General features: G+C 37.1%; 2 protein-coding genes across 2 annotated transcripts; both read left to right on the top strand.

The window, feature by feature from the left end:
• The first annotated feature begins 10,930 nt into the window (after positions 1-10,930).
• Positions 10,931-11,827, top strand: LOC139707885 (zinc finger protein 300-like). The gene is given in 1 exon segment (XM_071619788.1): positions 10,931-11,827. A coding segment is annotated over 1 exon segment (897 nt).
• Positions 11,828-131,496: 119,669 nt separating this feature from the next.
• On the top strand, positions 131,497-287,357 carry LOC114081242 (brorin). The gene is made up of 3 exons (XM_071619694.1): positions 131,497-132,192; positions 159,995-160,124; positions 287,263-287,357. The coding sequence occupies exons 1-3, from the start codon at positions 131,497-131,499 to the stop codon at positions 287,355-287,357; spliced, it is 921 nt and encodes a 306-aa protein (XP_071475795.1).
• The last annotated feature ends 1,001 nt before the right edge of the window (positions 287,358-288,358 follow it).

The raw sequence follows: 288,358 nt of genomic DNA, 5'->3' as shown, positions 1-288,358 counted from the left end.
TTATAATGACGAGTTTCATCATCTATACATGGGTTGTATAATTCAGTCTTTTATGTGTTTTTTGTGAATTTTATTTTCTCATAAGTTCTACATACTTTTTTCTAAAAATGTACACATGTGAAATACCATTTGCATAAGGCATCTATGTACAATTTATACATAGTGTTTTATGCTCTTTTTTAAACTGGATATATTATGAAATGTGACAGGCCTTAGTGACCATTTTTCCTACAGATTATTATTTATCTCTTCCAAGATGTATATTGTATTGAGCCATGCCATTGGGCTTCAAGTGTTAGGGTCAGTACCATTGTGTACTTATATGTTATCATGATCACATATGCTCTAATTTCAGTAAGTCTCTGTGATAGGGAATGTCATCTATATTCAATAGCAAAATAGTTTCCACAAATAGATACTAATTTAAACTCCTTTTGACTCTTGATTATTTATTTGTTTTAAATGTTCATCAATATTACTTAATTTTTCCCATGATGGGTTTTTATTTTGTATTTCTTATATTTCTAAACATTTTGAATTTTTATAGTTAATAAACATATCTCATGTATAAATTTGCAGTTCAAACTTCTGTCCTTTATATCTTTGGATTAAAAGATGATAAAATGGATCCAGAAATGCAGCTAGGGATTGATTTCAAGAAAAAAGAAAAAAAGGTTTAAATTATTTTTTTCAAATTGACTTTTTCTTTCCTCATCATTTATTATAGGTCTCTTGTGTGATTGTTAGGGTAGGTTATTTAAAGTGGATTCTAGGGCTTATCTTTGTTAATTACTACAGGAAAAATGAATAAGAAATTTCTCTGCACTATGGATGCAGAAAAATGAATAAATTTCTTCAAAATCATATGGTAATAAAATTGTTAAATGACATATTTACTAAACATCCACTCCTTAAAATTTTTTATGTAATATTTTTGGCAGTGAATCATGAATGCTATTATCTGGATTTTGCGCTTTAATATAAAATCATATGGAATAAAATTTGCCAATCCTAGAAATATCCATACATAATTTGTTGTTTACTTAATGACTTGTTGTGGAGATAGCAAGGAATGAACATATTTATTTTTAGAAATAGTTACTTTTTTCTTTTCAGTTTCTAATAAGCCTTTTAGATTTATTTCCTTACTGAGTCACACAGGGCCTCTGATGTGTTTGTTTTTTTTGTTTTTTTTTTTTTTTTCATTTTGTTATCTCCAGGCATTTACCTTTCTAAGAAATCTGTCTTGTGAGCTCTGTTTCTGAATAGTTTCTTAATATGAAAGGAAAAAAAGTATTTATGTTGCTCCTGAAATGTATTCTGAATGCACTCTCTTCAAAATGGAGAGAAAATAATATTTCCCCAGACTGACATCCCTGTGTAATGAACTAACAATATTGATGGTCTTTGAAGAGATTTCACACAGTTCTGTCTCTGGGTACTTTTCTGTGGGTTGCTGAATTGCCATTTAGTATCCAGATACCCATGTTTTTTCATCTGCACTATGGGAATAATTTTAGAGGGCACAGATTAATAATGCTCTTCATGGAGGCTATGAATACCTGTATGTTCTGTAGTGCACAGCTTACAAAGCCCCTGGAAGACACTGTGCAGATTCTAATTGGTTAACCATTATCTGACACTCACATGAATTTTCTTTCAAAAGCTTGTAATAACCTTTTCACTTTAGGCATCCATGTCATCCACATACCCAAGTATAAACGTTTGAATCTTTCTTTTCTGAATTTCAGGTTCCATTTCTCTTATGGTTCAATGTGATGCAAATAATTATGTTTATTTTTGTCTTTCTTTTACACTGTGTTTCTAATAAAAATGTTCTCTGCTTAAAGCCTATATTTCCCATGTCCAACTATGTTTAGAAATTTGACATAGAAAATTGCATTTGATAATTTATAAAGGAGAGTTGAGAATCCATCTTGCTCATGTTTTCCTTCCTTAGTAACTGAACGTGAACTATGCTTGGCCCTGTAAAGGGAGCACCATAACCAATCAGATATATAATAAAAATGTTGATTGGTTGTATATTCTCTTCTAAGAATTCTCTGTTCAGATCCTTGGCACATTTCTTGATTGGATGATGATGATGATGATGATGATGATGATTTGCTTAGTTTTTTGAGTTTTTTTATGTACCCTAGATTTCATTATGTACCCCTCACACATCAGTGCTCTATCTGATGTGTGAGGGGTAAAAATTTCTTCTAGGATGTAGGCTCTCGCTTTACCTCACAGATTGTTTCTTTTGCTGAGAATAAACTATTTAGTTTGATTCCATACCGTTTATTGATTATTTGCTTTAATTCTTGTGCTATAGGTGTCTTATTAAGGAAATTGGGGCCTAATCCCACATGATGATGATTAGAGCCTGTGTTTTATTCTATTAGATACAGAGTCTCTGGTTTAATTCCTAGGTTCTTAATACACTTTGAGTTGAGTTTTGTGCATGGTGAGAGATAGTGGTTTGTTGAACAGGCTATCATTTCTCCAGTGCATGTTTTTGGCAAATTTGTCTAATATATTATAATCATAATTTTGTGGGTTAACTCTGTGTCCTCTATTCTGTACCATTAGTCTTCCAGTTTTTTTTTTTTTTTTTTTTTTTTTTTTTTGCCAATGCCATGCTGTTTTGTTACCATTGCTCTTTAGTCTAGTTTAAGGCCTGGTATAGTGATGCCACCTGCTTTACTCTTCCTGATAAGGATTGCTTTAGCTATTCTTGGTTTCTTATTTTTCCAGATAAATTTCATGGTTGCTTTTTCTATTTCTATGAAGAATGCCATTGGGATTTTGATCAGAATTGCAGTAAATCTGTATAGTGCTTTTGATAGCATGGTCATTTTGATAATATTAATTCTGCCTATTTATGAGTAAGGTAGATCTTTCCATATTCTAAGGTCATTTTTGATTTTTTTCTTTAGGGTTCTGTAGTTTTTCCTTGTTTAGATCTTTCACCTCTTTCATTAAGTTACTTCCCAAATATCTTATTTTTTTGAAGTTATTGTAAATGGGGTAGTTATCTTCATTTCTTTCTCAGAAGATTTTTCACTAATATACAGAAATGCCTTTGATTTATGGGTGTGAATTTCATATCTGCTACTTTGCTAAATTTATTTACTAGTTCTAGATGTTTTCTGGTGGAGCTTTTTGAGTTTTCTAGGTATAAACCATATCTGTCATTTTCAGGTAAATGGATAGCATTTGAGAAGATAATGCTAAGTGATGCTAGCCAATTCCAAAAAAAAATGCCAAATGTTTTGTCTGATATAAAGAGGCTTGCTCATAATTGGGTTGGTAGGGGGAGCATGAGAGAAATAGATGGTTTCTAGATATAGCAGAGAGGTGGGAAGAAAAGAAAGGGGGAAGGAGATTAGCAAGGATGGTGGAATGTAATAGAGTTCATCATCAAAAATATATGTATGAAGACACAAATTGATATCACCATACTTTATATAAAACCAGGGATATGAAAAATTGTACTCTATATATGGAATAAGAATTGTAATGCTTCTGTTGTCATTTATTTTAAAAAATCAATAAAAATATGAAAAATTGTTATAAATTATATACATTATGTACATGTTATATGTATAATTTATATATATATATATATATATATATATATATATAGAGAGAGAGAGAGAGAGAGAGAGAGAGAGAGAGAGAGAGAGAGAGAGAGAGATCTAGGGGAAGCCAAGCCTATTTCCTGAATTTTAAAAAATCAATTAATTTATTAATTTGTTCTAACTTGCTATTAGAGCAGAATGCATTTCACTTAATAGTGCACAAGTAGAGCACAAAATTTTATTTCTCTTATAAAGAAAGTATAATTACAAAACCTATGTAACTCTACTTTGTGTACAAAATATTTCCATCTCATTCCACCATCTTACCTACCTCTATACCATCTCCCATCACCTCCCTCCCCTTTGTCTTATTCAAAGTTTCTTCATTTCTTCCATGCTACCTCCCACTTCTCTCATTGTGGATCAGCATCCACTTAGCAGAGTAAATATTAGGTCTTTGGTTTCGTGGATTGGTTTACTTGCCTTAACATGATATTCTCCAACTCCATCCATTTACTTTCCAATTCTATAATTTTATTCTCTTTTAATGCTCAGTAATATTTCACTGTGTATATAGACCATTTTTTCTTTAACCATTCATGTATTGAAGAGCATATAGATTGGTTCTATAATTTACATATTGTGAATTGTTTTGCTATGAACATTGATGTAGATATGCCACTGTATTCTGCTGTTTTTAGCTCTTGTTGGTCTAAACTGAGGAGTGGAATTGCTGGGTCAATTTGGGTTCCTTTCCAAGTTTTCTAAGGAATAACCTTATTCGTTTCCAGATTGGTGTCACCTATTAGGAGTCCTATCAACAGTGTAACAGTGGGCCTTTTTCCCCACATCCTCACCAACATATATTTTTGCTTGTATTTTTAATAGCTGCTGTTCTGTTTAAAGTAAGATTAAATTTTATAGTAGTTTTGATTTGCAATTCTTTAATTTCTAGACGTGTTGCACTTTTTTATGGATTGATTGATTGTTTATCTTCTAAGAAGTGTGTCTCTTCATTTCCTTAGCCCATTTTATTTAATGATTGGGAAATTTGTTTTTTGGCATTGTTTTTTTTTTTAAAGAGAGACAGAGAGAATTTTAATATTTATTTTTTAGTTATCGGCGGATACAACATCTTTGTTTTGTATGTGGTGCTGAGGATCGAACCCGGGCCGCACGCATGCCAGGCAAGCACGCTACCACTTGAGCCACATCCCCAGCCCCTGGCATTAAGTTTTTTAAGTTCTTTATATATCCTGGAAATTAGGGGTTCAATCTGATGTGCATGTGGTAAAAATTTGCTCCCATTCTCTGGTATCACTTTTCACCTCATGGATTGTTTCTTTTGCTGAGAAGAATCTTTTAAGTTTGAATTCATCCCATTTAGTGCCACTTGTTTCTATTTCTTGTGCTTTAGTAGTCTTCCTAAAGAAGCAAAATTTCAAATCCCATATCTGGAATTACAGGTGTATGACATCATGCATAGCAACAAAATTCATCTTGATTTCAAGTACACTTTCTTAAGGGGCTTTCATCCTAGGAATTAAAAGAAAATGTTTAGACAGGCCATTGAGTCTAAGGACATGTCATAAAATAAGGAATATACCATTAATAGATTTAAATAATAGACTCAAATCTTTGGATCCGGGGAAAAAAACAAATACACACACACACACACACACACACACAATCACACACAATCACACACCATACACTTTCTGGTTAAATCTCCCTGCCCTCAAGACAGTTTTTCTGTAGTTTTTTATATCTAAGGAGAAATATTGGTTAAAAATGTATTTTTCACCTGTAGAATAAAAAGAAGTGGTCATGTCCTTCATCTTCCTGAACTTAGGACAAGCATAACTCTCAAATATGGTTTTGTGAACTGAGATTTTCTGGAGTCTTGACATAGTTTTGAGGGTGCTGTTCCAAAAATTTCAAAATTTCTCTTACACCAATGGTATTGAATTACTAGAGATCTCACTAAATATTCAGAACAGCCAGCTGCATCAGAGAAATAACAAATAAGATTCTACACTTTAGTAAATATCTGATTAGTGGTTATACAATTAATATTTGAGGATTCCCTTTCGTAATTACCATAATTTTCTCATCTGAACTATATGTATAATTTAGATCTTGATATAAAAAATTACAAAATAAATATATTTGTGGTAATGCCTGAGTTTTTTATTGTGTTTCATAAATGTGGAGTGTATATATTTTTTTGAACTTAAATCATTTTTTCTGCAGAAGTAGGTAATGGTATCTTTGTGTTCCAAAACACCACCTACATGATAGTCTACTAACTTTCATTTCAACTTCAATTACATTACAGACTGTGCAAATGTTCATGTGGTCAATGTGTTATTTATTTACCTATTCTTATTTCAGGTTCTGTTAACATTCAGGGATATAGCCATTGATTTTACTGAAGAAGAGTGGGAATGCCTTCAGCCTGCTCAGAAAAACTTATATAAAGATGTGATGTTAGAGAACTATAGAAACTTTGCCTTCCTGGGTAAGTTTAATTTTCTTTAAAAAGTTTTAATTAATAATTATTATTTAATTTACTTCTATTGTATCTTCTGGGAACTTCTCTATAAGAATGCGTTTCAGATTTCTATTTCAAAGAAAAAGGGCATTTTTAGTACAGATATTTTACTCTTTAATATATATTATTTTACTCTTTAATTTATCCCTTTCCTGGTGTGTTATACATCCTTCACTTTAGATAAGTAGTAACTAGTGTAATTTAGTGATGTATACTATTGAAGCCTACACATAGCAGGGGAGACAGTTGAGACGTTCAAATGGAGAAAACCAAACTAAAAAAAATATTGACAGAGTAGTTATTCAGCAGAAAAAAATTTCAGAATCTTAGGTCTATTTCTTTTGATTGTAATCATTGAACACATAGTGCCCTACATTTATCAAATTTTCAAATTCTTTGTAGTCCTCTGTTTTCTTCTTTAGTGATGTCCCAGTTTATTCAGATTAACATCCAAACTTACCTTTTTTTGTGAGGGCCAGCATGATCTGTTTAAAATCTTCTTGTGAGAAAACCTGTAACGAAGCAAACAGAAGAGAGAGAGACACACATTGAAAAGAAAAAAAAAAAAAAAAACTGGCCACACCTTCACGGCTTAACATAGCATACCCAAAATTACATAACTTCTATTACCATGACTACATTCTAATCCGGTATTATTTTAACCCCAAGTGCTAGCTAACCAAGATAAGGCAGAGTTAATACAAACATACAGCCCCTTCTCCCTAAGTACATTACCACAGAAACTAGATAGTGCACTTATATAGTTGTCTTAATAGCTTCAGGGAGAAACTGGTGGAAATTCCTATTGTGGGACTCAGGGTGCCAGTTATCATCACCCCCACACTTTCCTGTCTATTTCCAAGGTCAGAATACCTACAGCCTCCCCTCCTTTTTTAAGGCTTTTTGAATAAATAATATTACTTAGCTCCTTAATGGTGGTGGGGGCAAAAAATTGGACAGTCATAAACAACAGCAAGTACGAACATCAGTAAACATCCACCTATGAATATAATTTGATCCAGATGAAATTGTGTAAACATGAAGTTAGCCAATCCAACAAGTCTAAACATCCATCATCTTGTTGGACCTTATTAATGATATCTTTAAGTTAGTCTAATTCTTTTGAAATAAAATTTCTATTATCACTTAAATTGGAGAAACACATGTTATTAAACTTCTCATATCCTTTATGATGTTGCAATAACAGGCAATCAATTGCAGCATGATTGTCAAGTATGGCTTGACAATGTTTTTGTTCTTCATTAAGCATATTAATGGCCATGGAGGCATGACTAATACTATTTAGGATACCATAGGTGAGTTTCATGTTAGTTTTGTAAGCCCGTAGAGCTAATCCAGGGAAACCCACTAAGGAGAATGTCAAAGCAACAAATTCTGCCTTAGAGAGAAGATTCACTGAATCATCACAGTTTTTTATCAAGAGGAATAAACATTTTATGAATCAATTGTGCAGGATGGTGACCTATTAAATACTATGTGGATGGTAAGGACACAGTTATTCTGCTAAGACAACAATGAATACCATGAGACATTTTTGCAGGTATGTAACAATTTCATCCAAGTGAGTCAAGATATTGTAATGGGTTATAGAAGCCCAGGATCTGACAGTACTGAATTTCCCACAGCTGGTGTACAAAAATGGAGCAACGTTGTTATTAAGACCAAAGCATTTACAGAGTTTTGTTTACCAATCAAAGCAGTAAGAAAGATATGTAGAGTACATTCTAACCTCATTTTAGCCAACACCTGTTGAGCTGAGGCTGTTAATGGTTTTATATCCCCCCCAAGTAACTGAAATTATTGTATCTTGGGTTTCTCTTTAATGTTTCTACTCTTTTGAGGAGAATGATTATTCTCTTATTTGGAGGGACTCTTATCTTCCAGGATTAAATGAAACTTAGGAATCAGCTTGTGAAGTCACTGATGTACATTTATAATTGCTATATTCATGCTTCAAGCTAGAGTTCAAACAGGACATGTTGGCATAAGTGTAGCAGTCTATGCTTTTCCCCATGTGACCAAAGGCATAGGACCATGTCATGCTGGGTCAGGTGGAATCTTATATATTACCTAATTATTTTGGTAATGGCTTTTTGAGAATAAAATGTCTATTCAATGCAGATGACCAATTTTGAGTATTTAACTTTATGTTGTATATTGAGAACATTAATTGTAAATAAAACAATATTTAATGCATATTAATATGAGAGAGTCTAGATCTTTGTTTGTTTCTGTTTTAAAAGGCAAGTATTTGGATACAATTTTCACACTCAACAAAAGCATGTCCAAAAGGATTATGAGAAATTTCATGATTTAAAACTGTATCTTATTGATTAAAAATTGTGAAAAATGATGAGATGTAAAGGCAATGGAATTATCCATTTTAAACTAATAGGGGCTCTAGGAGCAGATTATGCTTGGTTTCTTTCCATGCTCTATGCTGGAACTGACTTGGCAGTTTCTTTTTTAGATTCAATTCTGTTAGTAAATTTTTCTTTTGTTTTGTGTTTTGCAATAATGCATTGATAATCATAAATATTTTGAAGTGAAAAATTCATTATACTTTGTAAATTGTTTTCTATATTTCTTATTATTTTCTATTTTGAATAATAATTTAATTTCTAGATCATTGCTTTCCATTGTGGCATGCTTGGATTCTTTTCATACTTCTCTCTCTCTCTCTCTCTCTCTCTCTCTCTCTCTCTCTCTATATATATATATATATATATATATATATATATATATATATCCCACTTCTCTTTATATATCCTTTAGGTTTTTAATTTTTAAAGTATTTCACAAGTTGCTTAGACTTCTCTTAAACTTGGTTCTGCTTGATAAGCCTCTTCCATATTGGAAGAATTTCAGCTTTGCACACTAGGAATGCTCCTCTTATTTTTTTTTTCCTAAAGAATTATTCACATACACAATTTGTGCTTATTTATATTAATATTTTTTGTCTCAATTTCACTCTCTAAACTTTCTTTAAATAGCTATTTAGTGTTCTTTGAGTAATTCATAACTGCTAGTATCCTAATTTTCAGTTCTTAATGTTTTTTTTTTTCCCTTTTTTGTCACTTGGATTAAGCCATGCTTCTCTTTGTTTATACTTGCTGTGTTGTTTTTATTTGTTCATTGAAATAGCCAACAGTAGATTATATAGTCCATTTTGGGGAAAAAGTATAAAAACTTTTAAATAAATAAAAATAGGCAAGAACAGTGCTCCATTCTTGTAATATTTGCTAATTGGAAGGCCATGAAAAAGTACTTCATGTTTAAGGGAAGTCATAGAAATTTAGAAACAGCATGACTCAAACAATTTTAAAAGGACTTGTGTTGTAGTTCCGTGATATAGAATTTGGGGGGTTAATCTCAAGCACCACACATAAAAAATTAAAAGTTGGATGACCTAGAGATCCAGAAATGCCAGTGCTAAATATGTATCCATGAACAATTAAATCAGAAAATTGAAGAGATACCTCTGCTTTTGAGTTTAGTGCGCATATTGTTCTCAGTTTTAAAGCTAGGGACTCAATGTATGTGCCCATCAATGATCAAATGAGTAAAAATATTGTACTTATATACTATTATTATTTAGTTGTAAAATATTTTGTCTCTTGAAGTGTTATAAGAAATATATGCAGGACTTTGCATTAAGTAAAATGTGGCAGGCAGAAATTAAATTGCAGGAGCATTTGATTCACATGTGGAAGTCAGAAATTTAGTGAGTAAAATTTTGCTCATAGGTACTGTGTTTTGTGTAGGGTTGATATTTAGTCAAAGTCACATATTTTTTTTATTTTATTGAGCATTAGATGGTCAAGAGTTTTGTTTTACCACATGGTGAGTGTATTATATTCTTCATAAATACTAATAGAAGGAATTCAATACCTTGTAAGAATAATACTGGTAAGTATATGAAACAATGATTGTGTTAATTCATTTTTGTGTTAATTCATTATATTTAGTCATTTTACATTGTATATATAGTATAAAATACCATGATATATTTAGGCAATAAACAAAGGTGTATTTGTCAATGAAAGAAATCATCATATCACACGAATTTAACAATATAAAAATCAGTTTATTATACTTGATTGGTATGTGTTGACTTCATTCAAGTATTATGGCCATAGGCTATTGAAGGTTTCTATAGTCTTTTAAAATGTTTTTATGGAAAATTTTATAAACACATATGTGTATATTTCTTAGTAAATTATTTTGTTCATATTTCTTTTTAAGAGTCCATAGCCTCTTTACCATTGTTGAATATTTGTAGTATTATCACTCAAAATATACTAGCTATTTTCATGTCTGTATGTCATTTTAGACCAAAACCAATTTTTGGACACTCTTTGAAAAAGCCACAAATGTTTGTATATGATTTACATTTCTCTTATTCTACTGAGAGTGAAGGTAGCTGGTAGATATTTCCTAAATACACAATGCTATCTTATGGAGGATAAAAGGCTGTGGGTGTCAAAAGTAACATACTTACCTTCACTTTATTATATTTCTCTTCTTAATAATATACTCCTCTTGGATACTGTGGTTTCTACAAGAATTTGGGTAATATTCTCAAGGTAATTTTGTCTGTACATATTTATTGAACTGATAAGTTTTTTGATTTATGATGACTTGTACTTACTAATCTGCTACACTCCTGATGTATGTATTTTACCTTTATTTCATGTTATGCATGCAAAATATATTTATCCCTGTCTAGTAGCTATTGTTTTTTTTTTTTTATTTTTTGTTTATTTCAGCCATGACTTCTCATAATCCCCAAGAATGTTCACCAGAGAAGGGCATAAAACATATATTTCACAAAGAGATAAGTGGGAAATACAGAAGTTGTGATCTTGACTATTTACAACAAAACAAAATATGGAAAACTACAAGTGAGAGTGAACACCAGAAATCATATAAAAAATCAGGCTTTGTTCACCACCAGAAAATTTATACTGGAGAGAAGCCCTACAAATGTGAAGATTGTGGCAAAGCTTTCAGTCAAAAATCACACCTTATTTGCCACAGAGGAACTCACACTGGAGAGAAGCCCTACAAATGTAAGGAATGTGGCAAAGCTCTCAGTCAAAAGTTAGGCCTTAGTTACCACAGCAGAACTCACACTGGTGAGAAGCCCTACAATTGTAAAGAATGTGGCAGAGCTTTCAGTCAAAAAGAATCCCTTATTTGTCATATAAGAACTCACACTGGAGAGAAGCCCTACAAGTGTAAAGAATGTGGCAAAGCTTTCAGTCGAAAATCACACCTTATTCGCCACAGAGGAACTCACACTGGACAGAAGCCCTACAAATGTAAAGAATGTGGCAAAGCTTTCAGTCAAAAATCACACCTTATTCACCACAGCAGAAGTCACACTGGAGAGAAGCCGTACAAGTGTAAAGAATGTGGTGGAGCTTTCAGTCGAAAATCACGCCTTATATGCCACAGCAGAACTCACAGTGGAGAGAAGCCTCACAAAAGCAAAGTATGTGACAAAGTTTTTACTCAAATATAACCCCTTATTTTCCACAGCAGAATTCACACTGGAGAGAATCCCTGCAAATGTAAAGAATGTAGGAAAGCTTTTAGCAATAAAATAGGCCTTATTCACCATAGAAGAACTCACACTGGAGAATGGCCCTACAAATGTGAATAAGGTGGCAAAACTTTTAATAAAAAATAAAACTTTATTCACCACAGCAGAAGACACCCTGGTGAATGTGAAATGTGAATAAATAATCAATGAGCTATGTTTCATAGTCTTATTTTCTATGGACCAATTAGTAAGGTAAACTGAGAAGGTTGTATGTAAAGATTAAGTTTCTTATCATAAAATGTTGTCTTATCAGCTACAATAGGATAAAGTCTTCTTATACATGGAATCCATACAAAAATAATATTGAATATTATTCACAATTAGTATTAATTAATACTTTTAAAGAAACATTAAACCTCATTAACAACAGAATTTATACAGAAAAGAACCCCTACAAATGAAAACAATGTATCAAATCTTTTAATATGAAATCAATTCTTTTTCACCACTAGGCTATTTATTCTGGAAAAAAGACATAGAAATATAGAGAATGTAGAAACATTTTAAATTATATATCATACATTACTAGACATCAGAGAAAATACACTGGAGAGAAACTTTAGAAATGAGACCATTGTACCATTCTTCTAAGAAAGGGTCAAAATTTAATCCTCACCACAATAACCATAGCAGAGAGAAAGTTTTGAAATGTAAAAATTGACAATGTTACAATGCCTCCAAAATTTATTAATCAATACTCAGCACCTGTGGATACATACTGGATAGAGAGAGTACAAATGGGAAAAATGAAAACATTTCATAGCCACATGTTTCTTAAACACTACTGATTTTTGGAGATATCATTGTGCCCAGAAACCCTAAAAAGTTAAATAATATTTCCAAAACTTATTCAAATTTTAAATTCATTGAACATCTGAAAACTCATACCAATATTGAACTTTGAACACATTTTGTACAAAATGTATGCCTTATATAATAATGAAACACTTATAATAAACACCTTGACAAATTTATGAGAATAAAGTCATTATCTATCCATTACACCTTGATGTATATGAGGATCAGTAAAAGACACAACTCATTTAAATATAGAATATAAGTAGTTGTCTTTAACTTTTGTTTAAATTTATTAAGAATTATCAAGTTATTTGGTAGAAATATCAGTCATAAATATCATACATGCATAGTGCAGAAACCTTATCTTTGAAAGCATATAATATTTTTTCTAAATAAAATATTACTATTTTCACTTTGCAATACTAGAGAAAACAATTATAAGAGATCTATTTTTTAATGTTTATCACTGAATTGTAATATTTTAAACATTATTATTATTATTATTATTATTATTATTATTATTATATTGCAGTTTAAATTTAAGGATTTTTAAACATTGAGCCACATTCCTAAGCCCTCTCCCCACTTTTTCAAATTTTGAGACTGGTCTTTCCCAGTTGCTTGAAACCATGCTAAGTTTCTGAGGCTGAATTTAACCTTCTGAAACTACTCAGCTTCCCAATTGGCTTGGATTACAAGCATGGACCATCATGCTCAGTTTACAGTGCATTTTTTAACCTATATTTACCTTATGTATGCAATATGTCTTTATAACTGAATATTTGTTTATATGTTAACACTCTTGTATTACATCATGTCATTAAATGACAGCCATCACAGTGTTCCACTTGACTACATGTTTTATGCAACAGTAAAACATACTATTGAGTAAATAATACTCTAGCATCTCTTAATACTTTTACACATTTTAATCAAACTTAATGTGGGATATAATTTGCATAAGTCAGACCATTATATTTTTTTTCTGTTTGTATTTATGGTGAAATTAAGAGTTACAGAAAAGACACAGATATAGAAAAATAAGCCCTAGATTTTCATATCTTGAATTACAAATTTTAACATTTTTACAATTCTTAATGATTTGAATAGACTGAATTTCCACAAACGTAAAGATAGCTCTTTCAGGAGAGAACAACTTTATATTATTTGTGCATAATGGCCTTCTAGACTTCAGCCTCATTGGTGACATTTCATTTTTTTTTTTTGTGAATGAGGTCTATGATCAGTGTTTTCATGTACATTAGTAAATTCTGACATCACTGTTATTCTATGGGTAGTGTTATATCAGGGCAGGAATCAGAGAAATGGATCTGGAGTCAAGGTTGAGTGAGGCCTTATACTTATTACAAAATAATCAATGAGCCATGTTTCATAGTCTTATTTTCTATAGACCAATTAGTAAGGTAAACTGAGAAGGTTGTATGTAAAGATTACATTTCTTATCATAAAATGTTGTCTTATCAGCTACAATAGGATACAAGCTTCTTATACATGGAATCCATACAATTATCATATTGAATATCATTGACAATAATATTACATATAATTCATGAAGAACTGAGTTTACATCAACATATGTTTAAGAACAAGGTCTGGGGACATTGTACACTCTCTGATATATACATTTACAACAATTTAATTATACATGAAACTACACTAAATGAGAGAAAACTCAATGGGGTCAACACACAACAACATACAAATAAAATCTTGTAAAGACTTAAGCAAGAGACCAATAGTGGATGAGGTTTTGCTTCCAAATGCTAGGGGGAAAATGGGTATTTAACAGTTAGAGGTAATTGAAGAAAGATAAGTCACCCAATTTAAGCTATAACAGCATTTGAAAGAAAAAGAGTCACAAAGTTAACAATGATTATTCACTTTTATTTGTATGCTTTGTAATATATTCCAAAAGACTTCTACATGTTTTATTTCAGTTAAATTGGGAAACAATCCAGAAAGTTAAAAAAGACAAGTATTGCTCCTCTGGTTTTAAAAGCAAGAAAAGAAATAGAGAGAAATTTATTGAGCTAGAAAAATTTACTAGTTAGAGTTTAAAAAAAAAAAAAAGAAAAGAAAAAAGAACTTACATTTTCAGAACTCAGTATAATCAGTATTTCAGTCATCCCTGGCTGCACAGGGCATTTTTGCTTAACATTGTATTTGTTCGTTTATGTACAACTTAAAGAATAGTGTTGTTTTTAGTCAGTCTTTTTCATTAATAACAATGATGTACCTTTCAAAAGTTTCCACAAAAATACACAATTGTAGAAATCTCTGGTTCATCCTCCATATATTCTGCCACAATATTCACCAGAACAAGATAATATAAACCTTTTGGCAGACCCATCAAAGGACTCACTTCTAATAATTTTAAGACCAAATATAAACTGCAAAGTATGATTCATGGAAGAACATAGTTTTACTTAGTGAAAATAATTTTTTATATGAAGGATATATCACAAATGCTTTGTCTTGGGATTGCCTTAGAAAAATATGAGGTAAATATATTGTGTATTATGACCTAAGGCTATGAGGCTTAAAATTACCTTAAATTACAAAAGAATAGTTTGTTTGTTTTTAAATACAGTTTTTATATTACAAACATTCAAATCAAATTCCACAGCAATCAATGATATAAAAAAACATGAGAAAAACAACTGCAGTTTGGTGTCTCATCATGACCTTTCAATACCTGCTGTAGATTGCCTGTGGGTTCCACTTCTAATTTAAAAAATATATTTTTTCCATACAATTTGGGTTAAGTGGAGGACAAAATCACTTGCATTGTTTTCCTGGGCAAGCTGTCATATATTTCAGACAACTGAAATCCAAATCAAAATATGTTTATTCTACATTCTAATAATATCAGTTCTTAATTTGCCTAGAATAAAACAAATCCACTTTCTTCTGGTTGAATATCTTGAGCCCAAAGATATTTAACCTGGGAGCTAAAAGAATTATGGCATAAATGAAGAGATCTTTTTTGCATAAGGCAAATTGTACTTTTTTGTATTTGATTTTTCTGCTTGTGAACATCTACATTTCTCTTCCTACAATGGTATTTTGATTGAAGGTGACTTGTGTGAATACACAAGGCTTAAAATTCAGCTACCTGAGTTTGAGACCATTCACTGGTAAAAAATACTCATAATTTGTACTCTAATAGGGGACTCAAAAATGCTGCTAGACAAACCTATTTTTTTAATCTGCCTCTTTATTCATGGTTTTCTAATGGTTTTGATCTAGTCAGTTCAGACCATTTCTGATTAATGGGTGTCATCAAGATGTAGCCATGTATTCCAATTCCCTCTATGATCAGTAGCAATGAAAAAATTCTTCCCATTAAAAATCAAAACATTCATATAGAATCTTTGCTATATTTTAAGGTACCACTCTTGATTTGCTTTACTGAACAGAATTAATTCCACATATTTGAGTCCCAAAGTATATGGCAATACATTAACCTAAGCACCATGAAGAATATAAGAAATACAAGATATCTCCTTTGAAATTAAGAAAAATAAGAAACATAAATGCTAAGCCATTACCATCTAAATTATACCAGGGCTTTTAAAATGTAATCTTAGATGTTCTACTCACTCTCATAGTAAGAGGCCTGAGACTCAAAGATATTTAATCCCTCTTTAAAGGTCACTCAGTGAATGCATAACAGCTCTTGTTCTTAAGCATTTACAGAATTTTTGGTAATACATTGCAGAGTTTCACCAGTCTTTTTTAACAGTAATACACAGAGGTTGTTTTAGTCTGTTTTATAATGCTATAGAAAAAATACCAGAACCAGGCAAATGAATAAAAAAGATATAAATGCATAAAAATATTTTCTGAGGTGCTGGGGTTGGGTCTCACTGGTAGAGTGCTCACCTAGAACATTCAAGGAGCTAGGTTCAATCCTCAGCACTACATAAAAATAAATAAATAAAATAAAGGTATTGTGTCCAACTCCAACAATCAATCAGACAAATAAATAAATAAATGGAATTTTTTGAGTACATAGTTCTAAAGATTTAAGTACATTGTACCAGAATCTTCTCAGCTCCTGTGACAGCCACTTCATCTGCATTACACAAAGAGATGGCATTATGGTGAGGGCTCATTTGAGAGGGAGAGAGAACATAATGAGACAGGAAGTCATATTCAGAAACAAGACTTGCTCTTTTTGTAACAACCTGCTTTAATAGGAACTATCTTGTGTCCCATGAAATTTACATTAACCCTTTCCAATGGCATCCCCCCCCAATGATCTAACCACAATCTACTAGATCTCACTTCTTTAACATTCCACTATTTTCCAACTCTGTCCCTTTGGAAACTAAGTTACCAACACATGAGCATTTGGGGGACATACTCAAATCATAATGAAAGTAATATGAGAGAGACAATGGTAAAAATGAGACATAGAATGTCATTTCTTAGTAGTCATAAAGATTCTAGATACTAAAATAAAATACTTTAGAATATAGAAATTATTTTAGGTGGAGATTTTATTTTAAAACAATAGGAAATTTAATTAAACTACTTTTTGAAGAATGAATGAATTTGAATGTGACAAAACTAATGGGCTAGGTATAAAAAAAAAGAAAAAGTCTGTGCAAAAACTCAAAAGATGTTTAGTAAACCATGCCTAGGTACATAAAAAGAATGGTGGGATTTCTGAATATGGTATATCAAGCCAAAAGTTTACTGGTTAAAAGTTGGTGGCCCTCAAAACCAGAGCATATATTCATATGAAACATGCGGTGGACATCAGTCTCAAGAGCTCTCTACTTAAAATATCTGCTTCCAAAGAGTACGTAATTCTTAGTAATTCTCGGGAGTATTATCTTTCAATTTCAATTTTTAGCTTTTTATACAGTTACTGCACCATCTCTTGGTCAGATCGATATTTTCTTGAACATCTTCATATATTAATCTATACACTATCTCACATATGCTTGTTTCTAGGTTGTCATGGATCCCTCCTAGTGAATTCTGAGATGTGCAAAAGGTTTTAAAAACATAGAAATTTGCTTATGAAAAGTAAGCCATGTTGTAGGTGGGAAGTAAAAGGAGAAAAGATGCAAAAGTCCTCATCTAACCTTGTATATGCTGATACTACACAAGGTTATTCCAATGATGTCTGGTTTGAGGTAGAGAAGCAACTTTTCTTATACACTATGACACAAAGATCATCAAGTATGGTTGTTACAGACTTTTTGGGAAAACCCAAATTTATCTTAGTAATTTCCACATTGAAAAACTACTGTTACCTTTAAACAAAACAATTCATTGCAATAAATCTAAAATAGTTCTTTAATATTGCAGAACAGAAAATTGGTGGCATTATTCACTGAATGCCAATATTTTCCAATAACACATCAGACCACAATAAATGTACCTTATATAGTTTAACATCTATAGGGGTACTTAATAAAATGAATAGGTAATTAAAGTAAAGAGTGAAATGAGACCCAGAAACAACTAAGTATAGTAAAATTTATTATTACCTTATTTTAAATACTAGTGCACCCTTTTGCTTTTTTTCCCAAAAGTTAATTTTTTAACCTTTTTGTATGATATTACACTTTATTTATATAACATTGATAAATTGTAATGTTTTTTTATATGCACTCTCTGATGCATCTCAAATATATTTGCATACCCCAAGACCTTAGCAGATTTCTATACACATTATTCACTAGAGACACAGTGAAGTAAGTTGATAATACAATACACTTTAAAGTTAGATGTTTGAGCTTGGGTCACAGTTCCCTGAGAGTTTGTATGCAGAATGTGTAAGGTACTGCATTCAAATTCATCACAAAAAGCAGATGTTCAGATGAGGTGAAGTTAGAAGTTGTTTTCATCATTCTTTGCCACCACTGTGACTAAATAAATTGACCACAGAAATAGTAGAGGAATAACAGTTACTTCTGAAATCTATATTGCCCTTTTCAATGCTAAGGAAATAAAATAGGCTCAATCTATATACTTCCCTTGGAACCAGAACCCATAGCTGGTGCTGTAATCCAAATGAATGTGCCCCCAGGACACTGAACAGTGCCCAAATCCACTAATGCAGCCATCTGGGAGTTTTCTGTTATTTCAAGGGCAGAGATTCCATAGGCCTTGCTGAGCCCTCAGACCAACACTGAGCACTGAATTGGAACTCAACAGATACAATATTGAGTCAGAAATGTTTAAATAAATAGAAATGTGGGTGGGAATTATCTCTTTGCAAGCCAGAAAAAAATAACTGGGGTTAATCTGAGCAAGAGGTGATTAGAGATCAAAGCAGGAGTGGGAAGCTCTGTTTTTGCCCAGGATTGGCAGCCCAGGCAGGCAGCAAGACAGGAAGGGCACCTCACTCAGGAGCACTGCCATGGCCCATAGGAATGAGGACAAGGATCTTTTGAATGGAGCACAACATAAGCTCTTTCCAGTGATTTGTCCCTCCATTAAAAAGGGAAAAATTAACTGGCCCAGTGTGGCTTTTGCCAGCAACAGAATGGACCATGTCTAGTGTGGAAGAGTATTTCTAACTTAGTTAAAGAAATAGAGTGCTATTAGGAAAGAGTAACTGTGCTGGGAACTTTATGGAGAAAAAAACAACCAAAAAATAAATAAATATAATATATTTATTCTCAAGGGAAAGCACCATGGTCCAAGAGGACAGTGGTATCTACCTGCTGCAATTTAGCCACTCAGCATCCTGCAGAAGCCAAGAAATTTTCACCCATCTTTGCTCTCTGTTCAACATCAGTGGTAATTTGGGTAATGGGAACAAATTGCTGCATCTTGATTTAAGTTAACTTGCCATCACCATCGATCTGCCATAGGTTGCTCTTCCTCATGTGCTTGAGCACAGAGCTCCAAGATGCAGGTGGTTGCCACAGGAGCTGAGATGATGTCCCAACCACTAATGGCCTCATCCCCAAAATGGAATCCAGCTACAGAAAACTGTTGACACACACAGACATGCTACATGTGCAAGATGCAGAAAATCTGAAGGGAAGTAGTGATGTGGAATGAACATGCAAACTTACATCCACAAAGTGAGAAGGGACTCAGTTTTGATTTTTTCATCTCTTTACCACCTTTGATTGAGGAGACAGACCAGAACAGAGCAAGAGATGCCAGTCACTTCTAATGTAGGACTGCTCACACATCATATGCACCCAGACACCTGATATAATCAACAACCAAAGCAGGAGGGCAATAAGTAAATCTGTCAAGGGACACCGAGGCCCCCTCTGCCACAATTCCAGCCCTTTCACACCATGAGTGCATTCATGGTGAGAGCCACAAGTTGTCCTTTGCCTTCCCAGTTATGGAGCTTGGTTGACAGATCAGTTTGACAAGAACACATTCAAACTGGGGTCATGAAATACTATTACTCTCAATGCTTACACTGGGGTCTGACTCTTTCTTACTGAAAATATTAAAGTCATTTTATTGTTCCTTCTACCAGATTTTGAATTCTAACCTAAAAACTGGTCAAAATTATGAATATGATATGTATCATAAATTTATTAAATTCAAATTAAATATAGTGTGTGTGTGTGTGTGTGTGTGTGTGTGTGTGTGTGTGTGCAGTTTGTTTGCTTTCTTAAGAAGCAAGCCATAGCAAAACTAACACTGGGGCTTAGGACACATCATGTTCTCTAAGTCACACTAGAATAGTAAGTGCCCTGACCACAGAAGAGCCTCCTCACAACAGGGAGTGTTGCAGGCTGGCCTCTGAGGGCAGCTCCTTGGTCCTTGAAGACATGTTGGGGAAGGAACTCTGGTCACCAAGCAAAACAGATGGGCAGAGCAGGAAGATGTGCTGATGACCCAGGGAGGTGTTGCAGTTTCTGGGAGCCACCAAAAAGTACCAGTATGGGGTTGCTGGAGCATCAAAAAGTGTCTGAAAGGACTGGAATCCTGAGATGTAAGATAATGCCTCAGCAGGGTCCTGATTCCTCTGGAAGCTTTAGAGAAGGGTCTGCCCCAGCTTCTCTCCTAGTGCCTGATAGTCCTTTGCCTGGGGCATTGGGGTCCAGGGCCCACATGGTACCCTCCCTTTATGCTTCTCTGAATCTGTGTTCAATTTTCTCTTCTGATGCAGTCCCTAAGTCGTATTGGATTAGGGGCCCAACCTTCTCCAGTGTTATTTAATGTAAATCAGCTCTACCTGCAATGACTCTTATTTCCCAAGCAGGTCTCAGTCTGAAGAACCATGGGTGGGAACTCAGGAGCAGGAGAGGTCACCTCCTAAGCCATGCATTTTCTTAGCTGGGATATCAACTTCCCTTTTTTCCTTTGTTCAAAAATAGAAAATTAGAGAAACCCATTCCTGAGACTATAGTAAAATTTTACTTTTTTTTAACTCCCTCATGCATTAATCTCTTAATGAATACCTAATGCTTTCTTCCAGAGACTTGAATGAGCAAAAAATGATTATCTATTTCCACACAAGATAAAACTCATGTTTTTAATCCCTGGTGAAAACTGCCAAGGTAACAAGTTAGGAAGCCATAGTCACATAGCTAGCTGACAGTGATGTTAGTGTTGGAACTTGGATTTCCCAACCAGGACTTTGATGCAATACAGGAGGTAGTAGATTTGGAAAGGCAGGCAAAATTCCCTGGAGAGCCAAGCTCTTCCTCTCACTAGCAAAATATCTGACTTGAAGATGATGAAGGAGAGCCTCAGCCATGGAGAAAGGGCCCTGGAGAAGATCTCAAAGTCAAACAATATCAGGGGCTATCAGCCCCATCCCACAGCACCTCCCACACAGGCAGGGGCAGTATGGTACCTCTCTTGCATTGGAGACAGTGAAGCCCAGGGAACTGGTACTGCCAGTTCAAGGTCTAGGTGACCAGGGTTGCAGGGCCATGTGTGCTTGTTCTTAGCTGAGCCTGCCTCAACATGCCATGGAAAGACAAGTTTATTGCCAGGTAAGTGCCATCCCAAGACCCTCACATATGTTCTTCTCATTTGCCTTAGGCACCTGCCATATTTTCTTTTATTTATTTATTTATTATTTATTTATTTATATGTTTTGAATACACAACAGTGGAATGCATTACAATTCTTATTACACATATATAGCTCAGTTTTTCATATCTCTGTATATAAAGTATGTTCACACCAATTCATGCCTTTATTCATGTACTTTTTTTGTATTACAATTCTTATTACACATAAATGCCACCATTTTCATATGTCTGCTTGTATATAAAGTATGTTGACACCCAATTTGAATCTTCATACATGTACTTTGGATAATGATGTACATCATATTCCACCATTCTTGCTAATCTCCTGCCCTCTTTCCCTTCCACCCCTTTGCCTATTTAGAATTCATCTAATCCTTTAAAGAGAAAAATGCAAGCCCTCCTCTGGGAGGTGAAGGCCTATGCAAATGCACACACTTCCTGCCATGAAGATGGCACCATTTCTCCTCAGTGTCTTGAAGACAAGAGTTTTATGGTTGCTGGGAGTTGGGAAAAAAAAAAAAAAAAAACAAGGCATGAGCAAGTAAAAGATTTCTGGACAACAGTGTACAGTTCCCAAGGATCCAGGCCAAGGCATAGAACATAATGAGTAATGAAGCCAAGACTCATGTACATAGACCTCCATCCCTGCTCTGTTGGCTGTGGGTGGTGAAAATGTGGATGTTGGAGAAGAAAAGTAGATAATAATAGCAATAACAATCTACCATGTATTTGTTAGGATGTTTTTAACATTCAGATTAACAGATGTTTCCACTACAACTCCATATTTCAGGAGCTGGTTGGCGGTGAAGGAGGTTGCAGCCAATGCCCCTGGAGCCTCTGAGGGATGTTAATAGATGTCCTCTTCAGCTCAGCCTCCACAAAATAAAATTTATAGTCGAATAATTAATTTCTAGCTACAGGGCAGAAAATGGCCAAAATACAGAATATCCAGGACACCACTAATTATTGGGAAGCCCCTAACTCCATTATTTGGTTTGTCTTAGACCCTTGGCCTTCAAGAAAAGAAAGAATAATTTCTCAGCAAATTGTTTTCAGAAATTTCTAGAAACTATGCCAACTTGTACAGAGACAGATTCACATCTCATGTAGGTAAGAGTTCAGGCATCTTTCCCCTATTTTCATGTGTACATTCGTTCTCAAATAAGTAAAGCACACAACTTTCTTAAGAAACAGACTTAAGGGACTAGAATTTTGTTTTATTGCATTTGCTCTTGAATAAAATATAGAATGTGTAGATCTTAGGTGTATTTTCTACAATGTAAGCCAATTTTCACCTCAAGCACATAGCTCTGTCTGGAAAATTAGCTTAAAACATTTATTCCAAAGTGAAAATTTGGTGACATCATGATTTGTTGTAGATTTCCCATGGAATTCATTTTTCTTACAACTTAAACTTCTCTCCACATCCTAACTCTGGGCTGTAGGAAAAAGGTGTCTTTCCTGTTACTGGTGAGTCCCACTGATTCTGTTGGTGCCACAAAGTTCATATTCACCCAAGGAGAAACACCTGTGCTAACAGTGACACCAAAGACATGTTATGCTTAATACATGCTAGGAATTGTTCTAAATCTTCTGCAGACATAGCTCAGTAAATCCTCAAAGCAATCTTGTCTGCCAGGTATTATTGTTATTATATTTCAGAGACCTACTGAAATTTGTAGAACTATTAAGGATCTGAATAGGGATTTGAGCCTAGGGAGTCAAGCCCAAGATCTGTCCATAGCTACTTTTGTATGTCTACCATATGAGCTGTGACTCAGCCTGTCCATCTTGTTTCCTCCTGTCCCTGAAGCTAGAGACACAACTGGAATGGGCAGGCAGGTAACTCAGCAGAACCAAGTAGATTTTGTTAAGAAGATTGCCTGACTGAAGGTCCATAGAGCATTGCTCTTTCCTCTGAGATAGCTCCTCATGAGCAAGATGTGTGCCTGGAATTTCCCAGGGCTGTGTTTTTCAACTCATGGAGAAAAGCTTCCCTGATAGATGCCAGCACAGACCAAGATAAGTTATGCATAAGAGAGGGAAAAAAAAGACCTGGTGTTTGAGGGACCTAGCTCAGTCTGAACTTCCCACCAGAGGGCTAACAAACTCCTTTTGTGTGCATGAACTCTTTTGATATGGTAATGTGGTACTTGCCACTTTAAGAGACTTGACAAAGGAAAATGCAGAGTACATGCAGGCAAGAGAAAGAACAAGTCCTCACATTTAAACATATACAAAATGACATAGACAGATGCTCACATTATAGCCATATAGATGAGGCCCTAAAAGACCTGACATCTTTGCTAACAGTAACCTCAAAGCTTGTCTAGACAGAAATTTCCAAACTTCAGCTATAAATCAGGGAAAGAATAGATGAGAAATCCTGTTGAACAGACACACTTACCATTCTGCTCCATGGACCACTGCCAGAATCCTTTGTGTTAGATAAGGTGTGCTGCTACAATATCCAAAGTCATCTCCCTTAACCTAGTGCACAGATCAAAACAACCTCAGAGCATAGAGACCATGGGCTATCCTTCTAAAATACATGGGCCATAGACACAATTAGGGAGTTCAATTACTATCACATTTAGTCTTTGTTTACCTGGTCTTACAATGAATGCTGAATCTTGGGCAGTACATGAAAAAGAACACAGCAATCAGAGAAGCAGCATTTGGATTTTAGCTGAGAACATAAATTCTCCTAAACTGGTTTCCAATCAGTTGTTCTAATTCTTTTGTCCGGGCTGTCTGCTCAACACAGATCTTAAAAATGTGAAGTCTTATTTATATACATAAATGTTAAATGGGAATAGCAGCTATTGGTATTTTTTGCATTTGAAATCTACAACCTTATTTATATACACTTGAAGTATGTAGTTGGTATGATAGAGAAGCTCCTGTTTTTACAAAATATAAAATATTTTTCTATGTACGCAGAACAATTGTAGTTGCTCAAGAATGCATGCAGTTATTGTGATATGAATGTTCTCATATTCTAAGGCATATATACAGCCCTTTCATAATGTTTACTTTGCAAACATTCCATTCTATGACCCTGCAACAGTTCCACCCTGTGCAGACATTCATGGGTCTGAGACACACCTAAGTACCTGCAGCATCACAGAACCAACTCCCAGCCAGGTCTCCTTTCTTACCATGGAGTCAAGCTTTCAGTTCCAGCTTATACTCTCCCCTTTCAACTTTATTCAAGGTTTGTGAAATTTCTTTAGCATTAAAATGGAGTCCCAGATGCAGAACGATGATTTCTTTTTTCTTCAAAAACAGATCTCTCCCTTTTTGGTAGTATTTTTCTTCACTCCTGCTGATTTGAACTGGTATCAGAATCAGTAGCATATTCTTAGTTTATATAGAGCTTTTAAAAAGGGATCTGAGGGCATGAAATAAAGGGAAAATTACTGGAGAAAAGTCAAAAACATCTTGTGCCTCAATATAACTTCTCTGTTAATTTTTGATGCTCACCCATGCAGAACATTGTAACATACTGGCTTGGTGTAAATTTCCATGTTCTTGTTCAGTAAAACAAGAAAGAAAGCTCTTAAAAATAAAATTAATCTGAAGAACTGTACCTAAGGTGAAAAATTGAATGACATTTTGGAATGATTAAATTAGATCATTTTAAAAAAGTAATTCTGTATTGTAGCATATAATTTTATACTCACCCACCAATCACACCCTAATCAGACCACAGGAATGGGCAAAGAATGAAAAGCATTTGAAAGGAAATATAAGAGACTGAGAATAAATTAACATTTATTGGACATAAACATGTAATAAGAATTTATCTGTAATAGAATTTTTATTTACATTAACTATTGTAATAATAATTAACTGTCTCATACTAGGTACTATAATATTCAGTGATATGGGTAATATAAATAATATTAACTATCACCTATGAAAGAGTTTTTATATGACAAGCAATAGGTTTAGATTTTTGATATCCTTTTATAATTTTATCTAAACAGAGAACTGATGAGTGGTCTCTATTAGGACAATCACTTTCCAATACTCTTAGCTAAGAAGTCTTGGAGTAACAGAGACAACACTTCAAACCAACTTCATAACATGACTTTATGCTGGGTACATTGCAAAATGCTCAGCAGAGGTTTCAGTGTGCAGTATATATTATTTAAAAGCAGTGTTTGCTTGGAGTGAAGAGGAATCAACCTGGCTAAGTTAACAGCAAACATAGCAAACTAGATAAACAGAATAAACTGGTGTGCCAAGAAAATAAGTTTAGCACATCCAAGTACTTGGAGGATGTACTTGGGTTGACAGTACAAATCAAGAGAGACAGAATATCAGTTGAAGAAATAGTTGTCCTTTAGGTTGGAAAATTCACATATAACCCTACCTCACACCCAACACAAACCACATTGAGAACAGTGCCTTAGGCTTTCTCTCAAGTCCAGGTCTTAATCTTCTGTTCTCTTTATGTATTTTTGGTGTATACTAATTGTACATGTTAGTGGGATGTTTTTATATTTTTGTACATGTGCACAATATGGTTTTATCACACCTATCTTTTCATTTTAATATATGACTAACATTTTCAAGGTCATAATATCAAAATCAGATATAGTAAAATATGGGATGTGTGTGTGATTGTGTGTGTGTTTTTATATATGTGTGTGTATATATATATATATATATATATATATATATATATATATATAGAGAGAGAGAGAGAGAGAGAGAGAGAGAGAGAGAGAAAGAGAGAGATCAAATTTTATTCAACAATAAAGAAGAATGAAATTATGCCATTTGCAAGGAAATGGATGAAACTTGACAACATTATATCAAGCAAAATAAGACAAACTCTGAAGGTCAAGGGTCAAATTTTGTCCCTCTAAGTGTAAGCTAGAGAGAAAAAAAATAAAAGAAAGGTGGATGGAGTGGTCTCATGAAAACTGAAAATAAAAGGGAGATCAATGGAAGAAAGGGACCAAAGAGAGTTGGGGGGAAGGGAAAGGGGACATACTGGGGAATTATATTGGTCAAATTATGTTGTTATATAGTGTGCACATATAAAAATGTAACAACAAATCTCACCATTATGTAGAACTATAATGCACCAATTTAAAAAAAAGTGGGGAAAAAAGATACAGTCAAGATGAATGACAATCACAGGAAGGCCAAAACTTAGGGGTCATAAGGAGACACAGAGAGGGATCTCTGCTGAAGCTCTACTGTGCAGAGTAGAGGATACATCCCAAGAGATCTGCCAAGCCTCCTTGGCATTTTTGAATCACTTCTCAATGTGTTGTTACGTAGCTGTGGCAATAAGTGGGGCTTGCAAATGAGACAATGTGGTGGAGTGGCTTAATATACCAAGTCCAAGATTGAACAATGTCTCCTAACCCTTTGTTTCCTCACTCACTTCTCTGTCTGTCTCATCAGTGCTCAACAATACAGCCAGAATGTGCTCGTGAAAGAGTTTCAGGGTGTTCTCTTCCTGTGGTTTGGCCAGCCCTTGAGTGTGACAGGCTCTTCATTTATTTTTACAGAAAACTCAAACACAGGGAATGTAACTTTCTATAGAACTTGTTCAACGATGAGGAAATACCTTCAGAATACTTAAAAAACTTGCTGAATCTCATATGGGACCCAGATAGTTTTCTTATAATTAAAAATAATTAATATTCTCAACTGGGTTTTTTGGTTACAAATACAATGTTTTGTTTGCATTTCAATATTTGCATAATTCTCAAATCATGATGCCTAAAATATTTTTATATAAAATACAGATTATAAAATCTTTGGCATATCAAATGTAAAAACTGCCACTAATGAGAGTTTTAATTATGAATAATTTTAAATTGACTTTTTAAATTCCATAATAGGTTTGGCACTATAAAAAAAACTTTAAAACATGGAAAAGTTTTGAACAATCCTAAAACAGAAGGTTCTTATTTTTCTGGATCTTGTTCTAGCAAGGGTTACAGAAACACTACATATTTTGTTTCATTTATTTATTTTTTTTGCATTCATTTCCTACCTTCATTTTTGTTGCATTCTGCTCATAGTTTTAACATTTTCCCTCCTTTTTTCTTGATTTAGGTAAATTTTTCTCCTGATTTTATTGTATGTTCAGGGAGGAATTTAGGTTGTTGAGAACATTCTTTGCATCAAGCATAAGCATTTAGTACCAGAAAGCTTCCTCTTAGCCCTAAATTTGACAAGCTGTGTTTTCCTTCTTATTCAGTGCTATGATTTTTACTTACTTCTTCTAGACCTCCTCTTTTACACATGGATTTTAAAAAGTGTATAATTTAATTTTCACATATTTGGAGATTTCCTATTTTCTTCTGTTGATGATTTCTCCTTTGATTTCTTGAGAGTTAGAAAACACATTATGTTATGAGTTCCTTTCTTTATATGTGTCAAGCTTTGTTTTAAGGTCCAGAATGTGGACTCCCTTGGGGAATATCATGGGTACTTCAGAAAAGTGGGAATTGGGCTCTTATTAGGGAGAGTTTCAACTGGATCCCGTTGCCTAATTGTGCTGTTCACTTCTTCCGTGTCCTTTTGATTTTCTTTCTAGCTGTTTTGTGAGTACCTGACAGAGTAAATTGACACCCCCACTTCAGTTATGGATCTCCTGTCTTCTTTTTCTCTTCACCAGATCTTGTTCTATGCATTCTGAGGTGCTGGTGCTTGGTGCATACATATAAAGTATCATTACATCTTCCTGGCAGATTGGCATTACTCTTTCTCTCTCACAATTTTCTTTGATTTGATGTTTGCCAGATACTAAAGGACCACTCCAGCTGCTGCTTCTGTGTCTCCTCCTCTTCCACTCTCCCATCAACCTCTTCTTTTCTATAATAATAGATGACTTATATATATATTTTTTTCCATCAGTTTACTTTCAACATATTGAGGCTGTGGAATTCAAATTGGGTTTCTTTTAAGTCTTTTTTCTGTTATTCTAATTGCATAGTCTCTCGTTTCTTTCTTTTCTTCTCTACACTCTACTCTTGAGCTGATCCAGGTTTCTTTTTTTTTTTAATTTTTATTGTCGGTTGTTCAAAAACATTATATAGTTCTTGACATATCATATTTCACACTTTGATTCAAGTGGGTTATGAACTCCCATTTTTACCCCATATACAGATGGCAGAATCACATCGGTTACACATCCACTGATTTACATATTGCCATACTAGTGTCTGTTGTGTTCTGCTGCCTTTCCTATCCTCTACTATCAACCCTCCCCTCCCCTCCCCTCCCCTCCCCTCTTCTCTCTCTACCCCATCTACTGTCATTCATTTCTCCCCCTTATTTTTTCCCTTTCCCGTCACTTCCTCTTGTATGTAATTTTGTATAACCCTGAGGGTCTCCTTCCATTTACATGCAATTTCCCTTCTCTCTCCCTTTCCCTCCCACCTCTCATCCCTGTTTAATGTTACTCTTCTTCTCATGCTCTTCCTCCCTACTCTGTTCTTAGTTACTCTCCTTATATCAAAAAAGACATTTGGCATTTGTTTTTTAGGGATTGGCTAGCTTCACTTAGCATAATCTGCTCCAATGCCATCCATTTCCCTGCTAATTCTATGATTTTGTCATTTTTTAATGCAGAGTAATACTCCATTGTGTATAAATGCCACATTTTTTTTTTATCCATTCGTCTATTGAAGGGCATCTAGGTTGGTTCCACAGTCTTGCTATTGTGAATTGTGCTGCTATGAACATCCATATAGCAGTGACCCTGTAGTATGCTCTTTTTAGGTCTTTAGGGAATAGACCGAGAAGGGGAATAGCTGGGTCAAATGGTGGTTCCATTCCCAGCTTTCCAAGAAATCTCCATACTGCTTTCCAAATTGTCCGCACCAATTTGCAGTCCCACCAGCAATGTACATGTATACCCCTTTCCCCACATCCTCACCAGCACTTGTTGTTGTTTGACTTCCTAATGGCTGCCAATCTTACTGGAGTGAGATGGTATCTTAGGGTGGTTTGGATTTGCATTTCTCTGACAGCTAGAGATGGTGAGCATTTTTTCAAGTACTTGTTGATTGATTGTATGTCCTCCTCTGAGAAGTGTCTGTTCAGGTCCTTGGCCCATTTGTAGATTGGGTTATTTATTTTCTTATTGTCTAATTTTTTGAGTTCCTTGTATACTCTGGATATTAGGGCTCTATCTGAAGTGTGAGGAGTAAAGATTTGTTCCCAGGATTTAGGCTCCCTATTTACCTCTCTTATTGCTTCTTTTGCTGAGAAAAAACTTTTTAGTTTGAGTAAGTCCCATTTGTTGATTCTAGTTATTAACTCTTGTGCTATGGGTGTCCTATTGAGGGATTTGGAGCCCGACCCCACAGTATGTAGCCAACTGTTTCTTCTATCAGATGCCATGTCTCTGAATTGATATCAAGCTCCTTGATCCATTTTGAGTTAACTGTTGTGCATGGTGAGAGAAAGGGATTCAGTTTCATTTTGTTGCATATGGATTTCCAGTTTTCCCAGCACCATTTGTTGAAGATGCTATCCTTCCTCCATTGCATGCTTTTAGCCCCTTTATCAAATATAAGATAGTTGTAATTTTGTGGATTGATTTCTGTGTCCTCTATTCTTTACCATTGGTCCACCCACCTGTTTTGGTACCAGTACCATGCTGTTTTTGTTACTATTGCTCTGTAGTATAGTTTGAAGTCTGGTATCGCTATACCACCTGATTCAAACTTCTGCTTAGAGTTGTTTTTGCTATTCTGGGTCTTTTTTTTTTCCATATGAATTTCATGATTGCTTTCTCTATTTCTACAAGAAATGCCGTTGGGATTTTGATTGACATTGCATTAAACCTATAGAGAACTTTTGGTAATATCGCCATTTTGATGATGTTAGTTCTGCTTATCCATGAACAGTGTATATTTTTCCATCTTCTAAGATCTTCTTCTATTTCTCTCTTTAGGGTTCTGTAGTTTTCATTGTATAAGTCTTTCACCTCTTTTGTTAGGTTGATTCCCAAGTATTTTATTTTTATTTTTTTGAGGATATTGTGAATGGAGTGGTTGTCTTCAATTCCATTTCAGAGGATTTGTCACTGATATACAGGAATGCCTTTGATTTATGCATGTTGACTTTATATCCTGCCACTTTGCTGAATTCATTTATTAGCTCTAATAGTTTCTTTGTAGACCCTTTTGGGTCTGCAAGGTATAGAATCATATCATCTGCAAATAGTGATAATTTATGTTCTTCTTTTCCTATTTTTATGCCTTTAATTTCTTTCATCTATCTAATTGCTCTGGCCAATGTTTTGAGAATTATGTTGAACAGAAGTGGTGAGAGAGGGCATCCCTGTCTTGTTCCAGATTTTAGAGGGAATGCCTTCAATTTTTCTCCATTCAGAATGATGCTAGCCTGAGGCTTAGCATAGATTGCTTTTACAATATTGAGGTATGTTCCTGTTATCCCTATTTTTTCTAGAGTTTTGAACATAAAGGGATGCTGTACTTTGTCGAATGTTTTTTTCTGTATCTATCAAGATGATCATATGGTTCTTATCTTTAAGTCTATTGATGTGGTGAATAACATTTATTGATTTCCATATATTGAACCAGCCTTGCATCCCAGGGATGAATCCTACTTGATCATGGTGCACAATTTTTTTGATGTGTTTTTGTATCCGATTCATCAGAATTTTATTGAGGATTTTTGCATCTAGATTCATTAGAGATATTGGTCTGTAGTTTTCTTTCTTTGAAGTGTCTTTGTCTGGTTTACGTATCAGGGTGATGTTGGCCTCGTAAAATGAATTTGGAAGTTCTCCCTCTTTTCCTATTTCCTGGAATGGCTTGAAAAGTATTGGTATTAGTTCTTCTTTAAAGGTTTTGTAAAACTCTGCTCTATACCCATCCGGTCCTGGGATTTTCTTATTTGGTAGTCTTTTGATGGCTTCTTCTATTTCCTCAATTGATATTGGTCTGTTTAGGTTGTCTATATCCTCCTGACTCAGTCTGGGTAGATCATATGACTTAAGAAATTTATTGATGCCTACACTATCTTCTATTTTATTGGAGTATAAGGATTCAAAATAATTTCTAATTATCTTCTGTATTTCTGAAGTGTCTGTTGTGATATTGCCTTTTTCATCATGTATGCTAGTAATTTGAGTTCTTTCTCTTCTTCAGGATGTGGAATGTGCAAAATCATAAGAGATTCACAACTAGACACATTATAATGAAGATGGCCAACATACAGAATAAGGAGAGAATTTTAAAAGCTTCAAGAGAAAGGAAGCAGATTACATTTAGGGGTAAACCCATCAGGATTACAGCTGATCTTTTAACACAGACTCTGAAACCTAGAAGATCATGGAACAATATATTTCAAATGCTGAAAGAAAATGGGTTCCAACCAAGAATTGTGTATCCAGCAAAATTAAGCTTCAGGATGGAAGAGGAAATTAAATCCTTCCATGATAAACAAAAGTTAAAATAATTTGCAGCTAGAAAACCATCTCTTCAAAACATCCTTGGCAAAACATTACAGGAAAAAGAAATGGAAAATAACAATGAAAACCAACAGTGGGAGGTAGTACAGTAAATGGAAAAAATAATCAAAGAGGAAAAACAAACCATGTTAAGTAACATAAATAAACAAATATGGCTGGAAGAACAATCCATATCTCAATAATAACCCTAAATGTTAATGGCTTAAACTCACCAATTAAGAGACACAGGCTAGTAGAATGAATCAAAAAAAAAAAAAAAAAAAGATCCAACAGTATGCTGCCTACAGGAGACGCATTTGATAGGAAAAGACATATATAGACTGAAGGTGAAAGGTTGGGAAAAATCATATCACTCATATGGACTTCAGAAACAAGCTGGACTGTCCATACTCATATCAAATAAAATAGATTTCAAGCCAAAGTTAATCAAAAGGGATAAAGAGGGACACTACATACTGCTCAAGGGAACCATACACCAACAATACAAAACAATCATAAATATATATGCTCCAAACAATGATGCAGCTATGTTCATCAAGCAAACTCTTCTCAAGTTCAAGAGTCTAATAGACCATCATACAATGATTATGGGAGACTTCAACACACCTCTCTCACCACTGGACAGATCTTCCAAACAAAAGTTGAATAAAGAAACTATAGAACTCAATAATACAATTAATAACCTAGACTTAATTGACATATATAGAATATACCACCCAACATCAAGCAGTTACACTTTTTTCTCAGCAGCACATGGATCCTTCTCAAAAATAGAACATACATTATGTCACAGGGCAACTCTTAGACATTATAAAGGAGTAGAGATAATACCATGCATCTTATCTGATCATAATGGAATGAAACTGAAAATCAATGATAAAAGAAGGAAGGAAAAATCATGCATCACTTGGAGAATGAACATTAGGTTACTGAATGATCAATGGGTTATACAAGATATCAACGAGGAAATTAAAAAAATACTTAGAGATAAATGAAAACACAGACACAACATATCAGAATCTATGGGACACAATGAAAGCAGTTCTAAGAGGAAAATTCATTGCCTGGAGTTCATTCCTTAAAAAAAGGAAGAAAAAAAAAAACAAATAAATGATCTCACACTTCATCTCAAAATCCTAGAAAAAGAAGAGCAAAACAACAGCAAAAGAAGTAGAAGGCAAGAAACAATTAAAATCAGAGCTGAAATTAATGAAATCGAAACAAAAGAAAAAATTGACAAAACTAAAAGTTGGTTCTTTGAAAAAATAAATAAGATCCACAGACTCTTAGCCATGCTAACGATGATCCAGGTTTCTTTATGACCTTTTTTTTTTTTTTTTTTAGTTTCATGACTCCCACTGGTTCTTTCTTGTTACTTCTGGTATTTGACGGTTTTCATATTTTCTTTTTTTACAGCTATTCCTAATTGTTGATTTTTTTTTTATGGTGGCTGTTCCTAATTTCTTTCAGATAAGGTGGACATCTTATTTATATTGGTGTTGATATCAGTTGTTCAATTTTTTTTTATTTAGGCTGTGAATTGTGGGGTTCCTGATATAATGGTGATTTCTATTTTGTCCTCTATATAATTTCCATGTATAAGTGACTCTTGGTCCTTTTCAAGTCTTTTCCTGTAGTCGGCAGTCAGCCTCATGTGGCATAGCATATGGTCTTTGTCTATTTTGTGAACTGTTGCTCCAAAGACAGCTTAATTCTCAGAGCCTTTATGCTATATTTCTGTTCTGCTTTGTTCTTTAGGTTCCATGGGTCCTCATTGGTCCCTGCTGGTGCTGCCTGAAAAGGTAAAGGGGGTTTCTCCCACCATACTGGCACATGTCTTTTTGAAGCAAGGGGTGTACTGTGATCCCCTTGCAAGTGTCTCTCAGTGGCTCAAGGGTCAACTAGGTAGAAGAGAACTCTCAGGCTGAGAGAGACCAAGGGTCTTCCTATACTGTACTGTTTCCTGCATTCCCCAGTCAAGTGCCACCACCTTTGCACTGTGCAAGTCTGCTATTGCTTCTATGACAAATGACCACACAGTGTGTTCAAACAATACAACTTCCTCTTACTTTTCTGGAAATGAGAAGACTGAAATGGGTGTCATTGGGCTATAATCAAGAGCTCTATTCCTTCTTAGACCCCTATATAGAGTTCATTTCCTTACTTTTACAGATTCTAGAAGCTGCCTGGCTCCTTGCCTAGGACAGCATTGGGTGCTCAAGTCTCTCTCATGCTGTGTCTCTGACTGGACTCTCCCTCTTCCCCTAATAAGAACACTGATGACAACACCAAGCTCATGCAGGCAAACCAGGATAATCTCACTCTGTTAAGTAAGCAACTTAGCAACATTAGTGCTATCTTCTTCAATTTTGTCTGCAATATCACCTGGCGTATTCACTGGTTGCAAGGTGTCTTCATCTATGCTGTGTTGGCACAAAAAGATACCATAGACTGGGTGATTTGTACTGAACAGAAACTTATTTGGCTCACAATTCTGGAGACTGGGAGGTCCAAGATCAAGGGGACATGGCTAGTGAAGTTTTTCTCACTGCTGGAAAGCAACATCACATTAGTGAGAGAGGAAAGTGGCCAAAAACTACTGTATAATGACCCTACCTTGGCAGTGAAAGCATGCACCCACACTGCAGAGCCTGTGACCAAGCCCCTTGCTTAGGTTCCACCACTTGGTACTGTCACATCAGGGATTTCCAAAACATGAACTGTGGGGACACTTTAAACTACAGAACCAAGATTAAGACATGGACATCTATAGGGTATGTTATTTTGCCTAGACATACCCAATCACCCTCTCCAAGCCCTCTTTCCTTCATGTTGCAACATAAGAACTTGAAAATTATCATTAATCCTGATGGAAATAAGCCCTTTCCAGTGTTCTGCTGGGTGTAGAAAACATAAAGTAGCAGAGTACTTATTTTAAAAATAAAAAATCACAGAATTATATATATATATATATATATATATATATATATATATATATATATATTTTTTTTTTTTTTAATTTATTTATCTCTAAATTATAAAACCTAGGTTTTAACATCCCCATGAAAAATACTATTTGAGGTTATCCTTTTAACTTAGGGTATGAAAGAATTTCTTGGCATGAAAACTTTAAAAATACCATTTATACAGGAAGATAAGTTTTATATTTTCTCTTACCCAGTATACTGTCTGATAACATTTTTAAAAAAGTCTAATCAATTTCATTATATTTTACTGCATTTGATCTAATAAATTTCTTATAACCAGCAGTGCTGAAAAAATCAAAGTGTTTAAAATATTGTTGGTCAATATCAAATGTGTCATAAATTTATGCTGCCTTTGGAAACAGGCCCAGCAGCTAATTTTGCATAGCTCCTTGCAAAGGAGCCATAATTCATGATTTTCTTTGACTTAAATACAAAGTATTTAATTATGTTAAATGCAAGTTTTGTTTGAATAAAATATGATTGTCCTCTAATTGTGGGTTTTGGTAAAGCTAATGCCAGTTCACTATCATGTCTTGCCTCAGTGTGACCAGCAACACTCTTGATGTGGAAAAAGACTTAAAGATACACTAAGAAAAAGATGAGGGTTAGAAAAATAGGCAGACTGTAAGTTGGATACAGAGAGCTGTAAAGTGCCTATTTCAGCAAGAGGATCTAAGCTGAGCACTTTGTGGCATCATGATATTCAAGGGATAACAACATTTTGGTGGAGAATTTAAATTCATTGAGCTTAAGTCTCTAGGCAGGCACAACAGAAGCCCTGATAATCTGAGGGCTGAATGCTCAGTGTGGGGGATTTGGAGGAACTGGGGTTTCAGAGCACCCAGCCCTTCTTTTAAGAAGCAGCAACAGGCACCATGATTCCAGGGGTAATCCATACTGGTGGAGGTTACATGGTGGGTATCCAGGGGCTGCTGAGCTTCCTCAAAGGTCAAGGAAATGTCCGTTGAGATATTTAAAGCTATTGCAAAACCTTTAATCCACAGGTTACACAACAAGAATTTGGCACCGAAACCAATGTTCAGCTCCAGGAAAAAAAAAAAGGCAAAACAAAACTCTGGGCTACTAAGATCTTTAATTTGTAGAAGTATTTAATAAGTAATTGTTAGCTCCATAGTTCCAGAGAGAAAACATTTGACTTCAAAAATCCCCAACTCCACAACACTTCACCATTTTGAGGCTTCCCACCCCTCAGAAATAAGGAAAAATCCAGATAGTCCACTCTTACAAACAAGGAAATGACATTCCTACAACATAAACATCATCATGCCACCAAAACATCAAAATTTCAACAATCTCCTCTTTATCCACACTAAATTTGTGCTCTTGAAATGTGTTCTGGTAGATATGTTATGGATCTTGAAATGGCAAACACTGCTCTGAAAGATGGGCCTTTCTTGTTAAAATGGGGCTCATAAAGTCTATTGACTTCTGTGCTAAGAGACACTGAAAGGCTCCATAGAGCAAATATGGGGGAGCAGCAAGTCCAGCAGCATCTGCTGAAGGCCAGTGGCCAGCATGGGAGAGGCTCGAGGCTGGGCAGCTGGTCTTCAGCTGGCCCCAGAGACTCTGCCTCCCCAGGCTGTGGCTGCAGGCTCATGAATCAGAGGGAAGGCCTTCTCCTTGCCAATCTGTCAGACTCTCCCTGTGCACCCCTCACCTATGCAGACAGGTGTGATGCCCCCCCCCCCAGCTGTTACTCTCCAACCAAGGAGAGTGAGGCTCCTCTTCCTCCACAGAGGTGAACAGGACAGATGGAAAGGTGTTTCTAAGAGAAGAGGAGGCTTTTGGGGGCACTTGGAAATTTGTTAATTTTTCTTGGTTTGTGCATTTTTTTCAGATTAAGATTACATTATTTTTGGCTACACAAACACTGCCCATGATCAATTCAGCCCACTGGGTGGGGGCCTTCCTTTGCCATCACTTCCCTTGTCATCTATGTGCACAATTTCTTCCACACCAGCAACATTTATGTGCAAGATCAGGGCCCATCCAAGGACAACAGGAGCCCAGTCAGAACCACTTTTCAAAAGAAATGCCAACGCAATTTACAGGCACTGTGAAGTGTATTAAATATTGACATTTTCTAACTAAATGCTCTCAGTCCATGTACACTCTACAAAATTGCACTAGAAATGTATGATTACAATATTTATAAAAATGTTAATTCACAGTCACTGTAGACTTGCACTGGGGCAATCAGACACAAGACTAAAAATGTTCATGGGCCAGGAATACTTGTCGCTCTTTGGTGGTACTCCACTGTGGTGCCTGCTTCATGCACACCTTGTAAATGTCCTCACTAGAGGCCATGGTGGAAAGAGGGGCCCATATAAGATGGCCCTTCACACCCCTGACTAATCCCTGTCCTGTACAAAGACCATTTGAGTGGACAAGCCTCAGGGGTGACAAACACAGCCTCCAAGTCAGAAAGGACTGGCTTGTATTCTTACCCTGACACTTGGTAGGTATGAAAGGTGACTTTTAGGCAAATACAATTTCTTCAACCAAAAGATGTGGGAAGTGATATTGGCTGTCCCATTGGTCTGTTGGAAGGATATTTGAGACACTAGACAGAGAGTGTGTACCACATGGCCACCAATGAAATGTGTTTTTCAGCTAATATCATTATTCTTTATAAAAAAGTAGCATTAAAATTCTTCAAATAGCAGCAGTTATTATTAAAAATAAGTTTTAATCTGCAATGTTGTTGTGAATTTCTGAAGAAAGAGGACAGATTGTTCTAAATGCTGGTCCAGCACAGCACTGTTCATGGAAATGGGGATAAAATTTACTAGAAACATTGACACAAAAAACAAACAAAAAAATAGCATATACTTTACATGAGGCCTGTAAAAATAGTGATCTTGCTCAGAGAGTGCATGTACTTACCTAATCAAAATATGCACAAAATTTTAAGAGTAGTATGACCCCAAACTAACCTAATGTGACACTTGGGCTATTGTAGAATTGGAAAATTGCTATATTCTTCATTATCAAAACGTAATGCTCATATTCTGTCACTTGCTTTCTCTCCTCATCCAAAATGTCTCTTCTCAAACCAAGTGGCAAAATAAAGATTTGAAAATGCCCACTGATGGGGATACAAGTATCTCTTCTGTCACTCTCTTTGCTTTTCTGTAGATTCACAGTCTCTCAAATTTGTTTAAAAACTCTTACATTGGTTTTCTCCATATTGACAACAGCTTTCCCTTTGGTGTCTTGCCTTGTGGTGTTCTCATTAGATTTACCAACTGGATCTCTGCAGAGAAGAGCCCAAACTTATGGCATTCCTAGTGTACTTGGTACAAACGCACTTGCAATAGCCAATTTGGGGGTAAACACTGCTGGGGATCAGAGGGAAAGGCACAAATCCAGCCCTGCAAGGCTGGCATGAGACACATCCAGAACCCCACTGTGCTTGTCTTTCACAAGATTTTAAAACCAGCTTGTCACTAGATGGTGGTACCAAGGCGGTCAACTCAGAAGATGGAGTTGACCAAAACAGCAAAATACTCCTTCACACCACATGTCATAATCTAGGTCTTTGTCCACAATTGTGGCCACACAAAATGCAGGCAGATTTTCCTTTTGAGTCCATGGAAACAAACATAGTCTGCACACCATAATGAATGGAACATGGTCAATGTCATAATCCTCTCCTGCTTTTAGCTGACATGAAGTTTGGGGATATAGAATGAAAGCTAAGGACCCTCTTAGGAAGGAGTTGCACAAACAAGTAATAACACATGAAAATGGGACTCTGTCTATGTCTGACTACCCATGGATGCCAAGGGCAAAATAGGAATGTTGCAGGGCCTCCCATCTTCTGCTGGTCCACCAAGACAGGGTGGTGCTCCCATTGCCAATGACAGTTGATTAGGGAAGGAGATGGGGTCTGAGGGAGAGGGGGCTGTGCAAGAGCCAGCAGCACGGAAGGCAGATGCCATCCAAGCAGGATACATACACAAGATGAAGATGTCAAATGAAGCCCACCAATCTGTGTGATTAGTTTAGCTGAATAATTGTCATATTTTTAAATGAAACAAGAAGGTGTTGAGGAGGTCCTCACAATGGCCCACGTGCAGATAATGATCTTCACATCACAAAAAAAGAAAGAAAACAATGCCAGGGAGGTTCAGGAACTAATGTGAAAGACATGAGAGTCACTAGGGGTGTGTCCAGGTGCCAGCCTCACCACAGTGACCATACCCTGTGATATCATTTGAGAACATGTTGAGGAGGATGAGCCCCCATAGGAGAGCCCAAGAAGACAAACTTGACCAGAACCTGGCTCTTCACACCAACCACCCCTGGCATGAAATGGGCACAGGAGGAGAAAACAGACAGGAACACAGATTAGAGTAATATAGTGGACTTACCTTGGGAGGGTTATTGGTGCTTTTTTAATGTAAGTGAACTGGAATCTGTTTGTTTGCTATGTTTTGTTTGTTCTGAGCAAGAGTGCAACACACAGGAAGGTCATCCTTTTACAGGGAGGAAAAAGTGAACAGACTGCGTTATAGTCAGCTTCTTAACTGCTGTGATGCAAGAACCTGACAAGAACAATTACAGGAGAAATTGTGTTTGGAGCCTCAGGGTTCATAGATCTCAGTCCTTAGACTCCATTGTTTTGGGCCTGAGGTCCAGCAGAAATCATGATAGAAGAGTGTGGCAGAGAAAAGCAACTGGGGACATGGTATCAGGAAGCAGAGGGAACTCCACTTACCAAAGATAAAATATAAATCCCAAAGGCACATCCCCAGAGACCTGCCTCCTCCAGCCACACCCTACCTGCCTCCAGTGACCACCTAGTTAACTTTCATTAGGGGGTTAAAGCACTGATTAGGCTCATACAAGCATAACCCAATTCTGTCACTGCTAAGCTTTCCTGTATTGTTTCACACATAAAAAGTTAAAACTTTTGGTTTTTGCAAAAATGATGGTTGGTTGGCACTTTATTATGCAAATTAGAGTCACCAGGAAGAGATGGAAGGAAACAACACAAAAGTCACCAAATGAGGTGAACATTCCCATGTGACTTATTTTCTATTCACCTTTCCAGTTTTGTTCTCTACTATTACCCTATTTGTCTCACAAAAATTACTTTTTACTCATTGAACAGAATATACGTGAAAGAACGATCAAGACTTACCATTGGAGAAAATGCCCGTTTATTGAGGAACAGCTCTGCATATTTATAGAGCCAAGGGTGGTTTGAAAGTTGACATGAGGTAATTTTTGATTGGAGGGTAATGATCAGGTGAGCCAGCAGGGCTAGTCTGATTGGTGGGTAAGGATCATGTGAGCCAGCAGAGCTAGTCTGATTGGTGGGTAATGATAATGTGAGCCAGCAAGGATCACCATTGGATGGCAGGATCATGTGAGCCAGCAGGGCTCACCATTTGATGGCTCTTCTTGGGGGATGGGGAAGTTAGTCTTTGGAGCCGGGGTGACTCCCAACAATAGGTTCTACAATTAAGGCCTAATATTATATTTGGCCCTGACATGTGGGAAAATTTTAAAGGACTCAAGTTACTTAACCCTAAGTCCCCCTTCCATCCTGTTGCTGCAGGGCTGGTCTCCTGGCCAGGCACTTCCTGTCATTCTCAGGCAGCCTCTTCAGATTGAGTCCAGCAAACCAGTTGCATCTTCTAGTGGGAACGGGGTCACTTGGCCCTCTTCACACTAGGAGGTTGTCTCTGGACCTTGCTGGAGGGACTCCATCCTCTCCTGTGAGGCATTCCCATAAGGAGTCACCTGTGGCCCCCAAACAGCCTATGCAGCCCGTCAGTATCCTGCACACCTCTCTGGCCTAAGGAAAGGTGATCACAAGCTGCTGTGGGCTCTTTTGTGTGGTACCTGGTGCTGAGTGCTTAGTTCTTCTCATAATCTTTCCCCCAACAGGTGAATGGAAGGTCATTAAAGCAAGTCTGGGGGCCTTTAAGAAAGTCCTTTTACTTGTTCAAGGATGTCTAAGAACCCAAGGTAGACCAAAAAGACACCCTGTCTAAAGTTTAAGTTCCATGTCACCCAGCCAATCCTTTGTGCTTTGACTGAGATTTGCATGTCCTGCCTTCCCACGATATCGAGCTGCTCAGAGTCTGGGTGTGTTACCATTTCTGTGTAGCAGAGCTCCCCAACACTTTGTTATGTAAAACAACACACACTTACCTTGGGTTTCATGGCTCAGAATTTCAGGCATGGCTGAGCTCTCTGCTCCATGGTCTCTCACAAGGGTACAGTGACTGTCCCAGCCTTAGGCTTCTTATAGGATTGCAATGAAGAAAAGAGCCAGGCTCCAGTATTCCTGATCCATTGGCCCACTCATTGGTTGCTGGAAACACTCTGTACCCTGCACAGTGTTTGTCTGAGGCCCAGGGACTTTGCTGTGCTTGGTCAAATCTTCCTTCAGACCCTGGTGGGGTTGCTCTCCCTAGGAGTTTAGAGTGAGAAAAACAAAGTGTCCCATGGAGCAGGGCAGTCAAAGTGTGATTGTGCAGCATGGCTCTGGGGCTCTTCTTGGCCTCTCTGTGCAGCATGCTCTCCTCCTAGGGACAGGCAGAACCTCTTCTGAAATGGGGGTCTTGTGATATACTACCAGACAAGAGAAGTCAGATTGTTTGTTTGTAGCCAGCTCCAAGACAAAGAGGTGGGGATTTGTTCAATTTGGGGGAAGGGGCTCCAGTTCCCATGAACTGCCTTGAAAAAAAGAAATTCCGAATTCTAGTTTCTAGAGCTTTCCTGAGTGGTTGAGTAAGGGCAGGAGGATAGAGGAAAATAAAGACATTGGAGGCTACTTTTGGTCTCAAAGTGCCATGCTTTGGGATGCCATATTCACAGCCCCAACAGTGTCAATGTCAAAAGGTAGGGTAATGGGCTAAAGTACACAGCAAATTAGATCAAATTCCATGTCAATAACTTGGTATACTATTTTAAAATATATATATATATATATTTTTAGTTGTTGATAGACCTATATTTTATTTACTTATATGTGGAGCTGAGAACTGAATCCAGTGCCTCACGTGTGCCAGACAAGTGAGCTCTACTGAGCCCTAGCCCCAGCCTCCTGGTACATTTTTTATGGGGGATATTGGAGACTGAACTCAGGAATACAACTACTAAGACACATCCCCAGGGTTATTTATTTATTTATTTATTTATTTATTTATTTATTTATTTAGAGACAGAGTCTCACTGAGTTTCTTAGAAACTCACTTTTGCTGAGGCTGGCTTTGAATGTTTTTTGATCCTTCTTCCTCAACCTCTTCAGCAACTGGGATTACAGCCCTACACCAATACACCAGCCCCTGGTGCATTTTTAACATCTGTTTTAAATAGATTTTAACTAGTAGCCTTAACTTTTTTCTAATATATGTTTGAATTGAATCCATAACCCAGAAGTCTGTGAAACAGAGAATCTATTTTTTTAATCTCCAACACTGCTTTCAGTTATGACAGTGTTTAAGATTCTCCATTAAAGAATTTACTATGTGTTGTGTTTTCATTCTGACCTCCCATATGACCTAGTTCTGAGTTTTAGAATAACTGAAACAAGGTTCCCAGAGATTTCAAATTTTTTTGAGTATTTACAAAACACCACTATCTGAGTCATACCTTCTAGGGACAAGTTTGTATTTTAAGTGTGTAGCTTCTGAAGGGATGGACTAATTGGATGCTTTGCAGCTGGAAGGCATTTTCTGATACACTTTCTATTTAAAAGGCACTTCATTTGTTTCCTTTTACTATATAACCAGAATTATTATTACTGGATTGTATGGCCTTTTTTTTACCAAGAATTATTATTTATATCTTTATATCTTTATATTTATTTGGATACTGTAAATTAACCCATAGTAACTTTACCAGTGTGCTACATACTCAGTCTCCAACACTTTTATTAATTAATTTATTTTTGAGATGGGATTTTACTGAGTTTCTTAGGACCTTGCCAAGTTCTTGAGGCTGGTCTTTACTTAAGAATAAACCCCTAGTTTTCTACTTCTCATCTTCCTAAGCCACTAGGAGTATTGTCATGTACAACCCTGCACTGCTACCTCAAATTATTACTAGTGGATTATGTGAAATTTTTATTTTGAGCTTTTAAAGAACCTTAAAACTTTTATAAATATCTTTATTAAATTTATATTGTTGGGGCTGGGGATGTGGCTCAAGCGGTAACGCGCTCGCCTGGCATGCACAGGGTGCTGGGTTTGATCCTCAGCACCATATAAAAATAAAATAAAGATGTTGTGTCCACTGAATAAAACTAAAAAAAAAAATAAATATTTTTAAAGTCTCTCTCTCTCTCTCTCTCTCTCTCTGTTTAAAAAAATTATATTGTCACCAAAATTTTTACATATTCATGTACTCTGGAATCCCTATTAATTATGAGATATTTGCTTGTTTTTTTGGTTTGGTGCTGAGTAGTGAACCAAGGAGTGCATACCACTGAGACACATCCACATTCCTTTTTATGTTATATTTTGAGACAGGCTCTCACTAATTTGATTGGAGCCTTGTTATGTTAATGAGGCTGTCTTTGAACTAACAATTCTCCTGCATCATTTTCCATAGCTTCTAGAATATCAGGCATATGCCACCATATATGACAATTTTAGATTTTTATAATAGCCATTCCAACAGCACTACATACGATGCATAAAATCTATTTGATTAATGCATTAAATCCCTGAGGCAAGTTTATGTGAAATAGCCAGTTTAGGAGTATTGTTTAAAGATTAGCAAGGATGGTGAAATGTGATAGACATTACTATCTAAAGTAAATATATGAATACAGGAATTGATGTGAAATACTTTATATACAAACAGAGGTATGAAAAATTGTTCTGTATGTGTAATAAAAATTGTGATGCATTCCAGTGTCATGTATTTAAAAAATAAAACCAAAAAAAAAAGATTTCTTGGGAATAAACAGGGATTTTCTTAACCCCTTTTGTGAATTATTGTTGGAATCTATAGTCCATAATAGTCCTAGAAACACATGTAAATTAATTTGTTTGCAAGTTGTGAATATTTGTACATGCTTAGTCACCTTTGCATATAAAGCTTGGAACTTCAGAAAATAGTACCTTGAACAAAATATTTTAAAGTTTAAAAACTCAGTGCACAAACACATTTATTTTAGGAGCAACTGGTAGTTGTTGACTTATTTCTGTAGTTAGCTGTGCTGGGGCAAGGCTCTGGAAGTGTTAAAAATCTCACTCAAGGTATTGGTATTTACTGTATTTTACACTATTTACACCCACAATACAACACTGCCAGCCAAAGCCGTTGGGAAACATGCTGATAAATGTCTTGAAATAAGTGGACACCTTTGATATTTGGCTATTTCTCTGCATTGATCCCAGCTCATGGGAATGTTGGAAATACATTCATGATACCTAGAAAATCACCATATTATCTGTGCCTTAGATACATGTGTATTACTTCTTCCACATTTCTCTTTACTGAGGGTAATTCTGGCAATTGGGGACTTGGTCCCAGATGAGGTACTTTGCTCCAGACAGAGCTGATGCTCAGTGTATTCCAGCTTTTCCTGCTGACTGAAGGTATATATTTTCTAAAGTTTCCAATGTATCTAATCTATCTACTCATTTTTTACTTTAAAAAGAGAAACTTATAATATGAGTAGCTTTTTATTAAGTGTGTATGTAGGTAGAGGAATTATAGATAATTTTAATATTCTGCTTCATTTTTAACATCACTCCCCCCTTAATATCTGCCATTTTTTTTGTTGCTAAGGTTGTAACCCAGTACCCTGAACATTATGCCCACATGCTTAACCACTGAATTGTGCCACCAGTACAAAATTGTAACTTTAGATGGATCAGTTTTATGCCTTCATATCTAATTTTATTTTTCACATGATTGAATATAGGTAGACCTTTCTGTTGCTCTTAACTATATTAAAAGTGGACATAAGTATGGATACAGATTTGTTCACATTATAATTCTTTTGTCTGTATAATTGCAATATAGTTTATAATATGCATATATTATATGGCACATAACAATCACTATTGTAATTGTTCTTCTAAATTAAAGGTGTGGGAGTATATTTTACATATTTTATTTCCCATATAAATTAAAAAAATGGGTTTGTCTCTTATTAAAACAACATCATGCTAAAATTTTTATGAAAAAATTCTACTTTAAATTTAGGAAAAGTGGTTGGTTTTGCAATTATGAGGTTTATTTATACACATGGTATTTCTAATTAAGTATTTTATGGGTTTCTGAAAATTTCTCTTTTGTAATAAGCTTTACATAATTTCCTTGAAAGCCTCTATTCACTTGATGTGTTACAAAGATATCAATTTTATATAATATTTCTGTGATATTTTGTTCAGTTATTTAAATAGAATGTAATGAAACAAAATGTTTCTGGGCTCTAAAATCCAATTTTTCTCAGACTTCAGTATTTCTTTCTTCTTGAATATACATTCTCTTCATCCAAGTTATGAAATGATATAGCAGTAGCCTTATGCTATCATGTAACTATATACTAACATGGCTGGCTCACTATGATACTTACTGAGGAGCATAATATATATATTAAAAAGGTAAACAGTTTGCAGAAATGAATAACAGTTATTTACATCTCCACCTTTAGTTCATGAGAATTTGTTTCATGTCCTCATCAATACTATGTAGTTTTTTTATCTGATGCTATTTTCTATTTCTCTAATTTGTTAATTTTTTAAATTTTTGAACATTTCTCTATATAGTTATTTAAGTTTCTTATCTGCTGTTCTCTTTGTGTGTCTTTCATTTTCTTTTTCATTAAAAATGCTTAGTTATATGTGAATTCTAGTTCTATTGTTTCTTCTCTTTGTACCTTACAATGTACTATTTATGAGTAAAATTTTTATTTTAATGTTGCCAAGTTTATGAATTTTTAACATATTTTTGTAACTTTTTGAGAAGAAATAACATCATTTTGTGATTGAGATTAAAACCAAGGGTGCCATTTCACTGAATTTTATCCCCAGGCGTTTTTGAATTTAATGTTGAGACAGGATATTAGTGAGTTGCCTGAACTGGCCTTAAATCTAAATCCTTATGCTTTATCCTCAAAAATAGACAGTATTAGAGGCATGTATTATTATATTGACACTATAAACCCCCCTTTTAATTTTGGTGCCTGGGATTGAATTTAGGGGCACCTGATCACTGAGCTACACCCTGAGCACTATTTTGTATATTTTTTAGAGACAGGGTATCACTGACTTGCTTAGCACATTTCCTGTGCTGATGCTGGCTTTGAACTCAAAATCCTCCTTCCTAAGCATCCCAAGCCACAAGGATTAAAGGCATTCAGAACTGTACAAAGCTTTTTAAAAAATATTTTCTAGTTGTTGATTGACCTTTATTTATTTATATGTAGTACTGAGAATCAAACTCAGTGCCTTGCACATACTAGCTAAGTACTCTGCCACTGAGACAAAACTCCAGCCCATACCCAGCTTATTATACTCTCTTTGTAGTAATCAGTAACAACTTTAAAAATTAAAATTGCATTTATATCAATTTTCCTAGTACAGTAATGTATTACTAACTAAACTTATTCTTAGTATTTTTAAAAACAATCTAATGGATGACTGTTATTTTTCTTCCAGATATTATTTTATCACTTCTTTAGGGCATGGTGAAGGGTCTTCTTTTTTTTTTTTTTCAGAATATGGATGTTTCCTATTACCAAATGGGTCCATGCTAAATGAGTTGAAAATAATGATTCTAAAAAGTTTACACAATCCACACATTTTCAAGACTCTAGAGGGAAGGGAAATGACAATATTCATAGCCAAGAAACCGTTTCCCATGGAAGCATAGTATCAGTGTCCAACCTGGAGTGTAATCCAGATTTTTCAGTGGTAAGGTTGTTTAAGAACCACAATCCTAGGTATTTGGGATCCTCTAAAGTACACTTACTCTTCTTCAAAATAAAATTTCTGCTACCTACTTAGAAAAATAAAGCACTATGAACGAGAAAGGTGAATGAGACTTAAGTTATCTGGAGGTACTGAGGCTGATCTTTAATTATAGTTTATAAATAGTCAAATAAAAAGGGCCTTACAATTCTCTAATTTTTTCCACTACATGATATGGAATACTTAGATATACTGACATGAAATAACAAAAAATGCATTTCAGGGAAGAAATATCACAGAAATTTTCAGGGTAGAAACTTGGAAAGTTGGGAAAAATATATTCATATGCATTTTTACAGAAAAAATAAGTGATAAGTACATGAGTATGGGGATAAATTCAGTGTGCCTCATGCATTGTAGGTAGAAGGTAATGATAAAGTAGTAACTGAGGAGATCCAGAACTCTATAATTGTGGGAGACATTAATGGCAATTTAGAAAAGAAAATACAGTTAAATCCCTTTAGATATGCCTCTGTCCTCTGTTCTTCTTATGAATTTGATTCTTTCAAATGAGATTATGTGGGTATGGTTTTCTCTGAATTTATGTTTTATTTTGTTTTTAGGATTTTGTCAGCTATGTCATATAAAGCCCTGTCCTAAACTCACTTGGTGGGCTCTTTTACCACCTGTTCTGGACTGCAGAGCAGAGACCCACCTCACTCATTCTGTGCAATGTACTGACTTTTGTCAATCTTTGCAAACAATGTTTGGAAGAATGAGCATATTGTAGAGTCTTTCATATCCTATAATATTATTTTCAGACCCTGTGGGGTTAGAGGGTAGTTACTTGCTACATTAGAAACATCTTCCCTATGAGAAGGGCATATATATATATATATATATATATATATATATATATATATATATATATATATATATATATATATATGTTTTGGAGGCCCCATAAACACAGAAGGGAAGCATTTATGGTCAAAAACAAAGGAATACCAGAAGCCATTAGATGTGAGAAAATGCACAAAAAAATTAAAATAAAATAAAAAATAAAAAATCTTCTCTTAGAGCTTTTAGAGGTAAGATAGCCCTTTCTTCTATGACTTTTATATGAGTCCATTCACAGTCCCTCACATTGAAAATCTTGTATTCAAGTCATCCATAAATGTAAGAGAATAATTTCTGGTTATTTTATTCCAATAAGTGTCTAATTCCTTTATTTTCTAGCAGCAGTAGAAAATCAGAGATTATTTCAAATTAGGTCTTAAATGTGATCAAATTTTCATCATGATCATCATGTGATCAGCATTAAGTAATATTTATCAAAACATTGACCAAAGCTGCTAAAAAAAAAAAAAAAAAAAAAAACAAGATTGAAGCTTCACTGACTTTTCTGAGTTTTAGCAATAGCTTGATCAGGCAGCTTTTAAGTTTTAATATATATGTATGTGTAGTTGTGATTCTTTTCTTACTACAAGCTTCCTTGTGATGTGAACTTGGTTGTGTTCCCTAAGAAAATATACCATTTATTTTATACACTAAGATGTTTTCTTTGCTTTCAGTTACATCTGTTAACTTTTGCCTTAGTGATTCTTATAATTGTTTCTTTATGAAAGTAATGAGGAAAAATTTTATTTTGTTAAACTAAGAACCTGATATTCACATAAGGAGATTTACTACTGTTATTAATTTCTTGATCCCTCTTATTTTACATTTTGGAAATTCACTGATACCTTTTCAAAATTTTTTCATATTCATTTGAAACTTGGGCAATTTATTAAATTTATTTTTTGTTCTAATCGATTATTCAGGACAGTAGAATATTCTTTAATTCATCATACACACATAGAGCTCACAGTTTTACTTCTCTGGTTGTACACAAAGTAGGGTCACACCTTTCATGCAATCATAAAAGGGTAAATGATGTTGGTCTCATTTCACCATCTTTCCTGTCCTCATTGCCACTCCCTTTCTCTCTGTCCCCTTGGGCCAATCCAAAATTCCTCCACTGGTCCCAAGTTATGAATTAGCATCCACTTATCAGAGAATTAATTTGTCTTTTTTGGGGGAGAGGGATTGATTTGCTTCACTTAGCATGATATTCTCCAACTCCATCCATTTATCTGAAAATGTCATAATTTTATTCTCTTTTCATTCTCAGTAATATTCCAGAGAGTGTGTGTGGGTATGTGTGTTTGTGTGTTTGTGTGTGTGTGTGTGTGTGTGTGAGTGAGTGAAGGTTTATCTATTTCTCTATAGAATGGCATCTAGGTTGGTTCAACACTTTGTCAATTGGAAACATGAGCATTTTGTTTACTGCTTTTTTTTTTCTGTCATCTTTTATATTGAGTGAATGTGATTTGGCCAAGAATAGAGTTCCATCGACTTTTCTAGCTTATAAATATTTGTGCCTTCTTAGTTTTAGATCAAAACCTTTGACTTTTATTAAGGGGGTACTGGAGATTGAACTCAGGGGCACTTGACAACTTAACTACAGCTCTATTTTGTAATTTATTTAGGGACAGAGTCTCACTGAGTTGTTTATCCCCTTATTATTGATGAGGCTGGCTTTGAACTTGCAATCCTCCTATCACATTATCCCTAGCCACTAGAATTATAGAAATCTTTTACTTGTGACTTCATCAAGTAAGGAACCCTGGACATTTCTTGTGGGGTTTTTTTTTTTTTTTTTTTTTTGTATTCTTAGTTTGGTTTTGTCATCATCATAGTTGCCATAAGGTAAAAATTTCTTTCATGAGGATATTTTTAAAATAAACACCAATGCAAATGTAAGAAATTGAGTAAAGACAAAATAAAAAAGAAGTGAAAGTCAACAAAGGGTTTGGGACTGTGATGGAGACCATGTGAAAAATCTGATCTTTTTTGTATGTTTTCTTATGATATTTTTATGGTCCCAAGAATTGAAACTAGGGCCTCATGCATGTTAGACAAGTACTCTAATATTTAGTTACACACACAGCCCCTGGTTGAGTATTCACTAAGGGACTGCATTTTATGTTACTCGGTTCTCAGAAGGATCATGGAAATGTGACACTTTTTATTTCCTGTAAAAGTTAGCCACCAACTATATAACTGTTCTTACAAGTAAACTGAGGGAGTGCTTTTAGATTTGAAAAAAAATCTGTGCTCTGAACCTGAGTTTCAAGGCTCAAGAAGCAAAATACATTAAAATACACACACACACACACACACACTGTGCTTGGTTCCCACATAAGAGATTGTCTTCTACATCAGTAACTAGGCTTTTAGGTGTAGCCAGTATCACGCAAGTTTGTATGTACTTGTTTCTTAGTAGTGTTGAAAGAAATTGCAATTATACTTTTAGTTGCCATTTTCTTTATACATTGCACAATGAGATGTAAAATCTAAAAAAAAAATAGAATTTTCAGTATAAAAAATAATAATTCATGCTACCCCAACAGATTTAAGGTTAAAATTGGTATTCTTACTCATGGGGACTCGACAACTGTGTCACAGGCCCAGCCTTATTTTGTATTTTATTTATTTATTTTTTTTTCTGGAGGGTACTGGAGATTGAATTTGGGGGCACTTAAATACTCAGTCACATCCCCAGCTTTTTTCTTTGTATGTTATTTAGATACAGGGCCTCACAATTTTTCTTAGCACCTTGTTTTGCTGAGGCTGGCTTTGAAATTTTGATCCTCCTCCCTCACCACCCCCAGCTGTTGACATTGCAGGCATGTGCCACCACATCAAGCTAGATCTTAACTCTTTTAATATTATGTTATGGAAAACTTGCACATGCAACTAAATTGCATTTAGATAAGATATATTTCCACAGAGTAGCTACCTATTGATGTGGTAGCAAAAGTTTTGTGGTATGTTTCTCTATGATTTTTCAGTATTAATTACTAAATTAAATATATGATATATCATTAGGTTAGTTTAATATTCTTGACAGTGTTTTACAACATTTAAATTTTTTTTTTTTGAGAGAGAGAGAGAGAGAGAGTATTTTTTAATATATATTTTTTCGTTTTCAGCAGATGCAACATCTTTGTATGTGGTGCTGAGGATCAAACCCAGGCTGCACGCACACCAGGCAAGCACACCACCGCTTGAGCCACATCCCCAGCCCAACATTTAAAAATTTTGTAGCTATGTTGTAACTAAAAATAAATGAGCTCATATTTTTTTCCCATTTTTATATGATCCCAATGTAGTTAGTTCAAGAAATACTTTTCAGTGTTTGCACTCATATTTGTCACTTTATGATAAGCAGACCAGGTCATCATCACATCTGAAAAGCCTATAATGACTTCTTTATAGGCAATTGTGAATTGTTTCAGTTTAATTCTTCCTAGGAGTTAATGTGTTAGTACAATGAGTTCATTGGAATCACAGCTCATAATTCACTCTGTATGGCTGAGGAAAAGAAATCATTCATTTTCAGTTAATCCATTTCAGTTAAAAAAATCATTCATTCTCAGTTAATCCAGCTTTTTTTCTTTCTTTCTTGTTAGATGTATAAGAGCAAACTCTTTTTTAAAAAAATTCTGTATATCTACTAACTTAACTCAGATACTGATTAATTTATTCTTTTAAGTTCTATTTTGGAAATTACTGTAGTAAATTAATGGCTGAATCCCTATACTAGATACTTTTTCTAAGGAATCTCCATGGTTGTATGTCTTTATCTCCATTATGATATGAGTTTATTTTATTCTTCTTGTTCATCTTTTACTGAGGATCAAACCTAGGAGTGCTGTATCCCTGAGCAATTTCATATCTGGCCAAGTTGCCCAATTGGTCGTGTACTTTAAAAAAAAAAAAAATTATACCAGAGATTAAATCCTAGGGCACTTAACCACCAAGTCACATCCTGAGCCCATTTTTTGTTAGTTTGGTTGTGGTTGTTGTTGTTGTTATTATTATTATTATTATTATTATTATTATTATTATTACAACAACAACAATATTCTAGGCACTTAAACCAGTGTTGCATAACCACTAAGCCAAATCCTTAAGTCTTTGTATGTTTCATTTTGAGATAGGGACTTACAATATTTATACAGTTTTCTAAATTGCCAAAGCTTCCTTTGAATCTGGAATCCTCTTTCTTTAATATTTAGAGTAACTGGGATTACAGGCATGCACCATCAGGCCCAGGTAAATATTTCTTATTATAACTTCTGAGACAAGGTCCCTGTAAGATTCTTAGGGCTTGCAAATTTGCTGAGTGTGCCTTTAAACTTGAGAACTTTCTGCCTTAGCCTCCACGCTGCTGGAGTTACAGGCATGTACCATCATGACTAGGGTCTTGTACTTATTTGGGTGGCCTCACTATTTATACTTACTAAAATTATAGATACACATCACCATATCTGGTGTATTTTCTTCTTAAATTTATTCACTACTTGTGTTACCTCTAATTTATTTATTCCATGATGTTTGTCCCTTCTGTTTTTAGACATTAAAGTATTAATTGGTGTTTTTATGTAGAAGATCAAGGTATACTTTATATAATTTATTGACTACTAAATGTAGCAGTTTATATCTGATTAAAAACATAACTGATCAGGTTTAATGGTACATGCCTGTAATCCCAGGGCTTGGAGGGTGAGGCAAGATGATCACAAGGTGAAAGAAAGCCCCAGCAAAAGTGAGGTGCGAAACAACTCAGTGAGAGCCTGTCTCTAAATAAAATACAAAATACTGCTGGGGATGTGACTTAGTGGTTGACTGCCCCTGAATTCAATCCCTAGTACAAAAAAAAAATACTTTAGGCACTATTGTTGCACTTCAATTGTTGTGTGCTTGCTGAGCCTATGTTAGATGCTGAGTGATTCCTATCACTGCATACAAATAAATTTTTAAAAATATGATAGTTTAATTTAATGTATATACATACATACACATATATACATATACATATTTATAATAATATAGATAAAATGTAAATATAGATGAAATATAAATATATATATAAGTGCCTGAAGCCAGATACACAATTCAAATATATTATTTTACTACTAAATTAACATTCACTTGTTATTGACCTTGTGTTATTATAATTAGGTTTCATTGAACTGGATAATGAACTAAAAAAAATGTATGTGTCCTGCTCTCAGGGGCTCACAATTCTATGGTTAGTTACAACATATATCATGTACCTGAGATTTGCAAATTTAAGTTATCACTTCTATAAAGGAACTAAAAATGAAACTAAAGAAGGTGTGAGTCATTTTCAGATCACAACTGAGTTCTGATTTCTTAATTTAAATGATACCTAGATAATATATTAGTTAATTTTTTACTAAATTCCAGGTATTAAATGTTTCACAGTGACTTATCCCATTGGCACTTTACAAATGAGCCATTACCTGAGCCCTTTTAATTTTGAAAGAGTTTTCACTAAATTGCTTAGAGCCTCACTAACTTGCTGAATTTGAATTTGAACTTTTAATCTTCCCACCTGAGCCCCCAATGTTGCTGGTATTTCAATAGTGTGGTACTACACCTGTAGAGATATTAGATTTTAAGAAAGCACAATTGGAATTAAAATGAAGTTGCTTACCTGGCTTTGACTAGTAATCCTCTGGACTTAGCCTCCCTGATGATGGGATTACGGATATATAATAAATTGTCTAAAATTGATCTTTATACATTGCTCATATAACCAATGTGTAAATAACATGGGATCTTGGTGCGCAGGATCTTAATTTTCAAGTTTCATTTTGTCTTTTACTAAATACAATGCAACTCCCTTTTCATACATCTGAGTGTTCCTTTGAGTAGTCTCTTCTGTTGGAAAGTGTATATGAGATAAAAATGTAGTTTTTTGTTATTCTTATACAATCCTGTTTCTTGCTGCACTAGACTCAGACCCAGGACTGTTGCACTAGCATATGTAAAGAGATTGTCAGACTCAAGACTTATGCACTAGCATAGGTAAAAGAGACTGCCAACACAGAACAAGAGGAAAAGCAGGAGTTAGGAGGCTAAGGTGCCCATGGAACTGAGAACTGTGTGTGACTGAGCACACTAAACAGCAGGAAAATCAAGTTTATATTTGTAAGAGTGAATATATTGTACATAAAAGTTATTGGAAATTATTCTCACTTATCATTAAAGGTGTTAATTCTCAGTAAAGTTGAAAGGAAGTGAATGTTCATCTCTAAATAACTGACCATTCTTGAGATGGGGTGTGTTTAATTACATCATTTTTGGTATTGATTTATTTAAATAATTAGTTGCTTTTCATTTATTTTTATTTGTCATTTTTATTATAACTCATATTTGTGTTTATCTCCATTAAATATTTAGAGTAATTTCGTGCAATTATATTTCTATCAATGTATATATACCATAATCATGGAATGTATTTTCTACTTGAATCTATTAGAAATCCTTTTGTATTGACACAAGTTTCATGTATCTTCATGATCTTTCATCTATATGTCTAGATAATTTTTTTTATCAGGGAGTTCTATTGCATTATTTGGTATCTTATTTAAATGTGCTGTGCTCTCCTACACTTTTATGGGTTTTAAAATTTTCCATTTTTAGCAGTATTGAGACACACATGCAGTCTTCTTTTTCTAATGTTTCATACAATATTTTATCATCATTCTTGTGGAATGCATTGTAGCATTTTCATATTTCTCATATGGAAAGAAATTTAAAATGTATTGTTGATTATTTATTTTCTATTTTAGATATGAAACATTACTGATTTTTATTCTAAGTTTTTTCTAGAATCTTTAGAATCATAAACTTGAGGATATTATTCCCACTGGAGGTATGCACAATATAGAAACAGATCCTGCTTTTTTGGGATGTCTCTATCCAAAAACTAAGACAGTATGAAAAGTTGGCATGCAGTCTGAGTTCCAGTGGAGCTCTTTGGAATTTGAGTAATTCAGACTTGATTCTGAATTCTACCTGATCTGCTCAATAGTTGTGGGCTTTGACATTTTTCTTTCATTCAAACCATTATATAAAATTTATGTATAAAAAAGGTAGAATAATATTGAGTGCCAAGATGTTAAAAATTTCTTTTTTGTATTTATAAGCTACATACATACAGTAATTCTATGTGAAAACATAGAATTTGTTTCCAAGTTCTTGGATCTGATACTTCTTTCTTTTCTTTTTCTTCTTTTGGGGGGATGAAGGGGTACCAGAAATTGAACTCACGTGTACTTGACTACTGAGACACATTCCCAGTCCTATTGTGTATTTTATTGTATAAAGGTCTCACTAAGTTGCTTAGTGCCTTGCCATTGCTGAGTCTTGTTTTAACTCACAATTTCTCCTTCCTCAGTTTCCTGATCCATTGGGATTTCAGGTATATACAACAATTCCTCACATTTCTTGTTTTTCCTATGGGATATAGGAACTGTAACTATGAAGGTGCTTACTCTGCTGACTACAGTCCAAAGACCTTGATAGCTCACCTTCTGAAGTTCAGCAGTCATCAGGTAACTGTTTCCCCCCCCCTCCAAAAAAAAAAAAAAAACATATAAGCCTTCATGAATAGATAAACCAGACCAATCATGATCTAATAAGTTGTACAGTGACTCATACACCAAGTATAAGTGGAAACCAGATTTCTGTAACATGTTGTGAGAAAATTCCCTGGAAAACAGCAGTTGTCTTATTGGCAACTATTTTTTTTTGTAACTTAATTCTGGACCTCCATTGAAATGGTATGCAGCTTGTATACATCAGATTGGTTCTAAAACTTTCACAGTGCCTTATACCAAACAAGAAAACAGACATTACAGCTTAGGCATTAGTTCAAGGGATAAATTGCAAAATAAGATCTTTGTCTTTAATGCATTTAAGTTCTAGAGTCAAGGCTTTGGAGAGATATATTGTCATGTAGCCTCCAACTACTTGGACTGTTTTTTCTCTTCTATGCTGTCTGAAATCTGAAATAGAAATAAATTTGTGTTCAGCATCAGGTGGTAAACAATCATCTCCTTCTAGAGTCTGTTTTCTTTGATCTCTCTGCTCTTCCTGAGGGCACTGCCACTCCTGCTGTTTAGTTATATAGAGAAATATTGATTACACCTCTTGTATGGAATACAGTGATCCAGAGTCTTTGACTCCCCAAGGTCAGAAGAGCCATAACTCACAAAATCAAATATGACCACTGTGAATTAAGATGTGCTGGGGGCTTCAAATAGAGTTGTGAGAATGTATTCTAAATATGTATATATTCAACAATAGAAATTTTATGTTTGTCATGTAATAATAGTATTCTTGATATAATCTTCAATTTTGTGATTCTAATGAATTTAAACTGTGTCTTATATTTTTTTCTTTTAGTGTAAATACTAGAAAAGTAAAAACTTCACATTTGCCTGATATTTTACTTATATTGAATTGTCTTCTCAGAAAATAATCAGAAAAGTTAAATGAAAAAATACTGCCCATTATATTGTTTTCAATAATTAACAATATGTATGCATATAATACATATAATGATGTCTCCCTATTTACAAGGCTAAATTTAAATATCCACCTGCCATGCTAGATTTCACCACTTTAGGAAAACTTTGCCTTTATAAAAGCTGAAGCTGCTATTTGTACTCAAATGTAATCACCTTGAAAGAAAAGTAAATGCACCCAATAACCTGCCAATCCTGATTAAATGTGGCCTCATTCATTTATGGTGTTGATGTCATCTACGGTCACTTGGACAGTAGGCTGAGTGGATTCAGACTCAGAGGGCAGGTATTTTCCAACCAGGGGCTCTTGGATGAGAACTGTTCAATCCAATATACAACAAGTATGAAAGGTGTGGCTTCCATTGTAGGATCCAGTTTTCATCTCTGGAGATTGCCATTTTTGGGGATCTATTGCTAGGCTTCCTCATCAATGCTTAGGAAATCCAGAATCTGATGCCACACAGATGATTTAAAAAAACCTATTAGGAGAATGCAAGGCACCATGAAAAACCAGAGAATAGTGGCTGTGCAGATTTTTGAGACTGCATCTGCAGATTGGAATTGGAGACAAATTAGAAGAAATTTTAAACAGCAATTGCTATGGCTGGAACTGGTTTTTGTAGATGGGAACTACCCAGCATAGTCTTCAGTGTCTGCAAAAATCAATCCTTTTGTGGAGCAGTTTATTTCTAAGTCTCCTTTGGCCAATCAAGTGAAAAATATATCAGCAGCTAAAATTTTGGAAATTCTCTTCTCTCCATTTATGGTATCTTCAATCATGGCCCAAAGCCCATGTGGACAGCTTTGTCCAGGCATCTTGGCATCTTCTCAGATTGTGTGGTAAAGATTGCTGTGATTATCAGGAGAGAATTTCAAATACAAGTGTGATTTTTTTTCTCTTCACAAAGTGTTGCTGGTATGTAGGTGAGAAGCAGGGCCTCAAATTCAGAGTGCTGGAACTCATCTTTAGTTTTTTATTCTGGTCTCAGGACATAACCTATATTTTCATTTTCTTGTTCACATTCTAAATGCCAACTTTATTATTTCACAATATAATAAACTGTTCCTCCTTATAGGATATTTTAAATAGATGCAGTATTTTGTAATTATTTTTCTCCTACATTAGATGCACTCTTTATGAGATTTTTTTTTAATTTTTTGTCTTTCAGTTGGTATTGTATATGAGATAAAAAAAAGAAGATTCACTTGACACTTTGTAAAACAATGCTCATTACTGGCCCCTCTTTTTCTTCCTTAGATACAGATACGTTTTTGGAAAGTCTTTGATTGGGAAGTACCCACTGTAGACTTGATAAGATAATGTGACTTATGTCACTGTCATACCTTCTCTTGGCTCAGGAGTTTCTGAGGTATCCACAGCTCTATGTCTATGTACTTTGAGGGACTGGCTCACTTGAGTCTCTGTGTCCTTTCTTGCCAAGAGAAAGAAGTCTGAAATATGGTGTGAAGATTATCAGGGGAGTAGTTAGACACCCTGCAGTTGAAAGAAATCTCCTGGTACATCCTTCATTTAAAGACACTTTATTTATTTTCTTTTCTCAACTACTGACAATACTGCTACATAAAAATGGGCATGCAGGTATTTCTTTAACTTCCTCATTCTAACTCCTTGAAATTATACCTAGAATCAATTTAACCATGTTATATGTTAGTTGTGTTTTAAATGGTTTAGAGTTTACACTATTTTCAAAAATGCATTTCCTAAACTTGCATTCTCACCAACAGTGTACAATGGTCTTCTTTTTTCTGTATCCACAACTTCTTGAATCTTTGTTATTATAAGCTTATTGACAAAAGCTGTTCTCTCTCTTTTGGGGGGAAGGCTATTGGGGATTAAACTTGGGGACACTCCAACACTGAGCTATGTCCCCAGGCCTGTTTTGTATTTTCTTTAGAGAAGTCGACTCACTTAGTTGCTTAGTTCCTTTCTGTTGCTGAGGCTAGCTTGGAACTCTAAATCCTCCTGCCTCATCCACTTTTTTTTTAAAGAGAAAAAGAGAAAGAAAGTTCTCTTTAATATTTATTTTTTTTAGTTTTTGGCAGACACAACATCTTTGCTTGTATGTGGTGCTGAGGATAAAACCCGGGGCGCACGCATGCCAGGCGAGTGCGCTACCGCTTGAGCCACATGCCCAGCCCTGCCTCATCCTCTTGAACTGAGGGGATTATTGGCATGTACCACCACACCTGGTGATAAAAACTATTCTAACAATTTTGCTTTAAATACAATTGTCCACTGTTGGACTTGTACATCAAATCCCTGATGGAAGATTGTAGAGTCCAGTCTGTCATGTAGCCACAGACAGTATGTGTTGCAAACTTTTTTGGGGACAAACAGACATGTGTTCTTTTTAACTCCTTCTCTGCACTACTACTTGAGATTTTAGCAGCTGAGAATCTTGCACACCAATGGAAAACCATTGGTTTGTAATCTAGGGGAGATTTGCATGATATCAGCAAGCTTTATTCCCATAGCCCGAAGATTTAAAATGGCTTCCTATTTTGGATACTTCTGCATAAGCCTCTTACTATTCTTTTGAAGAGTATTTTGTTACATGTGAGGCAATTACTTACTTCTATTGAATGTAATATAATAAGAGAAAAGAAACTCAGAGATGAAGAATTTTCATTCTGGAAATAATTGGCAGTCCTTGAATTTTTACAGGGGCAAGCCCCAGATGGGAGCTCTTTGTGTGCTGAACACACTTAGAGGCATATACCAAGTTCTTTGAGATTTAACTTTTTTCTCCTGATCCCTGGAGTTAAAGACCATGGTATCCTTGTGTGAACATAGATAACTATTACTTTTTTCTGATCTTAGCACTTAGGAATGTGTAGATTCTTCCTCAGCACAAGCTAAAATAAAATCAAAAGCACAGAAAACTATTTAGTTGAGGTGTCATATATACAGTCCCAATCTTGATCTCAGGGTGACACTGGATGTTTGTGTTTCTGTTTCAATTATATAGCATATTGTCAAAGGCTGCACTAAGGCCTAAGTCTATCCTAGCTTTTTAAAATAATCGAGTGGTAGATATGTTCCTACTTATAGACATACATCTCTAAATGGAAAACCACTGGTTTCTACTATTTTTTATAACTTTGTCTAAGAGGGACTTGAAGCATAATATTTGTATTCAATATATCTATGAATTGTGAGAACGTCAGGAGCTCCTATTCTTTTATATTCCCAATATCACTCTCAATAAGATAGTCTTGACAAGGTAATGTGTCCCCATGTCACTGTCATACCTTTTATTTTATTTATTTATTTACACTGGGTTTAAACCCTGGGCCTTGTAGATTGTATACACAAACTACACCAGTGAATTCTTCCTTCAAGTCAATCTTCCTTTAGATTTGGCTGTGTCATCTATCCACATATAGTATGGTTCTTGAGGTGTTTAGACTTATGTTGACCTTTCAATTTGTATTAAAAATACATAAATTTTTATATACATGTAGATTAACTTTTAAATTTTCCTTTCAATTATATTTCCTTGCTTTTTATTATTGCAAGATATGTTTTTCCCTTTTAATTAAGAGTTGCAGATCAAATTTTATATATATAATATTTCATATAAATTTTAGAATTTTTTTCTCTGATCCCTTCTTCCATTAAAAGTAAAAAATGTTAACATTTTAATGAAGTAATATTTTGTATTTAGGGGGAGGTTTACATTTTGCTAAAGATGAGTTATGTCATGTATACAAATGATGTGCATGGTCAATTTTTTAATGTCCTTTTTTGTATTTACTCGAATTCTACAACATTTAAATGTATTCATGTAAACTATTATATAAATGTGACATTTATATAGAACAATGTAATGATTCAAAGTATTATTCTAACTACATACATTATAACAAAAATAGGTTTTGGACTTTATTTTTCCCACTTATTTCTCCTTATATCTTTCTCAATGTACATTGTCTTTTCTTCATGTTCTGTATTACAATTGTGTGAACCAATGCTTTTATTTCCTTCTATGTTACTATGGTGCAGACTGCAGTGATTTTTATAAGCATATGCTTCTGCTGGGAAATGATCATGTATTTTCAATAGCCAGTTTCTTCAAAGAAATTAAATTTTTTATTCCCTCTTCATTTAAAGGGAATTTATTTTCTCCATGTGTTTATTGACATTATTTGTCTCACAGATATGATTTGTTTTTGCCATTTTCTATTTTCTAAAGCTGTTGAGCTATCTTATGTTTATCAAACATTTATGTTTCTCCTAAAGAAGTGGCTATTGAACTTGCTTCCATTTTTTTTATAGGTACTGAAATTGAATTCAGAGACACTTCATCACTGAACCACATCCATACCTCTTTTTTAATGTTTTCCTCTGAGACAAGTTCTCACTTAATTTCTTAGGAACTTGCTAAATTGCTGAGACTGGCTTTGAACTATTCACCTCCTCAGTGTTCCAAGCTGCTGGGAGTACAGGCATGTCCCACCATGCATAGGTCTTACCTTCCTTTTTTGAGGTCTGGGTTTTGACATTTTTTTTTCATTATTATTTACTTTCTTTTGGTAACCAGTTATAATATCAGGAATATTTAACAATTATGCAATATGACCTGCATTTTTTTTGAGATAGGTTCTCACTAATTTGCTTATGGCCTTAGTAAGTTGCTAAGGCTACCTTTGAACTTGGAATCCTCCTTCCTTAGCTTCCTTCCATCCTTTTTCATATTTAAGGCATTTTTTTTCCATTTGTGAGGCAATTCATTTTTTTCCAATTTCTAACTTCAATTTGTACCCTTTAAATATATCATATCATAAATATATTTTATTCTAATATTTTCCAGTTTTTTTAATAAAGGTAGTATTTAAATTTCAAATGAATAATGACATTTCTGTCTTCATCATCATTTTTTAAATATTATCATTTTATTATTTTGGATGATTGAGGAAAGGTGTGCAATATTACTTATCCACATTCATAGATTTCGGTAAAATTTTGAGTTTCTACATCATTAAGTTGCTTAAGCTATATTGATCTTGAAATTGTTTTACCTTTTCTGTTTAAGTATATGGTATTTTAGCATCATTCACTACTAAATACAGTGTTTAAATACCTTATTAAAAACACTTTGGCATATCTTCTGTTTTTCATTCATATTATCGTATTTCTTTACAGTGAATGGTTTATTTCATATCAGAAAAGGATACAATGACATTTTTTATTAGGCAGATACCCCACTGTTTCAGCAGTTTTTTAAAGTACCCTTTTATTCATTTTTAATGCAGTGCAGTTTTCTTTTCTTTTTTTTTTCTTTTTTCATTGCCTAAATGACTAGATTCTCTTAGAACATTTTGTCTTTTGTTCCACACTGTTAATTATTCATATAATTATGAGGTCTATATTTATTGCTATAATGTTGAATCCTATAGCCATATATGCAACAATGTTTTTATTAATAATGAACATCATGTACACTAATGAATAAATTATAACCTAGGTATATCACCTAAGAATGTGTCAGTATGCTGTATCATTTTTAAAATAACAGAATCACCTTATGATGCGTTTTCCAGAATGTATCTGCATCATTAACTGAGGCATTATTATATATACCTTACAAGTTACAATTTTGTAATGCATAAATAATACAAAATTTTTACTTTGAAATTTATCAGAGCTCTTTTAATTTAATTTGTGTTCTAAATCCTACATCTGGCATTACTGATAATTTCTATGCTCTGTTTACTGGTAATGTTTCCAATTTTGCTCCTTTGCATAGTATTTATTCTCTATTTATAAAAATGGCCTTTCCCAAAATATTGAGATTGATATTTAGCTAGTGAATCCTTACATTTATTTATCATTTAATAGTGTACTTTGTTTTTAATCTCAACTTAGACACATTTTTTAAGGTTTATTGATATAATTATGTACATATTTTTTCTGTGGTCCTGGGGATTGAACCCAGTGCCTTGTGTATGTGAGTCAAGCACTTGACTGAGTAAGCTATATCCTAAGCTGTATTTAAGGTGTATATAAGGTGTATACTTTTATTTTTTGACATATGAACACATCCAAATAAGCAGATCAATAATCAATTAATTTAGGCATTACCCCCAAAGTATTATCTAGTACCATTTTTATTTTTTTTACTTGTAGATAAAAACACAGTATCTTTATTCATTTTTATGTGGTGCTGAGGTTCAAACACAGTGCCTCACATTTACAAGGCAAGTGCTTTACCACTGAGGTACAGATCCAGTTCACTGAGCTACAGCTACAGCCCTCTAGTACCCTTTTATAATTTCTGTGTTATGCTCTTCCCCATCACATTTCATGAAATGAATTTGATATTATTTAACAAGGCCAACACTAGATCAGAATTGAAATTATACAGATCAATGAATTATTACAATGGGAACATAACACATAACCACTATTTCTATCAAGAAATAGAACATTAATGATGCTACAAAAAAACAAAACAAAACAAAAAAAAAAAACTGTCAAGTCATCTTGATTTCTCCCTAGTGGAAACTTCAAATATTTTTTTCAACTGGCTTTTTAAAAGTATTATTTTTTAAAAAAACAAAACAGAAAAACAGAACAGAGATCACTTATTTGTTTAATTATATTAAAAATGGTAGCATTAGGTAGCCTGCTGTGTAGGAAACCAGACCTAAAAACAATCATGCTCGATGCATTTTTGGTGGATCAAATCTGAGGGTGATCCAGAAATCAGAAGACAGTGGTGCATCTCAAAATGCCAGGGATGGGGCATTAAAGTTTAGTTATAAAAAATTATCTAAGCATATAAACTGGTTGGATAGTTGAAGAAAAAAAATTGTGGTTACGAGTTACTGGAGAAAATCTGAGGGAGCTCAGATAGACCAGGTCAGGAGGTAGAGCAACAGCACATTTAAGCTGGATAAACTGTGCCTGGAGAGGAAGAAATTAGGAGTTTTGAGGGGAAAAAAAGTGTGGCATCTCTGCTAGAGCTTGAGGAGCAGAGAGTCATGTGTGTGGCCTACTAGTTTGATTACATCATGAATTCCTTGTTTTTAGGAATTTCCAAAAATGAGTCCACTTGCATAAGTATGATGTTGTCACAATATTTCTTTTCTTCTCCCACTTAGGATCCAAATTTTTCCCATCTCTGCATCTTATACATCCTCAGCAGTTACTTCTTTCTTTCTTTTTTTTCCTACCCCCTCACCAATTTTTCTTCTGCTCTTTTTAGTTTTTCTTTTCTTACACTGTTTCCTAATTAAGATCTTGAATCCCAACTATGCCACTTTATCTATGCTTTTCTCTAAAATTATTGTGGTGCTGGGAATTGGCTCATTGGAATATTGGATTCGCAGGGCCCTGACATAGGGGGCCTGTATGGTAAAAGGAGGTGTCAGATGCAGTCTGGTTTGGTGAAAGCAGAAGTGGAAGCTACATGTTGAAAATTTCTATGGAACATTAGTGTCAAAGAGTAGAATGTATCCTCATGTATGTAGTACCAAACCAGTTGCTCTAAGATTTTGCATGGCCAACAGAGGGGTTTGACAATTTCAATTAACATGTTTGTAATTTTTTGACCTTTTTAGATCTTTTGCCATTCTATTTCGAATATATATATATATATATATATATATATATATATATATATATATATATATATATATATATACACACACACACACACACACACACACACTCTACACTGAGGTACAGACCCAGTATATATATACTTAACTTTTTTGGTATGTCTTTTTTTCCTCACAAATATAAAATCTCATTCATTCTGTTATATTCACTTTCAACTACATATGTACTCTGCAAATATTTTCTCCCACTTTATGTTTTAGCTTGAATCACTGGATTTACATTGTTCATAATTTTTTTAAAATGGCCTTCTGGTATATAAATTCATAGAAATTCACAGTTAAATGTCTTTAAAATAGAGTAGCAGAGACCACTGATATTTGTAGATTCTCTTTTTCTGGTACTCAAAAAATTACCATGCATATTAATTTTGGGGTATGATCAAGGACAGGCACTAAGAGTGAATAGAGTATTAGTTGAGAGAATTCAAACCTTCAGAAGACTGGGAGAGTTTTTATGTTTCTCAGCAAAAATAAGTAAGACCTGCTCTCTGGACATGTCTTTGTCCTCTGCTCTGCATCTGGAGACAATGTATGATGCCAGTCTATCCATATCACTCACTTTCATGGATCTTTGAAGTGTCTTACTTCATTCTGCTGGCCCATTGTCCCCCCTTCTTTTTCATCCACCAGGCATGACATTTTTTTCTGTAATCTCTCAGATACTCTGTGCAAGTATAAGAATCATCTCATTAGGTATCTGCCATCTATGGTGCTATCAGATTCTGTGGAGTTTTAATGAAGAAACCTGTTGTAACATTACCATGTTCTATGTGTGTGTGTGTGTGTGTGTGTGTGTGTGTGTGTGTGTATATATATATATATATATATATATATATATATATATATATATATATATATATATATATATATAAAGATAGTTTTTCTCTCTTTATGTTTTTGAAGACTACATCACCATTAACAAAGAAGAGATATTTGTAACCTCAGAAAAACTTGCCAGCAGCCATTCAAAGCTAGAATGATTCTTTTCTAGAGCTTCTGGAAGGAGAGTGGCTTTGCTAACAAGTTGATATGAATGCTGTATCATGATAATAAAAACATCAATATCCATAAAAGAATGATTTTCTGTTATTTTAAGTTGGTGTGTGTGTGTGAATATTTTCATTAGTAGTAACAGGAATCCAGGGTTTCTATGCAAGCTGAATAGATTATTTGACCAAACTGACTGCTGCTGAAGTGGTAGTTATCAATTATAAGTAGAGGTTTTCAGGTTGTATACATATGTGCAAATTATAATTGAAAGATGTCTACCTTATTATCAGAAATGGCAATAGCTTAGGCAAATTCTTCAAATTCTTCAATATTTTAATTTTTTCTTACCTGCTGCTGAGTATGTGATTTATGTGATGTGACCTGGGAAATATTCTCTTAATCTTTGAAATAATGACTCATTATTTTATGACATATCATTTTCAAAAATAAATCTGAATATATTTTATCTTTTTCAGTGATCAAAACTGTAGGGATGATCCCAACAAATTTTCTGTTCAGATTGGCAGATTTCTATCTTGCTTCTGTCTTGGACTTGATTGAGAACAAGGCATTTTCTCATTCATGTTTCTTCTTTCATTTCTTGTGCTGAGTGAATGTGTTTGTGTCTATTTTGTGAGCTTGTGTTTTTGTTTCTGAATTGTAGGTACTAGAGTTTGTGAGATTTCGACCAATGTTTATTATTATTTATTTTAATTTATTATATATGGTAGCAGAATGCATTTCAATTCTTAGTACATATACACAGCACAATTTTTTTTTACATCTCTGGTAGTATACAAAGAAGAGTCACAAACTTAATGTCTTCATACGTGTACTTAGGGTAAGAATGTCCATCTCATTTAACCATCTTTTCTACCCACTCATTCCCCTATCTCCCCTTTTTTATATCTAAATCTTCTCCAACCCTAACCCACCAATGTTTTTAATGTGGTCAAAATAAGGGATATTTTAACTTACTTGTGTCTCTTGCTTTCTTAGTTTGTTCTTTAGCCAATTGTGAAATAACAGACTTCAGAGTGAATATTTTCAATGTAAAAATAGTGTGTAAAAGCAATCAATCAATCAATAAAATGAAATGGAAAATCCAACAAAACATATGTTTTTATGGTAATTAATATGAGTAATGTGGTGAGTTTCTGCTTGAATGATCTCTAAGGTGTGTTGTCATATGTATAAATAAAAATTTGAGAGGCAAGATTTAATTGCAATATATCCACATACAACACTTTTGCTGATGCTTTTAAAAAGTAGATTAAAACTGAACTTTCAAGATATGAAAGATTATTTTGTCAATTCTATCAATTCTATTCTGCCTGTTTTTTTTTTTTTTCCAGTTTAGTTTAAACTCTGTTTTAGGCCACAGTTTATCAAGATTTTTGCCAGAATATAGGAAAAAAAGGGTTAATAAAATCATAAAATGTAAAATTTAAAGTATCATACACATATAAATGTTACAAAATCTTGCAACCATGAAGCTGAAAATGTATAATATGTTTCTTTAATTAAGTTGAATCTATTTTGGAACATCTACCATAACATATATTTGTAAACATCTTAATAAATCATGGTAATTAACCAACCACTTAAGACTTTTGAAAGTAAGCAAGTTAAAAATGATTCATGAATTTTTACAACCACAGTAAATTTCAATTAGGTGTTTGATCCAAATGTAGTAATCAACATACACAAAACCAAAATAGCTATATTTAAATAATTAAAAACAAAGATGCCATAAACAGAGGCATGAGGGTAAAGTTGTTCTTCAAATATTTTAAAAGACTTTTTGGGCCCAGGTATTCAACCATGTTACAACTTACTCTGCTAGACACTGAAGATAAACACCACGAGATATTCTCTGACCATAATTATTGGCAAATGTTTTGTTATAACAAATACAGAAGTTTCTTTCTGTAAAATTTAATAAATGTAAAATCAAGCATTCCTGTTTAATTTTTACCTTTCTAGACATAATAATTCAAAGATTTAAAACTAATGGATATGTGAACAGTAAGCTATGAGGACAAAATTTTAGAAGGCAATATCAATTCTGTAACATCATTTGTGTTGGGCTGGCCCACATGAACTACATGAATATTTTTAAGAAAGAACTGCTACTTTTTCTGTATTTGCCTGATTTTTCATGCTGTGATAATGTCTTGAACAACAGTCATGAATTTTTTTTCTGCTATGACTCCTTTGAAATGTTTTATTCTGATTATTACAATACCTTTTAATCACACATACAAAAAATTACTTAAGCACCTTTTGTCTCTTCTATAGACCTTTGAATTAAAATGACACTCATGTGTCAACATGGGAAATTCTTGCTTTGTTTTGAACAGTGATTTTAAAAGGGTCTAAAGTACAAAAACAACTTGAATGAAGGAAACTTTAGAAATATGGACATTAAATAGAATCATAGTATCTCTATAAATATGCATAACGTGAATTTTCCTTTTTTAATGGTTTGTTGCTTTACACATAGAAATTTTAGAGCCTTATCAGTTATTCAATTTACTAAGACATACCTGCAAGAAGGCAAATTTTATAAAAATAGTTTGAATAGTAGTTTATACTATTTATATTTTAACAAAATTATTTTAATGTACAAATAAAATAAATGTTACAAAATACTCAATTTCCTGAATTGTATCTCCAGTTTTGATTTGGTATTTATAAAATGTGTCCATGAAAATCAAATGTAGATTTTGGTTGAAAAGTCATTTCTCAAGTCATATTACTACATGAGATTTTGAAGAATGTGTATATTCAGAATATTCATATTTGTTATTTATTATTATTTATTTGTTTGGCTAAAATTTAACCCAGGGACTTATGCATGCAATAAAAGCACTCTACCAACTGAGTTATATCCCCAGTCCTTATATTCTTAATCTGTGTTCAGTTGGGAATTTTTGGCTCAGGTTGAGCATACCAAAACTCATATGTATAATTTTGACCAGCTCTGCCAAAACTCAAGTGTTCATTTACACTTAAAGAGTTAGTATTCATCACATACACTTGATAATTTTTATTCTTCTTTTCTTTCCTTTACCTTCAAACTACCTGGGCAAAGTCCTGAAGTCAGATAACTATAATAATACAACTCTTATTCTTCTAACAAAGAACAGACTTACTACTAAGTTCTGTGAGGCACTACTGATGTATCACATTATTTATTTATTCATTTTTTACTTAATAGCTCAACTTTCATTTAATGGAGCACAATGAATTTAAACCTTAGGCTGTGTGAACTAAAAGATCATAATGTAGTATGCTATCATGTACATTCAAAAAGGTGTAAATAGTTCATGAATTTATGTATAGCTACCCTTACTGTACATGAAGGTTCCCAAGTAGGCAGAGTGAAAAGTGATATAGTAAATTTTTGATTGATGTTTGTTTTAGGATTTCTGGAAGAGGAAAATAGAAACTAGTGTAAGCATACCTCAAAAGTTTAGTGCAATAAGGTAAATACTACATTAAAGTGAGCCTTACAATTGTTTTTGTTTTCTATTGTGTATAAAAATACATTTGCGGAGGCTGAGTTTGTGGCTCAGTGCCCTTGCCTCACACATATGAAGCAGATTTAAAGAAATAAATTTACAAAACATTGTAGGGCATTAATTTTGCAATGACATTATATCTTACAAAAGCGTGTACACTGACTTAAAAATCTTTATTGATAAAATTTGTTGCAATCATGTGAGTATTTGTCATTTTCTTTTAGTTTCTTATGATTTCAAAGCTGTGTGGCCCCTTCTCCCTGTGGGATAAACAAGCTATTGTCAAAGATTTCAGGGAAGGTATAGGGATATAAAATAATGATTATCACTTTTAAGTACTCTGCTTATGTCAATCACAGTGCAATGAGTGTACACTATGTGCCAAGCTCCAAAAAGAACACAGAGGACCTCCATCCTCAAAAGTGTGCTGTCTATTACTTGGAGGTGCAAATGATGAAAGACAAAATTTATGGCAATAGATAAATCATAGTGTACACTGCCAATGCTACAGGAGCTCAGAGAAGGAGAGAAGTTAGTGAGTTGTGGACAGGTAAGATGGCTTTTTTGGAAAAAAAAAAAAAAAAGAACTTCAGTAAGGAAATTCGAATAGGGTAGGATTGGCCAGGAAATGAGGAAAGGAATTTATGGAAGTATGAAAGGAATGGCAAAGAGTAGAGTGAGTGAATAACCTGTAAAATGATTGTTATGAGTGAAGTGAATTAATTAAATAATCATTTTAGACAAGCAGATCGGAGCAAGTGGAAGACAAAAGTCTGAATCTCTAATTCAACCTTCATGGTTGTAACATAGATTATTTAGCTAGGAAGTGGCAGTGGGAAAATAGATCCCCAGGAAAATAAATCTAGTCATTTTATTCAGGATGGGTTAGAATTGAAGGACATAACAGGTGGTAACTTGGATGATCTAAGGTGGTTACTGAAGACCAAGTGTCACAAAAGTGGTGAAGAAGAGATGATCACAGAAATATTAAAATGAAGAAAGGCAATACATGGAAGATTTTCTCAATTAATATGGTAATTAATCAATGAGGGAAATGTTGCAAATTTATGTATAATGTTGCAATAGTTATGGGTTTTAGAATTTAGAGTTTGAGAATTCCCTTTCTGCTTGCCAACAATAATATCAGGAAAATTATTACATTATTTGTACCTATATTTTCCCAAACCTATAATGAAAATAATTTTTTATATGAGGACTGAACAAGTTAACACATAAAATTCTCAGCAAATGCCTGGTACTTAATAGGCACTCCAAAAAAAAAAATTATCTCCTATCCCACTAAGTTAAAACTAAAACATCCTATAATAGGGAGCTTGAAAAAACAAAATGGAAATCAACTTCAATCTCAGTGTCTAGAAGTTCAATTAGGTATGTTCCACAAATGGTGGTAAGTTGAACCATATTAAGTAATTGATAAATACTAGTTGTTATTACTGTTGTTGTTGTTACTGTTAGAGATCATGAAAAATATTGGTAGAATAAATGCTGGAGAGAACAAAGTCATGGTCATGAAATTAACAACAAAAGTTAAAGTACAAGGTTATCCCTGGTGCAAAAAATTAAGATAAGAAGTGCAGAATCATTCCAAAAATAGATGCAGTTAGTAACCAAAGTGGCTGGATTTTGTAATTCTCATTTCTGATCAGTACTTCCTGTTAATTTAGGAGCAACACTAGGTAATGCTTATTTAACTACCTGAATTGTGAAAAATGTATGACTTGTACGCTGTTGCCAAAAATTCCCCTTAGGAGATACTCAACCTGCCATGGATTGCCAACTAGCAATCTATTTCAACATAGGGGAAAACAGGAAACTATGAATTAACAAAAAACACAGTTCTCTGTGATGGTTTTTCATAAAACCAAACACCAAATATTGGATTTCCCTTGTGTTGGAAAATGAATAGATACACAGTTTTGCAATGACCAGGTGGCTTGAATAGAGAGAATAAATAAATTATTGACACATGAAGAGTAGACAATTCTTCATCTGCTATTGAGGTTTTCATTCTTTGTGGAGCAGATGATCTAAATAAAACAGCCAAAAATAACAGGTGGGTTTCATTGCATTAAGCCATTGAAAACATTAAGCATCTACAGTTTAAATCAAGTTCAAGATCACATTCAAGATAACAAGCATTAAAAAAAAAAAAAAAAAAAAAAAAAAAAAACTTTGGATTTTTTTTTTTAATTTCTGAAAAACCTTTGTCCATCTTACACAATATCAAAGCACAGAGACTAATGTGTAGATAAACATATACTTAGGGACAACATGGAAGAGACAGATTGGAAGAAACAGGTGCTCTTTATGGATATGTGAAAAATATGAATATAATAGGGAGAACTCTTGAGTTTTTTTTTTTCTTACTGTACACACATCCTGAGGCCAAATGAGGATCTTTATTAGAGGTCATTTCTCAAAGAAGAGAAAATGATCACAAAGGAAAAAAAAATAACCTAGATATTATGAAATAATTCTAATATATATTTGATTAAAATAGAGGACATATATGAGCATGCCAAAAAGAACCATTTCAATTATAGTTATTTAGTTATTTTAATGTGTTGCTTACTATCTGCATTAGAGACATCAATGACCTGCAATTCAGGTAAACACTGTTAATTCTAGCACTGAGTTTACCAGGTTTTGTCACTTTGATATATTACTTATTGCCATAGTAATCTTGTTCTTCAATGTAAATATTTATAAATTTACACATTGTAGAAGGTTTTAGGAAGATAAAAGGAAATATGTATTAAAAGAGTAGTTAAAAATCTCTTTAAAATTAAAGTATGATTGTTACAGTTATTACATAGCATTTTCCTTTTAAGAATGTATTAACCAGCAATATGTATATAAAAATAACATAATAACAAAATATGGTACAAACAAATAAATATAAACTAATAAACCTTATATGATTTATTTTAGAATAACATTGGTAAAATATACTCAGAGTTGAAAATAAACATGTAAATAATGATACAATGTCCATTTTTATTAAGGAATAGTGAAATACATCTATTTTTGTAATATACGTTTGTTCATGAAAGTATCATAAATATTATTTCAAATATTATTGTAGCTGCACAAAAATTAAAAATCCAAATATTACATATCTCAGTAAATAAATGGCTCTTAGTGACTGAAATTTCTGCGTCTGTAATTGTGAAACACAAACACTCAGTAAAATATGCTCTAAAGAAAACCTCAATTTGAAAATGTGAAAACATAGAAAGGAGTATTTAGAGTTGCTTTACCATGAGATTAAGTTAAAATACTTTTGATACCCAACAAATACTCTGAAGTTTTTACCCTTAAGAAATACATATGAAAGACTACAGCAATTTTGTCTCTGAGTAATGCAAGAATAAGAGAAAGATGATAAGAATATTAAGTAAGCCTCAAAAATCTGAGGATCATGAAATAAATAAATTCTTGGCAAGAAAATATGTAGAATTAATTTTGATGTAAATTCAAAAATAATAATCATTCTAATTTACCAAATCTTAATGATTTAATATATTAGAGAAAAGAAATCAGAATTCCAAGCAAAGACTTGAGAAATGGGTGTGCACAGCAAGGTTTAACCTCAGAAAATTTTATATATCCCCTGTGTCTGTTCCTGTGTCTCTCTCACGTCTTTCCACTGACACCAAAAACAAAAATAATGAAGAACAAGTTTTTCAGTAATTATATTTATGTTTTAAAACAGTTAAAGAAAATGATTAGCTCTCTTTGTCTATTTTTAGTAGTAATTTGCCTTAGTATTTCTTCAATAATTAATGATCACCCTGTGCTTGTTGCTCATAATATAGAATGAGGTTCTGAAGAGCACTGTTAGAATAATGTCAGAAGAAAAAGTGCTACAGAACTGTAGGAACTAAAGAAAAGGCTGAAGCCAGTGCAGGACCACACAGCATGCAGGGCTATCTCAAGGAGGAATGGAGGTGGTCTATGAGGTCTGACCTCCCTTAGCCAAGACAAAGGGCAGACTAGTACACACTGTCTAGGAAAATATTTTTCTTCAAATCTTATATTTTACTGGATACATGGTAAGAATCTAGAAGTTAAATATAAACTAGCACATTTACATTCATTTCTGGGACACTTTTACTTCTAGTTCACTAGATTAGCTAATTTTAATGCCTTTCACCATGTCCTAATTGATATTCTAGCTATGGTGGATAACTTTTTCTTATTCACTATTTATCAGGTAATTTACAAAGGACTCCATTACAGAATATAGTAATTTTTATAAAATTGTTAGAGCAACAGATGAAATTGTTCAAAACACATACACAGTAATATCACAAGATATGAACTCTGTGTAGACACCATGCTCTTTATGTTTAGCTCCTAGTTTAAAGAAAGGTTGAGTGCCTTGGAAGTTTAGTTTGAAACCTTATCTCAAAAAACTTGAAAAAACTTCTCCCGTGTCTTTAGACTGAGAAACTGGTGGTAACTTAGGGACACCTGTGGGTTTGGCACCACTACTCATGACCACTTTTTCCTTTCTGGAAGTCTAAACTCTTTGAAGATTCACATATCCACTCAGCAGTAGGAAATTTTCTTTTTTCATGTTTTATTTCCCCTCTTCGATATTCTCATTTCTCTCATTTTAGAATATGTTAGGGAAATTTATTCTTCTGGACTGATCTTCTGTTTTCTCGCTGAAGAATCATTTCAAAATTATCTAATCTTCATGGTTTTATAATAGCCATCTATTATTTTTTCTTTTTTAAGATTTTTTTTGTTGAGAGAGAGAGAGAGAAAATTTAAATATTTATTTTTTTTTTTAATTTTCAGAGGACACAACATCTTTTATTTTGTATGTGGTTCTGAGGATCAAACCCAGTGCTGCGCACATGCCAGGCAAATGCACTACTGCTTGAGCCACATCCCCAGCCCTAATCTTCTTTTTTAATATACAAATTTTCTGCCTAATTTTTGAGTTTTGCACCTGGTGAGTTGTGATTCATTGAGCTCAGGTTTGAAAAAAGATAATCTTTAAGTTAATAAAGTTTCAATCATATGTATTAAGATAAAGAAAATTAGTTTTAAAATTACCCAATTTGCTATAATATTTTAAGTACAATAATTTTAAATGACAAATATTTAAAACACATTAATTTTCTTTCTCATTTGGCAGTCTTAATGAAGGCATAATGACTCATTCTATTCTTCTTATAATTTTATCTTGTGAAATATGCTTTGTCATTTATTATTCATATAAAATTATTAATAGAAATTCATCACTGGTTAAGAGACATTAGTCAGCCAAAGCCAAGTTAAATAAAAATTCAAGTTTTTCTCCATACACAAAATAACTTTCGGAATATAATTTATGATGAAAAAAAAAAAAACCTTCAAGATGGCAAGTCGCACAAACAAGTTTGCTGTAGGCTGAAACTGACCCTTAAGGTGCATGTCCCTCCCACAGCACACCATCATGAAGTGAAGGCTTCTAAGGCCTAAGAGACTAACGTGAGTATTTTTAATGGGGATATGTACTCTTGTGATACTAACAAATTATAGAGGGAAAATGATCCATAAAACCCATGAAATGCAGGAACCCCAGAGTTCTGAGAACTACCTCAGATGTAAGCCACCAAGGAGACCTGCCTAACCATTAGATTTTGTTTATTTTAGACTTTTCAGAGTGGGAAATAAACATTGATTAAATAAATCACTGAGATGTGGGTTCTAAACAACATTTATTTTCTCAACTATACAGTCTAAAACATTACTCCTAATGGATTGAAGCACAAGTCTCTGGGACATATTTTTCAAGGCTTTTTAATTTTATTAAAAATTCACTTAATGTGCCACATTCTTTTCCAAATTTCTTAAGGAACAATATCAAAGATTTGTCATTATGCTTGACCATACTTAGAGAGTCACTTCAAGAACTGTAGAGTCATTTTCCCACTCATGCCAAGATGATATCATATTTACATAGAGTGAGTTTTTAGGTTATTTGTGGTATATGGTACAGATTCTATTCAAACATTAGCAAAAGAAAATACAATCATTGTCAGAAGAAGTCCTGATATATAAAAATAAAATCAGTTAAAAAAATTTAACCTGGATATGGTGGCAAACACCTATAATATTGGTTGGATCTATGGGCTAAGGCATGAGAATTGCAAGCTCAAAGCCAGTCTCAGAAATTCTGCAATATTAAGTCTCAAAAAAAAAAAAATGGGAAGAGGTGGTGTTTTGCTCAGTAGTTAAGCACCTGTGGGTTCAATTCCTGATTTTAAATAATAATACTAATCATAATTTTAAATGACATCATGATAAACACAATAAAAATTTGTAATTGAATATCTTTTTTCCTTTTTTTTCTGGTGTTACTGGAGATTGAACCCAGGACCTTGTGCATGTAAGGCCAGCACTCTACCAACTGAGCTATATCTCCAGCCCTATAACTGACCATCTTATAGACTCTAGCTTCCTTCTGTGACTTTTGTGCTTTTGCTAGTCCTTCTCTTTTTCTATACTTTCTGTACAAATTTTCTCCAGAAACAAAAAACTCACTCCTTCCACAAATTATCTTCATAAAGGACAATTTCTGGAACATCTGCACCGCTTTGATAAGGATTGTCAAGCCTTCTATTATGAGTTTAAAAACTCTATTCTGTTCTTTTTATATTTATTTATTTTTTTTAGTTTTCGGTGGACACAACTCTTTGTATGTGGTGTTGAGGATCAAACCCGGGCCACACACATGCCAGGCGAGTGCGCTACCACTTGAGCCACATCCCCAGCCACTCTATCCTATTCTTTAATTCTGTTCTTCTGCCTGTTTCTCTGTCCTTCTGTTCAAAATTGTGATTTATAACTGCATAGTTACAATTATGCTTTACATTGCTTCCTTGTCTTAAAACAATTAAGCCTTTTGAAGGCTTATCTCTAAACCACAATACTCATGCTTTGATCTTTCTTTGGGTTCACTTACATCACCAGGGTGGTTACAGGTCTTAATGCAAGCAGTTTCTCTTTGATCTGGTCCTGGCTTCCTCCCTAACATGTATGGTGTTCAAATTTTTTTGTGCTTCGTGAGACTCTTAGTGAGGTTACATCTCATATACCAGTTTTGATATAATGAGATGCCATTTTACAAATGCAGTGGATGTGATAAGTGGATGTAATATTGGGACTTCATGGAGATAAGTGACTGCAATTTCTACCTGTCCTGCTATGAGATCTTCTTCATGGTATAAAAATTTTGTCTTATTCCTTGTTAATAAAACTTGAATTGAGGGAGTACACAAACCAAGCTTCATGTAGTTCTGATCTCAATAGTTATGACCACTACATGTCTACATTGTATAGAGCACTTGCTCTTTTTAAGGGATACTTTACTTTAGGAAACTCTGAATAATTCTTTCATAACATATAATTTAGGAAAATAATATTGGGCATGTTCAAGTTTTCCAGAAAATCTGAGAGCAATTATTAATGATTTTTAGATGATCAAATTGATGAGATTCCCAGAGTTTAAGTGAAATATCGTAGTTTATAAAGTTACTAAGTGAGAAAACCTAACATTAGGTTAAACAAAAATCTAGCTATGTTTTTAAACCTAAAAAATACTAAAATATACACAAAGTCTTACACCTAATAAATTATGAGGCAAGGCTATTACTTTATTGGCTTCCCCATTTAGTATTTTCATTTTAGAAGCATTTTATTAGAAGAGTGGTGCATGCTTATAATCCCAGCAGCTCTGTGGGCTGAGGCAGGAGGATTGTGAGTTCAAAGCCAGACTCAGCAAGTTAGTAAGGCCCTAAGCAATTTGGTGCGACCCTGTCTCTAGATAAAAAAAAAAAAAAATTAAAAGTGCTGGGAAGTGCCTCAGTGGTTGAGTACCCTGGGTTCAACCCCCAGCATATATGTATATAATATCTATTAAAGAATAGATAGCTATAATACATATATATGTATAGACACATATATGCATACACACACACACACACACACACACATACACACTACCTAAATATTACTGGAACCTTTTCCAACTCTTCTTAAGTCAAGAAAATGATGACATCATAGGGTTTGAGAGAAAAAAATGGAAAACAAAAGCTTACTTGCAGCAAGTTTGGGGATTACAGAAGATCACGCAAAATTTAAGTTCCCTCAGAATCATCAAAGAATCTCTCCTAAATTCCTCAAGATTTTCCTGAAGAGAAAAATTAAAATTCCTTGAGAAGCATAGCATTCTTACATTGGTTGGAAAGGCCTTTTACTTTCCTTAAAGTATAAGCTAAACAATAATCTCTCTTTGCTTGCCATCTTCAAAAACAAACAAACAGCCATTAGGAAACATGGAGTTTTTCAAGGGGTGTCTAGCAGAGAGGAACTGAACAGAGAGGGACTGAAGGTGAAAATGGGAAGAAGTCAAGCTTCCGAAGAGCCTCATGGAAAAGCAGCAGAGTTTGCATTTCATCTCAGATCTCCAAATACCAGTCTAGAATTTCTGTCCTTCAGCCACCTTTTCAGGAGATGTGTTTGGTGATTGTGTGTTGCTGAGGCCACAGCTGAGTCTGAATGGCCCCTGGCATTTTGCCAATAGTATTGGTTGACAGGCGAGGCATTACTATCTGCCTAGGCTGCTACTTTGGAGTTCTCACACTACTTTGGAGTTCTCACACTACTTTGGAGTTCTCGTGGGGATTCCCGGAGAGTTCCCATTGGTAGGGAGAGTTCCCAGGGAGCGTGTGTGGAGTGTGCTGGTGGAGTTCAGAAATAAAGTTTGTTCCTGCTTCAGTGGCTCATGATTTGTGCCCAGCCAGACTGTGGCATTTGGCGGCCAGTGCGGGGAATGCCTGAAGCTAGGGGGTAAGTGAAATTGCTCGCCCCTAAGGGAAGGTGAGAGAATGGGTGACCACTGCAAAAAACAATGTGTTTTTGTTTTGATTTGTTTTGTTTTTGTTTCAAGCTGCCTATCCCTAGAACTTTCTCAGGCAAACTGGGAAAAATGGTTGGCTCAAGGTTTGAAGTTGTTCGCCCCTGAGGAAGAGATAGAAATAGACCACAAATGCACATGTCAAGAAAATAGGAAAATTGATACAACGATTTTTTGTTCCGTTTTTGTTTCATTCTGTTTCGGTTTTGTTTTGTGTTATCTTATTGAGTTGTGTTATCTTTATAGTAGATTAGAAATTAGTAAAAAACAAACCAAAAGAGTGTCAAGTAAATTGTTAGAGGTTCAGACCATGGAGAAAGACATTTTAGATCAAGTAAAATAGAAGGTCTCTTGAGATAGTCAGACAGAGGAAGAAAATTTAAAGGAAGAAAGCTTAGAGGAGAAACAGCTATTAGGGAAAAAGCTACAACAGGAGGCTGCTACTAACACCGTTCTATCACCAGAGGGCATAATTCAACCAACAGCTCCACCTATAGAGACAGCCGAGTGGCCCTCAACCCCCGTAGTTGATAGATGGGATCCTGAGACAGGACCTCAAAGATTAGCATGCCCTGTACTTGAGCAAGCAGGAGGGCAGCAAATTCACCATGCTCTAGATTTCAAAACAGTGAAGCAGTTAAAGGAGGCTGTAACAACCTATGGCCCTCAAGCACCCTTCACTGTAAGCATGGTCGAATCCATTACCAACTTGGACATGACACCAGCCAACTGGGCTAGCATGTGTAAATCTGTGCTAAATGGAGGACAATATTTGTTATGGAAGGTTGCCAATGAGGAATTTTGCATGGAGACGGCTAGGCGAAATGCAGCAGCCAGTTACCCTCAAAGAAATCTAGATATGTTGTTAGGAAAAGGACCTTATGAGGGTCAATGGCAACAAATTGAATATGATCCTGCTATATAGGCACAAATTGCTGCAGATGGAGTTAGGGCATGGAAGACTTTACAAGGACATGGAGATTTACAAGGTCAATTATCTAAGGTAATACAGGGAGCTAATGAAACTTATGCTGAATTTGTAGATAGGCTTATTCAAACAGCTACCAGAGTTTTTGGGGATACAGAACAAGCAATGTCATTAATTAAACAACTGGCTTATGACCAAGCAAATCGTTGGTGCAGAGAGGTCATTAGACCATGGAAACATGGAGATTTAAACACATATATTAAATTATGTAGAGACATTAATGAGCAAGGGCAAGTCTTGGCAGCTGCAGTACAACAGGCTTTAGATGCCAGGCGCCATCTTGACTTGTTTACAGACTCTAACAGTGTGTTAAATACTATTCTAAATGCTGATATCAGATTTATGGCATTGTTGTTTTCAAGAGACCAGAGATTGGTGGAGAGGGCCAATTAATGCTCAAACCGCAGATTCTCAGCACTCCAATAGTAGGGGTATTTCTTAGGGTAATGTGAGAAGTACAGAGGAGAAAAATCTGAGTTCCTCCTGTGGTGGGTCACAGGATAAAATGAATATTGTATTGACCAAGCAATTAATGACACAATTTTGACCTTCATAGCAATATTCAATACAAATAATTATGGTGATGGAGCCAGAGTCATGTTTCACATTGGGTAAGCAAGTTAAGGGAATGAACTGTGTGTGCAGAATGCCTATGCATGAATCCAGTCCCAACACTCACTATCTATGTAACTGTGAGCACATGATTTAAATACTTGAGCCCTATATTTCTCAACAGTAAAATGGGCATATGTATGTTATGAAGATAACAAGACTTACATGCAGTTAGTTGAATACCTGAAATGTTTTGCCTTATGGAAATGTTGACAATCATTATCATCATAAATAAGACACAAAGACTTGGGTTTGTTGCCTCCATTGAGGACTTATAAGTCTCCTCTTATAAGAAACCTCTTTCAAGATGAAGGAGAGGGAAGCACCAGGTTCAGAATGTGTCATTTTTGTAGACAAAAAGTCTGCACTGCTTCAGGCCCAACACGGAAGTACTGAATTTTTTAAAATAAAATATTCCTAGTGTAGGTACAAATATTCTTCCAGAACATCTTAGACTATGACTAAAAAAAGCAAAAAATTGTCCAATTTTATTAGATGAGCAAATAACAGCATTAGTATTTATAAAAGGAAACTGGGTCTTTCATGCGATGGTGATTCTTGGAAGAGAAATCAGGTTGAGCACATAATATGTGAAATTTAAGCCTGTCGGTCACTGCCAACCCTGAAAATGCAGCATCCTCACATTGTTCATGGTCTAGGCCAAACCCCTGGAGCATCAGCAAGGAACGGCTAATTCTCCCAGCTGTCATTCACAATCTTGATGATCATCTTACTGCCCCACCTCAGCCATTGTGCTTTCTGACACTTTGCTGGTCAGCACTGTGGCTTCTCTCTTTGCTGGTACTGCAGGCTGTCCTTCTGTCTACATGTTCTGAACTGGCTTCCTTCATATCACTCTCCACCTTCTACACCGTCTTGAAGAGCTGATTCCCACTGACTAGGTGTTCAGGATTCTGTGACAGTTTTGACCATGTTCAGTCAGTAAAGGAGCACTGGGGTTGGGGGGGGGGGCACAGACAGAGATGAAAGGAAGGAGGAGGATGCTCCTATAGTCAGAAGCAACAACTTGTCTATGGTTATAGCTCTGGCAGACAGACCCTTTGAATTCCAGATTTTGTGGAATGGCCCTGGATACTGGGCATCAAGAAAGCCTCCTCCTACTGCCCCTTAGGTCTAAAGGCAAGGGATAATGGCTTTCTGATGTTGCTCATTTCTGCCTCCTTCACTGTCTTCTTTAGTCTTCTCAGCTCCTTCATAACCTGAACACCAACCTCCTGAACTCCACTCTCTCTGTTTCAAACACTCAAGTGGCTTCTGCTTTCCTGGTTAGACCTTGACTAGCAGAGTTGGTTTCATGAGTGTTCTTCCCTCCACAGTGGCACAGAGATCTGTTTTTTTTTTTTTTTTGAAAGGGTTTGTGCTTGGTCTAGTGCTCAGCTATTATCATGTTCAAGAAACTCCCTAAAATTTCATTTTTCTCAGGGACCCACAGGTAAATCAGCTAACCCTGCCAAGCAACACACATGAAAACTTTCAAAATTGCTTGCTATGATAGAGCAAGTTCAGAAGAGGTATTATTCTTCCCAGGATTGTCTGGCCAGGGCTCTAGACATGAAATAGATGTTCCCTCTGACGTACTGTTTTTGGAGATGACAGCAGCACTTGGTCTTGGCTCATCATGTGCCCCATGTGATAGCACAGCAATCCCGTCCTAAAAAGGGTTCTCTTTCAGTCCTAAGCTGTCCATGGACATAAACCAGCTATCAGGCTGGCTGCTCAAGGCAATGGGACATGTCATGAATATTGCAGCTGACAGGAGCAATCTAGTTATACAAAACAAATCTATACTATACTTATGAAGATGAAATCTCTGTTGTCTCACAATCCATGATGAAAACATTTTAATGGGAAAATGTAATCAACTTGTTACTTGGGAACTGGCTGATCTACCCTAGGAAACAGTATTATAACAGATGTCCAGTGACTACCCATCAGGGTCATGAGTCTAACCCAGCCTCAGTGTTGTGAAGTCCTTATGTTGAGCCCCTGGAAAACCTTGACTCCTGCCACCATGATCTATTTACATGGATTCCACAATGAGTCTGGGCTGCTAGACCAGAATATCATATACAAGCTATCTTGGAAAACAAACACTGCTCACAGTTTTGAAGGCTAAAAGTCCCAGATCAGGCTGTCTATATGGTAAGTTTCTCTCTGAGGGCTCACTTTCAGATTATATGCCCAGATGGCACTCAATTGCAGATATTTTTTTTTCTTTTCTTCTGGCATTGTGGATTGAACCAAGGGACAAGCTACATTCCCAATCCTTTTATATATTTTTTAATTTATTATTATTATTATTAATTATTATTATTTTAGTACTAAGGGTTGAACCCAGGGTTGCTTAACCACTGAGCTTCAGCCCCAGCCATTTTTTAAAATTTATTTTTCAATTTGAGACATGGTCTCACTAAGTTGTTGAGGTTTTCCTTAAATTTGTGATCCTCCTGCCTCAGCCTCCCAAGCCAGTGGGAAGACACGCAAGTGCCAACACACCCAGTTTATATATATATATATATATATATATATATATATATATATATATATATATATATTTTTTATTTTTAGACAGGGTCTTGCTAGGTTGTTGAGGCTGGCCTCAAACCTGTTATCTTCTGGCCTCAGCCTCCTGAATCATTGGTATTACTGGTGTAAGCCATCATACCTGGACGAGAAAAAGGTCTTCTATACTTCATTTAAATTTAATTACATCCCAAGTCCCCAACCTATGAAAGTCATCAAATTAAGTATTGGGTTTTCAGCAAAGGAATTTGGAGGGAGGGCCCAACCCTTGTTGAGTAATAGTAAGCCAAAGAGGGAGTGCTAGGTAGCTGGGAGAGAGGCTGACTGACATCACAGGGTGGATTTTCATGGCCAATTCATCTCCAAGAGCTCTTTCTGCCGTCCATGCCTTTCTTTAACACCTGTATGGGACACAAGTATCTTCACATTCTCTGACCATCTAATGAGTCCAACATCCTATCTTTCCCTAAAATTCTTTCTCAACAATCAAAAACAAATCCCTGGATAACTGGCCAAGATATAAGTCATTTTCCAGATCCCAAGGTCATGTACCCTTCTATTAAAAATGAACAGTCTGGCATTCTGAAAAGATTGTCATGACCACTTACTTTCAGGGCCACTCTTCAGTCAGAATTTATTGAGACAGCACTTTGGTCTTGGCTGGTGCCAGTACATTATGCAGAACCTTCTGAAAACTAAGGCTGAGATTAAATCTTTTATTTCAAATTTTTAATTTGGCAACTGGCCAAAGGAAATCCCCCTTAAGATGATAGATTTGGGTTGAGAGCATTGAAAATGAACAAGGAGTCTTAGGCAACGTCTTGTGTATCTGCTGATTATATGTACACATTATTTGCTTTTTTAAATGGATTTCTGCTGTATATTTTAGTCTTATGGTTTGGTAATTAGATATTATCCAGATTATAATAAGAAATTCAATCCCATAGTCTATTGATAATCATAGCAAATAGCAGTCTCTACAAAGACCCAATTACAAATAAGGAGCTGATTGTTAAAATTGGAACAGATATCAACATGAGAGGCCTGACATCGCTAAAAACCCTTCAGGGTCTGCCTTATGATTTCACTATAAACCACCTGAACTTAAGGAGTGAGGAGGTAGGTTCTACCTGAGAGAATACTATCTACATAATTTAATAGGGGTACTTCAGTTACAGGAGATAGCACTATTCAACTCCATTTACTGATTGAATACTTTTTGTCATAAACATTTATTTTATTTTATGCCTGTATTATAATCCAATCAGAGTTTACCTATTTATTTGCTCAAATATTTCAGCTTTAGCCATTATGAATTTTCAGTTGTCTCCTGTATCCCTTCAATATATCTTCATCATTAGTAGTTTATTGCTGGGGGTTTTATCTGTCTGTTTTTTTTTTTTTTTTTTTTTTGTGGGGGGGGAGTGAGGGTGGGAGTGGAGAGGGATATTGTTTTTTGAACACTACTAACCTTCTGGATTAACAAAATTCTTTCAGCTCATCTTGTGTATTTATTCCTTGAGCCGTAGAATTATCCATTTCTCCTAAATTACTCTTATTGATTCATTTTATTCTAGATGATACTAGAAACAAAGACCTCTAGGGAATGTCTGGGTCTCTACTAACCCATGTACTAACCCATGTATATAGCTCTATCTATAAAAATTTCTGTGTAAACAACTATATATATATTCTAAAAGTGAGTCCTACTATTGTCTCCAGCTCTGATCCTTTATTATATGGATCATTCTAGCCTCCTCCAACAGTGAGAAACCTACCATTAGCCATCTATCATCTATTTACTTTGCTATTCAATTTCAAAATACATGTATGACAGTGTAAGGACTGTTACAACCCATACCCCATTGGGAAGCAACTATATGAACTAGAATACAATACTTATGTACTCTTACTTTGCCTTTAGTCTTACAGACTCCACTCAGTTCCAAAATTATTTAAGTCCCCACCTTATTCCCCTACCCATTTCTCTGAGGTATCTTATGCATTTGCAATACAGGTAGATAATTTCATCACTTTCTCCATTCCATCCTAAAATGGCTTAAACTCCTAAATGATGTTATTTTTACAAATTTCATATATTTAGTTTAATTTTTTGCTATGAATTTCTACAGGTTATCTTAAATGCATGCTATCAAGTATCCATCATTACAAAATTATACAGAATAATTTCATCACTGAAAATAGTGCCCTGTGCCTCACCTCTTCAATACCTCCATACTCCACCTCTTTTCCCAAATTTTGTAAACCACTAATCTGTTTACTTCCTCAATAAGTTTACATTCCATAATCCCATACAATTGGAATCACATAGTATGAAGCTTTTCTTTTACTTTTCTTTTTATTTAGGGTTCACCCATGTATTTTTTTGTTACTTAAATGCTCATTTATCTCTTCTTTTGCCAAATAATATTCCATTTTGTCCATTCACCAATTGAAGAGCATCTTGTCACCAAATAGAGATGATTATAAATAAACCTGTTATAAGCATTCTCATGCTAGTGTTTGCAAGAACATGTGATCAAACTAGTTGGATAAGTTGGACACATCAGGTAAATACCCATGGAATCATTGCTGGACTGTATAGTCAGGCTGGCAACGTTTTGTTTGTTTATATTCATAATTCTCTAGTGTCAAATTATATGGGACATCTACTCTTATATTTATGTGCCAATGTATAATTCCTTTGGTGAAATGTCTGTTCCGATCTTCTATTATTTGATTTTTTACAATTGAGTTTTAAGAATTTTTTAATAATTTGTACATATTATCAGACATGAATTTGCACATATTTTCCCCTAAAATGTCACTAGAATTTTCATTCTGTTAGCAAAGTCTTTTATAGAACCAAAGTTTTTAATTTCAATAACACCCAACTAGACAATATTGTCTTTAAAATCTATGATTATATCAAAACATTTATCATTAAACCTAAGGACTCTCAGATTTTTTCTTTTATATTTTCTTCAAGGTATTTCATGATTTTTCATTTTTCATATAAGTGTATGGTCCCTGTTGAGTTAATTTTTGCCAAAGGTGTGAGGCTACGCCTAGATTCAGGCTTTTGCATGAATTTGTGAAAAACACTTTCTTTGCTTTACTGTGTAGCCTTTGATCCTTTGGCAATGGTGGATTGACTATATTTATTTGGGTCTATTTATGGGTTCTCTATTTTGTTCCATTGATCTTTTTATCTATTCTTTTACCAACTACTAAATCCTCATTATTATTGTAGCCTTACAATAAGTCTCTAAGTCAGATAATGTCAGTCCTTTGAATATGATATTTAATATTGGTTGTGATAGCTTTTATAAGTATTTTTTATGTTCCTATAAACTTTAAAATTAGTTGTCAATGTCTACAAAACTACATACTGAAATTTTGATAGGGATTATATTGAATCTATAAAGTTCATAATAGCCATCATATTAACCTTGAATTTTCTAATTCATAAACATAGAATCTCTCTCCACTAATTTAGATCTTGTTTGATTTCTTTTACCAGAGTTTTGTAGTGTTCTGAATAAGGGTCCTATACACATTTTGTTATATCTAGGCCTAAATATTTCATTTTTTGAGCTATTACATTTATTTAATTTTAAGGTCTAATTTTTCATTGGTGCTATATAAAAAAATAATTGGCTTATAAATGTTACTCTTCTACCTTCTTGCCAAAATCCCTGTAGTTTGGGGAATTCTTGTTGATTTTACATAGGCAATCATGAATCTAAGAATAACACCTTTTTTTCTTGCTTTCCAATGCATATATCTTTTATTTCTTATTTGTGTCTTATTGTACAAGGTATACTTACAACATGATCTTGAAATAACTGATGATGCTCTTTTAGTTTTCTCTTACTCTTTAACACCACCCTCATCCTACAACACACAGGAGTAAAATATAACAGTTCACAAGGTAATCTGTGGCCCACATTTTTAATTCACCTAATTACACACATTAGCTCACATTTATAATTCTATAGTCCCTTCATTGATTTTGTTTTTGATTCCTTCCTTTGAAATCTTGGATTGAATATGGATGATGTTTTTCAGCCCTAAATCATCTCACATCATCATGATCAAATTGACTTTGTTATCTAACACTCAATTTAAGAGATTAAAAGATTCACTGGTGGCAACTGATAGCAAGAAAGATGGAGAAAACAATTTTGGATACCGGGCATATTAGGGATAGCCACAATGCTTAGGATAAAAAAGAGGTGATTTGAATATAATGAACTTGGAAATTAAGAAGTGAAAAAGACTTTGGAGGAAAAATGAAATAATAGTAAAAACAAAATCTATATACCTAAAATATTTTATTTGGATTGGATAGTTGAGGAACCCGGGTTTACTCTTCTCTTTGCCTCCTATGAAAGAATGTATCCTAAGGCAGCAATAAATTCTCCCCCAGATAATATTTCCACTCTGTGATTTGAACAAACACTAAAATTACCTTTTGAGAATTAACATAAGTGAAAATATAGGAGATTGGGATAGCAATACATATACTAATATAACAAAGTTGAAACCAAAGTTTAAAAAAAGTTGAATGAGCTGTTACTGAATTTAGAGGGGAAAAGTATCCATAAAAAGAAATGTTGGTCCGCAATGCAAGTATTAGAAATGAAGGTTCAGAAATATAGATTTTGTAGAATTTCTATATCCCTCTCCAAAAGGTGGTTGCCCCCAGAGTTTAGTCGAATTGGAAATAGAAAAAGATGTTATCTTTATTGAGAATATAGAAGTCCCTAATTAGTCTCACCAATAAAATCAGCTCAGTTCTGAACTCAAGAAGCAACCTCTGATGGTACAGGTATTCCCATGCTACCCATGAGGGTAAAGGCACCAACAATGTATTCTACAGGGAAATGAAGCCTCTTGAGCATTCTGTTCCTCATTACAAATGAACAAGCTAGTATCTTTTGTATAAAATTATACTTTGTCAGGAGTTTGGTTAACACTAATCATCAGCTCTTAAACTTCACCAATTTAGTATTCTGACCAAGTGGTCAAGCTCTGGTGTCAGTAAGCTCTCCCAGTCATTTATCATAGTCTATATACAACACGCCCAACTCCAGCCAGCCTCCCTGTTGAAGGCCAACCACATCACACTCCTTAAAATATCAACAATCCCACTGACAATATTTCTATTCCAAAAAGTATGAAATGATAAATAAGAATTTAAAACATTCACCTTAGACCAATTCTCCCTGGAGAATGATAGAGCCCTTGAAGGCATTACCAGGTTGTCCAGGTACCACCCACCCTTCTTCATATTTTATATCTGAGGCTGAGTAGGACTCAACTATCTTCTGGCCTGAAACTTGGAGAGCGGCTCATGTTAAGCTACACACTTAAATAAAATAAGTGTTAAGTACACACTTGGATTGTTCTCTCAAAAGAAGTACTTGAGTTTCTGCTTGAAAACAGCCTAAGAGTAAAGGATTGACATGACAACATGACAGAAAGAAGTATATTATAATTCATAGCACATGGCTGGAGCAGCAAACACAAGGCAACTGATATTCCCCTGACTATGGCTAGATGGTACCTTCCTTCCAAATGTCAGTCAAGGTGTTTGTCTCAGAATGTGATGCCCACATTCAGGTTCATGCGGGGTAACTTTAAATGATGAATTCATCCATGACATCATTTCTTGCAAAAAAATGCATACAAGTGATTAATGGCAAAAGAGCATAGGTAAGCAGACCACAGTCAGTCAGGGGAAAAATATGGAAAGTTAGAAAATAAAATACATACTCAGCAGATGCTTGGTCTTTTCTCCTTCTCAGGAAGTGTGCTTTGGGCACTTAAAAAGTATACTGTTCTTGAAAAATGAAGCTTTCCTGACATATAAGGATTGTGTGAAGGAAGAGTCACAGTGATGGGGTCCAAAGGTCCAGTGGTTAACTCAGCACAGACCTTCCTTGTTCCTGGGCTCTAGGGGGCTGCCTGTTGAAATCACATTGGGAGTTTCTAAATATTCTACAGTTTCCCATGAATTTTCTTCGGATAGTATTGACAAAACTCAAAATAACGATAATTCAATTTGTTGAATGATTTTGAGTACATAAGCAAAATTCTAATGGGATGGTATGCTGGTGAGAAGAGCTCATTATAAGAGAAGAAAAGCCTGAGAACTGATTAACACAAGGGAGGGCTAAGGCCATAGCAATAACCTTTCTTCCCATGGTATATAGAGAGGAGAGGGCAAAATATTTCAAAATTTAATCTGAAGCAGAGTGACAATCTCATCAGGTACTAAAAAATGGGTCAATATCCAAAAAATTCAATGGGAAGGTGACTAACATATGATGTAAAGACAAGTGAAGGCTAGGAATTCATGGCCATAATAGACCAAGCATCTGTGCAGAATGAGATGAGAGTTTATATACCTTTGACTACTTTGGATACCTCACAAGGATGGAATCACGTAGTTTTTGAGACAGACTTATTTCATTTAGCATAACGTCATCCAGGTGCATCTATTTCATCATAAATGGTAGGATTTCCTCTTTTCAAGGCTGAATAATATTCCTTTGCACATATATACCACATGATCATCTGTCAATGACCATTTAAATTATTTCCATAGCTTGGTTATTGTAAATAATGCTACAATGAAAAGGGATGTATAGATCACACTTTGAGAAAAAAATAGAACAGTGATTGCCAGGAGATAGTAACCAGGAAAGAGGGAGTTGTTCTACGGGTATACAGTTACCCAAGAAGAACACAACACAGTGCCTCTATTTAACAGCACAGTGTTGTACACTTACACATTTGTTCAGATATTTGTTCAGATAGTAGATGTCATTAAAATTTTTGTCACCAAAAATAATGAAGGAAAGGGACATAAGGAATCTTTTGGAGGTTATGGATGTATACATATGGTATCCCCTTGGCTGCCACGATGGTATCACAGGTAGACGCTCATTTTCAACCTCATCAACTTTAGTATGTTAAATAAGTGCAGTTTTTTGAATATCAATTATACCTTAAAAAGTTGTAGAAGATTAAAGACCTATTGCTAGAGACAAAATCAAATTCACATAAATGAGATAAGAAAGGACAATAGTCTTGATTGATAAAGACTGAGCTACAGTCACTAAGAAAACTTTGCTTTCTAAGTTCAAGAGAACTGGACGTAAGGGGCTGTTCTGTAGGAAAGTACAAAAAGACTTTAAAAGGAGGCTACAAAAACAGCCAATTCATGTAACATATGAAGTGACATGGTTAACTTCTTAAATTCATGACATTAAAATTCCAGTATTTAACTCAGTACCTGAAAAACCATAATTTGATCATAATTCTAAAAGCTGTTAGGGGAAATAGAAGGGAAAATACATGGAAAGTGCCTGGAATATATTTGAATTATGTACAGGAAACCATGACACAACATTTACGTTTTGGTTTGTTTGTTTGTTTGTTGCTTGTTTGTTTTTATTTTGTACCCAGGGGCACTTAACCACTGAGCCACATCCCCGACCTTTTTATTGTTTTATTTTAAGACAGGGTCTTTCTGGTAATTCTTAGGACCTCACTGAGTTGCCGAGAGTGAACTCCAACTTGTGATCCTGCTGCTCTCATTCTTCCCAGTTACTGGGTTTATAGTCATGCTCCACTGTGCCCAGCTATTTTGTTTTTCATCCCAAAATACTTAATGCCTATGTGCTTTCCTTAGAAATTTTCTTTTCCACTGACAACGAGTAGGAATCCACTACCAGGCTTGTCTTGTGTTGGCCTTGTGCCTGCACAAAGTTTAGCCTACTGCAGAGACCACATGGAAGACAGTAGAGCCAGCAATGAGCAGCCAAGGACAGACAAGTGGGACTGTCCCAAGATAGATTGTGCTCCAAAAAGAGCTAATAAAAGTTTCAAGAAAAGCACACAGGCTGGTACCATAGGACATATAACATACGTACATAGGACATAGAACATTCCATGTGGTGGCTCCCATGCAGAAGTGGTATCTCAGGAAAGGTGTTAGTACCCACTTCCTTAGAGCAGAAGCATGACAGCAATTCCAAGCACAAAGTCAACCAGGGAGTGTCTAATTGTGAGTTTTCCAGGGATAATAATGTCAGCAAGCAGTGCATAATTGAGGTTCAAGCTTTCAAAAACTTCTCAGAGGGACCTGACTGAGCAATCAAGAGACCGAAGCTCCCCAAAGTTGAATGAGAAGACACATGGAAAACAGTGTCTGTCTGGGTTCCGGGAGGAGCAGTATTGGTTGGGAATTTCTAAACTATGGCAGTGGGAATTGCTAGGATGAGATCAATTGCTAGCAAAGCAAGATCATAGAATTGGGACAGGAATCATGAATTTTCTTGGAAAGATCTAGCTACTAAATATTATATGTTTTGTGAACAATACTGTCTCCCCTGCAGCTACTCAGTTCTGTGATTGCATTGAGTACTAAAAGCAGCCAGAGCCAAAGCAAATGAACACAAGCAGCTACATCCCAATCAAATTCCATTTACAAATCCAAATATCAACCAGATTTAGCTGCAATTTGTTGGTAGCTTTCTTAGAGGAGAAACTTTGCAGGTATAAAAAAATGTATACTTTTTTCTGAATATTGTTTTTTAATTTTGATTTGTTATATATGACAATAGAATGCATTACAATTCATATTACACATATAGAGCACAATTTTTCATATCTCTGGTTGTACACTAAGTAGAGTCATATTCTTTGTGTCTTCTTACATGTACTTAGGGTAATGATGACCATCACATTCCACCATCTTTCCTACCCCTATACCCCCTCCTTTCTCCTCCCTCCCCTTTTCCCCTTTGCCCTATCTAGAGTTCATTTAATCCTTGCCCCACAACCCCCCACAGCATATTATGGTTCCTTAAGCCAGAAAATCTTTCGGCATTTGGTTTTTTGGGATTGGCTAATTTCACTTAGCATTATATTCTCCAGCTTCATCCATTTACCTGCAAATTCCATGATTTTTTTCTCTTGTAATGCTGAATAATATTCCATTGTGTATATATACCACATTTTCTTTATCCATTCATCTACTGAAAGGCATCTATGTTCATTCCACAGGTTAGCTATTGTGAATTGTGCTGCTATAAATATTGATGTGGCTATGTCCCTATAGTACGCTTTTTTTAAAGTTCTTTGAGTATAGACTGAGGAGAGGAATAGCTGGGTAAAATGGTGGTTCCATTCCCAGTTTTCCAAGAAATCTCCATTCTGCTTTCCATAATGACTGCACTAATTTGCAGTCCCACCAGCAATGTATGAGTGTGCTTTTTCCCCACATCCTCACCAACACTTGTTGTTTGTGTTCTTCATAGCTGCCATTCTAACTGGAGTGAGATGAATTCTTAAGAGTAGTTTTGATTTGCATTGAAAGAGATGTTAAACATTTTTCATATATTTGTTGATTGATTGTATTTCTTCTTCTGTGAAGTGTCTGTTCAGTTCCGTAGCCCATTTATTGACTGGGTTATTTGAGGGTTTTTTGTTTTGTTTTGTTTTGTTTTGGTTTTTTTTGGTGTTAAGATTTTTGAGTTCTTTATATATTCTAGAGATTAATGCTCTGACATGCATGTGGTAAGAATTTGTTCCCAATTAGTAGGCTCTCTTTTCACCTCACTGATTGTTTCTTTTGCTGAGAAGAAGCTTTTTAGTTTGAATTCATCCTATTGATTCTTGATAATAATTCTTATGCTATAGGAGTCTTATTGAGGAAGTTGGGGCCTAATCCCACATAATGTAGATTTGGGCCTACTTTTTCTTCTAATAGACGCAGTATCTGATCCAATTTTTCTATGTATGTATATGAATATACCACAGTTACTCTTCCATTTATGTATATACACAGGCACCATTAAAAAATAAAAACTATAAATGAATAGCAGAAATATAAGTAGAATAGAGAAAAGAGAACAGGGGGAGGGGCAAGAGGAGGGATAAGGGAAACACTGGGACTGATTTAGGGCAAATTATATTTCACACTTTTATAATTATGTCAAAATGAATCTTAATGTATGTATAATTAAAAAAACTAATTATTTTTTTGCTCTGACATTAAAAAACAGGTGATCACTGTTCAAAATTTATAGAGTAGAAAAATGTAAAAATGTTTTAAATTACCTATTTATTACCAAAGAACCACAAAAATATTTTGATATGAATTCAATATTTTTGCCAACTTTTTATACAAAAGTGAAATTCTATGTATGGATAAACCTGTTTACTGCTTTTTAGTGAAAATTTTAATTATCATTTATATAATCTCATAAAAATTCCTCATAAATATTTGGATCACTATAAAATACTTTACCATTTAATCCATATTAACTAATAAAGACATGGTTTCCAATGCTTTGCTATTATAAGTGGATTGGATGTAAGCATACACTAAGACATCTTTACCCATGCACCTGATCTTTTCTTTGTCAATTGATTACCTGAATTGAATTTGGGTGCACAACCCAGAGTGATCATGCTGCTCTTATTCTTCCAAGTCACTGGGTGAGAAACTAGAATGACTGCTTTTTAACACTGAGCTACAAACTAGTCTTTCTCAGGAATACATCAAAGAATAATTAAATAATTTTTGCTCAGTTTATTATTACCATATTTGATACTTACCTTGCCATAAAAATTTCAATCATAAAATTGAGATGTAAACATTGATTGGATGATATAATGAGGTAAATCATTTGATTCTAATATCTCACTTCTAAATTTGAAAATTAAAAAAAGAGCATCCAAGTAGAATTCAATAAGTAAAAAAAAATTGAAGGTAATAATGTTAATAATAATTTATATTTGTATAAATTCTTAAAGGTTTTAAAACCCTCTTTCATATACATTCTTTAACCCTAGAACCAGTACTTTTTCAAGATAACTTTTTTTTAGAACAGCAAGTACATGATCTTATCTGCTCTAGGACTATGTATGAAAGCATCAAACCAGATCCACTCAATATATTCCACCATCCACACACACACACACACACACGCACACACACACACATACACACAGACACACACATACACACAGACACACACACACAAATGATGTTTCCAATGAATTGCAATTCATTTTAATAGAGAAGTAATCTGGAAAAGAATAAAAATATTAATGTTAGTTTATTAGATTGAGACACAAAGCCAAAAAAAGATAAAAAGTCAAAATCTACATTGAAAAATTATTTTGTTTTTGTCAACTTTAAATAATGTTGATATATCTTGAAAAATGGAAGAATAAAAACTAAAAAGTTTTATACTACACAATCTGAAACCCATAACAATCAAACCTTTCCACAATGTTTAAAAGAATTTCTCAAAGGTCATCTCTCACTCTGAACTCCTGTTTCCACTGAAATTTAATGAATCAATATCTGGAAATCCTACAAATGTCCCCTCTATTTTATATTGATAGAATCTCAGTTTATACCTATAACCAAGACAAGCAAAGAAACCAAATTTTCACAGTGAAAATTTTCAACTTAAATAATCCTGTTGAAAGAGTTCTGCAAAGTACAGATGTTGAAAACCAGAGGAAGGCTCCAGGATGGGAGTTTAAAAGGAGAGCTATGTTAAGAGCTGAGACACTTAGAGCATGCTTTCAGATTAAATGTTGAAGATAAATGACAGACAGACACATAGATAGATACATAGAAATATGGAGATAAAGATAGAGCTATACATATCTCCATAAGATATCTATCTATCTATCTATCTATCTATCTATCTATCTATCTATATCTATATATCTATATATCTATATATCTATATCTATATATATATATATATATATATATATATATATATATATATATCTTTAGATATGTATATCTACGTGTGTGTGTGTGTGTGTGTGTAGAGGGAGAGAGAGAGAGAGAGAGAGAGAGAGAGAGAGAGAGAGATCGATAATTCTGGAAAAACAGAAAGAGACAACAAGGAAATGCACTTGACTTTAGCTTTTAGTTGAAGGTTAGGTGAACATTTTTTTTTAAATCTCCCTGAACAAACTTAACCAGAATTTAAGAAAAAATTATAGTACTTGTATTTCCTAAAACTCGCAGATAATGTAGGACTATATATTTCAACCAACAGGTAAGTTTTCAAAGAATCTGTACAGAATCCAGTTATTCCGAGAAAAAAAAAGTCACAAAACATGCAAGAAAACAAATCATGATGCATAAGAAAAAACAAACCAAGATAGAGTCACAATGCAGTTATGGGAATGAAGAGAGACACTAAGTATATTTAAAATGTGTCCCAAGATGGAAGTGACACTCTGAATATAAAGCAAGGAACAAGGGACCAAACACACTTGGAAAAAGCAAATAAGTAATGCAACTTCTCAAAATTTAGAGGAAAAAAAAATATTGAAATTAGAGATTCATACTTAAGTAACTTCTAAAAATCAAATTTCCAATAAGGATTAAGGATCCAAACTGAAAAGTCAGAGAAGCAAGAAAATATAATAAACTAATTTATTAACTAACTAGTAATATAATTTACTATATAAAACAATGATATTATTTTACAATTTGTGACACTAAACAAGATAAAATGTCCAGCAAAAGAAAAATTGCATAAAAATTGGAAATTAAAGGACCCAACTTAAAGCATTTGCTCATCCTGGTTTTTTTTGGGTTTTTTGTTTGTTTGTTTGTTTGTTTGTTTTGTTTTGTTTTGTGAAGATCATAAAATTACTGGTAAAATTAAGAAATCCAAAACAAAAAGAAAGAACAAAAGACAAAGATCCAATCTAAAGCATAAAATAAAATTAGAAAAACAAATTCAAATACATCAAAATTAAAATAAATGTGAAAGAATTAGAAATGCTTAGGAAATGACAAAACTTTTCATTCAAGATTTAAATTTTGCTAGAAAACAATTGTTAGATATATTAACCAAAAGAAATCTGGTGTTGATATAGCAGTATATGGAAAAATAGACTTTTCTCACAAAGAACATTTCTAGAGATGATGAATTCTCATAATAATTAAAAAGTACAACCCACCCACAGTAATAAAATGTTCAATTGTTAATTCACTGTATATTGTAGGTTCAAATTATACAAGTCAAATAGGCCTAACAAATCAATAGCAAAGAAAATTTTTTTTGATTTTTGATATTTAATCAAAAGATATAATTAAGAAAAAGAATAGGCAGAAAATATTAATTGGGAAAAAATATTAGTGAAACATATCTTCAAAGACCTGGTAAACTTTCCATATAAATAAATCTTACAACACAATAATAAAAAGAAGAAATCCAATAAAGGACAAAAATCCAACATGGACAAAAGTTTTAAGCATACATTCCACAAGGACAGACATATGAATAACCTACAAGCACATAAAACTTTGCTCACCATCATTATTCATAGAAGAAATAATAATTAAAACTAAAATTATTCATCACTACATACCAACCCAAATTATAAAAATTTAAAAGATTGAAATATACATAATTCTAAGAATTCTCATTTTTTGCTGATGGAAACACAGCATGGTTGCTTGGTGGTAAAGTACTTGACTAGCATGTACAAGGTCTGGGTTTGGTTGTCAACAACACATACCCATAAGGCTTTTTTTCCTGCATAAATGAAAGACTCATAAATTCATATGGAATTCCAAGAGAACTTGAATAGGCAAAACAATCTTGACACAAGTTAGAGAACTCGCAGTTCACAAGGTTTCATTATACCAAACAGAGTAGGGTTAGTATAAAGACTGACATAATGACCAAAGGAAGGGCTGGGATTGTGACTTAGTGCTAAAGCACTTGCCTGGCATGTGTGAGGCACTGGGTTCAATCCTCAGCACCACATAAAAATAAATAAGTAAACTAAAGTTATTGTGTTCATTTACAATTAAAAATTTAAAAAAAAATTAAAAAGACCAAAGGAATAGAAGTGAAAGTCCAGAAGTAAATCTATACATCTATGGTAATGTGATGTTGAACTAAGGTACTTGGTCCATTTAATAGCAGGCAGAACAGTCTCTTCAACAAATGGAGATGGGAAATTAAACATCCATTAAAAAAAGGAGTAAAGTTCAGCCCTTACTTCATATTATTTCCAAAATTTAATTTAAAATGGATCAGTGATCTAAATATAAGAGTTAAAATTATAAAACCCTTAGAAGACAAGATAGGGCTAAATGCTAATGAACTTATATTCAGATAAGATCTAGGATTCTAAGATATTGTACTAATAGCACAAACAACAAAGAAGAAAATAAACTTGACTTTATCAAAATAAAATATTTATGCATCAAAAGACATTATTAAGGGCTGAGGTTGTGGCTCATTGGTAGAGCATTTTCCTAGCATGGGTGAGGCACTTGGTTCAATTCTCAGCATCACATAAAAATAAATAAATAAAATAAAGGCATTGTGTCTGTCTACAACTAAAAAATATTTTTAAAAAGGCATTATTAAGAAAGTGAAAGATGAGATACAAACAAGTATATATCTGATAAGGGTTTGGTATCCATAATGCATAAAGAATTATTTCAACAACAAAAAGACAAACATCCCAATTATAACATTAACAAAGGAATCGAATAGATATTTCTTCAAAGGAGATACAAACGTATCCAATAAAGATATAGAAAGATGTTCAGGGACACTCTTAGCCTCTTACTATTTATATTTAGAGTGCATTCCTTTTACTTTATTATGCAAAGTATTTAATAACTTTCCTCAATTGAAATTCAACAAGCGAAGTTATTTCAAAGATCACCTTTAGATATTCAAATACATGGGTTTGAACACTAGCTACATTCAAAACATTTAACCCTTGCTATGAATAGACACTGACCAATTAGAAAGGACATTTTATGTACACAATTGTTACAGCTGTTCCAGACAGGCCCAGCTGCATCCTGATCCTAGTGCAAAGCAGTTCTGTTCAGAAAGGTAGAATACTGACATGGTAATGGGCTTATATCCAAACATACTCTTTGGGATGTCACCAAAAGTGTATATCATATTAACATTTGTGCTTTGTCCCAGCCACAATGAATGATTTGCTCAATTCAGACTAGGAAAAAGCAAATCACTTAGGCACCACAAGAGTTCAGTCTTCAACCAGATTTACTAGATATTAACTCCAATTATTGCTGCACAGTATTGTTAAGGCATAAATTATATGCTGTAATAAATTTGCAAATCTGATTATGCCCAAATCATGTCCTAAATACACTCCATCCTTCCATCCCCCCAACACCTCCCCTCCATCACTGTGAGACTACAGAGTTGACACCACAGGAAACCATATCAGTCACCATCATAGTAACACAATTACCTGTTTCTTTTTATAGCTCCCCCTGTACCACAGCATGTAAATCTCAGGGAAGGGACTGTATTTTATTCTCCTTATTCCTAGTACCCATCACACTGCCTAGAATAAATGTGAAGTACTAAAAATTTTAGAATCACACTGTTAAAAATTAGAATAAGCTTTTAGTCTCCACAAGCACTTAAGGTGTTTAAGGATGATCTGTGTTTGATGTCTTTATTTTACATTTTCCTTGACAGGGAAACAATTAAGAGAGAAAGGACATCTTATAGTGCTGCTAAAGTGGCAATTGTGTATACATTTCTCATCTTAGCTGTGGAAGAAAAAACATTTATAGTTCATGTTAGTCCATCTAAAAAAATAATATTTGTCAGATAACTTTTATGGAAATCAGATACAAATATAGAAGGAAAAAAACATGGTATAGATTACCTAATAAGAAACTTAAGATTTTAAACTAACGACTCCTGGTTGACATTCACATTGTCTTTAAAGTTCACACATTTGAAATCTGCAAGTTATCTACATTTATTAAATAATTCATGATCATACAGAATATTTCAGAATCACAAAAAATTTAAAATTAAAAATAACTCCTGTATAATATCAGAAAATAGAGAAGATATAAAATTTGTATGAACACAGTTAACTTTTTTCATAATTTCATACATTACTTTTATTCTTTTTTTGATTTTTAAATATATTCTTTTATGTTTGATTAGTACACAAAATCATGCATATTTCTAGAATGAAGTGTGACATTTCAGTACATGTATATAGTATGTCATGATTAGATCAGGACAATTGGCATCTCCATCTCTTCAAACATTTATCCTTTCTTTGTGTTAAGAACACCTAAGTTCCTCTCTTCTGGGTATTTTGAAATATGCTTTTAGTTGTCAATCATAGTGGTTATGCAGCTCTGCTTTAGAACTTTAGAAGCTTTTCCTCCTTCCACTGCAGCTATCCTTTTCCTCTCCACTCTCATGCACACACTTTTTATCTTCCAGTAACCATTATTTTGCTTTCTATTTCTATGAGATCAATGTTTTAGCTTCTATGTGCTAAGTGAGAACAGTGTTAATATATGAATGGACCTACAGGAGTGGATGCAAAGTGGATAGACCTTTGCATTTCACAGAAGTTACCCACTGCGAGCCTCCACCTCAGCCAGACATACAGAATGCATTCAGTGGATATCAACTTTCCTCTATTCTCAGCCATTCCAGGGAACAATGGATTTAAAAACGTAAATATACATTCAGCTAAAATTAAATAGATTCAACTTACAGTTACTTGATAAAGTGAATGACTTCTTAGGACAAATTACAATCTTATTAAAGTATATCAAAGAAAAATTTAAGCATTTTTATTAAGAAACTAAAGTACTACTAAATGGTTATTATCAATTATAACAAGCAAGCTGGTTTTGCCCTAGAACACATTCAGGACACTTTTTTTCTTTAATGATTCTTTTTTATTTAGACAATTAAAAATCTATCTTGTTAACGGGGGATATTATATTGAGTGAAATAATTCATACAAAGACAAATACCACTTAACATACATTACTTTTATTTTGAAAAATTATATTTTCATCATGTAAGCTAGTTCTTTACTTTTCTAACTCACAATTGTTTGACCTTAAAAACATAACTAATTTATTAATATTTTATTTCCAAATCTTTACTCTCTTCTGCTGTTGATTTAAAATCATTCCTTGTTAGTATATTAAGTTCATGTGCATACTGAACTTCTATTTTATTGATTATTGGAAATTTCTCAATTGCTATAAATTTTTATGTCCTAATAAAGAAGATAGGCTATTCCTCAATATCATCATTTTCAAAATTTATTTTGCAAATAGTGGAAACAGAGAAATTCTAGCATTCTGTATTTGTCTTCTGTATTTTAATCAAAGATCAAACATGGGCAGCCAAATTTGTTCCTTCTAGAATTAAAAGTGTAATAAAATTGATCAAGTGAAGTACATATATGAATATATACCACTATGAATTCTACTTCTATGTGTGACTATCATGCACCAACTTAAAAAGTAAATGAATAGAAGGAAGACCATTAGAACAGGAGGGGGAAGGAGGAAGGGTATAGTACTGGTGACTGAAATGGAACAAATGATATGCATTTATGAAAATGCCAAAATTGACCTCACAATTATGTGTAACTAAAATACACCAAAAATATTTTTAAATTTAAAAAAAAAATTAAAAATTAAGGTTAGTTTGAAAATGTATAAACCCATAACAACTAGTGAATCCAAGATGTGAATGAAAAGGAGAAAATATCAAAAGCTAAGAAAGCAGATAAATGAGGTAGTAACTGAGAAAGTCTAGTGGTCCCTGTTAACAACATAATATTTAGTCTTAAATGTAAAATGACTGAGGATGTAAGAAAATCAGCTGAAGAAGAGATAAAGCAGACGGTTATGGGTTAACTAACACCTGAGTGTGACAGATTCATAGTCCTTTGACAAACAGGAAGAGAGGGGAAAAGGGCTGGCCTCACCAAAAAAATAAACTTTATACATTCCAAAATTCACTCAATCCCAGAAATGCCTTCCTGCCACAAAAGAACAAAGGGATGTGGGAACAACCTCCTAAAGGTTTATTTCTTTAAATAACCCAATAGGAGACAGTAAAACCTAGGCAACCTTTGGGAAGATTGTACACCCCATAGTACTCAGCCAATGAGAGACCTAGAGAGGAACCTTGTGCTTCTAGGGGGTAAAATGCGGATTGTAACCACTCTGGGTGTGCCTGCTCCCACAGAGTCCTGATCTTCTAAGACTGTCAGTGAAGCCTTGCTTTTTGCTTAGTCAATTCTTTGGGTTTAGGAGGGTGAGAGTATTTCCTCACAGTAACTCACTGAGCAACCCAAAAGTTATATATTCAATATTATTCTTAATAAGTAAGAATTCTATACCTCTTCATACATATATTATTTATTTGTCATAGTATATGACATATTTAGGTCATATGTAATACTCAATAAAGAGCAAAGAGTTTTTAAGAACTGATGACATGATAGTATAAACATAAAACTAAAGTAAGTCAAGAAAATCTATAGACATTTATTTCAAATACTAAAAAATGTGGAAAATACAAAAGATACAAAACTTAAGAGTTTCTGTTCAAAAGATCCATCAACAAAATGATAGGGGTTCCAAAAAAGACATAACAAAGACAAAATCAAGACAACTGTTACAGAAATAATTTTAAAAATCCTTCCTCTGAAACTGAAGAACTTGAAGGAATACCTGAAAGACTTCTTTCCCCCTAGCTTTTAATTAAGATGAAAAGTGTTACCCATTCCTTAAAACGAGAAAACAAATGGAAAATATACAAAATCAAACTTTTTCTTCATTCCTCCAGAGATCCTATGATTGCCAGGCAACCTTAGCTGAAACTTTAGGAAAGTACCTGTAAAGAAAAATGGTACATGACCTAGTGTAGGTTTGGACAAGAGTGTAGAACCTTGGAACCTACAGGCAAAAGGAAAATTTTCACCACCTCACAGGCTGGTCTCTAGGACTTCAATGGCAGCTTACAGGAAAGCTGGGAAAGGACAAGACAGGGAGAAAGCCCTTCTCATGTTGCATACCTAGGGGAGAGAACAAAAGCTGCTGCAAGGATATAGCACTACCTAGATACTTGGTCCCCACTGTTCAGCAGAGCAAAGCATTAAACTGCTTTGGGGAGGCCAGTAAACCCTGTCATCCTCAGGACTTAAATATCCATTGCAACTATAGAAAGGAAACAAACAAACAAATAAACCCGCCATATCTGGAGTAGGTGCTGAAAAAAAAAATCTTGAACCCAAATAGTAAAGCTCTCCTAAGACTTGGGAAAGAGGAGAATCACAGAGAAACCATAGACAAATCAATGCCTAATATGAAGGCTAAGTGAGGAAAGGAGTACTGCCTGCTTCCCACACGGCTAGCAAACACCCAGTCACAAATAACCTAATTTCAAGGATGGTGTGGAGAAAAGCACAGAAAGGAGACATTGTCCAAGGTGCAAACACACATGGAAGGATACAAGCTGGTGGTATTTCAGGATCATTGAGAAAAATCCTCTTGCAACCTGATCCCCATTTAAATAAAAAGTAAGCTAGAAAAATTAAGAAACCTGTATGGAATTGAAGGTAACTAAAGCACAATAAAACCAAATCCGGCTTAATTTCTGACTAGATTGACTCAGAGTCTCACAATTAAACCCAACAAAAGAGAAGAAGGCATACTCACTTCCAGCTATAAATTCTATTTACTTTAGCCTCTCCTGTCCTTCATAAGATGTCCAACTTTCAGTCAAAATTTAGAAGACACAGAAAGAAACAAGAAACGATAACATCCTGAAGAGAGACAAGAAAGTCAGCAGAGAGATACGCTTTTAAGACCTTATATTGGTCCATTTTTTATTATACGAATGAAATATGTGAGGCTGGGCAACTTTATAAAGAAAATGGGTTTATATGGCTCACAGTTACAGATGATGTAAGTCCAAATAGCATATCCAGTTCTAGCAAGGGCCTCCTTGGCTGTGTCTCACCATGGTGGATGTGCATGTATGGAGAGATCACACGGCCAGACAGCATGGCCAGAGAAGTGGGGATGGGCAACAAACTTGTCTCCTTTATAACAACCCTCTCATGAGACATAATTTAGGGGTATTGCAATCGCTTCATAAGGGATATTCCAGATTGACCTAAGGATCTCCCACTAGACCGAATCTTAAAAATGCCACACCACCTCCCAGCACCACATACTGATAATTGAGCTTCCAATGCATAAACTCTTGGAGGGTAAATTCAAACTATAACTGAGTTGGAAATAGAAAATATTAGAGAATTAAAATAATAAATGTCAAAGATTTAGTGGGGAAAGGAGAAGCATGCATGGACCTAGAGGAATTTTAAAACATTGCATAAAAGAATTAAATGTAAGTGCTGGAAATGAAAGCATTGCACCAAAGACAAAAAAAAAAAAAAAAAAAAAACCTCCTTCAACAAGTGCTTATGTAGACTTATAGTGTCAAGGAAAGACTCAGTAAAATTGAAGTTACATCAATAGAAATTACCCAAACTGAAGCATGGGAGAGGGAAAAAAAACATAGAAAAAAATTTAAAAGACTAAAGTATTCAAGAGCTAAGGAATGATACAAAATTACTTCGTATGTTTATGATTCGAACCAAAGGAAAAAAGAGAGAATGAGGCAAAAACGTAATTGAAGATATCATAGTTGAGAACTGACCAAAAGTATAAAGGACACAAAATCACATGAGAAGCTCAAATTATGCTAAATAAGATAAATATGTAAACTAAAAGTAAAGAGAAAATCTTGAAGGCATAATTATCATCAGAAACTGTTTAAGAGGACAATAGAATGATGCGCCTAATTTTATGATTACAAAAACAATTAACTCAGAATTCTATACCTACTGAAACTATCTTTCTAGTTGATAACAATATGAAAACTCTTTGACCTAAGCAAAAACTTAGAAAATATATTAACTGCTGAATTGCATTACAAGAAATGGGAAAATAAGTTCTTCAGAAAAAAGAAATAAGATGTCTGACAGAAACTTGCATCTACACAAAGAAATAGACTGTTAGTAGTAACATAATTGAAGGGAAATATCAAATAATTTCTTCTTTGCTCTAAAATACTATTACCTGTATTAAACTACTGTAATAAGAATGCACCATGTTTATAGGCTATGTAAAAGTAAAATGTATGACACTACATCAGAAATAAATGGAGAAAAAAAGAATCCAGTTGAGAAATCTTTACACTACAGGAGAAGTGTCATGATATTTGAATATTGAATATTATTAATCAAAATGTTGGCTTTCTCTCCCCCTGAAGATAGCCTGCATTATCCCTTGAATGACTATTCCTTGCTTGAAATGCCTATTCCATGTGAAATAAAAGATTTCCCCCATTCTCTCTTGAATATATATCTAATTTCCTAAATAAACCTCTGTCTATGCCTTTGAATAATATACATACACACACATACATATATAGAAAGAATATATAAAACATACGTATGCATACATACTTACATATATATGATTATATACATTATAATATATACATATATGTACACACATATATGTGTGTGTGTGTGTGTGTGTGTGTGTATATATATATATATATATATATATATATCCTAAATCCTGGAGATATCATTAAGAAAAAAAATTTTTAAAGGGGACTAAAGAGTAATACAAAATAAGAGACAAAAGACAATCATTGTTTAAAATACTGAATTAATGCGAAAGAGAAAAAAGACAAAAATTAAAAAAATGGTTAACAAAATAATAGACATTTCAATCATATTGAAAGCTATATTAAATATGGTCTAAGAATTCCATTTAAAAGAACCATTCATAAGAGTATATAAAATAATTAACATCCAAATATATGGTACTTAAAAGACATCCATACAAAGACATCTTTAAATGCAAAGAAACAAATGACTTAAAAGTTAAATGATGTAAAACAAAAGAAAACTTGAGTGCATATGTGAATGGCAGACCAAATGGACTGTAAAACAAGTAGTATTGCCAGAGATAAGTAGTCACTGAATAATTTTCTTCCTAAAAATCGTACTTCAATCCATGTGAAATAAAAGGATAAGTAGTAAGATTCACAATTATAATTGGAACCTTTAGTAGTTCTTTGCTAGTAATCAATGGGACAAAGAGAAAATATATACAGACCTAGATGACCTGAAGGACACTATCAACCAATTTGACCTCACTTACATTTACAGACACTTCCAACAAGAGCAGATATATAAAAGTGTAATTGGAGCAATCATCAGGATACGATTTATTCTTGATCAAAAACATAAACCTTAATAAATAAAAAATATTGAAATTTTACTAAAATTATTCTTGGATCATAGTGGGAATAAAGTATAAATGAACAGAGAAATATATATGAAGAAATCATTCAATATTTGGAAATTAAAACACAAGACATTTATGGCATATGAAAGAAGTTAAACAGATAATGGGAATTTTGATGGGAATTTTGAATTTAGTGAAAATAAGGTCACAGCACATTGATTTCAACTAAACCACATTCAAAGAACAACTGGCAACATGGAATATTTAAGTTACAAAAGAATGAGAGCCTCTCATCAATATCTAACTTTTCACTTGGAGAAGTTAGAAACAGAAGAACAAATTAGATCCAAACAAGCAGGAGTGTACAGGAAGATGACAGGGACAAAGGACGAGGCAGGAATGTCACCCATCAAGCTGCAATTTTGTAGACTGAGTGGTGGTTTTGATCCCATCACCTGGGGTGGGTATCACTGTAATTGGTAAGAGTTGATAATATACTTCACTGGCATCTCCAGGATATAAAGCTGTAGAAGGATTCTGCCTGTGGGATTGGGGATAAGTCACTTCTGTCCCCTGTGCTAGTTTCCTTACCTGTGGAATAGGTATTTAAACCAAGAGTGGCACTGCTGCTTTAATATGCCACATCAATAGGCTGAATGAGAATCACTGTAAGAATTTTAAAAGATGAGAGGAAAAAAAAAGGTGTTTATCTTCTAATTTCTAAAAGGGCATTGTAAATAGCATGACATTTTACATTTTTGAAGACACTAAGATGTTTCTGCAGGCACATCTTACGTTCCAAGAAAATCAATGAGCAGGGGCACAGGCCTTTCTAGATGATCCTGTGAGGGAGGGTTCCAAAGTATCTACTCATATTTTGGTAAGTAAAAACTAAAATAGCCCAGAATACATATTTTAATTAAAACCAGGTATTTAAATCTGGCGCTATTTCCCATGGTAACATAAATTGTAGAGGATAAAAATAATACAAAAATTCCTCTGATTTCTGACCTCAACAGCAAAGGGGCACTAAGCCCTCACAGAAAGAAACACTATAGGGAACAATAAGAGGCGGCAATAAAATGGTAGAGAAGTCTCAAAAATGCCATTCGGGTAAGTGACATTTTAGTAGTTAACTGGATGTTTTCTGAAAATGTAACTCTACATTACGTCTCTTGTCAACTTTTTCCTGTATTGAAAACATGTCTAACTCATAAATTGTAGACATCTATAAATTTTCAAAGATCAGAGTTTTCCTCGCTTATCATATTAAATATGTTATGGATACATATTGGTGATTTTTCTTTATATATTGGTTCAACATTAATGAAATTTCAACCTTTTATAGAGTTTCACTCCAACTTAGAAAAGGCTTACAGGGTTGAGACTGTCATTGAGAAGGTACAAGTTTGAAAATTCATGCCCACATCTCTGTGAAGGAGCTCCAGCTACGGTAGCAACCAGGGCTCAAACAGCAATATGTGACAGCAGCTCTTTACACACTGAAAATATAATGATGTTGGCCGCGACGATATTTCTATTTTCTGTTTCATCTTAGCTATGGCACTCCATTTCTTCTATTTTTTTTTTCTTTTTTTAACACCAGTAATATACAGTCATTGTGGAAAAATAGGCAACAGAGGTAAGAAAACAATATATTAATATTGTTTATATATATATATATATATATATATATATATATATATATATATAAACATATGAATTATATATGTATATATATGAAAAACAGCATTAATATATTGGTTTATATCTTTCCCAGCTTATATGCATACACTTATATAATAATCCTATACCTTTAATAATCTCCTTTTCTCTCAGAATGCAAGGCTTTTGATGTAATAAATATAATAACCTTATCATTTTCAAAAACTACTGCTTTGAATTTAAAAGTAACAAGAAGTTTTAGCTGGAGGCTATAGAAGGAACTTTATCAATAAAAGATAGACCAAGGGACATAAAATTACAAGAGATGTGAGAAAATTGTGTGGTCAAGTACTTTAAATTTTAATAAATCAATTTACTAAAAACCATTTATACCAGATCTTCTGTATATTTGAATATCTTCTAAGCTACACAGAAATAATGATGAATTGCATGAGGATTCTGGTCTCACATGGTTTACTATGTAATGGGGAAAGGAGCCAAATTCCTCAAACAAACGTTTATTCAACAAGCTACATAAAATACTAGAAAGAACTTTAGGAATGACATAAGGTACTTAAGTGTCATGATTACACCAACATAGCATAGTATTCAACTAAGCAACTGATAGAAGATTTGTGGGAAAGATGGCATTTAATTGAATTAAATTCATGAGTCTGAAGTCAGAATTGACAAGAAAATCCCAGGACAAGGAAAACAACCCACGCAGTGTGCATCACAGTGGAGTCTGAAGTAGAGGAGGAGCCCAATGTTTGACTCCAAGTCAAAGGACTGGATCTCATTGCCTCAAAACTCAATAAGGTAGAGGATAACACTGAAATCCAATCAGAACTTGTGGTTAAATTAATCCAAGATTCCATACATGCAAGTCCCAACTACTTAAGGGAAATTTATTGGAGAAAATAGAAAGGAATTAATCTTGCATTAGAAAATATATGCCTTAGATCATATCATCCTCACAATCCCATTTGAAATGTACATTATTAACTCTATTTCTTAAATGTTAAAAAAAATGAAATTCAAAGAGCATCAAATGTGTCCCAATAATGCAGGTCATAAATAATGGAATCCAGTGTAAATTTAGGGAAATTTGCTTTCAAGGACAATCCCTTTCAGTCATCTCACTGTCACACTGGAAGTGATTAAATAAATGGAGGTATAAACCTGAAACAAACTTATAAATGAAAGGATGGCTCTGAGTTTGTGGAGAATAATAAATGGAGAATTGAAGGAAGAAAATAAAGAAGGAGGATGGAGAATAGAGTATGACTGAATGCGATGGAATGTTAAATGATGCTGCTTCTTAACTACACTGTCTAGGAAAGAAGCCCTTCACGAACACAGGATATTAGTAGAACACCTTTCTTTAGTAAGTTTTTCACCCTTCTGCCAGTCTAGAAATTCAGCCCTGATGATGTGAGACCTAGTATCTCCAGAAGTAAGAACACTGCCTATTTCACAGTTCATAAGGGAAGCCAGTCTTAGGGAAAATTATGACCTTCATAAGACAGCAAATGGATGAGGAAGGGGAGTCTGAGTCTGCAGCAGAACCCCAAGTGTTTCAGCAGGGAAATCCCTGTGTGGCTGTTGACTATCTTAGTCTTACTTCCCCTTGAAGCTCCATAGGGAAGAGTAGGTAGGGTACAGCTGCAATTGCTGAATTACCTATAGCCCAAAGAGCTCTCCTTGCAATTCCCTTCCTTTAAAGAGCTGCATGTACCAAGGAAAGAGCCATTGCTAAAGGCCATAAGAGATTTGCAGCAGGAGAGAGGGCAGTGAAAGACTCAGTTCCAGATGCATGGCAGGTGAATAGATATTTAAACAGTGAACTTGGGACTAACTGTAGAAATGACTTTTCCCAGTTTCCCAAAGCAGGTAAATCTGTGAGATATGTAACTATCACTGGAAATGTCGAGGTTGTTTTGATAGGATATTTGGGAAATATCCTACTAATTAGGATACTAATAAATATCCTATTAATTCCCTACTAATTAATGCTTTCAAAAATTAAACTCATTTGCCTACAAATGCCATGATTTTATTCTCTTTTAATACTGAGTAATATTCCATCATGTATATATACCAGTTTCTTTATCCATTCATCTATTAAAGGGCATCTAGGTTGGTTCCACAATTTAGCTACTATAAATTGTACTACTCTAAACATTGACATGGCTGTGTCACTGTAGTATGCTGTTTTTAAATCCTATAAATAAATAAAATGCAATAATAGAGTTTTAAAAAAATCTATTTCTGGCCCACAGAAAGATGTCTCTTTAAAAGCAGGTCTTTAATTTCTGTCAGGTGGTTCTCTAACCTCCATAATCAATGGCTTGTTTCCCCTTGGTGGGATTTATTCAAAGCAAAGAAAAATCCCTAGCGACCTGTCACATAAAGATATTGATTAACTATAAGCAACATATTATAAGAGAAATCTTCCATGCATCAGCAGCCACGAGGCCACACATCCCACTGTACAGACCCCCAAGTTGTCTGTAGAAGTTATATTTATCATGATAGTAAACTTGTTGATAAGAATTCATCTCCCAAGAAAAGGAAATTAAAACCCATTTCTAGAGTACTAAAATGGTCCAGCCCTATTTCCAATGTCTTCCTTGCTTGGGTCAGGTTTATAGTTTTTCAGTGATAGATGGCCACCACTCAAGATGGCCGTTACCCACTTTGGCATGAGGTGATGAAAATGTCTCTTCCAAATGACAGCAAATGACAGCAGGATGATATAGCCCACTATTGGCTGGGCTCAAAACTGCAAACAAGCAAGCAATTAACTTCCCTTACTGTAACAGATGGGCATCCTGCAGGGGGATACTAGAGAGATTTAATTGGAAGGCTGAGATTGTATGTATTAATCCAAAAGCAAGGAGTCTAGTGAAGCGATTAGTAGGACAAAGAGTGATATCTTAAGTATGAAGTTATTTGCAGGCTATTACACAAAGCTCTTTCTGTAAAAATGCAGCTATGATCAGGGACTGGCTACTTGCGTCTGAGGTATTATGACTTTACACACACACACACACACACTCACACACACACAAACACACTCACACACCTTCCTCACTACTATATTGACAGAAAGGAATGCATGAGAAAGGGTCTCTCTTAGGTGATCACAGTATTATTGTTTATTTTCTTCTACATTGTATAATTTTCAAATCATCTTAAATAAGCATATATTATGTTTTGTTAAATGCCTGTCTTGTAAGTTTGAACATCAGCAAGAAGAATACATGCCTTTCCTCAAGATTATAGCATAATAAAATAAAGTTTGATTCCATAAGGTATTGCGTTTGTTTTATGGATCCTGAGAATCCAGGATCATGAAATAATTCCAGTAATTTCACCATAACAAAAACCTCTATCCACATAACTCTGATCACATGTAGAAGTAGAAACATAGTACTCATTTTTTAACCCTTCGATTTGGACGAAAAAGGAGAATGGTAATAATAAGGTAGTGTCTAGTTCTAGCACTGAAATAGTCAACATGATGTAATGGAATCAGATCATAAGTTTGACAAGTAAAAGTGCAGGATACTCTATTAAATTTGAATTATTGAAAAACAACAAAAAATATTTGAATATAGATATAGCTCATGTAGTATTTTCTGTACTTCACCTGGGAACCCCAAATGGAAAGAATCTAAGGTAAGAAACCTGGGAACTTAATTTGAAATTCAGATTCTAGCCCTGTTCCTAATGACCGGGCCCTCAATTTCCTGAGTTAAATAGGAGGCTGGCTCCTGGTTGAAGTGCAAGGAAATGTTCCTGATGAACTTCATTCCTAGAGACTTGTGATAAACCAAAATTTGTTTTTCCCAAACTCAGACCTTAGAACCATGAGGATTCAGGAGCATAGGTTTTGAGGTCTTTAAGTTTTGTTTTTTTTTTCATTGATTTTTTCCAATTTTGTTTTACTTTTTCTAACAATTTTTAAAATTATAACAACCAACAATAAAAATTAAAAAGAAAAAAATTAAAAAAATTATATAAGCAAAATTTCTTTCCAGTTGGTATTTGGAAGGATATGGGAGAGGGGGACTACTTCCATTTTTGTCAACAAAAAAAAGGAAGAAAATGTTCAGAATGTTTTATTTAAAAATTTTTTGAAGAGCTGTGGATGCGAAGAAATTGAAAGGAACTAAAACTCCAGAAGGCAAAACACATCCTAGGTGAGCCAAGACTGAAGCTCACCCTCTCATCATTCTGAAGTGGCCAGAGGCATGGTGGAGAAACTTGTGTCGTACAGAGACAAACTATGGCTGGGATAATAAGGAAACATGCAAATTACTGATAAACTGTGGGCAAGCAGGTCAACTTGGGGTCTGAAGAGAATGCAAAGGCAAAGAATTTCTCTTGTCCCAGTAATTATGTGACCTGTAAAATTTTGGTGGTAGGAAGGGTTCAGGAAGGCTGGTGAGCAGAAGGAGAGCATGAGCTCTCCTTATCTAAGTTACCTAAGTCTCACAACCCTGCAGTATCCAGATCTCAGCCTCCAAACTTCCGGGTTTCCAGACCTGGATGTCTGTACATCTTTTAGATTTATTACACAGTAGCCTCACAGTCTCAAGGGGTAGGGGTCTTCCTGGGTCTTGATTCTAGAATCTTAGGGACCAATACAGCTTGAGCTCACTTTCAAAGCATGTGAAGTGATAGGTGAGCCAAGTTTAAAGATTAAGTCAAACCCAAGTCAAATTAAATTGTTAAAATTGTAAATACAGAAAGCATCTCAATGATTGATCAGCTCAAAGAGATAGCCTTAGCTGTTCATGACTATCACAAATACTTGAGATCTACTTATAAAAAGTTCATGTTTATTCAGTTTCATATATTCCAACAGTCTATGGCTGGTTAGTTAGCCCTGTTTCTTTTGGACAAATGGTGAGACAGCGTATCATGGCAGGAAGCATGTAGCAGAGCACTGCCATTCACTTCATGGCCAGGAATGAATGAAAGAGAGAAAGACATCAGATAGAAAAAGAGGAGGGAGGGGCTGGATCTCTCTCTCCTCTCAAAGGCATGGCCCAGTCATAAAACCTCAGATGCAAGTAGCCAGTCCCTACAAAAGGCCACCTACTTGGTCCCACCTCTTAATGTTTTCCACCACCTCTCAATAACATCACCCTGGAGACTAAGCCTTTAACACAGAGACATTTACTTCCAGATTCAAACTAGAGCATGGCCCTAAGCTCTAGTTGTTTAATATACTTAACAGAGGCAAGGATATTCCATAAAATAAGAATATATCTATTTCCATGTATCTACCTATAAATACACATGTACACACACACACACACACACACACACAGATATTTGTCAATCAGAAATAAGCTGAAATAAAATAAAATATGATGGCTCATATTTTAGTATCAGCAGATGTACTCTAACATAACTATGAGTTGAATTTTTTTAAGTTTATAGAGAAAGATATAGGTTAAGAAGGTTAGGAGAGATATGGGAACTTTAAAATAACATGTTAGCATCCAAGAAACTCAACATCTGAAATAAAAATTTGTTGTATAGGTTTAACAGGAAATTGGACACAGAATAATTAGGATTTGTGAATTTGAAGACAAGTCAATAGGTATCACTGAAATTGAAGTATTGGCTGAAAAAAAAAGACTGTTTAAATGAACAGAGCTTTGATGGCCTTTCACCAATTTCAAACATTCTGAATTATGTATAGTTGAACCTCTAGTAGGAGAGGAAGACAAGAAAAGAAAAAGTATTTTTTAAACGTTGACCACATTTTAAACTTATTCACAAATAACAATCCAGACACACTGCAAGTTCAACAGACATTAAACAGAATAAATACAATGAAATGAGAACATAGGAACAGCATAGTTAACTGGCAAAAAAACAACAATATGAAGAAAATCTTAAAAGATGTCAAAGAAAAAGACACATTAGATATACAAAAAAATGTTTGAGAAAATTCAAGACTTCTCATTAAAAACAATGGAAGACAAAAATCATCATTTAAAAAACAACTTTTAATTAGGAAAATAAAAACCTGACAATCTAGAATCTAATATTCAGTAAGGACCATTTTTCAATAATGAAGGTGAAATTTTCAGAGAAATGAAAGTTGAGAGATTTTGTTGCCATCAGACCTGTATCATAAGACATGCTAGAGCAAATTTTCAGGTAGAAAACAAATAAGGATTCCAGATGGAAACTTGTATGTAAAGAAAGAAATGAAGAAACCTTGAAAGAGTAAATGGGAAATTATTTTACTTTTTTCTTATTTTTTTCATTTAAGAAAAATTCAGTTGACTGTTAAAAGCAAAATATTAATGACTATGGGGTTTATAGCTTATGTAGAAGTAAAATATATAACAATGATAACATAAAGAACAAGATCACGCATTCATGGAGTTACATTGTTCTAAAGTTTCTTACATTAGCCATGGAGGGCAGTAAATTAATCAAGGTAGATGTGATAAATTAAGGATACCTATTGTAACCCCTACAGCAACCGTGACAAAAGTAATACCAGCACATACAGATAAAATCCAACAGACACAATAAAATAATAAAAGACACCCATTGAAACCACAGAAATACCAACAGCAACAACAAAATAAGTAAAAACAAAGTAAGAAAAAACGAAAAAGCAACACCAACACAAGGACAAATAGAAAACAAATCACAAGATGGTAAATATAAGCCCTAATTCCATTGATAATTATGGTATATTAACCACTTTAAATAAAAGATAGAAATTTTTCTTTAAAACACATCAAAGAATGGGCACATTAAAATAACACAGATCAGGTTGACTTTTCTATGTTATACTGCTCTCAAGAAATTATTTTTAAATATAAAATTATGTAAAAAGATTGGCAGAATGGAAAAGCTACACTACTCGAAGAGTAAGCTCAAGATAATTGATGTGAAAATACTAATATTAGATACAATAGATTTCAGACTATGAGTGTACTAGATATGAAAAGAACCATTTCATAATGAAAAAAGGTCAAATAATCACATCCCAATAATCCTAAATGTGTATAAATAGTGTCAAAATACTTGGAGAAGAAAATTGACAGCACTAAAGGTTTTAAAAACAAATCCACAGTCATAATTATAATTATAATCATAATTTCAATGTCTAGCTCTCAATGCATGAGAGAAAATATAAACAAAAATCAGGAAGAATATATGGGACCAACTTGCTGTAGTTGGTATTTGTGGAACACTATGGTTAACATCTTTTCTAGAGCTCATGGGGCAGTGAACAAGTAAAACACACCATGGTCTGTGTAGCCAGTCTTGTTGTATTTTGAAAACTTAAAATAATAAATATGTGTCTTCTAATCTCAGTTAAATTAAATTAAAAATAAATAGCATTTAATTATAAAATATCTAGAAAATTTCCAAATATTTATAGATTTGTAGCAGATATTAAATAAGAAAGTGATCAAACAAAGCCCAAGAAAAATTAGAAATGTTTCAGCAATGATAAAAAAAACCTCAAAAATATCAACAACCTGTATGAGATAAAGATATAGTGGTTCTTAAAGAAAAACTGATGTTAAATGGCTTAATAGGAAATTAATTATTCAAACATTCAATATGAAATATACAAAGAGAAAGAAAAAGAGAGAGAGGAAAATTTACCTAATGAGATAAATGAAACAGAAACAAACTATAAAACATATTTATAAGGCACAAGTTAGGTTTTTTAAAAGTAGTAATGAAATTTCAAGCAAATAGAGAAAGAATATGTAATAACAAATCCTACTATTATGTATCATTATAATGTGCCAATACAAAGAAAAAAGTTGAATTTTTAAAAATTGTTTATTTTAAAATTTGAATTTCTAAGTAATCTTCTACTCACAGAGAAATCTCCGGGCCAGATGCTTTATTGGTGAATTCTATCAGATATTTAAAGAAGAAATAATACCAACTTTCCAGAAGGCTCTTTCAAATAAGATGAAAAAATATTTCTGAAGTTTCTTTTATTGTTTCTTTTATTAAAAGCAAACCTGAAAGATTTCAAAAGAAAAAAATTACAGACCAATATTTCTCATAAAAATAAATATAGAAATCCTCATTAAATAATAGCAAACTGAACCCAGCATCAAGATCTAGTGGTTTATTCAAGAAACACAACATTTGTTTGATGTTTAAAATTTAATCAATTCACACATTAACTGTTGTCAAAATACATGCACTGGAGAAAAATCAACACTCATTCATTAAAGGAGGAGGAGGAGGAGGAGGAGGAGGAGGAGGAGGAGGAGGAGGAGGAGGAGGAGGAGGGAGTACAATACAATTGACAAATAAATAAATAAAAATAAAAATGAATTTCTTGAATCTAATAAAAGATATGCACAAATCAAATCTGTACCCAACATTAATTTGAATTATTAATTATGAATGATTTCCTTGTATGACTGGGAGCAAGACTCTCAGTCTTTTTATTTCAGACTGTATTGGAGGTTCCTAAAGAACACAATCAAACATTAAAAAAGACAAACTAAGAATTTTCAAAAGCAGTTATACTCTCATTATTGAAGCCCAGAAAATTTTTTTCTTTAAAAATTTTTGAGAAATATAGAAAGCAATAATTACAATTAGTAAGTGAATTTACCAGGTGATAGGATATAAGATCAATATGCAAAATCTAATTCCTTATTTTTTAGAACCCAGGGGCACTTAACCACTGAACCATATTCTCATCCCTTTTTTTTATATTAAGAAGGGTTTTGCTAAGTTGCTTAGGGCCTTGATAATTTGCTGAGGCTGGCCTTGAACTTTTGATTCTCCTACCTCAGCCTCCTGAGTTAATTGTCATTTGTAATAGCATCTAAAAGCAGCAAATGCTTGTATTAAATTTTTTAAAGTGTCATAAAATATCACAAAGAAAAAAAAAAAAAAAATATATATATATATATATATATATATATATATATATATATATATATATATATATATATATATATATATATTATGTTCATAGATTAGACTCAATATTATTAAAATGTTAATCCTTCCCAAATGGATCTGTAGAATAGTACAATCCCAGTAAGCATTTCTGTAAAAACAGACATATAGATTCAACTTCTGTTATGTAAATCCAAAAGAGTTATTGAAGCTCATATAATTTTCAAAATTTTGGAAGGATAAACAGTACTTATTTCAAGTCTTATTATTAAGCTACTTAATCAGGCACTGTGTTAACATAAGGATATATAAATCCATGGAACAGAATAGAAATATGGTGAATAAAATTAATAGAATTGACTAATTTGACATATTCTGAAAGGAAAGTCAACTTAGCACATGATATTCAAAATAATGGAGGTATCTATTTGGAAAGAAATAAACCTTGACCTCTCTTTCTGGACATACCACAAACTTTCCTTGAACAAGATCATAGACCAAAACATAAAAGCTCAACCTACTATGCTTCCAGAAGAAAACATGAAAATAACTGTTCTCGTCTCAGAGAAGTCAAAGATATTTTGAAAGGGGGAGAAAAAGTAGATCTGAAGAAAACACAAGTTTGGTAAATTGGAATTTATGAAAATTTAATATTACTGCTTTGTAAGAGACTCTTTAAACCTGAAGGTGTAACCATTCAAAAAATTTTTTTGAACAACAAAAACTCAGAAAATACTGATAATACTTTCATCTAAGGAATCCTATCAAAAACATAGAAACTCCACAAAAAGGTTAACAACCAATTTTTTTAAAGGGTGATGAGAATAGACTCTTTACAACATAAGATACATGAATAGTCACAAGCTCATGAGAAAATGTTCAACATAGGGGAGTCAAATGCAAGTTAAAAGCACACTGAGATATATTTTCACACTCACTAGGTGGTTAAAGTATTAAAAGGTCAGTAATTTCAATGTTGAAAAGGATGTGATATAATAGGAACTCTCAGATATTGCTGGTAGATATATAAAATGCATACAGTCATTTTGGAAAGTAGTTTGGAAATTTTTTATAAAGTTATTTATATATTATAGATATAGCAGTTGCACTTCTCCAAGAGCGTATATCCACAAAATTACTTGTGTAAAAATGCTCAGTTAGCTTTAATCATGATAGTCAAAGTGTGAAAACCACTCAAATGTTCTTTAGTAGGTGAATAGAGAAACAGGGTTGGAGCCATACAATGGAACACTCAGCAGTTAAAAACAATTTTCTGAGATACATAATCTCACTGGTGAATCTTAAAACCATCAGTTAATGGTAAGTATTACCAGGTGGAGATTTCCTTGACTCTTGTGTTCCTAAAGGAAAGATTTCAGATGAGACTTACAAGCAGTCCATTGTGTGAGCAATGAGATTTATTAAGCAAGAAGTGAAAGTACACTCCCAAGAAGAGGGAGCAGGTCATCCTGCACAGAAACAATGTCCTGACACCCCATTTAGGTTCTGTCTATCTTTTTTATATCCAACCTTGTCTGAGTTTTTTTCTCCATTTCCCCTACCTCACATGATTGTCAAACATGATTGACAGTTAATATCAATAATTATATCCTATCACATCATTATCTATAAAAGCCCACAAAGTGGGTGTGAGGTTAAAACTGCAATACTGATGATTTTGTAATGGCTTGGTAATTTGCCACAGGTTACCTTCAAACATAGGGAAACTTAGTGCATGAGCCCAGGGGACTGGTTTGACTGAGCAGATGCACTGTTTCCAGATAGAACATGGGGTTCTATCTGCAACTGGGCATAGCTTTCTTTGTCACTTGGTCTCTCCTTTTGGTCTGCCTCTAAATGCCCTCTTCTTTCCTGTGGCCTTGATCATGTTTATACTAACTACCTAATAAAAGAAGTTTGACGTAAGAGACTATGTGGCACTACATGATTCCCTGTATGGACATCCTTAAGCAAAATGGTAGTGATTATTTGGGAAAGGTGGGGTGGTAGGCAGTCAGATAAAGGATTGACTGAAATGGATAATAGGATAATTTCTGAAATGGTAACAATGTATATTTTTATTTTGGGGTTACCTAAACATTTGTGTAAACTTGGCAAAGGCCACAAAGTATGTAAAATATTTCTCAATAAAATTGGTTTAAAATGATGTAAGCACAGGTCCTTAGATGACCACGCTATGAAGACCATCATGTGAGTTTATTTCTAACAGTTAAAATATGTTTATTTTTATGCTGATATGGCATTTGGTACAATTTTAATAGTTACAGACTCAATAAGAAATGGCAGTGAATCTTCATAAATAACAATTGTAGTTATGTTAAGTAAAGGATAGCTACTTTATGGGAAGTCCTGCTAATGAAGCTCTGAAGTAGTTTAAATAGAGAAAAATGCTGAAGAATCCAGGGCCCACCAGGCATGAAACTCTGGCGATGCTGAGCACAGAGGAACCAGTTATTAGAAACATGGGCCTCTCATACTGAGAGCTGTCATGGGGTTTCAGGAAGATTCCCTTCCTGTCTCATTAAACTGGTGGGTCTGGCTTCAATTTCTCTGGTTTTATAGTTTATTTTATATCTGGTCTGTAAATTCATTTTTATAATTGTCTAAAAGCTATAAGCCTAAGGATTTGTAGTGTCTTATGTTTGCATATATTTAAGTAAAATTATAATAAAAAGAATTTAAGTCAACATTGAGGGATCTGTGTGAATATTTCCTCCTTTAAAAGAGACCAGTACATTATTCAAGGCTGGAAAATGCTGAGTATTTCCAAATGGTGTTTTAATTGGAAAAGACCCAGAAATCTTGATTGAATGCTGGGACTGCCAGAAAAATGTAGCCGAGTTGGCAATGGTGACTCTTTGCACAATTCAGGACCAGTTCTGCCTCTGAGAGCACAGAGGCAGATTTTCTGGGATGTCATGAAAGGAATTCTTGTGCAGAAAAAGCAGTGGCTTAATCTCCAAGTGAGAAACCACTTTTGAGAGCAGTGGAGATAGTCCTAAAACTCAGTCTAATGGTTATGGTGGGATTTCAATATCAATATCAATGAATCCAATTAATAAACACACTGAACCATTTGATTTGTCAGGACTTTTGAATTTGCAAGTAACAGAAAATTCTAATTCAAAATGGCTTTGGAAAGAAAAAAAATTAAAAAGATATACGTGGGACTTGTCAATTGAAAAGAACACCAGTCGGAGACTTTTTCAATTCTAAGAGGACATTACATGATATTAACAGGAGTTGATTTGTCTTTTTTTTCGTGTTTTAGTTTTCTTCTATACTGTCTACATTTCAGTTAGACTTATCCTTTGTGGTGCCTCTAGCTGATCAAGACTTATGTATACAAAATTCAGGACTAATGGAAAAAAGAAAAAAGTTTTCATCTTCAGATGATTCAAGCAGAAGTCCCAGTCCTGACTCTCATCATCCCAAAGGGATCATATGAGCATCCCTGCATCAATCATCATGACACAAAGACAAAGATCCTAGTCATACCTGTTTCCCTTGTTCCAGATGTTTCTCTATCTGAGAAACAGTTGGGCTGAGAATGGGTTGACTTTGATCTTCTAGAAGAAAATCAAGTTGGTATTTATTATCAGAAGAAGGATAATGGATGCTGGGTGGCAAACATTTAAAAACCTAGTACTATATAGATATGAATGTCTATCTCTCTATACACAACCTCCAACAAAATTAGTATAAGCATCAACAAATAAATTTCTAATAAGTGAATGGTAATAGTCTCTTTGAGGCACAAAGAAGAAATAGTTGAATGCAAGTATAGATGGCTGCTTTGAAACTATTTGAAAAATTTGTACCCAAAGAATACTAGTGAACTTCTGGCTTCTGTTCCAATACATAGGAAAAGCTTAGAAGTCTTCCTTCTGTTCTTACAAAAAAAAAGTTAAACCTACTGAAAAATCAACAAACACCCCTTCAGTTTTTCAGAGAAATGAACACCCAAGCAAACCTCTATTCCCAAAATTAGATAAGTGAATGCAGAGAATTAAAACTTATTGAAGCATAAATTCAGAGTAGCAACCTCCATGAGAAATAGAGATGGGATAGGAAAACCTGAACTGTAATTAACTAATTGTTTGAGGTCAGTGTAAACAAGTCTCACATTAAAAACTCCAGCTGAACCCAGACATAGTGGCCATCACACTTTTGTGAGTCTAATCTGCTGTAGCTTCATCATGGTCTTGCTTCCATCAAGGGTATGGAAAAAGGAGCTATTTTGAAATATTCCAAAGCATTCTGTTCTTCTTACAAAGGTTCGTCCTCAGGAGAGACTAGTTAATAGCGCTTAACCTGCTGTGGTATCATTAGACTCTAATGTCTTTGGGGAAGAGAAAACTCAACTTCAACCCACTGCAGCCATCCTATACCACCTGAGGATAAAGCTAATCTAAAAGTACTGGTGACATTTGGGTACAGGCCCAACAAAAACTAAAACCTGATGAAACTGAAGAACGCTTCCCTTTTCCCCACTTCTTAACATTACTAAAGGCCTACTTTTACCTTTTTTTTTTTTTGCAATACATATGCCCAGACATCAAGAAAAAAATTACAAGGCATACTAAAAAGCAAACAAACAAACACACACACACACACACACACAATTTGAAAAAAAAAATAGAACAAGTATCAGAACCAGACATGGCAGGAAATTTGGAATTATCAGACCAGGAATTGAACTGGAATATTAACAACTACAGTTAATATACAAAGATCAATAACGGACAAAGTAAACAAGATGCTAGAACAGATGGGCTATCTAAACAAAGAGATGGAAATCCTAAGAAAGAACCAAAAGGATATGCTCAAGATCAAAAACACTGCGGCAGAAATGAAGGATGCCTTTCATGGACTTATTAATAAACCATACAGGAGGATAAAAAAGAATGAGTTTGAAGATATTTTAATAGAAACCTCTAAAATTTAAAAGCAAGAAGAAGAAAGACTGAAAACAATAGAACAGAATTGAGAGGATTGTTTGGGACAATTATAAAAGTTGCATTATATATGCCATGGGATTGCAAGAAAGGAAAAACAGAGAAAACGGGGATGGAAAGAGTGTTTGAAACAATAGTGATTGAAAATTTCCCCAAATTAACATCAGGCACCAAACTACAGTTCCAGGAACTTCAGAGAACCTCCAGTAGGATAATTGCCAGAATAACTATGCCTAGACATGTCATTTTCAAACTACCAATATCCAAAGACAAACTCCTGAATGATGCCAGAGGGGGAAAATACCTTAACTATAAAAGGGAAAAAAAGGAATACATTTGACTTCTCAGAAATCATGCAAGAAAAAGAAAGTGAAAATTAAAATACAATTATGCACCACATAACATTTTTGTCCATGACAGACTCCTTTTTGATGTTGGTTCCATAAAACTATAATGGAGCTGAAAATTTCTTTGTCTATTTAATGCATAACTGGAGAGAACCTCTACCCAGGCTATTACTGCAACTGAGGAAGACCCTGAGAAGACACTGAAGCAATGCTGAAAGGATTCCAGCATTTACTTCTGCTGCTTTCTTGGCTTGGGATGATGTCAACAGGGAGTGAATAAATGACATCTGGAACAAGATACTCCATAGGTTCTTTCAAGACTATGAAAGATTTTCCAAAAAACAAGAGGTTGCAAAAATCAACAAGAAGGAGGTTAAGATGGCAACACCTTTGCCATGTGTGTGGGTGAGGATCCCATTGAGGAGCTCCTGGAGATGGTTCCTGATGAATTGGCTAATGAGGAATCATTCAAACTGGAACAGGAAGTTTTAGCTAAAAAAGAGTCAGGAGGAAAAGAAACCTCAGGAGAAGGAAAAGAAGAATCCCCGAGAGAACTGACAGTGAAAGGTTTAGCAGAAATATTTGCAGACCTTAACAAGCGCCTTAAAAAGTGTGAAAATAGGGTTGAGGATGTGGCTGGTGGCAGAGGGCTTGCCTGTCATACATGCCATACATTTTCATCACCAGCACCACCAAAAATAAATAAATGAAGTGAAAATGTGGGCCCCAACATGATCAACTGAAATGAAAATTTGCGGCACATCATCTGCTTACACGATGATATAGAGAAACAATCATTGGTTAGATCTCTGAAAATAGTACCACCTCCTCAATAAGAGCCTCAGGAAGGTCCTTTAGGAAGAAGTCCAGAAGCTGCCATAGGAGATGCCAGCTCCATGCATGTTAGCACCTCTGAAGACCTTCCAGTGGGACAAGGTGTGGAGATGGAAGACAGTGATAATGATGATCCTGACCCTGGGCAGGCCCAGGCTAATGGGCTGTGCTTTTTGATTTTTTGTTTGTCTGTTTGTTTGTTTTAAACAAAAATGCTTAGAAAGTTAAAGTAAGTAAATAAGTAAAATCTTTTTCTACAAAATCAGGACATAAAGAAAGATTTTGTACAGCTATACAATGAGTTTCACTTTTTAACAAAAGTGTTAAAAGGTTTAAAGAAATTAAACAGTTACAGTTACAGGAAGCTAAGGTTAATTTATTATTAAAGAAGTCAAAATATTTTTTAATAAATTTAGTATAACCCAAGTGTACAGAGTTTATAAAGTCAACAGTGATAACCTAGGCCTGAATATCAACCTAGATATATTCTCAAAAATTATCTTTTAAAAATGAAGAATAAATGAAGATTTTTCTCAAGTAAAAATTGAGGGGATGTGTAACCAGCAAAACTGCCTTGCAAGAAATGTTATAAGAAATTCATTAGAGAGGAGGAAAATGATATAGTTCAAAAAGTTGGGTCTATATAAAGAAAGAAAGAATATCAGAGAAGGAATAAATGATGGTACAATCAAACCTTTTATTTCTCTTGATCAGTTAAGACCAAGGTATGAAAGAACAAAATGAAATCATGAGTTGGTACCAGTCCAGAAGCAAACTAACAGTTGAATGGTAAGAAATCCTGTGCTTGGTGATAGAAACTTGAAGTTCAGTTCATCAAACATCTAGATAAACAAGGTAGAGGTTGCTTAATTTGCTGCAAGACAGAGCATTGATTACCAGAATATGAACCAAATAAAATAACTTGGTATAAATAATAAAGTGAAAGGCCAATTACTAGTGTATAATCCAGTTCCAACAATAGTAAGATAGGAAATGCTTACCCATGCTCCAAAAATGGTGGGCCCCAGAGCCACCTCCTCACTGAGCAGTGGTAGAGATCAGGTGTTGAATGCCTCACTAGTCCCACTAAGGATTTTCTTCTTGAACATCACAAAGGAATAGGAAATAATGAGGACAAAAGAGGTATACACTGAGCTATAGAACAGGGATTTTTAATCCAGGACCACAGAGAAATTCCAGGTTTCCTACTGCCTGGTGCTAAAAGGAAGGAGTTTCTCTTGATAACTGGACTAATTAGTATGGCTTTCTTAATTAAATTATTTATTTATTTGATTTTGTTATACATAATTGCAGAATGCAATTCATTTCATATTACACATATAGAGCATAATTTTTCTTTTTTAAATTTTTAAATTTTTTTAGCTATAGGTGGACACAACCTTTATTTTATTTTTATGTAGTGCTGAGGATCAAACCCAGGGCCTCACACACGCTAGTCAAGCACTTTACCTCTGAGCCACAGCCCCAGCGCTAGAGCATAAATTTTCCAGTCACTGATTGTACACAAAGTATTTTTACACCATTCGTGTCTTCATACATGTACTTAGGGTAATGATGTCTAACTCATTCCACCATCATTCCTATTCCCTTGCCCCCTCCGTTTCCCTCCCTCCCCTTTGCCCTATCTCAAGTTCCTCCATTCCTCCCAAGCTCACCCACCATTGCCATTATGAGTTAGCATCTTCATATCAAAGAAAATATTCCGCCTTTGGTTTGGGGGGTTTGGCTTGCTTCACTTAGCATTATCTTTTCCAACTTTATCCATTTACCTGCAAATGCCATGATTTTATTCTCTTTTAATGCTGAGTAATGTTCCATTGTGTATACATACCAAAGTTTCCTTAACCATTCATATACTGAAGGGCATGTAGATCCATAATTTAGCTATTGTGAATTGTGTTGCTATAAACATTGATATGGCTGTGTCCCTGTAGTATGCTGTTTTTAAGTCCTTTGGGTATAAACTGAGGAGTGGGATTGCTGGGTCAGATGGTGTTTTCCAAGGAATCTCCAACTGTTTCCAGATTGGCTGCACCAATTTGCAGTCCCACCAGCAATGTATGAGTGTGCCTTTTGCCCCACATCCTCACCAACAATTGTTGTTTGTATTCTTGATAACTGCCATTTTGACTGGAGTGAGATGAAATCTTAAGAGTAGTTTTGTCTTGCATTTGCCTAATTGCTAGAGATGTTGAATATTTTAAAGTCATGTATTAAATAAGAAGTGCCTGGGACTGTCCAACAAACAACTAAATTGGTTCAGGGGGCCTCCATGTGTGAGAGCTCAACTTATTTGCAGGACAGTTATGTATGATTAAGCATAGTCTGGAGGGGAGAAAGTGATGGGGAAGACCTATGAAAAATCACCTTATGTTAGTTATTTTGTGTTTCTTTGTTAAATCATCTGATAAACATTTATCATGCCCCTTATATGTGCTAACAGATGTGGCATGTGTTAGATGCTAAAAATGCAGCAATGACTTAAAGGGTGGTTGGGGCATGGAAGGTGAAATAAATTAAACAAATACAATGGGCCCTCTATATTGACAGATTCCACATCCTCAAATTCAACCAACTGTGGATCAAAAATATTCAGAAAACATTTGCAACTATAATGATCCTGCTGTCACTTTTTTTCTTTTTGTTATTCCCTAAACAAAACAGTGTAACAATTATTTACATGGCATTTACATTGTGCTACTTATTATAAGTAATCTAGAGATGATTTAAAGTACACAGGAGGATGTGTATAGGTTATATGCAGACAGTATTCCATTTTATATAAAGGACTTAAGCATCCATGGATTTTAGTGTCTGCAGGGGTTCTTGGAACCAATTCTCTGCAGTTACTGAGGGATGACTGTATATATGGCACTAGCTTACAAGAACAAAGGAGTTTGTATTTGAAAATAATGGCTTTTGAAGCATGCATGGGTGATTTGATGGTACAACCCTGTTCTATTTCAGGCAGCCCAAATCACCCCCAACTGAGAAGAACCAACAGAAGTGGATAGCATGAAAGGCAACCTATGCAGAAACAGCTTTTTCATGATGCCTAGAAGTGTATCATTGCAATGTTCTTGAACTCATTAGATACTTCCCACCCTCTCCCTTGGTCTTCAGTTTCCCTGGCTTAATCACCAACAAATGATCATTTCCTCAGTACCTCATATCTTCTGCTTTTACCTCAGATATGACCCTGTCATTGTCCTTATTTCCTAAAGTTCCAGAAGAGTAGGTCCTGGCTATAGTTTGGAAATGTTCCTTGAAGGCCCATGTGTTAAAGTCTTGGTCACCAATCTGTGGCACTATTGGGAGGTGTTAAAACCTTTAGGAGGTGGGGCCTGGTGGAAGGAAGTCAAATGATTGGGTCATGCCTTAAAAAGGATATTGAGACTCTGAACATTTCTCTCTCTCTCTCTCTCTCTCTCTCTCTCTCTCTCTCTCTCTCTCTCTCTCTGTCTCTTTCTCCCCAAAACCACAAGGTAAGAAGGTAAGCAGCTTTGCTTTACCACTTGCTACCCACCATGACATAATGCCTTGCCATTGGCCCAAAAGCAATGGAGCAAACAAATCATTGACTGAAACCTTCAAAACTTCAGCCAAAATAACTTTTTCCTCCTTTAAGTTGATTATTCCAAATATTTTGTCACAGTGAGGGAAAGTCCTTGGCTGTTATACGATACATCCTCTGGTTCCAACATTGCTCAAGTCAGTAACTGGCAACATCTGGGAAAGTGTTGATATGCTTCAAACGATTTCAAAGTTTCTTGGAATATTGTAGATTGTTCTGGAAAGCAATAAGCTTGGGACAGAGAGAGAAGTCATCCCTGGAAGACATGTGCCTAACTCTACCATCTATGTGTTACCTATTCATTATCAGTCCACTTGAAAGACCCTCCATTCTTATCCCCAGCAAGACATCCCTTGCATACCACTACATCTTGTGGTATCAAGCCAGGTCTGTGCCTGGCTCCTGGGAAGACCTTAAGCCAGAGAATCAGCTAGGAGAAGGAGAAGGAATATCCCATGTCAGAAGTGCTCCAGATTTTATTACAGAAGTTCTTGAGCAACCTCAAGGAAAATCCTGTCCTTCCATATCTACATGACACGCAGCACTTTGAATAGACTGCCACCTTTGGAACTTTGGAACCATCCAAAGGAAAGAGCAAAATATTGAGTGATTCAATTAAAGGTCCTTACTCTGCTTGACCCACCTGGATCCTTTTCAAAAACATCACCATGACATGCCATCAGCAGTCCCAACAATTCTAAGCAATCTGCTCATTGCAATTCTTAGACCAATAAACTCCAATCAGCCCTTGTTTCATAATAATTGTTTCAAAACTTTCTTACCCATAAGTATTGATGTGGTCTGTGATGCACATACAGTGAATGATTCCGTGGTATATTAAAAATGGATCCCTAGAAACTTCTTCCAAGGAGCAAGCTTTTGCGACTGATTTTAGAAGAATATCTCTGAGTCATCCATTTGATTATTTGAACAGATGCTGCTGACTTTTGGTATCATAGCAGAAGGGATGAGTCCCCAAGGTGCGTTGTAATCAGGCAGCGTGTGAGGTGGGTCGGCGCAGGGAACAGTAACTCTCAAACCCAGGCATGTATCAAAAGTGTAAGCAGTAATGGAGCTGTTGCTTTGTCAACTGGTAGTTTGCTCCAGAGCAGAACTTTAATTAGTGGCTCCCTTAACAGCCAAGCAGGCTCTGTGTACATCCATAAAAAGCCATCTGAGCACTAACAGTGGCTTCTTCTACTCATTAAATGGAGGGAATGGTCAACCTTCTTGCCTGAACCACAGAAGTCCCGCTGACCTGATTTCAGGTGGAAGTGGTTTTTATTCCCTGTAACCTGGAAAGAGGAAGGTTTTACAGCATTTCCTTCACTGGCTCAAGTCCAGAATTCAAATTGATTGTGGCTTTGTCAAAGGTGCAAACAGGTGTAAGCACCTGTTATTATTTTGAGCAGGACCTTAGGCAGTCCGAAGGATAAGGTGAGGAACCCTCTTCATTTGTGCTGGCCTTGCTGCAGTCACTGTACTTGGAGCATGAGTTCCCAGAGGGCTTCCTATCCCTTGGAAGCTACAAGGTGCTTCCCCATCCACAACATCCAGGCCCACTGGCAGGGTGCCATGTCTGTCCACTGCCACTCCTAAAGATATTTCACCTCTGTATCCCCAAGCAAATCTTCATTGTTGAGAATATGCAGAAGGTACTTGCTCTTTCCCTGTATCTGCTTTCCAATCCCCGTGAGCCCTTTTCTACTTGTGGGGGCCATTTTCCAATAATCCTAACTTCATGCCATATTTTATTTCACACCATCTCTTATCTACTTTTAATGCCAGATGATTTTGTCACAACCTCCTTTGAGCAGATCCAAGCTTTCTGGTATCTTGTCTATTTCATTGTCCATAGAGGCTCTGATGTGAATCCTATCCTAAAGCACCTTGTTTTGCATCTTCCTCCAAGGTGAACCTGCTACTTGGTTCCTTTTCCTTTAGTGTCTCATTTTCCATTAAAGTACCTTCTCTCTGCCAGGCATCTCTTAATTTGTTCCCCAATTCATTGGCATCCTCTCATCCACTGAAACTGTTAAGAGATGGCCACTAGCCTGAGGATGTGCAGCTGGGAAAATCTCAGCAACCAACCTCAAGGGTGACAACAGCCTGTGTATTGCTTCTCTGCAGCCTGATGAGTAAAAGGCCTGGTAGGTTAACTTGTATAGTGTGGGCAGAATAGGGAAACAAAGCGGGGGGCATATTAATTAACACAATGAACAATTCAAAGAGCACTTTCTCCAAGATAGCAGTTGGGCTGGGCTGGAACATGACTATGGAACTCTAATATCATGCTTCAGGGTCAACCTGGCTTTGAGCTGTATAATCTAAGTCAAATCTCTTTGAGATATAGTTCTTCACTGAAAAAAAAGGAAACAATAATAGAGGTCTTGAAAGACCCTCAAAATTCAAGGTGCTGAATGAGATGGTTATGAATATACCCAACAATGTGTAGATGATAAGCAAATTTTGCCAGTTTTTACCTTTTTTCTTCCTCCCACCCTCCTCCCTCTGTATTAGTCCATTTCCAGTTATTGTATGAAAATTATTAAGGCTGGCTACTTCACAAAGAAAATAAATTTATTTTGGCTCATGGTTCTGGAGGTGCAGTCTAGGCAATGGCAATGGGTTCTTGCTGGCAGGGTCCCAAGGTAGCACAGAGAGTCACTTGTTGAGAGACAAGGAATGTATGTACATCTATCTGGTCTCTTTCCCTTTTGATAAAGCCACAGGATGCAATCCTATTCTAATGACATTTTTTAATCCAAATCATGCCCCCATTACCACCACAGTGCCAACCAGAATCAGGTTAAGTTTCTACCCTCTTCATAAATTAAACATCTGATTTTGGAGATTAAACTCCTGCGTGAGTTCAAACCACAGCTTCCTCTCCCCTTCCCCTCCTCCCTTTCTTCCTTCCATTCCCTTCTTCCTTCTTTATTCATTCCTTTCTTATTTAGTCCTCTGAAGATCCTAGGTGCAAAGCATAGAGAAATAAATGAAGCATAGCCCCAGCTCTTTAGTAAGATGCTATTTCAGAGTGAGTGCAGATACCTCAGAGCAATGAAGAAGTCGACTATTAAAAAGGTTGTAACAGATCAGAGAAGAGGAAGGTAAGATCAATTCTGCCTAAGGGCATGGAAAAGGTGACCAATCTTTGAAGTGGAAGTCTAATCCTGCCTGAAACCTACCTGCTCTGCTTTGCTGAGGACTGGACCTGAGACCCAGCACACACTCACACTATCTTTGGAATATGGTTGTGTTTCAGCTGACTGATTTAACTCTTGCACAAAGAAAGAAAAATGGGAGTAATAAACTGGATTTAAAATGGCATTATGGCAGAAATGTGCCATGTTACCAGGGCATGTAAGGTTTCCTCTCCATTCAGAGATTCTCTCTTTTTCCTTTTAAAAAAATAAAGACCCTATAACACTGGGTGGCATATCCAATGTTGCAAAACCAAAACCTGGTGGAACTTGGATGAGACTCACATCATCATATTCCCTGACCACAGATCGTTCTGCTTCTGCCTTTCACTTCTGTAGCCTGAGAAACAAATAGGAAGGAAGAAAGAGAGTAAGAGGATGGAAGAGAGGGGAGAAAGGAAGAAAGGAAGAAAAATGTAATGGAGAAAGGGATGGAGAGTGATTGCAACAATTTATTGTTTTGTCAATAAACAAATTTTAAATTCTTTCAATGCTAGCAAACTCCATAGTTTGAGTTACACAGCTAATCAAGCTGTATGGGTGTTGTTCGTTGTTCTCATTCACTAAGGACAAAATCTTTCTGTAATTGCCTTCCTCCCTAATCTCATCTGCCTTGTCATACCATCTCTGAGAATATCTGTTAGAAAAATCAGGTTTATGAATAGCTCATATTGTGGCTCTCCAATGTGACTGGAAGGAACAATTTCTCATTCAAAGAGACATGTGATTGAGGCAAAACCAACGAAGAGACATTATTCCCTTTTTCAGACCCCAAACAAATTTTCAGTTAGAATGCTTTATACATACTATCATAGGTTCTTATTAGCTGCATCCATTTGTGGTCACCCCACTGTAGACATAGACTTTTTGTTAAACAAAACAAAGAGGATATTTAATGACAGAAACAGAATTAGTTAATAAATAAGTCAAACAAGAAAAACTTCCTGCATTCTATAAAATTGTTTGATGGTGTCACAAGATCCTCCCCTCTGGACCTGTTTCCCACAATGTATATAATCACACCTCTTAGCCCCATTTGCATATTGGAGGCACTGTGAAATCTGTGGAATTCGTATTAAAGATATCATAAAGACACAGAAGCCTAACTGATGGATCAGAGCACATGTGGAAGAGTACTGGAAAGAACTGAAAAGCATTGGACAGGTGGTGGCCCCACTATTACAGTCCACAGGCAAAATTGGCCCATCTCTTATCCTGGGATGAGCAGAAGAAAAGAGAGTGAAAAAGCAAAGGTAGAAGCACTCAAATCATCCTGGACATGTAAACCTTCCACTTGACCACAGTTAGTTTTGTCTTCTTTACTTTTTTTTTTGTTGTTGTTGTTGTTATTGTTGTTTTTTCCCCTGCAACTTCTCTCCCAGGATTTCCAAGTCTTCCTGTTCTTTCTAGCACCTCATTTAAGCCTGATTTGATCATGATAAAGGGTGAGAGTAACCCCAAATCACATTCCACCCCCCAGCAAAAGTCCTGCCTGAGCTTTTAGGAAAGATAGTGTTTATCATCAGAGCATTTTCAAGGATTCCAAAATACCGTGCGTAGTAACCACAGCCCTGAAAATGAACATGTCTATAAAAATTCCATTTCATAGGTTAATTTGAACAGGACCATTGACCTTTTCTCCGTAATCCAAGCACACTCTGTGATCAAGAGCAAAGAGTAAACACAAGCCTAGTCCACACAGTCCTCCATTTAACAGTTTAGCATTCTAACAAATTAATCAAAAATGTTTGTTTGTGGTAGAAGAGAGAGCAAAGCAGAGATTCAGAAAGCACATTGTTTGGATTTTGTGAAGTTTCGTACTTTCATGCGTCTATACCTCTGGGTTTCTGAATGTAAAGAGGGATAAAAACTTCCCAACAATCTAAGTCAATACCGTCTTCGCATCCCAAACTGAACAATTTGGTTGTGTTTTTCAACAGTGGCAGAACCAGCTGTCCACAAAGTGGAAAGCCAAAGGGGGCCAGTTAGAGAGGAAGAAATTAAAGAATAAAGGAAAAAGAAAGATGAAAGGTCCATCGGAGAGTGAGTGACAAGCCTGGAGAAAGGCAGCCTGCGCAGCGCTGGCTGCCCACCAGGGAGGTGAGCAGACCGCCTGGCGCTAGCCTGACAGGTGAATGGAGCGGCGCAAAAGGAGAAAGCGTGCGGAAGAAGGTCCTCTCGCAGACCGTCGCGGCTACGCCTGCCTAGCGGGGGCAGCAGAGGAGCTGGGCGCGAGTTGGGCGGAAGATGGCTGCGACAGGAGGCGGGAGGCTGGAGGCGGGTGCGCAGGCTACACGCCAGCCTGCATACCACTCGCCCGCCGGATGCGCTCTGGGCTTCTCCTCTTTCTCCGACGCGGGGCGGCTGCCCAGACATCCCCGCCTCTAGGTCTGGAGAACTCCCGAACCCGCCCGCGGAGTAGAGCGAGGCCGGGAGTCTGGCGGTCCCCAAGACGCTCTTTGTCGTGGAGACGCGGGGACTAGAGCCTGGGATGAGCGGAGGAGGGCGGCGCGGGCACTGACGCGAGTTGGGACCAGGACAACCCGCCGCTGGCAGGGGGATGCGCCAGCCCCAGCAGACAACCTAACCGGGTGCACGCGCCAGGCGGAGCGCGCAGGTGGGACTGCGCTCTCCGTGGTCCGCCCCGCGCGGGTCCCCTGCTGGCCGGAGGATGGGCACTGGTGCCCCAGGGCTGCGCCTGCCGCTGCTGCCCCCACCGCGAGCCCGGCGTCAGGCTGGCGTCCCATGCTCATGTATGTAGACTGGGCGCTGGTCTTCAGGGATGAGGGTGTATGTTGGGTGTCCGCCCCACGCGCTGGGACTACGCCCTGCTGCTGGGGTGAACCCTCACTTCCCCGCAGCCCAAGTTTGTAAATATGGGAGGTTCGACCCGGGTTAAGGTCGGCTGGACCCGGACTAGGAATGAGCAGAGAGCGGGTATGACAACCCTAATGGAGAGGGTTGAGGGGGAGGAGGACAAGCGCACTGGAGCATTTAGAGTGGGTGGGCGTTTAGGGAAGCCAGGTTGGGTTGCAATTGCATAGCAGTGATAGGGGTTTTCTATGCTCCTTTGGGTGGTAGAAACTTTGAGACCCAGAAAAGTTGGTTGGCATCCCTCCAAGTGATATACTCTTACCCTCACTTTGCGTGCTGGAGCCCATGCCTCCCCCACCGTCCACCTCGGTGTTTCTGGGCAGTCTATCACCAGGACCCCTCCCGGATAAAAGCACTTCCAAGACTGAGCGCTATGGCTGGCTACCCAACCTCGCATCACCGCTCTAATCGCCGGTGACGGGTTGGGCACCGGGGGCTGGCAAAGGAACAGATGCCTTGGGAATCCCCGATTCCGCTATCCCGGAAGGGTGAGGGGTATCCTTCGGGGCAGCAGGGGTTAGAAAAGATAGAAAGCCTGTGCTCCCCAGACGGGAGGCATTTAAGAAGTTACGAATGAGTCACGGGGTCTAAGGAGAAGCCTTGTTAATCTGCTCCTCCCCCCTTTCCCCAGTAGAAGCCCTTAGGGCAAGTAAGAAAAGGTTTGCCTTTAATCTTCCTGCCCATTCAGTGTCCAGCTCCACTGCAGAATTTTCCATTTAATAACCTTGAAGAAATACGGCCAGGACCTAGGGAGGAACAACCAGTGTGCCTGAATTATATGGTTTCTGTATGAGCTTTGCAAGGCGGGCACGGGCCGGCTCGCTGCATTCCCTAGCTCCTCAAGCCGCCGGTGACAATCTCCAACACTCTTCACCACTACAGAAGACCCTGCCGGCAGGTGTATTTCTTGGACTTCGCTTCCAGTGTATTCCTCCACAATTTGCGATGTCTAAGAATCCCAGCTCTGCACTGACTCTAAGCATGCTGCCTCTGTCTCCGGCGTCCAGCTCTTTAATCTAGAGCTATGCTGGAGCCCGGGCAGCACCGGGCCGGGTGGGGGCCGCGGCGGCCGGGGCACGCGCGGGCCGTGGGGCTCAGTTGTGCTGCTGTTCTCTCCGCAGGGACGGCGGCTCCCGGCTGGCGGCGGCGCGCTCCCGGGCTGTGAATGCGACTCTCCCTGTGTCCGCACTCCCCGCCCGCCCGCCGGGACGTGGTAGAGGATGCCCAGCTCCACTGCGATGGCAGTTGGCGCGCTCTCCAGTTCCCTTCTGGTCACCTGCTGCCTGATGGTGGCTCTTTGCAGTCCGAGCATCCCTCTGGAGAAGCTGGCCCAGGCACCAGAGCAGCCGGGCCAGGAGAAGCGCGAGTACGCGTCTCAGGAGGGACCGGGGCGAGTGAGCGAGCTCCGGCGCGCAGCGAGAGACGAGGGCAGCAGTGCCCGGGACTGGAAGAGCAAGAGCAACTGTGGGTTCTCCAGCCGCGAAGCGTGGAGCAAGCAGAAGCAGGCCTGGGGTGTCCAAGGCGGGGGCGCCAAGGCCGGGGACTTGCAGGTCCGACCTCGCGGGGACACCCCCCAAGAGGAGATCCCGGCCGCAGCCGCCCAGGACGCGATCAGCCAGGAACTCGCGCCTACACCAGAGCTGCTTGAGGAGTACGCGTACCCAGACTACCGAGGGAAGGGCTGCGTGGACGAGAGTGGCTTCGTGTACGCTATTGGGGAGAAGTTCGCGCCGGGTCCCTCTGCCTGCCCGTGCCTGTGCACTGAGGAGGGGCCGCTGTGCGCACAGCCCAAGTGCCCAAGGCTGCACCCGCGCTGCATCCACCTCCACAGGAGCCAGTGCTGCCCGCAGTGCAAGGAGAGGAAGAACTACTGCCAGTTCCGGGGCAAGACCTATCAGACTTTGGAAGAGTTCGTGGTAAGAGGACAGGCGACTTTGCACTTTCCTGGAAGGGGTGAAGCAGTTTTTGTTCTATGGTTCCCTACTATTAAGAGGCAGTTTTTGGTTCTCATGACCCTTTAACAAGACCTCTCTTTTACAGTGTAGAGGTAACACTTCCAAGAGGATATTTGGCCAATCCATATTGAGTGCCTAGATATTCACTATAAAAGGGTTTCATTAGAACGAAGCCCAAGGTAATGAAGGGAACAGCTCCAAAGTACCAACTGTACTTTCAACGTGAATGTATGGCTTCTAAGAAGTACTATAGGTGAAATGCTCAACCTGTTTTCAAACAGGGTAATTTACTATGACACTTGGGATATATTCTTAAACTAACAGCTGATTAACACACACACACACACATACACACACACGCCATTTCCCTAAATTATTTGTTTACGGTATCATGCAAATGTTCTAAAAATTAAAAGAAAAAGAAAACATTGGCTAATTAGGCTCCAAATCATACTGGATGGCAAAATCACAAAGTCCAGTTTATAGTTAAAAATGGTTTCATTTCAGAAGAGTAGCAGTAATATTCACAGTACTAGTCATGGCCCCAATGTTTCTGTATTGGGCCCCAGGCTATGTTTTTCATATTCATTAGTTTATTTAAATTTCATATACCATGCTAGAAGGTAGATTATTGCCTGTTATCTCCATTTTATAAAGAGGAAACTGAGACACAGAATATTTAAATAACTTGAAGGCAATGAAACTATTAGAAAGCAGATCCATCAGTTAGAACTCTGCAATGCTACTCCATAGCTCACGCTTTTAACCCTTACTCACCACCTTGAACCAAAAGCCCAGCCCTATTGAGGTGTGGATTTGCTTGGAGGTGCTGCCCAGCATGCATGTGCTGGCCCTGGGTAAACCCTCCTCCGCTAGGGGACTCTGAGAGAACTCAGCAGATGTTCAGCATTTCCAAACTCCTCAAGGTAGATTCAACCCATGACTGGCCCTGGTCTGGGCCCCTTGACTTAACAAGCAACAGATTTTTTTTTTCTCGCCTGCAGAGGGCATACTGGAACCTACAGCCCCTAAAGAGGAGTTTGGAAGGCAGGTAGGGAGGAACTCTTGAGGAATCTGTGAGAGCTGCTGATTCCAGGGCACATTACTGAGTTGTAGCAATGTGCTATCGAGTTGTATAGACATGTAAAGGCAGAAATGACAACACCATAGATAATGTACAAATATGGAATGAGTCCTGGGATTTAGAGTCAGGAAACATGGGTTTCATTCTGGCTTGAACACTAGGCAACTATATTACTAAAACAGAGCACATGTCCCCTCTGGATTTCTTTTCTCACCTCTGTAGTGTGAGGGTCAAGCTATCAGTAAGGCTCATGAGTATAGTTTCAGACATAAAATATTTAATTACTTACAGTCTTTGGCTTCAGCTCTTTAGAGAAAGACAACTCTGGTGAGAATTTCCTATGAACCATCCCTAAGTGATACATTTCTGAGTCAGGAACTCTTCTCTCCAAATCCCTCCTGTTGGTTGGGAAGTCTGGTGTATACTTCTTCAGATGTTTTGGTCACTACACAAAATATACAGGCAAAAGCATCCATGGGTGCTAAGGAGCCTAAAGAGGCACCTTCAATTTTGCTGTGGGAAAGTATCATAGGTACTGGCTCAATAAAACAGTTCTCTTATAAGTAGTTGACTTTCATTAAGATAATCAAACTTTTATAAGGTCAAAGATAGGCAACTGTTCTTAAATTAATAACATTTGTTGTTTGCAATATTTAGTGTTCCACAGTTTTTTCTTATAAAGTTTCCATAAAATAAGCTGAAGAATTACTACCACTTTCATCTAAAGAGCCCAAATACTTCTCAGAGTGGCCATTCATCCCGGGTAGAAGGAAAAATTGAAACTTGTTTTTTGTTGTTTTTTTTTAAACTCATGGCCAAGAACAGCCCTAAAGCTGTCTTTGCCTCTGGGGGAAAAGAATCTCTTCTTTGATTTCTGTTTGCAAAAACTGGTAGTCAATACATAGAATGTGTTTTTCAAACTCTGGGGATGGAAGATGATATTGACCAAAGAGGGACTGGAAAGATTACAATCTTATAAAACCAATAATGCTGTTTTTAGAGTATTAAGTGCATCTTTCATCTTCAAATGACATTTTATTCTTAACTTTCATCCTAGGATCCACACATGCTTGAATGTTGAAAAGTTATTATGAATTTTTAATTATATGCTTTCTGCTTTCTCTTACGTACACTACAGAAAGATATTTTTGTATGGTGTCATGTTTTCTCATTTCTGTTAGTATCAGGTAAATTTCTAGGTATTTCTCTTACGTAGTGTGGCTTTGCACATACCACGTAGTGTCTCTGTTTTTGTTTCCTACAATGTTGAAAGGAAAACCCAGCATTTTGATGACAGGTGTGGAAAAGACGAACGCAGAAGGAGGTAGGGCCAGCTGTAAGTCCATGGGGTTCATGGGGTGCAGTAAAGGAGATTTGTTGTGATGCTGAGGCCAGACCAAAGCAATTGGTAACATGCCTGCTCTGCGTATTGTGGGCTTTAGAGAGAGATAAATTGTAGGTCTGCAGTTTGCACAGCACAAAGTATATGGAAAATGAAAAAGGAAGCATTTTCTATCAGAAGTGCTTTGAGCTACTCTGAAGAAAATGTAATTCAAATGGAGATTGTGGCACAATAAGGTCATACTTGGAACAGTGTTTACCTTGGCACAGAAGGAAGTGAGAGAGAGATGGCACCTGGCTCTCTTTCTCTGAGAGATGAACAGCCCTGCAATAGTCTATTCTCTACTTCCTGAGAGGAAATCACTGCTGATGGAGTCTGGACCCACCTTGACTGTGACTGAAGTGAGGAGCAGATAAAACTCCTGAGCTGCTGTTGCCTATGATGTGCAGGGCATTTGGCCCCAACAAAAGTGGCTTCTCCGTAGCTTCCTGGATTTCTGAGTCTTTGGGCACATAAGCTTTCTTGCCACTTTCTGTGCCAAGTATTGTACAGATTCCAAACCTGTCTTCCCTCTTCTTTCTGGATTCTTTTACTCATCAAAACTCCTCTTCCTTTACAGTCTGTTTAATCTCAGCCACGTGGGTAGAAAACATCACTGATACAACAAAATGCCATTAAGTTGCTAGTAATAATGAGTGTAGCATCCCCATTCATTAGGGAATGGTTGTAACTTAATTTGTGAGTCCAAAGAAAAATATAGATAGTAGCAGAGTTTTTTTCTCTACTAATTCTTAAGTGGTACCGAATATCTTATTCTTCAACCTGTGCCACCAGACATCCAACTTTGAGGAAGCCTGTTCATTGGTTTATATATGTTTTATAAATAATTCATATCTGTGCTTCCTAGGATATATTGACTTTCTAGGGCTTAAATAACAAAGTACTAAAATCTGGGTGCCTTAAGCAACAGAAACTTATTGCCTCATAGTCCTGAGGGCTAGACGTCTAGGATCAAGGTGTGTACAGGTTTGATTCTTCCTGAGTCCTATTTCCTTGGTTTCCAGGTGGTTTCAGTGTCTCTATCTGTTTTTCCCCCTGGAGATATGTCTGTGTCCAATTTTTTTTTATTTTTTTTTTTTTATTTTTTATTTTTTGGCTAGCACTGGGACTCAGGTTCTTGTGCATGCTAGGCAGGAAGTACTCTACCATTGAGCTGTGGCCCAAACCCAAGCTTCTTCTTCTTCTTTTAAAGTCACCAAAACTAATGGATTGAAGCCAACTCTAATGATCTCTTAATCACCTCTTTAAATAACTTGTCATATCCCCAAGTGCATTCAGATTCTGGGGTATTTAGGGGATAGAATTGCAAAATATGAATTTGAGGGGGACACAATTCTGCCCATAACGTAGGGTGTCTATGACCAGAGTTGACCTTGTAGAAACAGACCCAAGGAGCATTGATTGGAGAAGGATGCACTAGTAAATATGAATAAAAGGAAGAAAGTATTTACAAAGAATGCAGAGAGTGAGTGGTAATGAACTCACTGATGAATATAAATACCTGAATGGCCTCCGATGCATATTCAGTTTCTGTGTCTATTCTATTCTTAGTGCTCCTTTTGGAATTCTTATATTACTTATGTGAATAGATCCTTTTATCATAGATAACTAAAAGGTGAAGGAGGGAGGGGGTTATTGAGCAGTTTTACATCTGCCCTTAATGATCACTATTCATTCCACAAGCAAATCAAATTTGAAATTCATTAATAAAAGTACTTCTATTGTGATCAAGAGAATAAGTTGTTCCCGTTATGAGAATTATGGTCTCCTGTTGGATTGTGAAGTTTGAACAGGAGTCTACAGCCTTGTTTCAGTGTTTTATAGAATCTAATGAAATTTGTGCTTTCTGAAATAAGGCCTTACAGGATAACTAAATCATTATGTTCCTTTGTGTTTAGTTGGGGTGGTATCAGTTCAGGGTGTCAGCAATGGTCATCAGAGCTGATCAGAAGCTCTTGATTGAGAATTGTATAAGACTTTGAAAAAAAAAAAAGAGAGAATGAATTATTAATAAGTGCGGCTTGCTAGACTACCTTTCAAAGCTTGAGAAATGTTGAAAGGGGTTCTGGTGGACAAATTGATCTGGGACCATAGAGAGCCAACTGCTCTCCCATGGCTTCAGTGTCTGACTTGCCATTAATCCCATTGCAAAATCTCATTTCTGGACTTTTATCAATGAAAAAATTATTCTCACATGAAATTTGGAACCAAACCCTTCATCTAAATAGATCTCTATTAAAACTTTGAGATTGTGCCAGTAAAGAGAAAGACATGATTAATCATACTTTTCAGTCTTTATATTCTTGTGGCTGATATTGCTGAACCAAAAATAATGTTATTATTATCTACCTTTACAAAGTAAAATGACTCAGTTTGTATTTAGTTTGTGCCCTTTTCTGTGAGACAGTCTAATATATGTGCTGTTGCCACCTCTGATTTTGTTCTGGTTAAGATTTTGCAAATGCTGACTTTCTACCTAAAGCCATTTAAACAATCACAATTTTTTAAAAAGAAGGAATCCATTTGGCTTGGCTTCTTTGGACTTTTCAATGTGTTTCTAACTCAGGTGGGGGCAACATAATCTTAAAAACTCTTACTTACATGCCCTATGCAATGTTTGGTGTATAAATACAGTCTAGCCTTTTCTAATGGTCAGAGGAAGCCAGTATGTATCTAAAATTTATTATGCATTAGCTTATTTTCCTTTGTCAATTTGTAGGACAGATTGATGAGCTGGTGGTATTTTCTTTATTTTGAAGGAAAGAAAACTAAGGTTAAAAAGAGTCGAGTAACTTGATCCTGGTCGCACAGCTAATAAATGGTAGAGCCAAGATTTGAGTCCTACTCTGTTGAACTCTGACAATCCTACTCTTCCAGCTGTTCCACAGTGTCTTCATGATCATATGCTGATGAAGCAGCAGTTTGTGTGTGGCAAAAAGAATAGTATTTAGTATCAGGTACCTGGAAAAAAGAATACTTCCACAGACTTGGAACATCCAGCCCATGTTTCTATCCAAGAGATATTCAGTGGATCTTGGATAAGCTTTATTTATGTGGATTTATATCATATCTGACTCAGGCTATCTAGAATAAAATAAATGTCTATCTACTTCAAAGTATGAAATATTGAGTTGTAATGATAACAAACAAATTTGGTCTTAGGTGTTCCTCAAGGACAATGAGGAAGGATTACAGTGAGCAGTGTACAAGAATGTGAGATATGAAGAGGTAGATAGGACCTCAGTGAGATCTGAAGAGGTGAATAGGACCTCAGAGGTGACCAGACCTATCTCGGGCCAACCTGTGACCCAAGAGTCACATCTGGCCTGAGAAGGTATTCCAAGTGCCCATTATTTACCAGATGAGAGGTTCGTATAAATATGCAGATTGTCTATTTCTTGTGAAAATGGTATTACTCCCTGATGGCAGCCGTGTACCAGAGCTGAGCACTGGAGAGGGCATTTGCTATGGAGCTCTCCACTTAGTGGTCATGTGACTCCCCCTTGAATCTGTTTCTTTGAAGTTTCACCCTAGAAAATAGGAAATAATGTCTTATTCAAATCAGACAGCTAGCTGGTAGGCAAAGGAGGTTTGGGATCTCCAGGTTCAGTGTTATCAAGTCCTGTCCCCTTCACAGATTTCAGAGAGTGAGCTTTGGGGACTTCAAGCACAGGGCATTTAGAGTCTAGAGACATCAGTATAAAACATCACTCTCCATCATTCTGTGCCTCTGGGAAAAATTTTAGAGCTTCACTGTTCTCATTGTTTTCTGGTGATATAACATAGGTAAAACCTGCATGTCTCTTACATCATAAGAAGCAAATGAGATATACTTAAGAGCAGCCCACTCCGAGATCTGATGTGAACATTTAGGAGAATGTGTATCTGTGAGAAGTGATGACTGTACCCTAGCAGTCTGGGGCTCTAGGAGAAATATCTATAGATACCTTCTTCTTCAGCACTGGCTTATTTTTTTTATTATTTTTTTTGGTACTAAGGGTTGAACCTAGGGGCACTTAACCACTGAGACACATCCACAGCCCTTTATAATATTTTTTTTATTTTGAGACAGGGTCTCACTAAGTTGCTTAGGGCCTCTCTAAGTTGCTGAAGCTGGCTTAGAATTTGTGATTCTCCTGCCTCAGTCTTCCAAGTCACTGGGATTAGAGGCATGCATCATCATGCCCAGCTCAGTGCTGACATTTGGAGCTAGGTTTCCCCCACAGAGCATTTCCTCTCCAAATCTGGTAAATTCCAACAGAATAAACATTCTTGCACTTATTTATTCATAATAATTTGAACCATGAGCCAGGCACTGGGCTAGATTCAGGAGACACAAATGGGTGTCTCCAGGAGACAGTCAGGAACACTGGTGTGTGACGTGTTCTGAGGGCCTCGTGGGGAGGCTGTGAGTGGGTATGCAGCTGGGAGCCACTGCCTTGTTTATTACTGTTATTATTGTTATTATTAATAATAGACTCTTCTGGTTGATGGCTCAGTTTTGAATGACAGAGGAGTCCTGGAGCAGATGTTCTAGGGAAAAGAAAAGAGTTTTTCTCAAATATAACAATTGTGAGTTTGAATAAAGGATGTGGCTTTTCGCCCAGGCCTGCATGCCCTGTAACCATCTTCATGGCACTTTTCTGACCACGTAGCTGGAAATCCTCCTTGCTGCTCATCTGCTCCAAGGCTGAGATCCTGCCAGCTGGATCTCACTTCTCATTCTATTTCTGTCAGGCACTGGGGTGCGGCCAGGACATAGACTGCATTTCGAATCTGTGGAAAAGGATGATGTCAGTCATTTGCCGATGGCCCTGTGGGTTTTCTCAGAAGCACTAGCCACTGGGAAAGCATAAGAATTGAAAATTAAAATGTCCTGTGGCTCTGTGCATTTCCACTTGTGGCAGAAATGATATTGCTTTAAACACATAGAGAGCATTCCTTTCCTGGGAATATGGAAGATGGCCTGAAAATCCTACCTTTGACAAATCCGTGAACTCCTGAATATCTACATTCATCATCCTTCCATACTATAACAAAATATCTGAGATAATCAACTTACTAAAGAAAAAGAGTTGTTTTGGCTCACAGTTTTAAAAGCTCTAGCCCGTGATATATTGGCCCCACTGTTTTGGGTCTACTATGGGGTAGTACATCATGATGGGAGCACATGGCTGGGTAAAACCACTCATGTCATGAGCCATAGAAAAAAAAAGAAAGGAAGGAGCCTGGGTCCCACAATCCCCCTTATAGGAGCACCCCCATGACCTAAGGACTTCTCACTAGGCCCCACCTCTTCAAAGTTATATCACTTCCCAGTATCACCACACTGGGAACCAAACCCTGACCACATGGGCCTTTGAAAGACATTTGCAATCCCAACTACAGCAGTGTGTTTTGAAAAGCACAGCTGAAATAGGAAGGAAGTTAAATAAATTAATTCCTAGAAGGGGATATTGTAATCCACAGAACAAAGGAGTCCTTGCTGTGGTGGTTGTCTGGAGGCGTCTGTTGGTCCCTGAGGTCTGTGCTCATGGGGCAAGACTGAGGCATATGATGAGTCCAGGGCCCTATGATGAAAGATTCAGATAAATATCTATCTAATATATCCAGTTTCTCTTGAAGAGCCTGTTCTGCAAAAGAAAAGTGTAGGCAAACACCTCTCAATAGGCCTCATCATTGTGCAAAGGGGAAGAAAATGTTTTCTTTGGGTAGTTTTAGTCTCAAGCATACAAATCTGTTATGGGCATGGAAGCCAAATCATGCTTCTCTGTATGACCTACAAAATCCATGTGGAATTTTTTTTGAGGGGTGGGGGAGGAGTCTACAGGTATCTGACCTAAGCAAACATTTAGAGGTGGAACACACCCTCCAACCAGGCTGCAAAAACATTCTTACAAATTGCATTCCAGGGAATGTGACCTCAAAACTAAAATTATACTCAAAAAGAAAGGGCCTCAAAAAGTAAGAGTCAGCCAAGATAAAATATGTCATATCAGACTCAGATATTGGAATATAAAATAAGTATATTTAATATAAATAAAGAAATATATGTTGGAATAAAATTCATCGATAAAGAATGGAAATGCATATGGAATACTAGTCAGCTTTGAAGAAAAATCAAATACAACTTGAATAAATGGGTAATAAAAGCATGGGAATCAATTAATGGGAATTAGTGAGAGGAGTACTTAACAGTAGTCTGTTAGATACTGATGAAGAGATAATTTAGTGAACCAGCAGATAGCTCCAAGGAAAGTAGCCAATATGAAAGGCAGGCATATGGTGGAACATAATAGTGACATGTTTCCATACATGGAGGAGAGAATGAGAAATCTAGCATACACCTGATTAGAATTCTAATGGAGATAGCAGAGTGCATGGGAGAAATCAAGAAGTAAGTGTCCAAGACTTTCTAGTTGAAAGACCAATTGTCTGATTCAGAAAAAACAATGAATCTAAAGACATTTAAAAAAAAATGTATCATACCTAACCATGTTGTAGTGATACTGCAGAACACCAAAGATGAAAAAAGATGCTCAAAGCTATCAGAGAAAAGACATTACGCTAGAATTCTTTTATCTGGTTAAGGGCTACAGTCACAACACACTAAGATAACATCTTTGAAGACTAAAGAGAAGCAAATGTTAATCTGATTTATATATGCACCAAGGAATCCAAACAAAAGTAATTTTAAGAAATAATAAGCCACCGTGATACATACCTGTAGTTCTAGTTACTCAGGAAGCTGAGGCAGGAGAATCGCTGGAGCCCAGGAGTTTGAGACCAATGCCTGGGCAACATAGTGAGACACTTTATCTCAAAAAAAAAAAAAAAAAATCAGGAGGAAGGAAAATGATCACAGAAGAAGCAAAGTCACAGTTAAGGAGAGAATAAAACCTTTTGTTTACTAAACCATAGACTAGTGGCTCTTACCCGAGAATAAGGATGCCTGCCTTCTCCCAGGGGACTTTAACACTTCCTGGAGTTATTTTGATTATCATATGGACGTGAGGATGGAGGATGCTACTGACATCTCCTGGGTAGTGGCCAGATGTGCTGTTGGAGTTCCACAGTATACCAAAGAGTCCTGGACAACCCACACCTGGGTATGGGGTGAAGAACCCCAGTACAGACTGAGTGATGTAAGTCTCCAGGGTCTGTCTTTACCTGGGAGGGGTCGGTTTGTCTTAAACTTTAGTTTGACTTGGGAACTTTAAATAGCACAGGCCAGTAGATAAAGCTTTCAAATGCTCTTGGAAAATAAAAGGTACTAGGGGCATAGTCCGAGAAGGGCGATAGCTGGGTCAAATGCTGGATCCATTCCCAGCTTTCCCAGGAATCTCCATACTGCTTTTCAAATTGGCTGCACCAATTTGCAGTCCCACCAGCAATGTACAAGTGTACCCTTTTCCCCACATCCTCGACAGCACTTATTGTTGTTTGACTTCATAATGGCTGCCAATCTTACTGGAGTGAGATGGTATCTTAGGGTGGTTTTGATTTGCATTTCTCTGACTGCTAGAGATGGTGAGCATTTTTTCATGTACTTGCTGATTGATTGTATGTCCTACTCTGAGAAGTGTCTGTTCAGGTCCTTGGCCCATTTGTTGATTGGGTTATTTGTTATCTTATTGTTTAATTTTTTGAGTTCTTTGTATATTCTGGATATTAGGGCTCTATCAGAAGTGTGAGGGGTAAAAATTTGTTCCCGGGATGTAGGCTCTCTATTTACCTCTCTTATTGTTTCTCTTGCAGAGAAAAAACTTTTTAGTTTAAGTAGGTCCCATTTGTTTATTCTTGTTATTAACCCTTGGGCTATGGGCGTCCTATTAAGGAATTTGGAGCCCGTATAGGGATACTGCTACATCAATGATCATAGCGGCACAATTCACAATAGCTAGACTGTGGAACCAACCTAGATGCCCTTCAATAGATGAATGGATAAAAAAAATGTGGCATTTATACACAATGGAGTATTACACAGCACTAAAAAATGACAAAATCATGGAATTTGCAGGGAAATGGATGGCATTAGAGCAGATTATGCTAAGCGAAGCTAGCCAATCCCTAAAAAACAAATGCCAAATGTCTTCTTTGATATAAAGAGAGCAACTAAGAACAGAACAGGGAGGAAGAGCATGAGGAAAAGATTAACATTATACAGAGTTGAGTGGGGGGAGAGAAAGGGAGAGAGAAGGGAAATCATATGGAAATGGTAGGAGATCCTCAATGTTACAAAAAATTACACATAAGAGGTTGTGAGGGGAAAGAGGGGGAAACAAGGGAGAGAATTGAACAACAGCAGATGAGGTAGAGAGGGAAGATGGGAGGGGAGGGGAGGGGAGGGGGGATAGTAGGGGATAGGAAAGGTAGCAGAATACAAAAGTCACTAATATGCCATTATGTAAAAATGTGAGTGTGTAACCGATGTGATTCTGCAATTTGTATTTGGGGTAAAAATGGGAGTTCATAACCCACTTGAGTCAAATGTATGAAAGATGATATATCATGAGCTTTGAAATGAACAACCAATGAAAAAAAGGTACTAGGGGCTAGCTCAGCTTTAGGGCAAATCAAGATAGAAGTGGACACTTTCAAGGACCCCTCCTGCTTCCCAGGGATGCCTACTCCAGACAACCACCAAGCTCCATTGAACCATGAGCAAATTTTCCTGCCCTTTCTGTCCTAAATGTCAGAATACTTCAAAATGATCTTCCTTTCTAGTTGTCTCTCTGTACGTTTGGGGCACAGGGCTGCTAAGAAATAGTCCTTTCAACCATCTAAAACAGACTGGTCCTTCTGTATTGTATCTTTGTCTTGCTTACATCCACCTTTAAAGCAGTTTATTTTTTATTTTGTTTTGGAATTGTTTGCCTTTTACAAAGATATCTCAGTATTTTTTAGGAGACTTGAAATGAATAAATATGATAAAAAATGTTTGAAGCAAGTTACCACTCTTATTTGTTAACTATTTTTGGAGTATTACGATCTGACCTCTCCTCTTGGTAATGTCTAGGGGCACAGTAACCCAGTCAGGGAATCCACTGTGACTGTGGCATTTTGTCCTGTTGGCTTTGGTCAGCAAGTGGCCAGAAGGAAGCTCACATCCCCTTCTCATTTGGGGCAAGCCTGCCCTGAGACCCAATGCAGCCACTTGCTGGTGGTGCAACTTTGTTACACATGCAGAAGTGTCAGAAAAAGGATAAGAAAAAGGATTCTGACAAGGCTGCTCCTTCCCCTGGGTATGAGGAGCAGGAGAGGTGGCCTGAGGGATAAACTGTGCTCTGGAGTCTGCCTCTCAGTTCTGGGTAACCTCCTGCTGTTGGCAGAGTTCATTTCTGGGCTCTCAGTACCCTCCAGGAAGCCAAGAAAATAAGCTCATCTTGCTTCTGGGTAACAGCGAGGGATGAAGGATACAATTTAATGGTCAGGTCTCAGGGACCATCACACCAGTGTGTCTGAGTGCAAAGATGGATTCCTTTCTGGTTGAATGAGCCCTCCAGGCTCCTCTTTACCAGAGCTTAAAACCCCACAGAAAAAGGACTTGATTACCTAGAAAAACTGCTGTGGTGCCCTGCTCTAATTTGAGAGCACTTAGTCCAGGCAGAGGGATAGGGCCAGGGGTGTGAGCCAGCGGTGTGTCTGCTGCTGGCTGGGCTGAGCTCCAGCTCTTCCTGAGTGACTGGCAGCTGATGTACCCTGAATGAGCTTTAACAAGGCAGCCAGACTCTGACATCAGGCCATGCCCACACAGGCCACTTTATGGCTGGGAGTCTGATCCCTGTTGCTGGGGCCATGCCAGCTGTGAGTAGAATGTCATACCCCTTTGATCATTGTCATTGCTCCCTGCTTAAGGTGTCTGTTGTTGCTGCCATCTAGAGTGAGGAATGCTAAAAGGGGCAACATAGCTCTTTCCTTCTGATGCATGTGTGTGTGTGTGTGTGTGTGTGTGTTGATAAACACATACTAGTTTCAATGCATTACTTTTTCCTCATTTGCCACAGTCCTCACCACTCCTTATTACTGCATGCAGTTTGTACTTCATTTACTTACTTGACTGATCCCTGAAAAAAAATGGATTTGCAGTCTTCAAGAGAGAACCAGTCCCCATGCCACAGTTGTCTTTTAAAAGCCTACTCTTCTGAAGATATTTGATTTTAGGCATTTGTGTGGTAAGTGAAAAGTATCCCCTGATTCATTCTCCCAAGGGTTACTTAGCTTTAATACTTTATTCTCATTCTCAAACAAAAGTGTTTGGATCTTCCTTTTTTTAAAAAAGAAAAAAGTGGTTCACCTTTCAGCAAAAGTTAGCAGAAGAACTTCATTTATTCCAGTAGTCCAAAGTAGTTTGTCATATCCAGGTGACATCACCTCCCTTCTCTTAAGGGCTTGATTTAGGAATGAGAATGAGCAAATTATACACTAAAGGAATTCCACAAGTGTCTTGGCATCACCTAGGCCCCCAGACGGGAGGCAAGACCCCTCCCTACCCTAGGTACAGTACCAGATGGATGCACTGAATCTGGTAGCCCACTGCCCTGTGGTCCTTGGTCCCTCCATTCTCTGCACTGGTTTGCAGGACTTAGAGCAGGAGGCCATACACCCAACAAGGCACATTCACCTGCCTCCACTGCAGCAGGATGTTTATTGGTGCATCCATGTAACTATATGTCAGTCATGCCTACAGATTCCAGGATGTTCCTCAGGTCTGCACCACTAGCAGAGAAGAAGGGTTCTTCCTCCTGATTCTCTAAGCTTCTCAGCTCTTTGCCAGCAAATACAAATTCTGTGTAAATACTGCCAACATATCCCCTCTCACGATTGACCTAGCAAGTTCCTGCACAATTCCTGTTAATCTGAGAGAATTATTTAGAAGAGGAATTGGAAGATGTTAGTAGACAAGGGTCTTGCCTCAAGCTAAAGCATAAAGAAGGCCACGCTGTTGGTTGGTGCGTGAGAAGAAAGCTGTGTCACCTCTCTTTGGCAGGCTGGTGTGCTGTGACTCTACCATGCGGTCCGTGGAGTTGTTTTTTTTTTTTTTTTTTTTCCTGATGCTCAGAAGCTGACAGCTTCTGAGACAGTTCTGAATTAAGTCCCTTTGTGTGCAATCCATTCTCTGACAGAGCGTGGAAAGGCAAAGAGAATAGCAGCAGCAGCAACAACAGCGACAAAAATCTTCTCTGAAGGGCAGAGAAGGCTCTCTGTCACTGGTTTTCTCTTGCTACTTATGTTGGATGTTAAAGGTGGCCTGTGGATCAGCCTCATTCAATTTTAGACTCACTCCCTTCCTGTGGGAGCAGTGGGCATGTCAGGGAATGTGGAGCCTTTTTTTGTGCTGGCCCTGGTGAGCAAAGGGACATGAGACAGCAGGGGCACTGGCCAGCCTTTGAGATTGTGGGGCAGGAGAGTACATGGATCAGCTGTGTCCTGCTTCTGGTCAAGTTTGAAGGAAGCATGTGATAATGCCTTGGAATGATTTGATAAGTCAATTTCAGGGAAGGAAAACTGAAGTGGAACTGGGAAGAGATTCGATTCCAGGTGATTGTGGAGAAGAAGGTAGTCGCATATGTGTCACTTCTGGGAATCTTGCAGGTAGTAGAGAGATCAGGGCCCCTCATGGCCCAGGATGCATGTGGATTCTGAGCACTCGGTAATGAAGATGTTTATACTGGTGGCTGGGTTCTGTGGCCAGACCAGTGTTCAGGTGTCCATCCTGTGGGTATTTTCACTCTATCAAAGTGGAGTCAAAAGGCATCACTTCTGCCCTTTCCTCCATCTCTGAATTAATACAATTATTCCAGATTCTCAGAAGCTAATAAGATGTCGTTTTTTGCATAGAAGGGGACTTGGTGACTTGTCTTCTGTGTGCATCTTGCTAAGAGTGTGAGCTGGACACAGGTTTGATGGATTGAGAATCTAGAAAGGACACTTTCGCCACCTGGTGACAAAACTGTGACAATGGCTTTGGGAGGCTGCGTGCCCTGGGCCAGGTGGAGAGACTGCTTTTAGGTTCCTGCCTCTGGAAACTTGTTTCTTAGTCTGAGCTCATCAGAATAATCCACAGCAGAGTCAGAAGGAACCCAACAAAATTCAGATGTGTGAATGTGGAGATAATTTTCTTTAGTTTTAGAACACTTCTTTTAGTTTTGTGACTCCCCACATCTGCAGATGGCTGAAAACATTTATGCTTGGCAATTTTAGCTAAGTCTCTTCCGGGATATCCCAGTCTTTTGGGGTATCAGGAATCTCATTACTTTTGGTAATTACTAAGTATTTCAGGAATTATCCCCTCTGAACACATCTTTACCTTCTTTTATTGATTCAAAGTGGGAAGAACTCTTGTACTATTACGGTGTTAGGAAGGAAATCTTATTCTGTGCTATCTCCTGCTTCTTGCCCCTGGTAGAATTCAGCCCACAATGCCAGCGTGCTGCTGGTCCTGCACTTTCATGGGGACATTTTTTCTAGCTCCCTTGGCTATGGTCACGGGCGGGCTTTTTTAGAGCCCCTGGGACTGGGGTCTTTACCCCCTGCAGCTGACTTGTGTCAAGTCCCTCTGTAGTACTGGTCCCCAGGGATCTCTGCTATACTCTGCACCCCAGAAGAGGATGGACAGTGCCTGTTAGGTCTTCTTATTAGTGTGTGTCCCATGATAAAATTGCACAGAGACCACCAAAGGGACAAATGGCAAATGCACTCTGGAGCTTGACTCATGGCCTGATGGTAGACCCCTGGAGGCTTGGTGTGTGCCACCCTCAACCAGGGTCAACTTTGCATCCTGAGGTGGAGCTTCCCTGTAGGCACTCTCTTGAACAGTTACTATGGGGAGGTGGCCAGTGCCTCACTAGGTGGTTCTTCCTGCCAAGGAGGGGGAAAGTCACCTAATAAATTAATAATTAATGAAGAACAAAAGACAAAGTCAGAAAGATATTTTCAAAAATTGGACCCCCTGATAAGTCCAGTCCACACAGGAGCTGGAGCTAGACAATTAGAAAATGGCTCCTGAGGTTTATTTAAGGGGATCCATCAAAGGCAAGGATAAGTTTTCAGGGTGGGTTCTTGCTTCGTGATGTCTTACAGTCAGCAGGTTGATTGGCATCTTGGCAAGTCACACCCATCTCGAGAGGCTGTGTGGCTACAGCAAGTCACCCCATCTCTGGTGCTATGTGGGACCTAGCAGAGCTGAATAGGACTCACAATGTGTCTAGGCAATCTTATACAGAAGAAATGTCCACTGGAAGCTCCCAGACATGAGATTATCTTATTAATTAGGCTGTGAGGCTTGATATAGTCCATATACAGCCTCAGATGGCTTTCAACAAGCTACAGTAACTTTTCTTTGGTACACTTCAAAATGTTTGTGTTGGGTACACCTAAAGCCAATTAACATTCCCACCTCTGCAAGTAACCAATAAAATGAGCTCCCTTCTTTCAATCAGGGAGCCAGCCTGGCATCTTCTTGTTGGTGCTGGGTCACCCATCCTAAACGAGAGCCCAAATAAAAGCCTTTTGCTCATTTGACTTGATTTCACTCCATCACCATTGGGACAAAATTTCTCAGTGTCTGGCATTAAGAACACTGATTCCTCCATGTCTCAGGGGTCCCAGAACCTATCGAAAGCCAACTTTCTCAGAGGTCTACAAGGTCTCCAGAATGTGTCCAGGGGACTGGAGGACCAGCTTGGACTTCTCAGACTTCACTAAGATTGGGGGATGTTCTCCAACCTCAGGTTGACTCAAGCCTGGGTTAAGGCATTTGAACTCTTGCCTTTGCCATTTGCCCTTCTTCCTTCCTGGCTCAAGTCTTCCTTTTCAATACCAAAGATAGCCTGCCTTCCCTGCAGTGCATGCTTTGAACACATCTTCCTTATTTCTGCTCCATGGTTGAACCTCCTTTCTTATTCTTGGTAAGAAAAACCAGCTTAACAAGTACTGAAAAATGACCACTTTCACTCTGGAAAGCTTCACTATTGTAATACTTAAAAACTCAAATGTAAGCAATGAGTTACTTGTTCCAGCTTGTGTCTGCTCTCAAGAAAACTAAGGCATGGCTTCTTTGTATACATAGGGAGGTAGCATGGCTGAAGGGGAAGCATGTGTTGGATATTATTTTGGAATACAGCCAGCCCTCTCTATCTGTGGGTTCTTTGTCTATGGATTCAACTTACTATGGCTTGAAAGTACTGGAGAAAAACTTAAAAGTGTGTACGGAATATGTACAGACTTGTTCATTATTTCCTAGAGATACAATAAAGCAACATTAACATAGCTTTTGCATTGTATTAGGTATTATAAATCATATAGAGATGGTTAAATATTGGGGAGGGCATACATAGGCTATATGCAAATGCTTAGTAATTTTGTATAAGGAACTTGAGCATCTGTGGATTTGGGGATCTACAAGGATCTGTACAAGGATCCTGGAATCAACTCCCTCAGATACTGAGGGAGTTGAGTGCCTAAGCATATTGTGAGCATTATTTTATCATCCCCCTTTTCCAGATAAGGAGACTGAGGAACAAGTTCAAGGTATCTTGTTCAAGGTCACACAGTCAATCAATGGCAGAAGGAGGTTGGACCCAGAGTCTGGTTGTCCACTCCTGCCACACACTTTTACACTGCATTAGACACTTTAATTTGCACCCATGTATATTAAGTAGTGTGACCATTGGGATTGTACCCTGCTTTGTTTCTCAGATATCTTCCTCTTTCCCCTTTTTTGTATGAGAACACTGAGGCTCAGCAAGGTGAAGGGACTGGCCTGAGATGGTGCCTTTTAGCTACAGAGTTGCCTTACTCCTCAAATCTCTGTACTGTTGCAATGTGAGGATACAATTCCACCTGTCTTTTTGGTAGTGTATCCTGATGCTTGCTCTTCTGGGAGAAAACTAGAAACCTCCCATCTTGATGGTCAGAGGCTTCCTCACCAGTGATGTGTCTGGCTTTGCATTTCCAGTGGGCTTAATGGGAGGAGGCCAATGCTGGGGTTCCTTACAGCGTCTTCCCTTTTGGAGCCCATCAGGAAGTTGCTGGGATAGAAGGGCACATGGAATTCTGCCTATGTAACTTATCCTGTGTTTTAGTCAGCTTTTTCACTGTGACTTAAGGATATGACCAGAAAAACTATAGAGAAGGAAAAATTTATTCAAGGGCTCACATTTTCAGAGGTCTTAGTCCATAGAAGGCTGGCTCCATTTCTCAGAGCTTGAGGTAAGGCAGAACATCATAATGAAGAGTGTGGCAGAGGGAAGCAGGTTACATCATGGTGACCAGGAAGCAGAGATACTCTAGCTTCAGATACAAAATATAAACCCCATAGCCACACTAGCAATTAACCACTTCCTCCAGCCACACCCCACCTGCCTCTAGTTACCACTCAGTTAATCCCATCAGGGATTAATCCACTGATTGGGTCAAGACTCTCACAATCCAATCATTTCTCCTCTGAACCTTCTTGCATTGTCTCACTTGTGAGCTTTTGGGGGATATCTCACATTCAAACCATAACATCCTGGGACTGCAATGCCAGGCCTACAGGAATTGGCCTGAAGCCACATGCAGGTTAGGGAACAGATCTTGCCTGCCACCACCTGCCTGGACCTGTAGATCTCAGTGCATCCTGGAGTCTAGCCCTCAGCAGTTAATACCATGGACACCTTCTGAGGGGTCCTAATGGGGTGTTAAATGGTGATGACATTTTCTGCACTCTCTTTGAATCCCCAAGGAAGGGATTCAGCCCAGAGGAGCTTCATCACACCCCTCTATCAGGTGGCTACCAGATGGGGGTAATAAGTGGGATTTATGGTATTTCCTGGCATAAATTAGGTATTTACCAAATATATTTGGATAGAGAATGAATATTTAAACATTTTTTGTATAAAATATCAAGTGTGCTTAAATAATATGCAGATGTTCAGGTACCACATGTTACTCCAGATGCTGTCATTTTATCCCATTTGTTTCTATTTTAATGAAATAAAAAGGTACAGATAAAACTAAATCTCACCAGGTGCAGTGGTGCATGCCTGTCATTCCAGCAACATGGGAGGCTGAGGCAGGAGAACACAAGTTTGAGACCAACCTCAGCAAGGCCCTAAGCAACTTAGTAAGACCCTAGCTCAAAGAAATAAAACAAAAATGGGCTGGGGATGTGGCTCAGTGGTACAGATCTTGCCTGGCACACATGAGGCTCTGGGTTCCATGCCCAACACCAATAACATTTTTTTGAGATTCATAGCTTTTTTGCATGCATAATAATGCATTAATTTTTGCCACTTTCTTATATTCCAGCTCTTACTAATGAATGCCACTTGTTACTAAGTTTTTTCTTTATTCCAAGCTGTTACAATTTTAGATTGTCCATATAAACAGGACCCTATTATTTTACTTCCAAGTTTTTAACCAACTGAGAAATGACACAAAGTCAGGCATTAGTGTCCTAGGCTTGATGTGCAGCTAGATGGATGGCATGTCACCAGCAGATCAGGAGCATATCTATACCTCCATAGTCAGAGCAACTGCAGAGCCCACATATAGCACAGCACCTGCAAGTTTACTGAAAGTGGGGTACAGATGCCATCTTCCATTGACAAGCTGACATCCAAAGTTTTCAAGATCAGAGGGGCCAAGCAGAGCTGGCTGCAGAGTTTCTTTGAATACCCACTCCTAGAGAGACATGACCGGAAACAAGAAATGGAGGGATTTTTGCACTCCTGACCCTTCCATCATGACTTCCTGTGTATCATGATCCAAAGTCATTGTGTCTATTTGCGTATGAATACATAAGAATTCAGGAGCTCCTATTTGCCAAAGCTTGATGTCATCACACATTCTTCTCCTTTAACTGTAGTGCCTATTATACATTCTCATTTGATTTGAGTTTTCCTGATTTTGAATGTGCAGGAACATGCTTTCATATATTAATTGACTATCCAGATTGTCTCTTTTGTAAGTTGCCTTGGAATGACTTTGCTTATTTTTCTTTTCAGTTTTAAAAAATAATTCACAATTGGTTTACAGGATGTTTCTTTTGCACAAAAATGGATATTCATACTTGGCAGTTCCATCATGATAACTCCAGCAGTGACAACTGGTATTTGTTAAGTGTTGTATGTTTTAATTCATTTCATTCCCCACAATAACCCTTTGAGCTCAACACTGTTATTATATTAGCCATCTTTTTATTGATTTTTTTTAAATAAATGACAGTGAAATGCATTACAATTCTTGTTACATGTATACAGCACAATTTTTCATATCTCTGGTTGTATATAAAGTATGTTGACACCAATTCATGTCTTCATACATGTACCTTGGATGATGGTGTCTATCATATTCCATCATCCTAGCTGATCCCCTGCCCCCATCTTTATATCATGATAACAAAATATCTCAAATAATCATCTTATAAATAGATAAGGTTTACTTGGGCTTACAATTTGGGAGGCTCTAGTTCATGAATGATTTGACCCATTGCTTTTGGGTCTGTGGGGAAGTAGCACATCGTGATGGATGGAGCAAAACCATTTACTTCATGGTCAAGAAACAAAAGAAAGAATGGAAGAAACTGAGGCCCCACACTCCTCTTCAGGGATAGGCCCCCAGTGACCTAAAGACCTCCTGCTGGGCTCCATCTTTTAAAGAATCCATCCCTAACAATAGTGCCTCCCTGGGGTCTAAGCTTGTAAACATGGATTTTTAAAGGATGTTTAAGATCCAAACTATAAGAGTTATTTCCAACTCACAGGTGTGGACATTAAACTACAGCAATGTTCAGTTACTTTCCAATAATTACACCAATAAGTATGCTGGATTTAAACCCATGCTGGTTAGCTGTACTGTCTTTGGCCTTTGTGATACAGTACGTGAGCTGAGCAGGCAGGTAACTACAGATGTTGGAACTAGAAGGAAGTGAAATAAATGTTGCTTATGATTGAACAAGAAATTGTTGGTTAGCAAAGATCCAGGTTGATCTTGTTTTATCATGCAAGGACCATGAGCACCACAGTCCCCACCCCCAGCATGTACAGGATGTGTTCCCAGTCTCTTCCCTCTCTCCCTGCTATGTCTGCTGTGCTGCTGTACCTCTTCATCATGATTATATTCAGTCAGTTTCGAATAGGCAGCATACTCTGAATATTCATCTCCATTCTTCAGCCTCTTGTCTACTTAGCTGTCTTTTTTTTCTGCTCTACCTGCCCCGTCCTCCTCACCCATCTTAACCATATTCTAGCTTGTTCTCTGACCAGTCATTCCATCAGAAGTGAAAATTTGCCTTAGGAACTCTCAAAAAGCACATAGCATCTGACATATTCTGCCATCTTATTAGTTTCTCCTCCAGATATTGACTACAGGGTATTTGAGGTGAGTGATTTACGTATCACTTTGTATCTTTCTCTGACCAACAGATTCTCAAGAGAGCTTGTAGCAAGGTTTGTTGCAGTCTTATACAATTTGTGGATGGAGTGATGGAGGGTGCATGATGCCATTGGAGGAGGCCCCACCTTTGTTGATGCTGCAGGTCCCACATGTAGAGTTTCCATTCTGCAAGATGAAATACATTTCTTTCATCTTTGGAACTGAAAAATAGTTTGTCAATTTTGTAAGTAAGAAATTTTGAGCCTCCATTTATTCCGCAGAAATTTTTTAGTTGTTTAAAGAAAACTTGAAAGAGAATAGAGGGTTAAAATACAGGAATTAGGTAGACTGTGTTGTGGTTGCTGTAGAAGGTTCTGAATTAGAAACAGTCTTGAAGTTCTACTGCGTGCTCTAAGGCTTCGAATTAACCTACTTGATTTCTACATATGCCTTACATACAAAATCAGACCTCTTCTTTTAAGTCATTGCTTTAATGTTTTTATAGTAGTGTCTGCATATTCTATTCCATCTAGGGGTTAAATATATAGATCTTGATGCCTTTCAATGGACAGATTTGTTTTTATCTGCATCTCACCCTATCTTTAGGTGTGGGCATCTAATCCTTAAGTACTTTGTGAAGTTCTGGGCAACCCTTCTTGAAGCAAAGCTGTAGGTTTGTTGTTGTTGTTGTTTTGTTTTTCATCATGTACTGTGCAAGCTTATTGACTGTATCAGTCTGTTTCCACTCCTGTAATAAAATACCTAAGGCTGAGTAAAGTGTAAAGAAAAGAGGGTTATTTAGCATATGGTTTTTCAGGCTGAAAATTTAAGCTTGGGTGACTTCATTTGTCTGACTTTGTGTGAGGGCCCCATAGGAGATATCGTCACAGTGGCTGTAGCATATTTGAGAGGAAGAGATCACATGGTGACACAGAAAGCCAGAGACAGAAATTCATGGGCCACCCTTGCTCTTTTTTTTCCATTTTTTAAATTTGTTTTAATTAGTTACACATGACAGAATAGCAGTGTTACCACAAGAACTGCCTTAACCATTTCACAGGTAGCACTGCAATTGACCTAACCACTTCATAAGAGGCCCCACCACTTAAAGGTTTCACCACCTTTCACAGGAACCACTGGGGAGTAAACCACATGCAAATGTAGCAAGCAAGTAAATGACTGAGATTTAGCTTTGGATCTGGAGTTACAGAGTCCAGCTGGCCACCATGCTGCACAGACTAGGTTTAGGGAACTAATAGATGGAGGCTTTGTACTGTGTGCCTGGCCAACTTCAGGAGGTTCAGGGACCAAAGTCGTTTCAAGGAGGAAGTGATTGGAAGAGAATAATAGGAAGGAAATAGGCAGGGCAGATTCCAGTGTTTTTTTTCTTGTCATTATGATAATTCTATTTTGTGGTCATTGCAGAATCAAAGAATTTGGAGGTTAGAAAAATAAACGCCACTTCTCTACTGATAAAAATGGAGAGAAGAGTTCATTTCATGCTGAATAATTTTGGTTGAGAAAGATCTATACTGGAGCCTGTTGCCTCATACTTCTCTTTCTTCTCTGTGTTTAAATTAATCCCATTTATGAAATCATTACAATTATTTAGGAATTTATTCTGGGATTTTCATGCCTCCCATTTGTCGGCTCTTGAGTTTTCAGCCTGGAATTGTTCCCTGGCTACAAGAACGAATGCATTTTGCAGCAGTGGGATTTCATGGCACCTACTCCAACAGTTCACAGTAAACATCTCCAGTTTGGAAGGAAGTGCAATGGTGGTCACCACATGGGTGACAGGATTGTTGACCTGGGCATCTCATCTCTTCCTTCTTTCCCATGAAATGACCTTTTGTGGTCATTTAGAACAGGAAGATGTGTTAAACTGGATTTTTAAAAAGTATGTTGCATTCCAAAGTGGGTGGGTATTCTGATGGGTAATTAGGGAATGCTGCTGAACAGACAGAAAAGAGCAGAAAGAAGTCCTGGAAAAGACTTCCTACTTCCCACAATGCGAAGAGATTTGAGACATAGATAAGAATAGATAAAAATTTACCCAGCTCTCTGCAATATTTCAGAACCTGGCTCTCATGGTTAAAATTATTATAATCACAGTTATTAACCAAGGAAACATTTCCTACTCATGGCTGCTTATTTGCACCTGAGTTCCTTAATGTTACCTATATGTGACAAAATATAAAAATTATTTTATATTACTTACATAAAATTATTAGTCCCCAAATCTCAACCACTTACCATCCTATGGGGATTCATGTGTTGCAGGGTGATGGAGGCATGGTCCCTACTCTGGCAAAGTTGAGGTGCATTTAAGATGGGGGGGTTCATTTCTCTGGGAAGTGGTTAGGTCATATACAGGTACTTAATTTATGTTTAAAGTACTTCAGTTAAATGGTATTCACTTTATAAGTCTCATTTTATATTTAAGAATCATTTCATCCTACATTACCCACATCTACTTCATTGTTCAGAAATAGAGTCAATATTTATTGTACAGTCCCTGCTGCTTATGGAATATGATGTAGACATAAATGATTACTAAGGACAATAAGGGTCTAACTAATTAGGAGCCATTCTGTTTTAATTACCACTGAGTTCATATCTTGACCAAGGCTGTACTATTCATGTTGTGGACGTGGTTGTTTCATTGAAAAAAGTATTCCCAATCTTATCTGTTCTTGATTGTTGTGCTTCAGGTTTGAGGATGTATTTCTTAGATATATTTTAAAGTATAGTTTTTTTGTAAGCAGAGTCAGTGTAGCAGCTATGAAAGTTGCATGAATGAATAAATGAGAAGGAACTTCACCATCAGCTGAGAGACTGCATGTGGAGGCCAGGTCCAGCATGCTCACCTTCGTTATTCTCCCTTAAACCCCAGATATCATCCCTTTCTCACCTTTCCCCCTGCAATGGCAAAGGACTGGCCTCAGGAGTAGAATAAATGAATGAAATGTCTTTATTTTCACTGCGAGTTGGGAAGAACAGTATCCTTTGCGTGCAACACAGTAGGTGCCCTGAGGTGCTGAGCAGACTCTTTGTTGGATTGGTGGGTACCTGTGCTGTAAGGAGGGCAGGCCAGAGTCACGCTGAGTCTTTGTGGGCCACACTAGAGGACTCAAGGCTTGGATTTCAGTGGGAAATCTTCATGTGCCACATGTTAAGTCCAAGAGTGGCTGCATCTTCCTCTGCTGGCTGCTCAGTTCACATAAGCGCAGGCTTGAGTGTTGATTTTGTCTTGTTTCTTAACTTAGCAACATTCCCTACACTGTCTGAGGGTCATGGGAGACATAGATACAAGCCCAGGTGAAGCCTTCATGGAGGGCCAGGCCCCAGCTCGTCCATGTTAGGGTCAAAGATGGCTTCCCCGAGGAGGACTCCTTTTAATGTTATCGGTGGTGAACAGGAGTTTATCAGATGTGAGCTTTACCAGGAACAGATCAGCATGGGGAATAGACATGTATGAGAATATTTTTTTTCAATGAAACAACTGTGACTACAACATGGATAGCACAGCCCAGGTAAAGCAAAGACTGGGTCAGTTGTGCTCAGTAGTATTACTGATCTCTGAAGACAAGGACCCAACATTATTTTTGTCTGTTAGGTCAATGCAGGGCTGGTTACTTGAGTAGAGTCCAATCAGTGACCTGATCCTGCCACACACAGGGGTGGTGAGGCTTACAAGACAGTCCGAACATAGTCTCTGAGCCCATGAGGCAGGTCTCACTAAAAAGTGGGTTGTGTGTTGGGTTTGGGGCTGGCCAGGCCCTAGGATTGCACTGTCTCACAAGAGGTGGGGGCTTCTGCATAGTGAAGGCAGGCTTCTGTTTTGTGACTTGAGTCCTGGGGCAAGGGCTGTGAGAGCCTGTCATCAAACGAGAAGCTCTGGTTTCTATGATCCAGGTGCGTGTGGTTAACAGGAAGGCTTTAGCCCAGATGAGAGTAGGACTAGAAGGCATGTGGCTGGCATCTGATGGAACCACAGAGTTTGGAACTTGTTCTCAGCAGCCTTCCTTCACCAGAACTAGGCAGCTGAACCTGGGGTGAGAGTAAATAGGAGCCCAGTAGGGGAGCCGGTGAAGCAGACTGGGACCAGGAGACACACTCATGGTAACCCTAATTCTAAGCATTGACTCTGATTTTTGAGAAGTGAACAACATTCTAAATAATCAAATTAGGATTTCTAAATATTTAAGACCGTAAAACTCATAATCAGCTTTTTGATAAAATTGCAGAACCTTTAAGAAAATAGTACCCCATTGTGTTTGGCTGTGTTTGAGTGGGTTCCACAACATGGTGTGGTGAAATTGCAGCTCTGAGGTGGTAACCCTAAGAGTTTCCTTCTCAGGCCAGGTTCCTTGCCCTCTTCATGAGGGCATGTCCCTCATGGGAAACTGCTGCTGGTTCAGGGCCTCCTGCCCAGCTATCTGGGGTCATTTGATTTGTAGTTGCACACTTTACTCTATGGTCCTGCTCTTTTCCTGGAGCTATACTTATGAACATGACATAGGGTCCATTCCCCCTCCTTTCAAATTCACAGCTAGATACAATGCTTTTTATTCTCTCCCTGGAGTACCACCAAGGTGAGGGGTAGGAGCTAGGTTGTGCAGCTTTCTGAGAACAGATTCAGATATTTGACCCTCTTTTACCCCTAACCCCAGCCACCTCTACTGCTCTCTGTGGGGTCTGGCTCTCCATCTCTAATCCATACCATCTTGGATATCTGACTTGTGCCGAAATCCATTTAGTTGAAGGCTCCAACATGCGATAACCCGTACCTCTGACAACTCAAGGTCTCTGCTTTTAATACTCAGAATCTTTTCTTCCTCCTGCTTGCTGTGTATGTCTGCCCTTGAGACAGAGGTGCTACAATCTGAATGAGGGAAATGGTAGGAGGTGAAGGTAAATAAGACCACGTGGCAACAGCAACCAAGAGAAACACTAGTTATGGTAGCAAAACCCAAAAAAACTTTGTTGTGTCAAAATATTTTCCTAAAACATACCTTTTTTGTTATACTGTTGTAAGTTTGATTTTAACTTCTAAGACTGTTTTGTAAACCAGGTCAATATTTTGTCCTGGATTGAAGTTTTCCAAAGTTTCCTTTCTTTTCTTTTTTTTTCCAAGCATGCATGCACACACATGCACACACATGCACACACACAAAAACACACACACACAAACATACACACAAGTACACATATATTTCTCCTGGCTCCCGGGCAGGTTGACTCTGGCCTAGGGCAAACATACATTTAAACCCAAAGCTTGAATGTATCTGCCAGCATTTAACTGTACCTGTTTGAGCTTCTACTTTATGCAATAACTAGTCTGTTGATCACAGATCACTAATCTGTCTCAAAATAAAACATAAAAAGGGCTGGGATGTGGCTCAGTTGGTAAGTCCCCCTGTTTGTTTGTTTGTTTGTTCCTGATTGCATTGCATAGAAGAAGCATCTGTCACATCTGTAAATGTTACTTGTATTCTTTGCCCCACAAGTGATATTTGTATCATGTTGTGGTACACACAAATCAAATGTTGTCTCCCTGCTCCTGAGAAGACAGGAAACATGGCTTCACAAACCTGTTTCACATGATCATTGTATTTCAAAGTGCAGCTTTCAATCTATGGTGTCTGCTTCTGATGGCCAGGACTCTATGTGCTGTTCTGGGTCAATCCAGATCAGAAATTACCCAATGTTTCCAGGAAATAAATTATGCACACTGTATCCTGCACTGCTACAGGAGGACTCAGTTGGCAGTTACTGCAGTTCCTGTGCGATCTCTTCAGGAATGGCCGTTGTGCTTGACTTGTCTGGTGTCAAAAGGTAGAGTTTAGGCCAATACCTAGAGAGTCCAGAGGCAGATGGCAGCCTAATATCTAGAACAGCATAACACTGGATGCTGGAAGGAAATATCACCCAGGGCCTTGGAGGAAAGTGATTACAGTGGGATTGCAGTCAGGAGCCCCAGGTGGAATCAAAGCTCAACCCCTTAGGAAATTTCTGCTGCAGACAACTTGCCTAATATCTCTGAGTCTCAGTTTCCTCATCAAAAATAGGGCCAGTAATTGTAGTAGAGTTGTGTTAGCATTAAAGAATTCAGACATAACATTCATACAGCCCCTCACAAGAGGCTTGGCCCATTTTCTCCTCCTTTCACCTCTTTCCTGCCTTCCCTGTTCTAGTGTGTTCATAACCAGAAACCTTGGAAATGCTCCATGCTAGGTTGGGCGGTGACTTGCCAGGTCTACAGAAGAGGGATCATTCATGATGAATGGCTGGGCCAGAAATCAGTAGCAATTTATTATTTGATCAATCTTTCAAAAAAGCAAAAGCATTTTTTCAAAAGGCGGCTAATAAAGAAGCCCAGTCATTAGATGACTAAGCACTTTAGATGCTCTCTCTCGTTGGATGTGAGAGCCATGTGTCCCCAGTGAATGGATGTGTACATACAGTGACCTGCTAAACACCCAAGGTGTCTATGTCCACACTTGGAAAACTGCTGGACATGTCGATTTTTTTTTAACATTCCTAAAACAGCCAGGCACAGTGGCACAGGCCTGTGATCATAGTGATTTGGGAGACTGAGGCAGGGGGATCATGAGTTCAAAGCCAGCCTCAGCAACTTAGTGAAACCCTGTCTCAAAATAAAACATAAAAAGGGCTGGGGATGTGGCTCAGTGGGTAAGTCCCCCTGGGTTCAATACCTGGTATTAAATATATATTTAAAAAAAAAAAATATATATATATATATATATATATATATATATATATATATATATATATATTCCCCAAAACATTTGATGTCTGATGTCTTTACAGAAAGTTTAGGAGAATAAAAAATGACCTCGTAAAGCACAGCTTGAGGGAGATATGATCTGACCGGTGGACTTGTGTTTCAGGTGTCTCCATGTGAGTGGTGCCTCTGTGAAGCCAATGGTGAAGTGCTCTGCACAGTGTCGGCTTGTCCCCAGACAGAGTGTGTGGACCCCGTGTATGAGCCTGACCAGTGCTGTCCCATCTGCAAAAATGGTATGTGGAATGCCCGTCAGTGACAGGGTGCACCTCCGAGTCCACCATGCATTCTACTCTCTACTTCATGGTAGAAGGAACGTGTATGGATATCTGAGCTTAAATAGAAGTGTCCACACATGCACAAGCATGTGTATGTGACCTTCAGGTCACAGGGTATGGTTGGGACTTGCTGTGTATCAAGGCATTCCCTGTCTTATTGGTGACAGCCCCATTTTTATGGATGTTAAGAAATTCTTGGGGAAGAAATTAAATTTCCACTATCAACGAGAGTCACTTATTTTAATTTAGCATTGTTTGTTCTTGCAAAGCTGTTTCTTTCTTTCCAAGACAAATCAAACATGCTGGTTGAGCTCATTTACTTTTCATTACTAAGTGAATTAAACTTGGAACATAATTGAATATTTTTCATAAGCAAATTAGGCAGGGAGAGAGACTCCGGTTCTCAGGAAGAGCCAGTGGTTGATCAGAAGCCATGCCTGCTTCATGAAAAGAAATGGCAAGATGCCCTTAGTGCTGAATTACCATGGACAGGTATTTCTTTTTCTGAATAACTAGGACTCTGTACCTGAGTCACTGGGCATCATTCTCCACGAGGGAATATAATGAGAGCCAGAATGGGTGAGAAGTATGGCTCAAGAGGGAGATTTGGCAAGGAGAAGAGAGTACCTTGGAAGAGAGCAGAATCAGGAATCACAGCTGCCATCTTCGGAATCTGATTGTTGTGTGTGACAAGAGGGACTGGGTTTTCTAGATGTCAACACATGGTGTATGCTTCTGGTACTCTGTGTGGGAGCATTTTGGGCTAACTTGTGTCCTCTGCCTGCTGGACCAAGGCCTGATGACCATGTGATAATGGGCTTTGTAAGTTGCAGGCAAGCTCTGGGAGCATGGTTTACCCAGGTGTTAATGCTGTCCTTGGCAACTCTGTGAATCTGCAGTCATGCCAATCATACATGGATCGGGAAGTACCGTGGAAGTCTTTGACTGGGTACATACACCCAAATTGCACCACAAAGCATTATAACACACTTCAAATATGTAATCAAATCAGGAAATGAAGTATCTTTTGAGAACAGGCTTGACAAAGCACAACTGTTGTAGTAGGAATGCAATAATTACCAGGTTACTATGTGTATAGTCCTCTAAATACAAGTGGACAGTGACTAAGAAAAAAGGCACAAAGTGTAGTTCATGAGGGGTTGGCTGTTCTTTAGTGCATGTTTATTATGAAGAAACCATGAGGATAATTCCATAAAATGAGAATGTGAAACTTTGGACATAGAGTATGTTCTTTTAAAAAATGATGTTGAAAAGTTACAGTAAGGTAGAGGGGACATCAATTATAGTTTATATTACTAGCATAAATTGGGAATAATGGGATGGGGTGGAGTTGGGGAAGGAGAAGCAGGTAGAGGCCAGGGGAGTCTCCTTGGGGTTGGGACGTGACAATACAGTAACACTGTGAAGAGTTTTGGCCTACACCTCAGGACTGTTGGGAGACAGTGAAGATAGGATTCTCATATAGTTCCCTGTGTGGAGAACTGGGACCAGAGAATAACTCCTCACTGAGTCAGATGAGATTTAGCTAATGATTTAAACACTGGTGGCTGAAATACTTGGCATTTTAAGTGCCCAAAATATTTCATACTTTTCTTGGTTAGTTATGGTTAGAAACCAGTTTTGGCGTTAGAGAGTCATGGATGGAATCCTAATTTGGAACAATAGGTAGTAAACCAGAATTTCAGTCCTTGGGTCTGTTTTATCTGCCTTTCCCAGTAGAAAAATTTCAGACCAATAGAAAAGCTGAAATAATTATACAATGAGTAATTATATACCCTTCTCTATATTTGCCTCTTGTTGATGTTTAGCCATATTTGCTTCCTTTGTCTTTTCACCTCACAACCCAGCTCTGAAAACCAGTACCATCAGTGTATTTACTCATTTGTTCTGTCCCATAATATGCAGAGTAACTTCTATTTACCCTACCACAACATGAATCCTAACCAGTAGAGATCAAGAGTTCTTTGCAGTTCTTTTATCCTAGTTAAGGTACAGGATCAGAAAATATTTGAATTAATTCTTTGTCATGTTAAAATTTATGAAGATATAATTTATTTCTGTTTGCATTCAACTTTTGCATCATTTAAGGTATCATTTTACTTATTTATTTATAGGTACTGGGGATTGAACCCAGGGACAGTCAATCTCTGAGCCATATCTTCAGTCTTTTTTTTATTTTATTTTATTTTATTTTGAGACAGGGTCTTGCTAAGTTGACCAGACTGGCCTTGACCTTGGAATCATACTTCCTCAGCTTCTCAAGTCACTAGGATTATAGGTATACACTACCATGCCTGGCAAGTTTTATTTTTTGTGTAGGCAAAATGTGTTTGAAAGTGTGTTTTATTATTGGATTGATGGTTTAGGAAGAGAGTAGAAGGCAATCCACCCTGATGATAAACTTCCAAGTGTTCACCCTTCACCTTTATAGTTTGAGAAACAGCGCAGGTCAAAATTAGACGTGGTTTTTATGGCGAAAGTTGAGAGATTTCTTAGAAGGATGAATATTTTTAAACTAGATTTGTATTACATAAGGCTTTGTATTAAGAGACTTGAGCCCATTTTATCAAAACATCCACCAGTTTTTATTTTCAAGACTATAACTAAAAATAAGTTGGAATGTATTTAATTATGTACATATTTTGAAATTTTTTTCTGTTTACCAGAGAGAACTTGGCTTTAAGCTGTATCCAGTTGTCGGGTACTCTGACTTTGATGGGACAGATCAAGTGTAGAATTTTGAGTACAAGTGATTTGCTCAAAAATGAAAGCTGATTCTGTCAGAAGTGAATGCTCTGTAGTAATGGACTGAGGTTAATGAATAATTTACAGTAGTCCAACCTTGCCACCACACACACACACACACACACACACACACAAATAATGTTTTTATATAAAAAATTCTATCTGAATATTGAAAATTAGGATACATCAAAAAAAGAGATGCTTTATATGAAACTAAGTTCGAGGATAGACTTAGCTTGGATGAAGTACCAAGGTTCTAACTCTTGATCTCTGCAGACCAGCTCTCCTCCTCATGTCTTGACCTATGACATTAAATAGCTTTTTCTCCCAATCGAAGGAAAATTACAGTTCACTGTGAGCTGCCAAAGTCCCTTGCATCAAAGGAGCAAAAGTTTGAAATGAAGAATGTCTTGAATATAAATAAATGATCACAAATCAAATACAGTTTAATATATTCACTTTGCTGACTTGTGTAGATCAGTCTCCCAAGGTTTTTCTTTTGATAAAATGGATGTTCCGTGGTTGAGCTTGTTTTTTGTTGTTGTTATTTGTTTTGTTTTATTCTCTTTTTCTTCCTCCACAATGATGTAAACAGCGAGTATTATATTGACTTTCAAGGATTCAGGTTTTCTCTGGAGATTGATGTACTTCAGAAGTTCACAGCACCCTTTCCATTTAAGCCCCTGGATCTCAGATGTGCTTGTCAGCACTAAGTAAGCCTGAGGTTCCCATTAGTGATCAGTAGGCCTCCGTTTGGCATGTATACAGCCACCTTACTTTATGGATACCAAGGAAGAGAACCGATAAAAAGCAGGAATCGGTGGTGTAATATGAACGCAATTTTAGCTATGCGTCTCAAAGGTAGAAGATGGTACCTAAGGGGCGTGTGATGTATACCAGCAGCACAAAGGCACTGGATACAAAGATTACATCTCTCCCAAAGGTCTCACTGCTACTTGATGATAGTTATTTGAATCTTTATTTTCATAGGAAAATAAATATAGCTGTTTGGGGAGGAAAATAAAAAACATTTATAAAATTGATAAGGTGAACAATGAGCTTTCAAATGAGTAGATGTACTGCTATGGAAATTATGTGATAAGCACTGACTGAGAATTAAGCAAGAATTTTCTTTTGGTTGTTTGTTTTCTTGTGTATCTCAGAGAAGGATAAGTTCATAGTTAAAATTTATGGAGTGAGTTCAACAAAACCAAATGGGATGCTTATGGGTGGGTGTGGGTGTGTTTCAGATCAAGATTCTCTCATAAAAGCCTCCTCGTATTTGGTCTTACCATGGAATACTTCCAAAATTTTCACCAAGGAAATAATATCGATCATAAAGGGACACTCATCATTATTTATAGATGATATGATTGTGCCCATAAGAAATAAAGGAATTCCCAAATATCAAAATAAATAGTTAATTGTAGTAAGGTTGTTTAGCAATGTTTAATAAAAAGCTGTATTTCTATATGAGTACAAAAAATGCATTAAAAACTACAGTTTCAAATAACATTATGCATATTAGATTAAATAAATCCAACTAAATTTTGTAAGATCACTACAGTTAAAAATCATAAAAGTTTTGTTGAGAAATTCAAGAAGCCCTGAGGAAAAGGTGGCATACAACATATTCACAACAGACTCAATAATGTAAAGAAGTCAAGCTGATGCAAATTTGCCTATTGATTGAGCGCAAGTCCAGTAAAAAATTTTAATGATTATTATTACATTTTTGTGCATGGAAAATACCAGATTGGTTCTAAACTCCAAATTGGAATATAAGAGTTAAAAGTAGCCCAGTGAAATATTGAAAAACAGTAAGCCTGGAAAGTGTATATGACGAGAGAGAGATTAAGACTCAAAGTCACAATAAATAACATACTGCAATATGTTCTAAATGACTGACAAATGGAGCAGAATTGAGTTGAAAAGACCTGTGTATGTAAGATCAGCAGCTTTATGTCTAAGCTGATACTGCAGGATAGTAGGCAAAAGAGTAGTCATTCCAATGATTGGTGTTCAACCAATAGGTAAATAAATTCCCTACAGATTACAGATTTAGATATTAAGGCTAATACAATAATGCTTTTAGAGGAAAACACAGGAGAACATCTTCATGATTTTGCCTAGATGATGATTAATTTTAAAAGAACACTAAAAGGATGGGTGTGATGCTACATACCTGTAATCCCAGTGGCTCCAGAGGCTGAGGCAGGAGGATGGCAAGTTCAAAGACAGTCTCAACTTAGCAAGGGCCTAAGCAACTTAGCAATACCCCATCTCAAAATTAAAAAAAAAATAAAAGGCACTGGGGATGTAGCTAAGTGGTTAAGCGCCTCTGAGTTCAATCTCTGGCTAAAAACAACAAAAACAAAAACCTAAAATTATTAACCATAAAGAAAGAATTAATAAATTGGACTTTTATTAAAATTAAGAAGCTTCGTTCATCAAATAATACTATTAAACAAATGCAAGGTAGCCTACATATTTGGAGAAAATATGTCATGGATATATCAGAAAGGTATCTATTTAACAATTCCAACACATCAAAATAAAGCAAAAAGATATAAAAGAGAGAAAAATACAGAGTAAATTCCCAGCTCTGTACATTGGTACCCCTTTCCCATTCTTCTCATCAGAGGGATGCATTTTCTCACTGAGTTTTAGGTACTTAGTCTACCACTATTTCCATCCCATTCCATTCCCATGATACGGCCAGTCATTGTTGCAGATATGATGGAAAAAAATAGAAAAAAAATGCAATTTCAGGGCAAACAAATTAGTGTTAACCTGGAGTAGGCTATTATAGATTAAGGTGCATCTTGTAATTCCTAGAGCAATCACTAAGATAATCAATAAAGGAATTATGCACAATGCACTAAAAATGTATAAATTTTAAAAAGGCATTCAAGGTAAAACAGAAACAAACAAAACCCCAGGAAACAGATAGAAAACAAAATAAAAAAATGTGCATGGTCTCAAAACAAAGCCCCAAAATACATGAATTAAAAATCTATATAATTGAAGGACAAATGGAAACTTAAATAATTAGAGTTGGAAATGTCAAACTGTTCATTCATTGAAGATCTAAAGAAATCTTGCAAGTTAGCAAGGGTTATAGAAGACTTGAATGACACTGTCAACAAACTTGACCTAAAGGATATGGATGAAGAATACACTACCCTGTACAATTCTTATTTTTGCCAAGGGCAGATAGATATTCTTTAGGGGAAATCAAGTGTTAAGCTATAAAAACATTCTCAGTAAACTTAAAGTGCTTAGTCATAGAAAGTATGTTCTTTGAAGAGAACAGATTTTAATCAGAATTAATAGTAGAATAAAATGTGGGAAATCTGAAAATATCTGGAAATTAAATATCATACCATAAATAACCCAGGGGTCATCGTAGAAATCACAGAGTTTTTAGAAAACATCTTGAATCTTTAATAAAATGAAAACAGAACATATCATACTTGATGGGATGATGCTAAATAGTGCTTAGAAGGAAATTTATCTCTCAAATCAACAATTTAAGCTTCTCTCCTAAGGAACTAGAGAAGAAGAGCAGATTCTACCAAAAGAATGCAGAAGAAATAACATAATAAGATGCAGGCAGAAATCAATAGAGTATAAATTTAGAAAGCTTAGGAGAATATTCATTATAACTAACTTAAGCAAGTTCTTTGGAAGCAATAAAATTGACAAAACCTTCACAAAACTGACCAAGAAGAAATCAGAGAGGATACACAAGTGAGGAATGAAAGAGGGCATCATCAATGATCCTTCAAAAATGAAAATTATTATGAGGCAATGTTATGGTCAGCTATATGCCAACAAATTATAAAAATGTGAAGAAAAGGAAAACTTCTTAGGAAAGCAAAAATAAAAATTCAAACTGATACCCAAAATCTTTCCCCAAATGAAAAGCCTATCTGCCTTCCCCAGAGAATTCTACCAGATATTTTAAAAAGAAATGTCACAAGCTCTTCACAAACTAATTCAGGAAATAGAGGCACAGCACATATTTCAATTTAGTTTCTGCATTAATTATGAACTTGATATTAAAGCTACATGAAGGCATCTCACATGCACAAAGGGAAACTACATACTTTTTTTTTTCTTTTTGAACATAGATGGAAAACTTTTAACAAAATATTAGCAATCTGAATCCAACACCCTCAAAATAATTAAACAGTATAACAAGTGAGAATCTTTTCCAGGAATTTAAATGTGTCTTAATAACTGAAAAAAAAAAACTAATGAAACATGCTATAGTAATAAGATAAAGATAACAAAACTACACATGATCTCAAGAGAGGTAGAGAAGGTATTTGACAAAATCCAGCATTCATTTGTCATTCGAACTCTTGATAAACTAGACATAAAATGGAACTTTCTCAGTTTGTTAAAGGCAACTGAGTCACAGCCAACCGCTAGTGTGAATATTCCCACAGTGCTCCTGCCTCCAAAGATCAGGAGGAAGGCAAGGATATCCATTTTCACATCTTCTATCCACTAATGAAGTGAAGGAGAAAAAGAGAGGAAGGAAGAGAGGAAAAATTAGAAAGAAAAACTGTATTTATTAGAAAACTATACACAGGAAGTTCCAATCATCTCCCCTCACAACACTCACACTTATTAGAATTAATAAAGATTGATACCAGATGAATATACAAAAAAAAATCCTGTAGCCTATAATAGATCACAAAAATTGAATAAAAATAATTCCATTTGGAATAGCATCCAAAAGAATAGAATAATTAAGAATAAATGTAACAATGGGAGTGCAAGATTTGGAAACCAAAACTAAAAAATATTGCTGAAATAAATTAAAGGAGATATAAATTAATAGATATCTCATATGTATAAGAATGAATATCTTTTCCAGTCACTGAGGCAAACACCTGTAATCCTAGCAGCTTGGGAGGCTGAGACAGGAGGATTGTGAGTTCAAAGTCATCCCCAGCAATTTAACAAGGTTTTAAGCAACTCAGCAAGACCCTGTCTCTAAATAAAATACAAAAAAGGGCTGAGAATATGGCTCAGTGGTTAAGTTTATCCCTGATTAAAAAATATATATATTGTCAAGATGGCAGTACTTCCAAAATTGAGCAGTAAATTCAATGCATTCTTATGCAAATCTGAGCACACTTTATATTTCTCAGAAATGAACAAGATGACTCTAAAGTTCAAATGAATCATAAAGTATAGATTAAACAAATTTGGAAAAGTACAGTTAAATTTTTTTTAATATCTCATTTCATAACATTTGTAAATTATCAGTCTATGGTATTGTTGAAAAGATATATATATATATATATATATATATATATATATATATATATATATATATATATATATATACATATACACACACATATACACATACTATTTTATATATGTTATATTTATATAATCTTTGATGTATATTTTCTTGAATATTCCTCAGTTGGGAATCCAGGAAAAAAAGTGTAGGATATGCATCTTTACATATTTATTTTCAACTAGGGTAAAAAGGCACTTCAATGGAAAAAAAATAGTTTTTTTCAACAAATGGTTTTGGGACAACTAGATAATCACAGAGGCTAAATTCATACCGTCTACAAATGTTACTTGTAGGTGACCCATAGGCCTAAAATAAAGAACATTCTCTTGACCAGGTTGGGCAGAGTTCTTAGATTTAACGTTAAAATCACAGTCTATAAAGGAGAAAACAAAACTTGAATGCATGAAAAGTATAATCTCTTGCATTTAAAAATACACTATGAAGAAAATGAAAATAAAAGTTACAGAGTGTGGGAAAATATTTTCAAATCATATATCTGAAGAAAGACTTTTATCAAGAATGTACATAGAAATTGTATGACCTGAAAAGAACAAAAACCGTAACAAAAAAATGGGCACAGGACTTAAGCACACATTTTATCCAAGAAAATGAACAAATGGCAAATAATCACAGAAGAAAATATTCGCCATAGTAATCTTTAGAGAAATAAAAATTAAAGGCACATTGAGAGACTACCATATTCCCCCAAATTAGTTACAGTACCAAAGACAGAGAAAACCAATGTTGGAAAAAGATGTGGAGAAACTAGAAGCCTCAAAGCCAGGCCAGGTAGTGCTTGTCTGTATTTCCATCTCTTCAGTAATCTGAGGCAGGAGGATTACAAATTTGAGGCCAGCCTGGACAGTGAAGCTCTGCATTGGATCCCCAGGAACATAAAACAACAGCAAAAAAAAAAAAAAAAAAACTAGAACCCACAAACATTGAGAGTGGAATTGTCAAATGGTACATCCACTTTGGAAAATAATTTAACATTCACTGAGATATTAAACAAAAACTTCCATACATCCCCACAATTCCATTCTAGGATTCCATCCCAGGAAAATTGAAAGTATATGTCCAACAAAGATGTGTATGCAAATGTTCAGAGCAGGATTATTCTTAATGGACAAAGAATAAAGATCTGAATGTCCACCAACTGTTGAATAGATAAACAAAATGTGGTGAATTCATATCATGGAATACTATTTGGGAATAAAAGAAAATGAACTAACGGTACATGCTACAATATGAATGAACCTGAAAATCAGTATTCTAAATGAAAGTAGTTCATTTGCAAAAGAGCACTGAGAGCAGAGTTAACTGACAGAATTAACTGCAAATAGGCATGAGAGAATTTATTGAGGTGATATTTATTGATTGGGTTGCTATGATGACTGCACAGTTGAATAATTTACTAAAAATTAAGCTGTAGACTTACAATTGGTAAGTTTTATAGTATGTAAGGTATAGCTGAATAAAGTTGCTAAAAACTTGACAAGGTCTTTAAAAGAAAAGTAAAATTTTTCTAATTTCCTTTGACTTGTCAAGACTAATCTTGACTACATATTCTTCCATCTTTCCTCAGACTAACTTTTCTATCCCAGTTCTGATGTCTTTGATATTTTTGTTAAATCTTCCTTCTCAAGCCTGCCAAAGCCAAAACCCTCTAAGAATATATTCTTATTACTCATATTAAAATAAAAACTTCAGATAAATTAAAGAGAGTGTATTTGAGCAAAGAAAGCTTGATGAGCCAAACAACACTCAAAACTAGAAGTGGTCTTAGAGGTCTACCCAGTAGTTGAATATTTTTTAATTTTTTTAAAATTATAAATGGATACAATATCTGTATTTTTTATTTATTTTTATATGGTGCTGAGGATTGAACCCAGTGCCTCACACATGGGAGGCAAGCGCTCTACCACTGAACTACAGCCCCAGCCCCACACAGTAGTTCAATCAACAAGATTTTATAGAGAGAATATGAGACTAAAGTAGAAAAAATCCTCTGATTGGCTAACATCTGGACATCTGCCTTATTTGGGCATAGTGTGATGAGATATTTGCCTTATTTGGCTGTGGTCTGATCAGTCAATTGCCTGTGACTGGCTGAGGTGTAGAGATGTTTGTGATTGACTGAAGTCTGCCTATTTGTTACAAAAATCAACTTCTAAGTTATGTTTTAGTTTGTTCGGTAGGAACTTTGAGTAAGGAGATAGCCTCAGGTTAATCGCCTCCTACATGTTTATTTTCACACCTTTAAAAGATAGGAAATTGTGAAGAATAACACAGCATAGAAACCAAATAGAAGTCAATGGCTTTTTGTGGATTTCTATATTCTAGATCCCCCATGCATAATATGGATGTCCAGTTCCCCACACAAACTCCTTCTTTGGTCACTCTTCTCTACAGGGCAGATGAACTACTTCTTTTCCTTCAAGTCCTGCATTTCCTCATGTCATTGTAGGATCTTCCTTTTTATGATTCAGCTTCCCAGAATGTGGGATGGGATTGAAAATGCAAGAAGAATGAAAATCAGGAAGTGCCTCCTGGTCCATGGCAGGCACTATAGTTCTCTGGGTGTCTGACAGTAAGATACACCATCCACCTGCTCCTTCACTCCAGTGATTCACAAAGACAGCTGAGCATCAGAATTGTCTTGAGGATAGGTTCAGACAAAAACTACCAGCCGCAGCCCTGACATTCCTGATCCATAAGGTCTGGGTTTGGGTCTGAAAATCAGCACTTTTATGAAGCTCCTAGGTGCTCCTGATGCTGCTGGTCTGGAGACCACCCTGTGAAGACCACTGCTTTCTGGCACTCATGTTTTCCCACACTCTTCTTTGTTCATTTCCTCACGGTCAGATTTAGTGAGAGAATACAGTAGAGCTGCAAGGCTTTAAACACGGAGTGAGATCATTCTGAGACTTAACTGCATTTACAAATGCTTTCATTATGTCTGGTGTTTTTCTAGAAGCTTTAGATTTTACAGAAATATAAAACATGTAATAGTACTTTAAAATTTGAAAATATCAGGGCAGAGAGAAAATGAGCATTGAATGGCAAATTAGGCCAGAATATGATGCTTTGTCTCATCCAGTAAAGCGAGTTATTAAAGGTGGACTTAAAATTTGACTATAAACTTTCTAGCAGCCAAAACAAAACAAAAAAAAAGAAAACCATAATGAATAATAATAAATATTAGTTACAAAGAGAAACACAAAATTAAGCTTTTTCTTGGTAGTGAGGCTGGAAGGAATGACTTCTTAGTGAATAGATTCCCTAAAAAATAAGTACATACATAAATTCAAAAATATTTAAAAGCTTTATTCAACTCCTTCTGCTTGTATTCTTCAAAATAAGTCAAGAACCCAACTCCAAAGTGCTAAAATACTTATCTACATGTGTCTTAATTTACTTGTGATTTGCTTTGGTGAGAATAATGATTCAGATGGCAGCACATTAATCCTCATAAAGCCCAGTGAGCATCAATTATTTATTCTTATTTAGAGAAGCATGTGAATGTCCTAGCCTCCGTGGTATATATTTTTATTCTGTTCCTTATCAGTTCCTTAACTAGTATTAATTCAGGTTTTACTGGTACCTGTTCCAGGCTTCATGCTCAGTATTGTCAGAAGAAAGCTCAGCTAGTTCTTGGATCTTCTTATTTCTGACAACTAGATAAGAGGAAAAGCAAAGTTTGGTTTCATAAATTTTCATTCCCACCTGAGATCCTTGAATTAGCTCTTTTTTGTAAATTTGACAACAACCCAGAATGGTCTGTTTGCAAACACTGATGCAGAGTTTTATTTTTGAAACAAAAGGTAGAGAGGGATCACCCCAAAGTAGTTGCTACCAGTTTATGAAGATGACACTCTGAGTCAAGTGCACTTTGACTATAAACTTCTTCCTATCAGAAGGTATATGGTGGTGGTTTTGCACATATGTTTCTGAAGACACGGAACAGAAACTAGTCTGCACTTTGCCTGGCCATTTCCATTTTACACAATGCCTTTGACCTTGCTGAGAACCAGCCCTGAAGTCCCTTTCCCATCTCCATTCTTTTGTAAATCACTTTCAGTCTCTGAAGACAAGTTTTCAAATATCCTAAGAAAGCTTCCATGGCCTACTTTCTAACCACTGTTAGCTATTCTCAAAACCTACCACGCTAATCACATTTATTCTGAGTCTGGGCATTGTGGAGACACCACGTTTAAGCATTCTCATTTATTCAACATTGGCTTCTCCTTGTAGATTTTTGGAGAGGAATGTGCATGGCTTTATAGATTTTTATTGTTTATAAAAAACATTAAGGCTTATTGTTTATTCTTTGCAAACATAAAGATGAATCAAGATTTGGTGCTTGCCCTTAATGAGCTCGTGGTCTAGAGGGGAGGTTGTTGTGTAAATAACTCGTGTTTGCTGTTCTACTTGAATTATGATGAAAGGTGTGGGGGAGTGAGTAATATTGCAGTAACATCACTATGAATGTGGCCTTGATTTTGAACTATTTCATTAGGATAAATTCCCAAGAGTGAGATGATTAGGTCAAAGGCTTGGAACATTTTTATGACTCTTATATTATTGCCATGCCATTTTACAAAAGACTGTGCACATTTATAAAGCCTCTAGTTTCATTATAACCTTGGTATTCTTAAATGTAATCTATAGAAGACGGTGCCTCATTATTTCAATATTGAGAGCCTAAACTTTAAAATATCCTGGATGACATTTTTCTGTAATATACTCTCTACCTTCTTAACAAAGTAACTTCTAACATAATTTAAATGGTTCTTGATGACTGAAGGCCATTGATAGGAAAACCAATTGTTGAGCTGCCCTATAATGCAGTTAGGACTTCAGAATAAGATTTTAATTAAGTAACTTCATTTTTCTGTGTCCTTTTTGTACCTATAAAATGGAGATATGAAATGAAGCTACATTAGTGGAGGTTTGGTGACAAATGACATGATGGATTTTGAAATCCTTCTTTCATTTATCCAGAGGATACTGACTCACCCTTTGCTGTATGCCTCAGGCAATAAAATGAAAAAAAATAATAGTAAGACCCCCAGAAACATAGATTAGGCAAAAGAAACAGTATGAGAAGTTTTATTCACTGCATGAGGAGGCGGCCTGTCGGGCTATAGAAGGTGAGAAGAAAAGGTGGAGTGAGCAGACCCTAGAGCACAGCACATGTTAAGGGGTGTAGCTGCACCACTTTGGTGAACTAGAACAATCTTGTGGGCCTGGAGATGGAGCCAGAGTCAGGAAATGTGATGCAGAGGCATATGATGATCAAAGCCTAACTTAGAGAGGATCTTTAGGTTTTGTTGAGGAAGTGAGATTTAATTCAGAGGCAATGAGGAGCCAAAGAAGCAATTTTAGGATAGGAGTGGTCACAATATATTTGAATCCTACAAAGTCATTTGGTTGTAGGATTCAAAATAGAGGCTATTGCAGTATCGGAGAAGGATAATAGGGGCGTCAACTTGTACTTAAGCAGTAGCCGTGGGGAGAAGCAGATGCATGTATAGATACTTCAGAGGTCATCAGCTGCATTCATTGGCCATCTGTGTAAGGTAGGTGCCGATCAAGAGTATAAGAATGGGGATCTGGTTCAGATTTGGACAGTGGCAGAGGTGGTGGTATAGTTCCCTGAGAAAGGAAGAATGGGAGGAAGAGTGGACCTGATGGAAGACAAAAGGCTCATAGATGCTATAGGCTAAATTCCTTGAAGAAGGATAAAAAAAATCCTGGTTTTGGAAATAAGCAAATATTACAGTCCAGCTGAATCCCCGCCATCTTGTCTAACTGACTTATCCTCTTCAGTTTCTTCACCTGCAATTTTGGGATAATCTTTCATATATCCCTTGCAGGTTTACTATGATGATTAAGTCAAGTGCTTACTGTGAGTCAAGAGCTCTCCCACAAAATTGAACTTACCAGTAACACCCAATTCAAGAGCACCTGGGTAACATAATGATAAGACTTCATCTCAAAAAGAAAAAAAATAGAGCACACATTGCCAGATTTTCTTTCAATCTACTTCTAAAATTTGTTCCACAAACACCATGGCAGTTTGCCCAGCCTGAGGAAGGCAGACAAACACTGTAGAAGAGGTTAAATTTCCAGCTGTATTTTACAGGCATGGCCCTCTTGGAGATTATCCATTCATGCTTCTTCACCATTATTCATCTGTTAAAAGCCACTTGGTCATTAATACAGTGGTCCAAAATCTCTCCCTCCCGGTGTCCTTAGCAAAAGGGAAATCAATTGTCACAATACACAATAAAGCTATTCATCCCAAGACAGATAACTTTACCACATCCACAGGATGGTCAATGGCAGCATTACCAGAGGTAACTTGAATTGCATCCAAAACACTTACATGGCACACATTCTGGTAGAATGATCTGTCAGGGATAGACAGTGTGAAGACAAATAACCCTGTGGATGACTTGCCCAATCAGTCTTCGTCTCCAGAAGAATGAGCCAATGAATATTCTTAGCAAGGATTTTCAGTGGTTGCTTCCAGGGAATATAAAATACTCTCTTTGTTGATCAGAAGACACATTCTGCTCTTATACCAATAGCAAAACCCAAACCTTATTTGTCTTTCAGGAAGATAAACTTCAGGTATAAAAGAGTCCATTACCCCAGGAGGTATCCATAAACCTCCAATTCTGAAAATTGCATCTCATCTTTTGAAAGCAAATGCCTTCACTTAAGAGCGCTTACAATTTGCTAATCCCGACAGCTGTGAACTGAATTTATCTTTAATCACACATTCACTGAATGTCTTTTGAAAGCACATCAACCATCATTGAGTAAAGCATTATCATATGGGGGGAAAAACATTGCCAATTCTTTAATTAGGAATGCGGAATTTTTTTAGATAAATAAGAATCTTATGCCTCTGGAATGAGCATGTATACTTCAGTTTATGCTATAACTTAATTCTTAATAATTCTGGATAAAATAGCAGTAGTTTAAACAAGTTTTTGATTACGTAAGGGGCCAAACAAGGTAGGTAGAAAGGAACATGCTAGACTTCACCAGATGGAGAACCACCAAATGTGAGGCATGTCTCCATCCATTTTAACTTAGGAGGCAAGAACTGAAAATGGGTGAAAACTGAAAGAAGGTAGATTGGGATTCAGTACAAAGAAGAAATTTATAACCATTTGAATTGTTCCTCTGAAGTGTTCAGAAGATGGAAAACCAAATACAGAGTTTATCATTCCCAGACTGGTTCATATGACTTCAGTAGTCCTTCAGCACTCAAGATCTATTTTTCTTTGATATTGATGTACAAATATCTCAGATATGATTACTTGGTAATCCAGTTTGGATCAATTTTCTCTTCTCTGGTTAATTCACAGGCTTTCTTGCTTATCCCTATCTTGTTATACCATATCACTTCCCTCTAAAGTAAAAGAGAAAGAGACATCAACTCCAGGGAAGGGTACCTAATATATTCCCTGGAGAGAGTTAAGTTTTAAGAACCTGAAGCAGAGTTGCTGGATCTGCTCCAAGTCTGCCGGAGCCATTTGTGATGTGTGGACTTTGCTATTACATCTGCAAGTGAGATCAATAAAATAAAATAAAATATATGTGTCTTAATCAACTTATTCACTCCTGTGAGTAAAAGACCTGACAAGAACAATTTTTAAGGAGAAAAAGTTTACTTTAGGGCTCATGGTTTCAGTTCATGGGAGGCTGGCTCCATTCCTCAGGGATCAAGGCGAGGTAGAACATCATGGTGGAAGAGTGTGGCTGAGGGAAGCAGCTCACATGATGATCAATAGGCAGAGAGAGACTCCACTTGCCAGCTGCAAAATATGTATCCCAAAGGCATGCCCCCAGTGACCCTCCTCCTCCAGGCAAACCCTATGCACCTTAGTTACCAGGCTGTTAATCCCATCAGGGGATTAATTCACTGATTGAGTTAAAGTTTTCATAACCCACTCATCTCTCCTCTAAATCTTCTTGCGTTGTCTCACACATGAGCTTTTGGGGAACACCTAATATCTAAACCACCACAATATGTGAGGTTGTCTTAATTTTTTAACAGTGTTACATAATAGAGGGCAAATACCTTAGCTAACAAATCAGGTATGTTAAATGTTTATGAAAAGTGTCATGGATATACCTTTTCAAACTTCAAAATTTCCTTCAAGTATTCACTAATACTTGAATATTTGAAGCCCTCTCATCTGGCATTGTAAAGGTGGGCCTCTTAGCACACAACTTCCTGACTGGTCTGCATTTTCCTAGGTGCCTGAGCCATTCAGCCCCTCCTCCTGTCTTGAATCCACACAGAGTTGCTGATCCATTCATTCATGTTCACCTGTTTTTCCTCAGTCTCTCACTCTACCTAGAATTCCTTAAAGCCCTCCTGGTACAATCACAACTCTACTCATTTGAAAGAATCTAAGCAAATGTCTGTCTCCTGTCTTCCAGTACCTTGAGACACAGGCCTTCTTATCTTCATATTCACAGGAAATGTGTGTATGCCCCTGCTGTGGCCCTCATCACTCTCTATGTAGTGACATGTTGACATGTTTGCTGACAGGAGGCAGTGGACAGCCCCAGTCCAGGACCCAGAACTCTCTCATTCCCCAATCTTTACAACTGTGTCCACAAAAACACAGAGGAAGTGAGAGCCAGGAGACCTTAGTCATAATCTGAAACCTAAAATGTCAAATCACATGTTTCTTTAGAGTATAGTGAAAAAAAAAATAACCCCCATAGGTTCACAGTATGAGAGGATCCCTAGTACAAAAGACAAATTGACAAGAGAAAACAAATGGAAGTTTATTATCATGCATATTTTATATATACTGGGAGACACCCAAGGAATGATTAGTTCTCAAAGAGATGGTTTGAATTCCAGCTTATACAGCATCTTCAACAAAAACCAGTAAATTTTTAGAGAAGTGACAAGACAAAGGAAAAAGTCTTTTAGTCCTTCTGGGTGGCAACTTGGAGGAAGGCAAATAAACTGACAGATAAAGGCCAGTTATAAAGCTTGTTAATGTAGATTCCTCTGGTTCATCTCTACACCCACAAGGGGCTGAAGTGGCTAAATGTTGTTTTCCCTGGTGGAGAGGGGAGATGGGATATATTTTGTCTATGTACTACTCCAGACAATTGGAGGGCACAGATCTCTCCTGCATCTGCTTCTTCATGGTCTACAGCTTAACAGTCCTTCACATTTTGAGAAGGTGCATTCTGGCCTCTCATTCTGGTCTTGCATTTCTAATCCCTTCTAAATAAAGTGAATTTACAGATGTCAAACTTCCTGTCCTTAGTTAAGGAGAAATGATTCTACTAATCTCCCTGAAGTCCTTGAAGGAAATGATGATGATGATGATGATACGCACATACATCTGTGTGTGTGTGTGTGTGTGTGTGTGTGTGTGTATATATATATATATATATATATATATGTGTGTGTGTGTGTGTGTGTGTGTGTGTGTGTGTGTTATGTGTACATATGTGTGTGTGTGTGTGTATATATATATATATATATATATATATATATATATATTTTTTTTTTTTTTTTAACACCTCTTACAAATACCCAAGGAATGCTTTACCCTGCAGTTTCTCTGGAGCTCTTAGCCCGTCAGGAGTGCCAGTTGCAGGCAACCATGGCTGCACTCCAAGCTCCATGAACAATGATCCCCAAGGAGACTTGACGGTCATGATTTAAAATACAGCATCAGAATAATGAAGATGCTAAAGACTCTTCCCTCTGGTTCCCATGAGTAATGACAGCCTGAAGGAAGGGCTCATTCATTAAGATTTTATAAGCAGAGCGAGAATAAAAGGATATTTGTTTTAAAGAAATTCATTTCTGTCCAGTCTATTCTTGCTTTAAAGGAACTTTGTAGAGAAGGTATATTTATTTTTAAAAAGTGGTTAGAATGATGTTCAAACGAGCCTTTTAACTACTCCTGAAATGTTTCATTAGTAGCATTTTGTTCCAAAATTCTAATCGACTAAGAAGAATTTGTTTTTTGTTTCATTTTTCTAAAGGAATATAAATGTGGTTATCCTTACACTTGGGAGTCCAGAAAGTAAAATGCTTCCCACTTATATTGACTCTTCCCATCATTTAAACTCACAATGCTTTTGTGACCCATAAGTAAGATGGCAATAATTTGTCACTCAAAACCTACCAAACTGGTAAAAATTGACAATCATACTCCACAAGTGCAGGCCAAGAAAACCTGGAGGGACAGGAGTCCAGTGTGATGGTAATAACAGGAAAGAGGAGCTGTCCTTTAGCCTGCACCAGACACCAAGTGGGACCACAACCTGGAGCTGACCTGTGCCACCCTCCCAGACTGAGATTCTTAATTATGGGCTGATTTTTCTGATTAGGCAATATTATCACAACAAAAGTCACTACAGTTACCCCTTGGCATCTAAAGGGAGGTTTTCAGGATCTCCACAGATCCCCAAATCTGCAGATGCTCACGTCCCTTACATAAAATGGTGTAGCATTTGCATCTCACCTGTACAAATTCTCCTGTATAGTTTATATAATCTCTGACTGATAATATTTAACATGATACAAATGCTATATAAGTAGATATCTCACTATATTGTTTGGGGAGTATTGACAAGAATAAAAGTCTGTATATGTGCAGTAAAAAATGTTTAGGTTTTTAAAATATTTTCAACCTTAGTGCTACTGTTTGGATTTCAAATGTCCCTCACAGACCCATGTGTTAGTTAGCATTCCATTACCATGACCGAAATACCAGAGATGAACAGCTAAAAGGGAAGAAATATTTATTTTGGCTCATGGTTTCAGAGGTCTGGTCTTTTGAGCCTGTGAGGAGATAGTACATCATGGTGCAAGTGCTTAGTGGAGGAAGTATCTCACCTCATATCGGCTAGAAAGCAACAAGAGAGAGGAAGAGGCTGGGTTCTCAATATACCCTTTAAGGTCAAAACCCCAATGACCTGCTTCTTCCCAGTTGGGTCCACCTTCTAAAGTTTTTGCCACTTTCCAATAGTGCTATCACCTGGGGACTGACCTGTTCAGGGACACTTGACATCCAAACCATAAGGCCTGTATTAGAGACTGGGTCCCCAGGGAGGCAGTACTGGAAGGTGGTGGGGCCTCTAAGACGTAGAGCCTAGTGGGAGGCTCTTTAGGTCATTGGAGGTGTGTCACTTAAAGATGATTGTGGGATCAGGCCTCTTCTTGCTTCTTTTTTGCTTCCTGACCTTGGGGTGAGCAGTTTTGCTTCCCTACCTACTCCCCACCATTGCTCTCCAGCACCCCAATCTAAGCAATGGGTTTACCTACTAATGGAATGAAACTTCCAGAACTGTGAGCCAAAATCAACCTTTTCTCTTTGTACTTTGATTATCTCAGGTATTTGTACAATAGCCGAAAGCTAATACCCAAGTGAGTTCAATCCACAGGTGCAGAACGGCTACTATGGAGGGATGACTGTAATAATATTTGCTAAATATTTTCCTTTTTACTACTAATCCTTTTTATTAGCAATAAGAAAGAAAAGCAGGAAGAGCATTTTGCCAATATGTAAAATATTTAGTATTGATTTCAACTTCTGGGTGCTATTGATGATGAATGTTTCATTTCACAAATTTTGTACCAACATTGATGGGGTCCATAGTGAACTCACTGACCAGGTACAAACAAACTGACATACATTTCCTTACAAAGAAACAGCATTTGGCTCAAAGATTAAGAGTTATTCTAAAAAGACTGTCTATAGACAGAGCAGCCTATGAAGCAGTGGAAGATATTCTCTCTTGTCCCTCTATGAACTGTGAATTTTCTTTAAGAGCAAATGATTCATACTCTAGAGGACTGCCACTAATTTTGAGCTGAAAGTTATTTTGTGGTTGTACAAAAAGTGAAACAACTGCTGTTAACAGTTGGCTCCAATAACAGAAAAAAATAGCAAAATAATTAATAATCAAAGGTTAACAACATAATTCTATTTCTATTTCTACTTCTATTTTACTTTATTTTATTTTTAGGCACTGGGGATTGAACCCAGGGCTTCACTACTATTGAGCTACATCCCCATCCCTTTTTAGGGTGATGGGGTGGTGTCAGGGGACCAAGGATTGAACTGAGGGCACTCAACCACTGAGCCACATCCCCAGCCCTATTTTGTATTTTATTTAGAGCCAGGATCTCACTGAGTGGCTGAGCATCTTCTTTTGCTGAGGCTGGTTTTGAACTCACAATCCTCATGCCTCAGCCTCCCAAGCTGCTGGGATTACAGGCGTGCACCACCATCCCCAGCTCCCATTCCTTTTTATATTTTATTTTGATTCAGGGTCTTGCTAAATTGCAAAGACTGGACATGAAAGTGTGTTCCTCCTGTCTCAGCATCCCAAGTCACTAGAATTACAGACATGTGCCACTGCAGCCAGCTTGCTATTTCTATTTTAAGTTCATTTTTAAAATTCAATGTTGAAAGGAATATTTTGACTGCTACTATGAATAAATGTTTGGTAGAACAGAGTATCATTATAAAAGCCATGATCTCCCTGACTGACCAAGCCAACAGCAGAAATGCACTTGGACTTGATTACATTGCACATATTATTCATAATTGCATCCAAATAAATTGTGATATCCTAGAAATAAATGCAGAAGTTATAATTGTCAAAATTTAAAAACCTGGGCTGGGGGCACAGCTGAGAGGTAGTGTGCTTGCCTAGCATATATGAGGCCCTGGGTTAAAAACAAATAATCTTTTTGTGAATTAAAAACAATTTCAGCTTGACTATGCCCTCTCTTCATATTTATTTTCTTTTCATATAGTTGGATCTTGGAACTGCTACTTTGACATCAACTTAAATTTCTAAAGAGTTTTTGACTTTTTTATTGTAAATGATTTGTATATATTTTGGATGCACATTTTTTTCAAAATCAATTGGAAATGTTTACTCTCAGTGTTCAGCAAATAGAAAAAAATAGCTTTTGAAGGTTCTGAAAGTTGCTATTTTTGAAATAATTATATGTTATCATATGTAAATCGTAGTGTTTTTAATTTCTTATTTTAAAAATCAGATTTATTGAGGTAAAAGGGAGGCTCTTTAGTATATATAATTTTTGAACTGCTTTGGTCAGTTCTCAGCATCCTTCCCCATCTACTGCTCTGGCCCCAAACAACTACTGATCAGCATATCATCACTGTCATGCTTTTAAAGCTGCTTCTCATAGAGTTTCATAGGAATGAAGTAACAAAGAATCTTTTTTAAAAAATTTTTTTAGTTGTAGTTGGACACAGGAACTTTACTTTTATTTGTTTATCTTTATGTGGTGCTGAGGATTGAACCCCGGGCCTCAACTTGCAAGGCAAGAGCTCTACTGAGCTACAACCAGCCCCAAGAATCTTTACATCTGGCTCATTTGACTTATCCTGATGGTGGAGATTTATCAATGTTATTGTCTACATCAGTCCCTTCATTTCATTATATGGATCACACTTTATCCTACCTGATGGAAGTTTGCTTTTATTTTGGTTTCTGACTACTGTGCATATGCGGCTATGAGCATTCCCCAACGAGCCTTTGTGTAGACATATGTTTTTACATCTTTCGGGTAGATTGTTTGGAATGGAACTGCTGGCAGCGAGAGCACTTGTTTTACTTGGTAAGAAACTGCCCAACAGCTTCCTGACATGCTGTCCTGCTCTGCCTTCCCTTCAGTGCTGCATGAGTGCTCTCTTTTGTTTCATAATTATCTATTAGGTATGATTGCAGGCTTTTCGGATGGCAGAGTACAAGACAAAGGCACTCAGATGAAAAGCATAAGCCTTTGCTACTTATAGCTCCAAACAAGAAAAGGCTGCCACTTGAAACTTACAATACAAAGCATGCAGGGACAGTTACAGCAAACTGGAACTATAGGAGGCACCTATGGATGGCAAGTGGGGTGGGAGGGCTTGGTGGAGCTAGATGGGGTTCCTGGAGTTGGGCATTTTGAACCTACAATTCAGAAGGGGCCATACCTGGATGTTAGGTACCCAGAGGTCTCTGTGGTTGAGTGTATGTGTCTTATTTAAATTCAGGAGTGTGAGAAACTGATGAGGGAAGAAATAGTGAAGGGATTTAGGAAATTGTGGAGGGTTTGAGAGTTTGCAGTCATGACATCAAATCTGGGTTAAAAACAACCTTTGTAAAGTATGACACAGGTACTCCATTATTATTGCCGACACTTGATATTGACAGTGTTTAATTTTAGAAATACTAGATGGTTTATTGTACTTTAAATGGTATTTCCATTATTACTGCTGATGAGCATCAATTGTTATAGTTTATGGCCATTTGTTGAGCTCATTTTGTGAAGTGCCTATTCATATTTTTGGCTCTTTTTTTTTGAGTTTTATGATCTTTGTTATTAACTTGAAGAGGTTAATACAAATCCTCTGTCATGTGTGTGCATGCAATCTAAGATCAACTTTTCATTTCTTAACGATATTTTTTCAAATAATAAGTTTTTAATTTTGATGAAATTTCATTTATCAATTTTTTTACATAGTTTATACTGTTTGTGCCCTGTATATGAAATATTTGGCTGATCCAAGGTAACAGAAGTTTTTGTTGTTGACTTGTAGAAATTTTATAATTTTAGCTCTCAGATTTATTGGTCTATATTTCTGGGTATGGAGGGAGGCAAGAGTTGATGTTTCCTTTGTTTCCATATTGATATCAATTGTTTCACCAACATTTTTTGAAAAGATTATCTTTTCTCCTTGACTATTTTTGGTCAAAATGAAATCGTCATGTAAAGATGGACCTATTTTCAGACTATCTGTTATGTTGCATTGATCTGCATGTCAGACTCTGTGTTACTTTAGAATTATTTAAAGTCTTAAAATCAGAAAGTAGCAAACATTATTTTTTAAGTTGTTTTGACTTTTGCGTTGTCTTAAAATTTTAAAATCAGCCTGTCAAAAATCTGTGGTTGGATTGTGAATGGCATTGCATTGAATTTATAGATTAATTTTGAGGGAATAGACTGAATTTTCTAATACATAAACATGGACTATCTTTCCATTTATTGATAGCTTGCTTATTTTCTCACAGTGATATTTTATAGTTTATTGTGCAGGTCTTACACATATTTTATTAATTTGGTTTCTAGTATTTTATTTTTCTAATATTAAATAAAAATGTTTTATTTTATTTTCCAGCTGTTTGTAACATTAGTATAGAAATACATTTGATTTTTGCTTATTAATATTGTACCTTACCGTCTTACTAAATTCACTGAATTTAGGAGATTTTTAACCTAATATCTTCTCAGTCAATTTTTCTGTCTCTGTTTCTCCTATCCTTCATGGACACCAGTTACACATATGAAAATTTATTTTATTGCTTGACAAATCTTTGAGGATATAATCATTTTTTGTATATCATTCTCCTTTCTGTTCTTTAAATTGGAAATTTTTCTATTGCTGTATCTTGAAGCTCATTGATTCTTTCTACTGCCCTCTCCAATTTTCTGTTGAATTAAACTAGTAAGTTTTTCACTTCAGTCATTGTACTTTTAGCTCTTGGAATTTCACCGAATTCTTTATATAATTTTTATTTCTCTATTTGATTCTCTATATCGTCACCCACTAGGACTCATTAAGACCACATTGACCATATTTTTATTTAAATCTTCAAATGTATTTAAAAGATGCTTCAACATCTTGTCTGCAGAATCCAATGTCTACAACTTCTCAAAGACAGTTTTTGTAACTTTTTTTTTCCAGTATGGGGAAAACACTTTTTTGTTGTTGTTGTTCTTTATTTTTTTGGAAACAAGCTTTTGTTTTAAAAGTATGTATTGTAGATATGCTGCAGCAACTCTGAATTCTGTCATTTCCTCTGAGGATTGATGGTTTTCTCCTCCTATGGGCATTTGGCTTGCCTGAACTCATAGTGTGAGCATAGAAAATCCTTGCAGAATGCAATTTTGCCCAGTTTTGGGGGGAGGGATTGGGTGGAAAAAGTGTTTGGTTTTGCTAATGTCTGTGTCTTTTTTAGCCTGGATTCCTGGGGAATTTGTGCAATTTTTGCTGGGTTTTAGACCCAGCCTTTTTCTGTTTTCTTGCTTCTGAGTTTTTCTCCTCGTTTTCCACTGATCTCCTGATCCCACCTGTTTTCTTTGACAGCTCAAGCCAGAAAGTCATCTTTCTCTTGCCTGAGATCTTTGTATGTTGAGAAATTCACATGGGCAAAAGAGCAGCAAATTCACAGATGTGTTTTGGTGTGCTTTGTCTTTCAAAGATTGACACCTCCTCTTTGGTTAACTCCCCCAGAGTCCTTCCCACGCTACATGCCAGGCATACAGGTAATTTGCACTCAGATTTGGGCCTCACCCCTTCTTGGGTTCTATCATGCCATACACCCCCACATTTCCAGCTGTCCTGCCAACCCTAACTCTGTCACAGGGAGACTCTGATTTTCTGTGCCTAAAGTAAAAAGGGTACTGGGAGAACCTTGGGCAAAAATGCCACAAACTCACAGTTCTTACCTTTTGATGGCTGTGACTGTTCAGAATAAATTCACAGGCTTTCTTCCTGCTTTGGTTGATTTTTCTTATACCTCCCCTAAACTATTTCTTTCATCTAGTTTTCATCATTTAAAATGAGCAAGTTCTTGTTGTCAGAAGTCTTCCACTTTCAGTTTTCAATATGAAGATCCAAGAAGGTTTCAATAAGCTCAGTTCAGTATTCTTATCTATGAAATCTTGTAGCTCAAAAAGAATAAACTTCTTTGTCTAAACACCTTAAATTTTTTTAGAAAAGATCATGTATTAGGTCACAAATAAAATATTAGTGGATTCAGAAAACATAACTCTCCTAGTCATTCAATAATTAAGAATCAGTTTTCTTATATATACTAGTGTGGTTATAAGTATAAGATGTAGAGATAACAAGCAAGAGTCTGTCTCTCATGGTACATAAATGCATTGTTTATAAATATCCAATTTTTAAAAAAGTGTTCTCGATTATTTTTAGCTTAAAGAAGAGAATATATTAAAATTTTACTGGGTTTAGATGTTAAGAAAATAAACATCCCATAACAAAACTAGTTGTATTTCTGTACATTAATGTTTTGTTATGTACTACAACTATCGTATGAAATTTTTTACAGTTACATTTAAAACACTTTAATAGATTTCTTATACATCTGTATAGATTCAACTATTTGAAAGTTTGAAATATGTTACAAACAAGATGACAACATCATTTAATTGACTCTGGCATTGGATAGGTGTACTATATAAATATACTTTTTTGTTTCTTTGTTTCAGCAAGTATTGTGTATTATTTGCCTTATGATAAATTTAATGTTGTATGAATTCTGTATATTTTATTAAGTAAAGTTTTCATCCTAAGCATGTTCAGTTTTCCAAGTTAGGAAAACCAGTGTATTCAGAATTGTTTTTTTCTTGGGCTTATCTACAGTTATAAATAAGCATATTTTATCCCTTCCCAGATTTCAAGTTTTATAAGTATTCAAGTATTATAAGTATTAATACTTATAATACTTTCAAATTTTTGAGTTTATTTTTTGCTTAACTTGGTCTTTCATGTTCTATAAACACAAATATCTTAGATTGCAGTTGGATTTTGAATAGGACTTGTGTCGTTTAGATTTTATGTAGTTTTTCCTATTCTTGGGTTTTATAATCAATTCTGACACACAAGTAGAGTGATGTTTTGCTCATGTTTATGTATTTTAATTTTAAATTTTATAGTCAACATGTTGTTTGGTTTTGATTTTGATTTGTTCATGTTAAATCCCATGTCTCTCTCTCTCTCTCTCTCTCTCTCTCTCTCTCTCTCTCTCTCTCTCTCTATATATATATATATATATATATATATATATATATATATATATATAGTAGTCCAGCCATTTTGGTATTTATTAACACTAGACTCTGTAGGGGTGAAGGAAAATCTCTCCTATTCCCTGTCAGTATTCACTGGAAGAAAAACTGACAAAGATTAAATAGTAGAAAAGCATACAAATGGATTAACATGGAAAAGGGGGAAATCACAGCTCAGGGGAAATCACAGGAATGCATCACATACTTAAACTATCCATAATCTTATATACCCCATCTTCTATAGGGGAAGAGGAGATAGCTTTGGGGGTTTGCAGATGATTATTAGGAAATTATATGGTCCTGGGATCTGTCTCTTTGGAATTGGCATGAGTTCCAGGGGCAGACATTATTTGTAAGGGGAGTTTCTGTTCTTATCCTTTTTATTCCTATGTTATATGGAACAATAATTCTTTATTTTTCTTTGTGTCAGATTGGAGGAAATTACATGTTATTAAATTTATTTTCTAGGATTTAATTATGTTCAAAATAATATATTTTCATTATTTTCTGCCATTCTTACCATTGTATCCTATTAATAGAATCACTATTTAAGAGATCTATTTTGTAGAAAGAGCAATTCTAACCCTTCTATGTAATGCTTCATGGCTTCATGGCTCCCCTGTCCTCTGGGATACTTTTCCAAATTGAGCAAGGGGCATCCTCCTCTGAACATCCCTTTATATCATTTTGTTTTGTGATGCTAGGAATTGAATCCAAATCTGCATGCATGTATTGAGCTACTTCCTGCTTAGGTGTTTAGTTTTTTACTACTAAACATAATACAGAATGAATTTTGTTCATTTCTATATTCTGATTAAGCCTTTTATTAAGGCATGGCTTACATACAATGCAATGCACAGATTTTAATCATCCATTTAAATTTTGATAGTTATATACATCCACCAAACCATCACCCCAGAAAGTTCTAAATGCATGTTACTGCATAGGTCCCAATTCACCCAATTTCTATCTCTGTAGATTACTTTGATGGGTCCTAGATAATATGTAAGAGAAATTATAGAAGATGTTCTGGGTCTGATTTTTTCATGCAACATAATATTTTTGAGATTCATCCATGTTGATGTGCTTACTTATATTTTATTTCCTTCTTCTTACTGAATGATGAGTCCATAGTACAAATAAACTACAGTTTGTAAATCTCTTCTCTTGCTGATGGACATTTTGTTTCTTTCCAGTTTGGATCAATAATGAATAAATTGCTATGAAAATTTTCACACTAGTCTGCTCTCTGTCTTAAGTAAATATTAAGGAGTGAGTCATGGTTTAGGCCTACATAAAGTTATATGAAATTGCCAATTGTCAAAGGGTTTGTACTATCTTAAGCTCCTACAGCCATGTATGAGGGCCCCATTACTAAAAATTCTTGCCAACACTTGGTATTGTTGATTCTAATGGGTGTGTGGTGGTATCATGTGTGTTGAGCTGGGTCTGGGTTTATTTGCTGCATAGCTGGATTCGGTTCTGTATTTACCATGTCCTCCCTCCCACCCACCCCCGTATTCTGATACTTTGACATATGGGGCATTGCTGACCCTGGAGAGATGGACCCTCCAAATTTCTAGTGGCCAGTGTCTACAGATAGTAAACAACTTGCTCAGGAGCACAGTTGTCAAATATCAATCAACCAATCCAGAGAACAGCCCCTGCTCCATCCACCTCTGCAGTAGGCTCTCACCTGCCCTCATGTCCTATTAAGGTCAAGTACCAAATGACTAGGAACAGCCCCTACACCAGAACCACTCAAATGACTCAAACCAGCCAGTCCTAGGCCAGCTTGTACAGGTTCACTTGTTCGTTCCCACTAAAACCACAGTCATGGTTCCTGCCCATAAATCCTCCCTCTGTGGCCTCTTTTGGGCAAAACCCCTCCTCTTGGGAAATATGAGTAACACTTGCCTCCTTATCTGTCAACTTACTCTGCCTCACACTTCTCTTATTAAACCTATCTTAACCCTTTCCCCAACCCTACTGGGAATTCACTGTTCTCACTAGCTCTGTTCATGGTGCCTCTGGTCCACCATCTCACCCCGGTGCCCTGGAAGTATATCCACAGCATTCTCAGTTACAGACTTCACAGTTTTTTGGAGGGTGTCTCAGTACCCCTGCACTTTCCCAAATGTCCCCTGTTCACTTGGGGAAACTATGGCAAAGGGCCAATGTTTGTGTGCAGACTTGCAACTGGCTCGGGCTACACTTGTGGTAAGGCACCATGCCAGTCTACTCTCTCCTTTGAAATCTGCGATCTCTTTATCCCTGCCCGAACGGCCTCCTTTCTCTCCTGCTACTCTGTGGTGTCGGAGGCAGCTGTGGGCCTCTGCTTTCAGGGAAAGTTTTATCCTTTCTGGGTTTGGTCCACTTGAGCCTCTTTGTGTCCTTAGCTCATTAATGAACAGATAGATAACAAACAACAATAACAACAGAAGCCTATGGTTTTATGGTTGGTACAGTTCCTTCTTGTTTGGATGAGTGTGACAGTCTCTGGAGACTTTTATATGCTAAGTGGCAGCAGGACTTTATATTGATTTATAGATATTACTACCTATCTGTAGGTTATTGTCATCTTCTCTAGAGAATATGCTGCAGATTTCTGTTGCAGATTTTCTTTTTACAGCTATGGAACTATGTTTGTAGAATTTTCTCCTGTCCTTGAGCTACTGAAACATTTTTTTTCTTTTGCTTTCAAAAGTCAGGTAAACAGGTGTATTGGCACATGCCTGTAATCCCAGCAAGTGAAGGCTGAGTCCAGAGGATCCCAACTTCAAGGCCAGCCTCAACAATTTAGTGAGACCCTCAGAAACTTAGCAAGACCCCTTTCTTAAAATTAAAAATAAAAATGGCTAGAGATGCAGCTCAATGGAACAGCACCTCTGGGTTCAAAGACCAGTAACAACAACAACAAAGAGAAGTCAGACCAATTGATTCAGTGATTGCAGCTGTAACAGCCTTCACTTAGACTGTGCAGGGCTCTTCCTTGCTACTCTCCTTCTTCAAAATCTCCAGGAAGAAATCTGAGGCATTCTCCTTTTTCTTGTCCCTGGCATATCATAGCATCTTCTTTTTAGTGCTTGAAAAAAGGAACTCCTTAATAAGTAGAGGTCTGAAGCAGAAGAGAGGTCATTTCTTTACATGGATCAGTGGGTATTCTGGGTTGTTAGAACACCCTGATTTCTCCAGAATGTTGCTTGCATCACATGCTGCAATTCTGAAATGTGATTTCAAAATTTGTGAGTTCATCTCATTTGTTGTTGTTGTTATTATTTTTTGATATTTGTCAGTCGTCATTTTTTCTGGGATAGCATTTATGTAACGTTACTCTTCCATTATTTGTCTCTGTTCAGTTTAAATTCTGAAAAGTTTGTTAATCCCCACTTCCTGACACATGGCTGTTTTAGCTGCAGGACACCATAGCGTGTGCTTGTCTGCTTCTCTGAAGGCATTGAGCATTCTCTTTTTCATTTAGCTGAAGAAGTGTGCAAACTCTTCCAGAACATCATGTGACTCCTGGGCTGAGTCAGCCGGTGTCCAGCTGTCTGCTCTTCTTTGTGTCACCAGATAGGCTGTGCGTGGTGGTGACCTTTCTTTCAAAATTCCTCATTGCTATTTTGGAGTTTTTCTAACTAATTTAGATGTGAATTTTCTTTCCTTCTTTCTTTCTTCCTTTTTTTTGAAATGTTACTGGAAATGCACTTGAGAATGTTGAGAATATTATTATTATTTAAAATTATTTCAGCAGCATTCATAAAAAGAACCATTTTGTGTTGTCCAGGATTTAGGAATTTCATGATAAATGTTGTATTTATTAGCATGATTATTTGACAAGGAGATACTTATTTAACCTAGAGAAGAGAAGATGTTAGGGATTCAGGGGAAAAAATGCTATAATAATTGAGAGCAATTGGCTCTTTGTATACATGTGATTCTACATTTATGAATAAAAAATGTGGGCCTATGATGTTTGCATCTGTTCTTAATTCCCCCCCATATATAGCATTTAAATTGTATAAGATATTATAAGTAATCTAGAGATAATTTAAAGTGTATGGAAGGGTATAAATACTGTATCATTTTATATAAGAAACTTGAGCATCCATGGGTTTTGATACACAAAGGTCCAGGAACGAGTGGCCAAGGAATGATATTATCTTATGGAAAAGAATTATTCTACACAAATTCAGGGGACCTCATGGGTAGAATATACAACTGGCTGATTTTGGCTTCATGTAAAGAGAAAGTCCTAAAAATTAGGAATAACCTCCACTGAAATTGGTGGGTATTGAGGAGTGTCAAGCTACTAGAGGCAGATGGACAAAGGCTCAGTTACCATGAGAAGAGAGACTTACTTCAGCAATGAAAAAAGAAAAAAAAAGTGTTCTATCAACAAGTTGATCAACTGTCAAATAAAAAGACAAATCTGAATTTAGAAAGGAGAGACTTTTATTCAAAAAGATTATTGCACGATGGAAGGGACTATTATGGTGGGAGGAAAGGGCCATTTCAATAGGGGAAATGGGCTTTTGTAACAAGGGGACGGCTTGTTGCAATAGAAACAGAGGTTTATTGCAGTAGAAGGAGGTGGGTGTTGCAATAGGGGAAAGACCTTGTCTGAAATATCTTCAAGCAACCAAAGAGGAAATATGTGGTTTCCATTAGTAGATGGGAGTAGAAAAGATTAGAAGGAACTGGGTGTGAGAAAGTGGGATGAAAGAGCAACATGATTGGATTTAGACCTAAGAATATTTTACTTAAGGCCACCTGTTCTCAAGTGGGCCAAAGCTCTGGGGACTGGAGGCAGGCTAACAAATGATCTGTAACATTTGAGCAGCGGGGACAAAATGCTTCAGCTAATCATGTATGTGGCAAAGAATGGGAATTTGTAGGTTCTGTGCCTAGCCTTGCCATATGTAGACAAAGGGCATTATGAGTCATCATGAGGTTTTATCTAAGTCATATGGAGAAGGGTGATTCTTTGCAGTTAGCTGATTTCAGGAATGCAAAGGAGTGGGAGTTTCCTTGATTTTGTCAAAAGATAAAATTATAACAAATTGTCTAAAGATCCAATTGGCTTTTGTTGATGATTCTAGAATCAGGAAACTTCTCATTCTACTAAATAGAAGAAATATTCTGGAGAGCTCAGAAGAGGAGTTTGACTTCAAAGGCTCAAAAGGGCTGAGAAAAGTAGAAATAGTAATAAGTAACTTGGTTGTTTCAAAGTTATTTTTCTTATATAGTTAAAACAGAGAGGATTTCCTTATTATACTGACTCCGTTGACAGAGATCTCCTGAGTTCTGGAAAACTGGCCCATTCCAACATTCAGTCTGATGACCTGATACTTAGATCATGTGACTCAATTTTTGTTTGGTCTGGTCTTCTGGGACTTAGAATCTCAGTCCAAAAACAATTGCCTTCCATACACTTTGCATAACAACCCTCAGGTATAAAATTCAGTGTTGCCAAGACTCTCTTAAGTTTTATTAGCTTCTTGGAGAAAGACTGTGCGCCCATGTTATTTAGGTTCCTGGGTCATATACCCAGCACTGGACACTCCGCTAGACCTCAGGACTAAAAGTCTGAACGAATAATTGACCCTCCCCCAAGGAGATCACAGTACTCTGTGGTGAAGGACACCTCTAGAATTGTAGCCATGGACCATGTGTGTTTTGAGTTGGAATTGTGTAAAAATCCAGGAAGTCAGGACGACCCAAGGAAAGGAGACAGATCAAAGGTTATGATGACAGGCTGATGTTTGCCATGATTTGCATTTGTGCATGAGACACATAGAGCTTAATTGCAAACAGTTTAATCTGAACAACTAGATGAATAGAATTGATATTTATTGTCACTGAGGGAAATCTCAGCATGGCAAGAAGGAGAGGAGGAGTGTTCTGTGTGTTAAATTTGATAATCCTATTTTAGAGACCCAAATCACTTTTTTGAGTAGAGACTTACAGTATAGAATTCAGAGGTGGGATTTGGGCCAGAGAGGTGAATGTGGAGGTGACTTTTGGATCATCATATTCAGGAGCCATAAAATGGACCTAGCACTTACAGACCATGTACTGGTTGATTGAGACAAGCAGTGAAGCTATTGAGTTCTAGGCTGATCAATGGGATTTGGGAGTGAAGAAGACCTGATATTTTCCAAAACAATCCTCTGATCTATAAGCAGGGATATTCTGATTAGCTGAATAACATTGTGTGGGTTATGTGGGCCTTGAGGCAAACTTCAATGTTGACTTGATGCAGTTCATTGGTATGTTCCTTTGTCCTCTATCCATTATGCCCAGTGGCTAATTCACTCCCAGGGGACTATGTGGGAATCAGATAGTTCATTATGTGGAGAATGAGTCTGAGCAGAGAGTTTTAATCATACGTTAAGAGGTCCTTGCAATAAACAAGTTGCAAAGCTCTAAGTGTAAGATTAAAATTATGTAAATATATACTCATGCATGAAGTTGATTAGCAAGTTGATTATGTGACAGATTTGTTAGTCCTACTGTGTGCCAATGACTGTGTTACATGCTACAGTATACATGGAAAATAGGGTTTAGGACCACATGGCTGGTGGAGCTGAGATTCATGAAACCATCCTACTGAAAAGACTGAATGTTGGGGATATCTGTACATCTCGATTTTTCTGTCTACTGATAGATACACAGAAAGACGTTTGAACAAAAATGTAAGTAATATCCTCATGTGCTAAAAATAGAAAAGTAAAACTCAGAGTAATATCAGACCATCAAAGCTCCATAGACTCTGGGTCTTTGGAGCTGGACAGAGGCCCCAAGCATCAGAGTTGCAATCCCAGGTGGGAACATAAAATTTTCATACCATTTTTAATCTAGATTGTGTGGGGAGGAGTGGAAAGGAAGGATATTTAAACCCCTACATGGGCTTGGAGTTCTTGTTTTCTCACATGTGTTAGGAAGGAGGCAAAGGCCAGAGTCAGACATTGTCAGAAAGAAGCAGCAAGACAGATTTTATTCAGACAACTGCCAAAGGACAGAAAGTTCCATATACACTGAGCTCAACTCCAACTAGGATAAAAGTGATTGAAAATTTTAAAGGAAGACAGAGAGGGAACAAAGGGGACTGAGGAAAAGTAAGCAAAAAAAAAGTGCCAATGGGCTTGGGGAATATGGAAAATTAGCAGGGAGTGAGCAGAGCATTACTGAAAATGACTGGGTAATGTGGGTTGAGTCAGGGCACATTTTGCAGTTTGGTAGCATTGTTTTCTTGAGCAAAGACTCATCCCAGGAGCTGGGGCTATCTATAGGGACACAGCATGGTGCCTGGAGAGCCAGGCTAAGCATTGCTTAGGGCTCTTAGCACATAGGTCAGGTGATACACTGGAGTCTGCAGCACAGAAAAACAACATCTTGACATACAGAGTTCTGACAGAAGGATGCTCAAACCACTCTGTAGTGACATTTTCACGAGTAAAGAACAAAGGAATTCCTCTAAAAAGAATAAAACTGCGTGATTAAGGAAGCTCACAAGATGGAGCAAAAAGGCATAGCAAGTGATAATGAAAAGGGGGAAAAGATCTGAGACCCAGCTACAATTACAGTTGAAGGTAGAAAACTCAAAAATTCAGTGAATAATTATACTACAATATTGAAAACTTAAGTGAAATAAAAATTCTTTGAGAAATGCAAGTTTCTAAAATTGATCTCAGAAAAACATGAAAATCTAAATAGACATGCAAACATTAAAGAAATAGAATCAATCAGTTAAATTTTTAAAATCTGCTCATATAAAAAGGCTAGATAGTTTCCTGGATAAGTTTCATCAACTTTTAAAAAATAGCTGTACCTTGCATTTTTAAGAACTACTTGGTGATTACAGGATTTAAAACTGTCTGAACTCCTTATGAGACTCAAAAATCTTTAAGGACAATATCTGTAACTCAGTTTCACAGACATAAGTACAACAATTATAGCAGAAATTATCGTTAAACTAAATCATCAATGTGGATTGTGATCAACTAGAGGTTACCCATGAATTCAGAAATAGTCACAACGAGAAAATCAGTTGAAATAAGCATATTAACAGGTTAAATGAGAAAAGTGTGTGATTATTTCAATAAATTCAGAATAAATACATGATGAAATTCAGTCCCCAGCCATGATAATATATATATATATATATATATATATATATATATATATATATATATATATATTGCCTTATCCAATAAGGAATAAAAAGCAAAGCTAAAATTTTTGATTAATTGTGCAAACAAAACAATAAAGCAAATATATTTTAGGTGAAACATGGTAAGTATTCTGTCGAAACAGAAGAAAACAATAGCCATTCTCACCATTTTTAATTGAATACTTTATTAGAAATTTTAACGTGATGAGATTTAGTACACATGAAAAGAATAAGGATTTGAAGATAAGGTTTTATTTAGAAGATAGATTATACAGAAAATCCTAAAAATGTGTAGATAAGCCATTAGAACTAAAGAGAGCTCATTAAATTGTTGATAGAAAACTCAGTAGTCGTTCTATATATCAAGAGCAACTAATTAGAAAATCCAATAGATGACTGAATATCACTGGATAAAAACATATAACTATTGATATTAATTATCTCTCTAAAAAAGTTATTAGTTCCCTTTTGTTTCCTATTTTAGTCATCATTGTGTTACTGTAACAAAAATCTAAGATATAATCAACTTAAAAAGAGAAAAGGTTGCTTTTGGCTTATGGTTTCAGAGGTTTCAGGCCATGATTGCATGGCCCTATAATTTTTGGCCTGTGTTAAAACAGTTCATCATGAAAGAAGCATTTGGTGGAGGAAGCTACTCATCTCATAGTAGACAGGAAGTGAGAAAAAGAGTGGCAGGAAGGGGCTAGGACACATCCCCAGAAACCAGACTTCCTCTCTGTAGTCCCTACCTCTAGAAGGTTCCACCACTTCCTGATAGCACTACAGGCTGGGCACCAGGCCTTTAACATGTGGATCTTTGGGGGACATTTATCCAAACCATCGTGTCTTCTTTATACGTTTTTTCCCAGCTTTCTATGATTGCCATTATTTTTTGTATCATAAGAAAAAATTGAAGTCATGCTACCATGACTAAATCCTTATACATATAAACAAAAATAAATTAAATGGCTTTAGAGGAAAAGCCATTTCCTGTTTCTCCTTTTCTGGATGTTGACTCATACTCTGTAGATGATAACGAAAGGAAGCCAGATGAAGGGACTTAGTTAATATTTTTCATTCTGAGCTTAAACAGAAATCTGGGATGCTATTCTGAGATTGTTTCAATATGGCACTATGCCAAAAAATTTAATTTGGATAGAATGTTATAGGCAGATAAATTCAATAATTGTGTGTGTGTGTGTGTGTATTTGTAAAAACAAAGTGATGATTTTTCCTACTAAAATGTTAAGAGGTAAAAACTTATAAGTTGATGGCTTCCATTAATGTATTTTACATTCAAGTTTTTATCTATGACTTACATTCAAACATATTTAAAATATATACTTAGGTGTTCAGAGAAGTTATAGAAATTTTTCTTGAGGCCTGGCAAAGTCTGAATTTTATATACAAATAATACAAACACACTGACAAAGAAACCAAACCACTGTTTAGTTGATAGATACAGCTGTGTCATATATTCTTCACAAAGGGAATCCTCATTTGATGAGTCATAGTCAAGTCAGGATTCCACACCACCTTCTGCTGCCCTTGAATTAAATGCCAAAAGTCATGACAATATATGCAAAACTACTTTCTGAAGTCGTGGTCACTAAATACTCCAAATTGTAGTTATTTGGTTTGTGTGACATTACAAATAGGCTTCACAGAAGATAATATGAGACAATCATTGAAGTGAGTTGAAAACTTTAACAGAAAGACCCAGTTCTTTTCAAACATTTTTATTACACATATTCCACAGAGGTAAGAACCATTTAAATTAAGAATTGCAACTGTGATAAACACTGAGGGAATATTTAACTAAACACCACTCTATGAGACTCAATGGACCATGCATTTCTCATACTGACTTGAGTGATTGAAGTTAATTAAATGTAGTCATTCTTAGAGTAATTGCTAATGATTGTATTATCTTTTGCAAAAAAAAAAAATCATATCACATTCAAGGAAACCAAAATAGCAAATGACCTGAATTATGTTCTTATGGTGCCAGGATGGAGCATGGATATCCCTAGGATATATTAAGGATCTTTGAGTCCCCTCTTATTAGCCTTAACCTAGGGTTTTTCCTTGGAATTTCTGAAGGTGGGTCAGGTGGTAGAGAGGGTGCTGGACTGTACCACCTGAGGGGTCCTGGAACTTGCTGGAGGAACAGTGGTGAGGGGAGTCCCTTGCATCAGGAGGGATGCTTTAAAGATCAAAATTGGGAATAATACATGAAGAGCAGTTTTATTCATTCCACTCTACTTCTTTTCAAAAAGAACTTGGCAGGCTAATACAAGATATAGAATACAAAGAGATTTTAAAAATTGCAAAAGCAATACAGTTTGAGAGGGAGTAGAAGAAGATAAATCCAGTAGCAAGATTATGATCCCAAATGCTGTCCAAAGATCATATACACTTATTAGAGATGAGACACAAATTTCATTTTGAATTTTCTCATAGACATGGGGCTAGAAATATAATCCATTGCATGACTCATGTTCTGATAATAAAATTAAAAATGCCTTGCTTAGGAAGACCATATTTAATTCTCATTTTCAGGCCCAAGAGACATGTCCCCATTAAATGTAATATAATAATGATAATAAAAAATCTTTCCAATTCTTACAGAAAATACAAACATAAAGTTAAAACACTGTCTATAAGCATCTTCCATGTACATTTATGGAATGGTGCCAAGCACAGCTCAATGGAAGCAATTCAAAGGGAAGTCACTGCCCTCAATCCAGTGTAGCCATTCTCAAATAGTCTGGCTTAATCTAAGTATTTAATTCACAACCATTTTGGAGTGTAGGACTGAACATTCTGAAGGCCCTGTTTTGTGACTCTCACAAATATGCCAACTCTGTGTAAATTTCAGAGGCATAATTAAGGGTCATAATCTCTGGTAGGAGCATGCTAGGAGTACAAAACCATGAAAGGTGAAAACACTGTATGAATGTGAGACATTTCTCACCTGTGATTCCTGAACACTGTTTTGAGAAACACTCATTAAGCAATGTACCTATAATCTCTTGCTTAATTCTTTCTTTTCATCAGATTAGTGCTCTTTTTTATTTCATTAGGAATAACTGGTTGAACTTTTAAGGGGTATATGGAGGTTGACCAAGGAGGATCAGGTGAGGGGATGTGGTTCAGGCAGATGGGTATGTCTGCAGATCTGGTCAGTGAGGGCAGCTGAGTCCCAGGGGCTGCTGAGGCAGGGGCTGGGGCTCCTGGGGCTGGGGTTGAAGCAGGGATTCTTCCAGGGGCTAGCAGAGGAGGGCCCACATTGGTGGACAGGATTCAGGATTCAAATTGTGTGGGGCATTCTACTGCCCTTAGAGGAGACTACAGTAGTGTATAAGCAGTTTTTTGAGGGAAGCCTTAACCAACATCTTCATAAAGTTGCAATGGTCATGGTAAAGATTGTAATATATTTTTAAGTTTCCACAATTTTCTAGGAGCTTTTAATCTATCATTCAGACTTCATAATGACTATGTAAAAAAAATGTAATACACAGTTCATAAATAAAAGAACAAGGCCTAGAAGTAATATAGGAGTCATCCAAAGTTACTCAAGATTATTATAGAATGAATTTTGTATACCCCCTAAAACTTGCATGTTGAATTCTTAACCCCCAATGTGATAGAATTTTGAAATAAGGCCTAGCAGGGGGCAATAACATTGGATTGAGGTTCATTAAGGTGGGACCCTGGTTTGATAAGTCTGGATTCCTTAAAAGAGGAGGCCTGTTTTGTGAAATAAGCCACATAGAAAGAATGTAACTCTATATGCCTGCAAGAGAACCCCCAACATACACCAACACAGCTGTACCTGGGTCTTGGACTTCCCAATCTCTGGAACTATCAGAAAAAATCTTTTGTGCCAGTCTGTGACATTTTGTACTGGCAGCCTAACAGACCAATACAAAAACACAAGGGCAGATTTTCAATTCAGTCCTGATGTCCCCTGAGGTCAAAATGATGCCATGTTACCTCTGAGGCAGTGATGCTAACATACAATGTATTACATTATTTAATTTTCATAGTCTTTTCAAACATGCTCGAATGCCATCAAAACTGAGGGGATTCAAGGATTTGCTTACTCAGAAATGTCTATAATAACATCAGAATTTCTGGTTTGCACTAAATGATGTTGCACATCCTCATGATTAAAGCAGAGAGAAACCAGAGTAATGACTAGAAAAACCTTACAATATTGAAACCAGAATAATTGTTGAAACACCTCCAGGTTCCATCTGGAGAAGATGTGGGTGGAAGATAACCATTATTAGCAAAAACAGAGATTTCCTTTGATGCCAAAAGTCCCTTGGACAATGCCCAAGGTCAGAAAGTCCAGGACTTTATATGTAGGATCAGTGAAAGAATATCATAGTGATGTTTGAAAATGTCCTGAGAAGATTGATAATTAAAAATCAACATTCATACTCAGTTTCTCATTCCAGCACTCCTGTGATCTGGCCTCTACCAAACCTCAGTAATTGCTGCTTCTGCACCCACATGCTGGGCCAGTTCCCCAGCTTCCTCATATAGCTGTGGCCCAAGCCTGAGTGCTATAAAATCCTTGTTGAGGGACTGGGGTTATGGCTCAGTGGCAGAGCACTTGCCTAGCATGTGTGAGGTACTGGGTTCAATCTTCAGCACCACATATAAATAAATAAAAAATAAAGGTCCATCAATAACTAAAAAAACTTGGAAACAAAAAGCCTTGTTGACCAAGACAGATGGCTTTCTCCGAATCTCCTTGTTACACTGTGGTATTATCATTGCCTTACTTATTTCCTTCATTAAACTGTTAAGTACCATATAGACGTTTTCATCTTTGTATCCACGGTGCCTGAAAAATGGATAACACTCAAGTCCCTGCACTACATATGGGTTGAATTAATTCATAATTTTCTGACATAGGAATGCATACATTTTCAGTTCTTGATACATATGTAAATTTCTCTGAGCATCATTTGACAGTCAGAAAAGTAGGTTTCCTAATCACTCTGACACCTTGGCAGTTTAGTGTAGATGAGGTAAAATATTATGATACAAATATCTGATTGTTTTTCTTTGAAGGAATAATTAGCAGTTTGACAGCTTGCATATGTGAATTATTCAGTGTGAGGCTGTAAATTTCCTACCTGCATAATTTAACTCTAGCTTGCAGTGAACAGAAGGTCTGTGTGAAAGTGTGGATGCCTTTGAAAATGTTGGCTTGTTGTTTGCCAAGTTTTTTAAAAGAACAGTGCAGAGACGGCTTTGTTTTAAAAAGAATAGATCTTAAAAGGGTCACTGCTAGGGTATATGAATCCTCTGTGGGTTGTAACATTAGGAAATGAAAAATGGGAGCATTTTATAATATATGACTGATTAGGTATGAATTCCACATCTGATGAGTGTCAGCTCTGAACTTTGACAAGTTACCTGTCATCTGTAATTCTTAGTTGTTTTTTTTTTCATATTTAAGTTGGTATAAGTATGTTACCTGTGTTGCAGAATTGTTGTAGGGAGGGTCACATAGCTGATGCTGTGCTGCCAGAGCACAGAGCCTGGAGGTGTTCCCTCCTGTCACTGTGTCCTACTGAGGGCATGTGCTTGAAAGATGGGTTTTATTATTGATGGATACAGCAAGGTCAACAGATCATGAGATGATTGCCTTTGAAAAGACTGTCCATTCTACTCACATATCACAGACAACCCAGGGAAGCATGTGTTAGTCAGATGGCAAAAGAAGCCAAAGGAACACGGAAGAAAAGCCTTGATCCTAGTTTCTCCAGGAGGAACAAATAGGCAAGGCAGGAAAGTGAGGCTTAGGATTGGCTAGTTGGGATAATTTCTGCAGCATCTGGAACACAGTACTATCCCTAGTTTCCTCTTACTCAGACCTGGGGTGAGAAAGGCAGCTGGAGATGGCTCCCTGTGTGAGAGCCCATGGAGGAGGTGGGGATGTGTGGGCTCCAGATGGACTGGTTTACCTATGAAAAGCATCATGCTCACAGGAAAATCCTTTATTCTTCAGGAATGGCTAAGCCTGGAAGGGCTGGACTCCAGGGTCAATAATGCTCCAGATGTCACAGCATCAGAATGCAGAGAATGTAGGAGCAGTAATACAACCTGTCACTCTGCTCCAGTATCAGTCACTAGTTAGATACCGTCTCCCAGGGAGAACTCTGACAAGTGTTCATTTGTGTGTGAGATGTCCTGCCTGACCCGCTGGAAGACAGGGGTTGAGGGTTGAGAGGAACATGAATCTTCACCTGTGGACCAGTTAGTGACACGGAACTAAGCGCTAAGGTGGTGTGGTGCCCTCATCTCCACTCATGGCCTCCCATGGCAGGATTTACCAAAGATCTATTCTCTGCCCCAGTGGCAGTCCAAAATGTCCTTTTCTCCGCAGATAATAAGAAGCAGGAGATGCCCTGTGGCCCCTAGGAGCCAGGACACTGACTCTGGACAAAGCATCCTGATACATTTGTATCCTATCTTTCCAAAAGTTCTGGTCCAGAGGTATATGTGGGCAGGGGAAAATGTCCCCCCAGTAGGCTGAGAAGTTGCAATATGTTCTCATTTTGCAATTCATCATCCACTTCCTCATTACCCGCGTTCAGAAGCCATCTTTTCCCTTTCTCCCACTTGTAAAATCTTGCCAAAAATGTGGGCAGGCTATCCTCCATATCCGTGGGTTCTGCATCTGCAGATTTAACTAACCATGGATGGGAAATATTTGGAAAAATAAATCATGTCTGTACTGAACATATACAGTTTTTTTCATGCTCTTATTCCAGAAATAATGCAGGATAACAGCTACCTCATTTTATGTAAGGGATTTGAGCATAATGAGTTCATTATTTGTGGGACATTCTGGGACCCATATCTTGTGAAAGCCGAGTATCTATGAATCAGTGACTGTCATTTCCCATATCCTTAGGCGTAATCTGTTCAAAATCAAACACTTTTTAAATGTTTTATGTGATTCATGTTTTTCATATATTAATGGTATAAATTGATACTTTGGTAACACTTATCTGGCCCTGGAATTATTTTTCATGCTATAAATTGAACACATTTTTTAAAAGATAGTCAAAATGATTATGTTTTATCTAGATCACTAGACCAGAAAGGAATCTTGGGGTGGGGGGGAGACTCTAAGAATTTTTCTAGAATTTCTTTCTCTTTCTCTGCATTTTTAATGAATTAATTTGTTGTTTGATTATTTATTTATCTATTTGGTGATACTGGGGATCAAAACCAGGATTTTGTGCATGCTAGACAAGTTCTCTATCACTGAGTTATGCTCACAGCCCTATTTCTAGAATTTCTTAAGGTTCATGTTAATACCATATAGATTTGCTTAAAATTTGGAAAATGCATGTCGATTTTATCTGCTCCATAAAATAGCCAATTATTTATATTTCTCTTCAGGTTCCTCTTGCTTATATATGGCAAATAGTGTGGAGCTACAATCTTGTGATTTCTTGTCCTACTGTCCAATATTTTGAATTTCTCAGAGTTTGACTCTCATATCCTAGTAAGTCACACTCCACAGGGCTCAGGCAGGTTTCAAACTGGTTACCATAAAGCCAGCCAGAGGTATTTACCTCACTAGGGAAAAAAACATACCATCGCCAAACCTTGATTCAGCAATACCCTCATCTTTTATAAACAAATTTCCACTAGAGAAGAGGAAGACTGAATTATAACTACATTTATTTATCTGCTCAAAACTCACTGTTTAGGAAAACTGGACTAGAGAAGGAGCCCTAGAAACCAAATGGCCAAAAAAAAAGGGGGGGAGTTTAATTTTCTATATGTACAGAATCTGCTCCTGAAGGCCCTTGAAAAGCGATTGCTAAAACTGAGACCAGAGCTACAGGGAGGCCTTCTCATGGACCTGTAGTAGGGCTTAGATTTCAAGTTCACATTTTGTGTGAATCACTAGCAGGAGAGTTTTTCCTATATGTAATTTCAGCTTGTAAATACACACGCTGCTTTCTGTTGTTCCTTTCTAGTCAACTGAGACTCTATCTGAGAACATCAGGTCTGGTGCTGCTTGTTTATCTTCACCATGTGGTGGCTGCCTGTTTATTTCAGGGAGATTGTGGATTTTTGCTAAAGCCTGGAGGATGGGCAACCAGCTAGAGTTGGTTTGTTCTGCTCCCTGAGTCTGACTCACCAGGTGTGGCTCCTGCTCACACTGGATCAATTCTCATTTTCTAAACTATAAATGCATTAGAGGCCCATGTGATGGGATTGAGAGGATTCCAAGGAAACTGAGCACAGTACTGCAGCATGGTGTGCAGGAAGACTAAGCATATTACTGTAGCACAGTGCACAGGTGGACTGGGTACTGTACCTGGTACAGTGTGCAGGGAAATGAACCACAGGACCATGGCATAGGTGAAGGAAGGTTGAGCCAATTACCGTAGCATGGTGTGGAGGAAGGGCCTCTCATCAGTGAGGATGTAACAATAAAAAACATTCTCCTCAAACCACTGGAAGGGAGGGAAATCTTTCCCACAAGCATATAAACAGGAGGAAAAGAAGACAAATTTATTATGTGCAGGGGAACATTGCATGAAAAACATGAGTACCCCAAACCAGTGAGATCTAGAAGCACATATACTCTCTCCTTGAGGAGAAAAGGGGAAAAGGAAAAGTCACAGAGAAGGCCACATGAAGACAAAGGGGACTAAAGTCAAAGAAGCCAGGGATTGCCACCAGCCATGAGAAGCCCGTGAAGCAATCTGGAACAGATTCTCCCTAGAATCTATAAGGACTCCACCCTGCTTACTTGTGGCCTCCAGAACTGTGAGAGAGTTGAGGGGAGGGGGATGAGGTGTGAATATAATCAATTTAGGGAAAAGTGGATGGCTTTGGAGAAAGATGAGTGGATCCCCATCAGAAGAAGTGATTGTCAGTGAAGAAGTCTGCCTGGATGTGAACTTGACCTCCAGTCTTCCCTCTTATAATATGAGTTTAATTTTCCCTGTTTGATGAAGTTCCCAGGACCAGATTCAAGAAAATTGTCTTCCTTTTGGAGGGTCTGTACTTGTGTAGCTGAGTGGAGCTTAGAGCAAACCCTCCCTGAATTTACTATTTGACAGATATCTTCTGTTTGAAGGAATGAGCACACCAAAGTAATATACTCTGGAGTGGCATTACCTGAACACCTTCACTTCACACCAAGGAGATGGAATGACATCAGCACCTAGGAATTTGTCCTTTAGATGTATTGTTCAACTCCTGTTATCTGAAAAGTTCTACTGGTGAGTTCAAGATGAAGAACACTGGCCTGTGCTGTGGTGAAGTTTCAGATAGTTATAGGAGGCCCCTTCCTGCAAAGTCTTCATAAGCCAAGTGGCCCTATGGGAACAGTGGTGGCATCCACACAGGGGATGGATGAGAGCTTGCTGGAAGATCCTGAGGTCGAAAGATATGCTTGCTCTCTCATGCATGCACAAGCCTATGGAAACACACGTGTGTGTGTGTGTGTGCGCGCACACACACACACACACACACACACACACACACCAGCCTCTACAGTCTTTCCTGTACTCGGTCATAACCAATTTCATATCATTTAGACAGTCAACTGTTTGTACTTAGGAATTGAAGTATGGTCTTAGGGGAAAATGCAAACATCAAACAGCTTGTGTCCAAAATGTCTTACCTATGAGACTTTTCCTAAATTACTATGCTCTACATTACTCTCAGTTACATCCAGTGCACAATGGGGTTCATGTATCATCTAGCAAATATTGGCACTCAGCTGGCCACAGGGGATGCACCTGGGGATGGCTGTCTGTGCAGTGCTGCATGATAAAATGGAGATAAACTAAGTTCCTGGTTAGATTCATAGGGCTTCTGTAACAAATTACCACAATCTGAGTAGCTAAAAACAGCCTAAATTCATTCTCTCACAGTTCTGGAGGCCACAAGTAAGCAGGGTGGAGTCCTTATAGATTCTAGGGAGAATCTGTTCCAGATTGCTTCATGGGCTTCTCATGGCTGGCGGCAATCCCTGGCTTCTTTGACTTTAGTCCCCTTCATCTTCATGTGGCCTTCTCTGTGACTTTTCCTTTTCCCATAAGACCTCTGGTAGTTATGTTTAGAGCCACCTGGGCCATCCAGGATGATCTCATCTTAAGATCTTTTACTTCATTCCATCTGCAAAGACCTTTTCCAAAGAAGGCCTCATTCACAGACTAAGTGGAAATAAACTTTGGAGATGGCCGTTGGATTCATTTCAGTTGATAAAGGCAAAGCCCTCTCACAGCTAACAGGCATTTAGGGAGGTCTCCCCTCAGGAAAGGGAATGCTTATTTAGTACCACCATTATTCCAAAAATGCTCTAATGGCTTTGAGAGTGTCACATAGTGATATGCAAATGAAGACAACTTGGGTCCTCAGGAACAAAGCTTAAAACCAAACACCCTGCTGCAAACGGACCAGACCCATGGAGTTTTCACTGCCACAACTCAGGGTCTCCATGGCTCAGTGGACTCCTTCCCACTCTTATTCTTACGTTCTCTTAAGCAATGAGGTCATGTGACATCATTTATCACCTGTAAGTCATTGTTATAATCCAGAGATGAACATTTTATCATTAAACCCCAAATTTTCCTGAAACTGGTAGCTGGCCAGAAGCCGGAAGGGAGACAGACAGGTACCACCTGTTCTGCTTCCTGGAGAATGGATCATCAGGCCAGTGGATGGTCTCCTGCTTCATGACCACTGCCTTATCTCTGACCCTTACCACCAACATGAGAATCAAAAGCCCAGGCTCAATAGTTCTTCCTTTCCCAAGGGGGTTAGATTTGGGGGTTGGAGTCATAGAAGCTCAGCCCTAGAGTTATGTTTTCTGAGGACCAAGGATACATGTACTGATGACCTCAAGGGTACCAGTTAAAAGAAGAGTCCATCCAGGCCTGGGCCAGGAGCTATCCTTGATGTGTTTGCTCATCGACTTAACAGCAGCTCCTGCTGTTTGACACTTGATGAAAGTCTAATGTGTAACCCAGAACTTTAGGGAGATGATTTTATTCCATCTTTAAACCAAACTTTTATGATTTTCAGGGGCAGAATGATTGAAGATCACTATTTAACGGTTTTTCCTATTGTTATGATTTTTTTTGAGAAAAGGTCATTGTATGGTGTGAGGAATGATTGGGGAGGGTTGAGGTTGGTGGGTTCACCTCCTCTCTTAAGTGGAGCCCTATTGGGCTGGGGACAGGCCCTGCTCCTTCTGTAGACTCACATCTGTGGGGATGTAAGGGTCTTCACCTCAACTTCTAAAACCTCTCTCATGCCTATTCCCTCAAACTCCCAGATTAACATTCGGCCATGACTTGGACTAAGGCGCCATCTAGTGTTTGCTTCCTTGAACTACAGATTCCAGTGGAAGCCAACACCTGTTAAATCAAGTCGGCTGTTGAACTGTGTAACAAGAATGAGCAAAGGGCATCCAGGCTGCCCTAAGAATCAAGTCCTTTATTAACACAGATAGCCTCTGATCCAGTGCCCTTTCCTTTTTTTCCTCACATCACATATTAAAACACAACAGCAGAATGTTAGCTTCGTGTTGCTCTGACCAACACAACTAACAAGAACAATTTAGAGGAAGAAAACTACTTTTTTTCAGAGTTTCAGAGGCTCAGTTCATGATTCATTGCTTCATTGCTATTTGCCCAGGGTAAGGTAGAACATCATGGTGGAAGATCATGGCAGAGAAAATAGCTCAGGACATGGCAGCCAAGAAGCAGAGAGAGTTTGAGTGCAAGGAGCCAGGGCTAATATAATCCCCAGCGTCATGCCCCCAGAGACCTACTTCCTCTAGTCACACACTACCTGCCTACAGTTACCACCCACTAATCCATTCAAATTATTAATCCATCAAATAGTTCAATTCAATGATTAGGTTACAGCTCTCATAATCTAATCAGTTTGCTTTGAACATTTCTGTGTTTTTTCACACATGAGCTTTCTGGGGACACCTCATATCCAAATGATAACAAGCAATAACAAAGGACAAAAATGAAAGTCACAGGAACTAACACAACCCAAATCTCATTCCAGGCTTGATAGCTGGCCTGACAAGGCTATGAGGAAGGGCTTCCTTTTCACTCTAAGATCACTGTTTGAAGGTGAGGCCCCTCATGGTCAGGTTCAAGCTAGGTATGGAATAGGCTATTCTACAGGCAGGCCCTCCCCTGAGAACTGTAGGTTTCCCCCAGGGACATGTATCTGTCTGTTGACTGCCAGCTGCTGCCCATGGAGGCTCTATTCTGTTCCTCCCCAGGACCCAGAGAGTCCTGATGGGAACCCAGACTGGCCTCTAGCCTCAGGAGATGCTGATGACCTGTCTGCTCTTCACCATGAACTCTGCTAAGCCAAAACCCAGTCTCTGACATTAGGCATTTTATAGTTCAAGGGACAGAGTGGGGAAAGACAGATACTAGAATTATTTTTTATCATGATAAAGTATAAAGCCTATGATGAAATTAACTGAAAGAACTTATATAAAGTATGTTAGGTTTTTCTACTTATCATGTAATGTTGCACCCTCTGTTTGAGCCACACATTGTGCTTCCTGCTGTAGGTACACATTTGTCACATCTGGATGAATAGCTATTATTATCCACATTTTTTTAAAGATAAGAATATGAAAACTTGAAAATTTTGTTTAATGTCATGCAACTTGAACCAAGGCAGATTGGTTGATAAATATTAATTATTCTAATAAAAGGAGTACCAAAAATGAAGGTGCAAAGGGAAAAACATTCATGTATCGCTTAACAAGAATATGATATGAGAAATACAGTGTTAGATGATTTTGTTGTGGTATGAACATCAGAGTGTACACAAACTCAGATGGTATAGCCTACCACACCTAGGCTACAAACCTGTATAGCATGTTGCTATACTGAATACTATAGATAATTGTAACACAGTGATAAGTATATGTGTATTCACATATTTCCAAAAATGGAAAAGGTATAGTAAAGATGGTAGTGATAGGAATTTTTTATCCCCTTTATAATTTTATGGGACTGCTGATGCATATATGGATCCTCACTGACCAAAACCTTATGAGACTGTATTATCATACCTATTTGAGATGGGTGAGGAGTTCTCAGCTTCTAGATTTTAAAGTAGAAAAATGAATATGTTCCTCAGTAAAGCCATGGATCTAGGAATAAATGAGATCATGTATGTGAAAAGATTGGTCACATTAGGTTCTTAATATTATTTATGCAAATACCATATCTCTTGTCCCTCAAAGGTGTTTCTTTCTTACATGGTGTCATCTCTGAAATTGGAATGTGTTTTGCAACCAATAGCTGAGGAAAACATAGGGCCATACGGACAGCATCTTTTCTTTCTTAGTGATATTTAATGATGCTTCTTATGATCACTGACAGCTTAGATTCAATTTGGTACCACACCATTTGTTGTTAGGTGCAATTCTTTATGGCGATCTGGTCAGCATTCTTGAGTGGCAATTCAATGTTCAGAGAATGAGCTTCAGGAACATTCAACAAGGTCAGGAAGGCATAAGTGAGCCTGGCTAGTCCTGGAGTGAAAGAGGACAGGCCTCCAGAATCAAGTTCAGTTAGGCAAGTTCAGTTAGGATGAGCCCGAGGCACAGAAAGAAGGAGGAGACCAGCTGGGCAGCAGAGGGATTTTGTTCCTTTGTGTCAGGACAGGTTTCATGCGTGGTGCTGTGAAAGGTGACAATTTTCCAAAATAATTTCTGGGAGCCTCGTATTGGCAGATGGAGAGTAGTAAATGAAGCCAACACTAGTCTCCTGAGGAGCCAGCTTGGTCCTTGTCTCCAGGGTCTCAGCCTGCCCAGCTGTGTGGCCAACCAGCTGCCCTCTGCCTACCAGGTTCCTGTAGTGCAAACTAATTCCCAGAGCACATGGGTAAGCTTGTCTACCTAGCTTCATCATAGTCCCTAGGGATTTGGTGAGAGGGACGGAACAGAGTGAGGAAGAAAAGGAAGAAGGAAGACTGATGGCTCTTTCAAATCAGGTGACACCAAGCCTACAGTGTGCCTCTGCGAGCTATGGCTTCATTCAGTTATTTGTGTGACCAGATGGAAAAATGCTAAACTCTGATTTGTTCAGGTGTATAAGGTTGCCTTTCAGGACTGGGTCCTTGAATGTCTCCCAGAGATGCCATTCATTGAGAAGCAGTGCATAAGACTATTCAAAGAGAGTTGGGCTTCCATTTCTGAATTCTTCCCAACCTTTTTTTGAGATATAATTTATATACAAAATTATACATTATTAACATATTATTTGGTGAGTTTAGACATATGTGTACACTCATTTGACCATGACGATCCAGGAAATAAACATATCCATCACCTCCAAAAGTTTCCTTATATCTCTTTTTTTTTGTTTTGGTAAGACAATTTAACATGATATCTACCCTTTGAATAATAAATTTTTAAGTGCCCAAGACCATATTGTTAACTTCAGACACTGGTACTAGGAGTACTATTAAGTGCTACTATTAAGTGCTACTATTAAGTGTAGCACTTACTCTGTAGTACTTGCTCATCTTGCACAACTGAAACTTTATATACAATTAATAACTCTTCATTTCCCCCATTATGGTAACTCCCATTCTATTCTTTGGTTCTGTGTCGGAGACCAGCTCCAACAGGGGGTCTCAGGAGACGAACGGATGGTGAGGAGCCGGTGAAAGGGGGGTGGAGAAACAACACAGACACCAAAGTGAAGGTGTTGATCCCAATCTTTACTTGTGAAGTTGATCATATATACTTTTCATTTTGGCAGGCTCACAGTACTTTGTGGTTACAAAACAGGAATCATTATTCAAAGAAACAAAATATCACGTAGCTACAATTAGAATAGAAAAATGTATCTTGGCTTATGCATAAGCAAGCACTTGTACTTTCAGTTCGTGTTTTGCTTTGAGCTGTTTCTGCTTAGTTAACTTTTAATAATAGTTGGAAATGTCCCAAAATATTGGCCTATACCTTGACTATTCTTTCTTGACTTACTGACTGGAACCGGTGCCATGGTTACGGCAAGTGGTTGACTTGTTATTAATTTTAATCAAACAAGAGTAAAAGCACAAACCATTGTGCACAGGAACAAGAACAAGTTGCCCAGTACTAAGCACTAATCTGTCTTCTTAACATTAATTTTTCTTCTCTAGATTTTAATTTAATTTCTCAAAAACTTCCTTGACAGGAATACAGGGAGGTTTTCATTAGACATTAACAATTTATGCTCCACAGCTGAATCATTGCATTTAGAGCAAACAGATCTATTCTTTAGACGTAGTTGCATTAATTGGGAAAGTCATGTTTTTTTCTTTCATACTTAATGGTCATATGAGAAGTCACAACTATACTTCTTAAAGGAATACAAAAACAAATCAGCCCATTCCCAGAAACATACTTCGCTCCTCCAGAGGATGGACGCCTTGCGCCATCCACCTCAGTAGGGCCTTGCCATTGCCTGAGTCAGGGGAGGGGCGCAGCAGTTCTGAGTGTGACTATTTTAGGCACCTCATTTAAATCATGCAGTATGAATGGAATTGAATTATACACTATGGTCCTTCTAAGACTGGCTTATTTCACTTATATCCTCAAGGTTCCTCCATGTTGTTACAAATGGCAGGACTTCCTTTAAAAAAAAAGCCTGAATAACATTCTATTGTATCCATATGTTGCATTTTTTATCCATTCATCTGTTCTCAACATTTGGGTTGTTTCCATATCTTGGCTATGTGAAGATATGCAAATGGGTAACAGAAACAAGAAAAAGATGCTCAGCTGCTCAGCATTGCTGATCATCAGGGAAACATGGATCAAAAGTCACAATGATATATTACAACTAGAGTAGAGTAGATATTATAAAAATATGAAAAACTAATAAGTGCTAGTGAAGATGAGAAGAAAAGAGAAACTTCATAAACCATTCATCGGTGGCAATATAGCATCATGCCTCTGGTGTGAAATTTCCACAGAAAGTTAAAAATATACCTACCATATGATTACCAAACTCACTTCTGGGTATAAGTTTTTAAAAAGTGAATTCAGGGTTGCCATACCTTTACCATAATGCATGGTTCTCAATCTGGTTTGGGATTTGTGCAAAATGCAGTGAGTGGTCTGACTTATGTCTAGTGTTTCCAAAGGCTTGTTGTTGGTTATCCACCATACAGGCTTCCCAGAAATTTCTAATTCTTTCTCCTTAGTCCTCTAGAGTTCCGCTGCAATCTCACATCAATTAAAAGCAGGAACCACTAGTAGCCATGTTCTTTATTTAATCATCAATTAATTATTAGCACATGTGGTAATTTTAACTTTCAGGGCATGACAGAAAATAATAATAATGACTGCTGGCCAAGTTACTGGGAAGAGTAGCTCATTTGTCCTGGGTGGTTTTCTAGTCAGTGAGGACACTCGATTCAAAAATGCAAACCATGTGCAGGAAACCTACCTTAACAATAGTGCACTCTGGCACTAACTATGATTCATAGTTTTTAGAATGCTTTTACCCATGCAGTTTTGGGCCTTTATTATATCCTGTGAGGCAGATTCATTCCCATTTTACAGTTTTGGAAATTAGTTCAGAGATGCCCAAGTAAAGGAGAAGTAAGGTTTATCATCACATTAATGTCAGTCATTCAGATCTGAGGGCATTGCTTTCTAGATCTTCCTTTAAAAATTGTTATGAAATATTTCATCACTATGAAAGAATGCATAACATATACAGATAAAATTTTAAAGCAGGCAAATACAAACCAGTGAATCTTATGAAGTAGAGCATTAAAAAGAACTAACTGAAATCCCCAGGTATCCTCCTCCAGGGGGAAACATCTATTAGATTTTGCATTTATTACACATTTAAAAATATATATTTTTTTATTATGTAGGTTTTCTTTAAAGTACCTAGGGTTGGAAGTATAGCTCAGCGGTAAGGTGTGTGCTTAGCACACGTGCTGTGGTTTTGGTGAGTGTCCCTCAAAGCCCTTGTGTTGGGGCTTGGTCACTATCCTCTGATACCATGAGAAGGTAGTGCAGACCTCAGGAGGTGGGGCCTAGTGAGAGGAAGTTAGGTCATTGGGGATGAGCCTTTGAAGGGAACTTTGGGATCCCATCCCCGGCATCTTTGCTTTCTGGTTGCCAAGAAGTGAGCAGCTTCTTTGCTGCAAGTGCCCCAACATGATATCGTACCTTGCCACAGACCCAAAAGCAATGGGACCAAGGGACCATCGACTGAAGTTTCTGAAACAGTGAACCAAATATATCTTTCCTTTTCGAAAGCCAGTTATCTCCAGTATTTGTAATGGTGATAGGAAGCTGAATGACACAAAGGGCAAGTCCCTGGGTTCAATTCTCAACAGCTAAATAAATATGACTTATTTCTTTATACTCTTAAAATTCAAATGTTTAACGTGGAAAAATAAGAATTCATACCCCATTTGAATCAAATGTATGATATGTCAAGATCATTGTAATGTTTTGAGCAACTAATAAAAAAAATTAAAAGAGAAAAAATTTCAAATGTTCATGTCATACAAATTGTCTTAAAACTTACTCTTTTCCTTAGTATTATCTTTCTGAGATTCATGCTCATGGATGAGGGCTGAAGGTGTTTATTCATTTCATCATTGTATAGAGGTTCTCTGAATATGTCACAGTATATCCATCTATGTGCTTATTAAACATCAGATTTGTTTTCTGACAGTGTTTGGTGAATGTAGGTGATACTGGCTTGATTCTACATTGTGGCACAGATGGGCACACACTTATTCTCCAAACACACATGTGCACAGAACACCTGCCTTTAATTTTCCTCAACACCAAAATTGTTTTTAAGAATTCTTCTATCTTCTTTAATGATTCTTAAGTTACAAATATCTTGAGTTACCATTTTGGGTAGTCTCTTTCTTGTACTTCTATTTATGGTATATTTTGACAAAATCAAAGTCTATATTTTATGATTTTGTAGTTTGAGTCTTGCTTCAAAAGTTCTGTCCCTTTATGTAGCAGGATTTTTTTTTTATCCCATTTGAAATTGTTACTTATGTGTTGTGAGACTGGAATCTGATTTTGTTGTTCTTCACGTGGAAAACCACTTGTCAGCACCAAGAGTGAGGATGCTCAGTGCCACCTCTGTCTACACATGTGTGAGTCCATGTCTGGGTTGCCTGGGCTTCTGTTCTGTGGTGGATTTGTCTAGTACTCTGTCAGGACTCTAATCACTTAATGGCTACAGACATTTAGAAAGGTTTGACAATTGGCAAGGCAAGTCCCCAGGATGACCTTGACTATTTTCTCCCTTTTTCTTTTTAAAAAATGTCTTCAAATGTCTTAACAACAAACACAGAAATAAACTCTGTTGGGGGTTTTATCACAATGACATTATATGTGTGAATGAATTTGAGGGAAATAAAGAACTTTACATTTCTCTCTCTCTCTCTCTCTCTCTCTCTCTCTCTCTCTCTCTCTCTCTCTCTCCCCTCTCTCCCTCCCTCCCTCCCTCCCATATATATATATATATATATATATATATATATATATATATATATATATATATATAAAATTAGATTCTGTAGAAGTTTAATGCCACTTTAGTTATTTAATTAAGTCATATCTCCCCATTCCTCTCTTCCAAATCCCTGCTAAATTCTAACCTAGTTTCTGTCTGTATAAATTTACCTATACTAGTCATTTCATTTGAATGAAATCATATTTGTCCTTTTATATCTAGTATATTTCATTTAATGTTTTCAAGATTCACCCATTTTGAAGCATATATCAAAACTTCATCCCTTCTTGTGGCTGAATAATATTGTCTTATATTATGTACCAAAGTTCGTTTATCCATATCTCTGGTGATAGACATGTGGGTTACTTTCATCTCTTTGGCTGCTGTGAATAATGCTTCAAGGTGAATGTTGAAAGACAAATATCTAAGTCCATTTTTAATTCATTTGGGTAGGTATCTAGGAGTTGAACAGCTGTGACATACAGTAGGTATTATGGACTGAATTTCATCCTCCTTCCAAATTTATAATGTTGAAGTCCTAACTCCCAATGCAAATATATTAGGAAATAAGACCCTTAAGTAATTATGGTTAAATGAGGTCATAAGTGTGGAGCTTCATAAAAGAGGACTAGTTTTCTTATAAGAAGAGATACCATAGACCCATGTGCTCAGAGAAAAAGACATGTGTGAACACAGCAAGGAAGCAGATGTCCACAGGCCAGCTCAGGAGAAATCACATTTGCCAACACCTTAATTGTGTATATTCAGTCTCCAGAACTGTAAGAAAACATATTTCTGTTGAATAAACAACTCAGTTTCTGTTTTTTTTTTATATGATAGCCTTAGAAAGCTTATTTATAAGATAATCTCTTTAGCTTTTTGAGGAACCTCCAAACTTTCCCATGGTGCCTACACAATTTTACCTTCTCAGCAAAATGGAAAAGGATTCCAATTTATAGGAGTTTCAATTTTTCCACATTTTTATACTTCTTATTTTCATTTTCATTGTTGTTATTATTGCCATATTAGTAGATATGAAATGATATCTCCTTGTGCTTTTGATTTGCATTTCCCTAATGACTCATGATATTGAGTCTTTTTCATAAGCTTACTGGCCTTTCTGTATGGAGAAATGACTATTCAGGTCTTTGCCTGTTTTTGTTTTTTTAAATATTTTTTTTTCAGTTGCAGATGGACATAATACTTTTATTTATTTATTTTTATGTGGTGCTGAGGATTGAACCCAGTGCCTCACTTGTGCTAGGCAAATGCTTTACCACTGAGTCACAACCCCAGGTCTTGCCTGGTTTTTAAAATCAGAATGTTTTTGTTGTTGTTGAGATACAAAAGTTTATTTTCTGAATATATTCAAATGTATGATTTGCAAATATTTTATCCCAAACTGTTGGCTATATTTTCACTGTCTTGATAAAATTCCCTCTGATGCACATAAGTTTGTTTGTTTGTTTTGTTTTGAAGGACACTTTATTGTTTCCTTAGTTGCTCAACTTTAGGTGTAACATCTAGGAATCCATTACCCAGTCCTGTGTCAGAAAATTTATACCTTTGTTTTCATCTAAGAATTTTACAATTTTAGTTCTTATGTTATGGTTGTACACCCACTTGGAACTAATGTTTGTATATGGTATGAGATAGGGATGGGACTTTGTTCTGTTGTACCCCTCTCTAGTTGTCCATAAACCACTTATTGAAGGGACTATTCTTCACCCATTGAATAGACCTGCTGCTGTTGTCCACAACCAACTGGCCAAAGATGTAGTGACTTGTATTTGGACTCTAAATTTTATTTCATTTTTTAAAATATATCTTTTTTATTATAGTTTTTTAAGTCCCAAAATTGGAAAGTTATATCTTCTGATATTTTCTTGGAGATGAGTTTGACTATTTGGATCTCTGTGTAATTGCATATGAATTAAGGAAAGATTTTCCCATCTCTTTAAAAAGCAGTTGTCAGAATTTTGATGGGAGTCCTCTTGAATCTGCAGATTGCTTTGATTGTTCCATTTTAAAAATATCAAGTATTAGCCATAGGTTGGGAAGTTTTTCCCCTTCATTTGTGTGTCCCTTCTACTTTCTTTAAGCAACATTTTATAGTTTTCAATGTACAGATCCTTTACGTCAATAGTAAAAATTATTCCTAGGTAATTTATTCTTTCATATTCTAATGTGGACTAAATTGCTCTTAAATTCCTCTTCAGATTATTCATTGCTGATATACAGAAACACAGTTGACTTTTGGGTGTTGATCTTGTCACTTGTAACCACTGTGGGTTCAATTGGCAGCCCCAGTACCATTCTTGTGGACTCTCTAGGGTTTTCTACGCCCGGGCTCATGGTATCTGTGAATAGAAGTAGTTTTACTTCTTTCTTTACAGCTTGGATGTCTTTTATTTCATTTCCTTACCTATCCACTCTGGCTAGAACTTCCAGTACAACATGGAATAGCAGTGGTGACACTCCTTGTGTTGTTTCTATTTTAGAGGGAAAGCTTTCACTGTTTTCGCCATTGAGTGTTAGCTCTAGGATTTTCATTAAAGCCTTTCATCGTGTTAGGAAGTTCCCATCTCTTCCTTCTAATTCTACTTTGCTGAAGGTTTTTCTAAATGATGAAAGGGTATTGGATTTTGTTGAATGTTTTACTGCATCAGTTGGGATGACTATAATTTTTTCCCCTTCATGCTGTTAGCATGGTGTATTACATTCATTGATTTTTGTACACTGTATCACTCTTGCATTCCAGGGATAACTCCCATTTGGACATGATATATAATCCTTTTAATATGCTGCTGGATTCAATTTGCTAGTATGTTGTTGAGGATTTTTGCATCTATATTCATTGAGTTATTTGTCGGTAGCTTTCTCCTGATGTCTCTGTCTGGCTTTGGTATCACGGTGATGCTGAATTTTTACAATAAGGTAGAAAAAGTGTTCCCTTCTATCGTATAAAAGATCTTAAAAAGGATTTTTGCTCATTGTTTTTAAAATAACGATTTGAGAGAGCTTCCAATCACTCCTGCAAGGTAGGCGGGCCTGCGACCCACCGGCAGAAGAGGAGCAGCGGCCTGCTGAGAGGCAGAGCCGCCCCCTCCCCCTGCGCCGGCAAGGTAGAGGGAACTGTGACCACCCACAGACAGGCCCAGCAGCCTGCTGAGGGGCAGAGCCGCCCCCTCCCCCTGCGCCGGCAAGGTAGAGGGAACTGTGACCACCCACAGAGCAGGCCCAGTGGCCTGCTGAGGGGCAGAGCCGACCCCCACCCCCCACGCCTGCCAGGTAGGTGGAACTGTGACCACTGACAGAAAAGGCCCAGTGGCCCGCGGCGGGACAGAGCTTCCAATCACTCCTGCAAGGTAGGCGGGCCTGCGACCCACCGGCAGAAGAGGAGCAGCAGCCTGCTGAGAGGCAGAGCCACCCCCTCCCCCTGCGCCAGCAAGGTAGAGGGAACTGTGACCACCCACAGAGCAGGCCCAGCGGCCTGCTGAGGGGCAGAGCCGACCCCCACCCCCCGCGCCTGCCAGGTAGGCGGAACTGTGACCACTGACAGAAAAGGCCCAGTGGCCCACGGAGGGGTAGAGCTTCCAATCACTCCTGCAAGGTAGGCGGGCCTGCGACCCACTGGCGGAAGAGGAGCAGCGGCCTGCTGAGAGGCAGTGTCGCCCCCTCCCCCTGCGCCGGCAAGGTAGAGGGAACTGTGACCACCCACAGAGCAGGCCCAGCGGCCTGCTGAGGGGCAGAGCCGCCCCCCACCCCCCGCGCCTGCGAGGTAGGCGGAACTGTGACCACCGACAGAAAAGGCCCAGTGGCCCGCGGAGCGGCAGAGCTTCCAATCACTCCTGCAAGGTAGGCGGGCCTGCAACCCACCGGCAGAAGAGGAGCAGCGGCCTGCTGAGAGGCAGAGCCGCCCCTCCCCCCCCACCTGCAAGGTAGGCGGACCTGCGACCCACTGGCAGAACAGCCCCAGAGGCCTGCAGAGGGGCAGTGCCGCTGCCTGCGCCTGCAAAGTAGACAGAACTGCGACCACCGACAGAACAAGCCTAGCGGCCCGCAGAGGGACAGAGCCACCGCTGGCGCCTGCAAGGTAGACGGACCTGCTACCGACCAGCAGAGCAGGCCCAGTGGCCTGCCGGCGTGGTAGGCACATTGCCCAAATTGGAGGAGGGGCAGAGCCGCCACCCGCGCCTGCGAGGGAGACTTTGCAACTATACAAGAGCAATATAAATATATAGGGGGAAAATTTAATAGCACAACAGTTTCACCAAGTAGAAAGGAACGAGAACAATATGAAGAGACAAGGAAAGAAAGGACCACAAGCAATGCAGGTCAACTCAACGTTAGAAGAGGTAATAGCTGCAGCAGATGGAATGTCAGATAAAGAATTCAGGATATACATGCTTCAGATGATCTGGAGTCTCAAGGAAGACATCAGACAGCAAAATCAAACAATGAAAGATCACTTTAACAATTACATAAACAAATCCAAGAAGCAAAAGATCAACTATACAGGGAGATAGAGGTTATAAAAAACAAACAAACAGAAATCCTAGAAATGCAGGAAGCAATAAACCAACTTAAAAACTCAATTGAGAATACTACCAGCAGAGTAGAACACTTAGAAGATAGAACATCAGACAATGAAGACAAAGTATTTCAACTTGAAAAGAACATAGACAGCTCAGCAAGACTGTTAAGAAACCATGAGCAGAACATCCAAGAAATATGGGATAACATCAAGAGACCAAATTTAAGAGTCATTGGGATACAGGAAGGGACAGAGTTTCAAACCAAAGGAATGAGCAATCTATTCAATGAAATAATACAAGAAAACTTCCCAGACTTGAAGAATGAGACAGAATCCCAAATCCTAGAAGCCTACAGGACGCCGAATGTGCAAAATCATAAGAGACCCACACCTAGACACATTATAATGAAGATGCCCAACATACAGAATAAGGAGAGAATTTTAAAAGCTACAAGAGAAAGGAAGCAGATCACATTTAGGGGTAAGCCAATCAGGATAACAGCTGATCTTTCAACACAGACTCTGAAAGCTAGAAGATCCTGGAATAACATATTTCAAACACTGAAAGAAAATGGGTTCCAACCAAGAATTGTGTTTCCAGCGAAATTAAGCTTCAAGATGGAAGATGAAATTAAAACCTTCCACGATAAACAAAAGTTAAAAGAATTTGCAGCTAGAAAACCATCTCTTCTAAACATCCTTGGCAAAACATTACAGGAAGAGGAAATGGAAAATAACAATGAAAACCAACAGTGGGAGGTAGGACAGTAAAGGAGGGGAAAATAATCAAAGAGGAAAACAAACCATGTTTAGTAACATAAATAAACAAATATGGCTGGAAGAACAACCCATATCTCAATAATAACCCTAAATGTTAATGGCTTAAACTCACCAATCAAGAGACACAGGCTAGTAGAATGGATCACAAAACAAGACCCAACAATATGCTGCCTACAGGAGACGCATTTGATAGGAAAAGACATACATAGGCTGAAGGTGAAAGGTTGGGAAAAATCATATCACTCATATGGACTTCGGAAACAAGCAGGAGTGTCCATACTCATATCAAATAAAATAGATTTCAAGCCAAAGTTAATCAAAAGGGATAAAGAGGGACACTACATACTGCTTAAGGGAACCATACACCAACAAGACATAACAATCATAAATATATATGCCCCAAACAATGGTGCAGCTATGTTCATCAAACAAACTCTTCTCAAGTTCAAGAGTCTAATAGACCACCATACAATAATCATGGGAGACTTCAACACACCTCTCTCGCCACTGGACAGATCTTCCAAACAAAAGTTGAATAAGGAAACTATAGAACTCAATAACACAATTAATAACCTAGACTTAATTGATATATATAGAATATACCACCCAACATCAAGCAGTTACACTTTTTTCTCAGCAGCACATGGATCCTTCTCAAAAATAGATCATATATTATGTCACAGGGAAACTCTTAGACAATACAAAGGAGTAGAGATAATACCATGCATCCTATCTGATCATAATGGAATGGAACTGAAAATCAACGATAAAAGAAGGAGGGAAAAAGAATACATCACTTGGAGAATGAACAATAGGTTACTGAATGATCAATGGGTTATAGAAGACATCAAGGAGGAAATTAAAAAATTCTTAGAGATTAATGAAAACACTGACACAACATATCGGAATGTATGGGACACATTGAAAGCAGTTCTAAGAGGAAAATTCATTGCTTGGAGTTCATTCCTTAAAAAAAGAAAAAAACAACAAATAAATGATCTCATACTTCATCTCAAAATCCTAGAAAAAGAAGAGCAAAACAACAGCAAAAGAAGTAGAAGGCAAGAAATAATTAAAATCAGAGCTGAAATTAATGAAATCGAAACAAAAGAAACAATTGAAAAAATTGACAAAACTAAAAGTTGGTTCTTTGAAAAAATAAACAAAATCGACAGACCCTTAGCGATGCTAGCGAAGAGAAGAAGAGAGAGAACTCAAATTACTAGCATACGGGATGAAAAAGGCAATATCACAACAGACACTTCAGATATACAGAAGATAATCAAAAATTATTTTGAATCCTTATACTCCAATAAATTAGAAGATAGTGAAGGCATTGATAAATTTCTCAAGTCATATGATCTGCCCAGATTGAGTCAGGAGGATATAGACAACCTAAACAGACCAATATCAATTGAGGAAATAGAAGAAACCATCAAAAGACTACCAACTAAGAAAAGCCCAGGACCGGATGGGTATACAGCAGAGTTTTACAAAACCTTTAAAGAGGAACTAATACCAATACTTTTCAAGCTACTTCGGGAAATAGAAAAAGAGGGAGAACTTCCAAATTCATTCTACGAGGCCAACATCACCCTGATACGTAAACCAGACAAAGACACTTCAAAGAAAGAAAACTACAGACCAATATCTCTAATGAACCTAGATGCAAAAATCCTCAATAAAATTCTGGCGAATCGGATACAAAAACATATCAAAAAAATTGTGCACCATGATCAAGTAGGATTCATCCCTGGGATGCAAGGCTGCTTCAATATACGGAAATCAGTAAATGTTATTCACCACATCAATAGACTTAAAAATAAGAACCATATGATCATCTCGATAGATGCGGAAAAAGCATTCGACAAAGTACAGCATCCCTTTATGTTCAAAACACTATAAAAACTAGGGATAACAGGAACATACCTCAATATTGTAAAAGCAATCTATGTTAAGCCTCAGGCTAGCATCATTCTGAATGGAGAAAAACTGAAGGCATTCCCTCTAAAATCTGGAACAAGACAGGGATGCCCTCTCTCACCACTTCTGTTCAACATAGTTCTCGAAACACTGGCCAGAGCAATTAGACAGACGAAAGAAATTAAAGGCATCAAAATAGGAAAAGAAGAACTTAAATTATCACTATTTGCAGATGACATGATTCTATACCTAGCAGACCCAAAAGGGTCTACAAAGAAACTATTAGAGCTAATAAATGAATTCAGCAAAGTGGCAGGATATAAAATCAACACGCATAAATCAAAGGCATTCCTGTATATCAGCGACAAATCCTCTGAAATGGAAATGAGGACAACCACTCCATTCACAATATCTTCAAAAAAAATAAAATACTTGGGAATCAACCTAACAAAAGAGGTGAAAGACTTATACAATGAAAACTACAGAACCCTAAAGAGAGTAATAGAAGAAGATCTTAGAAGATGGAAAAATATACCCCGTTCATGGATAGGCAGAACTAACATCATCAAAATGGCGATATTACCAAAAGTTCTCTATAGGTTTAATGCAATGCCAATCAAACTCCCAACGGCATTTCTTGTAGAAATAGAGAAAGCAATCATGAAATTCATATGGAAAAATAAAAGACCCAGAATAGCAAAAACAATGCTAAGCAGGAAGTGTGAATCAGGCAGTATAGAGATACCATACTTCAAACTATACTACAGAGCAATAGTAACAAAAACAGCATGGTACTGGTACCAAAACAGGCGGGTGGACCAATGGTACAGAATAGAGGACACAGAAACCAATCCACAAAACTACAACTATCTTATATTTGATAAAGGGGCTAAAAGCATGCAATGGAGGAAGGATAGCATCTTCAACAAATGGTGCTGGGAAAACTGGAAATCCATATGCAACAAAATGAAACTGAATCCCTTTCTCTCGCCATGCACAAAAGTTAATTCAAAATGGATCAAGGAGCTTGATATCAAATCAGAGACACGCCGTCTGATAGAAGAAAAAGTTGGCTACGATCTACATACGGTGGGGTCGGGCTCCAAATTCCTCAATAGGACACCCATAGCACAAAAGTTAATAACTAGAATCAACAAATGGGACTTACTCAAACTAAAAAGTTTTTTTTTTCTCAGCAAAAGAAACAATAAGAGAGGTAAATAGAGAGCCTACATCCTGGGAACAAATCTTTACTCCTCACACTTCAGATAGAGCCCTAATATCCAGAGTATACAAAGAACTCCAAAAATTAGACAATAAGAGAACAAACAATCCAATCAACAAATGGGCCAAGGACCTGAACAGACACTTCTCAGAGGAGGACATACAATCAATCAACAAGTACATGAAAAAATGCTCACAATCTCTAGCAGTCAGAGAAATGCAAATCAAAACCACCCTAAGATACCATCTCACTCCAGTTAGATTGGCAGCCATTAGGAAGTCAAACAACAACAAGTGCTGGCGAGGATGTGGGGAAAAGGGTACACTTGTACATTGCTGGTGGGACTGCAAATTGGTGCAGCCAATTTGGAAAGCAGTATGGAGATTTCTTGGAAAGCTGGGAATGGAGCCACCATTTGACCCAGCTATTCCCCTTCTCGGTCTATTCCCTAAAGACCTAAAAAGAGCATGCTACAGGGACACTGCTACATCGATGTTCATAGCAGCACAATTCACAATAGCTAGACTGTGGAACCAACCTAGATGCCCTTCAATGGATGAATGGATTAAAAAAATGTGGCATTTATACACAATGGAGTATTACTCTGCATTAAAAAATGACAAAATCATAGAATTTACAGGGAAATGGATGGCATTAGAGCAGATTATGCTAAGTGAAGCTAGCCAATCCCTAAAAAACAAATGCCAAATGTCTTCTTTGATATAAGGAGAGTAACTAAGAACAGAGTAGGGTCGAAGAGCATGAGAAGAAGATTAATATTAAACAGGGATGAGAGGTGGGAGGGAAAGGGAGAGAGAAGGGAAATTGCATGGAAATGGAAGGAGACCCTCAGAGTTATACAAAAGTACATACAAGAGGAAGTGAGGGGAAAGGGAAAAATAATACAAGGGGGACAATGAATGTCAGTAGAGGGGGCAGAGAGAGAAGAGGGGAGGGGAGGGGAGGGGAGGGGGGATAGTAGAGGATAGGAAAGGCAGCAGAACACAACAGACACTAGTATGGCAATATGTAAATCAATGGATGTGTAACTGATGTAATTCTGCAATCTGTATATGGGGTAAAAATGGGAGCTCATAACCCATTTGAATCAAAGTGTGAAATATGATATATCAAGAACTATGTAATGTTTTGAACAGCCAACAATAAAAAATTAAAAAAAAAAAGAAATCTGAAAAAAAAAGAAAAGAGGGAACAAAAGAAGAAAGGAAGAAGGAAACAATATCTCTGAAGTATTTGGTATTTTTGGATTATCAAGGTTAAACATAAAACAATATTCAAAATTAGTGAGAATAAAGTATGCCTCTCAAAAAAAAAAAAAAATAACGATTTGATAATATTCACCAGTGAAACTCTCTGGTCCTAAAATTTTCCCAATGGGAGGTTTTAGATGGCTGATTCACTATCTTTACTTGTTATAGGGTTTTTTGTTTGTTTTGTTTTGTTTTAGATTTATTTATTTCTTTTTCCATCAGTTCAGGTAACTTGTCCATTTCTAGGAATTTGTCCATTTAATCTAGATTATCTAATTTATTGGTGTATACTATTTATCACAATCTCATATAATCCTTTTTATTTCTGTCAGTTTTTATTTTTATTGTTGATTTCAATCATTTCTGTCTTTACTTTTTATCTTTGTAATTCTAGCTGAAGTCTTGTCAATTTTATTGATCGTTACAAACACAAACTTTTGGCTTTGTCAATTTTCTCTTTTGTTTTTATATTCTCTAGAAATAGAAATGAAATATTTGTTTTTCATTTTCTTTGCTTTAATCTTTATTATTTCTTTTCTCCTGCTACCTTTGGGTTTAGTGTACTCTCTTTTTAAAAGTTCTTTTAGTTAGGTTATTGATTATTTTTTTCTTTTATAATAAAAAGTTTAGAGCCATAGATCACCTTCCTAGAACTGCCTTGCCTTAAGTTTTGATGTGTTGTGTTTGTTTCCTGATAGGTCGTATTTTCTTTCATCAATTCTTTTTTCAAAAAATAGATATCTGATTATTATAATGTGGCAAAATTTGAAATCAGATTTTCCATTTTCTGTGGGTTTGCTGAAGTTTTCAGGGTTGTTGAATGCTGGGATAGTTGGTTTATTGGACTTTCATCAACCATTTTTGCATATTGTGTTCCTTCTCATCTGTGTCACTGAATTGTCCATTACTTAACTATTATTCAATTAGTGGTTTGACAAAGACTTCCTTTCATTCAAGGGAGAACTGGGAGGCAGGGGTGAGGGTAACAGGAGAGAGGAAGAAGGAGGGAAAGAGTAGGGAGGAGAAAGGCCCCCTTCTCCTGTTCTCTGCGGATTGCTCTGAGCTAGGACCCTCTTTCAACTCCTACCTAGGCTTCCACTAAGTCTAGGGCTCAGCTTGGGATGAAAGTAATGTCCACACAGGTTTTTTTCTTGTCTTGGACACCTGGATGGCTTTCAAGGTAACCCATACACCAGGATTCTTTCGAATGCTCTAATGTCCTAAAGAAACCCTTTTCAGGCTCTTTCTCTCTCACTGTTGCAGATCTCCACTTTGGCCTAGGTGGATGCAGGTTTGTTTGTTTGTTTTTTAATCGGTCTTGCAATGTTTTTGAGCAGTATCCACCTTGAGTAGCTTCTGAGTTAGGCAAAACAGATCTGAGTTCCTGTGTCATCTCCTTCCGGTAGCCCCAGACAGATTCAAACAGAGATGCTCAATGATTTGCTAATGCTGTCTGCTTTTCTGAACCTGGTACCAAGCATCCACACTGTATGTCCAAACATGGGCTTTAGACCTCCAGATTGCCAAGCCAAGGAGAGGTGAAGCAAGGGCACATAAAATGCCCCAATGCTTTCCTTCCATTTTTAAATTGCCTTGTTCTTGATTTAGTGTTTGCATGGTTGTTGTAAATCTTTGTCTATTTTCCACCTTTCTAACAAAGTTGGTTCTGACAGGTCCTGCTTGCTTTTCAGTATTTCTGTGGAGCAGATGAAACTCTGGAACTACATACTCTTCTTTTGCTGATATCTTTCTATATTTATTCTGAAAGACTTATTATTTTTTGGTAAACAATTATAGATGATATAGTTTAATGTCATATTTTTGAACTGAAAATTTGCTATATAGGAATGTGATTGATTTTGTAAGAATATAACCTATAGAAAGAGGGAATTATTTTTACTATGGGTGGTAATTAGTGAGCTAGGCTCTAAAATCAGATTACCTTGGCTCATACCTGTGATTTGATCCATTTTATAGTATTTGATAAGCTATTTAAACCTTTAAACCTCAGTTTTCTCATCTGAAAAATGGGGATAACATGAGAACTGAATCAGGTAGCTTTGCATAACCAACCACTACAAAATGTATGGCTTCAAGTAACCCGTTGTGTGATTTGGTCATGATTTAAGTTGGAAGTCAGACCACCTAAGGAAGTTGTTCAGGGAGGCACATATAAGCAAGGGGTTCCTTTCTGCCATAGCCCAAGCTAGTTTGCTGTCCAGCATCAATCATCTGACCACATCCAAAATGCAAGATGTATCCACTCCCTTCTAACACCCCAGAATTCTCATCTCATGTAATATCAATCTCACAGTCCAGATGTCTCTCTACTTTAGGCAGCATTTCATGGTGAAGTGGGACAAGGCCATGAAACTATTAGAAACCTTGTTGTTCAGTTGAGTACACTCAACTAGGTACTACCTTAAATCTTTTATAAACCTTCATATATGTTCTTATAATCTATCTTAGTCTGCTTTCTATTGCTAATAACACAATACCACAAACTGGGTAAGTTGCAAAGAGTTTTATTTACTCATGGTTCTTGTCCAAGGTCAAGATGGCCTAATGATGGCCTGCTTGCAAGCAGCATCCTCAGGTGGCACAGAACATCACAGGGTGTGAATGACAGGGTGTAACTGGGAAACCTAGTTGAACTGACTTTTTTAAAAGCAGACTCACTCTCCAGATAACTCATTTACCCATTAATCCATTAGTCACATGGATTAATCCAGTCATGAGGACAAAGCCTAATCACCTCTTGAAAGTCCCACCTGGTTTCACTCTCTCACAAATGGCCTAAGTTTCAATATGAGTTTTATAAGAGAGACACCATATTTCCTACTTGGAGAATTGTTTTCCAGTTGGACAGTTCAGATATGTGAAACTGTTTCATTCTTCCACCTAGCAAGTCCTGGCTCCTCCATGTTTCTCTAAATTCCACTTCTTGGCTGAACATTCTCTTCCTTGGCTTACCTTTTCTTGCCAGTAGCATACCAGGTACATCTAAGAGAACCAACTGGTATTTCACCAAATCCATCAGTCCTGTATCTTCTGAACTTCCTGCAAATTTCAGTTGTGCCATCTGTTTCACCACAGACATTTTCCTACCCTGAGTAGCCATTTCCCAACAATTTTTCCAATCTCTGCCTTTTGCTTAGTCCTAAGATGAATGCCACAGGCCAGGGTGGGCCTCTTTCATGGTTATCTCAGGATTGCAGGTGCAGGCGGAGAACCAGATCCAATGTGCAAGCAGCCCAGAGTGCAAATAACACATTAGTCAAAGCAAGCAAGTGAGCAAGCCCTGACTCAAAAGGAGGAAAATCAGACTGCAGTTCTTGATGGGAAGAGATGCACAGTCACATCATAAAGGGGGAGATCAATTTTGACATCAGTCCCGTGCTTTGAGTTTGTATGGTTGCGGTCAGCCATCATGTCCTCGTTTGTTAGAAGAAGGTAATAATACATATGAAGCTACCTCTTAAGATGATCACACATGACCTTGGCAGGCTGGAAGTATGTGCACAGTTCAAGGCACCTCTATGGCATATAGTTTCCTATGTTTGTGGAATTGGATCTATGATTGCTTCCTTTCTACTTGGACAGCCTGAGGCAGCAACAACTCACCTAAAGAGGCTTCAGCCAGCAACAGCAACAAACTAAAGAGCTCCTGCGAATATGTGGGGTTGCCTCTCATGAGTGGAACAAACATAGAATAGCATGTGAGGAATGTCTTTCCATTTTACTTGGCTTCCTGTAATGAGATTTAAACTTTTGTTATTTGTTAACAATTCCATAGGAAATAATATTGATCAAAATATTCTGAAAATGAAGTAAAAAATGGTTCATTCCTGAATGATTGTTAGGAAGAAAAGGAATCATGAGAAAACAGAAATGTGGTCTTCTCATTTACTCATTATTTATCAGAATTTGCTATTCAGACAGAATAAGAGAGGGAAGGAAAGATGGTCCCAATGATCCACAAATGTTTGACTTCTAATTTTTCCATTTTACAACAGTATAGAAGCAATATACATTCAGTGGAATCCATACTTCACATTTGAATCCAGATAGTTTTCTGGGCTAGCGATATGATGTGTAGTTTGTATCACAGGTCTCTTGCAATGCTGAGCAGCAGCAGCATGCTCCAATTTCCAGCAAGTCATGTGATTAAGTGGGGAAGTCACCAACACTCTATAGTGTACTGTGTTGCCAGCATTTTTTGAATGATACATTACATGAGGCATTCAGCACTTTATTATAAAAGAAGTTTTGTGTTAGATGATTTCACCCAACTGTAGGCTAATGTAAGTGTTCTAGTCACACTTAAGGTAGGCTGGGCTGAGCTGGAATCCTCTGGATATTAGACGTATTCAATGTGTTTTTTTGATTTATAATCTTCACAGCTTGCTATGGATTTATTTGGCCCTAACCCCAGACTTAGTCAAGCAGCATCTGTAATGGAATGTCAAGTCAATGGAGAGGTGGTGCTGTGTATCCAAACTTAAGGGGGAAAATATTAGGAAATGATTCACTGTACCAAATAAAGTATGTTCCATGTGCTAACATGAACTCTTCACACCATTAAAATAATAAGCATATAACTAAAGGTTCTATAAATTAAAAAGGCACTACAGTATGCTGGAAGGACGTGGAAAGCCTGGGTCAAGCCACTGGAATCTGGCATCTGTGAGCATCTGTCCTGAAAGACAGGAGGATTTTGATACAGAGGTGCACGTGCTACTTAGCCATGAACTTGAAGGCATGGGAATGTTTCCCTAACACATGTACAGAAGCAGAAAGAACATACCTTCAGGGTTCTCAGTGTGCCCAGTGGAAGGAAAATGACATCGTGTTGAAAAAGATATGATTGAATAATTCATTCTCCCTATAATAACTGTGTTCTTGTTTTCTGGAGGTAACATTAATAGTACTGTTTCCCAAGAGCTTAGAGACAGATTAGGTGTTATAGATAATAGGCATTTGTTCTTTCTTCTAAGGCAGAGATCTAGAACTGTTTTGGTCCTGTTTTGCCATGCTAATTTTACAGATATATAAAGAACCAATTTGATGGTTCATTTGCTCATGCATAACTAAAAAGAACCAATGAAAAAGAGAAATCCTAAAAATAAATAAGTTAAATGATGACGCTTATTTAGTGTTTGTGAGGTGAAGCACATATAATTCAGAGCCACTGTGTCTACTTAAGGACTATGTTTATATTTTATAAAACCATCTGAATCGCTTAGAAGTAGAGAAAGTGCCTCAGCCTATTTCCGTCCTACGTAGAAAGACATAGAATCATATGTAGACCATCATATGGTTCTACATCTATGTTCATGATTTGTAAACATTCATATCCATCATTTAAATGTTCTCACATAGGGAGGTCTTAATGGATTGTTATATGGGAAGAAGTTTTTCTGTCTCATATAGATGTATAATTTTTTAATAAAATAATTTCCAGAAGGATAAGCCATGAATTAAGAAAATGCCAGTTTCTGAATGGTAAGGAGTTTTTGATACCCCTACAAGTGAGGAAGCATTTATACATTCTTTCATTTTTCTCCCTAAATATTCATGGAACACTAGCTATTCGCTTAAACCCTGCAACAAGGCTAGGGGCATACATATGAATAAAACATGGCATCCCACAGCTTGGGAGAATAGGCTGGCATTGCCAGTAATTCCACGAGGGCAGTTGCTATAAATTAAGCATTTGCAAAGTTCATAGAGAATGGGGGAAATAATTCCACTCAGGGATCCAGGGAAGAACAGTAGAGGAAGAACTATTGAGCAGGCTCTGACAGGGTGTGTTCATCTGGCCAGGGGGAGAAGGGTAGGGGGACTATTTCAGGCAGACAAAGGATTTTAACAACCAAAATCTATAATAGGCTAACAAAATTGGAGATTGAAAAAAAAATGATGTTGTGTACTATAAAAGTTGCATGGTAGTCCCTATGTCATGATAGTTCCAAACTTTAAAAATCTTAGATCTTTAGATTGATTCTTTTGCAAATTTTTAAGTCCTCATTTTGACATGTTTGTGTCGAACGAGTTAAAATAAAAAGTTGCCCGATGAAAGGATATGTTGTTCACAGAATAGTTAGAGTTACCAAGCCCAACAGCAAGGATGTGAAACAACTGGAGCTCTCATAACTTGAGATGACAAAATTAAATCCATGCCTGGCCCAGCATTTCAATGCCTAGATGTACATACAAGAGAAATGAGTGCACATGTCTACCAAAAGGCATTTATAAAAATGTGCACATATGTTTTATTTATAATAGCCCCAAACTGGAAACTGCCTAGTTCCCATCAAGAGGAGAGTGGATTAACAAATTATGGCATATTCATGCACCACAGAACTACTCAGATGTCAAAAAGAATGAACTACTTGTTATACACAAGACATGTTGAGTCTTCATAATATTATGCTAAGTAAAAGAAGCTCTAAACAAAAGAATGCATATGATTTCTATTTATTTGAAGATCAAGAACAGGAAAACGAATGTCTGACAAGACAGAGTGGCAGTATTTATTGGGAGTGGGAATGAGAAAACTTTCTTGAATGACAAGTCTTTCTATATCTTAACTGAAAATATTAAGTAAATATTACCAGCCTAAAAGATTATTTTATCTTAACTGCATATAAAAACTAAAAGATTTTAAAGTCATATAAATAAGAGTGATGACAATTACTTGGGTAGGATTTTCATACTTGCAGAGGTGAGCTGAAGCTGCAGGTCCCAGGTGTAGCAAAAAGACTCAAATAGTTTCCCCTTTTGGAACAAGAATCGGGAAATCATGACATTATCATGGGCATATAACAGAGAACATTTCTTCCAACTATTTTGTGCTGCTGAAAATGGAACTGTGCATGGTTACCCATGACTAGAAAAGAGTTACCCACAAGGGAGGAAAACAGACTGTGCCCTTCATTTTACACTAATCTTTGTTGGGTTACCCACAATTCAAAAACTTACTTAATAACAGCAGAATGCCTTAGATCCCAGGCAAAGCAACAATGAATCAACTCCAGGATAGATTTGGGACTCTCTTAGAAGAAAAAATACCTCTACAAAACAGGAAGATAATTAAAACAAGAAACATATGAAGAAGGCAAACTCCTGAAAATATTCCATAGATGCAACAAATTGAAGAATCAAACCCCCAAAATGTAGAAATAATGGAGCATTGCAAAGGGGACTTCAAAATAATATTTTAAAAATATATAAGGTGGAGGGAAAGGGAGAGAAAAGGTAAATTGCATGGTAATGGAGGGAGACCCTCATTGTTATACAAAATTACATATAAGAGGTTGTGAAGGGAATGGGAAAATAAACAAGGAGAGAAATGAATTACAGTAGGTGGGGTAGAGAGAGAAGATGGGAGGGGAGGGGAGGGGAGATAGTAGAGTATAGGAAAGGTAGCAGAATACAACAGTAACTAATATGGCATTATGTAAAAATGTGGATGTGTAACCGATGTGATTCTGCAATCTGTATTTGGGGTAAAAATGGGAGTTCATAACCCACTTGAATCTAATGTATGAAATATGATACGTCAAGAGCTTTGTAATGTTTTGAACAACCAATAAAAGAAAAGAAAAAATATATATACATATATAAGGTGATAAAGGAATATCAATTTAAAGCCAAATTTGAAGTGATAATATCCATTGTTGGTATTTTAATGAGACTTCTGGCAGTCTTTTGCATAATCAGTTGGTCAGTGTTGCCTAAAACTGAATCTCATGTTTCGTTCTACCCCAGTCTGATTCCTGAAACCACAGGGCAATTTAAACCTTAGCATTGGAAGTTACATTCTATGGTTTTCTTTTTTACCAGAGCATTGCTTATAAGAAGAAAAAAGAGAAATTATGATGAATACTTGCCAGTGATAGAATGGCTGAATGAAATATGCTGCATACATGCATGAGCTAATAGTGGTTAGAAGTAAAGACTTGGTTGGAGATGAGTTGACTTGGTTGGGTTTCCATGATGTGTTTCCAAGAGAAAAAAAATGGCATAAAAGTTGATGTAATATCTATTTTTTCCTGAGAAACATTGAACAAATTAAAAACCTCTGTATTTATTCATTTTATTGTTTCATGATATGAGAATGTAATATAGAAGGAAACATAATGGAGTGATTCTGTTGGTCTATACAAATGTGAGATAGAGTTGGGTCAAGCAAGGAAAAAATGTTAAACACACACTTAAAAATGCATTGTTCTCTGAATGTGGCAAGCGTTTTTTAATCAGGTCTGTGGGAAATTATACACTCAATCAATCTGACATGTATGAGCGTATATGTGTATAAAAAAGAGAGGGAGAAAGAAATAAGGAGTGACAAGCAAGAATTATAAAAGAGTATGTGGAAATAATTAATAAAACTAAACAAAGTTAAAAAAATGTAGGAGTAATTTGTCATTAAAGAATGAATGTAGTCGTGCACACAATAATCCCAATATTTTGGGAGGCTGAGGCAGGAGACTAGCAAGTTCAAAACCAACCTCAGCAACTTGGCAAGGCCCTAAGCAACTTAGTGGGACCCTGTCTCAAAATGAAAGATAAAAATGGCTAAGTATATAACTCAATTGTTATATGCTCCTGGGCTTAATCCCTAGTAAACACAAAAACAAACCACAACAAAGAATGTAGCAGCCAGGCATAGTGGCATATGCCCTGAGGTTCCACCTTTTGGGGTGGCAGGATCACTTGAGCCTAGAAGTTGGAGACCAGCCTAAGCAACGCAGCATGATCCTGTCTCAGAAAAGAAAGGGAAAGGAGTAGAAGGGAGGGGTGGGAGGGGAACTCTGAAACAGGAAAAAAATGCTGTTCTTGGTGTTCCATAGAACTAAAAATCAGCACAAAGCGTCAATACCCTGTCCTTTCAGTCCTTACTCCCTCTGGTCTAAGCTGGACATCACTTGGGCAAACTCTACCAAAGCCCCTCTTCACAGATCTGTAATCTCCATTATCTCCAACACAGAGCAGGCAAGGCAAGGCTGAGAGACAAGAGGAGCCCCAAGGGAGACAGAACTCTAAACCAAAAGCCAATGAAAGGAAAAAAAGAAAATCACAATGGCAAATTTAGTAAGTAATAATCTAAAAACAATGATAGGGGCTGGGGATGTGGCTCAAGCGGCAATGCACTCACGTGGCATGAGCAGGGCGCTGGGTTCAATCCTCAGCACCACATAAAAATAAAATAAAGATGTTGTGTCCACCAAAAACTGAAAAATAAATATTAGAAAATTCTCTCTCTCTCTCTCTCTCTCTCTCTCTCTCTCTCTCTCTCTCTCTCTCTCTCTCCTCTCTCTCTCTTTAAAAAATAAATAAATAAAAATAAAAACAATGATAGAAGGAAAGGAGGTTTTGTGTATGCTTGGAATCATGTTATCACGAAAATAATTGCTAACACTTACTTGACAGTTTAGAGGAAAGTTAAGCTACAAAAACTTATCTGTCCTTCTGGAGAAGAGACTAGAAATACTATTTAACTTTAGTTAACTATCTAACTATTAGAAAATTTAAGGGCAGCCATCAACAGAATATACACAGATCATTTAATGACTACTAGTAAAGGGAGTACAAGAAATTACCACCAAGTATTGAAGAAAGTGGGGGAAGAGGAACAGCTGTGGCTATATGTTCCCCAAATAAATATAAAGATCACAAAAGTAAATCCAAAGAGACCATTTGTCACAATGAATCTAAAAGTTTAATCCTCCTAAACAAAATACCTTTAAAATGTCCTCAACAAAATCCATTTGTTTCCTCAAAAATGTATACCATTACAAATAGTAACAATAAGACCTTGTCAAATATGTCCACACTAATATAAGACCATATCAAATCAAATAAAAAATAAGTCAAAATATCAAAGAAGTCCACACTGTTTCCGCTAAAAATAAAAAAGGGCAATCTAAATCCATGCACATTCCAATGGGAAGACCCAGCATTTTCTTCCCTTGGTGAAATGGGTTGTGTTAAATGGCACTCCAGCAACTGACTAGGCACATGAGGTGAACCCAAGGAAGAAGCCACCAGGCATGGGGGACAGAAATTCAGAGGGAACTGAGCCTCTCATGAGCATATAAGTGCTGCACCAGGCCTGAGCTGCTGCTTGCTGACTTTGTGACATGAAAGAAAACTCAGTTTAAGCCTGTTTTTTGTAGACAAGCCTAATCCTCACTGGTATTATTCAATAAATAATACCAAGAAAATTGGGTTTCCATATGGAAACAAATTAAATTAGATCTCTGCATCACAGTATAAGCAAAAATACATCCCAGGTGGTTTAGAACTCTAAATGTGAAAAATAAGTAATTGAATATGTAAGAATCTATGGCTTATGGAGTGAAAATTTCTTTGAGATAGAAAATAAAAGATATAGAGGAAAAATTACCATATAACATATCTACAGTAAGATACAATAAAAACCATGAAGATAAAATTTGGAATCCAAATAAGTAAAATTGTAAATTAATAAAGAAACACTATTTGAGAAGCAAGAATTAAACCAGATATGTTGATGAAAGAATTATATGAAAAAGTATTCAACCTTAGTCACTGTTTAAAACTACTGAAGATAAGGGCTGGGATTGTTCCTCAACAGCAAAGTACTCGCCTAGCACATGTAAGGCCCTGGGTTCGAGCCTCAGCACCACATACACATAAATAAATAAAATAAAGGTATTGTGTCCAACTACAACTAAAAATTAAATATTAAAAAAACTGAAGATGGATAATTCTGACCCATTCTTTTGAAAAAAGGAAAAATTTGAGAGGGTAACAACTTATCTTGGTCTCTTTAGGTTCCTACAACAAGGTATCATAAATGGAGTGAATTATAAACAACAATAAATATTGCTTAGAATTCTGGAGGCTAGAAGTCCAAGATCAAGGCTGTGGCTCACAGGAGGTCTGGTGAGGGTCTACCCACTCGCTGATTCTTCTTCTTCTTCTTCCTGTGTTCACCTTGTGGTAGGGGGAAATGAGGTCCCCATACCTATATTATGAGGGGTCTAACCCCATAAGGATGGCTCCACCTCATGACCTAATCATTTCCAAAAGGCCCTACCTTCTAAAGCCATCACCTAGGAATTAGTATATCCACATGAATTTGTTCAAGGCAGGGGGCGGAGGGTGGGGTGCTGCAAACATTCAGACCATGGGTCAGATGAGGAAAACCATGTTACACACAGCTGGCATGAGCATGAATTGGAAGGACTACTTTGGAAAAAAAGTTTGACCATAGATTTAAAGACTGTTAATGGGTATAGGCAGACAATTTGCAGTAATTATGAATTTTTGCTTCTGAATGGAATAGCCCTCATGGATTTTGTATAAGGAAATTGGAATGTGTATTTTATTAAATTATTGTTTTTAATAACCTTATAAAGTTAGAAACAGATTAAATAGTGGCTATGAAGAAAAGAATGAATAATTTAAGTATGATACATTCATATACTGTTCTACTATAGAACATTCTATTTATGTCAAATGGAGAAATGTCAGAAGACATAAACAATAGTGTTCTATTACTATTACTGAATAACACAGAGTGGGTAATTCATAAAGAAAAGAGGTATATTTAGCTCAAAGTTCTGGAGCTCCAAGAGCATGGCATCAGCATCTGCTTAGCATCAGGTGAGGATGTTTCTGCCAGGTCATGGCATGTCAAAGGGCATCATATGATGAGTCAGAGCAACTATGGAAAGGAGAGCTCAATTTTATTTAAAAAAAAGCCACTCAAAAGATAACCCATTAATCCATGACTTCATTAAACCATTTAAAAATGAGTGGATTAACCCATTTGCCTCTTCATGATCCCACAACATAATGCTATGATAGGGATTAAATTTTAACATGTACTTTGGCAGAAACACTAGAATTTTAGCAAACAATTTTAACATATTATATTTGTTTAATATAAAAATCAAACCAAAATCAATTCATTTTATTTTTGGAGTGTGTGTGTGTGTTTAATGAAGGCATAGTGGACACAACATATTTTGATAGATGTTTTCCTGGGAAACAGGAAAGAATGGGGCAAGAGTTGATGGGCAGAGGAGATCCTTGTTCTGTGTATTATAGCCAAGATTCTTAAAAAGCAAAACTAAAAACATGTACACACACACACACACTTGTTAGAAACCAATCACACACACACACACACACACACACACACCTGTTAGAAACTAATACAATGATAGGATTTAGCCCCCTTCTTTCCTTCCTTTCATTTCCCTTTGTCTTTTTTCTTTTCTGGAACTTATAAACTCACTGTAAAAATGCCAAGATGACACTGGCCTGCCACAGGTTAGGACTCACTAGTTATAACAACTGAGCAGTGATGAGACACAGTGAGTCTCCTGTCCCGTGGGTCCATCCTTTTCCAACTTCCCCACAGTTTCCTGCAGCTCTTCCGAATTCTGAATGGACAGAAAACATCAGAGCCACCCTGGGTTATCCTTCTTTGTAGGGAGGGAGTTGAATTCCTCAAATTAACTATTTCCCAAGGAAATGCATTTCAAATTGTACAGAAATGTTGTTGAAATAGTTTTATCATTATAATATGGTCTCAAACAGGTAAAAACAAGTTTTCAAAACTGGACTGTTAGCTGTTTATGATATTGTTTCTGTGGGGAAAAAAGAAGAGTTTCCCACATAAATAATGAGATAGAAGTAAAAATCATTTCGATCTGGATCCATTCACAAGGTGTGTTCCCTGTGCTGAGATAGAGATATCAAGGAAAGGCTTTGTCCCTGGCCTGTGGCTTGACATTCGTTTGCATGATTATTCCACTAGTGACCAGAGGTAGGGGATGCTTCTGGCAACCACTTCACCTTACTGACTCTCAAGTTCCTCTTTTATACAATGAGAGCAATTATAGATTGAGTAGCCCTTATCTGGAATGCTTGGGAGCAGAAGTGTTTCACATTTTGTATTTTCAGAGTTTGATATATTTGCATATACAAAATGAGATCTCTTAGGAATGAGACCTAAGCCTAACACAAATGCTTTTTATGTTTCTTGTGCACTTACACACAGAATCTGAATGTAATTTATATAATATTTTAAATAATTTTATGCATAAAACCAAAAATTCATGGTGTGGCATTTTCTACTTGTGATATCATGACATTGCTCAGAAAGTTTTGGATTTTAGAACATTTTGAATTTCAATCCTTGGATTAAGGATACTCATATGTGATAGTCTTTGATAGGATAAGACAATAATTACATTGCTGAATATGTATTTTTAGTCCTTCAAACCATGTCTAAACATAGTAAGTACAGCAAAAAGCAGCTATTTATTGTTAGTATGAATGTTATTCCTCTTAGTATCTGTCTCCCCAGCTCCATGAGGAGTGAAATCATGCTCCAGTATGTCCTTGGCATCTATACAGTGTCTTACCAATTGTGGATGCTCAATGAGTAGTCTCTGAAAGGATGAATAGAGGAAATCAGTACTGGATTTTGCTGACACTTATTCTATACTGGCAATGTGAATCTTTACAATATTTCTGGAAAACCACTTGGCAATGTGTGTCAAGTATTTAAAATGTTCAGAATTTGTTATGGCTTGGGGATTGTATTTCTAGATGCTTATCCTAAGAAAAGAAATCAGGATTTATATGGAAGGCTCTCTGGGCTACATAAGAACTTCAAAGGACCTGTCCTTTGAGTCATATAAGGAAGTCATGTCCCTATGAAGAATATGATACTGAAATGTATGGTCCAAGATGATGTGAAAACATTGGCAACTTTCCCTTTATGAGGAGTACTTATGGTTCCTTCGATGGAAAATAAATGAGCTTTTTGATCTTTCTGCCTGCCACTCTGTGGCTGATGAGTTTTGCCAAGTCACCTCATGTCTACGAGCCTCAGTTTCCACATCAAGAGTTGAGAAAACATTATCTGTCTCACATTTCAAAAAATAATTAACAATATATGAGAGCTGTTTGAAGACTACAAACTTAGATATAAATATTATTCCCAAGTGGTGTTCAAGGAAGTGCTTTTGACATAATTCATATTTAAATGTAGTACTTCAATTAAATACCTAGTTGGGGCAACTCCATGAGTATTATCTGAGAGCAGCTCCTGGAAAGAGATCAAGAAAGAGGCTCCTTGATGCTTTTCAGGTGGCCTGCCACTTTATCCTATTTTAAGATGTTCCTTCCTCCTCCCTTTTTCCTGACAGCCTGTATCCATATTCAATCATTACCTGTCAACACAGTTTTATTTGGTATGAATAAATATGGCATAATTAGCTTGGAAGCGATTCTTGTAATTACAGTTGTAGAGTTGCTTTATTTGCTCAGTCTTCATGTCTAAAGAATGTGACACAACCTGCCAAGATGACTTAAAACACAAATTGGTGTGATCCTTTGGATGTGCTGGCAATCTTGTGGCTTTGCCCAATTTCTGTTGACAGGTCTTCAGGGTTCAAATACATTTAAGCCACGCTGATTCCTCAGAAGAGTCTGGGGTGCAGAGCTTTCTACTTAATTGTCAACCTCTTCCAGAATTAGGGGCTGACACCCAGAGGGATGGGAAGAAAAGATGGCGCCCCCTGCATCCACCGCTGTGGTGTTGCAAGAGTCAAATGAGAAAAAAACATCATCACAAGTTAAAAACACCTCTTCCCTGGCATGTAGTCAGTGCTCAGAAATACTCGTCAGTCACTGTTCACCTAGGCATCTTTTGCCTTCTATCTCTCTTTATGACCATTTTCATGACGAAAACCCAGACTCATGGATAGACAAAATGTGGTGTGTAATGGTTGTGATTTACCTGAGGAGGGTGGTAGATGGCAGAGAGTCCTGATCTGGGTATTATAGCCCTTCACAACTAGTCCTGATTTCATATCCTGGACAGTCATTATCACTCTTAGGTGTCAGCTGCTTTGGGGGCTTCATTATTATTTGGAATGGATAGCTCTTCAAAGCTCTGTCCTCATTTCCTCACCCTGCTGTGAGCACCTGCTGTGGCCATCTGATTCCTCTGCCCTTGAATTTGGACTAAACATCCTAGGAGCCTTTGAAGAATTATGTTATATTATTGGGTTCAGCATCCTATGTCCTTCAAGTTAGGGTTAGTGGTCGACTCTTTTCTTGATATGCTTTGATGATTAAGGATATTTTATTCAGCTTTCTCCTTCCATTGACTCAGAAGATAATGACATTTTTTAGTGATGGACCCTACTGTTTCAGTGTCCCCCCCCCCCGTCCTCCGCACGACTTCCCACAGTTGCTATCAACCCAAGCTTCTGCCCACTGCCTGGACAACAGGAGGGCTTCTGTTCACTTTGCCTCCAAGTACATGGCACTGAATTAATGTCATTATCGGAAAATCAGTGACCAAGATCTGTTCACATATTCATAAGTTGTTGCTGCACCCCTCTATGCTCGTTTTGGGGTACTTCCTGCCTCAAGATTATACTCTTTTAGTAAAGTCTTGATGGTGATTAATTTTTGCAACACTTGTTCATCTGAACCTGTACTTCTCTTTCCTTCTTAAAGACTATATTTACTCAATCTGTTCCTCTAGTTTGACTATTTTCTTTCACATATCTGAAAATACTTTACTCTCTTCTGACTTCCAGAGTTGAGCTCTGTTCTCAGTGTACTCTTGGATCCTTTGGAGGTAACTCAACCTTTTTTTTTTTTCTCTGACTGACATTAATACTTTATCTTGCCCAGAGCAAAGGCACACGCCTGTAATCCCAGCAGCCAAGGAGGCTGAGGCAGTAGGATCACGAGTTCAAAGGCAGCCTCAGCCAAAGCGAGGCACTAAGCAACTTAGTGAGACCCTGTCTCTAAATAAAATACAAGATAGGGTTGGGGATGTAGCTCAGTGGTCAAGTACCCCTTAGTTCAATCTGTGGTACCAAAAATAAAAAAAAAAAAAAAAAAATAATAATAATAATAATAATAATATAACTTTGTCCGTCTTCTTCAGCAGTTTGATAATGTTACTCCTAGCTGCACATTGTTATTATTTAAAAATTTTTCCTTTTGGTTTTTCTAAGGCTTGTTTTATCTGTGGCTTGTTGTCTTCATAAATTCTTTGCCAGAATCTTAAAAACAATTGTCCATAGTCTATTTTTGCTTTTACTGATGGTATTGCACTTGATTTCTCAAAAGTTAGATCAGGAACCAACAACTATGTCTCACTGGCTAAATAAAATCAGCTGGCTATATTTGTAATTCTCTTTTTTTTCTTTTGCAATTCTGAGAATAAAACCAGAGTCGTGCATACTAGGTGAATGCTTTACTAACTGGGCTACATCCCCAGCCCTTTAAATAAAGTTTTATTGGAACACCTCTGCCCTTATTCATTTCTGTTTTGTGCATGACTTCTTTCTTTCAACCATGGAAGAACTGAGTTTCCCTCAGAATCCAAAAGCCTGGAATAGTTGCCTTTTATCCCTTTACAGAAAGGTTTACCAGCACTTAGGTTAAATTTTGTTGCCATATCCTTTATATCTGTTACATGCTCTTCATAATTTCTAATCTTTTGTCATTTTGTGCTCTATTCTGGATTTTTTTTTTCTATTAAGTCTTTCCTTATAGTCTCCAGTTCTTTCCCTAAACATTTTGTGTTTTACCTTCTTGAATATAGTGAGTGAATTGAATTTAAATACTGTGTCAGGTAATTCCAGAATGTGAAGCAATTATTTACTTCTCTCCTTAATATCTCATCTCATGTCTTATTGTCTCATCTCATTTTTAAATAAATATTTGCTAGATATTAATTTGCAAAAGTTTTTAGGAATAATGTGAGAATAAAGATACAGTCAAGCCAGGTGTGGTGGCAGATACCTGTAATGTCAACTACTCAGGAAAATGAGACAGGGGGATGGCAAGTTCAAGATCAACTTAGTGAGACCCTATCTCAAAATAAATGGAGGGAAGTAGCTTAATCATAGAGAGCTTCAGATTTAATCCTCAGTACTGAAAAACAAACAAACTAAAAGATGACATCATCTTAGCAGAGCAGATTTGTATGTACTATATACTGCTGTATGTACAGCAGGCTGAATCACCTGGTCAAGCTGAGCTTCAGTCCCAGGGAAGCCTGTTTACTTGTATTGAACTGTGAAAAGTAAATAGGACTGCAGCAATTCAGGGTCCTGATCCAAAGCCAGTGGTGGTATGGACACTGCCCAGCCCCAAACTTTACTGGACTGTAGTTTTTGTGAAAAATCACATCCTGGTATACAGTATGTCTTTCTAGTATTTTTTTCAATAGTTATTATTTTATATAGGCCTTTTTCTATCTTTCTGAGTTTTTATTTTTAGAATTTCAGGTGCAATCATTATTTTCTGTGGATAGTTTTCTCATTTCCTTTTCTATATACTAGTTTTGAACCTCAGAAAGTTGTTTGGTATTCTGGGAATACAGTCTGATCAATGGCTTCCCAGAGTTTATTGAAGCAATTTCATCCTTCCATTTACATTTCTGTAGTTTGCAAGTTTAAAGAAAGCACTCACTGGTGAGAGGGGGCATCATTTTCTATTTCTTGATTTTAATAGAAATGGTTTTAGTGTGTAATCATTTAGAGTCATAACTCTTTAGATTTTGATAAGCAGTTTTTCTTTTATTAAAACATTTTTTCTGCCTTTGTAATGTTTTTATTAACAGTGTCTGGCAAAATTTATCAAATGCCTTTTTTATTTTTTGTGTTGTAATGGTCTTTCTTTTATATGTATTGATACAAAGCATGCTGACAAATTTCTTAAACTGAACCACACTTACATTTCTCAGCATGTCATTTTGTATACAATACTGAATTCTTCATATGTATAATTTACTCTTAAATTTTATGTCTGTATTTATAGATGAATTTGGATTTCTTTTAGGTTTTGGTATTAAAGTTTATCTGGCTTCATTTTATTACTGGGTTCAACCTCTGGCATTGCAAAATAAATGAATGAATAATACTAGGATTAAGGTTACAATAGTTCCCTCCTTATCCATAGTTTCACTTACCACAGATTTAGTTACCCACAGTCAACTGAGTTTTAAAAATAGTACATGAACAATTCCTGAAATAAATGAATGAAATTTAAATGCCATGCCATCCTGAGTAGCATGGTGAAATCTCCTACCATCCCACTCCATCCTCTTGCAATGTGAATCATTCTCTGTCCTGTGAATCCATGCTGTATATGCTACCTACCTGTGAGTCCCTTAGTAACAGTCTTGGTTATCAGTTTGGTATCATGGTATCATAGCGTTAGCCCTTTCTATCTCTCTTCCTTCTTTTTCTTTTTAAATAACTTTTAAGTTGGAAACTTTCTAATTTTTAAGTTTTTTTTTTTTTAAACTTTCAAGTAATCCTCGTTTTCTTTAATAGTGGTTCCAAAGTGCAAAAGCAGTAACACTGGCAATTTTATTACATTGTATTATTATGATTGTTTATCTGTAATTATTTTTGTTGGATATTTGCTATCTGATTTATAAGTCAAACTTTCTCAAAAATATGTGTGTATGTATAGGAAAAAAATTACTTTATATGAATTTGGTACTATCATGATTTCAGGCATACAATGGGGGTCTTGAAATGTGTTACCTGTGAATGAGGAGTGACTCCTGTGTATTAAATCCCATTGTCCATTTATCTGACTTTGAGTTTTCTTTAAGAGTAGACTTTTAACTCATCCTTTTTATGGCAATAGATCTATTCCGTGTTTGACCTTTCTTTCATCCCTCTATCCATCCTCTGTGGTCTAAGATCTTGCTCAAAGTACCCAGTTCCTGGTTGTAGTTTATTTGGCCCAAGGAAACCAGTCTTGGTTCTACTTCTATTCAGCTGTCCTCAAACTGTGGGAGTTTCTGTGCGCTGGAGCTAAAGCTAAATGAGTTTTTCGGAGCTGGAGAGTCCATCTCAGGTACTTTGACCCCAAATTCCCAACTTGTCTGTTCCATTTACTTAACCAGCCAGTTGAGAGCTTTGGCGAGCTGCCTTCCTAGTTACTCCACGCATCTGACAATATAGCTGATGGGATTCTGAAAACACAAAAAGACAGTCTGAAACGATGTGAGGGGTAACTGGAAGTTTTGAGTAAGAGTGACTTAGTGGATTTATGGAAACTGATGATTAAACAGACAGCAGTTCAAGCACCTCTTACTTTCTTAGGCTAAAGGTACTATTGATGGGCACATCAGGTACTAGGAAGGTAAAAGTGCATTGTGCTAACAGACATGAGAGTTGTATTTAAGGTAGTGTGTTAATAAGATCCATTAGTAACTGCACTGAGGGTTTTTTTAGTTAAAGTAAGTAATTAATAGACTTATGAATAATGGTTGTTATTCAATTCAACCTCAGAAAATGATACTGAATATGAAAAGAAGAATTTGATATTATCCAATAAAGTAATGTTTGGCAAGTGTCAATGTTAGACTAAACAGGGGTTGATTGTGTATATCTCTAAGTTAAATACTATTGCATAATTGTTGAGTGACTTCTACAAGTGTTTTATTTGTAAGAAGGTTTTTTTTTTTTCTTTAAAAGTGGGAAGACACAAATTGCTATTTGCTTACTGTATTTCAAACTTTCACAAATAGTGAGGATGGGGGTTAAGAATACAATGTTGGATCAAATGTTCTAATAAAGACAAAAAAAATGGAAAGAATAAAAAAAGAGTGACTTAGTGGAAAGTCACCTGGGCCTACTCCACCTTCACCTGCACAAGAAAACTTCCTTTAACCTCTTCTTTCATGGTGTTAGTGGTTTGGGTCCTCTTAGGAAATAATTATGTGTTCTTAGACCCACAAAACATTTCTATAACTTCTTTGAGATTCTCTTATTTTTCTTACCTCTCATGCCTTGCTCATCTCAAATAAACCACCATGTTGTTATTTCAGAATATATTAATTCCCCCTAAAAGACTAGATTCCTAGTAGAATAAATACAACTGGTATTTGAAGGGCAGTTTCTCTTCAATAAATATTTATTGAAATCATTTTTTCACATAGTGAAAATGTTTACTTCAATAATTGGTCATTTATTCTTGTGCTATAAAACAGATATATTTCCAAAGTTGAATTTGCAAATGTATATATAAACAATGAATAAATACTAAAATAAAATTCTCTATTATTTAGTAGACTCAATATCCAATTGGTTGACTAAGTTTTCCCTTTTCTAGGTTGAAATTTATCTTGAAAATAAATTGTTTTTCACTTTATTTTATATGCCTGAGAGAAAATGAAAACAGCTTTTAGATAAGCATCTAGGTGCCATCTGCTTACTTACTTGTTGTGCACAGATTTTTTTGTTGTTGTTTTAGAAATTATTTTAAACACTGAATATAAATATTTAAGAATAGATTTAAATGTGGTATAAAATTTGGGAACAAACTAATCAATCTTTTTTTTTAATTAATTTAACAGAAAACAAAACTAATAGAAGTAACCCTCTTCCCTTACATGGAAGTTGTCCAGATTTTGCAATGAATAATATCAATTCCTCAATATTTTTTTTTCCTAAGCCTGCTCTTCTCATCCCATGTAACTTTGACACATACATTAAGGCAACAAAAAGCAGATTAGCAGAGGAGGAAAATATACCAGTGTTTCACATCAACATACCATTCACTGTCTTCAATTGGGTCGTCTCTTCTTTTTCCACATACATTCCATAATTTTAGATTGTCCTTATAAAAAGAAGTAGAAAGGAGAGAGAGCAACAGAAGGAAAAGAGAAAGAGGGAGAGACTCACATTATGTTGGATTCCTTGCAGGATTTTCGCTTCCCCATCCCTAGACTTGTACTGAAAAGATCAATTTAAAACCCAAAGCCACAAGAAAGCTGAGCAGGCCAGTGGGCACCAGCTACCAGGATGCTCTGTGGACTCAGAACATAATAAACTGCGCTGGGCGGAGGGGTGCACGCCTGTGACCCAGTGACCTTAGAGCCCAAAGTAGGAGAATCACAAATTCAAGCCCAGCCTGGGCATGTTAGTGTAAGACTCTATCTCAAAAAAGAAAAAAAAAAGAGGGTGGGGTCTGGGAACTTAGAGCACTTCCAGAGCACATACAAGGCCTTGCTGATCCCCAACACTGCTAAAAGAATAAAAATAAATAAAAATAAAATGGGCTGGAGAGGTAGCTCAGTGATAGAGCACCAGTGGGCTCAATCCCAAGGATAATAATAATCTTAATCATATATATAACCATAATTATCTGCCAAGTAAAATAACTTCCATTTATCAAAAAATAGAAGAAATTCTTATAAAAATAAGATTGTACTCTCAAAATAAACATTAAAAGGAATTATATATCTGTGCAATTAGGCTTAAAATAGCAGGAAGACTAGGAAAGCCCGAGGCAAAATTAAAATAGCATTTGTCAATGTTTAAAGTGTATGCTGGGCAGCACTAGCTGCACCATAGGATTGGTGGAGAGAGTAGCTTACACACGTTCTTCCAATGCTGTGGGAAGGGCACAAAATGGAAAAACCAAAAAAGGGAAAAATGAACAGAGAAGGAGGAAAGAACATTAAATCTCACTGTCCTGCAGTGGCACTTCCTAAAGGGAACATCAGAACAGGTCACACAAATTGAATTAATTTCTTTTTAAAGTTCTCATTGAAAACTTTAAGTGCCTCCTCAAGTGTCAGTTAAGATCAAAGAAAACAATATTATTCATAGATGTACATTAGGAAATATTTGAACTTCTGGAAAAAAAGAAAATACATATTCAACGAAGAAGCAAAAGTCATGCTGGCCTTGGATTTGTCCCCTGACATAAAAGAACAGAAGGCAGCAGAGGATAATGCCTTGTTAGCATGATGGTGGGAAAACGTTTTCATCCTGCGGAAGATGGACACCAGTAGGTGGGGGGACAACCAAATTAGGAGCAGGCTCCCAAGTAAGGAGAGTATGGTGCATCTGAGAACTCTGAGCACCTGATTCAGTAGCACTGTAAGTAAGTAAGTAGAGGAAAGGGCTCTTGGGGTGTCCTTTGAAGCCCAGTGCAAGGGCCTGTCCCCCGGGGTTTGGGAGGGATGAAGGGTCCTAGCTGCTTCATGAGGAGCTGCCGTCCACCATTGCAGGAAGGAAGGAAGAATGGGCAAAGTCAGGCAGCCAGTGAGACTCGGGGAAACCAGACCTTTGGGCCCAGCCATGTGGACATCCTTGAGATTTCTAGCAGAAATTCCACTCATTTTAATACACTGCCTTACATATTTTGACTTGTAAATAAGGACAAACATAAATCAACTGAGTGTTCCAGAGGAGAAAAAAATCAAAAGTAACTTAGAGATTAGTAGCTAATGTAAACAAATGGAAAAATGATCAGAAAATACAAAACACAGAAAATTTGATGAACATAAAAATGACCAAACCAATAAATAAGGACTTTTATAAGCTAAATAAAGTAAAAGACTAAAAGCATCAATTTGGAAAATAAGGAAGCTACAATAGTTGTAGAGCTAACTTTAAAATCGTAAGAGAAGTTTTATATAATAGTAACTTTTTTATTTATAAAATATTAAAATTTCAATTAAGTGGACTATTTTTGGAGTTTACTAAATGTGTCTCAAAAGGCGAAATAGAAAAATGGGATGGTCTAAAACATGTATAAAAAATTGAAATGCTTTTTAAATAATTCAGTTGCAGAAAAGTTTTAATGGTGACTTTTTGGAAGTTTTTGAGAAGTAAATAATATTTCCTACTGAAAATTAGCACACAAAAGGTAGAAGTTTATCAATAAATTTCAGGTTATTAGTATCATTCTAAACCACAACATGATTTTAAAAAAAAAATAGCTCTAGAAAGAAAAATAGAGTAAATTCTATTTACTGATATAAGAGCAAATTAACTATCAAAATAAATTCAAAAAGGTAATGTTGTGGGGCAGAAAACAAACCAAGTCCCAGTTTTGTCCAAATTGAAGAGTATTTAGCTGGTAGCTGGTGACAGCTCCCGCAGTACCCCTGTCTCTGCAAGGAACATCCTGGAGCCTCAATGTTTTAGGATATTTAAAGTCAAAAATCACAAAAACCACATCCAGGTTTGACATAGCTGCAAGCAAGCGGGTACAGAAGCTGAATTGGGCAGTTAGCGAGACAGTGCAGTGGGTACACTGGTATTTCTCATGGGACTTCTCAGGTTAGCATAGCAGCAAGCAAGCAGAAGGGAAGTGGGTCAAAATGACCCTATTTCAGTACACGCTAGACAAAAGTTACTAACATCTGGACAATCAATCTCTGACAAGGTATATTGCCCAAGAAAAATGGAAACTAAAGAGAACAATTTTACATTATATAAGAATTGCTATTTTGCTTTGCCAAGTATGCTATGCTAGGTAACTATCAATGGGTACAGAGGTGGGGCTTTCCCATGGGAGAAGCGTTTCTTACATGATAAGGAGTCTCAGGGTAAAAATGGGGTCTGTTTGGTCATTTCCCATCCATATAGCCTGGCCCATAACAAGTAATACTTCCTAAATATTTAGTATTTTTTTTCCTAACAACTTTTTAAACTACAAAGAATATCTGTTTCAACGTAACCTCACCTTAAGAGCAAAATACAACATATGTTTTTTAAGAAAACAATAAATTTTCTCATTTTATTCTGGAAGTTCTACCTAATCCAGTTATGTAAAGGTGTTGACATAGTATTCATGAGTGTTCACAAGAGTTTGAGAGGGTGTCTGTCATCATTTGGGATTAACTTTAAACATGGCTAAATCATTGATTCATTAGTGAAGGTGCTTGGAGGCATAGATCCTCAGGACCAGAAGGTGGCAATGGAGGTGTTGAGAAGCAGGTGGATACTTGTGATTCCAAAGGTGAGCCTGGTGAGATGTGCTCACCCTTGGATGAGAAAGGGAAGAAGCAGAGGTACCTGCTGGTATAGTTAGGATCTAAACTGTCTTCCAAAAGTCCATGTGTAAAGGCTTGGTCCCCAGATTGGCACTGGTAGGAGATGGTGAAACTTACAAGACCTACTAAGAGGTCTTGGGTCTCAGAGGCAGGACCTCAAAGATATGGTGAGAATCAATCCCCTTCCACTCTCTGCTTTCTGGCCTCTATAAAGTGAGCAGGTTGTGCTACCACATACTTCTTGCCTTGATGAGCTGCTTTACTACAGGCCCAAATGGCCTAAAACCATGAGCCAAAATAACCCTTTTCTCCTTATAAGTTTATTACTTTTAGGTATTTTGTCACAGTAATGGGTGGCTTCATCTTTTTCTATAGCTGGAAGATCTCAAAAAGACTGGATTTTCCCTATTTCTGACTTGATAAATTTGAGATGCCCATTAGATATTTGAGTAGAGAGGTCAGTTTAGCAGTATGTGTAGGAGTCTGGGGATGGGGAAGAGGTCCTTGATGAACATGGCCTATAGGCACTTGATCTCATCTGAAGCCTCAAACGGGGGGAGTACAGATAAAGAAGCATACCCACACTGAATTTAAGGCACCATGAACTGGGATGAAGGAAAAAAGGGACCTTGTAAAGTTGCTCTTCTATTCTGTTTATTGAAATTTTCTGTATGCCTTTAAACTACTTCTAGTAAAAACCCCTTAAATATTAGTCGTTTGGGTGTACAAAGGCAACCATGTTCCCCTGACCTCTATAATGTTAATTAAGCTTCCTATAGCTTCTAAGCCATCATTTAATGTGCCATTTGCTAAGTAATTAAAAAAGATATTACTACTTTTCAATTTTGATTCCAAATGGAGTTTTGTTTAAGTATTTCATTGGTGTGCTCTTTGGGATCTTAAGGTTTAAAATGTTTTTAACTCCTTATGTTTTGGATTTCATTTGTTATTACAAAATTAATGTTTCTATTCATTTCTTTTTTAAGGTTGTAAACACCATTATGATATAGTTTTCTAAAGGAAATTATGCATGAATTGAAATTTTTATTTTTTACATATGTTCCTTGAGAGCCACATTTTGGTGCTTCTTTGCCTTAACAAAAACATTTAGCCTAGAATAAATAGGGGAATAGATGCGCTGTAACTGCTGGACCTGGTAAGACTTCCCTTCCACTTTATATTTTATGGATCCTCTGTTAGTTTGTGTCTTTTTACTTATTTGCTTTTGCCTATTTTTTTGTCTTTACCTTTTTTTCTAGGAGAATTTTAAGTAATTATTTTTGCAGAAAAGTTATTTTTAATCATCCCAAATTCCTCTCTATCTTTCAATACAAAAATTATAAAATTCTTTATCAATGAGGGCTTGAATATTTTAAATTCAGGAATGACTTGTACTGGCTATTGAGAAAACTTACATTGAGGATTTGGAGTTTTCCCCCTAATCTCAGTTCTACTTAAAAGAAGCTAGAATTGAGGTCCAGCTCTGACATAAACTTATTCGTCAAGTGGCTTTGTGTGAGATCTTAAAATCCATCGGCACCAATTTGACGAAAGGATCTTCTGCATTATTTGAAACATTTGAAATTGATTTGTTTCATGTGACCTCTGTGGATGAAAACAACATTTGGTAGTCATTAAGAATGACTGACAAAGATTTTGATATCATTTGGGACTTATTTATTTATTGACATTTATTTACTAATTGCAGTACTAGGGATCGAACCTAGGTGTGGTCTACTATATAGAACTATATACCCAGTTCTTTTTTTATTTTTAATTGTAAGACAAGGTCTTGCTAAGCTGACAAAGCTAGCCTCACACTTGAAATCCTCCTGACTCAGCCTCCCAAGCTGCCAGGATTATAACTGTGTGCCACTGCACCCAGCTTTGGGACTAATTTTAAATGTGGTTACAATTAAAAGACTGAGATTGTAGCAGGCTTATGGAAGATTCAGGTAGCCTGACATTCGAGGAGCTCACACCCTGACCAGGAAATGGCTCAAAAATTCATCTTGGATGAATGGATGGGCAGATGTATGGATGAATGGATGGGCGGGTGGATGGGTAGATGAAGCTAGGATGACAAATTGAACTGGTCAGGGTGGCATGGAGAGCTGGGAACATGCCTACAGGCTTTATGAGGAGTATTAATGAGGATAAAGTTCAAGTGAGATCAGATACAGAGGGAAGTTTGTCTTTTATCTCTGGTGGGTGCATTATAGATGACTATTCCTTCATTTGACCCATATCACATTCACTTCATGCTATGGTTTAGATGTGAGGTGTCCCTGAAAAGGTCATGTGTGAAATGATGCAAGAAAATTTAGAGGTGAAATGATCGAGTTATGAAAGCCTTAACCCAATCAGTGAATTAATTCTCTGATAGGAATTAACTGGGTGGTAAATACAGGCAGGTAGTATTTGACTAGAGGAGATGTTCATGGCAGAGGTGGTGGTGGGTGGGGTGTGCCTTTGGGGAATATATTTTGTTCTTTGTGAGCAGAGTTCTCTGTTTTCCTGGTGCCATTTTCCCAGTTGCTTTTCTACAACAAACACTTCTGCCATGATGTTCTCCCTCACCTCAGGCTCCAAGGAATGGAGCTGTCCATCTATGGACTGACACCACTGAATCCACGAGCCCCAAATAAACTTTTCCTCATCTAAAATTGTTCTTGGCAGTTCTTGGTCACAGTGGCAAAATAGTTGACTAAACATTTCATAATAATGATGTTGTGCTTATTAAATATATTAATAGAACTTGAAAAGGGAACATTTCCTGGAATCTGTTTTTCTGGAAGTTTTTCAGTTAGCTAATTAGGCTTATATCTTAAAGGTGAAATTTGATGAGGTCATAATATCACTAACTAACGCTGAGTCTAATCAACAAAAATGAGAAGATCTGATTTAAAGACAACATGATGTATTGCCATGTACTTGAGATTGTAGTGCTTTGGCTATGGGAGAACAGAGGAAGGAATGCATGAGAAGGCAGAAGATGAGAGCAACGTCTTGGAGCTATGATGTTAAAATGGGTCAGAGGGAAAGGGGAGTGCCAGGAGCTAGATCCCAAGGCCAGTAGAAGACAGGAAAGAAGAGAAGCAGCAACAGGATTATAGTCCAACACAATTTTGAGTGGCACACAACTGTCATCCCTGCAGGCTCTTTTTGATCTTCCAAGAGTAGACAGTTTACCCCAGAAAGTCCTCAAGGCACCCACATTTGGCTTTTGGCAGTGATCATTAAAACTTGAAAATCAACTTACTCCAACTAAGTAACAAACTTGATTAGCACATTTTTGAATATTCTATTTGAATTCAAAACCTCTCAATTGGTCTTTAGCCATAACAAATAGATGCTCCTGTGTATCATCATTCACAATTGAAATTTTGAAACAATGAGACCATCTGGCATGTTAGGTCATACAGAAAGTTTGAGAGACAAATACGTGTTTTGTAAAAGAAAGTCAAAATCTAATCCCAATTCCAATCTTGTGATGTTTCAGGGACGTCAGGGCTTTGAGTTTCCCATTTGAATGTTGAAGGAATCTGAAGGAAAGATCTTTAGGGCATAATATCTTGTGGTTTGAGTATTCTAAACCTTATTTTCCACCTAGCAGTTAACACTCATGCATCTCTTTTAGGAACTGACAAATAGCGGAACAAATAGCAAGGAAGAACTATATGAATAGCACAAATACAAAGTGATATGTCATCCTAATAATTAATAGGACAATGGTATTTGCTATACACTTTGAAATTCCATTATTTTATAAATTATCTTCTCACTTAAATGCTGTAATATTAGGGAACATATTCAAAATTATGTTTAATTTATTTATGATTCAACTAGGCAGGAAACAAAAGAACTGGTTCAGAAGCAGGGATTTATATAGTCAGTTGAGAAAGGAATACATATGTAAACATGCTAAATTAGACTGCATGCTTTGTTATGACACATGTGAACATCCCGGTAGGACTGTGTAGCTGTGACACCTTGCCAGCTTCTGCGGTTTAACTTTTCATTTTCCAGGGCTGCTTTAGGTCTGTGTCTTCTGATTTGGGAGGTTTTGGCCAAATATGTAAGCACAAAATGACAGATGCAGCTGGGGAAACTGTTCATTCATTCTCGGACTCAGGCACCAGAGGAACTCATTTTCTGGATGCAAAAAATGGTCGTCTGTTACAGAGGGGATCTTAGTTTTCTAGGGTACAATTGGGGTGGTTTGATCATTGGAAATTGTGGACGTGCCATTTGGACAGTCAGGGACTAGTTGTGTAAGTTAAAAGTTTAACTTGTTATGTTCAAATTCGGGACCCCCAAAAGACCACCAGAGACCAAGATCGAGGTAAGCATCAAAGAGGTGTTTATTGCGAGCTAGCTCGGTCCTCCGCGCACAACAGCAACTGGTGACACTGAGAGGCCCTGAGTACAGGGTTTGTAGCAGTTTTATACACTCTTTGGGGAAGGCAGGGACTTCACATACATCATAGCATCTCTTAGTAAATTATCACACACCGCGGGAAAATCATAAAACAATTATAAAACATAATTAGCACATTCACTGGCTGGAACAAGTTGGGTAGGGGTGATTGGTTAGTACAAGAGGGGGATTCATTTGAACTGATTGGTTTAAGCCATGAGGGGTGTACATGCTGAACTAGTAGTTTCCCAACACGTTATCAACCACCATAAACTACTGGGAGGGTCATCTGGCATCCCAGGTATTTTCCCTGTCTCATGCTGATTAGTGGCTACTAGGGGGTTGCTATGGATCCCCACCTAGCCTGACTAAGTCAGGAACACCTGGAACAGCAGATATCTCCTGTTATTTGTAGATAAACAACTCAGCAGGGTGGGTATGGGCCTAGGAGTGCTCTGAGGGTCTTTCCAAGGACAAAGGTTATGCCCCCTTCCTTGGACAGGCTTTGCTCTGAGGTAGAGGCTGATTTTTCAAACTCAGGAGGGTGTAAGGGACCAACGAACGACGGAGGAAGAGACCACCAATAGACCGACTCATGCAACAGCAAAAGGGGGTTTATTGAAGGTCCAGCGCACTGGGGCTCCATGCTCACTCAAAAAGGGAGAGCGGCCAAGAGCCCTGAGAGCAACTTATGCAGGGTTTATATACATTTTTTTAGAGAGGGCAGGGGCTTTACATACGTCGCAGTCCCCTTTAACAAATCATCATACACTGTGGGAAAATCAAAGAACAACTCTCAAACATGATTAGTACGTTCATTGGCGGGAACAGGTTGGGCAGGGGTGATAGGTTAGTCCTAAGGCAGGGTATACATTCAAATTGATTGGTTTAGACCCCGGGGTGCATACGTGCTGAGCTGCACGGTCCGGGTCATTAAGCAACTAGGTGGTCAGGGGAGGGGGTTTTGACACACATCTAATGGGCAGTTCCGGGAATTATCTTAACTGCCACAGGAATTTCAGGCTTTGTGTGCAGCTTAGAATCTTTACAATACCTGGTCCTTTACATTTTAACTTCAGTTTCTTTTATCCTTTCAAGGGCAATTGTAAAAAAAAAATAAAATAAAAATAAAAGGTTGTTACCTGGAGAGATGAGTACTTAAAATTTGCCCATTGTTTTTTCTTTCCGTGGGATTCAATATTTACTGGGTTTTTGGTTTAGGACCCATTTGCAAAGGCTGAAGGTCAAAGTCCAACATTCAGTATCTGCCCCCTGCTGTCAGGGCCCTTTGTTATTGGGAAACAATTTATGGGGAGGTGAATGCTTGACTAGTTTCCCCTCCCTCCTCCAGAGCTGCCTCCTCTCTCTGTTTTTCTTTGGGGCTGATGTGTGAGAATGTTATTTTCCATAACTCTTCTAATATACTGTAACAATGAAATTATATTCCTGCATTCTACTCTTTGCCATGATGGAATAGAGTGTATGAGAGCAACTCTCCCATTGAGAACAATTTTAAAGAATGCATAGAATACAAACACATTGAAAAACCAAAACAATACAAAAAAAACTTCTTGTGTAGCCTTCTTCTAAAGGCAATCAACAAAGATTTCTGTGACTTCAAAAGGTGTGCAGATTTCTTCCCACCTACAAGCAAGCAATTAATTCTGCACCAAACACCAGCTGTGTGTCCCCCTTCATTCAGTTCAGTTCTGACCCTCTTAAACTGGAGATACCATTGTTACAGGCCTGGTGCCCTCCTCACTTACCTTCAGGTACGTGAGACTGCTGGAAAGAATTCCAGCGAAACCCAGAGTAGTAAGCAAGTGTTTAACAGGGTGAGCAGTGAGGATAACATACAGTAGGGGAACTGCAAGGGCCGCGTTGAAGAGAGGATGGTCTGGTACTCACAGAGATGGAGTTGTTGGGGAAATTCAGTCCCCCTGTTTTTATCTCAGTTTATTACTAGGGGGGTCTTGATGTTATAGTTATCAGGATGATTGGGGGTTGTGATATAGTTTCTATAATAAAGAAGTGTCCTGGAGACCATGACAACATAGTCTGGAAACTAGCTTTTATTAATTAAGGCTGGGGGAAGTTTTGATATACAAGGCCCCCATTTTTCAGGTGCTTTTCTGTTAGTTAAGGCCCCCTGTGGTTTTTAGTTGCCTTCATTTTCCTTTCTCCTTCCCAACCATTCCTGGCTGACTAGCTACCTAATAACATCAGATCCTATTGTTGAGGTCTCAGTCCCCAAGACTCTTAAAATGTCAGTTGCAAGACCCTGGTGGTTTTACCTGTGCTTCTGACGGACCAAGTATACACTCAGTTCCTCACTACCACTCTTCAGGCTTGATTAATATGCTGGAGTGGCCCTCAGAACTTGGGGAAACATGTTTACTGCTTTAATACAGAAGATCTCACAAAGGATTCAGATGAAAAGATGAATTGGATAAGAGATGTAGGATGGGGCTCAGAGCTTCCGTGGCCTCTCTGGGGCTCCTTGAATCGCATTCTTTTAGGTTTTTTTTTTTTTTTTTATGTGTGTGTGTGTGTGTGTTTATTGCTTTGTTTGGGGGGTTGTGTGGGTGAAGCCTTCATTACATGAGTTGTATAAGTTATTACATCAAGTCACTGGCCATTAGTAATCAAAGTTCAGCTCCTCTTCATTCCCTTGATGTTGGAGGTGGTGGGCCCCTATCAAGTCCCAGCCCTCTAGTCTTGCCTCTGGCTTTCCACTGTCCAGCCCCCATCCTAAAGCTACCTGGGAGTTGCCAGCCATGTTTTAATTCTTTAGAATACAAAAAGACTCTATTTCTTTGAAGAGTGTAGGGATTTTCAGAGTCGTGTGCTAGGAAATGGAGATGAACACCAGAAATAGATTTCAGAATCTCACTAGGTACCCTAGAAGAACTTCAAAATCTACCTCTTAGAGAATGAGAGACTCAGTGAGATAAGCCCCATACATATTAAGCTCTCCATTTTCTTCCTGGGTATATGTGCCAATCCAGGGAGTAGGGAATGGGCATTAAGCTCAAAGCAAGAGCCTGAGTTGGCAGCACTTGATACCACCAGTTACGGGTGATGAGTCCTGCTTCACCATATGTTGAAGTATAACATTAGAGAAGCACGTGGAGGCAAGCATATAAAGCAGGGTTCACTTAAAAAGGAATAATACAGACTTCTCCTGGGAGGGTGAAGGGGGCTATATCCTGGTATCTCAAGAAGGGAGGGTGTTCTGCCTCTTTTACACATCCTAGACTTTCTTTGTTCTTCTGCCTTCTTCCTCCTGTCTCTCTCCTTCCTGCTGTGTGACTAGGCCCAGGAGATAGCCCAGGTGGGATGGTCACAGGTGGGAATGTGCCTAGGAGTGCTCTGTGAGTCTTTCCAAGGACAAAGATCATGTCCCTTCCTTGGACAGGCTTTGCTCTGAGGTAGAGGCTGGTTTTTCAGTAGATGGGCAGAGGGAAGGGCCAAATGGAGTGATCCAGGCAGAAACCAGCACAGGAGACATTAATTAACAACTTTTACAACTCCCTGTGGGAAGGGGCAATTCCTGGGACAGGTTACCTTAGCAACAGGTTGGAGCCAGGGCAGTTGAGCTTGATAAGAGTGGAGGAAGGTATAGCCACTTGATGATGGTTGATATATTCTATATATGTCAGTTAAGTCTAGGTTATTGATTGTGATATTGAGTTCTATAGTTTCTTTATTCAAATTTGTTTGGAGGATCTGTCCAATGGTGAGAGAGGTGTGTTGAAGTCACCCATAATTATTGTGTTGTGGTCTATTTGATTCTTGAACTTGAGGAGAATTGTTTTATGAACGTCGCAGCACCATTATTTGGTGCATAAATATTGATAATTGTTATGTCTTGTTGGTGAATGGTTCCTTTTAACAGTATATAATGTCCTTCCTTATCCCTTTTGATTAACTTAGTCTTGAAGTCGATTTTATTCAATATGAGGATGGCCACCCCTGCTTGCTTACGAGGACTGTGTGCGTGGTATATTTTTTCCCAACCTTTCACCTTCAGCCTGTGTATGTCTTTTCCAATCAGATGTGTCTCCTGGAGGCAGCATATTGTTGGATTTGTTTTTTTTTAATCCATGTTACCAGCCTATGTTGCTTTATTGGAGAATTTAAGCCATTAACGTTTAGAGTTACTATTGATATATGGTTTGTACTTCCAGCCATGTTTGATTATTTATCTTCTTTTTTTCAATTAATTTAGTTTGTTTCTCCATGATTAGCTTTCTCCCCACCCTCTGTCTTTACCGAGGCACTTCCCACTGATGGTTTTGGTTATTGTTTTTCATTTCTTCCTCGTGTAGTGTTTTGCTCAAGACGCTTTGCAATGCTGGTTTTCTGGCTGCAAATTCTTTTAGCTTTTGTTTATCATGAAAGATTTTTATTTTGTTGTCATACCTGAAGCTTAATTTTGCAGGATACAGAATTCTTGGTTGGCATCCATTGTCTTTCAGTGTTTGAAATATGTTGTTCCAGGATCTTCTTGCTTTCAGCGTCTGTGATGAAAAATCTGTTGTTAACCTTATTGGTTTACCCCTGAATGTAATCTGCCTCCTTTCTCTTGTAGCTTTTAATATTTCCTCTTTGTTCTGTATATTGGATATCTTCATAACAATGTGTCTTGGCGTTGGTCTACTGTGATTTTGTGTGCTCGGTGTCCTGTATGCATCTACGATTTGTATATCCATTTCTTTTTTTTATTTTCTGTAATTATTTCATTCAGCAGGTTACTCATTCCCTTGGTTTGAATCTCTATACCTTCCTCTATCCCGATGACTCATAGGTTTGGTTTTTTTATGTTATCCCATATCTCTTGGATGTTTTTCTCATGATTTTTTACCAGCCTTTCTGAGTTGGCTAGACTCTTTTCAAGATGATATATTTTGTCTTCATTATCTGACGTTCTGGCTTCTACTTGCTCCACTCTGTTAGTGATACTCTCGAGTTTTTAATTTGGTTTATAATTTCCTTCATTTCTAGAATTATTGTTTGATTTTTTGGAGCCACCATTTGACCCAGCTATTGCCCTTCTCGGACTATTCCCTAAAGACCTTAAAAGAGCATACTATAGGGATACTGCCACATCGATGTTCATAGCAGCACAATTCACAATAGCTAGACTGTGGAACCAACCCAGATGCCCTTCAATAGATGAATGGATAAAAAAAAATGTGGCATTTATACACCATGGAGTATTATGCAGCACTAAAAAGTGATAAAATCATGGAATTTGCAGGGAAATGGATGGCACTAGAGCAGACTATGCGTAGTGAAGCTAGCCAATCCCTAAAAAACAAATACCAAATGTCTTCTTTGATATAATGAGAGCAACTAAGAACAGAGCAGGGAGGAAGAGCAGGAAGAAAAGATTAACATTAAACAGAGACATGAGGTGGGAGGGAAAGGGAGAGAAAAGGGAAATTGCATGGAAATGGAGGGAGACCCTCATTGTTATACAAAATTACATATAAGAGGTTGTGAGGGGAATGGGAAAATAAACAAGGAGAGAAATGAATTACAGTAGATGGGGTAGAGGGAAAAGATGGGAGGGGAGGGGAGGGGGATAGTAGAGGATAGGAAAGGTAGCAGAATACAACAGTTACTAATAGGCATTATGTAAAAATGTGGATGTGTAACTGATGTGATTCTGCAATCTGTATGTGGAGTAAAAATGGGAGTTCATAACTCACTTGAATCTAATGTTTGAAATATGATATGTCAAGAGCTTTGTAATGTTTTGAACAACCAATAAAAAAAAAGAGTGGAGGAAGGGCTCTGAAGGCACTGACATTTCAATAACTCAGGGTTGTCTCCAACTTCTGAGACCCAAATTGGTCTCAGTTCTCTCCTTCTGACCTGATTATCTATCTATACTGACTGTCTGACTTTAATTCTGGCTTCACAGTGATACCTTACTGAACTAGGGAGATAACACTTGGGATTTAGGACTGCCAGGGGAGCTGGGATCTGAGCATCTGGAGTCTAGACACAGGTAACCAAAAAAAACAGGCATTAACTCTGTGTTGTTCCACAAATATTCAGGAGTCAGATTGGCAGGAAAACAGTTTCATTCAAAATCACCATTTAGGAAGGTAGAGACATTTCTGTCTCAAATCTCTTTGCGGGGCTCAAGGGCACTGAAAGCTTCCATGAACAGGGAAAGGGGTGGATTAGGACAAAAGACAGGAATTTCACAGGTTTCCAGGACCTGTGACAGGTCCCTCCTTATCACACCAAGGGGAACCCCAGCCTCCTGGGGCCAGCACCTGATGTGTATGTGTGATGCTAGATATTAAACCAAGGGCTTTACACATGCTAACTCTGCCATTGAGCTATATATCCCTAGCCCTCTATCTTCCCTTTAGATAAACATTTTACCTTGTGAACAGAGAAAAGATGCATCACAAAAGGCTTTCCTTAGCTGATAACCAATGGTGATGCTTATAATCTCAGGGACCTGAGACTGGGGAGCTGGAGCACCAAACCTCTAGTGTTCCAATGGAAGAATATTTAAAGTCAAACACCAACAACCATGCAAGAGAGCATTATAATAGTGACAATAAAGTGAGGGTCAAGCAAAGGGAACTCTCAGGAGAGTGAGTCCTCTCAGAACAAAGAATGAAAAAGGAAAGAGTGCTGCTTCCAGATGTATTGTTTGATGTTTGCCTTGAGAACTGGGGTGTATCTTCTGCACCAATCAGGTGTTAAGTCCTCCTTCATGTTGGAGGGGGCTGAGTTTTGACCCTAGTTGGTCCTCTTGATAATTGTCATGGTGGCCATCTTATTCAGGGGAGCTTCATCTACAAGTCAGTCCTATGTTAATGTGGGTATTGAGGTCAGTGGCTGGTCAGAATTTACCTTATTTTGCCTGGGTTTCTGAAGAAACCTCTCTTCTGACATATATGGAGACACCTGTGGCCATGAATTCTAACTTTACAATGACCTCAGTATACCCTGTCAAAAGCTAATCCCTTTCATCCTTCTTTTTTTGATGTCTTTCTTGAATTGGTTCCCTTTGTTTCTATCTGTTCATTTTCAAAGTTTGTGCACTTAGTGTTTTTCGGTAAGTTATCTGATTATCCGTGTGCCTCAAAAGAAACTTGAAGAAAATTTTAAAAGTAACTTAAAGAAGACCCATGACCTTGCCATGAATTTCACTGCTCATTACCAACTGCTACCTAACAACTCAGGAGGCTGAGGCAGGAGGATTGCATGTTTGAAGCTAGCCTCAGCATTTAGCAAGGTCATAAGCAACTTGGTGAGACCCTGCCTCAAAATTGAAAATAGAAAGGTCTGGGGATGTAGCTCTCAGTAAAGCCCCCTGGGCTCAATCCCAAATACCAAAAAAAAAAAAAAAAAAAAAAAAAGAACAAGGAAAAAAAAGAATTTGCAATATCAAAAGAAAGAATATTAGAGATGGGTGGATAGAGAGAATAGTTGGGAAGGGGAAGAAGGAAGTAGCATTAAGAAAACATCTTTTCAAGGAAATATTTAATTAAAAAAAAAACTCTCCAAATTGCTCTGTTACAAAGAGAGGTCAAATTCTGAGTGGAAATTTCCTTTAAAGCATTTGTAGACTTTTGGAGGCAAAATAATAATGGAATAACATCTTTAAAAGAAATAAGAAAATAATTTATTCTGAATCAAATATGAGAGACCCAGTCCCAGGAGCACAGATTCAAATTGTTTTGAATGGATGTTCCAAAGAAGAGTCATATTAACTTTTATAAATAGAGAACGAGGGTATTGTTAATCACCCTATTCAGTGAATTCTTTGGTGAGGGCATTACGTAGGCAGGTTAAGATAAAGCTGAGAACTTTTGATTTTTGGAATAAGCTGGTGTCTTACTGCATTTTTAGTGAGAAGATTGGTCAAGTCGGGGGTCTGTGCTTTTTCAATATATGGATGGTTAACCAGGTCCAAAAATACATCCCAGAAAGTTTAACTAATAATTTTGAGAATGATAGATCAGATACAAAAGTCTGGAAAAGGACTTCTAAAGCCTGAAGTGTTAGAACCAAAAGACCAGGTCAAAAACGAACTTCACAAATCAGCTCAGCTCAGCTCCTTTATTCAGGAATGAAGTTTCACACAGGAGCAGGGGAAGCAGGGATGAAATGGCACCATGGGACCCACTTTCCTGGTTGGAAATAAGCCTCTGAACAAAGAAAGGGACTGTGCTTATATAGGTTATACTGAGAGGTGACTTAGGAATTTGGGATTCCTTTGGGTGAGATGAGGAGGGGTCTAGGGTCAGTGGTCAGTTTTAGACACTCAGGAAACAGGTTTGTGAGAATTTGAAAACTTCTTTTTCCTGGGTGATATTTTTACTTGGATCAGAATGGAGGGTCTGGTGTCAGGTGTCAGTGTTCAGAGCTTTTCTCCTTTCCCTTCAGGGTCCCATTGTACTGTCACTGGGAAAGGATGTATTTGGGAAGGATCTATGCTTTGGCTTCCTTTCTAGGGATTGTTCGTTCCCTGGACAGAATGCACTGGGAAAGAATCGATGCCATCAATATGCTGCTTTTCTCTGCATTCCCTCTCCCCAGGCTATACTATTTTGGGGTTTGTCATTTTCCATATCTAATATAAAGTAGCTTTTGTAAAAGAAGTCTCCAGTGTCATATCTCATAGGTCTCCAGTAAGCCTGCCTGTGTTTTTATCTAGGCACTTGCTTGAAGAAATTCTATTGCAGTAGTTTCTTTGGGAATGTTTAGTTTTGTTCTAGTGCAAGACCTGCCTTCCAGCAGAGCTGCAGCTCCAAAAAGCAGTTGCAGGATCATAAGGTGGATGGTTGTGAGACAGAACAGGTAGTCTGCATAGATGGTAAATGATCAGTCAGTAAGAAAGATGAACACTGATTATCAAGAAAAGGAAATGGGTTGCTAACACTTCCTGAGATGCACTTTCCAACTCAAGAGCTCACCCCAGGGGCTGCTACTTCTTGCCCTTAGGCACATATGCTGAAAAGAAACAGAAGGTGGGGGTATATTTAAAAAAAAAGCAAGACACACCTACTCCCCAGGAAACCCAGCTCTGGGCTCCATTTCTTTTTGGAGAAGTCTGCTAGCTGTGTTCTGTCTCTTTCTTAAATAAAACTTGCTTTCTATGGTTGCCTCTGTGTATCTTGGGTATTTAATCTTCAACACAGGGGGGAATGAGGACCCCATCCTGATTTCAAAGACCAGTATCAGTTGGTCCTGAAGATTGACAATTTTTTTGGTGAACTTGCAGGATTTTCAGTGAGTCGCCCAGAACAACAAACATGGATTTATTGGGGAAAATGAGACAAAAGATAAACCTACAGTAAGGACTGCTAAGTGGTTCCCTACTGCCTCTGGAGAGGATGGTGTATTTTTCACACACCCAGGAACTTTTAAGGGGTTTGAAACTAGTTGAATTTAGAAGGCTTCCCCTCTGAAATTTAGATGTTACCCCAGGAAATCTAGCTCCCTTCTGATGTGATAAGGAAGGCATCAGGCATTAAAAGGAACCAAAACCTATGAAATCCTGACTTCCTGAATCCTAGAAGCATTTGTGGGTATAAAGGGTATAAAGGTCATAAACATCCTTCTTCAGGGTAACTTGTGACCTTTCTATCAGCGGGGAAGGAGTCTCTGGGCCTGCTTTTTTTTTTTTTTTTTTGCTGATAACAGGTTGTTTGCTAAGGAATATAGCATAATCCTTTTGATTTAAGCCAGAACAGGCCCTCAGGTAAATTACATTGTAAAAGAAAGCACATGAATGTCAGCCCAGTGGGGTCAACTTATAGAATCATACTCTTAGCCTCATGTTCCCACCATTCTTGTCTGTATCCTATCAATTCCACACTCCTAATTTGCATATGTGCAAAAGCAAGACAAACAGGAACAAAAAAAAGCAGCCCCTGGAGACTGAAAACTCCAGATGTTGTCAAGCAGCTCTTTGCAGGGGCTGCTTCCCCACAGTGAGAGAGGAACTGCCCTTACAACATCTTATGTTATAGTGAAGCCAGAATCAGACAGGCAGTCAGTATAGACAGGTAAATCGAGTCAGGTCAGATCAAGGAGGTCAATTTTGACTGAGTCTGGGAAGTTGGAGACTGTCCCCTGAGAGATTGAAATGTGAATTCCTTCTGAGCCCTTCCTCCACCCTTATCAAGAGCCTCCCCCTGCTCCTACCTGTTGCCAAGGTAACCTGTCCCAGGAATTGCCCCCCCCCATAGGAAGCTATAAGGTTGTTAATGTGTCCTTGCTACTCCATCCTGCCCTTCCCCCTTCAGCCCACCTGTTTTCCACCTATGGGCCAACCCCCCAAGCATTCCTGGGCTTAGTCACTTACACAGGAAGGAGAATGATAAGGGAGAAAAGGCAGGAGAACAAAGGAAGCCTAGGACATATAAAAAGGGCAGAATACCTCACTTCTTGGGATACCAGGATACTAGCTATGGGCCCCTTCTCCCTCCCAGACGAATTCTGTGTTACCCCATTTTTAAATAAACCCTGCTCTGTATGCTTACCTAGGCATGCTTCTCTAATGTTCAAACTTCAAAATGTGGGGAAGCAGGACTTGTCATCAATATCCAGCAGTATCAATAGAACTGGAGTCTGCTATGAAACAGGAAGCACAAAGGCCCCTCTTCACCCCTATTATTGTAATCAGGACAGAGAGATTTCAGACATGTTGCTCAGAGTAATAGACATGAGTTTATTAGGAGGGATAATGTTATGGTTTAGATACAAAGTGTCCCTCAAAAGCTCAATGCAAGAAAGTTTAGAGATGAAATGTTTGGGTTCCACATAATCAGCGTGTTAATCCACTTAAGTGGATTAGCTGGGTGATGACTCTAGGCAAGTAGGATATGGCTGGAGGAGGTAGGTCCCTGAGGGTGTACCTATGGGATTAATATTTTGTCCCTGGTGAACAGAACTCTCTCTATTCTTGGTGCCACTTTCCTCAGTCATGCCCCTCTCTCATGGTGAGCTGCCTCTCCTCAGGCCCAGAGCAGCAGAGTCAACCATCTATGGGTTAGACCTCTGAAACCATGAGCACCAAATGAACTTGTCCTCCTCTAAAATTGTTCTTGTCAGGTGTTTTGACCACAGTGGTGAAAAACCTGACTAAAACAAATGAAAGGAGAAAAGGGGGCATATTAGAAATACTGAGATGCCACAAGAAATCAAACACATGTTTGGAAGTGGGTCACCCAGGCAAAATTGGACTTCTGAAGAAAGGTGCACCCCAAAAGGGAACCTGGAGAGCAAATACAGTTGGGTGGGCAGTCTGCTAGTTTTTATTTCTAATAAAGCACTGCCCCTCACTTTGATAGGAAGAGTTTGGGGGTACTCCCCTGTGGGAGTATTTAACATTGGGAAGGGCACAGAAGAGGGCTACATCTGAGACTGGATACCTGTTAGGGAATTTAAAAATGGTTTCCTAATTTAAGATGACTCCATTATGTATGTAAAATTTAAGTTATAGTCAACATGGCTGTGTTACATTACAGGTTTAACTTTGATAGATAGGAAAACATAAATCATCCCCCTCTTATATGATCCATATAAATGTTTTTCTTCAGATTTGGATAGCATCTTTTGACATTCATGATCGACTATATCTAATGCAGGAGAATTATTTCGATATGAGATTGGATTATGGGGAGAGCTATCTCCATCATTCATTGAAGAAGACTTCTCATACATGGAATTATGTAAATCTAACTGTAGTCATGTCTTCCAATACAATATTAATGGGATAATAATAGATGCGATTGATTCTTTCTATATCATTATATTAGTAACATTTTTTCTATAATTCCCTTGAGAATGCCTCTGGTATAATTAATAATCCTTTGTTAATTATAATTAATATAATTAATCCAGTGTACATTTTGATTTATCATAGACCACCAAGGAAAAATTGATTCAAAACCTGCCGCTGATTCCTGACTTTGAACTCATTAGGAACCCCTAGAGGAATTCCAGGTGAATCCATGTAAATATGATGTTCAAGGACCCTGGGGAGGAGACATCCCTCTCCTTCCTCAGGAACTGGCATTGATTTGATCTGAGAAGTGCCAGGGTGAAAGGAATAGCCAATTGAACCAAAGTACAAGTTCCACTCCAGTTGATGGGTAAGTTCTCAAGTAATGGCCCTCCACAATACCACCAGTCACAGGCTCAGCTATAGTGAGGGCTGTTTGATTAGATATCTCTTCAAAGGACTGGCTTTCTTTGCATCCAGATATCTTGCCCAAGAAGGCCACTCATCCACCCCACCCCCCACCTAGAGAGGCATGAAGAATAATTGGTTCCAAAAGAAGGAAGTCAGATGGTCTTTGAGGGCTTAATTAATTAATTAAGACCTTAGACCCTTAATTCTGGGAACAACAATAACAGGGGATTGCAAGAGTTATTTCCTCCAAGCTGGGTTTTCCTGAAAGAGCGATATAATAGAACTCATGCCCATCAGGTCTGAGGTCTAGCCAAGCGGAATGGTGATACTTATATTGAGAATCAAGGCCAATTTACGTACCCACAGTGTTGAAGGTTGAACAACCCTGAAATGCCAAGGAAAGAGCAAAAAGTTATTTAAGGAGAGAAAGGGACAGAGGCTCCTCCACAGAGGAGAAGGTCCATGTTGGTGTCAGAGGAGGTAGCGGCATTCTTCCCTTTTTGTAGATTTTAGATTTCCTTTGATCTCATGCCTTCTTCTCATATCCTGCCTACCTAAGCCCAAAGGTGGAGTGATCCAAGGCAGGAATGAAGCTGCTCAAGGGTACAGGCAGGAAGGGAGTGACCCAGGGTTTCTCACTAATAACTCCTTGCAGGGAGGAACAATCCTCTGGAGGCACATAACCTTGGCAATATGTTGGACCAGGGGAAGTGTCCTGAAGGTATGAATATTTTATTTCCTTTTCTTTCAAACCAGCCCCCACTTTCCTAATCCACCTGATTATTCATTACCTACACTGACTGTCCTCCCATCACCCTCCTCAATCCCCCCCCATCCCAAAAGGAACCCCTACTGCTGTAGGGAAAACTATGATATGATGATTGCTCTGGCTTCATTGAGCCAAGAGGGGGCAAGGCAAGATGAGGCAAGCAGTTTGGGTTTCCCTTTTAGGAATGTTTCAGGTTAGTTGATGGGTTTGTGGCAAAAGTCTGGTTTGAAATTGTAAAGTCATCTGGGAGGTGGGTGCTTAGAAGCGACTGCTGTAAAGTCATTTTGCGGGGTGCTTCTATGAAAGAAACAAAAAGATAAGAATACTAGAATGTGATTAATACAAAATAAATGTTGTAGAATCTGGAAAATGTCAATGAATATCATGATGATGTTAGAAAACAGTAATTTTTCACCAGGAGGTGCAAGAGCTAAGAAGTTTTTCCCATGACAAGGCCAATAAGGAAGGACCTAACCTCTATTTGGGAATGTAAATCTTTAATGACATTAGTTGCATTGTCAGACTTATCAGGAATGTAAACACAACACTTAGTTTTTATAATGTCACAGATGCCCTGAAAGAAATCTAATGCCATCTGATTTTTGTAAAATATTTTTTATTGGTATGACCTCTGGTTAGTAGAGATCCCGTTATTTTTCTGTTACTTAGGGATAGATAATCATTCTAGCAAACACAGACCAAGCCTACCTGTGAAGGAGGTTAGGAAGATTTGTAGACCTTAAATTGACTATTGACTTTGATAGTCTGTTTTATAGTCTCAAGTCTTACTTTTGGTGGGACTAACATAGTGTACATCTTAAGTTACATTAAAAGAATTATTGTCTTTCCTTTTAAATGCCCAGGTATATCTGTACTTTGGTTATAACTTGTTTTGTTAGGTTTTTAAGATCAAGCTGGTTAAATTTGACCTTGTTCCTAACTATTTTTAAAAGTCAGCTGAGTTCCCTCAGGAGGTCACTCTTGGGAACTTGAGAGCAGCCTCTTAACTCTTTTAGTGCCGTCTGCCAGGATGGGTCAGAGTCTCCTTGACAATGTGGCTTCCCTTGGAAGTATTAGGGATATCTCCCTTCTCCAATGACCCTCCTCTTTGCAGCATGTGCACTGGCTGGCTTTCTATTTTCTAGGGTCTCATAAATTCCCCTGATTAGGAGGTCATGTGACCCAGTGTTGCAAAGCCATTAGGAAAGTCCCCTTGTTTTCTGAGTTCAGCTGACTCAGAGGGCAAGAGCCAAATATTGGCTATTTTCTTTCTTGGCCCTTTATTTCTTTAACTTTAGTCTCCAAGCTTTGGTCTTAAACATCCAGCAAGCCAGTTTCACCAGTCTTAAAGTAAAAGTACTAAGTTTTACCTTTAATATCTATAACTTTAGTGTTATTTACCCCTTATATCTAATTGGGGCCTGTATTAGTACTAGAAGTTAGCCTTACATCCTGTCTGTCCTATAGATGATGACCAATTATCTCAAATTAATTTAGGTTGTTATATTAGATATTATACTTCCGTAAGGCACTAACAGATAATGGTTATACAGTTTACAAGAAGAATATAAAATTAAATTAACAAGAGCAAAAACATATTTATTTTGTAGAATGGCTATGAACTAAGAAACTTTTTTTTAATAATCCCAAATCTTGACTATAAACCTTAGTTTGAATAACACCACCTTGGCAAACTGTTCTTTTAAATGTTATAGTTTTAAATATTTATATACTTGGAAGATAAGACAAAGAAGACAGTAACAGTACCATAATTGCGCTGATATTCTTATATTAACAAGTTTACCTTTTAAAGAAAAATTTAGAATCAGTCATGTAGTATAATACTCTAAAATAACAGTTGTTGTTCAACTAGAGTTGTACAAATCCTAATTCCTTTAAGACTAGTTTCTCTAAATAATAAAACTTAACAGACTCAAAAGATTATCTTGCTAGATAAGAGCAGAGTAATGTTTTAAGAAATATTTATTACTTCAGCCCATAGAGGATTAAATGTTGGTTTATATCAGTACATTAATATTTGATCTTAGGAAAAAGCCTTGAATAACTTTAATTGATTGTGCTACCAACTTAGTTACACACAAACTTTTTGAAATTTGCCCTTCATAAATCTTCTGTAAACTAGACATTTTACAACTTTTTACTTTACCATATACTTTCTCATCAGAAACATTTCCTTTATCCTTCTTCTTTCTATACTAAAATATATTTTCATACCTAGAACCTTCTTATATATCTTTTCTAGTTGTTGACCTCTTTTTAAAATTCACTTTCTGAAACAACCCTTATAAAATTTCTTAATAAGATGAAATACTTTTATGTTCTTATAGTAATTTAATTGAAGTTCAATTGAAATCTCTTTTTCTAAATTATACCTGATAGAATCTTAACTCTTAGCAACCTTGTTTTAGTGAAGACACAGACACAAAACAATCTCAAACTTTTTTCATTTACCCATTTATGAAAACGCACATGTTTAAATATATTACCTTATGGAATTTAATAAGTTAAGAGTACCTGATTTTATATTTAGCAGATATTTAGTAGATATATTTGTAGGTAGATCTCCACAGTAAGGAGGCAATGCTACAGATGTTTATTGAAGCCTCCATTAGATTTAACTTGTTAGAAATTTAAATAGATTCTATCAGGCTTTTACATTATGACTTACATAGAGGGTGGGCCTGTATAGTTGGAAATGCTAAATATAAAGTCTGACAGCCATGGTGGACACTGAAATCAAAGGTTCGGGTGGCCTCTTGTCCTCAATAGCTATCAGATTTATTCCCAACATCATCATGTCTATGTCCTCAGGATTCTGTAAAAGGAGATTTTTCCAGTGTGTTTGAGAACAAAACCCTTGAAAATTGGCCTCTGAACAAAAACGAGTGTAAAGCCTCTATAGTTATATAGAATAAGACTAATCAGTAAAATATATTAATTTAGGCATGCAGGATCAAATGTGAATTCACCATAAAATCATGAGCTCAAAGATATAGAATTTTAAAATAACAAGAATTCTAAAAACATGGCATGGCACTAATTACTATAGTAAAAGTGCATGCAAAACGTCTTTATCAGATCAAAGTTCCCTTTTTAGCTCAGATTAGAGTCAGTTCAGATATCTAAAGAATGTTGAGAGCCCTGAAGGACTCAGGTAAAGAATCTCGAGGAAAACAAGATTTGTATATAGGAGATCATTCCATCTTTCCTCCCTGTGCCGTAGTGTTTAGGAAGGAACTTGTTAAACAAGAAAGATGCATGGTAGACTGCAAGAGAAGATAAGATAGTCAGCTATTTAGGTCCCACAAGCAGCTTGAATTTAAAAGTGATGCTTTTTATCCCTTTTGGTCTCAACTGGTTCTCTGCAAGCCTTTCAACTCTAGTATGCTCTGTAAGCCTCTGTCATTTACATTTTATTTTTTATTATTTTTTATTTTTAATTTATTCTTTCGTTTTCAATGGACACAACATCTTTGTTTGTATGTGGTGCTGAGGATCGAACCTTGGCCCCATGCATGCCAGGCTTGAGCCACATCCCCAGCCCCTGTCATTTACATTTTAAATGCAAGCCTTGAAGAGAGATCTAGCAGAAGCTAAATAAGGGAAGCTACTGTTTTGAGCTTGAGATGTAAAACTTCATGTATAGGGCATTTTAATATTTTTTTTTCCCCTTTTGTAAAATCAGTCTCTTAAGGTGTGGTCCTATAATCTATGTTTCCTCCAGAGACCAGGTTTTTTTTTTTTTTTTTTTTTTTTTTTTGCCCCCAGTTGGTAATTAGGCTAGGTTGGGTGCAGAAAATTAAGAGACATCTTTTTCCTACAGTGATTATTAGGTCATTTCCCAGGCCTGGCAGCAGAAGAAAATGAGGCTTTTTCTTGAGTGTCCGTGGGTCAGACTTATCCCAGTTTTTCTGTATGCAGGCTAGTGGTGAACCTGGCATAAGTATTGAGAACAAACCTTCCTCTGAGTAAGAAAAAAAACAGAACTCGGGTGCCTGAGCCAGAGAAAACTGTCCATTTCACTAGGGACTTCTCCCTATGAGCTTCTAAAGGTCCAGCAAACTCATTTCTCACCACATGATTCTGTCAGCTCTGTTGCTGGCATCATGGCAGAACGTGAGAGTCTTTGCTTGCCCCAAGCCAAAGACCTGGGAGAATTCAGACTTAGAGGCATGACTAACCTTCTCCTGCCACTATAAACTTCCAAATGTGATAACCTTTGGGGGAAAAAAAAAACAAAAACCAAAAACCTTTGATGGTGTACATTTCCCTGCTCTGGGCTAAAGGAATCTCTGGAGAGTAAGGAGGGCATCTAGTGGTCATTACACACTTAACAGGCCTTTTCTGGAGGAGTTTATGGAAGGGTTGAATTGAAAATGTCTCCCTTTTGAACCAAAGAAGCTTGTGGAGCACAGAAGCAACAATGGGGAGAATCCATACAGGGTAGTAAAGGCTTAATACATGAACAAAGGGAAACCAGGCATTTCTTTATGAACCATTCCATGTAAAGCATCCCTTTCTCAACTGCTAGTTGAGATTGGTGAGGGGAGGGAGCTGTTGGGGAGGAGTGAGCATGGAAGATTTCAGTATGGCTCTTTTGGAGGCTACTTGTGTTACCTGGGGCTTTAGCTCAGTGCCACTTGATCTACCAGTCACCACAGGATACCCCATAGGGACAGTCAGGAGAGGAGAAACTTTTGAGATTCATTGAGAAGTGGCCCTTTGTCTATCTCAACCCTTTGTCCATCTCTACACATCCAAAAGCAGACTGGGATTAGAAACACTGTGTACTCACACCAGAAGTGCTCTGAGCCTGCATAGGATAGTGAATAATGGCTTTGGCATTATGACCTTCAGGACAGGTGATTAGGAGCCTTTTAAGCCATGGATTCTGTCATCTAAGTCTCAAAGAATGGTGGATCACACTAACTGCATAGAAGCAGCTGATGGGTGCCCATTATTGTCCTCCAGAAAGAAATAAAGACCCAAAGGCACACCTCAGAAAGATGTGGGATGCTTGTGAAGGAGCTTAGCTTGTTGATGATCTCAGTGGAACTTCCAGAGATGATACCAGTGTTGAGAATCAGGGCCAATTCCTGTTCCCCCAGTGTTGAAGAGTGAACACCCAAGAAAAGAGTTTTATTTAAAGGACAGAACAGAGAGATACAGGGACAAAGGCTCCTCCACACAGAAGTGGGTGCAAGTTGGTGCCTGAGGAAGTAGGGGTATCCTCCTCTTTTTATAGATTGCAGAGAGCTGTTCTAATTCAAAGGAGAACAATGGGGGCCACTTGGTCTAGGGGAGTGTTTTTTCTCAATATTAGCTTCACAATTTGTTTCTATAGTTTAGTTCATTCTTTCCACCTTTCCTGAGGAAGGAGAGTGCTAAGGAGTGGAGAGTCCCATTTGACATTCAGATTTTCATGAGTTCTTTAATAATGGTTGCAGTATAGTGGCTTCCATTATCTGAATCTATATTTTTTAATCAAACCAAATCAAGGGATTATAGATTCCAATAAGACCTTGGTCACATTTTTGGCAGTGGTGCTGGATAGGGGAAAGGCTTCTACCAAATTAGTTAAATAAAAGTATGAACAAATATTTTAGGCGTCCTATTTTGGGCATTTCAGTATAGTCAATCTAGATGCTTTGGAAAAGCCTTAATCCAGGGTTTCCCCCTTCTGAGGACTGTTTTCTCAAAGCCTGTTTATTTTTTTATTTGTTCTTTTTAGTTACATATAATAGTAGAATGTATTTTGGCAAATTATACACACATAGAAGTTGAATATGACTTATTCTATTTAGGATTCCACTCTTGTGGTTGTACATGATGTGGAGTTACCCTGGTTGTGTATTCAAATACAAGGCTAGAAAAGTTATGTCTGATCAATTCTACTGTGTATCCTATTCCTGTCCCCTCTTCCCTACATTTGCCTTTGTCTAATCCAATGGATTTCTGTTATTCCCCTACCCAACCTCCCTTGTTTTAGGTTAGCATCCATAAATCAGAGACACAATTTGGCCTTTGGTTTTTTTTTTTTTTTTTTGAGATTGGCTTATTTCACTTAGCATGATAGTCTCCAGTTCCATTTATTTACCAGAAAATGCTATTATTTTATTCTTATTTCATATATATTCCATTATGTGTATATACCACATTTCCTTTATCCATTCATCTGTTGAAGGGCACCTGGGTTAGTTCCAGAGCATAGCTATTGTTAATTGAGCTGCTATAAACATTGATGTGGCAGCATCACACTTAGTGTGATGATTTTAAGTCCCTTGGGTATATGCTGAGGAGTTGGATAACTGAGTCAAATGGTGGTTCCATTCTAAGTTTTCTAAGAAATCTCCATACTGCTTTCCAGTCCCACTAGCAATGTATGACAGTACCTTTCTTTCCACATCCTTACCAACATTTATTGCTACTTTTATTCTTTTTTTATGTATAAATTCCAGGTCAATTTATTTTTCTTTAGACTTTAATTGCAGACTTTATATATATAGTTTAGTTATTGATAGACCTTTATTTATTTATATGTGGTGCTGAGAATCGAACCTAGTATCTCACACATGGCAGGCAAGTGCTCTACTGCTGAGTCACAGCTCCAGCCCTGCTACTTTTATTCTTGATAATTGCCATTCTGAATGGAGTAAGTTGGAATCTCAGTGTAGTTTTAACATGCATTTCTATAATTGCTAAAGATGTTGAACATTTTTTCATATATTTGTTGACCATTAGTATTTCTTCTTCTGTGAATTGTTTTTTTTCAGTTCCTTTACCCATTTATCAATTGGGTATTTGTTTTTCTGGTGTTAAGTTTTTTGAGTTTTTTGTATATCCTGGAAATTAATCCTCACCTGAGATATGTATGATAATTTTTCCCATCCTGTAGGATCTCAGTTCATGTTCTTGATTGTTTCCTTTGCTGTCAAAAAGCTTTTCAGTGTGATACCATCCCATTTATTAATTCTTGATTTTATTTCTTATGCAGGGTCCTTGGGCATCAAAAATAAGAGAAAATATTATAAAAAGGAAAAAAAAATGAATGTGTTTTAGTAAGCTATTTTGCTGCTGCAACTAAAAGATCTGACCAGAACAATTTTAGGAGAGTAAAAATTTATTAGAGGGCTCACGGTTTCAGAGGTCCGTTCACAGACAGAAGACTCCATTCCTTGGAGCTCAAGGTGAGGCAGGATATCATGGTGGAAGAGTGTGGCAGAGAGAAGTAGGTCACATAGTGATCAGAAAGTAGAGAGAGAGAGAGACTCCACTGTACAGATTCAAATATATGTCCCATAGCCATACCTCCAATAAACCACTTTCTCCAGCCACACCCCACTCGCCTCCAGTTACCACTCAGTTAATCCCATCAGCAATTAATTAACTGATTATGCTAAGGCTATAACCCAATCACTTCTCCTCTGATCCCTCTTGCATTGTCTCACATGTGAGTTTTGCGGGGACACCTCACATCGAAATTATAACAGAATATAATCCCAGTTTGGCCAAAACTGGGAAAAGAACTCATACAACTCATACAGAAACATTACAATTGACAGGAACAAAAGCCATGAAATCTACATATGTAGGTTCAGCCAGGCTGTGCCCAGAGATATGTTAAGATTCTGGTTCTCCAACTTTTGTTGGGTCCTCCTGTTCCCAAGCCAGGGCTTTGGGGCCCTTTTGGCTTGCATTCTCAACACAAGATTATGGCCACTGGGAATCTAGGGTGGAAAATACAGCTTAACCAGCATATTGTCAGGAAACAGCTGGAGGAAAAAAATGATTTGGGGAGTTCTAATTTGAAATGGGCCCTGTCAACACCATCTAGACCTCTATGACCATCAAAGTTAAATTTCACCAATGAAGGCAATCAAGAATATTTTCAGTCACTCCCAAAACAAAACAAAAAAAAAACTGAATAAGAAAAGAACAAACTAATATGGGGAAAAAGAATATAAAAAGTTCATAAGAAGGCAGAAAAGGAGGAAAAAGGAACAAGCACAGATGGATCAAATGCAAAATCAGTAATAAGGCTGTAGATGTAAGGCAAATGTATTTCTCATTACATTAAAATTAAAATAAAAAGATTTTCAAACACAATTGTTGGAACTCTACATACTGTTTTCAAGAGAGGTTTAAACTTGAGGGTAGAAAACTGTTGAATGTAAAAAAGAGACAAGGATGGAGTTGTGGCTCAGTGGTAGAGCGCTCGCCTCACATGTGCAAGGGCCTGGGTTCAATCCTTGGCACCACATAAAAGTAAATAAATAAAATAAAGGTATTGTGTCCAACTACAACTAATTTTTTTTTTTAAAGAGACAAGGTTGGACCATGCACACTCTCACCAATGGAAGGTAGCTGGAGAAACAGTGGATTTGAAGGCAAGAAGCATCAGGAATCAAAAGATACCAGGCTCCACTGAACCAGAAGACACGACTCAACTAAATATATGTACCTAATAGCTTTAATGCCATTTCAAAATAGGTAGGGAAACATTGGAATGAACTAAAAGGAGAGATGATAATGCAGTGATTATATATGGAAGTTTTGTTCGCAATCATCCATCAAAGGACTTATTCAGGGTATATGAGATTCTTATAAATGAATAAGAAAGTCTTCACAGTTCAGGGTTAAGTGTTATCAATACAAATCCTTTCAGTATTTAAGATGTAAAAATACCCATGTTGAATGAGAATACCCAAACAATTAGTCATCAGGGAAATGCAATTAAAACCACCAATCAATACTGTTGCACACCTGCCATGACCCATAAAATATAACAATTAAAAACTGACAATACCAAATGAAGGATGTGAATCAACTGGAATTCTCAGACACTGATTCTGGGTATCAATTTGTTGCAAGCACCTCCAGAAAATATTTATCAGTTTATACTACAGCTAAAAGCATAGTATCAAGCAATTATTCCATTCCTGAGATGTGGGTGTTCGTTCATACCAAGGATGTGTATATTTTTAGTAGACTTTTTTGTCTCATAAATAGTTCCTTATAAAAGTTACTTCCAAACTACTGTAGTTTTCGACTATTTATTCATTTATATATTTACTTTTGGTACTGGAAATTGAACCCAGGTGTGCTGTAACACTGAGCTACTTCCCCAGCCCTTTTTAGATTTTATTTTGAGACAAGGTCTTGCTAAGTTGCTGAGGCTGGCCTCAAACTTTCAACCCTCCTGTCTCAGTCTCCTGAGTTGCTGGGATTATAAGTGTGTGCCACAGTGCCCAGCAGCTTTCTATTATTGATAGATATTTGGCAGGAAATATCTAACAATATTAGAAGTAAGTATATATAAAAAGTAGTAAATAAATAGTAGTACATTGATAAAATGGAGGGCCATACAGTGCTAAGAATGAGATCAACAATAGATTCAACAATCTGAATGAATCTCATAAACAAGATATTAAGGACAAGAAGCCCATCTCAAAGAGGTGTATATACATTATGAATCTTATTTTCAGGGATAGCAAAAGTAGACAAACTCATTCTGTTGCCTTAGAAGCTAGGCCAGGATCTGGGCACAAGTGGCTTTTTAGGTCCTGGTATTATTCCGTCCCTTGATCTTGTAGTGGTTTCATGCATGTGTTGGCACTTTGGTCATGAGCACTGTAAGCTGGGTGAGCAGACCCATTACTTGCTCATGAACCAGTGAGTACATGCCCTCAGTGTGTGCCTCTTAGCTCTGTATAGACCATACAAAGGGGTCACTCACACACTTCATTCATAATTTATTGACTCACTTTATAAAATATAATTTTTCCTCAGATGCTAACAATTATTTGTGAATAAAAGCTTTCATAATCAAATAAATTTAGAAAATATTTCCACTCCAGCCCTTTTACTGATGTTCCCAGTACATGTCAGCATAGTTAAAGTTCTGAAAAGATCTCAAGAACCCTAATTTCTGGCGTTTAATGAAACCTGTCCCAAATATACTCTACAGTGGGGACTTCTTTTTTTAAACAGGATATCTTCTGCCATATTGAAGTAGGAATTTTGGAAAATATTTCTCACCATTCCCCTGAGTGGGACATACTTATATTTTATAAGAATTCAGAGCATGTGAATGCATTAGCCCCTAAAAATGAAGATGCATTTTATTTCTTGAATTTTGGCAGAGATTGGGTGGCATATGATAAATTATATCATTACCTGAGTTCTTGAGCGAAGGCCCAACTCCTGTAGTCCCAACAGACCTGACTCATCCCAGAGTGCTAATCAAAGAGACCAGCAGTGGTGAGAGACAGGAAAGGAGCTTAAATATGCATGGCAAAACACAAGGATGAACAGATGTAGGGTTACAGTGACCAAAGCCCTGTCTTCAAAGGACTGACAAAAACTGGTGTTTTATAGAAGAGGGGAATAAAGGCAAGGATTGGGGACTTGTTTCTGTGGGTGGGAGGTTTGCATAGCTAGCAAAGTAGGTCATCCTGGTCAGGACTTTTTCATTATCTTAGTTCTAGTTCTGTGAGGTGACTCCAGAGGTGCTTATTGCTTGTGGAGGGAAGCAATTTGGTTCCCATGAGATGAATGCTTCTGCTTAAGAGTGGGGAGGCATCCTCAGGACTTGTGTTGCATAGGGGAGTAATCTCATCCATCATGGGTGATTTGTTTTGCTAGGCCTTCCGTTGCGTATAGGTAGATTTGGTCCCGTGTCATAAAGATGCTTATTAACCAAGCCTGTAGTTATTGGAATACAAGGTAACTGGAGAAGAAAGTTACTCAGAAGGGAAAGAAACAGACATTTAAAAGGCAAATGGAGTTGAAAGAGACAAAATGGAGCTGCCTGGGTCAGTGACCCGAGTCACTTTGAAGAGCAACTTGACAAGATTGGAGTAGAGTGACTAAGGAGCTATGCAGTAGGTTCCAGAGGCTGTAAGGAAAGGTGAACTATGAAAAACAGGCTCCTTTTACCATACTCCCTGGGAACCACCAGGAGAGAATGCTGATCTGGCAGGGTGGTTTTCTAACTGACAGATGTTTTCTTTTGATGAAGATTATTTCTCCTACAGATATAAATTTGCTTCATTTTCATGCCTATTTTGGAGTCCTTTGTTTTGTTTTGTTTTTTCTCATTTTATCTCTTCTGGTTTAAAAGTAATTTTGTACTAGATTCTTACCAGAGAGACAGATATGTAAACATGAACACACAGGTGTGCAGACACATGTACTTTTAATTTCTTAATTTCCCTTAAAATAAAGATGTAAAGGCATATTAGAAAATGTGTTTCCTCTCCTTTTGAGACCAATGCCCTGTGAATCTAAAACACTCCAAGTATATAAAAGGGAAATTGAGATTAGGGCCTACTTTTTCTTCTATTAGATGCAGGGTCTCTGGTTTAATTCCTAGGTCCTTGATCCACTTTGAGTTTTGTGCATGGTGAGAGATAGGGGTTTAATTTCATTTTGTTGCATATGGATTTTCAGTTTTCTCAGCACCATTTGTTGAAGAGGCTCTCTTTTCTCCAATGCAGGTTTTTCACACCTTTGTCTAATGTAAGATAATTGTAATTTTGTGGGCTAGTCTCTGTGTCCTCTATACTGTACCATTGGTCTAGTATTAGATTAGTTGGCCCTAATCTACCAGTCTGTTTTGGTGCCAATAACATGCTGTTTTTGTTATTATTGCTCTGTAGTATAGTTTAAGCTCTGGTATAGTGATGCTACCTGCTTCACTCTTCCTTCTAAGGATTTCTTTAGATATTCTGGGTCTCTTATTTTTTCAGATGAATTTCATGATTGTTTTTTCTGTTTCTATGAGGAATGTCATTGGGATTTTGATCAGAATTGCATTAAATATGTATAGTGCTTTTGGTAGTATGGTCATTTTGACAATATTAATTCTGCCTATCCAAGAGTAATGTAGATCTTTCCATCTTCTAAGGTCTTCTTTGATTTCTTTCTTTAGAGTTCTGTAGTTTTCATTTTATAGATCTTTCACCTCTTTCATTAAGTTGATTCCCAAGTATTTTATTTTATTTTTTGAGGCTATTGTAAATGGGGTAGTTTTCCTCATGTCCCTCTCAGAAGATTTGTCACTGATATACAGAAATGCCTTTGATTTATGGCTGTTGATTTCATATTCTGCTACTTTGCTGAATTCATTTACTAGTTCTAGAAGTTTTCTGGTGGAGCTTTTTGGGTTTTCTAGATATAGAATCATATCAGCAGCAAATAGTGCCAATTTGAGTTCTTCTTTTCCTATATGTATCCCTTTAATTTTTTTCATCTAATTGCTGTGGCCAGTGTTTCAAGAACTATGTTAAATAGAAGTGGTGAAAGAGGGTACCTCTGTCTTATTCCAGTTTTTAGAGGGAATGCCTTCATTTTTTCTCCATTTATAATTATGTTAGCCAGGGGCTTAGCGTAGAATTAAAACCAAGAAATTAATGAATGGGATGGACTCAAACTAAAAAATTTCCTCTCAGCAAAAGAAACAATCTGAGATGAATAGAGTGCCTTCATCTTGGGAGAAAATTTTTGCTTCTCACACATCAATTAAAGCTCTAATCTGTAGGATATATAAAGAACTCAAAAAGCTAAGCACCAAAAAAACAAATAACCCAATCAATAAATGGGCCAAGGACCTGAACAGACAATTCTCAGAAGAGGATATATAATCAATCAACAAATATATGAAAAAAAATGTTTATTATCTCTAGCAATTAGAGAAATGCAGATCAAAACTACTCTAAGATTTCATCTCATTCTAATCAGAATGGCAGCTATTATGAAGACAAACAACAATAAGTGTTGGCGAGGATGTGGAGAAAAAGGTATACTCATACATTGCTGGTGGGACTGCAAGTTGGTGCAACCAAATGGAAAGCAGTATGGAGATTCCTTGGAAATCTGGGAATGGAACCACTATTTGATCCAGCTATCCCTCTCCTCAGTCTATACCCAAAGGACTTAAAAACAGCATACTACAGGGACACAGCCACAACAATGTTTATAGCAGCACTATTCACAATCGCTAAACTGTGGGACCTACTAAATGACCTTCAGTAGAGGAATGGATAAAAAAAATGTAGCATATATACACAATGGAATTTTACTCAGCAACAAAAGAGAATAAAATTATGGCTTTTGCAGGTAAATGGGTGGAAGATAATGCTAAGTGAAGTTAGCCAATCCCCAAAAGACAAATGCTGAATGTTTTCTCTGATATAAGGTGACTGATTCATAGTGGGGCAGGGAGGGGGGTATGGGGTGGGAGGTGAACAGAGGGGGCAGGGGGTAAGCAATGATGGTGGAATGTTATGGACATGTATGAATACATGAATTAGTGTGAACATACTTTATATACAAAAATATGAAAAATTGTGCTGTATATGTTTAATAAGAATTGTAATGCATTCCACTGTCATTTATTTTAAAAATAAAATCAATTTTACAAAAGGGAAATTGAAATGCAACACCTGTTACTTCCTCTCTATAAATAACAGGTGGGGAATTTCATACTTGGGAGTTAGGGTTCTGCTGAGCAACATGATTTACAGGAAGATAGAGAAAACATAGCTACTTCAACAGGTATGGGAAGTTCTGTATACTTAATAATTGTTTTTATTCTAATTTCATGGCTCCAAAAGAAAGATTACCAATAATCTAGTTCCTAAAATAAAATGTGCAGCCACCAATGAATGCTGTCCCTGCTGGGCTCCTGAACTGGATGGATTTCTGCTCCATAGCTCTGCCCTCCTGGGATGCGGGGACATTCTCAGTGTTCAGTTCTGGATGGAAGTGAAAGCAATATGACCTCAAGCATGTGTTTGTGTCTTTTCTTATTAACACTCTGTCTTCTGTGATGCACCATTCCTTGTGGTACAAGTCTAAAACATACTGGCAACTTGCTCATCAATGCATCCATTGTAGTTTATTTTAGTATGTCAATTAATTGTCTAATTCTAAAATATTAACTCAGTTTTACATACACTGAGCTCTTGCCCTGTGCTGTAAGCAGTGGTAGACCCTGCAGTGAAACCATGATGTCACTGTGACTTCTGCCCCTAGGGGATGCCAATCAATGGAGGACGTGCATGGGTTCCAAGGACTGTCACTGTGAAAGGCAGTTTTGTTGGATATACAGGAGCAGCTGAGAAGGATGTCCAAATCCAAATCCCCCAGGAGGTTCCAGCTTGATTTGTCTTCAGTTCAGCACACCTTAAGTTAACACACCTATTCTGGTCTAGATTGTGCTGGTATCTATGGCAACAGTGGGGCATGACAGACTCTGCATTTCAGGGACAGACTGTGGAGGGTCTTAAAGGGATGAAAAGCAGCTTCTTCTTGTCCGTGTCCATCCAGGACGAAGCCTGTGTTAACTGTGTGAAGAATTTCAAGTCATTCTGATACCATGTGTGTTTGTCCATTTGTGCTGCTATAATATGACAAAAAGGGAGATTTATGAAAATCAGAAACTTATTACATCACAGTTTTGGAGGCTGTAGAGTCCAAGACCTGGGATTAGCAGTTTCTGCATTTGGAAAGGGCCTGTTACATGATGGCATCTTCTGCTTGTGTCCTCATATTAAGAAAGAGGTAGCGGCAAAGAAGATGAATGGCTCCCTCAGAGCCTCTAATAAGATTGCTATTCTCATCTGTTAGGACTTCTCATGATTTAATTCCTTGTGATCTAATCACATCCAAAAACCTTATCTCTTAATACTAGCACATTGTTAAGTTTCAACATAGGGATTTTGAGGGGAGACCAACATTCAAACCAAACTCCTGTGTATCATCACTGTAGTGAGTGGGGTTCACATACTTATGTGATCCAAGTGAACAACCTTCCCAATTGTGAACCCTCTGTCCTAAATTCAGATCAGCACAGAAAACATCATTTTAGCAACATTTATCAAGTGTCCCTGAGGAAAAAAAATATTATATGCTATAATTATTTTGAAATTAGCCATTTTTTTTACCCAATGGGTACTTTAATTATAGCCAAGCCAAATTAATATAATATAATGTAATGTATCAGCAATTATTAGCCATGTGACTTGACAAATGCTTATTTTCTCTAAATCTAATTTTCCTTACTTTGAAATTGTTCTGCCTTATGTAAATATAAAACATAAATGCATAAATATGAAACAAATTTTATAATTATGGTTAAAATTATTTTTTTTTCTCCATTGCCCTACTTACTAATGAAGTTAAATGTATAGAAGTTCATTTGTCATTGAGTGATTATAGTAGCACAATCTACTTTCATATATCAGTATTCTCTTAAGTAGTTTACCGAGTAATTGGAAGTGATATTTTCCCCAAGACTTTTAGTCATCCACTCTGTCTGAAATTAATACAACTACTTCTGCTTGCATATAGAATTTCTTATTTTCTGCCCCACGTCCACCCCCCAGTACTGGAAATTGAACCCAGGGGCATTCTACCACTGAGATACACCCCTGCCAAGACCTTATGCCTGGGCTGTTAATTCAGGAACCAGAAGGGTAATGAAGGGATGAAGAAAAGACAAACAGACACACACATAGAGAAAAAGGTGGGCCAGGTTCAACAAAGCCCTCGTGAGGCTTACCAGTGCTAGCTCAGCACGTTTATTATATAGGTTTTGTCATTAAAAGGTTATTTGTTATAAAGTTTTAATAGAGCAGGCAGTCTAAAGGACAAGGTGAAACTTTCGAGACATGAAGTCATCTTGTTATACCCAGAATTCTCTACCCCGGGAGTGGGTATCTGAATCCAAGATTCCAATTATCAGAGCTGTGCACCTTGGCACACAGCCTCCCCTGTCCAGTGTTACCGTAGCAGCTGAGGGCCTCCTGACCTGCACTTTTGCAGAGTTAGCTCCCAGTACAAACACAACCATGAGGGAATCAGAGACCAGGTTCCAGTCACCACTCTCCACACACCCCTAGCCATTTTTATTTTATTTGTGAGACAGGGACTCACTGAGTTACCTAGGAAGGCTTCAAACATGTGATCCTCCTGCCTTAGCCGCCCAAGAAGCTAGGATTATAGGTATTTGCCACTACAACTGGATCTTTTTTTTTTTTTTTTGATTAGTGTTAGCATAATACAACTTTCTCTATTTCTTTTTTTTAAATTTATGTGTGTGTTTAATCCACAAAGTGGGTTTTTTATATTCAACAAATAGTTGTGCACTGTTTTGTGATCCACTCTGAAAAACTCTTTTCTTTTACTTGGTGTATTTAGATCATTGACATTCAAAGTAATTATAAATGTAGTTTTGTCAGTATCAATCATATTTGTTACAATTTTCTATTCATTACCTTCATTCTTAGTTTCTATTTTTGTCTTCCATTCTTTTTCTGCTTTTGCTGTTTTAATAAAAAAATGGTTCCTTTTTTTCCCTTTTCCTTAGCATATCTGTTATCCTTCCTTCTTAAAAAGATTTTAGTGGTTGCCATAAATTTGTTACATACATTTACAGGGTTATCAGGGATATTATATGATAGCAGGCTAACAGAGAGGTTATATAATGATAAAGGGGTCAGCTCTCCAGAAAGAAAAATAAATCTTCAACATGTATTTGTCTCCAATTAGAACATCAAACTGTATGAGGCAAAATATGACAGAAATACAAAACTAAATAAATGAATCCATCATTATACTTTGGATGCTATAGTACTCCTTTTTCATATCTAGCAGGTAGAAAATTGGAGGACACAGTTGACTTGAAGAGCAACAGCATTCTACTGGATAGTACTACATCCATTGAGTTCTTCATCTAACAACAGCAGAATAAACATTTTTCTCAAGATTGCATGGAACATTCACTAAGAAAGAACAAATTCGGGACCACAAAACACACCACAACATATTTAAAAGAATGAAAATCATATACTATCTACTCTCAGACTATAATAGTATTAGACTGAAAACAGAAAGACAGCAGAGAAATCCCTAAATACTTGGAGATTTAACAACACATTTATAAATAACACATGGATCCAGAAGAAATCTTAGGGAATTTTAATATCACAAACTAAATGAAAATGAAAACACTTTATCAAAACTTGTGGGATGAGAGAAAGCAGTGCTCAGGAAATTAATAGCATTAAATGAACATATTAGAAAAGAAGAAAACTAAAATAAATAATCAAAGCTTCTACTTTAGGAAACTAGGGAAAGAAGGTGAAATTAAATTAAATCCAGATTGGGGAGGGAAGATGGCGGTGAAGGGAGAGCATTACCCCCGTGTACCGCGTCACTGTGCGGGAGAATGACGAGTTAGAACGGCTAAAAGCTATCCTGTTAGGAATTTCCAGCAAAATTGGGGTGCTCCAAAACCTAGAGGAAGGATTTCCATCACATGAGGATCAGCTATGGGGGCTCAAATGCAAGAGATTTGTCCGCACGGAGGGTCACGCTGCTTATTCAGCAAATTGCCCCATGGCTAGAGTCTGCGGCACACGCTGGGAAACGAGGAGATAGCAACGCAAAGATACAGCGCTGCAGTTTCTGCGGGCTTCTGCCAGCTGTGCAATCACCGTACTCTGTGCTGAATTCTGGGTTTGAGGCGGGGGAAGGAAGCGGTCCAATTCAGTTCTCCACACCAGTCAGACTACAGAGGAAGCCAGCAGCCACCATCTTGGAGAGCTGACGTCATCATCCCTGTTTTCGAATGATCGCAGCTCATTCAGCCATAGAACAGGTAATTTCAGGCTGCCATTCGCCTGCGGCTTGCAGACAAATTACTCAGGCTCAGTGCTAAATAACCCGCGGAAACTGCTTCTTGGAGCCTACTCTTATCAGAACATACACCGAGCACGGAGCGGCCAAATTCTGGCTCCCGGAACTGGTCTGTCCCAGGGATAAAGAACCCGCGGAAACTGCTTCTCGGTCCGGGTCCTGCTGAATACTGTGGAGGTAAATACCAACCGAGCCTTCATAGGCAGTGGCAACAGGACTGAGACGGGGCTTGTGAGGGCCGGTCAGGACTCACCCGTTGCTTTGGTCACCCGGCAGAGGGAACGAAATGCTGCCATTCGCATGGGATACCAACATGGCACAGATCTGATTTCATCAGAAAGCGGCAGAGGAGAGAACTGCATCAACACCAGCGGCGACAGAAACAGTTGGTCTCCTGGTAAAGAAAGTGAGTCACAAACACCCGAGTCTCTCTCACTTTGTCATCAAGCCAGAGGGGCAGAGCAGAGCCACCGCCTGCACCCGGAACAGGCCCAGTGGCTCGCCGGCATTGTAGTCACGTAACCCCAATTGGAGTAGGGGTAGAGCAGAGCCACCACCCGCGCCTGCAAGGTAGGCAGACCTGCGACTGACCGGCAGAACAGGACCAGCGGTCCACGGGCGTGGTAGGAGGGGCAAGGCAGAGCCGCCACCCGCGCCTGCAAGGTAGGCAGACCTGCGACCGACCAGCGGATCAGGCCCAGTGGCCTGCCGGCGTGGTACACACGTCACCCCAATTGGAGTAGGGGCAGAGCAGAGCCTCCACCCGCGCCCGAAAGGTAGGCAGACCTGCGACCGAAAAGCGGAACAGGCCCAGTGGCCTGCCGGCGCGACAGACACGTCACAACATTTGGAGTAGGGGCAGAGCAGAGCCGCCGCCCGTGCCCACAAGGTAGGCAGACCTGCGACCAACCAGTGGAACAGGCCCAGTGGCCGGCCGGGGTGGTAGGCACATCACCCCAATCGGAGTAGGAGCAGAGCAGAGCCTTCGCCCGCACCCGGAACAGGCCCAGCGGACTGCGGGTGTGGTAGACAAGTCACACCATTTGGAGGAGGGGCAGAGCAGAGCCTCCGCCCGCGCCTGCAAGGTAGGCAGACCTGCGACCGACCGGCAGAACAGGCCCAGGGTTCCGCGGGCGTGGTTGACACGTCACACCAATTGGAGGAGGGGCAGAGCAGAGCCGCTGCCCGCAGCTGCAAGGTAGGCAGACCGCCGCCTGACCCTAAAGAGAGACTTTTCAACTATACAAGAGCAATATAAATATATAGGGGGAAAAACTTTTCAAAAACACAACAGTTTCACCAAACAGAACGAAATGCAAGCAGTATGAAAAGAAAAGGAAAGAAAGGACCACAAGCAATGCAGGTCAACTCAACTTTAGAAGAGGTAACAGCTGCAGCAGATGGAATGCCACATAAAGAATTCAGGATATACATGCTTCAGATGATCCAGAGTCTCAAGGAAGACATTAGACACCAAAATCAGACAATGAAAGATCACTTCGACAATGAATTACACAAACAAATCCAGGAAGCAAAAGATCAACTATACAGGGAGATAGAGGTTATAAAAAACAAACAAACAGAAATCCTAGAAATGCAGGAAGCAATAAACCAACTTAAAAATTCAATTGAGAATACTACCAGCAGAGTAGAACACTTAGAAGATAGAACATCAGACAATGAAGACAAAGTATTTTAACTTGAAAACAACATAGACAGCTCAACAAGACTGTTAAGAAACCATGAGCAGAACATCCAAGAAATATGGGATAACATAAAGAGCCCAAACTTAAGAGTCATTCGGATACATAAAGGTATAAAGGTCCAAACCAAAGGAATGAGCAATCTATTCAATGAAATAATATGAGAAAACTTCCCAGACTTGAAGAATGAGACAGAATCCCAAATCCTAGAAGCCTACAGGACGCCAAATGTGCAAAATCATAAGAGATCCACACCTAGACACATTATAATGAAGATGGCCAACATACAGAATAAGGAGAGAATTTTAAAAGCTACAAGATAAAGGAAGCAGATTACATTTAGGGGTAAGCCAATCAGGATAACAGCTGATCTTTCAACACAGACTCTGAAAGCTAGAAGATCCTGGAATAACATAGTTCAAACAATGAAAGAAAATGGGTTCCAACCAAGAATTGTGTATCCAGCGAAATTAAGCTTCAGGATGGAAGATGAAATTAAAACCTTCCACGATAAACAAAAGCTAAAAGAATTTGCAGCTAGAAAACTATCTCTTCAAAACATCCTTGGCAAAACATTACAGGAAGAGGAAATGGAAAATAACAATGAAAACCAACAGTGGGAGGTAGGACAGTAAAGGGGGGAAAAATAATCAAAGAGGAAAACAAACCATGTTTAGTAACATAAATAAACAAATATGGCTGGAAGAACAACCCATATCTCAATAATAACCCTAAATGTTAATGGCTGAAACTCACCAATTAAGAGACACAGGCTAGTAGAATGGATCACAAAACAAGACCCAACAATATGCTGTCTACAGGAGATGCATTTGATAGGAAAAGACATACATAGGCTGAAGGTGAAAGGTTGGGAAAAATCATATCACTCATATGGACTTCGGAAACAAGCAGGAGTGTCCATACTCATATCAAATAAAATAGATTTCAAGCCAAAGTTAATCAAAAGGGATAAAGAGAGACACTACATACTGCTCAAGGGAACCATGCACCAACAAGACATAACAATCATAAATATATATGCCCCAAACAATGGTGCAGCTATGTTCATCAAACAAACTCTTCTCAAGTTCAAGAGTCCAATAGAACACCATACAATAATCATGGGAGACTTCAACACACCTCTCTCACCACTGGACAGATCTTCCAAACAAAAGTTGAATAAGGAAACTATAGAACTCAATAACACAATTAACAACCTAGACTTAATTGACATATATAGAATATACCGCCCAACATCAAGCAGTTACACTTTTTTCTCAGCAGCACATGGATCCTTCACAAAAAATAGATCATATATTATGTCACAGGGCAACTCTTAGACAATATAAAGGATTAGAGATAATACCATGCATCTTATCTGATCATAATGGAATGAAACTGAAAATCAACGATAAAAGAAGGAAGAAAAAATCATGCATCACTTGGAGAATGAACAATAGGTTACTGAATGATCAATGGGTTATAGAAGACATCAAGAAGGAAATTAAAAATTTCTAGAGATAAATGAAAACACAGACACAACATATCGGACTCTATGGGACACATTGAAAGCAGTTCTAAGAGGAAAATTCATTGCTTGGAGTTCATTCCTTAAAAAAAGAAAAAACCAACAAATAAATGATCTCATACTTCATCTCAAATCCTAGAAAAAGAAGAGCAAAACAACAGCAAAAGAAGTAGAAGGCAAGAAATAATTAAAGTCAGAGCTGAAATTAATGAAATCGAAACAAAAGAAACAATTGAAAAAATTGACAAAACTAAAAGTTGGTTCTTTTAAAAAATAAATAAAATCGACAGACCCTTAGCCATGCTAACGAAGAGAAGAAGAGACAGAACTCAAATTACTAGCATATGGGATGAAAAAGGCAATATCACAACAGACACTTCAGAAATACAGAAGATAATCAGAAATTATTTTGAATCCTTATACTCCAATAAATTAGAAGATAGTGAAGGCATCAATAAATTTCTTAAGTCATATGATCTGCCCAGATTGAGTCAGGAGGATATAGACAACCTAAACAGACCAATATCAATTGAGGAAATAGAAGAAACCATCAAAAGACTACCAACTAAGAAAAGCCCAGGACTGGATGGGTATACAGCAGAGTTTTACAAAACCTTTAAAGAGGAACTAATACCAATACTTTTCAAGCTACTTCGGGAAATAGAAAAAGAGGGAGAACTTCCAAATTCATTCTACGAGGCCAACATCACCCTGATTCCTAAACCAGACAAAGACACTTCAAAGAAAGAAAACTACAGACCAATATCTCTAATGAACCTAGATGCAAAAATCCTCAATAAAATTCTGGCGAATCGGATACAAAAACATATCAAAAAAATTGTGCACCATGACCAAGTAGGATTCATCCCTGGGATGCAAGGCTGGTTCAATATACGGAAATCAATAAATGTTATTCACCACATCAATAGACTTAAAAATAAGAACCATATGATCATCTCGATAGATGCAGAAAAAGCATTCGACAAAGTACAGCATCCCTTTATGTTCAAAACTCTAGAAAAAATAGGGATAACAGGAACATACCTCAATATTGTAAAAGCAATCTATGCTAAGCCTCAGGCTAGCATCATTCTGAATGGAGAAAAACTGAAGGCATTCCCTTAAAATCTGGAACAAGACAGGGATGCACTCTCTTACCACTTCTGTTCAACATAGTTCTTGAAACACTGGCCAGAGAAATTAGACAGATGAAAGAAATTAAAGGCATCAAAATAGGAAAAGAAGAACTTAAATAATCACTATTTGCAGAAGACATAATTCTATACCTAGCAGACCCAAAAGGGTCGACACAGAAACTATTAGATCTAATAAATGAATTCAGCAAAGTGGCAGGATATAAAATCAACATGCATAAATCAAAGGCATTCCTGTATATCAGCAACAAAACTTCTGAAATGGAAATGAGGAAAACCACTCCATTCACAATATCCTCAAAGAAAATAAGATACTTGGGAATCAACCTAACAAAAGAGGTGAAAGATTTATACAATGAAAACTACAGAACCCTAAAGAGGGAAATAGAAGAAGATCTTAGAAGATGAAAAAATATACCCTGTTCATGGATAGGCAGAACTAACATCATCAAAATGGCGATATTACCAAAAGTTCTCTATAGGTTTAATGCAATGCCAATCAAACTCCCAACGGCATTTCTTGTAGAAATAGAGAAAGCAATCATGAAATTCATATGGAAAAATAAAAGACCCAGAATAGCAAAAACAACTCTAAGCAGGAAGTGTGAATCAGGCGATATAGCGATACCAGACTTCAAACTATACTACAGAGCAATAGTAACAAAAACAGCATGGTACTGGTACCCAAACAGGCGGGTGGACCGATGGTACAGAATAGAGGACACAAAAAACAATCCACAAAACTACAACTATCTTATATTTGATAAAGGGGCTAAAAGCATGCAATGGAGGAAGGATAGCATCTTCAACAACTGGTGCTGGGAAAACTGGAAATCCATATGCAACAAAATGAAACTGAATCCCTTTCTCTCGCCATGCACAAAAGTTAATTCAAAATGGATCAAGGAGCTTGATATCAAATCAGAGACATGGCGTCTGATAGAAGAAAAGGTTGGCTACGATCTACATACTGTGGGTTCGGGCTCCAAATTCCTCAATAGGACACCCATAGCACAAGAGTTAATAACTAGAATCAACAAATGGGACTTACTCAAACTAAAAAGTTTTTTCTCAGCAAAAGAAACAATAAGAGAGGTAAATAGGGAGCGTACATCCTGGGAACAAATATTTTTAGTTTGAGTAATGGAGAGTAAGTACTACATTTTACTGAAGTTCTGACTTTCCCACTATCCTTCATAAAAAAGAGTGAATAAAATATATATTATAATGCTAATTACCTAATTATATTGATCATATATTTATGCACACACTTAGTATAAAATGTTCTTCTGCATTTCAGGTCCAAACTGCTTTGCAGAAACTGCTGTCATTCCAGCTGGCAGAGAAGTGAAGACCGACAAGTGCACCATATGTCACTGTACTTATGAGGAATGAACATGGAGAATTGAGCGGCAGGCCATGTGCACGAGACACGAATGCAGGCAGATGTAGACACTTCACAATATAAAAACTCACGTTTTTCTAGACTCTTTTACTGATGTGAACATTCTAGATGACTGGGAAATATCAATCAAAAAGAGAAGACTTTTGATAAGGAATCATGGAAAATAGTTGGTACATTTGCTTTTCTTGGTAACAATTACTGCAAAAGAAAGAGATGGATATATTTCAAAACATCAACAAGAACTTTGGGCATAAAATCCCTCTCTAAATAAATGTGCTATTTTCACAGTAAGTACACTAAAGTACACTATTATATAATAAATGTATTTCTATAATCCCTCTATTAGAGAGCTTATATAAATGTTTTCTATAGATACAGATTAAAAATGCTGTGCTGTCAACCGTCCTCACTGTGTACCTGCATATGTTTGTCAGTTCTGATTGCATCACACGGGGATGCTAAGGGTTGCCTGTCCCCTTTCACAGCTTCACACAGACTAGTGCATCCATCCATTAATGGATCATAATAGGACTGGTTTCTATTGAAACCTTGTCCAAATTCTATTTAATTACAGGCATCTCTCTGATGTTCATCCCTAGAAGGCACAGACAAATTCACATAAACATAATGCTACCTTCTTATAACAACATATTGCTTTTATCAGTTCATTCTCATTCATTTGGGAAATGCAGGTATAAAAGATTACTAATACACTTTTTCACTTTTTACAGCTCTCCTATGTTGTGGACCATAAATAAACATATACATATATTTCATTTTTGTTATCTTCTCTTCTAAGCATGACTCTATTCCATTCCCTAAAATGAGGAATACGATAGACTGGAAAACTTGTATGATTGTTCCATCAAGCTGAAGCATGCTTCAAAATGGAAGGGTCCTCTGATTACCTGGAGAAAATAGAAGGAAAATCCTGTACAAGTTTGAAATTGAAATGTAAATATGGTACAGATATCTCCACACTCAGTTCAGT

The sequence above is a fragment of the Marmota flaviventris genome, chromosome 12 (assembly GCF_047511675.1).
Source record: "Marmota flaviventris isolate mMarFla1 chromosome 12, mMarFla1.hap1, whole genome shotgun sequence".
Lineage (NCBI taxonomy): Eukaryota > Metazoa > Chordata > Mammalia > Rodentia > Sciuridae > Marmota > Marmota flaviventris.
The sequence above is the reverse complement of the archived record's forward strand: the minus strand, read 5'-3'. Positions and strand labels throughout refer to the sequence as shown.

What these genes read in the sequence shown, in the direction of transcription:
- LOC114081242 (XM_071619694.1), top strand. Translation starts at nt 131,497, where the DNA reads ATGCCCAGCTCCACTGCGATGGCAGTTGGCGCGCTCTCCAGTTCCCTT. An exon ending in AGACTTTGGAAGAGTTCGTG is followed by an intron (nt 132,193 to 159,994) that starts GTAAGAGGACAG and finishes CTTGTGTTTCAG; the next exon opens with GTGTCTCCATGTGAGTGGTG. An exon ending in CTGTCCCATCTGCAAAAATG is followed by an intron (nt 160,125 to 287,262) that starts GTATGTGGAATG and finishes TCTGCATTTCAG; the next exon opens with GTCCAAACTGCTTTGCAGAA.